The sequence below is a fragment of the Lygodium microphyllum genome, chromosome 28 (assembly GCF_053477565.2).
Source record: "Lygodium microphyllum isolate KBCC chromosome 28, Lygodium_microphyllum_v1.1.10, whole genome shotgun sequence".
Lineage (NCBI taxonomy): Eukaryota > Viridiplantae > Streptophyta > Polypodiopsida > Schizaeales > Lygodiaceae > Lygodium > Lygodium microphyllum.
Genome location: NC_141162.1, coordinates 46,522,634 through 46,810,991, shown reverse-complemented (window position 1 = coordinate 46,810,991; position 288,358 = coordinate 46,522,634). Strand labels below are relative to the sequence as shown.

At 40.2% G+C, this 288,358-nt stretch overlaps 1 protein-coding gene and 1 pseudogene across 1 annotated transcript; both read left to right on the top strand.

Annotated features, from left to right (window-relative positions):
• The first annotated feature begins 117,035 nt into the window (after positions 1–117,035).
• LOC148011418 (PH, RCC1 and FYVE domains-containing protein 1-like) lies at positions 117,036–239,909 on the top strand (annotated as a pseudogene).
• A 45,399-nt stretch (positions 239,910–285,308) lies between these two features.
• On the top strand, positions 285,309–286,025 carry LOC148011417 (29 kDa ribonucleoprotein A, chloroplastic-like). The gene is made up of 2 exons (XM_087670361.1): positions 285,309–285,556; positions 285,692–286,025. Exons 1-2 carry the CDS (start codon positions 285,309–285,311, stop codon positions 286,023–286,025), a joined length of 582 nt encoding a protein of 193 aa, XP_087526487.1.
• The last annotated feature ends 2,333 nt before the right edge of the window (positions 286,026–288,358 follow it).

Below are 288,358 nucleotides of genomic sequence, written 5' to 3'. Positions count from 1 at the left end.
ACGAGTGTGCACTCTAAACTCATAAACGTTTATTAATTTAATATGCATTTTGTGGAATCACCCGCTATGGAATCACCCATGTACACACTAAATTAATGAAACGCCCGAAAAGGATAGGCGTCCCCATCAACTTCTCGCACAAAGAATCCACTTTGTGTATGAGCCCTAGTCATCAAAGTTTACGGAATCCACCGTAAAACCTCACGGAATCCACCGTGAAATATGCCTCCTGGCATCATACCCCCGGGATGGGATAGCAATTGACCTCAATTGCTATTAGCTCAATGAGGAGCTAGCAGAGTGGGGAAAGCATTTAAGTCTCAAGCGTGCATCCATTGGGCTTCTTCTACTAGATGGTTCTTAAATTTGACTAAATATCTAGAATATCTTCGGCCAGTTCTAGTGGTCATAAAGTCAGTGTCTATGATAGCTTCAGGTTCAAGTATTTCAGTCTCTTCCTCTAACAAAGGTGGGTTTTGATAAACAGAGTGTACAGGTAATTGGCCTCTAAAGAGTCTTAATAAGCTAATGTGAAATGTGTTGTGAATTTTCCAGTGAGGTGGTAATTCTAACTTGAATGCATTGTCATTAATTTTATGAATGATCTTAAATGGTCCATAGAATCTAGGGGCTAATTTTACAATTGGGTGTCTATGTACACTTTGTAATCTACGTTTTTCTATTCTCAACCAAACATAGTCATCAAGTTTGAAATTCATTGCTTGTCTTTTCTTATTGGCTTGTTTGGTATATGATTGCTGGGCTTTGGCAATCATATCTTTAACCTCATCAAAAATAGTAGCGTGCATACTAGCAATATCATCAGCACTCTGAATTCTATTTGATAAAAATGCAACAAGTGTAGACAATCTATAACCATAAATCACTTTAAACGGTGCTTTCTTTGTAGATGTGTGTGGTGTATTGTTATATGCAAATTGTAATAAATGTAAATGTGTATTTCATGTCTGTGGTTTAGAAATAGTGTAAGCACGTAAAAGATCTAGAATAGTATTGTTAGTGGCTTCTGTTTGTCCATTAGTTTCAGGATGAAATGCAGATGAGAAATCAATTTTTGTTCCTAGATTAGCAAACAAAGTAATCCAAAAGTTGTTACAAAATCTAGAATCACGATCAGAAATAATAACTTTTGGTAATCCATGGTTAGTGAAAACAGTTTTCAAAAACAATTGTGTTGCCTGAGATGCTGTTAAAGTTTTCTTACATGGAATGAAATATGCTTGTTTACTAAACCTGTCTACTACAGTTCAAATCATATCATGGTTCGCTTTAGTATTAGGTAAACCAGTAATAAAATCCATAGAAATTTGTTCCCATGGTCTTGATGGAATAGATAAAGGCATAAGTAATCCATACTGTTTACCATGATGTCTCTTAATTCTTTGACAAATTAAACATTCAGAAACAAAGTTAGATACATCAGTGTCCATATGCGGCCAATAAAAATCTTCAATTAATGTACGTAAAGTAGATATGATACCTCTATGACCTTGATATGGAGGATAATGAATCTCATTCAAAACAAAAGATCTGAATGGAACTGTAACACATAATCTCTTTTCATAAAACATGAATCCATCATTATAAGACAGTGAATCAATAGGAATCCAGTTATTTCCAACTGATTTATTCCAATCAGCATGAAAAGTAATGTCCTAATGATAAGTATCTTTCATAGGAGTTAAAGAATCAAATGATATAACAGAAATATTATGAATGGCAGGTCTTCTACTTAATGCATCGGCCACTACATTTTCTTTATCGGGTTGATATTGGATAATCGGATGAAAACTCTGAATAAAGGCTGCCCATTTGATATGTCGATCAGATATCTTAGGTTAGCTAAGTAAATGTCTAATACTTTGTTGATCGGTCTTAATCATAAATTCAAAACCCATTAAGTAGTGTTTCCATTGTCTTAGAGCTTGTACTACAGCTAATAATTCTTTATCATATGTGGAATATTTAAGTTCGGAGGGTTTCAATTTACAACTAGAATAGGCTATGGGATGATTGTCCTGCATAAGTACGGTTCCTATTCCAGATCCGCTAGCATCAGTCACTACTAAAAAGAATGATCTATTAAAATCAGGCAATTGTAATACAGGAGCATGGGTTAATGCATCTTTCAATAAGTCAAAGGATTTCTGTTGATTATCGGACCAATGATAAACAATACCTTTCTTCAAAAGTTTAGTCAAAGGTAAAGCAAGTAATGAAAAATTACGCACAAACTTCCTATAGAAACTAGCAAGACCTAGGAAAGATCGTAACTCATGCACATTTTTAGGTATAGGCCAATTCAATATTGCTTCTATTTTCTTAGGGTCAACCTTAATACCATCTGATGATACAATATGACCTAAATATTCAATTTCTGTTTTAAAGAACTCACTCTTTTCCGGATTGGCATACAATTGATTATCTTTTAATAACTTGAAAACCAATGACAGATGTTTATAATGTTCTTTCTCATTTTGACTAAACACCAAAATATCATCAAAGAAGACAATAACACAATGCTGATATTTCAAAAATATACAGTTCATCATTCTACTAAATGTAGCAGGTGCATTAGTCAATCCGAAAGGCATCACTAAAAATTCGTAATGACCAAATTGTGTCCTAAATGCAGTCTTGAATATGTCAGACTTATCTACTCTTACCTAATGATAACCAGATTTAAGGTCTATTTTACTAAATATGGCAAAACCTTGCAGTTTATCCATAAGGTCATCGACTCTAGGAATTGGATATCTATTCTTTACTGTGATCTTATTTAAAGCACGATAGTCAATGCACATACAATAAGTATTATTTTTCTTCTTTACTAACAGAATAGGTGCACCAAATGGAGAGCTACTAGGTCTAATCAATCCTCTATTTAGTAATTCCTCAACTTGATTTTGAATTTCTTTTTTGCTCTATCTGGTTATGCCTATATGGTGCTTTACAAGGTGGTTGTGTACCAGGAATCAAATCTATTTTATGGTCTTCTGGACGTGAAGGAGGTAAACCAGGTGGTAGATCTTCTACAAAACAGTCTTTAAAGTGTGCAAGAAATTCTTTATGCCTAGGGTGCATATGGTTTTCTTTAACTTGTAGTTCATTCACCCAAATGAGATAAGATTTACTACTTTTGCGTAATGTACGTTTAGCTTGAGTATGCGAAAGCACTGGAAAAGCATTAGATGCATGCATACCATACAATGTAATATGTTTTCCTTGAAATTGAATATTAATCGAATGTGTGGAATAATCTATATCAGGGTTATGCTGATGACGCCAAGGCATACCTAAGATAATATCACTGGACTGTAATGGTACAACTAGAAAATTCCTTCTTTCAGTGTATTGACCAATTTGAATTTCTAAGTCATGCACTTCCTGTGTTCCATTATACCTAGTGCCTAAGAATGCTGCTTTAATGTGATAATGCGTAGGTACAGTCTGTAACTTCAATTCTTTCACTAACTTTGCAGAAATAAAATCATGTGTACTACCATCATCATGCAAAATAATCTTTTCTTTTCCATGCACTAAACATTTCATTGTCAATAAATAATGTGGAGTTGTCATACCTGGTAAAGTATCCGAAGGAGTGGTAATGTCGTCTTTATCTTCCGTGAAATCAGGCATTTCTTCATGTTCGTCATCTTCCATTGCTCCAAGGTAGTTGATATGGACAGATGGCTTCTTCGATTGGCAATTAGCTGCTAGATGTCTAGGTTGGTGGCATTTGTAACATACTATAGGTTTGGCTTTAGATACATTGTTTGCAATGGCATGAAGTCTAGGAATATTAGGATTTGGCTGTGGAATTGGCTTGTGGTTTTGATTGGTATTCGATGGTAAAGCACGTGGTTTTGCCCAAGTTTTACGGAAAGATGATGAAGGAAAACGACCTTGATTAAATCTTCTAAAATTTGAGTTAAATTGCTTAGATCCATAGTTACCATTGGCTTGGAATTGCTGTGGATGCTTGTCTCTTCCTCGAAGCTTGTCTTCAGTGTCATGAGTTAATGAAATTGCGTCTTCAAGAGTTGCACGCTTGAACATATTAACTTTAGCGTAGTAATGCCCAAGTAATCCAGACATATACTTGCGCTTGTGTGTCGCTTCAGGTACGTCTTCAAGCATGCGTAATTGGAGTAATGCATTCCAAAAACGTTCGGTGTACTGAGGAATAGGCTCATGATCTCATTGCTGAAGAAGGTCCCATTGCTTTATGGCTTTTTCATGGAATTGTGGAGGAAGGAAATTCTGCATAAACTTCTTCTTGAAATTCTCCCAGGTAGTGAGACAATCTATACTCTTACGAACCATGGTCCACCAAAGAGATGCTCTATCCACTAAATGATTAGTGACACACTTGATTTTATCTTTTTCTGCATATGTTTCCTCATGAAAGTAGTCATAAAACTGACTGATGAATGCAAGAACAGTTTTTCCCTCTCGAGTGCCATTGAAAGTACGGAATTTGAAATTTCTTTTACTTATCTTTGTTTCCTTGTGGATGGATTGAGCTTCGAGAGTCGCATCGATGGTACGTCGAATAAGATCTTCAGATTGAGGTTCCTCTTTGTCGGTAGTCAATCTTTGTAAATTAGCCAATTGAACTTGCAATGCTTGCTTAGCTCGTCGTTCTTCATCCAACTGCATCATAATTAAATCTAGCTTTTGCTCCATTGTAGGTTCAGGACGATCGCCTTTAGCCATTAAATCATCCATATGTGGTTCTGTCATCCTGCAAAACTTCAAAAGACCTCACACTCTCAAAATCCAATTAGCGGGATGAGCGTAGCTCAAGATCGGGTATACAAGGCTTATATATTTTTGTGTGTGGCTTTCACAATCTTCATCTTTGGCTATTGCAGGATTTGTAATCTTTGAAAAATCTGCATTTTAATCTTCTACGCTTGCTGAAACGGGTTCAGCAATCCTGCGTATACGAACAGTACCTTCCAATGAACAACTTTGCAGTTTGGAGTTTCCGCGCAGGAATAGCCCTTCTATGAGTTTTGGACAGAAGTCAGTTTTGACTTCAGTTGACTTCTCTGATTTGCAGAGTTGCAGACTTATGTGACTTGCAAAGTACCAAGACTTGCAGAACTTGGTTGATTTATCAAACTTGCAGGATTTAGACTTGGAAGACTTGCAGAACTTGGGAGCTTTTGTGTGACTTGTGTGATTGGAAGCTTAAGTGATTAAGCTTGTGGATTATCAAAATCAAAACGGCGAATTTTAGGGGGGGGGCGTTTTTTCAGCCCGGCGAAATTCACGCGACCATATTCTGACACGCCGAATTGACGAATTGCAAGGTTTAAGCTTTTTAAGCTTAAACTAAGCTTATTAAGCTTATGAAGATTATGAAATTGTTTGAGACTTATCTCTGTATGACTGTGAAAAAAACGTTTTGGAGAAGAGGATGTAGGAGTGGTCCTCTACTACTGTAGGCCGGTCCTTCGCGATCTGATGATGGAAACAAAGGTTCTTGATCGCCAAGAATGCACCCGTATCGACCGTTCACAACGAGATTGACCGTAGAGCTCGATCGTTCTAGGAGCTCCGCCTTCGCACAAGATGGATAGCGATTGGAAGCTCTTGATCTCAGCTTCGCTCTGATACCACTGGTGCGCAGATCGGATGCTGTACGCTTGCGTAGTGAATGCCGGAAGGTCCCCAAGAACAAAAAAACTCTACTTTTTGCACAAAACTCAAGGTAAAAAGCATGCACAACATGAACAAGAGACCAATTGTGTGCAATCTCCCCCCATGCCTTATGTGAGAGCTCCACAAAGCATATATTTTATGTATAATCATCTTCAAGCTCAAATAATAGCCCAAATTACAAAATAGCAAGCTTTTAGCTTTTGAGTTTACTTTAGCACAAAATAGAAATAAAGCTAATGGGCGGTGCCCAAAGAGTCAGACGTATCCAATACACTGTCCAAGTACAATAACATAATCGTGCGCCCATGCGTATACAAAATAATAAATAAATATTCAACGCCTCAATAAATAGGTGCGACAAAATATAGGCGCCATGCCTAAGGTATGCGCCCATCAAAATATAAGTGATAACTTGAATCCTCGCTATCCTTCAATGCTTTCCTCCGCCACTGCTGCTATCTCTACACATCAACTGAAGCATTCACAATCGTTAGTAAAATAATATAATTAAACCGACAAAAGTGAATACTAGCAGTCTTCAGCTACAAAAATAAATCAACTGGTTAGAAATCAATCCTAACCTTAATTTATTACGAGTGTGCACTCTAAAATCATAAAGGTTTATTAATTTAATATGCATTTTGCGGAATCATCCGCTATGAAATCACCCATGTACACACTAAATTAATGAAACGCCCGAAAAGGATAGGCGTCCCCATCAACTTCTCGCACAAGGAATCCACTTTGTGTATGAGCCCCAGTCATCAAAGTTTACGGAATCCATCGTAAAACCTCACGGAGTCCACCGTGAAATATGCCTCTTGGCATCAGTCGTCCAAAGAAATGTCTATACTAAGGAATGGAAGCTCAACTCAAGTCTCCTTTATCCTATGGATGTGATCCCTCATCATAGGAAAATCTGTGAGACAAAAAGATATCATAGCTTCAACTCAAGCAATAATCGGCGCCCAAATGTTTGGATATAGAATAGAGATGCCAATCTCCTCCAAGTCTCTACAATAGTGCAAATATATCAAACATGGACGAGCAAAAAATCTATATAGCTCATAAGGAGAGAAAACTAGGCTTTGGCGTTCAACCAATCCCATAAAACTGCCAAATTTGTGGTCACACCATTATGAGGATCCAATATAGTAGGTTGGGAAATACAGACAATAAAAAGATTTCAAAGGTCAAAGTCCTCAAGTAGACACTCCACGTGGCCTAACCATAGCGGGTAGTTCATCCCATTCCGCTTGTCGGATGCAGGTAGAGATCGTTGGACTAGCAATTGCTAAAGAGATGCCATCAATGCTAATCGGGGACTAGAAGTCCTAGAAGAATATAGCAAGAAAGAGAAATAAGATAGTAGTGGGTATCTATGATCCCAAACCACATGATCCCCCATAGCATACATGTCAATTTTAACTCTTCGTTAAGAAATACATGTAAGAAACAAAGAAGGTACTACAACTAGAATGTCCTTCACCTATATGGGGTTTTTCAACTCATAAATTAGAAAAGATTGATGGAGACGGGGAGTATCCGAGGTAGGAGCGATGGCCTCTCTCTTTAGGGGCCACTCGGCAAAGAGAGAGGTTCTCTAGTAGAGTTAACATAGCAATAGAAGGAAATTGGTTTGCCTAAAATAGGCCGCCCAGCTTATAAAGGTGTTGCCTAGGTCAGCTGAAAGGGGCACAACACAGAAAATAGCTCATTGGAGTAGTACGCAACGTCCCTTGGTCAAAGCAGAGCAGGAGAATAGGTGACGCCAGCCTGGAATAAAAAAACGTTTAAGCAGACGGGCTACCTCCATGAAAATGCAGGTGAAATTGTGTTGTCGATAGAAAAATAAATATTGCCTAGGTTGCAATGTGCCACCTAGCTATAAAACGCAGGTCTGGCAGTGGAGATGCCTGAAAAACAGGCCGCCCAAGCTACTAGAATGCCGCCTAGGACAAAGGAGATGCCTAGCTATAAAACAAAGGTCTGGTGGTGCAGATGCCTAAAAATTATGGCTCTTCCGCAATGCCATTCCTGTTAAGTTTTTGGCACATCTACATACATCAAGAAGCACCTTTATTTGTAAAAGCTTCTACTTTCTTAGCTTCATCCCATCAAACTTCTTACTTTTAAAAAGCCCTCTAGGTTTGAAAAGTTTAAGAATATAGGTGAAGTCTTCACATCCTAGAGGTACGTCTTATCCGATTTATCACATACCTCTAAGTTTGATAGAATCGAACTGTCTAAGCAAGCATATAACTTTCTTACATCCAATGATAGCCAAGTTGCAAATGCTACAAGACCTAGCCTTCCAAAGATTTGGGGTAGAAACATCTACTTGAACATGACATCTATCCTATAGTTTCCTCGCTACCTGTGTTATTTCAACAAGTAGTTTATGATTATTTAATGGTAGCTAGTTTGCCTAAAGTTTCAAGTTAGTCTACATGCAAGTTACAACAATAGGCATTCACAGTAGTAGTGATCTAACAAAGCCCAACAAATATAGTAGCATTGAAGAACCGTATCTTATTAACCAATTGACATGGAAAATTGACAATAATTCTGAAAGTATAATAAACACACCTCAAATAACATCAACATAATTAGAGAAGAAGCAAGAATAATACTACTTTATTTCCTGGAAGAAATGGGCACCCATAACTACAACATTAGGTCTATTTGCTACAACAGTAGCAAGATTCACAAAAGTAATACTTTATTTTGATTTGAGATCTTAGAATTGTAGACATTAATAGTATGTAGATTTTTAGGTAGCACCATAAGTTACAACCAAGACTCTTTGGCAAATCTAACATGATGTACAAGGATGCTAAACCAATACTAATAGAAAGAAAGCATAACATGCAAACATTTATCTTTTAAGGAGTACAAGAGAAACATCATCCCTAGCTCTAGAAAAAGCCAAATTTCAATTAAAATTGTGTTAGTAATATACCTAAACTTGATGCCAGGAGGCATATTCCACGGTGGATTCCGTGAGGTTTTACGGTGGATTCCGTAAACTTTGATGACCGGGGCTCATACACAAAGTGGATTCTTTGTGCGAGAAGTTGATGGGGACGCCTGTCCTTTTCGGGCGTTTTATTAATTTAGTGTGTACATGGGTGATTCCATAGCGGGTGATTCCGCAAAATGCATATTAAATTAATAAACGTTTATGAGTTTAGAGTGCGCACTCGTAATAAATTAAGGTTAGGATTTATTTCTAACTAATTGATTTATTTATGTAGCTGAAGACTGCTAGGTATTCACTTTTGTTAGTTTAATTGTATTATTTTACTAGCAATTGTGAATGCTTCAGTTGATGTGTAGAGATAGCAGCAATGTGGCGGAGGAAAGCATTGGAGTCTAGCGAGTATTCGAACTATGGATTATATTTTGATAGGCGCCACGCCTATATTTTGTTATGTCTATTGAGGCATCGATTATTTATTATTATTTTGTATGCGCCTATGCACACGGATATGTTATTTCTATTTGGGACATTGTGTTGGGTGTGCCAGACTCTCTGGGCACTGTCCATTAGCTTTATTTCCTATTTTTGTAAAAGCAAACTCAAAAGCTAAAAGCTTGTCATATTTTTGTAAATTGGGCTATTATTGAGCATGAAGATGGAAATATACATAAAATACATGCTTTGTGAAGCGCTCACACAAGGCATGGGGGAAGATTGAATCCAATTGGTCTCTTGCTCTTGTCGTTCATGCTTTTTACATTGTTTTTTGTGCAAAAATGTAGAGTTCATTGTTCTTGGGGACCTTCCAGGATTCAGTACGTGAGCATACTGCGACCGATCTGCGTACCAGTGGTATCAGAGCGGAGCTGAGATCAAGAGCTTCCAATCGCTACCCATCTCGTGCGAATGCGGAGCTCCTGGAACAATCGGGCTCTACGGTCAGTCTCGTCGCGAACCGTCGATACAGGCAGACTTCTGGCGATCAAGAACCCCTGTTTCTGCTATCAGATCGCGAAGGACCAGGCTGTACAAGCGGAGGACCACTCCCTCATCTCCATAAACAAGTCGTGGATATACAGTAAGAACCTCCATATCTAACTTCTTCAAAAGCTTAGTATTAAAGCTTAAAAGCTTAAGGAACTTTACAAGCTTCACAAAAATCGTCATCGTGGTGTAAGAGGAGGTCCGAAAATCTCGCAACGTCAAGAAAACGCCCCCCCCCACGATTTGCGCCGTTGCTGCTCCATTAAGCCCCCCCTTATTAAGCTTAATCTATTAAGCTTAATTCCTTAAGCTTAATCAAGTCAGACAAGACAAGCAAGTCAGCAACTCCAGGTCCTGCACTCCAGAAATCAAGTTTTACAAGTCAACTATGATCAAGTCCTGCAAGTTCACTAAGTTGGCTAAGTTCTGCAAGTCTGCAACTCTGCAAGTCACCTAAGTCTGCAACTCTGCAAGTCAGACTAGTCAACTGGAGTCAGAACTGACTAGTGCTCAAAACTCCTAGAAGGGTTGTTCCTGCGCAGAAACTCCGAACTGCAAAGTTGTTTGTGGCAAGGTATTCTACCCATACGCAGGTTCGCTGAAGTATTTTCAGCATATGAAGAAGGAAATATCGCAGATTTTCTGAAGATTGAGAAAGAAATACCCAAAAACACATAGCCTTGTAACCCCGAATTTGAGCTACGCTCATCCCGCTAACTTGATTTTGAGTGAGAAAGGTCTTTTGAGTTTTACAGTATGACGGAACCACATATGGATGATCCTATGGCTAAAGACGACCTACCTGAGCCTACCATGCAGCAAAAGCTGGACCTAATCATGATGCAATTGGAAGAAGAACGAAGGGCTAGGCAAGCAGCGCAATTGGCAAAATTACAAAGAGCGTCTACCGACAAAGAAGAACCTCAAGTTGAAGATTTGATTCGACGTACCATCGACGCCACTCTTGAAGCTCAAACCATTCGCAAGGAATCAAAGATAAGTAAACGAAGTTTCAAATTTCGCACTTTCAATGGCATACGAGAAGGAAAGATTGTTTTATCATTCATTAGTCAGTTTGATGACTATTTCCATGAGGAAACTTATCCAGAAAAAGATAAAATCAAGTGTGTTACTAATCATTTGGTAGACAGAGCATCACTTTGGTGGACTTAGTACGCAAGAGCATAGAATGTCCTGCTACTTGGGAAGAGTTCAAGAAGAAGTTCATGCTGAATTTCCTACCACCGCAATTTCATGAGAAGGCTATCAAGCAATGGGATCTACTTCAACAACGGGATCGTGAGCCTATACCACAGTATACAGAGCGTTTTTGGAATGCACTCTTATAGTTACGCATGCTTGAAGACGTACCAGAGACGACACATAAGCGGAAGTATATGTCTGGACTTCTTGGACATTACTACGTTGAAGTGAACATGTTCAAGCCTGCTACCCTTGAAGACGCCATCTCACTAGCTCACGACACTGAAGATAAGTTACGTGGTAGAGACAGACGGCCACAGCAATTCCAAGCCAATGGTAATTATGGATCTAAACAATTCAATTCCAATTTTAGAAGATTTAATCCAGGTCGTTTCTCTTCATCATCTTTCCGCAAGAATTGGGCTAAACCACCTGCATTACCATCCAATGTCAATCCAAATCCTAAGCCTATTCCACAAGCAAATCCAAATGTACCTAGACTTCCCGCCATTGCAAATAATGTAACCAAAGCCAAGCCAATAGTATGCTATAAATGCCACCAGCCTGGACATCTCGCAGCAAATTGTCATTCAAAGAAGCCACCAGCTCATATCAACTATCTTTGAGCCATGGACGAAGACGAACATGAGGATATGCCTGATTTCACTGAAGATGAGGACAACACTACTACTACTTCCGACACTTTACCAAGTATGCCCACTCCACATTCATTATTGACTATGAAATGTTTGGTGCATGGAAAGGAAAAGACTATTTTGCATGATGACGGTAGTACTCATGATTTTATTTCAGCAAAATTGGTAAAAGAATTGAAATTACAGACTGTACCTACGCATTATCGCATAAAAGCTGCATTTTTAGGTACTAGGTATAATGGTACACAGGAAGTGCAAGATTTAGAGATTCAAATTGGTTCATACACTGAAAGAAGAAATTTCTTAGTTGTTCCATTACAGTCGAGTGACATTATTTTAGGAATGCCTTGGCGACACTAGCATAATCCAGATATAGATTATTCCACACACACAATGAATATTAATTTTCAAGGAAAATCTATTACATTATATGGTATGCATGCATCTAATGTTTTTCCACTGCTTTCGCATACTCAAGCTAAACGTGCACTACGCAAGAGTAGTAAATCATATCTCATTTGGGTGAATGAATTGCAAGTAAAGGAAAATCATATACACCCTAGGCATAAGGAATTTCTTGCATATTTTAAGGACTGTTTTGCAAAAGACCTACCACTAGGTTTACCTCCTTCACGTCCAGAAGACCATAAGATTGATTTGATTCCTGGCACACAACCACCTTGCAAAGCACCATATATGCACAACCAAATAGAGCAAAAAGAAATCTAGAGTCAAGTTGAAGAATTACTAAATAGAGGTTTAATTCGACCTAGCAGTTCTCCATTCGGTGCACCTGTACTCTTAGTCAAGAAAAAGAATAATACTTATCGTATGTGTATTGACTACCGAGCTTTAAATAAGATCACTGTAAAGAATAGGTATCCTTTACCTAGAGTTGATGACCTTATGGACAAACTGCAAGGATCTTCTATATTTAGTAAAATTGACCTTAAGTCTGGTTATCATCAGGTGAGGCTAGATAAATTTGACATATTTAAGACTGCATTCAGAACACAGTTTGGTCATTACGAATTCTTAGTCACGCCATTCGGATTGACTAATGCACCTGCTACCTTTAGTAGAATGATGAACTGTATCTTTCTGAAATATCAGTACTGTGTGATTGTTTTCTTTGATGATATTTTGGTGTTTAGTCAAAATGAGAAAGAGCATTATGAGCATTTTTCATTAGTTTTTCAATTATTGAAAGAAAATCAACTGTATGTAAATCCTGAAAAGAGTGAATTCTTTAAGACAGAAATTGAGTATTTAGGTCATATTGTATCATCTGAAGGAATTAAAGTTGATCCTAAGAAAATTGATGCAATATTGAATTGGACTGTTCCTAAAAACGTGCATGAGTTACGCTCATTCCTTGGTCTTGCTAGTTTCTATAGGAAGTTTGTACGTAATTTTTCATTACTTGCTTTACCATTAACCAAACTTCTCAAGAAAGGAATTGTTTATCAATGGACCGAAAATCAACAGAAATCCTTTGACTTACTGAAACATGCATTAACCAATGCCCCTGTTTTACAGTTGCTTGACTTTAATAGACCATTCTTTCTAGTTGTGATCGATGCTAGCGGATCAGGAATAGGAGCCGTACTAATGCAAGACAATCATCCAATAGCATATTCTTGTTGTAAGCTGAAACCCTCTGAGCTGAAATATTCCACATATGACAAAGAAATATTAGCAGTTGTACAAGCATTAAGACAGTGGAAACACTACTTAATGGGTTCAGAATTTATGATAAAGACCGACCAGCAAAGTATTAGACATTTACTTAGCCAACCTCAAATCTCTGACCGTCATATCAAATGGGCTTCCTTTATTCAAAGTTTTCATCCTATCATTCAATACCAACCTGGAAAAGAAAATGTAGTTGCTGATGCATTGAGTAGAAGACCTGCAATTCATAATATTTCTGTCATATCTTTTGATTCTTTGATTGCTATGAAAGATACATATCACCAGGATATTACTTTTCATTCTGATTGGAATAAATTAGTTCAAAATAATTTCATTCCTGTTGATTCATTGTCATATAATGATGGATTTATGTTTTATGAAAAGAGACTGTGTGTTACTATTCCATTCCGATCTTTTGTTTTGAATGAAATTCATTGTCCCCCATATCAAGGTCATAGAGGTATCAGATCTACATTACGTATGTTAATTGAAGATTTTTATTGGCCGCATATGGATGCAGATGTATCTAATTTTGTTTCTGAATGTTTGATTTGTCAAAGAGTTAAGAGACATCATGGTAAACAGTATGGATTACTCATGCCTTTGTCTATTCCATCTAAACCTTGGGAACAAATTTCTATGGATTTCATTACTGGTTTACCAAATACTAAATCTAACCATGATATGATTTGGACAGTTGTAGATAGATTTAGTAAGCAAGCATATTTCATTCCATGTAAGAAAACTTTAACAACATCACAAGCAGCACAATTGTTTTTGAAAACTGTTTTTACTAACCATGGATTGCCCAAAGTTATCATTTCAGATCGTGATTCTAGATTTTGTAACAATTTTTGGATTACCCTGTTTGCTAATCTAGGCACAAAGATTGATTTCTCATCTGCATTTCATCCAGAAACTAATGGACAAACAGAAGCCACAAACAACACCATTCTAGATCTTTTACGTGCATATACTATCTCTAAACCTCAGACATGGGACACTCATTTGCATTTATTACAGTTTGCATATAACAATACACCGCACACATCTACAAAGAAAGCACCGTTTGAAGTCATTTATGGATATAGATTATCTACACCTGTTGCATCTTTGTCTAATAGAATTCAAAGTGCTAATGATATTGCTAGTATGCATAACAGTATTTTTGATGAGGTTAAGGATATGACTGCTAAAGCCCATCAATCATATACCAAACAAGCCAACAAGAAAAGACAAGCCATGAATTTCAAAGTTGATGATTATGTTTGGCTGAGAATAGAAAAACGTAGACTGCAAAGTGTAGATAGATATCCATTTGTCAAACTAGCTCCTAGATTCTATGGACCATTTAGAATCATTCATAAAATTAATGATAATGCATTCAAGTTAGAATTACCATCTCATTGGAAAATTCACAATACATTAGTTTATTGAGACCATTTAGAGGCCAATTACATGTCCACCCTTTTTATGAAAACCCACCTTTATTAGAGGAATAGACTGAAATACTTGAACCAGAAGCTATCATAGACACTGACTTTATGACCACTAGAACTGGCCGAAGGTATTCTAGATATCTAGTTAAATTTAAGAACCATCCTGTAGAGGAAGCACAATGGATGCACGCTAGAGACTTAAATGCTTTCCCCACTCTGTTAGCTCCACATTGAGCTAATAGCAATTGAGGTCAATTGCTATCCCACCCCGGGGGTATGATGCCAGGAGGCATATTCCACGGTGGATTCCGTGAGGTTTTACGGTGGATTCCGTAAACTTTGATGACCGGGGCTCATACACAAAGTGGATTCTTTGTGCGAGAAGTTGATGGGGACGCCTGTCCTTTTCGGGCGTTTTATTAATTTAGTGTGTACATGGGTGATTCCATAGCGGGTGATTCTGCAAAATGCATATTAAATTAATAAACGTTTATGAGTTTAGAGTGCGCACTCGTAATAAATTAAGGTTAGGATTTATTTCTAACCAATTGATTTATTTATGTAGTTGAAGACTGCTAGGTATTCACTCTTGTCGGTTTAATTGTATTATTTTACTAACGATTGTGAATGCTTCAGTTGATGTGTAGAGATAGCAGCAGTGACGGAGGAAAGCATTGGAGTCTAGCGAGTATTCGACCTATGGATTATATTTTGATAGGCGCCACGCCTATATTTTGTTATGTCTATTGAGGCATCGATTATTTATTATTATTTTGTATGCGCCTATGCACACGGATATGTTATTTCTATTTGGGACATTGTGTTGGGCGTGCCAGACTCTCTGGGCACCGTCCATTAGCTTTATTTCCTATTTTTGTAAAAGCAAACTCAAAAGCTAAAAGCTTGTCATATTTTTGTAAATTGGGTTATTATTGAGCATGAAGATGGAAATATACATAAAATACATGCTTTATGAAGCGCTCACACAAGGCATGGGGGGAGATTGAACCCAATTGGTCTCTTGCTCTTGTCGTTCATGCTTTTTACATTGTTTTTTGTGCAAAAAGGTAGAGTTCATTGTTCTTGGGGACCTTCCGGGATTCACTACGTGAGCACACTGTGACCGATCTGCGCACCAAAACTTCTGATTTTTGGAGGCATATTAATTAAAAATAGCTCATCAAACTGCCTTTCCATTCTCCCATGTATTCACTTCCATTATTCCAAAAATACCTCCCTTTTCCTTTCGGCACATTCCACTTCTAGAAGCCCTCATAGACATTTCCATTTGCATGTGGTCTTCACCCTTACTAGAGGGTCTAAATCATTGTTGGATGAGGATGAGAATGACTCATGACAACACGTTAGAGAAGTCCATACCCTCCTCCTCCTCCTTCTGCTTCATCTTACACAATGCCCCTAGTTCCTTGCAATCTTTGTAGAGATATTCCTTTTTACTATAGTGATAATACGGGCCTTCATTGTCTCCTTCCAATCACCCCTCTCTAAAGCTGCAAAAACCTCCTATTGGTCTCCATATCATGATGGAAGCCTACCCTATAGCTGGAAGGATGTCTCATGCTCAAGTAACATGGAGGGCATATGATTAAAACCTGTGAGGTGATCAATGTCTGAGCCTATAAAGCATTGGCCACTCCATCAAACCTTGAAGGAATTTTTTAGAGCACAAGTGTTTGATAGTGATTTTCTTCTATATAGGGTAAGTAAAGTAGGATGATAAAAAGCAAACAACATGTATTTGTGTGTATGATCACAAACAGATTGAATGCATGATTATGTAGGGTACATATATTCAAGTTTATGATCATAGTGAATGCTTTCATGAGGTTGACTTATGCAAGAAGATGAAGTGGACTTTTGATCCTACTAGTCTTTGTGTGTTGCTACACTTGATATGCAAGCTGTATGGACCAATATAAATCATGTGATTTGTTTGTATGAATTATTGGATGATTATGATATGGCCATTTGACCTAGCAGGAGGTTATCGAAGCATATTGCTACAATGGACTATTTGGGAAAATTTGGTATTTTCAAACTTGGTGTTAATAGGAGAGGTTCTAATGGTAACTAACACATCCAAATTGAGATTTTACACCTAAGAAACAAGCCTACCAAGTATGGTCACTAACCGAGTTAGTATGTGGAAGACATAGGGTTGTCTGTAGTGGACTACATGTAAGAAAACTAAGCTATAGTCTATGTAGAATTTTTTTTGGGTGAATATTTTATAATTTGATGTTGTTGTCCTCACAAAAGTTGTAGATTGGAATTGGGGCTACATTCTTTCTTCAAGAAGCTTGGTGAAATGAGTTACAGATCAAATGTTATGAGTAGTTTTCTACAAGGTGCCAAAGGATGACATTGCTAAAGAGGAAGGAAAAGAGTTTGCAAAAGATGGAAAACTTGGAGTAGATGAAGAAGACTTTGAACTTACAATTGAGCTTGTAGATGATGAAGAGTGAAAGTGGCACATGCTAGAGGATGTGCAAGTTTAGATGGCTTGGATTACCATGGACACCTAACAATTTTCCATTATCATCTAATGGATTGTGTTTGTTCCCAACCTACTAATGTCATCAGATTGCTACTATTAACACTGCGTGGCGGCCTGATCTAGTGGAGTTCTCATCCAAATGTTGTTGTACCTACTTTTTTGCAACATCTCCTTCAAAAACTACTCGCCAGCTTGCCTTGATGTTGCCATTTCCTCCACCTCTCATTGCCATCAACTCCATCCTACATTTTTGGTGCACCTTCTAATGTTTGCCTATTACTAGTCGTCATCAAAATCACTCAAACTCCCTCCTCAACATCTTTAGCACATGTCCCATCTTCTACACTTACTACCTTGCTGACTATATGTTGTGGACAACTACATTTTGCTCCAGATCATGGCTTACAATTGTCACCTTGCTCATCTTGCATAATCTTGCACTAATAATTCTCCTTCTTGTGATTTTGCTGCCTACCCACTCCTACATAAAAAAAATTGGTTGGTGATTATTGCACTTAGAATCCATCTCCAATGGATGGAAGACTCTGACATTACCCTCAATTTTAGCAAGTTAGTGAGTGTAGGTTCGTATTAGTAGGCTAGGAATTTATGTAATCACACAATTTATGGAGATCTATATGTGGCCGACTAGGCATTTTTATGCTGGCTTACCTGATTATTTTGTTATTTTCAAATGGAAAACTTTTTCATATTTATTGCCTATTTATAGGGTGGGATCCATCCTCAATCATTTAGTTCTATTAGTCTAATGTCTATAGCTCTTTTTGCAAAGAGGGAGCCAATGCCAGTGCCTATTCAACTAGTGATTCACTAGTATTGTACAATCTCTTGTCTTGGTATATGGATTACATTTCCCAAGCACTCTTCTGAGTTCTCTTTGCAATATCCTTCCCTTTCTTTCTCTGGGAAGTTACTATATGTATATCCTCTATATCACGTGCATTCAAGGTCTATTTATAAATATCCTTATCTTTGAAAATTTCCTAAATAAAACATAACCCTTTTCTATTCAATCAGTAAATAACCCCTTTATATTACACCCTTTTGTATGAAAAAAATGTATAAAAATGGTATTTTAAAAACACATTATTTTGAACCCACGTGATGCACACATATATTCATGAGTAACTCACCCGAGCTTTCTTTGCAACCTCTCTCTTCTCTCTTGTGTTGTGTATTCTATTACATTAGTTTTATATGCTTCTATCACTTACCCGAGCTTTCTTTGCAACCTCTCTCTTCTCTCTTGTGTTGTGTATTCATGAGTAACTTACCCGAGCTTTCTTTGCAACCTCTCTCTTCTCTCTTATGTTGTGTATTCTATTACATTAGTTTTATATGCTTCTATCACTGTATCCACTTGTGACATGGTACTAGACGTTCATGTTTGGTCTTGAGGTGCTATTTTCTACTGCTATAGGTATGCCATCACCATCTACCATTGCTTCTTGACATTTTTCTAACCACTACGGTCTTGCTGGCTATCATCTTCATTTCTTGGCTGTGTTTGATCAAATTATGTCCTTTTGCACATCTCTGATCAGATGTTCTCTTCATAGCATATGAACTCAAGAAAAGTGTAGTTTGTGCTATGTTTTTGCTATACTTTGTCTTTCTCTCCCTCCCTCCCTCCCTCTCTCTCTCTCTCTCTCTCTCTCTCTCTCTCTCTCTCTCTCCCCCTTTTCCTCACCTTTACATATTATCCTCTCTAATGGTACCTCCCTAGTGCTGCAGTTATGATAAGCTTCATTGTTTTGATTACCTAACCTGGAATGCCATCATGAAAGCCCATCTAATGCAAAAGGGCATGTGGTACACGATTTCAGGAGCTATTGTGCATCCCTAGACTCCAACTCCTCTTCTAGATGATTAGGACCATGACAACAAGTGAGTAGTCCTTATTTAGGATATAGATGATACACGTGCTTATTCTGTGCTTCTTTGGTACATTTCTAAAGAGGTATTTCTAGCAGCTATAGTTAGTATATATGTCAGCTCATGAGTGAGTCTATGTATGCGTCACTAGGCTAGGCACAATCAAGTATTTTAGGCCTTTTTTATTCATCATTTTCATGGTGTTTTAGGAATTTATTGGTAGGCCTTGGTTGATCTGATCATATTGATGGCATATTTCGGGCCTATTTACTCACGCGTTTCCTCCTCATATGTCATTCATTGTATCGCTTTGCATACTTTCATAGCAAGGACCTATGGAGAGAGGGAGCCAATGCCAATGCTCATACAATTGGTGACTCATGTTATTTTATACTTTCTGATGCCTTGGTATATGGATTCCATTACCCAAGCATGTATTTCTTTCTAAGTTCTTTTCTTTGCAACGTTCTTCTTTTCTCCACTGTTGTGTTCACAATTTATTATAATAGTTTTCTACAGTTCCATTGATGCATCCACTTTCGACATGGTATTAGAACTTAGGGGCTTTACTCTTGCCCAGTGATTAGCCATCTTTGGTTTGTTATTGTTCATCTATCTTGATGTCTCAAGGAAGTTACTATATGTATAGTCTCTACATCACATGTGTTCAAGGCCTATTTATAAATATCCTCATCTGTGAGTTTTTCTAAATAAAACACAACCCTTTCCTATTCAATTTGTAAATAGCACCTTTGTATTACACCCTTTTGTATGTAGAAAAAGTACAAAATTGGTATTTTTAAAATACATTTTTTTAAACCCACGTGATACACACATATATTCATGAGTAACTTACTCAAGCCTGATGTAGAGATATGTATTAGACATTGTTTACTGCTACTGATTTGATCTATTCTAGACTATTCTAAGTCTTTCTTAGTCTAGGAAACCTCATGTTGCCAACTTTTGGCTTGTTTGTGCCCTTCTTAACCTGTCTTTTAACCTTGGGTAAGTTACTTATGAATATATGTGTGCATCACGTGAGTTCAAAATAATGTATTTTTAAAATACCATTTTTATACATTTTTTACATACAAAAGGATGTAATATAAAGGGGTTATTTACAGATTGAATAGAAAAGGGTTATGTTTTATGTAGGAAAAATTTACAAATAAGGATATTTATAAATAGGCATTGAACGCACATGATGTAGAGGATATACATATAGTAACTTCCCCGAGCTTTTAAGTGCAACAATTAACATTAATTGTATCTAGCCTATTTTAGGGTCGATGCAACCAGTTTAACCTGCTATATAACTACATTTATTGCTTACTTTGTTTGCATTTTTGCTTTAGCTATCTGTGTTTCTAGGTTTCTAACCCTTTCAAGACTTGGTGACAATATTTTTAGGCATCTTACTACCACCACTCTTTGTTTGATCATTAGCTTGGTTGAATTTGGTCTAATCTCTCTTGATTTATATTGTTTTTAATGATAGTTGTCTTGTTTTTTGATTAGCCTCTGTGATTCATTGCTCAACTTTAAGGAGGGTTCTTGTGTATCCAATTGTTGTGTTTCTCTACGCCACACTCTATCTACCATAGATTCATTCTCTTTGTGTTCTCTTTACTCCTTGAGCTCTTGAAACTCTTGTGAGTTTGTAGTCTTGGCACATATCTATCCCTCAAGATCCCTTACCTTTGCTCATCTTGTCTACATCTCCTTTATTATGGCTCCTTTGGCTTCTCATATTGATGCTTAGGAAGCAAACATTGTTTACCCACGTATGAGTGTTATGTTGGAGATGTGCTATGTTGGGATTTGGGTTTTGGTGAGGATGATGTCTCTTGGTGCTCTAGATGTTCCATTTTCAAAGTGGGGTGACATACACAAGAAGCAATAGAAGTCTCAGAGCTATTATGGTGGCAAAAATAGACATCTCCAAAAGGACTGTAGGACATTAGCAGCTTTATGGAAGGAGAAGTCATGAACAATGATGAAGGGCGATCACCCTCTCGTTGAGTCTTCCTCATATACACCTCCAAGTTTAGGCTTTTGCCATGTGCCCTTGGCAATGGCTATTTGGGCTTCCCTTCTAGCTTGCTTTTACAAGTGATGTAAGACATCACTCACAAATATCTATTTCCAAAGAGGGAGTGTTAGAGAGTGGTGGAGGTGGGACAGTTGTGCTTGAAGCCAGGAGGCATATGCCACGGTGGATTGTGTGAGGTTTTATGGTGGATTCCGTAAGGTTTTATTACCGGGGCTCATACACAAAGTGGATTCTTTGTGCGAGAAGTCGATGGGGACGCCTATCCTTTTCAGGCGTTTTGTTAATTTTATGTGTACATGGGTGATTCTATAGCGGGTGATTCCGCAAAATACATATTTAAATTAATAAACGTTTATGAGTTTAGAGTGCACACTCGTAATAAATTAAGGTGAGGATTGATTTCTAACCAATTTATTTATGTAGCTGAAGACTGCTAGGTATTCACTTTTGTCGGTTTAATTGTATTATTTTTCTAACAATTGTGAATGCTTCAGTTGATGTGTAGAGCAAGCAGCGGTGGCGGTGGAAAGCATTGGAGGATAGCGTGTATTCAAAGTATCGTCAATATTTTGATGGGCGCGTATCTCAGGCATGAAGCCTATATTTTGTCGCACTTATTTATCAAAGCACTTGATATTTATTTATTATTTTTGTATGCACATGGACGCACGATTGAAATACTTGTATTGGACATTGTATTTGGGTACCACCTGACTTCTTGGGCGCCCATTAGCTTTAATTCTTTATTGGCACAAAAGCAAACTCAAAAGCTAAAGCGTGCTGTTTTGTAATTTGGGCTATTATTTGAGCTTGAAGATGAATAATATATGAAATAAATGCTTTGTGGAGCGCTCACACAAGGCATGGGGGGAGATTGCACCCAATTGGTCTCTTGTTCATGTCGTGCAAGCTTTCTACATTGATTTGTGTGCAAAAAGTAGAGTTCTTTTGTTCTTGGGGACCTTCTGACGCTCACTATGCGTGCATACGACAACCGAGCTATGCACCAGTGGTATCAGAGTGAAGCTGAGATCGAGAGCTTCCAATTGTTTACCATCTTGCGTGAAGGCGGAGCTCCTAGAACAATCGATCTCTACAGTCAGTTTCGTCGCGAACGGTCGATACCAGTGTGTTCTTGGCGGTCAAGAACCCCCATCTGCACCCTTTGATCGTGAAGGACCAGCCTTAGGCGGAGGACCACGTGGATATCTTCTTCTTCAAGTCGTCTATATACAGATAAGAAAACTCTTCTTTCATAGCCAAAAGCTTCAAAGCTTTAATACAAAGCTTAATAAGCTTTATAAGAAGATTATCTAAAAGCTTCAATCAACAAATTTTCAAATTGGCGGCAGTGGCATGTTTTGGGCGGTGTCAAAACGGCCGCCAAAATCCTTAGATACACGAAAATCACGCAAGCATTATTAAGCTTTAAGCTTTTAAATCCACTAAGTCTTCCAAGTCTTCTTAATCCTACAAGTCACAGAGGCCATTAAAGACTTACTCCAACAACTCTCATAGCGGCAGTTCACACGCAGAAGCATAGAATCCGTCTATTGCTCTCTGGTAGACCTTATTCACACTTGCAGACTTGCTGAACCAGTTTCAATAAATGCAGAAGTTCATACATAGGACATACGCAGATTATACGCCGTTTCTACGCAGACAGTTGTGACAACGAATACTGCAATCGTAAAAGAGAAAGACCATAAAAGCCAAACAAAATATACAAGCCTTGTATACCCGCCTTTGAGCTACGCTCATCTCGCTAATAAGATTTCAAGAGTGTGAGGTCTTTTAGATTTTGCACGATGACTGAATAAAATATGGACGATTTTATGGTTGAAGGTGATCTACCCGAACCAACGATGGAGCAAAAGTTGGATTTGATTATGATGCAACTCGAAGAAGAATGAAGAGCCCGACAAGCTTTGCAAGTTCAATTGGCCAATCTGCAATGATCTACCACCGACCAACATGGATTGCAATCCGAAGATCTTATACGACGTACCATCGATGCGACACTTGAAGCCCAATCCATCCGCAAAGAAAAAAAGATAAGTAAAAGAAACTTCAAATTTCGTACTTTCAATGGATCACGCGATGGAAAGACTGTACTTGCTTTTATCAGTCAATTTGATGATTACTTCCATGAAGAAAAATGCTCTGAGAAAGACAAAATTAAAGGTGTCACTTACCATTTAGTTGATCGAGCATCCTTATGGTGGACTGTGGTCTGCAAGAGCGTTGATTGTCCCACTACCTGGGAGACTTTCCAAAAGAAATTTTTGTAGAATTTCCTTCCTTCTCAGTTCCATGAAAAAGCCATCAAGCAATGGGATCTTCTACATCAAAGAGAACGTGAACCTATTTCCCAATACACTGAACGTTTTTGGAATGCTCTAGTGCAACTCCGAATGCTCGAAGATGTACCTAAAGAAACTCCCAAACGCAGGTTTATGTCTGGCCTACTTGGACATTACTATGCAGAAGTCAATATGTTCAAGCCTACAACCCTTGAAGATGCAATTTCCTTGGCTCATGACACTGAAGACAAGATTCGTGGAAGAGACAAGCGACCACAACAATTTCCAACTAATGGTAACTATGGTTCCAAACAATTCAATTCAATTTTTTGAAGATTCAATCAGAGTCGTTTTCTTCCATCTTCATTCTGTAAATCTTGGAAACGACCACCTGCTTTGCCATCAAATACCAATCCACACCCTAAGCCATCCTCACAGTCAAATCCTAACATTCCTAAACTTCCTGCCATTACCAATAATGTATCTAAAGCCAAACCCATAGTTTGTTACAAATGCCATCAACCTGGACATCTAGTAGCCTATTGCCAAACCAAAAAGCCACCTGTCCATATCAATTATCTTGGTGCAATCGAAGAAGAAGAACGTGAGGAAATACAAGACTTTACGGAAGATGATGACGACATTGGTACTACTTCGGATACTTTGCCAGGTATGCCAACTCCCCATTCTTTGTTAACAATGAAATGTTTTGTGCATGGTAAAGAAAAGATTATTTTACATGATGATGTGAGCACACATGACTTTATTTCTACAATGTTAGTTAAAGAATTGAATTTACAAACTGTTTCTACACATTATCGCATCAAGATTGCATTCCTAGGAACGAGATATAATGGAACACAAGAGGTGCATAATTTAGAAATTAAAATTGCTGAATATATTGAATGAAGAAATTTCTTAGTTGTACCTTTGGAGTCTAGTGACATTATCTTAGGAATGCCTTGGCATCATCAATATAATCCTGACATAGATTATTCTACGCATTCAATTAAAATTTATTTTCAAGGAAAACAAATCACATTGCATGGTATGCACACTTCCAATAACTTTCCACTGCTTACTCATACTCAGGCTAACATTACGTAAAAGTAGTAAATCTTATTTGATATGGGTGAATGAACTTCAAGCTAAAGAAAAACAAATGCATCCTAGGCATACACAATTTCTTTCCCAATTTCAAGATTGTTTTGCTGCTGATTTACCACCTGGACTACCATCTTCACGTCCTGAAGATCATAAAATAGATTTAATTCCTAGAACACAACCACCATGTAAAGCACCATATAGACATAACCAAATTGAACAGAAAGAAATTCAAAATCAAATAGAAGAATTGCTTAACAGAGGATTAATTAGACTTAGTAGTTCTCCATTTGATGCACCTGTCTTATTAGTAAAGAAGAATAATAATACTTATCGCATGTGCATTGATTATCATGCCCTAAATAAAATTACTGTTAAGAATAGATATCCGATTCCTAGGGTAGATGATCTTATGGATAAATTACAAGGATCTGCCATATTCAGTAAGATAGATCTTAAATCTGGCTATCATCAAGTAAGATTGGATAAATCTGATATATTCAAAACTGCATTTAGAACAAAATTTGGACACTATGAATTTCTAGTTATGCCTTTCGGTCTAACTAATGCACCAGCCACATTTTGTCGTATGATGAATCGCATATTTTTGAAACATCAGCATTGTGTCATAGTTTTCTTTGACGATATATTAGTATTCAGTAAAAATGAGAATGAGCATTATGAACATTTGTCTTTAGTTTTTAAGTTGTTAAAAGACAATCAATTATATGCTAATCCAGAAAAGAGTGAATTCTTCCAAACAGAAATTGAATATCTAGGGCATATTATTTCATCAGAAGGTATTAAAGTTGACCCTAAAAAGATAGAAGCAATTTTAAATTGGCCCATACCCAAAAATGTGCATGAGTTACGTTCTTTTCTAGGTCTTGCTAGTTTTTATAGAAAGTTTGTAAGGAATTTCTCATTATTTGCATTACCTTTGACAAAACTTTTAAAGAAGGGTATTGTGTATAACTGGTCTGATAATCAACAAAAATCTTGTGATTTATTGAAACATGCATTAACTTATGCTCCTGTATTATAACTATCTGACTTCAATAGACCATTCTTCTTAGTAGTTACTGACGCTAGTGGATCTGGAATAGGAGCCGTCCTTATGCAAGATAATCATCCCATAGCCTACTCTAGCTATAAACTCAAACCATTTGAACTTAAATATTCTACATATGATAAAGAATTGCTAGCTGTAGTACAAGCCTTACGTCAATGGAAACATTATTTAATGTGATCTGAATTTATGATCAAAACTGACCAACAAAGCATTAGACATCTCCTTAGTCAACCCCAAATATCTGACAGACACATTAAATGGGCCGCTTTTATTCAAAATTTTCATCTCCTTATACAATATCAACCAGGAAAAGAGAATGTTGTAGCTGACACTTTGAGTAGAAAACCGACAATTCATAATATTTATGTGATATCATTTGATTCCCTTATCCCTATGAAAGATACTTATCATCAGGATCTTACTTTTCAAGTTGATTGGAATAAACTAGTTGCAAATAATTGGATTACTATTGATTTATTGTCTTACAATAATGGATTCATGTTTTATGAAAAAAGATTATGTGTGACAGTTCCATTTCGATCATTTGTTTTGAATGAAATTCATTGTCCTCCATATCAAGGTCATAGAGGAATTATATCTACTTTGCGTACATTGACTGAAGATTTTTATTAGCCACATATGGACACTGATGTATCTAACTTTGTATTTGAATGTTTAGTTTGTCAACGAGTTAAAAGACACCATGGTAAACAATATGGTTTACTAATGCCATTATCTATTCCATCAGGACCATGGGAACAAATTTCAATGGATTTTATCACTGGTTTACCTAACACTTAAGCTAATCATGATATGATTTGGACTGTTGTAGACAGGTTTAGCAAACAAGAATATTTTATTCCATGCAAGAAAACTTTAACTGCATCTCAAGCTGCTCAATTATTTTTGAAAACTGTTTTCACTAAATATGGTTTACCAAAAGTTATTATTTCTGATCGTGACTCTAGATTTTGTAATAATTTTTGGATTACTTTGTTTGCTAACTTAGGAACAAAGATTGATTTTTCATCTGCATTTCATCGTGAAACAAACGGTCAAACAGAAGCTACTAACAATACTATTTTAGATCTTTTGCTTGCTTACACTATTTCAAAACCACACACATGGGATACACATCTACATTTACTTCAGTTTGCATATAATAATACACCACATACAGCTACAAAGAAAGCACCATTTGAAGTTATTTATGGATATAGATTGCCTACACCAATTGCATCATTATCAAACAAAATTCAAATTGCTGATGACATTGCTAACATGCATGCCACTATTTTTGATGAAGTTAAAGACATGATTGCCAAAGCCCAACAATCATATACAAAACAAGCAAATAAGAAAAGAGAGGCTATGAATTTTAAAGTTGATGATTATGTTTGGTTACGAATAGAAAAACGAAGATTACAAAGTGTAGATAAACACCCAGTTGTGAAATTAGCACCTAGATTCTATGGACCATTCAAGATCATACACAAAATCAATGACAATGCATTTAAACTAGAACTACCACAACATTGGAAAATCCACAAGACCTTCCATATCAGTTTATTACGACCTTTTAGAGGCCAATTACCTGTATACCCTGTCTATGAAAACCCTCCTTTAGTAGATGATGAAACTGAAATCCTTGAGCCTGAAACTATTATAGATACTGATTTTATGACCATTAGAACTGGCCGTAGATATTCTAGATATTTGGTCAAGTTTAAAAACCATCCTGTTTAAGAGGCCCAATGGATGCTAGAGACTTAAATGCTTTCCCCACTCTGTTAGATCCGCATTGAGCTAATAGCAATTGAGGACAATTGCTATCCCACCCCGGGGGTATGATGCCAAGAGGCATATTCCGTAAGATTTTATTACCGGGGCTCATACACAAAGTGGATTCTTTGTGCGAGAAGTCGATGGGGACTCCTATCCTTTTCGGGCGTTTTGTTAATTTTATGTGTACATGGGTGATTCCATAGCGGGTGATTCCGCAAAACACATATTTAATTAGAGTGCGTACTCGTAATAAATTAAGGTTAAGATTGATTTCTAACCAATTTATTTATGTAGTTGAAGACTGCTAGGTATTCACTTTTGTCAGTTTAATTGTATTATTTTTCTAACAATTGTGAATGCTTCAGTTGATGTGTAGAGCAAGCAGCGGTGGCAGTGGAAAGCATTGGAGGATAGCATGTATTCAAATTATCGTCAATATTTTGATGGGCGCGTATCTTAGGCATGGCGCCTATATTCTGTCGCGCTTATTTATCAAAGCGCTTGATATTTATTTATTATTTTTGTATGCACATGGGCGCACGATTGAAATACTTGTATTGGACATTGTATTTGGCTACCGCCTGACTTCTTGGGCGCCCATTAGCTTTAATTCTTTATTGGCACAAAAGCAAACTCAAAAGCTGAAGCGTACTATTTTGTAATTTGGGCTATTATTTGAGCTTGAAGATGAATAATATATGAAATACATGCTTTTTGGAGCGCTCACACAAGGCGTGGGGGGAGATTGCACCCAATTGGTCTCTCGTTCATGTCGTGCAAGCTTTCTACATTGATTTGTGTGCAAAAAGTAGAGTTCTTTTGTTCTTAGGGACCTTCTGACGCTCACTACGCGCCCATACGACGACCGATCTATGCACCACTGCCTCATCTATATAGGTATGCATGTACATAGGATCAAGACAGGGGTTTTCCTAACTCATTGATCAAAGTTTTGCAAGTTTTCAAATCCTAGAGTTGGAATTGACTTCCAAGTTCATGATGGGCCATTGCTTGACACAGGGTGGGATAGTATCCTACTTTAAGTTCACATGAAGGGACACTTTAGTGGTATTGGCCAAAGGTAGGGAATCCATGTTCACATATATTCATTGTGTCATTCATTGTATAACTCTACATATTCCATAGCAATGACTGATGGAGAGAGGGAGCTAGTGCTAGTGCCCATACAATTGGTGGCCCAGGTTGCTTCTATACTTTCTTATGTCTTAGTATATTTTGTGAGTTTTTTTCTTTACAATGTTCTTTTTCTCTCTTCACTCTTGTGTTACATAGTCTATTACTACACTTCCATTGTTGCATCTACTTTTGAAAATTACCTCCTACAATATAGTTTCAAAGATGTGGGAGAAGTTTTAGATATTGTGCGAGGCTCCATTGACCATGCAATCCATGACTCTCCATAGCAAATGAAGTTCAAGACAAACATTACTATTTAGTCTTTTCTACTTTGTGTTATATAGGTATAGGATCATTTTCAACACATGCAATTCATCCTTCTAGAGGCTCATCTAGTGGGGAGATTGTACTATATAAACTATGGGTCAATAAAAGATGTAGCCACAAGAGCGTGGACAGGAAGTATTTGAGGTGAGAGAGACAACTCGATGCTAAGTAGAGAGGAGGAGCGATAAACATAGATAAATATAGGTCTACAACCTATAAACGTAGTGTGGTAGTGTACTAGGAGTGCTTAAAAGTACAATGCCTACAATAAACATAGCTCTTTGGCCTAACATAGAGGCCATCCAACATTGAAAATAAGTTCTGCAAGTTAGAAAAGACTAGCCAATATATAAATGAAACAAAGAAAGAAGTCTATCCACCAACAACATATTAGAGAATTCAGGAATATCCCAAGTCCCACTTTCAAATAAGGGCTAAAGATTTGGCCATATGTGGCTAAATCTTAACCCATGCTTCAAAGTGGGACTTGGAAAGACAACCTATATAGTAATTAGGGTAGAATCCATTTTCAAGTAAGGGGACAAGATTTTATCACATGGCCAAATATTAACTATATTGGGAATTCCCAGACTATATGAGAATTACCAAATCCCCTAATATAGCATTCACCTATAAACAAGCTTCCTAGTAGAGAAAAAGTACCACCCATCCTGTAAATGTTCCAACCAGGAGGATTGAGGACTTGCCCATACAAAACACAGAGATATGGGGACTATCAATACAAAAACACACGTAATACAAGGCTTGGATTTATAAGAGGTGTGTTGGGGTCTTCTTGTAGAAAACATTAATTTTTTTTGGTATTGACAAGCCAATAGAATGCCCAACTAGCTTATCAAGAGCCACTCCATTCCAAGAATAAGGCTGCCTAATAAACATAGCAATAAAGGGCTTGAAACAAGTGATCCTTCTCTATTTGACTCTAAACTCAAGGTCTAGAGCATGTAGGGATGGCACCTGGTAAGTTTCATTGCGGACATCCTTCAAAATATCCAATTCCCATGTGTGGCTCCAGAGTGTGCACAATGGAAGGAGAAAAGTGAACATAGAGAGGAGGAGACAAAGAGAGAATGCATGAGAGAGAAGGAACAATGTGTCTGCAATGGCTGAAGGTACAAGGCTACAATGATCAACCCCAACACACAGCTCTACACGTTAGTGTGGGTACCAAATGGTAGCAAGGTGACGAGAGAATGAGGAAGGCTAGTTGATCATGAAGGGTCAATGATGGACCATGAGAATGGGAGGCAAGCTACCTCTATTTAGGCAAAAATGTGGCAAAACCCTAGAAATGGCCAAAAAGTATCCAAAAAGAAATGCACCAATGTGCCCTCCATCTAAAGTGCTAAAACACATAAAATGATAGACAAAGACAATGTTAGAGCTCCTAATATCCTCATTTGACTTAGATTAAGACTCACTGGCAAGAGAAAACCACACAAGATATACATGACTTCTAACAAAAACAATGCTAAGAATACTAAAAAGCTAAATAAAAATGTAGACATAATACAAAGGTTGTGCATTTATAATAACCATAAACCTCAAAAACTTTATACAAGTCTGAGAGGTTACAACATACAACACAAGACCTAAATAAGCAAGAGCAGCGATTGGGAAAGACACAACCATCATGATAGAACTTAGAAGTCTTTACACATAATTTGTATGGTCAAACTCAATAGTTTGTCCATTTCTAAGAATTTCACCACCCATAAGTTATATAGACAAGTCATGTGTAATATTTCCGCTCGAAATATTAAGTCAACCTTAAACCCCGCACATCCCATGCAATTATAAGGCACCCCAAAGTGATCCCCCACATTGAAAAATATTGGCAGTTAAAAGCTTACCCTGCGCATGCGATAGTAATCCCCAACTGTGTTGTGCAAATAAGGCTGAGGTTAAAAACCGCAAGCCACACGAGAACACCACTTACGAAAGGCAAATGGATAAATGATTAAAGTAGTGCAAAGTTTTTTTATTATCTACCCCCTCCCCTCAGCCGATGCATGGCAGGGGAGAGGAGTGTGAGAGGGAGTGTAAGAGAAAGGCGTTGTGGTGTGGGGAAGCATGAGGGGAGAGGCATGCACACAAGCCACATGTGTGGCTACCTCTCCTCCCTATCCTATATGACCCCCCCCTCCCCTTGAGATTGGGAGAGAGGGGAGAAGGAATCAGAGAGCGCCGTGCTGTCAGGGGATTGTCGATGCCGTAAAGACCGCAAGGGTGCCGCCTGCTACCGCGCTACTGCCGCTGCCCATCCCACCGCCATCATCGTCATTAATCTCCCCCCCCTTCGTCATCAATCCTCTCCTCCCCAATCATTCCCCTCCACGTCACATTCTGTGACAGAGTATAAGAAGCTTCTAAAGACAAGCTTCCATAAGCCTGGTGCACATGGCTTATCCCCGAGATTTAAAATCCAAGCCTTCAAGCCCTGATCCTGTGTGGGAGAGGAAGATCGTAGACTGTGAATTTTCAGGACGTGCGAGTAACCCAAGGGAAGCTGCTGCAACAAAAAAATACGTTGCGTAAATGGCCCCAAAACAAAAGATGCAAGGCACACATGCGGAAGTCTCGAACCCAAGCTTACACATGGACATCACTGCAAGTCCTCAAGCCCAGGTTCTTAAAAAAATAAATTCTGCATTAAAGAAATGCATTGGGCACGTTTAAATTTCATACAGAAGTTATGAATACAAATTACTCATTCATCTTACGAGTTTAAATTGCATGTTGTTCTTTGCTTGCATTTCCAATGTGGCAATCCTAGTTGCATATTGCATAGGTTAAAAGGATGAAAATTCATTTTAAATGCATCCTTGCCTTCCTCGCATGAAAGAACAAGCACATAATGCATCTAGGCAATGATTTCCTAGATATGATTCGTAGGAAATAATTGTTATCATCCGTTAGAATATTGTCCAAGTGGTCGCATTGCATGGAAATGAAACCATGAACTTGCCTGTGCATGCGAAGATGCTTGCATTTTAAGATGGGTTAAGTGCCGTTGAATGGATTAAGTCAACAATAGTCTTATGATATTCATCATGCATGAATTTCATTTATCAAAGTTGTATCTAGAAAAGGTTGCATGTCATATATTCGTCATGCATGAACTTCATTTATCGAAGTTGTATCTAGAAAAGGCTGCATGTCATATATTGGTGATGCATGAACTTCATTTATCGAAGTTGTATCTAGAAAAGGTTGCATGTCATATCAAAGCCTGAAATTCAATTGCATTAAACAAAAGGTTGTAGGCATAGCTCCTTGATGTAAATCTATGTAGGTTTATGCAAGTTATTCCCCAAGTTGTCAATCATCATGATTTTAGTAAGGAAAAGAAATGGTATTTGCAAACCTTATAGTTGCATAGAAGTAATGAGTCGCATATATGCACGTAATGTGAAGTCTTGCAACTATTTACGCCTTTAGAAAAAATTTAGCATCTCTAAGAAAAGATCGTTTCTTGTTGCAAGACAAGTAGACCGATTTAGCTAAATCACTTGTAATGACATAACCCACATGGGATTCTTAGAAGCATAAGTAGTTAGTACAACAAACACCTCAAAGTGCTAGCTGGGGTTTAGCATGTTAGAAATTCTGCCTAGCATCGCACTTGGATGCCAGGTCGAGACTTTCAAACCCAAAGGTCCTACCCACATTCATGAATGTTTGGGTTAATTGGACGCCCATACAATAACAATCTAGGGTTTTACCCTAAGGATCGAATGACCTAATACTAGACTTCCGATTGAGTTTAGAAGCCCTAGGCCAAGTGTTGTGACCTAGTAAGGTTAGGATTGGGTTGGATAAGAAGGACTCCGAAACCCTACTTCTTGACCAAACGTATTTCTTGACCAAGAAATGCCATTTGATGGGAGAAATGATCCCACGAGTTAGGTGCGGCACTCGTGCAACAAGTTGCAACATCGCATGGCCTTGAGATAGATTTGCCACTCCTTGGAATAGGATTGGTAGGTTCTAGTGCAAGTCTAATGTGCAAGAGGATGAGTAGACATCTTGCTACATCACCCTTTCTTGGGCTAATTTGCCAAGATAAGGTAGGTAATTAGACAACTAAAGCAACCCCCTTGAGGAAAGTGTAGTGGATGTGGCCATAGGTCCATCCTACGGATGGGTAGTCCCTGTTGGTCGGGAACTTTTCTCAAAGGAATTTGACAGCAAGGAACGTTGACCTAGAATCTAGGATACTAGAGTCCCGATTTATGTTGTTTTAGGGGAACGGAATGGGACTATCCCTTATGGGCAAAGAGGTCGAGCTTTGCATCCCTCTCATTTCCCATTCTCGTTGAACCAAGTGCATCATGAATCCGCTTCAACCCTGACGTTTCTGCGTAAAGTAGTTCGTGTGGGGTTCGACGCTAGCTGCCATTCTAGGAATTTGACCGTTAGGAAAACCCCTGATTCAGTTCGGGGGTCCTAAGTGGGAACGGCCGGAATGCTTCCGCTTCGTGGCAGACTCGGAAAGACCTAGATCGCAAGGCTCGTGACATTTCCTGGGAGTGCCGGGCAGCGTTTTCTGGACTCTCTTCCTGATGGGCTGCTAAGACGTGTCCTGCGAGCGAACAAGTGGACACGTTACAGTTGGCATCAGAGCGAACCAATGAAAAAAATTGTACTCCGAAAGGGCTATGCCCATATGAATGAAATAAAACTCTTTTTATCAATGATTGTCTTGACTGTGAGTATTGATAAAAAAGTTAAGTGATTAGGTCTCTTGGTGGCTGAAGCTCAATTGGGCATGAAATGTAATGTGAGAAACATTTAGAAAGTTGTTAACGTTAAGAATCTCAATGCCTAGGCACAACCTCAGGTGCAGATTCCTAGTCCGACCCCTATGCCAAGTACGACCGTGATTTAGGAGAAGAAGTTTCTTATCGAGAAAATCAAGGCACCAGAATTTGATGGCAAGGGAAGGTCCGTCCAAACTGATGCCGAGATCTGGATCGAATCCATGGAGGATTACTTCGAAGCAACAGGTTATTGCACCCGCTAACCAGGCTATGCTCGCCAAGTTGAAGCTTACCGACGAAGCCAGACTTTGGTGGAAGCAATGGTGCAAAGACCAAGGGATCTCGGAAGGATCAGTTACTTGGGAGAGGCTTAAAAGAGCTAAGCGTGGAAGATATTTACCACCTGCATACCACATGTAGAAGATGAACGAGTTCTATGAGCTGAAACAACTTGGTCTATCTCTTGACACATACTATTCAAAGTTTGTCTCTCTTTTGAAGTATGCGCCACAAATGGATATGACATAACAGGTGCCAAAGTTTTGTGCCGGATTAAACCCACCTGTAAATACCCGCCTCGAATCAATGCGCCCAACAGACCTTCAGGATGCGCTCATTCGAGCTCCGCCCATAATACAGGAGATGCAGACTAGGCCAAGAAGTAACAAGACTTGGTCTTATAAGGATTAGAACAAGGGAATGTATAAGTCCCAGGCGAAGAGAGTTCAAGGTCAAAACTAGGGACAAAGGAAGAAAGCTAGGACCAACAATGTCAATAATTTTGTTCCTACCCAAGGTAATGGCCGCAACCTCCATTGCAACGAGCTCGGTCATTTCAAAAGGCAATGTCTCAAGCTTGGCGGAGGACAACGTCAAGGACCATTCCAAGGAAGTGCCCATGGCCAAGGAGCCGCTACCCGGAGCAGAGGAAGAACCGCCTGTGTTGCCAACAAGGAAATGTGCGATGAAGAAGACTCGACCATGGAAGTAGACTTTGAGAGGGCAATAGTCCATGCCACCCTTCACAAGAAAGACCCGAATCACCAGTTTTCGGTGATTCAGACACCATCGGAGTATCAAGGTAAAGGCTTCAAAACCTTGATTGATTGTGGCAATACACATTCCTTTATTTCACCAGCTTGTGCAAGAAGACTAGGAATAGCCACAATAAATGCACCTACCTTACTTGTGGAATTAGCAAATGGTCATGAGGTCACTTATACCAGGCAAACTGCTAAGGTGGAATTCCTACTGGGAGGAAAATCGACTTCGGTGGTCAGATTCAGGGTTATGAACCTAGGTATCCATGAGTGCTTGCTTGGAATGGATTGGCTTAAACCTAATCATGCCCACATCCACCGTGGAAAGGGCCAAGTTTCCTTTTGAAACTCTGAAGGAAAACTGGTCACAACTCAAGGAGAGGCTGGGAAGCCAAAATTTCAATTGGCCAAAGCATCTCGGATAATAAAGGGAGTTAGAAAGGGACTACCTGTCTACTTGATTAAACTAAATAAGCTAGATCAGAATCAGGAGTCCAGTGAAGAACCTTTATGGCTAAATGAGTACACAGACGTATTTCCTGAAGAGCTGATAGAACTTCCGCCTCAAAGGGAAGTTGATCATGAGATCAAGCTAGTGCCAGGAGCTACACCAATTGCAAAGAGCCCATATAGGATGTCCATCCCGGAAGCAATTGAGTTGAAGAAGCAACTCAAGCAACTGTTAGACCAAGGCTGCATCCGTCCTAGCAGTTTGCCATGGGGAGCTCTAGTGCTGTTCCAAAAGAAGAAAGATGGAACTCTTCGGCTATGTATTGATTACAGAGGGTTGAATCAATCAACCATTAAGAGCAAGTATCCTATTCCAAGAATAGATGAACTTCTTGACCGTCTTCAAGGTGCGAAGATCTTCTTCAAGATTGATCTCAGGTCTGGATACTATCAGATAAGGATCAAGGAAGAGAATATCCCCAAGACGGCATTCACCACAAGATACGGACACTTTGAGTTCCTAGTCATGTCATTCGGGCTGACGAATTCACCTGCCACCTTCAACAGGCTAATGCAGGATATCTTTAGACCATATCTTGATGACTTTGAACTCGTCTTCTTCGACGATACCTTAGTCTACTCCAAATAGGAAGAAGATCATGAACCCCAGCTTCGCATTGTCCTAAAGACAATGAGGGCACACAAGCTTTATGCCAAAAAGAAGAAGTGTACATTCTTCACACGATAGATTGAATATCTGGGATTCATTGTATCAGCAAAAGGAATTTTAGTAGACCCGGCTAAGGTCAGAGATGTTCTAGAATGGCCAACACCAACAACTGTCAAGGAAATACACAGTTTTCTTGGATTGACAGGATGGTGCAGGGTCTTTATCAAGGAAACATCAATTGTATGGTCACCCGAGCTGAACAATCTAGCTTTGATAAACTAAAGCAAAGTTTGGTATTAGCACCTATCCTGAAAATTCCAGATCTTGGTAAGGAGTTTGAAGTGATAAACTGATGCTAGCACACTTGCCTTAGAATGTGTGCTTATGCAAGAAGGTCATCCTATAGCATACTCTTCAAGGAAACTAAAGAGCCATGAGAAGAATTATGCTACCCACGATATGGAGTTACTAGTTGTCATCCATGCTCTCAAGCTTTGGAGACACTACCTGTTGGGCAACAAGTTTACCCTAGTGACGGATCATAAAAGTATTAAGTGGATCTTTACCTAGAATGAGCTCAACATGAGGCAACATCAATGGATTGAAGTGCTAGAGGAATATGACTTTGAACTCAAATACCAGCCTGGAAAGGAGAATGTAGTTGCTGATACACTCAGTCGCAAGGCATTTCTAAATTCTCTAATCCTGCAAGATCCATCAACAGCTAGATCTCTAGCCACAAAGACATCCATGCCAAACAACCCAATACTTGAGCTAGCTAGAGAAGAGGCGTGCCGTGATCCAACCTTGAGGGTTGAAGCTTCAAAGCAAATGCTGGAAGATATGGATGACCAAATGAAGTCAATAAGACAGGACATCCAAGCCGCCAAGGATAGACAGAAGGCTTATGCGGACTTGAAACGTCAAGATAGATCCTTCGCTGAAGGGGATATGGTCTTCATTTGCGTACGCCCAAAGAAGAGTTCCCTATCCTTAGATGAATGCAAGAAGCTAAGTCCAAGGTATTGTGGACCCTATAAGATTCTCAAGTGCCTATGACCTAATGCTTATAGACTGCAACTCCTCGAGAACCTAAAAGTTCATAATGCGTTCCATAGTAGTCTACTGAAAAAGTATGTACCTAACCCTAGTCATATACTTGATGATCAACAAGTTGTAATGCCTAGCCAAGGAGTCCTTGAGCTACGACCTGACAAGATCTTAGATGTTAGGGAGAGACATTTGAGATCCAGAACCTTGAGAGAATACCTTGTCTAGTGGAAAGATTATCCTGAGGAGGATGCCACTTGGATGGATGAAAGTGCTCTCAACCAACAATACCCCTAGTTCTTCTCGAGATGAGGATATCTCGATTCCTCTAAGGGGGAGAGAATGTAATATTTCCGCTCAAAATATTAAGTCAACCTTAAACCCTGCACATCCGATGTAATAAGGCACCCCAAAGTGATCCCCCACATCGAAAAATATTGGCAGTTAAACACTTAGCCCGCGCACACGATAATAATCCCCAACCGTGTTGTGCAAATAAGGCTGAGGTTAAAAATATCAAGCCGCACGAGAACACCTCTTACAAAAGGCAAATGGATAAATGATTAAAGTAGTACAAATTTTTTTTTTTAACCCCCTCCCCTCAGCCGATGCATGGCAGGGGAGAGGAGTGTGAGAGGGAGTGTAAGAGAAAGGCGTTGTGGTGTAGGGCAGCATGAGGGGGGAGGCATGCACACAAGCCACGTGTGTGGCTACCTCTCCCCCCCATCCTATATGAACCCCCCCTCCCCTTGAGCTTGGGAGAGAGGGGAGAAGGAATTAGAGAGCGCCGTGCTGTCAAGGGATCGCCACTGCCGTGAAGACCGCAAGGGTGCCACCTGCTGCCGTGCTACTGCCGCTGCCCATCCCACCACCATCATCGTCATTAATCTCCCCCCCCTTTGTCATCAACCCTCTCCTCCCCAATCATTTTCCTCCACGTCATGTTCTGTGACAGAGTATAAGAAGCTTCTTTAGAAGCTTCTAAAGACAAGCTTCCATAAGCCTGGTGCATATGGCTTATCCCCAAGATTTAAAATCTAAGCCTCCAAGGCCCTGATCCTTGCGCGGGAGAGGAAGATCGCGAACTGTGAATCTTCAGGATGCGCGAGTAACCCAAGGGAAGCTGCTGCAACAAAAAAATACATTGCATAAATGGCCCCAGAACAAAAGATGCAAGGTGCATCCGCGAAAGTCTCGAACCCAAGTTTACACGTGGACATCACTGTGAGTCCTCAAGCCCAGGTTCTTAAAAAAATTAATTCTGCATTAAAGGAATGCATTGAGCATGTTTAAATTTCATATGGAAGTTATGAATACAAATTACTCATTCATCTTATGAGTTTAAATTGCATGTTGCTCTTAGCTTGCATTTCCAAAGTGACAATCCCAATTGTATATTGCATAGGTTAAAAGGATGAAAATTCATTTTAAATGCATCCTTGTCTTCCTCGCATGAAAGAACAAGCACATAATGCATCTAGGCAATGATTTCCTAGATATGATTCGCAGGAAATAATTGTTATCATCCGTTAGAATATTGTCCAAGTAGTCGCATTGCATGGAATTGAAACCATGAACTTGCTTGTGCATGCAAAGATGCTTGCATTTTAAGATGGGTTAAGTGCCGCTGAATGGATTAAGTCAACAATAGTCTTATGATATTCATCATGCATGAACTTCATTTATCAAAGTTGTATCTAGAAAAGGTTGCATGTCATATATTCATCATGCATGAACTTCATTTATCAAAGTTGTATCTAGAAAAGGTTACATGTCATATATTGGTGATGCATGAACTTCATTTATCGAAGTTGTATCTAGAAAAGGTTGCATGTCATATCAAAGCCTAAAATTCAATTGCATTAAACGAAAGCTTGTAGGCATAGCTCCTTGATGTAAATCTATGTAGGTTTATGCAAGTTATTCCCCAAGTTGTCAATCATCATGATTTTAGTAAGGAAAAGAAATGGTCCTTGCAAACCTTATAGTTGCATAGAAGTAATGAATTGCATATTTGCACGTAATGTGATGTCTTCCAACTATTTACGCCTTTAGAACAAATTTAGCATCTCTAAGAAAAGATCGTTTCTTTTCGCAAGACAAGTAGACAGATTTGGCTAAATCACTTGTAATGACATAACCCACATGGGATTCTTAAAAGCATAAGTAGTTAGTACAACGAACACCTCAAAGTGCTAGCTAGGGTTTAGCACGTTAGAAATTCTACCTAGTATCACACTTGGATGCCAAGTCGAGACTTTCAAACCCAAAGGTCCTACCCACATTCACGAATGTTTGGGTTAATTGGACGCCCATACAATAACAATCTAGGGTTTTACCCTAAGGATCGAATGACCTAATACTAGACTTCCGATTGAGTTTAGAAGCCCTAGGCCAAGCGTTGTGACCTAGTAAGGTTAGGGTTGGGTTGGGTAACAATGAGTCCCAAACCCTACTTCTTGGCCAAATGTATTTCTTGACCAAGAAACGTTGTCTGATGGGAGAAATGATCCCACGAGTTAAGTGCGACACTTGTGCAACAAGTTGCAACGTCGCATGGCCTTGAGATAGATTTGCCAGTCCTTGGAATAAGATTGGCAGGTTCTAGTGCAAGTCTAATGTGCAAGAGGATGAGTAGACATCTTGCTACATCACCGTTTCTTGGGCTAATTTGCCAAGATAAGGAAGTTATGTATTGCCTAGCAAGCAAATTGATCAATCAAGTTAGGGCAACAAGGTTGCCGAGGATTTACTGTCTTAGTTTAAGGAACCTAAGGTGTTCGTTAATTTGGGTTAACACAGGGTATAACCCTAACCCAAGGTTATAAGGGTACACACGGTTTTGAGAGTTCTTTAAGGTTGGATATCTTTTGATAGCTCAAATTATATAGTTTTTGGATTGGTTCATGTGTTCTAATAGAGTCATGCTTAGTTCTATTTGCCTCTATAGAGTTTTGGAAAGCTATATTTTTATTATGTTTGAGACTTTGAGGTTATGGTTGAATGAGTTTTGATATCAATTGAGATATTTTAAGGTTTTTTGGTTGGTTGACATGATTTTTGTATAGACTTTCCCATTTCATCACCTTCTATTTGGCTTCAGTATGTCTCTGTAGTCTCCTATATGATTTTTTATGAATTCTATTTGATTAGTTAGTATCTTGGGAAGGTTTAGCCTCCTTGAAAAGAGGAAAATGAAGGTTCTTTTGTAGGCTTCTCTATGAACTCTATTCAATGGGTTAATACCTTGAAAGTTTTTTGTCTCCTTGGAAAGAGGAAAGAGAAGGCTCTTCTTAACTAGTTTGAGCAAAGAAAGTTGTAGCTAGAAGACTCAAGTAAACTTTGGAAGTGACAGTGATAGTAATGGACTATGAAGAGAGATTATAGTGACCCCAGTGACTCTTCAAAATATAACCTGGTACTATATAATGAGAGAAGATAATGATTTAATGTAAATTCTATATACTATCTTTCAAGATTGCGAGACTACATGAGAAGAAAACTATGAACTTGGCTATATGGAAGACATTTTTTGAAATACAATAAGATGATTGTCATTCAAGGTTGGAATTTAGATACATTATTTGTTTCATTAATGGTGATGATGAAGAATGCTATATGCTTTGTAAGAGATAAATCCATGGAAGAGTTGCTTCATGATGCTTCATAAACAAGGTAAAAAAGAAGGGGCCCCTATGATTTTTATTTTTTTGATAAATGGGCATTGTGCTACACAAGATGAATGATGGGATGTTGGACGCCATCTTTTTCATTCAAGAAGCTTGATCCACAAAGTAAAGTGGCTATCTCTTAGCTAGCCTCTTGCATGTTCTAGAATATAATAATTCACTTGTAGTGAGCTCACTAGGCATAATTGAGCATGATCATCGCACAAGGAAAACTCAATAATCCAAGTGAGCACCCTTCAACTCTCAACCCTCTATGGGCTCCACATGCATGAGAGGACAAGAATGGATATGACAAGAGAGAGTGTGGAGAGAGAAGATGAGGAGCTTCACTCACTTAATCCCTCACTGTCACTCCTCTCTTTCCTCTTAATCTCTCACTGCTCTCTTTCCTCCCAATTCTCATTCTCTATCTCTCTTACAATGGAATCCAAAAAGCAAGTATACCAATTTGGCACAAAAATGATTATATTATTCTATTATTTCTCATAATTTAAGTGTACCATTTTAGGATTAGGGTTTTCCTCCTTCCTCTTGGGCATGTAGCCTTCTTTTTGGCTAGTCATCTCTCATTGCAAACTGCTTTTCTTATGGTGGGAATAAAATTGAACCTTTTTTATTTTTCCTCAAAGTTGTATGCTAATACTACAAATTGCACGCAATCTAGGCTAGCTTGTGGATTTGGCAAATTAATACAACTAATGTAATTTCTTTGTTATTTAATTATGCAGCTACTTTGTGCACATTGCAACAATGATCTTTGAATTGTCATGACATAATTCAAAAGTATGCTTCTTGTTTTTTTGAAGATATTACACTCCAACATTTCTTATTGTGGTTAACATTATTCCCCTCCTAAAAGAGTGTGAGTCGAGTGGCACTCCCATCATAAGTGGCATAATCCAACTTGCACTAATGACATGGATGCTAGGGACAATAGTGTTGGAGGATCTCTTCAAGTTTTTAATGGCAAAATCTTCCTAGTACAAGGTAAGTTGTGGTCGGAGTGGTCATATACTGAAATTATTGCTTAAGTAAGTGTGTTCTTGGGATTTTATTGGTGATTTTTAATGGTGGGTTGAAGGTCAAACAAGTGTTGAAGAAGAGCCGAGGGTGCATGAATCCTTGGAATCTTCAGCTTGCAATTAAAGGATTCTTGTGCAGTCTCTTCCTAGAGGGAAGTGCTAATCTCCTTTGGGTGCAAAGGACATACATTGGTGGTTTTGGAGATAGGTCAAACTCTAAGAAATCTTAAAGTATTATTACATATTTGAGGAACAATACTCGAGGACCCAAATAGCGCATAGGCTTTGGTGCCAACATTATGTGCATGTATATGCATAGTTAGATAGTACTCTGGTTAGAAGGAAATGGTTTTGGTTCCTCATAATAGTGTTGTCGATGAAGAAATGGGGGTACAACAAGTGGGAAAAATGTTAGGTGTTGAGAGAAAATGCACTTGAAGGGGTCATAAAGACATTGTCATTATATTGGATAAGATGTACATAGCCACATGGCTTGAGGGTAAAGGTCTTCAGTGGTTGTAGCTACTTGTAGTGGTTGAAGAGAAGTTTTTCTCCTACCAAAGCCTTTTCACCTTCCTTTTGTCATTAATTATAATGGCACTAAGGTGAAATTGATAACAAAAAGTGCAAGTGATTTAAGGTGATAAATCTAACCATAAATGAGATAGGGTCTGTAGTTATGTCTTGCTCTTAATGTGCCCTACAAAAGTCTGGGGGAATATATAGAAGGAATAGGGGATTAAAAGGATGAAGCCAATTGACTAAGGCCACTAGATGTACCTAATGTGAGGACCCTTAGGTGCATTGCCATGATCTTTTGTGTCTTTTTATTTTGTTCTCTTTTCATTTTTTCCTTTTTTTGTAAAAATAAAAAAAAACTAAAATGAAAAATTCCATACAATGAGTCTTTTAGCCTTACAAGAGGAAAAAAATTTATTATGCGAAATGTTGAGAATGACAATACTTTGTAAAAGTATCAATCTAGAAGCCTTGATGTTGTAGAACCTATTGTTGATGAAGAACTACAACTTCTTGTGAGGATAGTAGAGAGCTTGAGGTGGTAATTGCATTAAGTTTTACTTGATGAAGTCAAGTCCCTCGTGTCGAATACCATTTTGTGTCCCATTGAGGTAGATTAAGGATCCATTCATCCTTGTCTTTAGTCTTCTAGTTTATCAATAGCTGTCAATTTGTCGTTTCAATATTGTTGCCTTGAGCATACCACTTATCACCTACTTTGCCTACATTCACTTAATAAAAATTGAGAGCATATGCAATTGATTTCAAGATAATTGAAATTTTGAACATTAAAAAATTGACACTAGCTTTTCAACACTTATTAACTTGTTAGCTAGTTAATGTAGTAGTAAATAATTGCTCTCTCCCCACATGAAAAAGGTCATGATGATTTCAATTGGTGAAAGGATGTTGATCTAGTGGTATGTATGGTTTTTCCTTTCTTTAAAAAGTTTATTTGAATAGCTTCATTATGTGCAAAAATTGAAATGACATAATTAGTATGTACAAGTTAATAAGTTATGGTACAATCATTCTCCATCAAGAGGTGAGCCATTAGTGGAAGTAAAAAAGAAAGGTCTAGCTAGCTTTTCACCTTGTAAAATGGTGATGATTATTTTGTGGAGGAGAGAAAGGTTTAAGAGTGGTCTAATTAGCTTTTCACCTCATAAAGTTCCAGTTTGGAAAAGAAGTCAGAGCTACATACATTGGGTTCATATTGGGACTTCCATATAGCACGCTTTGAAATAGTCATTAGCCAACTTTCCATTTTAGCCTTGTTGATGTTTACATAGTGTACCAAACTTTCTCAAATGGGTTTCGATCCTCTCCTTTCTATTCTAGCACTAATAATTTCTCAATAGTGTTGCGTCATAATGCAATATGGATCATGGGAGCCAAATGAGGTTCATATGTGTCTTTGCCAAGAACAAGTCTTAGGAGCTCATCCAAGAAGTAAGTGTGTTTTTCCCTATGTTATTATGGTTCTTCCCATGGCAATGGCTATTCTTGAAATTTCCCAATGTTCATTAGCTAGAATTCCAACATGAGCATCAGTGTAAATGTGAGCAAGCAACATGAGTTTATCTCATTGAATTCTTTAAGGAATATTTTCATTGGTTGGTTTTTTTTTTGAGGTGTTTCAACTGTCATTTCCTTCAAGTTTCTAAGTTGCATGTTTGGTTTCAATTAAGTGGAGACATTGGTTGAGTTGACCATGACTTGAAAGTTGTTGATGGTCTTATTGTCTTAGTACTATTATATTGCTTTATTGGAACATTAGGGGCATGCTCCTTAGTAGAGTAACTAGGTTTAGGTTCAATTGGGGAGTGCGACTATTGTATTTCCACATTTGCACATAGGAAGTAGTAGTAGTGGTGAGCACTCAAAGAGAAGTTGGAGCTATGTACATTGGGTCAATTCGTGACTTCCATATAGCTCCTCTTTGCTTTGAAATAGACATTATTTGACTTCCCATTTTAGCCCCTTTGAGGTTTGCTTAGTGTACCAAACTTTCTCAAATGGGGTTTAATCTAATCCTTTGTATTTTAATGCTAATAATTCCTCAATAGCGTTGTGGCACAATACTTTGTGGATTGTGAGAGCCAAAAGAAATTCCTCAAATTCTTTGTTAGGAACGAGTCTTAGGAGCTTATCTAAATAATTAGTGTATTGCTCACTAAGATGTTCCTACGCTTTCATGACAGTGACTATTCTAGAAAATTCCATATGTTCTTAAGCTAGATTTCCAACATTGGCATGGGTGTGAGTGTGAGCAAGTCACGTGAGTCTATGATTAAATTATTTAAGGCATATAATCATTGGTTTGTTTTAATTTTGAGGTGTTTCAATGTTCATTATCTTCAAGTTTCTAAACTTTAAGATACATTTCCATTGAGCTAGATGCTTTGCTCAAGCTAAGCATGGCTTGACAGTCGTTCAGTCACTTGGTCTCATTATCTTAGTACTATTATCTTACTTTACTAGAACATGAGCAGCATATTCCTTGGTGGAGTTGGTAGGTTTACTTGCAAAGCTGGGAAGTGCGACTGTTGTGTTTCCACATCTAGATGGGAAGTAGTAATAGTGGTGAGCATCAAAGAGAAGTTGCAACTGATGCCAGGAGGCATATTACAAGGTGGATCCCGTGCCACGGTGGATTCCATGAGGTTTTACGGTGGATTCCGTAAGATTTTATTATCGGGGCTCATACACAAAGTGGATTCTTTGTGCGAGAAGTCGATGGCGATGCCTATCCTTTTCGGGCGTTTTGTTAATTTTATGTGTACATGGGTGATTCCATAGTGGGTGATTCCGCAAAATACATATTTAATTAATAAACGTTTATGAGTTTAGAGTGCACACTCGTGATAAATTAAGGTTAGGATTGATTTCTAACCAATTAATTTATTTATGTAGCTGAAGACTGCTAGGTATTCACTTTTGTCAGTTTAATTGTATTATTTTACTAACGATTGTGAATGCTTCAGCTGATATGTAGAGATAGCAGTGGTGGCAGTGGAAAGCATTAGAGGATAGCGTGTATTCAAGTTATCGTCAATATTTTGATGGGCGCATACCTTAGGCATGCGCCTATATTTTGTCGTGCCTGTTTATCAAGGCATTTGATATTTATTTATTATTTTTGTATGCGCATGGGCGCACGATTTAGATATTTGTATTTGGACATTGTATTTGGGTACGCCTGACTTCTTGGGCACCCATTAGCTTTATTTCTATTTGGCACAAAAGCAAACTCAAAAGCTAAAGGGCGCTATTTTGTAATTTGGGCTATTATTTGAGCTTGAAGATGATTAATATATGAAATACATGCTTTGTGGAGCGTTCACACAAGGCATGGGGGGAGATTGCACCCAATTGGTCTCTTGTTCATGTCGTGCAAGCTTTCTACATTGATTTGTGTGCAAAAAGTAGAGTTCTTTTGTTCTTCGGGACCTTCTGACGCTCACTACGCGCGCTTATGGCATCTGATCTGTGCATCAACAATTATATAGGTTGGGTCAATTTCGGACTTTCATATAGCACCTCTTTGCTTTGAAATAGTCATTACTTGACTTCCCATCTTCGCACTCCTGAGGTTTGCATTGTGTACCAAACTTTCTCAAATGGGCTTTAGTCCTCTTCTTTCTATTGTACTACTAATAATTCCTCAATAGTGTTGGGGAACAAAGAATTATGTATTGTTGGAGCAAAAGGATGTCCCTTAGCTTCTTTGTTAATAATGAGTCTTAGGAGCTCATCCAAGTATTCAGCTTATTACTCACTAAGGTGTTCTTACTCTTCCCACAACAATGGATTCTCTAGAAAATTTAGTATATTCTTAAGCTAGGACTCAATCATTAGTGTGGATGTAAATGTGAGCAAGGAGGATGAGTTTATCATCAAGTTCTTTAAGGTATGTAGTCATTGGTTAGCATAGTTCACTACCATTTCCTTCAAGTTTATGAACTTCAAGTTAGGTTTGAATTGATCTAGAAGCTTTTGTTGAGTTTGGCATGACTTGAGAGCTATTGAGTCACTCCCTCTTGTTTTTTTAGTAATATTATCTTGCTTTATTGGAACATGAGGGAAATGTTCCTAAGTGGAGTTGGTAGGTTTAGTTGTAGCTGGGAAACGTGACTATTGTATTTTCACATTTAGATAGAAAGTAGTAATAGTAGCGATCACTCAAAGAGAAGTTGAAGCTATGCACATTAAATCAATTTGGGACTTCCATATAGTTGGTATCTACTCTTTAATAGTCATTAGTTTACTTTCTATTTTAGTGCGCTGAGGTTTGCATAGTGTAGCAAACCTTCTCAAATGGGCTTTATGACTCTTCTTTTTGTTGCAGTGCTAATAACTATCTCAATAGTGTTATGTCACAATGTGTTATGGAATGTGGTAACCAAACAACATTCCTTGGCTTCTTTGTAAGGAATGAGTCTCAGGAGGTCATCCAAGTATTTAGCTTATTACTCGTTAAAGTGCTGCTCTTCCCATGACAGTGGTTGTTCTAGGAATTCTCTATGTTCCTTAGAGGAGTGGGTAGGTTTACTTGCAACTAGAGAGTGTGATTGTTGTATTTTCACATCTAGATAAAAAGTAGGAATTGTGGCAAGTACTCAAATAGAAGTTGAAGCTCTATACATTGAATCCATTTGGGACTTCCATGTAACTGGTATTTGCTCCTTTATAGTCATTAGCTTACTTCCTATTTTAGTTGTTTGCTGAGGTTTGCATATTGTATCAAACTTTCTCAATCAAGCTTTATCCTTCCCCTTTCTACTCGAATGCTCATCATAACTCCTGAGTAGTGTTGTGGCACAATGTGTTATGGAATGTGGGAACCAAAGGAGGTTCCATGGCTTCTTTGTTGAGTTGAACCTTTAGTCAAATTGAGCATGAATAGTGAGTCACTTAGGCTCGTTATTTTAGTACTAGTATCTCACTTTATTGAAATATGAGGGGCAAGTTGTAAGATATGCTCAATGCCCCACCCTCATAAGGTGCCACCAAACCCCATTATGAGGAGAAGCCATATGTGAGCCCAAATATTGGTTGAGTCTTGACTATTGTGCGTCTAATATTTGGTTAGACCGAGTAGTTAAGTTGGTAGAAACTTGAGGCACATTGCATCGAGTTGTGGAGTAAGGGAGTTATCAAGGGCCTCTATTTTGGGATCTAGAGGCCACAGAAGCGGCCCCTAGGTGGGGGTCCTAGGGGGGCCAGCGGCCCCCCTGGCAAGGATCCGGGCGCAACAGCCTCAACCCGCGACTGTAAAGGGAATATTTACTGGCCGACTAGTGGATGCTCATATGGTAGGTTAGTCAGGCCAACCTAACCGCCTTTGCGGGCTGTAAAAGCTAAACTGCTTCACAACCATCCATCATCTATCTTTCACCCAGTCAGAGTTGTTCCAACTAGCCTTAAGCTCTTCACCTATCATTTGTCTAGATTTCCATCTAAGCTTCACAGTGGAACTGCACGGGTGGTCAAAGCCATCTTTTTATCAATTGTTTGGAGAGCTAAAGAATTTTTTTATTATCCTCTTATCTATTGTGTACTTTGTATCTCTTTCTCAAATTATGTTCGTTGTGCCATGTAATTTTTACACAAGTTCCTTGTAGAGTTGGTAGGTTTAGTTTTGGAGCTTAAGAGTGCAACTATTATGCTTCCATATCTAGATGGAAAGTAGTAACTACTGGGTTAGTGGATTTGACCATGGTAGCAATTATGGCCCACTATTAGATTAGATCTTGGGTTTTTTTGGAAGTATTCTTAGGCTTTGCGGTTCGTGTTATTTTCTCAGTGTCCCCCTCTTGTGGCTTTGTATTCAAGGTCCTTTTTCCATTGCCTTTAGGATCCATATTAGCATATCTATTGAGAGATGTTGACTTGTAATTGAAAAGCTCACACATGTCCCTCTTCTCATGTACATTCTTGTTAGGGGAGGTTTCGGAAAATTTACTTTGCCTTGCATCATTGCGTGATGAAGTGAGTTGTGCAAGAATATAATCAAAAGGTGGATTAGGTTTTGTGTCATTCAATTGTAGAATAAACCAATTTAAGAGTTCAAGGTTGTACTAAACTGAAGCAAATCTATCAAGAGCTTCTAGGTCTTGTGTAAGGCACAAAACATAAGCACTAACATGAAGTACCATGCTTTATTGTCCTAACCTACCAACCACATATAACTCTTCCTCTATAAGAGTTTATCACATGAGGGATATTGCTTAGTAGGTGTAGACAACTCAATACCATGGATAGTTGATAGAACTCTGAAGGAAGTAGGGTCCACAGACATGGGATTCTACATTGAGATGCAGAGAACCATTCCTTGCTCTACAACATTCATTAGTTGGCTACCAAGTTTAGCTGCCAAACTTTGGTTAGAATACATGCGATTCTACATTGAGATGCATGGAACCATTCTTTGCTCTACAACATTCATTAGTTGGCTACCAAGTTTAGCTGCCAAACTTTGGTTAGAATACCATTTCTTCTCAAACACATTTTTTTTTCTTTTTGTTCTAGGGATTCTTATTTTTACTTGATCATCTCATGGTCATCAATGTAGAATGAGGGAATTAAGTGTAGCTCTCTAGATTTAGCTTCTAGTATACCCTTCATGACTTACTTGACAAGGACCAAGTAATGAAAGCATATTTGTTTGCTACTCATCCCATGCCACTAGCCTTTCCAAGAGCAAGAGCTTTAGCTAGGGTTATGATGTATGCATGCATGAGCGATATTGTAATGAAGGAGACCTAGGGAGAGAAGGAAGAGACTGTAGAGAGGAGAGAGAAAGGGGAAGAAGATGAGAGAAGAAGAGAGAGAAAGACTAGCAAAAGAGAGAGAAAGACATGAAAAGAGAGAGAAGCAGAAGAGAAGCCATGAAAGTTGGAAGGAAGGGTAAAAGAGACTTGATTATTGATAAATTGATGCCCTAATTGGATCTCCCAACACCTTAAATATCCCATCAGTATAACTAGATATTCCCGTGCCAACCCATGTCCTACCCATCTATCCCCACTCTTTTACATTCCATCCTGACCTTGAAGGTTTTTTCCCTAAAAAACAAACAGAGGACTTATCGGTGTGGCTCACAAGAGAAGGGGGGTTTGTAGAGTACTACTCTGTTTAGCATTACAAAGGAGAATATAGGTATGGGGAAGTACAATCTCATGTGGAGTTGGGGCATACAAATGTGTATATGATGTATAAAACATGCACAAGTTGATAACGTATGAGTTTCACCACCAATTCTTGACAATTAGGGGTTGACAAACAGTGGAAACATGCTGTCCAAAATAGGCCTACTGGAGAAAACTAGTCATAACTTCGTATGGGCAGCTCTGATTGAGGCGTGTGACATGTCAAAATGAATCCCATGAAGCGTACTTTCAGCCCATATAGGCTGACTATCATTAATGCATGGTAAAAACTATTCTAAAATAGCGTGCTGTCTGAAAGTTATCTACATTGCAAATTAGGGTAAATTTAGCTACTCCTTAGTCCAAATTGCACCCTTGAAGCAGGGAAAGAAATGCATTGGTGAAATGTTGATCCGGGTAGGCTTTTCCAAGATCATTCCGTTCCTTGGGATCAAATAGATAACCTACATAATAAGCATCAAGAGCACAAGGGTCATCCATACAAGCATGGGTCACCGTACTACCACCAGGGTCAAAAGGATAATTGTGATCCATTACATCCATTCTATCATAGAAGTAATTCATGGTGTCATCTTCAAGCATTGATGGTGGCACAAGATCCCCACTGATCCATATGATAGCTTGCATTGAATTTTCCATAAACTCATTGGGAACCACTATGCCAAGTAGAACTGGAGCAGATGAGGTTGCAATCACTATAGCATTCACTGCATCAATCCCTAGGCATTTCATGTCCATGAGTCTTACATGCGTGGCTACTACTGGGCATTCAAAGTTAAGGGCCTTGGGCTAGTGGGGCACTTTCGCATGAAGCTACAAAGAGATGCTCTCATCATGGCATCATTCATGAGAAGCATCATGTTGCTCATAAGGATACACATGCTGCTCATAGTAATGATCAAGTGGTTGATGATATCGATCACTCTATTGGATGATAATGATGTTGCTCCCCATGTACATATTTGTATACATTTGGATGATGTTGCATGTATACATAAGGCTGCCTAGATGGTTGTCCATGCATGTGACTAGAATGTAGCTCATAAGAACATACATAGTCATCACATGCATGTTGCTGCTCAAAATATGGACAATCGTCATATACATGTTAACCATAAGTAGGCACATGATGTTGCCTTTGCACATCTAAACCATGCTAGTGGTCATGGCACCCATAATGTCCATGAGAATGCCCATGCTAGTGCTCATAATCATGCTGATCCATCCTTTTAATTGTATCCATTTGAGCAACTTGAGTCGTAAGGGCTGCAAGTTTGTCATTGATTGCCATGGTTTGCATGTTGGTGACTGAGATGGTTGAGATCACTTGGTCCAACTTGGACATGAGCTGTCTGTGTTGCTTAATTAGTTGGTTGTGGCTCATAGCTCGGAGAGCTTCTTGTTGCTGTAGAGTAGCATTCAATGCATTCATTTGGGGATGCCAGGAGTGAGAAAAGCAATTAGAACTAGGAGCTAGGACTAATTTTTTTTACAGATACTGTTGTCTCTTTGTTGGTGCATTTTATCCATCGAATCCTTATGCCTTTCTGCATCCCTTTCATCAAGCCACCACCAAGTGTGGAGCAAATCTCTACAATCTTGGTTACTAATCTTGCTTTTATCCTTGTCCCCTGTCATTGAAGGTGCAGTCCATATAGACCCCTAGTCACAAAATTTGAGATAACTTTGCCTAAACATTTAGAATTGACTGTGAACAACTTTCTATGGTTGTACTGAAGGGGACTATAGCCTCTCCCAAAGGACCACTGCACACAAAAGTGGTTGTAACTCTCAAATGGGAGCTTTGATTGGGGAGATTTCTAGCTCTAGTCAAAGGTATTGATCCCCTCTATACAAAGAGCATAGATATGTAATAACATGTCTTATAAAAAAAATTGTAATAAGAAATATGTGACTAAACTATGCAGTCCAACACTCTGTTTACAACTATGAGACGCATGTTTAGAACAGTTGATACCTTGTAGGGTCTAACCAAGTTATCAAAATGAATAAGGACCTTTGGGAGACTTGTGAGCACCTTGGGAGACTTGCAAATACTTCTCCAACCCACAAATACCTTTGTAAACACCTATGGAAGTCTACAACAGCATGTATAAGACTATTATGAGCTGAGAGTTTTCCTATAAATCATTGTTGGATGGAAGCCGCTACCAACCAATATGATCCCAACCATTGCCACCATAGCCAAATGAATTTCCAAGAGAATAACCTTGTCAAGCATGATCATATCATGACCAACATAATTATTACTGCTAAACAAGGACATATACTTGCCAACATAGACATAGGCAAACCACTATGAGTACCATTGTCAAGTTCACTTATTGTTAACTCAGATTTGGCTGTATCCTTTGGAGTCAACACTCCAAAGGCTTGCTAGAATGCTTTTGAATAACAAAAAATAAGATCCTTGGGTGCTCCTAGTATTGATGTCAGATTTTAGTGACACAACGTGACACAAATATTCAGAAGAGGGTCAATCCTTTCCACCAACGCTACTGCAAGTTGCAAACCAATGTAGCCATGTTTCCAATGATTGCTAACTTCACCCCTAGGCATCTCCTCTATTTGTGTAATCTTCATGTTGTCACATGAATAATCCACATTGTATGATGTATATGTCTTGCATGTCGTGTTAAGAATCCTCTCATACACGGGTTTATATCCACTACATACAACACCCTTGATATGGCTATCAAAATCAATAGCGAGTCCAAATCGGGATCTTAGCACAAAATTTCAACATCTCTCAACTTTATAAATTAAAAATCCCACTCCTTTTTAAGGCTGTCAATCGAAAGCTTCAACTTTGTAATCTATTTTGCAAGTTGTATGAGGAAATCTCACAATGTGTACAACCAAGAAATATCATCATTGTCACATTAAAGTAAGTCCAATGAAAGCCAGTAGCAAGTACTTTATCTAGATAGATAGTCTCATCAGTTAGAGATGTCAAATGCTAACAATAGTCTCTCGAATTGCAAACCTACCACATAGGCTAATTGGACCTTTCAACGCTTGAAATCTCTAAGCTTAATTACTTGCCACAACATTGATGATGTAGGTTTGCATACCTAAAACATGGTTGGGGGGTACACATTGCTAGTCCACAACCTAAGCCCATGAAGAAAAGTGGCATTTATTTTCTCACATTGCAGTTATCTAGATCACAGCATACCCCTTTGAACTAGATAGCACAAGTCCTTGCGCTCCTCGTAAATTTTGAGCAGCTTCTTTTCAATGCCTCCAGCTACACGCAGATATATTAACCCTAAAGAAGAGGACATACTTGATAATATCCTTCCTAATTGATGATCAAGATTATACAGAAGCAGTAGCATCATATGATCGATTGGGGCAGTCAATAGAAGATTTACATATCTATAGATCCTGCCTGTGCTCAGTGGCAAAGGAGATCTCTACTCACCTCTGAGAATCTCAGTCATCCATGGTGACAATTGCCCTATGTACTGATGGCTTACACAAAAAGAAATTGTCTATAGTCAAAAACCTCTTGATTGAGAGGAATGGACTTGGCTAGACAAGCTGCAACTAGACTTGCTAACAAAAGTGGTAGAGAAGATTACCCATAAGATTTGAATATTTAGGCCAAATACTTTCAAAGCACCTCAAGTTTGCGATAAAGTCCGATATACCAAGCATATAAAAAAAGCACTAGATGAACTGAAGCAGAGTTTAAGTCTTGATAGACCAATTTCTAGTGATGATGGGGCCAATTGGATGGATTTGAGGACTTGAACTTCCTGAGACAAGAAAGGCAGCCTCCCAGCAAACCCCTAGCAGGTGCAAGTGATGGGTTTATCGAATGCAAAGTTTTTGTTGTAGAAAAATGGTGGATCTATGGAATTCTCTCAATCATTCACATGGTGTTCATTGACTTGTTCACGAGGTAGATGAGTAATCTTTTGTGTGTGTCACAAAAAGATGACTGTCACATACACTTTGATGTATCCTTGGATTTGTAGACACTAGAAGATTTCCCTTGACATTTTGATCTCTATCAAGTCTCAGGGTTTAGGCACTCTAATAAGATTCCAATAAGGTTGCACTTCTTGAATCCATCTTCTAAAATTTTGAAATAGGTTCAGTCATGTATGACTATAGCTCGGATAGAGGATGTCCCATGATACCTTCTTAGGTGCTACCTTCTAGTTCAGCACCTATAATGTCATCAGGAGCCATTAATACTCCCTCTACTAATGCACCATCTGTTGTGTAGAAGTTGTTGTAGCCGTCACACATGCATCAAAAGTCCTTAAAATGGAAAGGGAAGTGTTTCCATCACTAATTCTAGGCCAGCTAAGAGAGCCTCATCAATCAATTGCAATAATAGAACTCCTAGACCAATTCTTCAACACTTTCCACCATTCCACCTGATGTGGAGAGTTGGTACAACAAAGATAAATAATGCTTTCACTTCTCCATTTGGTCAAACCCAAGCATCGTGCTCATTGTTCTCAACACAAAATCAATCGTTCAGTAGCATAACACTTTTGTTAGTACTCCAGCACTCGGCCCTAGTCCCTTTGGAAGCTCAGCTTCACCTTTTCAAACTAAGACTATTGGTATTTCATAGCCAAGGTCTTCAATATTTTCTACCTTCCAAGCATCAATTCAAATACAAACACCTAGAACATTTGGCTTTACTAGTCTTAATGAATCTCAACTAGTGGCTAGCACATTCGGGGCACTTGCTATTCCTAGAGCTTGTCTCAGCACATTACCTCAAATAGCTCAGTGTCTCTATGCTAGTAAGCAACTCTTTTGGCACTCTATCTGCCATGCCACAAATGTTGATTGATCACAACGCTAGTACAACGCCCTCAGTATAGTATGGTATATCTAGTATTCTAGTATCTGATCAACCAACCCAAGTGCAGACTACATCACTTCTCACACCCATGCATATTACTCAAAGATCAAGAATCCACATGATGCAGACACGACGTTACTATCCATAAAAAGATAGCTTGAAGGTTTCTTTTTTTTAATGATGGTAAAGAAACACCAAGCACTCCTGAAGCAGATGAGATGTTTGTACCTCAGGAAAATCCAAGAGCTTTGTTTATCTACTAAATTGATCAATCTCCAAGCACTACTATTTGCACAAAGATGAATGCTAGAGAAGGAGCAACTCCTATGAAGGCAACAGACGTCTGATTTATCAAGCTCTCTAGAGCATACATAGAGTCCATTGTAGGGTGGTTCTGGTAGCTTGGGAGATCAAGTTAAAGTAGATGAGGAGATCCCATTAACAAAGAATGCCACTTCAAATAAAAATGGTTCACAAGGATATCACTTGCACAAAGGAAATGGAAGAGCCAAGGGGGGTACTCGGAGTCGGGCTTGATGGCATGGTTGATGCCCTCCTTGAGAATGTTGGCACCGAGGATGACCTTGGCATGGAACTCCTTGTTGAGATGGTGGGGCCGATGGGGATCTTAGCCTTGGCCAAGAAAGAGGCCTATGCAAAGGCTATGGAGGCACGGGGAGAGAGAGAAGAAGAATGAAGAGGACAGCCTTCCTTCGAAAAATAACTATAGTCGAATTCTCTCCTAAGTCCTATGAGCCTCCAACTTGGCCATGGTGAAATTTCCAAGAAAGGCTCCCATCTTTGGTACTCAACTCTTGTGGTCTTTCAATGCTATACCTGTCCTGATGTACTTGTGTATCTGAGTAATTAGGGTTCCTGAAGTGAAAAGAAACTAGAACTGAGGGAGGAGAGAGAGAAAAAGGATCAAAGATCGGTGTTTTGATACCAAATATAATGAAGGAGACCTAAGAGAGAGAAGGAAGAAACTACAGAGAGGAGAGAGAAAGGGGAATAGCAAAAGAAGAAGATGAGAGAAGAAGAGAGAGAAAGACTAGCAAAAGAAGAAGATGAGAGAAGAAGATGAGAGAAAGGGGAAGAAGATGAGAGAAGAAGAGAGAGAAAGACTAGCAAAAGAGAGAGAAAGAGAAGGGAAGCCATGAAAGCTAGAGGGAAGGGTAAAAGAGACTTGATTATTGTTAAATTGATGCCCTAATTGGATCTCCCAACACCTTAAATACCTCGTTAGTATAACTAGGTATCCCATGCTAACCCATGTCCTACTCGTCTATCCCACTCTTTTAGAGATATCAACTTGTTATCTAGTTTCACAAGACACTTATTTTCTCATTCATTAGGTTGATGTGCTACCGCATCTGCTATCTTGATGAGAGATTTCTAGTCATCTCAAAGCTTCAAGTGCTTTGAGATTCTAGATGTGATGAGGATGTTTTGTGAGGTACTAGCTCATCATACTTGTAGGTCCAAAGTTGAGATTCACTTTTGCTAGCAAAAGGGATGGGAAAGTTTTATACAACCAATGATTGTGATTGTTGAGATCTTGCCTTAGGTTTGGAAGTAGTGATAGCCAAGTCAATGGACTATGTACTTGTGGTAGTCAAGGATGACTACTTGGTCAAATTCGTAGAAGCATTGGGAGTGGGCATACTCTTGGTGTGGGAGCTTTCGCTCAACCGCTAAGACCCTCGGACCGCTTATTGTTTCAAGCATTCCAAGCCGAGCACTAATGGCTACCTCTCACATAGCCGACATGCCATCCATATCTACGGGTGTAGTGAGCTTACATCCATGCTGATCGAGTTACCTCCTCTCTCGTGCACTCCGGTAGCTCCACAATCCAAGTGCAAGCTTCAAGCAAGCTCCATCCTCAAGCTCCACGCTCCAAGCTCCATTGCCGTGAGCAAGACAAGAGAAGAGAAGATAAGATAAGAAGAGAGGAGAAGATGGAGAGCTTCTCCTCCCCGGGTCCCTCACCCTCACACACTCACTCCCTCACACTCTCACACTCCCTCTGTCAAGCACAAGCTTCAAGCAAGCAAGAACAAGAAGAAGAAGAAGAAGAAGAGGAGAGCCACTTTTGGCCACACACAAGAATGAGCTTCTCATTCCACTTTTTTCTTTTATACATGCCCTACTCCTCCTTGGGCGGTCATCCCCTTTTTACATGACCGGCCATTGGCCTAGGTCCTCTTTTCCTATTTCCTTGCTATCCTTCTTGCTTCTTCTCCACCGCCCGTCTATCTTTACAATTTGCACAGGAGAGAGCCTAGCACTCTGTTATAAGATTTCAGGGTGTGCCTTTGTATTTTAAAATGCACCTTTCCCCTTTTGCATTTGCCTTGGACTTTTAAGGTTGCCCTTACACTTTTGGCATTTTCTCCTCTTCTTTCTTCAGTCGGGCTACCTTTTTTCCGCCTTCGCCCTGTGTCTTTTTTATTTCCTTTTGCTTTCTTCGTGTTGGGATCAACATTACCCCCCTCCTAGACGAGTGCCGGTCCCATGGCACTCTTCATCAAAGGTAGCATGCAGAGCTTGCACCGAAGACGTGGGTGGAAGGGACTGTTGTGGTTTGCCTTGGAGGAATTCTGATGTTGGTGCGGATGAAGGTTGTTGGTGGCACTTTGCTGTTCTGATTGGCTACTGATATGATTGTTGTAGATGGCGATAGGGCTACTCTTTGTTGGGAATGGTCACTCATAGCTGGCACGGGTGTTGGTGTTCTCGGGATACTCATGGTGGATTCTGCTCGTGATGATTCTCTAGTGGTCTTGCATGATGAAGGACAAGAGTTCAGAGTTGAGTGTTGATGTAGAGCTGACGGCGCTTTCATTGGAGTCTTTAATACCTGCAATTGGAAAACCTCTCATGTGGTCTCTCCCTAAGGAGTAGTGCTAGTCTTCTTATTGTGCATAAGACATATTTTGATTAGTTTGGGAGACAGGTTGAACTCTAAGCAAGCTTGGAGTATTATCCTACACTTGAGGACCCAAATTGTGTATAGGTTATAGTGTGAATATTAAGTGAATACACGTGCATATTTAGGTATTACTTAGTTAGAAGACTGTCGGATTGGTTCCTTGTATAGCAATGGGTCAGTGAAGCAAGGGGCTAAGTTGGTGGAAAAATTTGTCGATGAAGATGGGGAGTACACTTGAAGATTGCTTGAGACATCATTATGGTCTTGTCAAGGCAATGAGGCATGATTGAGATCCTTGATGTCTTAGCTTCTAGTAGATAGTGGCTACTTGTAGTGCTTGAAAATTATGGTGTACTTTTCCATTATCTTTCATGCCTTGCTTATCGCTGTTGATTGTAATGGCATTGAGATGGAGTGCAAAAGAATTGTGCAAGTGGTTTAGGGTGACAGGTCTACCATAGGCAAGGCGAGCTCCCTAGGTATGTCCTGCCCTTGATTTGCCTTGAATAATTGTGGGGGATGTACAAAGGGCTAGGGGATTAGGGACGGAGCCAGCCGACCAAGGTCACTGGACGTACCTAATTTGAGGACCCCTAGGTGCGGTGCTGTGATCGGGTGTGCCTTTTTTTCTTTCTTTCTTTCTTTCTTTTCTTTTCTTTCCTTTTCTTTCTTTCTTTATTTATTTCTTTCTTTTTTTGGTGGAAAAAATGAATACAATTAATGCCATACATTGAGGTTGTTAGCCTTTCATTTGGATTGAGAAATGTTGGGATCCAAAGGCTATGAAGAATGGATATTACAGAGATGATTGTGTCACCAGCCTTGATGCTAGAGGAACTGTTATTGAGATGAAGAGATACTTTTGAGATTTTGCAAACCTCTTTGTAACATGTGAGACATCGAACAATTGAGGTAGCACTTGGAGTGAGCTGTGTTAGATAAGGGCAGAGCATCTTGCAAATTGAATCATGGATGATGAAGAGACGTTCGCCCTTGTTGAGAGCGTGGCTCTTGCCCGAACATAGAGTTTGGCCAAGAAGGAGGAGGTAATTGATGATTATGCTTTGGCCATGCTCAGTTGCAATATGTGCTTTCTGCAGAGGTGTCCTTGGGTTCTCATCTAGTGGCGCTTCTGTCATGGCTTTTGTTTCTTGATATTCCTGTCAGTTCCTCCATAATGGTTCTCTGTGGGGCTGGTGGTCTTGTGGTGACTTGGATATCAAACACTTCTAGACATTGACTTGTGTCATTCTGCATTCACTTGGAAAGGCGTGAGAGCACATGCAAGTCACATGCTTCAACCATAATGAAAATGTCCAGCTAAACAAGACATCGCCAACCTGAATCCCTTAGTTTTGACTTGATGTGTATCACCTGCACTTGGTCATCATTGCTCATGGGGTGTACTGGCTTTTGCTTCTTTTGGTATTATTTACACAGTCACAAAACACATTTTTTATTTATGTACATGTTCATGAAACCATGTCACTCCATGAGGGTAAAAACCAATTGTAGAACTCAGGATTACACTCGAGTGTGGCACACATATCTAGCTTTTGTGGTAGCCTACTTAGCAATAATAAACATTTAGCAACATCGAGTAGCATGGTGCCTTGTCTGAGTCTACTGGAAACATGTAGCTCCTCCTCAATGAGAACTTTATCAATCAAAGGGCTCTCTAGGTTAGTCCCAGCTAGGTCCATACCTCGAAATGTAGCTAGAAATCGAAATGAAGTTGGTGCCACATAGGTCAGGTCTCTTTGGGACTGCCATTTGGCCAGTTGCTCCTCTGAGACTATCATGATTTGGGCTCCAAGTTTGGCCATTGTAGCGTGGTTTTAAAACCAACGTTTTTCAAATTGGCTTCTACCCTCCGATTGTCGCTTTAGTTGGTCTATCTCTAAGAGATTTGGCTGGCAGAGCATTTCATTAAATGTCACGGCTAAGCGTAGTTCGTCAACCTCCTCATCAGATATGAGTCACATGCATTCATTTAAGAGCTTGTCATAATGTCCGTCAAGGTATTCTTGCTCTTCCCACGATAGTAGATAATGCAAATATTCCTCAAGCTACTCCCTAGGGAATGTGCCCATGTCTACATGAACATAGAGACGTGCAAATAATTTCAGTTTAGTGTCCCACTTGGTCAAGCACTCTACGACATCTCTATGTTCTATGTGGGCTTGCTCGGTTGCTATCTCATGCAAAGTTCTAAGGGTTTCCTTAGGCTTTAGCAAAGCTGGGGGTTCAGGCCTAGGTGAGCAAGATTGATCAATGCCAGGATTGCTTATGCCTTCGAGGTTTTCATGTTTCTCCTAAGGCCTTATGGTAGTTGTGTCATGGTTCTCCTCGGATGTGACCGGCGTGGTCTTAGCATCCTGTTGTGAAAGTGTTGTATCCACTCTTGATTGATCAATGCAAGTTGCTCTATCGGTGGATTGAGTGTCGCAAGCAACAGTTGACGATAATTGATGCTTTGATTTATCAGAACACATGGATGTGTCTGAGATTTCACCATTGTTAGGAGAGATGGCAATGGGTTTATCTATGGATAAACTAGACGCTTTGTTCATCATCTCTTCAATACTCTATGGATGAACTAGATGCTTTGTTCATCATCTTCTTGTCGTCTCCAATAGCTTGCAATTGTCATTGTTTCTGTTGTTTTCTTCTCTTTCTCTTGGCCATTAGAGGTGTATTCTTTACGGACTCAGGATTCTGAACTAGGTCAGTAGTTGATGTGCTTGGTTGGGCCTTAGCATTCTCTTTCTGTGGCATGTCATCATGGGATTTTGCTACGGCCTCACTAGGTTGAACAGCCTTGCTAGGTTGCGAGGGTTCAACTACCTCTCTTTTTGGAGAGTCTTGCTGTCCAACTAATTCTCCTTTGTTCAGCCCCACATTCGATTGCGTTGACAATTGCTCCTGGTTAGGCATTTGCTCTAGATTTTTGTCCTTATCTATTAGAACCTGTCTCCATTGCTTCTTATCAAGGTGAATGTTGTGTCTAGAGTTGTTGTTCTCTTGCTCTGGAGGTTTGGGTGACTCTAGTGTAGAACCATGAGACGGTTTAGGGTTTTTGTCATGTAGGCTTGGAAGAAACCAATTGAAGAAGTCAGGGTTGTATTGATGGGAAGCATAGAGATCTAGGATTGCAGGGTCTTGAGTGAGGTAGAAGACATATGCGCTGACATCAAGTACCATGCTCCCTACTCCTAGCCTGCTAGCCACGTGTAGATCTTCTTCTAGAAGCACTTTATCATACAAGGGATGTTTTTGGATAGTGGTAGAAAGCTGGACATCATGGGCAGTTGCCAGCTCTCTCAATGAGGTCAGGGCAACGTACATGGAATCATGTATTGATGTCCAAAGGGCTTTCCTTTGCCTAGCAAGTGTCATTAGTCAGTGGCCAATTTTGGCTGCCAAAATTTGGTTGGAGTACCGATTTTATGCAAAGGTACCTTGTCCTTTCCCTTTTCATTTGATTGCTTCAAGCTTTTCCTTGTTTGTCTCACATAGAGTTGTATAAAATGAGGGTGTCAAGCACAATTCTCTAGCTTTGGCTTTTGGGATGTCCTTCCTGTCTTCTTCAACAATAGCTGCATAGCAGGAACAAACATGTTGCTGCTCATACCAAGTCAGTGGTTTAGCTATGAGCTTTGTGTACTCTGGTGTTGGCCTTCTGATGTCCACATGGACGTATGCACGTGTGATGTCTGTCAGCTTGTGATCAAGCTTCACCATGCACTTCATCTCCGGTTCATTGGTCAGATGTGCCATTTCATTGGCCAAGACTTCGAGAGATTTATCCTCAAGCCTAGGCTTTAGGTGCTTTGGAAGGATTGGAGGTGTCAAGGATGTTTGTTGCGAGATCTCTTCCAAAGGGGAATTGCTAAGGACATGTTCTGCAATGGGCGTCATGGCCAAAGATTGTGACTGCTGTGGTCCCTGATTGGAAGTAGTGGTGGCTGGTTCAGTGGACTGGCTACCATTGGTAGACTACAGTGTCAAGTCCTTAGGCAGATCAGAAGTGGTTGTGTCTTTTGTTGCCCTTTGCGCATTCACTTGTGCAAGTTGAGCAGCGGCATGAGGCTGCTGTGCTGCCGTGCTTCCCGTATCCATTTAGGTGAAGAGGATGTAGGAGATTTGGGACTTCTATGTGGGCTTGGCACTGACTGGAGAATTTTCTCGTGATTGTTAGACGATTCTCTCATTAGCTTTGTTGAGAAACCAGCCTTATCATGAGCAATGTTGTGCTTGTGGTGCTCATTATCCTCTTGGGAAGTCAAAGGCTCCTTGGGCACTAGTGGACCTTGTGCACACTCAACAGTTACCTCTGATATCTGCTTGCTAAGCACGCTAGGCTAAGGATCTACTTTTTGATAGGTCATGTTTAGTTTCTTGATTTCAATCGTGAGGGGCTCAATCACTCCAATATTTTTGGTTCGAGACTTGGATTTTCGTTTAGGTTTCCTCCTACGCCTCTTTGCTTTTGATATAATTTGAGCTTCTGACAGAGGTGGTTCAACAGGGAGTTTTGGTACCCAAATCCCTCGGTTGCTTGCATAATACCCTTGAGCACAAAGCAACGCCTTGGATATCCATTGCGGCATTGTGCTAGGTCTTCATCGATGCCTTCATCTATAAGGCTTGGGCTGCTTTCGTGGTCTTCTACGATATTTGTAAATCCAAACCCTATCCTTGGTGTTGTCTCCTAACCTTTTTGTTTCAAGTATGGCCTCACTCACTGGTTCTCTCCGTTCAACCTGCGCTTGTATCAACTCTTTCAACAACTCCTTCCTCTCATTACTAGGATTGCTTGGTATGTCAGAATGCTCCTTGCCCTTCCCTCGAGGTTTGGTGAGGCCACCCTTGCTAAAAGTCGTGATTATCCTCACACCTGGTAGTGTTAAGTGTATCATTTGTGCTATATAGTTAGCTTCACACTTCGTTGCCTTTTTGAAGGGCCTTCCTAGGAGGATTTCCTTTCCACAATTCTCGCCATTTGGAGGAATATAGAACAGGACTGGCAAGCTTTCTATTTCAATAGTTACAAGGATTCTCACTTCCCTATAAGTGCTTGTGGGTATTCCCCATAAGGATTAAGAGTTGCATCAGTCCGTTTGAGCTCTGGTTGACCTAGTAGAGTCCATGCTTCATAAGTCAAGATATTGAAATCAGCTCCTTCATCAATCAGAGCATCGATAGTATGCTCTCTTTTCGAGGTGAGTTCGACCCTAAGATAAGCTGGTGGTACTATATCATCATCTTCCGGGTCTTGGCTTGTAAATTTAAGCCTTCTAGCAAATGCCCTTGAGTCCCCAATTGCATGACCAAATGTGGATTATCCAACAATGTCTTGGGTTGTGTGTGTAGTGCTGCTCAAGGTACATCTCTCGTCAAGAGTGTCATGTCTAGTCATCTTCACATTTGTAGCTTGCTGATGTTGAATTTTGCTCTGACTAGACATGGTCTGAACACAATGTCTTTGTGCTCTCGTGGTGTGGCCTTTTTTCCCTTGATGGCTAGATTGGCCCATTGATGTTCTAGGGTCTCTGTTTCTCTCTGTTCAAGTATGGGCTTTTGGTTGCTCTTTTGCAAGTGAGAATCCATGCTCATGTAGAGCCATTACTACACTAGGGTCCAATTTGGAGGACCTGTTACGGTGCGCGTTTTCTCTCCAACCTACTTGGGGGAGGTGCAGAGAGGGCAGAGCCCCCTCTGCGGAGGTTCGAGGGAGGGGTAGTCCCCCTCGGCCCGCAGGGACGTTACGGTAAATGCCATGCACAATTTGGAGGACCGTTTATAGCCAAATTTTGAGCTACTTGCTCTAAATTTCAACCCACTGATGGATCTCTAATGTGCCTTTAGCTCTATGTAGCCTTTGGGGTCGATCTCGGGGTTTAGATGCGTCAAAATTTGTGTTCTAGATGCGTGTTCGATTTTAACAATTTTCTGTTTGATTCTTAGATGTCCGATTTTAGGAGTTTGATTATCAGAATAGGACGTCCAATTTTGGGTTGGTTCGATCGGCCTAGTGGTCTAATTTTGGTCACGTTCGATTCTTGCAGTGGCCCAATTCTAGGAATCGAATCGGACAAGGTGGTCCGATTCTAGTAGTCGGATGGTCCAACTCTGGGACTGGTCCGACTCTAAGATCGGTCTGATTCAGGAAATCGGATTGGAAAAGTGGTCCGATTTTTGGGGTGGTCCAATTCTGGGACTAGTCCGATTCTGGGAATCGAATCGAAAAAGTGGTCCGATTTTCGGAGAGGTCCAATTTTTGGAGTGGTCCGATTCTGGGACTCGGACGGCTTGGTCCGACGGCGCGGACGATGGCCCTCAAGTTGTGCGCGATGCCTCTAGGTCAACGTCTACTCCACTGAATCATCCAGCGCTTTCCAGATAGGTACAAAACACTACAAGGAAATGCCAGACATGCCCGGAATCAATGTGGTGCTCGAATCAAATAGCACTCCAAGGATCTGTGTCCCTATTTTCCTGTTTTAGCCTATTATATAGCAACAGAAAACCCTACTGTTTGCTTCTTTTTCTTTGTTTTTTCCTACCCTAAATGCATACAAATCACAAAGCAATCACCTACACTACTCCAACATGCTTTTCCAAATCCAAAAAACCAAAAACCTACTTGCTAAGGAGATCGAATACCTCTTCGAACTCCCTCGCTTCCTACCTATCTACCTCAAGCACCGGTTCGGGGAAAACCCTACTCCAATGCTCGATTCGAAGTGCACAAGCACTCAAGGCTTGAATCCGTAGGTCCCGGAAAGGGAACCAAAATGTGGGAGCTTTCGCTCAACTACCAAGACCCTCGGACCACTTATTGTTTCAAGCGTTCCAAGCCGAGCACTAATGGATACCTCTCACATAGCCAACGTGCCATCCATATCTACGGGTGTAGTGAGCTTACCTCCATGCCGATCGAGTTACCTCCTCTCTCACACACTCCGGTAGCTCCATGATCCAAGTGCAAGCTTCAAGCAAGCTCCATCCTCAAGCTCCACACTCCAAGCTCCATTGCTGTGAGCAAGAGAAGAGAAGAGAAGAGAAGAGAAGAAGAGAGGAGAAGATGGAGAGCTTCTCCTCCCCGGGTCCCTCACCCTCACATACTCACTCCCTCACACTCTCACACTCCCTCTCTCAAGCACAAGCTTCAAGCAAGCAAGAACAAGAAGAAGAAGAAGAAGAGGAGAGCCACTTTTGGACACACACAAGAATGAGCTTCTCATTCCACTTTTGGCTTTTATACATGCCCTACTCCTCCTTGGGCGGTCATCCCCTTTTTACATGACCGGCCATTGGCCTAGGTCCTCTTTTCCTATTTCCTTGCTATCCTTCTTGCTTCTTCTCCACCGCCCGTCTATCTTTACAATTTGCACAGGAGAGAGCCTAGCACTCTGTTACAAGATTTGAGGGTGGGCCTCTGTATTTTAAAATGCACCTTTCCCCTTTTGCATTTGCCTTGGACTTTTAAGGTTGCCCTTGTGCTTTTGGCCTTTTCTCCTCTTCTTTCTTCAGTCGGGCTACCTTTTTTCCGCCTTCGCCCTGTGTCTTTTTTATTTCCTTTTGCTTTCTTCGTGTTGGGGTTAACACTTGGTTGTTTTTTCATGAATTTAGTTTCTTAGGTTGAGCAACTACACTAGGTTTGTATTGAGGGATGTATTGTATTTACTTGGGCAAAGATTTAGGAGTTTTTAGACTTCTAAGCAAGCTACTAGTTACCTCTAGTGTTTGAGTTGTCTTTCTTGGATGGCTCTATTTTCTCCTCTTTTAAGCATTCCTTCTTAGATTGACCAACACAATGCAAATGGCACTTTGCACCCTTTTCTAAAGTTTAGGGCTCATTAATCATTATCAGTTTCACCTTATGTTTTTCAAACACATCAAGCAATTATGACTTTGATGCATTGAGCTCCATTTATTTTCTCTACTAGGTAAGGTTTGACCTCCAAGTTTCTATCTTGGTTGGATTAATCTTCCCATTGGTTTTGGTTTTGGACATTGATTTACATTTTGTCTTTTTCTTTATTTCCTTACTATGGGTGAGATTTGAGTTTTGGCTAACAAAGGTGGTGATGTGGGTTATTTTAGGTAACCAAATTCATGGATTTTTCATGCAATACCCTTGACCATGTAGCAATGATTTGGGGACCGATTACAGTGTTATGCTAACTCTCTCATAGTGTGTATGGTAGTATCCCCAAGATCTTCATCACTTTTTGTGTGGTAATCGTTTTGTAGCGGTGTTAGGAACTACCTTCGGGCTATTTTTCACCCTAATGGAGGAAAATTTCTACTAAACGGGACTCACTTGTCCTCTTATGCCCTTAGCAAAGTTGTAAGAACTTCCTTACTTTTCTATCTATGTTTTCATGTTGGCTAAAATATAGACCCCTTTCTCTTCCCTTGTGCATTAGGAACATTGTCTTTCTTTTCCAAAAGTCTTAATTATCTTGATAGTGGGTAGGGTCAAGTGCATTTGATGTGCTTTGCAGTCCACATTACACTTAGTTGTATGCTTGAATCATCTTCCAATCAGAATTTCCCTTTTGACATCCTCTTGATTGGGAAGCACATAGAACATAATTTTAAAGCTTTATCTTAGTAAGTTCATTCAAATCTTACATTTTCCTAAGAGAGACTATGGGGATCCCTCGTATGGGTTGATTGTTGCATCAATCAACACAAGTTTGGGCTATTTGATCGTGGTCCATGCAGCATAGGTGAGGATATTAAAGTCGGCTCCATCATCAATGGGAGTTCCAACTGTACACCATCCTTCAGAAATTAATTTTTTCATAAGTTAGGAAGGTGCAATCAACTCTTCATCTTCCCAATTGATATTAGCATTCTTGACCATGTGAGTGAAGATATGAGGCTCACTACACAAATAGATAGCTACCCAATGCATTGCCTTTACGACAATCCTGATACAAGTGTGTTTAACTATACTCATTTCATTGGGGATAAGTTCCATTAGGTTACTAATTTGTTATTGTTTGGGCAAAAGATGACCAAAAAATCAAGCTGATGGACATTCCAACAAGTTTTATGTACACATGGTTGTACAATTTGAAATTTTTGTAGCAAAAGCAAGTCATAAGATGACTACTTGACATCTATCTTTTGTACATCCTTCTAATACTCTCTATATTTTAAGTTATATTTGAACAAAAGGATCATATCTATGTCCTATTGCTCTTAAATTCATGAAGTTTGATCAAGGATCTCAAGGGGTTTATGTTATTATTTATGTCCATCAATAACAACCACAACTTAAATTTAAGTAGTTTCAATGCTTGTTGTGCATCTAGGCTTTATTTCTTCCAAATAATTTGTGATTTTAGAGAAAAAAAATTTACAATATTTCTTGAACAATCACTACACAAGTCACTATCAATGTAGGGTGTTTTTTGGTCCCCTTTAACTGTTTGGGTTAACGATATTGAGAACTATATGTGTTTACCCTCTCATGGCATCTCTCATATATCAAATGCATATGACTCCTTTGAACGAGTGATCCAAGCAATTATGACAATTTGAGGAAACTATATAATCTGCAATTTGATGACAAGGATGATGTTATTGATGATGATGATGGCGTGGATGCTTTTATTAATGATTGTACAGAGAAATTCGTGCACATGACAAACAAAGTCTTCTTAGGACAAAGCTCAAAATTGACGTGGCTAAGCACAAGTTTGTTTATTCTTAACATAAAAAATCCTTATATTTTGAGTAATGCATCTATTTCAACACCATTAAAGTAAGTGACTTTTTGATTGTCAATGTTAATTGCATTATTTTCAAATGTCTTAACATTTAAATCTAAATGGGATGTTTGCTTAAAGCATTGTAGGTTACTATCTAAAAAGTTTTTACCCGCAAATAATGTCCTTTCTACATCAACAAATTAGGTGAAGAAGATGTTGACCAAGTTTAAAGTCGACCACAACATAATACACACATGTATAAAGGGTTGTCTTTTATATAGAGGTGAATATGAGAGCAAGGATAGATGCCCAAAATGTGAAACACCTTGTTATAAATATATGAGTAGAAAGACTTCTCACAATGTAATTTGGTATTTTCCATTGACATCCCATATACAACATATATTTTGAGCCCCAAATAACAACACTAATTGACTGGGGAGCAAAGAATACCAGAGCCAACATGTTCTTCCTCTTCTTATTGATGGTTGCATAATGAGTGGTATTCAAGAACCAACATCTTCTTCCTCTTCTTATTGTTGGTTTCCTGATGAGTGTTATTTGAGATGTTACCATCTAGAGAAGCTAGAAAGGTATGTATGTCACTTGCACATGGCTATACATGTGATTTTAGTAAAGATTTCACATTATTCACTTCTATTTTTCTATAGATGGATCATATCTAAGGAGATTGATATGAAGAAAATATTTCAAAAGAAAAAGGAGTCCATTGAGCTCCTTTCCTTGTCAAAGAATCAGCTTCCAACTTCTTTTTTGGATATTCAAGTCCATGTACTCATCCATCTAGTGGATGAGATATAGATTGCGGGCATTGTTAGCACTATAAAATTTACGGGGCACAACAAATAGAATTTGTGCAAGAGATAAAGAAAGAGAGTACACAATAGATAAGATGAGGGGAAAAAAATCATTTAACTCCAAACAAATTGATACAATGTCCACTCGTATAATTCCATAGCTTTCTCTTGTTTTGTTGAATGCTGAAATGACTTGTTTTTTGGCTAATTTTTGTTGTTTCTGAGGCCTGAATGGTTGGCTTTTGAAGGATTTTGAATGATGAATAGTTTTTTTGGAAGTATTTAAGAATATTTTGGATGATATTGATTATGTTTTGGAAGATCATGATGATTTTGAGTAGAGATATAAGGCTCTATGATGTTCTAATAGGTTCTCTTGAGGTTTTGATTGGTTCTATTTAGCTTCTATTTTGTGCTGTTTTTCTTCTGTATGAAGCATGGATTAATGATTGATGAAGTTTGAGGTTGTTTGAAAGCTCATTGAATGGTTTTTGCTAGTTTGGTATGGTTTTAGTATGAGTTATGTGGTTTTGATGCTCTTTGTTGACCTTCTATTAACCCTCTGTTGAGCTTCTATAGAGCCTCTATTCGTGTTCTGTTCTGTTCTATATGCCCCTCTGTAAGTGTTTTGTGGAATGCATATGTGACTTTGGGAAAATTTTCTAGCCTTGGAAACAGGTGAATGCAAGTTCAAAAGAGCTCAAGGAAGTGGAAGAAGTAGCTGCGGAAGACTCAAGAGAAGACCGGAGTGAATTGACAGTGATGAGTTATGAAGAGTCACTGTAGTGGCTCTAGTGACCTTTCATATCAGACACACATTTTGGAAGGGACATCCATGACCAAAGAAATATTATTATGAGTGATTATTGAGTATTGTAGTGAGGAGATTATATACTATTGATTGAGAGAGAAAGAGTGAGTCAGATATAGCCAATTCTATGTTAAACAATGTATCTATCTATGAGAGACTGTGAGACAAAAGTATGAAGACAATGAAGAAGAATACTATTGATCTTATTTCCATTCAAAGTGGTGTTTCTTTTGTGTTCTCTTCATTGGTCAAAGAATTCTATGAAGAATATTAAGAGAATGATGAATTTTGTTGAAGTTAAAGCCATGGGAGAATTGTTTCTATGATCTTGCATCAAGATTTCTTGCTAATAGTGTTCACTACAAGATATAGGCCTTATACTGATGTTTAAAGCGACGAAAATAAAAACAAAAAAAGTTGCCCCCGTCGTTGCAAAAAGCATCATTATTAACGATGCCATATAGTCGTCGGTATTGGCAGTGCTATCAACGTCGCTATGCACGTCGCAAACCGTCGCTATCAGCGTCGGTATTGGCATCGCTATCAGGGTCGTAAACCGTTGCTATCAGCGTTGGTATTGGCGTCGCTTTGCGATGCTGATAGCAACGCCAATATCGATGCTGATAGCCACTGTTTGCGATGTGCATAGCAACGCCAATAGCAACGCGAGCATTAAGATTTGCAATGCTAATAGCGACGATAACAGGAAAAAAAATAATTTTATGGCAGAGCAGCAAGCTGCCTTGCCACATATAGCACTGTGTGCTTTATGAGAGCCATACAAAATAGTTTCTGCACTACTGTGTACAATGCGCTTGCAAACAAAAACAATGTATACTGAAATCATAAAATTGATACATGAAATAAATACATGATCGCATAAAAAGCGATTGGTACAATCATGACAGGATATCACTAATACATAGAACATGTCTACATAGATCAAGCGGCTCAAAAATAAAGGTGTGTGAGCTCCAGGGATCCAAGGGCGAGCTACGCATCCTCGTTCCCCGAAAGCTCGTCTCGCCTCAAAGAAGCACCAAACGGACTCTGCAGAAAAAGAAACAACACATCAGTCCACCATACAATAATGCATTTAAATATCTCATGGTAACTATGGACAAGAAAGATGAGTGACTTACAAGGCCGCCGCATCTATACAATTGGTCGATCAATGCCCTGAGACCGTGCCTCTCTGCATATCGAGTCTCAAATCCAGTCGGATCGTGATTTGTAATGGAGTGTTGCAAAGAAAACAAAATGCTAACTGTTAGAAACATGATTGTCAGTACAAAGAATATTTCAAAAAAATAAACAAGCAAAACAAAAGAAAAACTTACAAAGTCCTCCAAATATGTCCTGTGGCTGCTGCTCCCAGGATGATGGACCACTCCGGCCTTGAGTCGTGCCCTCGCCACCTCGCGTTGCTGACTCCAATGTCCTAGAGAATCTGTAGCCTCCTCCCTCAATTGGCATCAATCATCTACATCTAACCACTTGGGCTTTGCAGCCCCACTCTTGATTGCCTTGCATGCGTTGGATCGTCTATGTGACATGTATGCACGCATGCAATCTATCATCTCGCCCGTAGAGAATCTATCTAGTGCAGCTGGCACCGGAAACTCCTCATGCAAGGATGCTACTATGTAGTCCTTGCTCCCCTCCGGTATGTTCTTCCAATGATCTAAGACGTTGTGCCAAAAAACTTGTTGGCACAACTCTCTCATGGGAGCCATCACCCTCCTCTCCTCATCATTCATGATAATGGCTCCTGACCTACTATCGACTAGATATCCATAACCCCTAGGAGTCTGCCTAAGATGGGTCCTCTCCCATCTGCATCCACGCTCTTGGGCATATCCAGGAGACCCCTCTGCATCCAGTGTACCGATGGGGGTAATCTATCTCGGAGTGGCACCCAGAGGGGTGCCACTTGCTGACGGCTGTGCAAAAGCTGGAGTAACTGGAGTAGACGTCCCCACAGGTGTGACAAATCCTGGACGTGACGCAGCTCCAGCTGAAGGACGAGACGGAGACATCGCATCCGTGTCTCCACAGTATCCACCTGAGCCACAAGAGCGAGGAGTCACACCTGTATCCCGTGTCGACCGCGGGCTCACTGCCTCTGTATCTCTGCAGCATCCCCCTGATCCCGATGCACTCCCTCCCTTTGGCCCAAGTAGTGAGCGTCGAGATCGTCTGCTCGAAGCCAAAGCATCCAATCGCACTAAAGCGGATCTAGCAGAGCGCCTTGACGAAGAACGAGACAGCTCCTGGTCTGCCATCTCTCTAAATCTGGCGATCTGGTCTAGAGACATGCGTGCAAAGATGTCTTGTAACTCCTCATCGCTTATCCCTCGACTCATCCTAAAAATATCACATGCACAGAAAAAAAATGATATTAGAATAATCAATTTAAATCATACAAAGCACATTAATATAAATCATTAAAAAAAAATCTCACTTAAAATGCATATCTTATGTACCCTTATAAGCGATTGGTCAACGAATTGAGTAAGTGGGTGCTCCAGTATGAAGTATTCTATGGTCCCATGTTAATCTCCTGACACAAATCCGCATATACTGAATGAGTCCACCTCGTTCTCAAAGTATTCTTGGACTCTTGTATTTTTATCATTGTTAGCCGATACTGACGGCCTCCATCCCTTGCAATATCGACCCCTCTATTTGCATATTATCTTCATCTATACTCGAAACATCGCTTTGATCATATACTCTCATACTTCGGGGAGTTGAAGGTATAACATACCACCATCAAGGTTGTCAGGGGTTGGGATAGAAGATTACTTGTTCACAAACACGTACAAGAGAGTTCAAACCATTGTGACATAAACCATGTCGTAATACAATTAGCAAGCAAATGACTCCATGCACATGTTCACAATGGGCTGGCAATGTTAACCCCAACACGAAGAAAGCAAAAGGAAATAAAAAAGATACAGGGCAAAGGCGGAAAAAAGGTAGCCCGATTGAAGAAAGAATAGGAGAAAAAGCCAAAAGCACAAGGGCAAACTTAAAAGTCCAAGGCAAATACAAAAGGGGAAAGGCGCATTTCAAAATAAAAAGGCGCACCTTGAAATCTTGTAAAAGAGCGCCGGGCTCTCACCCATGCAATTTGTAAATGTAGACAAGCGGTGGAAAGGAATCTAGGAAGATAGAAGGACAATGAAAAAAAGGGCCTAGGCTACGGTTGGCCATGTTAAAAGGGGAAAGGGGATGACCGCCCAAAAGGGATTTAGGGTTTTGTATATAAAGTTGAAAAGTGAATGAGAAGCTCATTCTTGTGTGTGGCCAAAAGTAGCTCTCCTCTTCTTCTTCTTCTTCTTGTTCTTGCTTGCTTGAGCTTATGCTTGAGAGAGGGAGTGTGAGAGTGTGAGGGAGTGAGTGTGTGAGGGTGAGGGACCGAGGAGGAGAAGCTCTCCATCTTCTCCTCTCTTATTCTCTTCTCTTCTCTTCTCTTGTCTTGCTCGCGGCAATGGAGCTTGGAGCATGGAGCTTGAGGATGGAGCTTGCTTGAAGTTTGCACTTGGATCGTGGAGCTATCGGAGTGCGCGGGAGAGGAGGTAACTCGAGCGGCACGGAGGTAAGCTCACTACACTCGTAAGGTAGGCATTGCACATCGGTAATGTGAGAGGTAGCCATTAGTGCTCGGCTTGGAACGCTTGAAACAATAAGCGGTCCGAGGGTCTCGGCGGTTGAGTGAAAGCTCCCACATTTTGGTTCCATTGCCGGGACCAACGGATTCAAGCCTTGAGCGCTTGCGCGCTTCGAATTGAGCATTGGAGTAGGGCTTTCCCCGAACCGGTGCTTGAGGTAGATAGGTAGGAAGCGAGGGGGTTGAAGAGGATATTCGATCTCCTTGGCAAGTAGGTGTTTTGCTTTCTTGAGATTTATATTATGGAATGGAGTAGTGTAGTTATTTATTTTGTGATTTGGATGCATTTAGGATAGGAAAAAACAAAGAAAAAAACAAGCAAACAGTAGGGTTTTCTGTTGCTATATAACAGGTTAAAACAGGGAAACAGGGGACCAGATTCAAGTTTCTGGGTGAGACAGGGACAAGGAACTAGCTGTAAGGTTCTGCAGTGCTGGGAAAGGACTTTAAGAGGCCTGGGAGGCCAGGACAGACCTCATTTCCTTGGTTGGCTTTGAGTGAGTGAGTGAGAGAGAGAGAGAGAGAGAGAGAGAGCTTCTAGTTCACAGGACGAGGAAGCGCTACCCCGATTTCTAGGCGCCAGTGATTCGTGCTGCTCCACGTGAGTCTGGTGTTTTCCAATAAGTGCTCTAATCAGATCTAGGAAGTCTGTGGTGATTGTGTGCAACAAATAGTAAGGAGGGGTCAAACGCGCCGGAATCGCGGCTCAAACGCACGGGAATCACGCCCGCCGTCGACGCAATCAGACCAACTCGCAGTGGTCCAACTCCCAGAATCGGACCACCCGAGTTTTGGAGTCGAACCGTCCGACTTCCAAAATCGGACCGTCCGACTGAGAGTGAGTCGGACCAGTCTGGTCCGATTCCCAGAATCGAACCAGCCCGATCGGACGTGCCACGTGGCACTCGGACCACTCAGATTCAGACCAACCCGTTCGACTCGGACACTTGGACACTCAGACCAGCTAGAATCAGACCACCTTGACCGATCCGATTCCCAGAATCAGGCCTGACCAAAATTAGAGTACTAGGCCGATCGGACCAACCCAAAATCGGACGTCCGATTCTGATAATCGGACTTCTGAAAATCGGACATCTGAGAATTGGACAGAAAACTGTCAAAATCGGACAGGGATCTAGAACACAAATTCTGACCCCAAGATTGACCCCAAAGACCGCATAGAGCTAAAGGCACATCACAGATCCTCACTGGGCTAAATTTTAGAGCACGTAGTTCAAAATTTGGCTATAAACAGTCCTCCAAATTGCATATGGCGTGTACCGTAACGGCCCTATGGGCCGAGGGGGACTGCCCCCCCGGACCCCCGCAGAGGGGGCTCTGCCCCCTCCGCACCTCCCCCAAGTAGGTTGAAGAGAAAACGCGCGCCGTGACAAGTCCTCCAAATTGGACCCTAGTGTAGTAAGGGCTCTATACGAGCATGGATTCTCACTTGCAAAAGAGCAACCAAAAGCCCATACTCAAATAGAGAGAAGCAGAGACCCTAGAACATCAATGGGCCAATCTAGCCATCAAGGGCAAAAAGGCCACACCACGAGAACACAAAGACATTGTGTTCAGACCACGTCTAGTCAGGGCGAAATGCAACATCAGCAAGCCATAAATGCCAAGATGACTAGACATGACACTCTTGATGAGAGATGTACCTTGAGCAACACTACACAGAAAACCCAAGACATTGGTGGAGAATCCACGTCTGGTCGTACAGTCAGGGACTCAAGGGCATTTGTCAGTAGGCTTAAATTTACAAGCCAGGACCCGGAAGATGAAGACATAGTACCACCTTCTTATCTTAGGGTCAAGCTCACCGCGAAAAGAGAGCATACTATCGATGCTCTGATTGATGAAGGAGCAGATTTTAACATCTTGACCTATGAATCATGGACCCTACTAGGCCAACCAGAGCTCACACCGACTAGTGCAACTCTTAGCCCTTATGGGGGACACCCACAAGCACTCATAGGGAAGTGCAAAATCCTTGCGACAATTGAAACAGAAAGCTTGCCTATCCTATTTCATGTTTCTCCAAATAGTGCTAGCTGTGGGAAAGAAACCCTCCTAGGTAGACCCTTCAAAAGGGCGACCAAGTGTGAGGCCGACTATGTAGCACATAGGATACACCTGACACTACTGGGTGTGAGGATAGTCACAACCTTTAGCAAGGGTGACCTCATCAAACCTCGAGGGAAAGGCAAGCAAGGTGCTGACGTAATAGTCAAGCCTACGAACGAGAGCAAGGACTTGTTGGAAAAACTAATACAAGCACAGGTCGAACAACAAAGAACCAGTGAGTGAGGCTAGACCTGAAAAGAGGTCAAGAGACAATGCCAAGGACGGGCTCTGGACTTACAAATATCGTAGAAGACCCCAAAAGAAGCCCAAGCCTTATAGACGCAGGCATCGATGGAAGGCCAATACAACACCGCGATGGATATCCAAGGCGTTGCTTCGTGCTCAAGGGTATTATGCAGGCAATCATTGGATTTGGGTACCCAAACTCCTTGCTAAGCCACCTCTATCCGAAGCCCAAATTATGTCCAAAGCAAAGAGGCGTAGAAGGAAAACTAAACGAAAGGCCAAGTTTTGAACCAAAAATATTGGAGTGATCGATCCCCTCACTACTGAAATCAAGAAACCAAACATGGCCTATCAAAAAGTAGATCCTCAGCCTAGTGTGCTTGACAAGCGAACATCAGATGTAGCCATTGAGCATGCACAAAAATCATTAGTGCCCAAGGAGCCTTTGATTTCCCAAGGGGAGAGCAAGCATCATAGGCACAACATTGCTCAAGGCAAGGCTGATCACTCAACAAAGCAAATGGCACAATCGTCTAATAGCCTCGAGCAAATAATTCAGCCAGTGCCAAGTCCACCTAAGAGTCCTAGATCTCCTACATCCTCTTTTTCCAAAAGGACACAAGAAGCACAACAGCGGTTGTCAAGGGAAACGGCTCAATTCCAATCTCTATCTCCGTCTAAGTTTCCAAATGTCCAAGAGGTGGGACATGACGCCATCTGTAGCTCTCGACCCAAGGATATGCCTGAGCCACTTAATGCGACTAGATCAACTCATGTTCGATCTACACAGATGAGTGCTCAAAGGCCAACAAAAGACACAACCAGCTCTGATCGCCCTAGGGACTTGACACCACAATCCACCAAGGGTAGCTAGCCCACTAAACTAATTGCTACTACTTCCAATCAGGGATCACAGCAGTCACAGCCCTTGGCCGTGACAATGCCCCTTGCGGAACGTGTCCTTAGTGGTTTACCTGTGAAGGAGGTGTCGCAATCAACCTCGTTGATCACTCCAGCACTTTCAAAGTGCCTAGAGCCGAGGCTGGAGAAGTTATACACAAGGGAGTTGGCTGAAGAGCTAGAGTCTCCGAAAAGGGAGGCAGTTGTGCTCTCACAACCTAGCGAGGCTGTTTCGCAGGCCGCAACTATGTCCCGTAAGGATACTCTAGAGAAGGAGGATGCTGAGGCCCAACCAAGCACATCACCGGTCGACCTAGCCCAGGATCCTGAGCCATTAGATACACCTGTGCTGACCAAGAAAAAGAGGAGAAAACAACGAAAACAACAACTGTTGCAGGTAGTTGCAGACCCCAAGAACATTGGGATGAAGAGTGCTGGAGAGCTGATGAATGAAGCATTGAGTCCATCCACCAATGAACCCATAAATGTCTCCCCTAATAGCGGTGAAACCTCAGACACATCTGTGTGCTCTGAAAAATCAAAGCAGCGGTTGCCATCAACAGTTGCTTTCAACGCTCAATCCACTGATAATAGAACCCACATCGACCAATCAAGAGTGGATGCAACACGGTCACAACAAGATGACGAACTCACACTAGTCACATCCAGGAAGAACCATAACACAACAACGAAGCCCTTAGAGAAACATGGAAACCCCAAGGGCATGAGCAATCCCAATGTTGACCAATCTTACTCATCCAGGCCTAAGCCACCAGCTATGCTAAAGCCCAGGCAAATTCCTAGAACCTTGCATGAGATGGCAACCGAGCAAGCCCTCGCTGAACATAGAAGCGTTGCAGAATGCTTAACTGAGTTGGATGCTAAGCTCAAAGCATTCGCACGTATCTACACCCTTGCGGACATGGGCGCATGCCCTAAGGAGCAGCTTGAAGAATACTTGCCATTCCCCTTATCTTGGGAAGAGCAAGAACATCTCGACGAGCACTATAACAAGCTCTTACATGAACGCATGCAACTCATTTCTGATGAGGAGGCTAACAAATTGCGCTTAACCGTCACATTTAATGAAGAGATCTGCCGACTGAATCTCGTAGACATAGAGTAATTAAAGCGACTAACAGAGGGCCGAAGTCAATTTGAACAGCGTTGGTGTGAACGCCGCGTTGCAATGGCCGAACTAGGGGCTCAGATCATAACAATCTCTGAGGAGCGATTGGCCACATGGCGATCCCAAAGGGACCCAACATATGTGGCACCAACTTTCCTTCGAGTGCTGACTGCCATTCAGGGTACGGACTTAGCTGGAACTAGCCAAGAGAACGCTCTGTTTGATATGGTTCTCACTGAGGAGGAGTTACCTATTGCCAGTAGACTTGGACAAGGTTCCATGCTGCTCGACGTGGCAAAATATCTATTGGTACTAAGTAAGCTGCCACGAGTGCTGGATGCGTGTGCCACGCTCCAGTACAACCCCGAGTTCTACAATTGGTTATTATCCTCGTGAAGTGACATTATGTATATAAATAAACACTGATTCTTGTGTAACCTTGTATAAACAATATCAACACACACAAGTAATGATAGTCAAGCGCAGGCAGAAGAGTTGGGTCTGACAGGCTAAGCTCCCCAAGTCCTCTTCTCATCACACATTTAAAAGCCGTGTGACCATTCCCACCTCCAAGTGAAGGGCATGCAACCTACATTACCGCCATAGGAGGCCTTGACCAACAACACTGATGTTGTAGACAGGGTGCAGTCCCTTTCTATACACCTTCTTCCCGTTTTGGTCTACCCTTCCGAGGATGTGCCCTATTCCACTCCATGACAACCAGTCCACAAAACTTAGCATAGGCCAATATCGGCTAATGGCTGGAGGCTAACCGAACATCATCATGGGGGCCATCCCTTTACGACGAAACACTGCATGCCTCACCCCTCCCCTTCTTGTCACAGGCGCTTGATAAACCACACTAAAATCCCTTCCATGCGAACAATTGTATCCTGTATCAAGGTCTAACCCTTGGGTTGCATCTTGCAGGCTTCCAGACGGAACACATGGAGAACCATGGACATCTGGCATGCAAAGACGGTCTTCACAGACGACGGGAGCACGTGGCATGCGCCCATCCACCGGAGCGCTATGTGCCCACCATTAAGAGGCATGCCAAGAAGCGAGGCCCTAAGTGCCACTGCCCGGGGTGAAGGCCGAAGAATCCTCGAGTCAAGAAAGCCAGGACTCAAAACGCACAACAGGTGGCAGTACTAGTGGCATGAACCCCCAACTCACGCCCAAGCCCCAGATACTCAAGGGCAGAAAGGGCAGCTCGGGAAAGGGCAGAATTCAATGAATTGTTTAAAGACATTCTGGAAACAGTGGCGGCCCGGGACTACACCATTCATGTCCAGGCTGACATGTTCCCTGCTCAACCCCACAGGAGCCACACACCAGCAGAGCCCCAATCACCCGGCCACCCAGACTCGCCTCTCCTCATACAAATCGAGTAGCCCATGATGCATAAAGGGCTTATCAAATGATAACTGGCCATAACTTTTTGTTTTTAAATGGTTAAGTGTTTCCGACTTGTTAATAAGTGTTGGCATGTTTCTGACTTGTATGAACTTTTCATATCTGCGTTTAATATATTTCATGCCTTTAGCAAAAGAAAAAGCTAATCAAGCGCAGGTGATAACTGTCTAAGTCAATACCATAGAATTCAGGATGAGACAAATCTTTGGGCAAAAGTGTTCAATGCCCGATCACCGCAAGACCATCGATCCTCCAAGGAGCCGCGGCAAAGCCACGCTGCCGAAAACACGAATCGCCCTTGCCAACCACCCACATTGCATGGCCCAAAACGCATTCCTGGGTCACGCCCCCTTTCTGGGTCAAGCTCTATAGTTGGCTCATGGTAGTCGTTACCTCAATTGTACCAACACTACATGCGTCGCAAGGAGGTTTGCAATATCTCAAGTGTATCTCCCCCTTTTGCCAACTGCTTCTCTAACAACGAGGCTAGGGCACAGTCATCATTGTACTATCCATTTTCTGAGCCTTTGAAGCTTAACATTTTCCAAACCATTGAAAGGTTGATAGCCTCAACAGATTGTAATGGTTGTACTCAGGCAGGTCAAAAAAAGAAAGAAAGAAAGAAAGAAAGAAAGAAAGAAAGACAGAAAAGAAACGAATGAAAAGATAACAAGCACCCACGATCACAGCACAGCACCTAGGGGTCCTCAAATTAGGTACGTCCAGTGACCTTGATCAACTGGCTCCGTCCCTAGTCCCCTAGCCCTTTAGCATCACTCACAATTGTTCAAGGCACATCAAGGGTAGGACATACCTAGGGAGCTTGTCTCGCCTATGGTTAGACCTGTCACCCTGACCCACTTGCACAATTCCCTTTTGCACTACTGCCTTAATACCATTGCGATCCATTGGGGTGCACACCGCGCGATTGGCCATGAAATGTACACCGTCCTCATCAAGCAAGTCCAATAGCTTCCAGCTACTGAAAGCGATGTGTCCCTGTATTCAATTATGCTCCATCATGCAGTCACAATGCGAAGGATGTCTCCTATACCTTCACGTGTACTTCTTCTCAACATGGATAACTTTGCTTCATCCACACATTGTTACGAGAAACTAGCCCACGGTCTTCTAACTACGTAATATCTAAGTATGCACGAGCACTCACATAATATCTGCACCAAAGTATATACATAGTTTGGGTCCTCAAGTGTAGGACAATACTCAAGGCTTGCTTAGAGTTCGACCTATCTCCCAAACTAATCAAAACATGACTTGTGCACAATAGAGAAGACTAGCACTACCCTTCGGGAGAGACCATATGAGAGGTTTTCAATTATAGGTTTTGAAGACTCCAACGAAAGTGTCGTTCGCTCTTCATCAACACCTAACTCCAAATGCTTATCCCTTACCATCCGACAAGCCCGCAAAGAATCGTCACGTGCAGAATCCCCAACAAACCAACACTTGTGCTAGCCATCAATGCCATCCCCAACACAGAATAGCCCTACCAACAACTCCAACAACCCTTCCACCAGCCAGCTTGGCCACCAACAGGTCCCCCAGGACCTTCTTTCACACCACCATCAACACTCCTCTATGTAAACCATTGGCGTCCTTGTCACCCACGTCTTCGGTGCATGCTACAGCCTGCTACCTATGATGGTGAGTGCCATGGGACTGACACTCGTCTAGGAGGGGGGTAATGTTAACCCCAACATGAAGAAAGCAAAAGGAAATAAAAAAGACGCAGGGCAAAGGCGGAAAAAAGGTAGCCCGATTGAAGAAAGAATAGGAGAAAAAGCCAAAAGCGCAAGGGCAACCTTAAAAGTCCAAGGCAAATACAAAAGGGGAAAGGCACATTTCAAAATAAAAAGGCGCACCCTGAAATCTTGTAAAAGAGTGCTGGGCTCTCACCCATGCAATTTGTAAATGTAGACAGGCGGTGGAAAGGAATCTAGGAAGATAGAAGGACAATGGAAAAAAGGGCCTAGGCTACGGCGGGCCATGTAAAAAGGGGAAAAGGGGATGACCACCCAAAAGGGATTTAGGGTTTTGTATATAAAGTTGAAAAGTGAATGAGAAGCTCATTCTTGTGTATGGCCAAAAGTAGCTCTCCTCTTCTTTTTCTTCTTCTTGTTCTTGCTTGCTTGAGCTTGTGCTTGAGAGAGGGAGTGTGAGAGTGTGAGGGAGTGAGTGTATGAGGGTGAGGGACCGAGGAGGAGAAGCTCTCCATCTTCTCCTCTCTTCTTCTCTTCTCTTCTCTTCTCTTCTCTTGCTCGCGGCAATGGAGCTTGGAGCGTGGAGCTTGAGGATGGAGCTTGCTTGAAGCTTGCACTTGGATCATGGAGCTATCGGAGTGCGCGGGAGAGGAGGTAACTCGAGCGGCACGGAGGTAAGCTCACTACACCCGTAAGGTAGGCATTGCATGTCGGTTATGTGAGAGGTAGCCATTAGTACTCGGCTTGGAACGCTTGAAACAATAAGCGGTCCGAGAGTCTCGGCGATTGAGTAAAAGCTCCCACAGGCAACACAAAGGTGTCACGCAAATCCGTCCATTTTTTTTCGAAATCTATTTCGAGAAATCCAGATGAACCTCGTTGAACTGTTGCTCTAGACCCTCCAAGTACCACTTTGAACCACTGCACATCGAATAGTATCATGGAGAAGCTATAGTAATCCACTGTAATAATGCTTTGTAAGTTCCCAAAATACTCCATCTCATCCACAACCGTGTTTGGATCCGTTGCTCATCGCTGGCTCTCTTGCTCGAACCTTGCCATGACACCACAGTCCATTGTAGAGCGCATTTTGTCAATATGCTCCACGCGAAAATGCCGTCCGCGCGACCACGCTGCACTATATATTTTGTACTGTACATTGAAACACTCAATTTAGATGTCGCATATAAAATTTAGATACGATAGATTTGGACTACATCCCCTCGAGAATTCCCACTCCTCCATTTAGATATTTGTCCCTTCGTGAGACGCTGCGGTCAAGGCTCCATACAACCATCACGTTGACATAAACCGTGGCATCTCCTCCATGCCTTCGGCATATCGAATCGGTCGATGATGCGTACTACGTTGGAATTCACCTTGCGCTTCCTCTCGATCTTGCCTAGCAATCTGGTACTTGGCGAGCCACGTCTCTATAGAGACATGGTGCAACATACAAAAGTGATTCACCTTCTCTTCCATTGAGGCATCCATTCTTTTTTCTACCCCATTTTCAACCACCACATCTCCAATCAGTCTATCATCGTCCTTCACCGCGACCATAGCATTTCATTGTTTGGTTCCACTGTTGGTAGCCATTGTGAAATATGCACTAGCTCCTCAAACACCAACCAACCTTCGGCCATGCTACCTTCTGGCCGAGCTCATTGTCGCACAAAGCATTTCAGGGTTTTCATGAAGCGCTCCAAGAAGAACATCCATCACGTATGGACAGGTCTAGCAATCTCCACTTAATCCACAAGATGCACAAGAAGGTGGATTTGTATCGTGAGCATGCTGGTGGGCAGGTATTTCTCAAAGAGACAGACCGTCTCCACTGCTCCCCGCCTCGTGGATTCAATAGAGTGTCTGAGAACTTTTTGAGAGATGGTTTGCCCTTGCAATTCCTGTCGATACCTGTGAGCACCACACTTTGGACATGTCTCCATAGTCTCGTATTCTCCTCAAAACAGACAACAATCGTTGATACATGCATGGATATTATTGTAGTCCATGCTAAGCTTCAATAAAACATGTCGTGCATCATCACGAGACTCAGGCATGGTATTTGTAGGTGATAGTATATGATATTTTAATAACCTGAAAAAATCATAAAACATCTTAAAAAAGCACAAATGTTTGTAATAATAGTGCCCAAAAAAAATCAATGAAGCATATGTACAAGGTACCTGAACAACTCGGTCACACTCGTATCGCTCCACCTGTATTTTGCTTGCACACTTAAGAGTGCAAGGAGTGTCTTCAGCCGAGATACTCGGCACCCATCATATAATGGTATGGATGCTTCCTCTCTAAGCGGATCAAAAAGTCTTGACATCCATGGGAATCAATGCATCGATCATTGCCTCCATCTCAGGCTCCAAGATTGTAGGTAGATCTGGAAGGTTGCCTATCTCCTCTGGCATTGACGGTATAGATTGGCCTTGTGAGTGGTGGATTGGCTCTTGCACTCCATCCATCGCACGCCCATGTACTCTTCTAATTGGCCGCAAAGGGTGCACTCCCCCTTGGGATGAGATATCACCTCCCTGGATAGAAAATTTGTCAGCAAGACCCAATCTTATTGTATATGGTATTCAATTAGCTTGTGAGTACAATGCATGATTGATATTAACTTCAAATTACCATTTGCTGAAAATCCGCAATTGCCTAATCAATGATCTCAGATTGAAACTCGCCAAATCGTCGTACATGTTCTATAGACAATCGACGTTTTTCGTCTAATTGCCAACTTGCATTGAGAGCAAGGACATGGGACACGCTGATTAAGATACGCCTCGCGATCTTGAACAACAGGACCTTCTTCGTTTTCCATCTTGTCTATGTTACAACAAACAATTTAATGACTTGTAATACAATTTGGGAAAACCCTTCACTCATTGTTTATTGGAGGTTCTAGAATGCACTTGGATTGAGATTGAAGCTTAATCTCATTGAGTTTGACCGTCACTTCTCACATCAAGCATTAATTTAAGACACTTCATGCCTCTTATCATTGGATGATACATGAGCCATTTGTTAGATATAATATAGTGAGACAATAGGACTAATTATGACACGTACATGCTCTCTTGATACTCATTGGATGCAGTACCCCTATCGTAGGATGGTTTGATGTTTTGTCTTGATGTTTTGTCTTGGATCTATTAGCACCTTCCCCATCAAGTAGAAAAAAATTCAATAGTTCATAAAGCTTCCATTGACATAGAATGCTTGCTTTAGATTACCTAAAACTTTTATGTCTTTCTTCTTGGTTCCTATCAAAGAAGAGGGCCTTACAAATAGTTTCGACATCAATACTCTTTTCCTTTACCTATGTGGCATATGACTATGCTTCGATTTCCCACCATCCTAAGTGACTTGGAATTTGAAGTGTTGAGGGAGGTCACCTCCTACCCTTTTCCCCTACATGCATCCATAAGGAGAGGACAAATGCAGCGATGGAGGAGTAGTCTTTCTTGTCAACACTCATCTGATGCCATTTTTTGTGGACAAACTCAAAAACTCATTCAGTGCCCTTGAAATTTTTAGTGACAAAGGTACTTGCCATTATATAAACATAAGAATGGGTATACATATACGATACAAACACAGTAGATGATCTCCTAGTAGCACTTGTTCGAGCTACTTGTATTATTGTGAAGTTGTGAGTCTACATCTTGCTCATGCATTATCATGCATCTACTTCTCTTTATTCATAAAAGAAGAACATACAATAATTTTTGTTTGGTACAAATGATACACTAAGTAATTATGTGCAAAACCCCAACATTCTCAAGAGGTAGAATGTTATACTTTTACCAAATTAAAAATATTATTACAAAGAAAACACATTGATAGAAGAGCAAAACTTCCTTTTCACAATAATTATATATAGAATAACATAATTGAATTGTAATTAGTTATAGTAAAATGTAAAAAGTAAATCATTACAATCGGTTAGTGTGCCTAAGTAGAAATATGAGCTTGGAACATGGGCAAAGAGAGATGAGAATAGAGCATGGGGCATGTAGGCTCGAGGGGTCCACTAGGTTTTACCGTATGGTACCACGTGAGTGTAAGGGAGGGGGTTATTTAAGGGAAGGAAGGTAGATTTTATAAGGTAAGGTCCCATAAATAGGGGGTAGATAAGGGGTATTTTCATATATTTCTTGCACACATGTGACGTATCCTTATTACTACTAGTGAATCCCCTGTGCATGTAGGCTTTAGGAGAGGGTTCACTATGCTTGATCATGTATTGATCGTCAAAGCTATTATATAGGAGGGTAGGACACATCGGAAGAGCATTTATTGCTATTTTCAACTAGAAGATCTATAGTGGGGATTCATGCCTTGTATGATTTAGTGATTGGGAGGATACATGAACTAGGAGGAATTTTTGATATGGTGGATGGTTGCATCCAAATGAAGGAGTGGTGCACACTTTCACCTACTCTATTTTGTATTTATGATGATGAGCTCTCAGATTATGTGTATAGTTTGGGGGGACAAATTAGCAGGCATATTGATATCCATTTTATTGTATGCAAATGATGTGGTATTGATTACAGACTCTCTTGAGGCCTTTTAAAGACACATGGATGCATTACAAACATTTTATATGCATAGAGGATCAATAGTGAACCTTTGGAAGACAAAGATGATGGTGGTTAATAGTACATTCAAGTCATAAAAATAGACCTTGCTCAATTAGATGCCAAGACATGGATAGCACTGATATAGAAAGTAGAGACAAAGATGGCCTTTTATTGAGAGCATCTCCTTCATACCACAAAGGTTTTGCCCACAACCTCTTCCATTTCCTCCCTCTCCCTCCCTCCCCCTCCCCCTCCCTCTCCCTCCCTCCCCCTCTCCCTCCCCCTCCCCCTCCCCCTCCCTCTCCCTCTCCCTCTCTTTCTCTCTCATTTCCTCTCCCTCTCACAATATATCCTAACACTCTCCAAAAGCAAAAGGGAGAGGGAGAGAGAGAATGCACTCTCCCCCCCTCTCCCTCTCCCTCTCTTTCTCTTTCTCTTTCTCTCCCTCTCTCATTTCCTCCCCCTCTCTCTCCCTCTCCCTCTCTTTCTCTCTCATTTCCTCTCCCTCTCACAATATATCCTAACACTCTCCAAAAGCAAAAGGGAGAGGGAGAGAGAGAATGCACTCTCCCTCTCCCTCTCCCTCTCCCTCTCTTTCTCTTTCTCTCCCTCTCTCATTTCCTCCCCCTCCCTCTTCTCTCTTTCTCTTTCTCTTTCTCTTTCTCTCCCTCCCTCTCCCTCTCCCTCTCTTTCTCTCTCATTTCCTCTCCTAAACAAGCAAAAGGGAAAGCGATTTAAACCCTAAACAAGCAAAAGAAAGAGAGAATAGACTCACCAATGAGATATGGCGACAGTGAGGCGGCTCCTCTTCGCGATGAAGGCTCCTCCCCTCCTTTGCGAGCAACGGCGGCAGCCGCGGCAAGCCTTCTTCCTCTCCCTCTCTCACAATGATCGCTCTCTCTCTCTCGCTCTCGCTCTCAAAACATAAGACGCAAAAATGCAAAATAAACCCGCACTCGATTTTGGCATGTTTCTTTTCCCTGTGAAGCGTTGCTATTTGCATCGCAAAAGCGACGCAAATAGCGACGCCGATACCTGCGTCGCTACCCGCCGTCGCTATAGGCTTAAATCCTTGTAGTGGTTCTTTTCCTTGTTATGGTTCTCTAAAGAATGAAACAAAAGCTTTTTGATGTTACAAGATAGATTTTCTTGCAATTGAAACCCATTTTTGCTTGGTGTCTCTCTTGGAGGTCCATGCTTTTGGTGCACAATCTGGGAAACTTGCCATCAACAAGCATTAAAAGAGGCTGACAATGAGGGAAATTGCATTGCCAAGAAGAGAAGAATTCAATGAATATTTGCAAAGTTTCTTCTTCCACTAAAGAATTGGAGATTCTTATTACCCAAGCCACTTTCCATAAGAAGTTTATTCCACAATGGCGAAAACATTTTACCATCATGATGCAGACTCTATGTGGTGGACTATTTCCTCTTTTTGTTGAAGCAACAGAGACATGCATCTTGATGGCAAATTGTTTGGGAACAAATTGAAGTGCAAAAATAGAGAGAATGACCATTTATGGAAGATTTGGTATTCATTGAGAAGTTTCTAGACATCATCAAGTAGGAGATCGTGAAGAAGCTTCAGGAGTCATGGTCAGTGGAGGTTCACGAAAACAAGAAAGAAAAGAGTTAGAATTTGTTCGTAGATGATCAATAATAGGACACCTGGGGTGCCTGGTGCATTAGCAATCTCCTATTTATCCAATTAGCAACCCACTGGAAGTTGGTGGATAGAGTATTCTTCACAATATACACTATTAAAACCATTAGAAGCTGGCATTATTATGATAATGGCACAACAATGATCCTCAGAAGAATGAGTTTTGATACCTTGAGAGTTGAATACCTCCCTCTCTATAGTGGTTTGAAAGCTCAATTCAAAGATGTAGAAAAGAAGAAAGTAAAAGAGATGTGTGCTAGAGTGTCCTCCAGAGACAAAAGTCCCTTTGATTCTATTTAGTTGAGTACAAACTAACTGGTTAGAGTCAACCCCCTAATGAATGATGCAATCAAGAGGGAAGCACCAGAACGAGTCCAAAGATACCTGAGAAGAGAGAATGCAAAAATCAAGGCCGAGAATGAGCTTGCAACAGATGCCTCCTTTGATGCCCTAAAAGCACTCTATACAGAAGTACTTTTGGTGACTCAAGGACCTCTTCCTAGTCAAATCGGTCTTAGAAATATTGATGTGACAGGCTAGCAAATCTAGTCCCACTACCCATTTTTAAGGGAGAGTACAATGAAGATCCTGATCTTCATGTAGCAGAGTTTATGGTAGCATGTGTGGCTAACAATGCCAGAACCCTTGAGTATTGGTTAGAAATATTCCCTGCCAATTTCAAAGGCATGGATTTTTAGTTGTGTGAGAGACAAGAAGCATGAAATTTTGGCACATGGGAAGGTTGGCCTTTCTCACTAAATTCAGGTATGAAGGTTTTGAAGAGTGGATGCGAGAAGAGTTCATGAACCTAAATCAGAATCTAATTCAGTCCTCTGAACAAAGAGTAGAAGCTTATGTCTCGCAAATGGAATCCATCCTAAAGATATGGACCAATCATCATTTGGATAAAGGCATCCAGAAATGAGTGTTTCTCAAAGGCCTACAACCAAAAGTTTGCAAGTTCGTGGAATTGAGAAGACCAGTCAATTTGCAAGCTGCAATGGAAGGTGCAAGAATGTATGACAAAGTTGAAGCAAGGTTTTCAATGACCTTAGGAAGAGGAATATTACCTCCTTCCATGCTAGGAATGATTTACCCACAAAATGCAGTTCTAGGGATAGTTCCCTATCCCTACCCCCAAATGCAAACAATGTCATAGTACAATGCACCTAATCCACAGTGACCGAAAATGATGATGTCTCAAATGATGGTTCAACTACAATAGCAATGGTCTCAAATGGTTTCTCCAATGGCGACTCAACAACAGTGGAATCCTACCCATTGGAATCAACAACCCCAACTCTCAACAAGAGCTCTAAATCACAATTAGAACACATGACCTCCTGGATCAACCCAACCAGTGTATGCACTAATCACAGAAGCTTCCCAAAATCCTACTTCAAGTACTCCACGAGGTGAAAATTTGAAGGATTACCTATCCAACTCAGTTGCAAGTATCAAGAAAGAGCTTATGGATGTGATTACGGAACAACTACAAACGTGAAGGTGAATACCGCCAATATATTCACTCCTGCGGGAGGTGGAAGAGATTGATGCATTCCAATATATGGTGCAGAAAGTGCCATCAAGCGGGACATTTAGCCACTAAATTTACCCAAAAACCAACCATTCCTAGAGTCTTCTGTTTATATTGTTTGAGGAAAAACCATAAGAGGATATTTTCTCTCTGAAAGAGATGCATGAACGAAGAAAGAAAGATGAAGATGCGAGATTCAACTTGTTAGAATCCAAAATGACAACGGAGGACATTGGACCAAAGCCTAGGGAGTTTGGTCCTAATTTTTTGTTCAAGAAGGTTTCCCCTCTCAGAGTTATAGAGGATGATAGTCTGGCAGTGGTCACAAATCAGAAGTGGAGTGTTATAGATGTGGAAAAAAGGGTCATATCTCACTGAACTATAAACCCTAGAAGGTCTATGAACTACAAGCCCTTATGTAGTCGATGCAAAGGAGAAGGCCACACTACAAAAGATTGTCCAAGTCTAGCTCCTTAGAAATCTACTCTTGATATCCAATAGAATATCCAAGGAGCTGCTTCCAATTTGGTGGAATTGGAAGTGGCTGCAATAACGCGAGCAAAGAAAGGAGAACCCATAGTTCCAAAAAAGAACATTCTGTTTGCCAAGACTATGAAGTTCAACCTTCATCGAGAAAAGTAGAATAATGCAGTCTAGAAGAACCAAGTACAAAGTACTACAGAGCCACAGAGAACCACAAAGATAGTTGCAAAGGCAGAACCAGAGATACAATAGATAGAGGATACCAAATTACCTCCTCATGAAGAAGAAGCACATATGTTGCCGCTCATAGAAGAAAAAGGGAAGATAAAAGTAAGCGTGGCCCTAATTTTCAGCCGATCGGAAAAGCCTATGGACCCTATGAAAGAGTATGGTTTGGTCAAAGACTTAGAAACTTTTAAACCAAACTTAACATTTGTTGATGTTGTCTCCTAGCTATCGGAAGAAATTAAAAAGCATACTAACTAGAAGAAGAGGGTTAAGAATTACTCCCTCCGTGGCATACAAGTCCACACAGCCTTAAAACCTATGAATGAAGTAGATGCGCCTAGCGCCTTCCTGGATCCGAGAACCCTAGAGATTGGCATATGGATTGCAGGAGCTTTATTGCAGATGCATTGATTGATTGAGGCTCATCAGTAAACAGAATGAAAGATGTGACAATGAAGGATCTAGGCTTGCAAGGAATGCAGCCTATGCAATGGCTTATCGAATTGGCAGATCAAAGTAGAATCAAACTATTTGGCATTCTCCCATACATAAAGACAACACTTGTAGAAAGAAACTATTGGTGAGTGGCATATATGGTTGTCAAACCAAATTCTCATGGGACCTCATACCCTCTACTGTTGGGAAGACCTTGGATTTTTGAAGCAAGAGCAAGGATGGACTAGTTGAAAGGAACCCTAACCCTAGGCAGAGGACCTGATAAAGTGGTGTTGAAGTTGTAAGGATCATAAAAAGGCAATGGATCCACGTCAATCAAAGTCATAATTGACTTCTCCTATGAAATAACAGATGGTACATTAGGAGAGTCAAAGAGGCTATCAAACAGATCTTTCCCAAGAAAATAGAGGAACAATCCCTAATAGTGGGCACTATAAGCCAACTACTGAAAGAAGCAAATTCCTCGTTCATGGGAGAATACCTCCTGCCTAAACCCAAATTGACTTCTGAAATCACCTCTAACAACGAAATATAAGCATGGATGTACTGTTCTCCCTGTTACATGGTAGTCATAGAGACAGAGTCAGAGACAGAGACAAGAGCAGATACAAAAATAGACACAATGATAGAAGCAGAAATAGAAGACATAATAGAGAGCTTGTTCTTCTCTTACTGAGCCTCCATAGAGGTAGAAGTAGAATCTAAAACAGACAAAGGTAATAATGCAGAAGAAGTTTATGAAAGCAAGCTAGAAGGATCTATCCTACTCATAGAAGGCGGAGATAAGGAAGAAGTCCTTAAAGTTCCTAAATCCTCAGAAGTAGAATATTCCTTTATTATTGACAAAATGATTATGGTACCCTTTGGACTGATCAATGAATCATATCATGAGAAAAGTCTTTAAAAAAATGGATTAAGAAGAATAGACATTCCTTCAGCAATGGCTCTTGTTGTCCAAAGTTACCTTTCCTTAAAGAATATGATGACGATGCATCTTACCAACAATCCCTAGCCTTGTAGTTTAAACAAAACATAGAAAGTTCCTGTTATGTGACATTCTTGGATGCATCTTCAGAAGATGAATCCTCGAGCTAAGAAATAATTCATCCCCAATCCAAACCTGATTTTACCTCCATGCTACCCTTTCAGCCTCCGAAATAGTGAGCTAAGCCTTCATTAAAAGATAACACTAGTTCTAATACAATATCAAAGATGAGACCACTCCCTTGAAGGAGTTGGATCTTTACCCAGAAGCAATCCGTGGGACATTTATTTGTGAAGTGGAAGGTGAAAGGAAATTGATGTTTGTGGATGTTGATGGTACTGAACGTCACGTGAAGGTGGGTCAAAATCTTCCAAAAGAGGAACTATTGATCCTGCAAGACCTACTAAAGGAGAACTTTGACGTGTTTGCATGGTCATACAAAGATCTAAAGGGGATTGATCCCACAGTATGTCAACTCCGCATCAACCTATAGCCTGATACCAAACCTGTGAGGCAATGATAGAGGCGCACAAATCCAATTTACTTAGCCTTAGTAAAGGCCGAATTATTGAAGCTCCTTGAAGCTGAGTTCATTTATCTAGTGGCTAACAGTGAATGGGTTTCACCTATTGTGGTAGTACCCAAGAAGAACGAGAAACTATGAATATGTATGGACTTCCAAAAGCTAGATTCCAAGATATAAAAGGATCATTTCCCTATCCCTTTCATAGACCAACTATTGGACACAATGGCAGGCCATGAGCTTTATTCCCTCTTGAATGGATCTAGCATATACAATCAAGTCCAAATCGTAGAAGAGGATCAATCCAAAATAGCCTTCACAATCGAATGGGAAACCTATGCCTATAGAGTGATGCCGTTTGGGCTCAATAATGCACCTACTACCTTCCAATGAGTGATGATGATTGCCTTTCAGAACCATCTACATGATTTCATTGAGGTATACCTTGATGACTTTTGTGTCTATAGCCTAATCCGTGAGCATTGGGGACACCTAGAGCAGTGTTTTGACATATGTCGAGATTATTGAATTTCTCTCAACCCCAACAAATGTGTATTTGGCATCTCATCAGGAGTTCTTCTCGGCCACATTGTCTCTGCACAAGGGATAACAACAGATCCTGCTAAGATTGAGAAGATTTCCATCTTAATAGCCCCAACTAACATTAAGCAATTGAGGGGATTTCTTGGCCATGTGGGTTATTATAGAAGATTCATGCTTTGTGATGAAGAAAGCCTCTTTTGCGTAAACTCCTGAGAAAAGATGCCGAGTTTACATGGACCACTAATTGTGATGAGGCATTCAACATCATGAAGTAGTGTATGATTGAAGCATCTATCCTGCAACCTCTTGATTGGACAAAGGAGTTCCATGTGCACATTGATGCATCAGTTGAAGGCTTAGGTGTAGTCTTATGCCAAAAGGGCCCCCTCTAAGTTAGATCAACCAATCTATTATACAAATCGAAAAGTAACCGACAAAGAGCGAAATTACACAGTGATGGAGCTTGAGTATCTGGCAATGGTGTTTTCTTTGGAGAAGTTTCGATATTATCTATTATCGACACCTTTCAAGTTCTACGTGGACCATGAAGCCTTGTCTTGATGAAAAAGACCGACGTGAAGGAAAGAATGATGAGATGGCTCTTTCTATTTCAAGAGTTTGAATTTGAAGTGGTTACCAAACCCAGTCGCTCTCATGTTTTGGCTGATCACCTTTCGTGAATCCGTCAAAGTGATGATGAAGAAGAGCAAGATGATCCAGACCTTCCTGATGCTTCCTTGTTTTTAGTCCAAACAGTTACCCCATGGTATGTGATAGATAATTTTTTATGCCAAGAAGTGCTTAAAAATAGCCAAATTTTATGAATTTCAGGGGAAAAATAGACTTCGTCGAAGGCGGCGGTGGCAATTAGTACGATTTTAAGTGGCAATGCCCCATAAATGCCTAAAAGAGCCACTTGACAACAGTTGGAGAATTTTCATAATTTTTTGGCGTGCGACACAAGACCCTGGGAGATGCCCGACAGTGGAAGAATTCAAGACGGATACCCAGGATTTTTCAGACCAAGAATCAGACACCGAACGTGGAAAAGGGAGTGCCCGGGAGGCCAAGGCCAAAATGCCAAAGGTGGAAATGGACTTTAGGAGAGCCCAAAGGGTGTGACCCTTTGGGGCTCCCCTTGGGAGCCCAAAAAAATAAAAAAATGTGGGGGGGGGGGGGGGGGGGGGGGGGGGGGGGAGTTGCGTTTTTTGCGCTGATGAGAGAAGAGGGCACCATCATCACGATTTGATAAAGAGATGGATTCTGGGCCTGTGAACAACCCCCCAACTGATCTCATGGCTATTCTTCTTCCTATCTTTGCTCTCCATTGCCAATCTCCACTTCTCAATCGGTTGCCTAGTTGTGGAGAACAAAAACCAGTCTTTCTCTCTCCTCCCTCTCTCTCTTACATAGAGGCTATTCATGTGCAAGAAATCAAGAAGAAGAGGGGCTGAAGAGTGCTTGTTGATTGCTTCAAGATGAAGAGGAGGATGAGGAAAGAGGTTTTGCACCAAAAAATGGTTGCTGATCGTTTCGTGGGCTGCTCAGAATAATTATTTAAAAACCCACAACACGCAAGACACGCAGTATGTTGTGTTGTTTCATGGTCCAAATGTTGTTCATATGCAATAAATTTTTTTGAAAATTTTTTACATCATGATTGAGGGCTGTAACTACAGAAATGCAAAAACCGTAATGATTTAGAGCTGTTATTAATTCATTAAAACCCACAAAATGGCATTTTCAATGGAAGTTAGTGGTTTTTTTCGATTTTGAGTTGGAGAAAAGGGGTGGAAATGGGACAAAATCAGAGAAAATATTAAGTTTCAGTCAAAATGCTAAGGCAATACAAATAAATCATAAAATACCTATTTTTCATGAATAATAAATTAGAAAAAAATAGCAAAAATAAGAAAAATTGAGATTTTTGCGCTAAAAAAATATGAAAAAATAAGATTTATGTGTGTGAATGTTTAGCAAGGTTAAAGAATGAGGTTAAGCCTCATTTTGGTATTTTCCTTTGTGCTATAGTCCGTGTTTATTACTTTTTACATACAAAAATGATACAAAATAACTATTTACACCTATGCACCGCAACAACACCTAAATGGTGAGGGGAGGATGAAGGTTGTGTGACGATCTAATTGCTGAAAAGATAAAAATTCTGATTTCTCTCTTTGTGCATAGCATTTAGGGATCGTTCCATAATTACATATAGGTGACTAGTAGCACAGAAGGTCGGGTGCTAGTCCCTAAAGCAGCGCAGCACGTAACGCTTAGTTAAAAGTCATGAAAGGGCTATTTTCTACACCTCACATGGCTGGTTTTTTAATCATAAAATGGTTGTGCACAACTATCATACACCTTGCATCAAGCATGCCATGTGATATCTCCTAGAATGCATTGCACTTGTTTGATAAACTTTGACCAACGCAGAGAGGACAAGAAACCTAAGCTGTAGGTTTAGACAGGTGCTTCCATTGGGGAAAGGTTTGTGAGGCAAATCAAAATCTCATGGGACGCTAAATTATGAAAGACTGGAGTTTGTGCGAATGTCATATGTGTTAGGGACGTATCTTGGGGCCAATCCCGGAGGTGTAGGAGAGTCGTAGTGGAGCCGCGGCAATCAGCCGAGAGGTACTTCCTTATGTGTGTATTATGAGGCCGTGTGGTGGGGTTGTCTATCATATGCATGAGGTCCGGCTAGTGCCATAACTGGTGTCGGCCCATTTTAGGTCCCATTAATGGTACGTCTGTCGGGAGCCGCCAACAAGTGGTGGTTCTCAAATCTAGGGTTTTTAGGGACCAAATAGTTTGTTTATGTCCTCTGACAAGGATCGTCAAGCCAAAATACAAAAACAGAACGTGCTGAGAGGGCTAGACGGTGGTTGGAGATTGTAAGACGCTATTCTCCTCAAAGGAGCAACCCGTTAGGCATAAGTGGCAGTGCTTCTAATAACCTAGGCATTACAAGTAGCTCTTCGAGTGCAAGTGGAAGTCTTGGTACTTCCCTATTTCCAATTAATCAACCCACAACAAGTGGGGGTGTAGTATTTCCTACACAAACTCTTGTTGTCAATTCCGTTGTAGCCATGGCACAACCTATCACAATTCCAGCAAGTACACCGGATTTACCAACATTAGGAGCATCGTTGCCCATTTTCCATGGGTTAGCAGAAGAAGATGGAGAACTCCACATTAAGGAGTTTCAAATGCTCATGTTCAATTATCGAATCCAAGATGAAGGACACCTAATGATGTTCTTCAACATGACGTTAAAAGGAAGAGCGGCAGTGTGGTATCACGGTCTAGAAGCCGGAACCATAACTAGCAGTGCCCAATTCTTTACGGCTTTCCATAGAGAGTTTGCCCCTAAGAAGGGTGGGGAAATATTGATTGCATGTTCTAAATGTAACACGCCAATAGCCAAATGAGAATGTCTAGGTATATGCCAAGAAACTAAAGCAAGTTCTTCGCAAACTTAACTCTTATATTCCTATTCCAGCGGCTGCACAGTTGCAATATTTCTCGCATGGATTGGATTTTAATATCCAGGTGCAGCTGAGTAGTGTTACTTTGGTTGATATTGACACTGCCATTACCCAAGCAGAAGGATTAGAGTCGCGCTTGCAAGCGGCTTATGTAGCAAGGATAAATTGGAATGGTAATAATTTGGCCTTGACCAATGGGAGTCAAGGGGACCCCATGTTAAATACAAGTGACAGAGGGAGTATCATGTCGAATTTTCCTATGTAACCAGCTCCTCCTAGCATGAATATGCTTATGGCTAGTCAGGCGGCCTCGCTAAATCAAGTTAAAGCCACAGGAGAATGATTTCTATGATGCTACGTCAAGATTTCTTGCTAGTGGTATTCTTTTCCTTGTTATGGTTCTCTAGAGAATGAAACAAAAGCTTGTAGATGTTACAAGATAGATTTTCTTGCAATAGAAACCCCTTTTTCCTTGGTGTCTCTCTTAGGGCTCCATGTTCTCTTGTTCTCTGTCCACTCATGCACTTCCAATGTGAAGCTTAGATGATGGTGATCTAGATAGAAGATAGGTGAAGAGCTTAAGGCTAGCTAGAATAAATTTGATTGGGTGAAGGATGGATCATGAAAGATGTGAAGGGGTCTACCTTTTATAGCTTATGAAGGGGATCATGATGGATGACCTTCCATATGCACCTCTGTCGACCTTCCATGTGCACATGTGTCTATTGACCTTCCATGTCCACATGTGTGTGTTGATCTTTCATATGTACATGTGTCTCTTGACCTTCCATGTGCACATGCGTCTATTGACCTTCCATTTGCACCTCCACTAGTTGGCCAATGAATATTCTAGGGAATATTTCCTATCCCTAGTCAAGGCTTACATTCACGACCCTGCAAACCAAAATAGGGAGTCCCTAATAACTTTCTTACCCCGCAACTCGATATGGTGTGCCTTGAGTTGCTACCAACTTTAACTACTTTGTTGTCTAACCCCAATGGCTAGACCCACTACGCTCACCTTTTTTCCATCCGGTCACATGGACCTCATCTGACATATAAGTCAGGACCCACCAATGTCCAGGCTTACACATGTATTTTTCTCATAATGGGGGCCTTATAACTTTGAGTACCATGGATCGTTGGTGGTAACTTACAACAGTAGGTCATTGAGCATATCTTACACACCCCCCTTAATGACCATCCACAAGTGAACTAACTCCTTGGCCCAATGTCAATATTTGAAGGTAAAATTGAAGTAGATGCTTTAAGAGATCTTGGTTGAAGATATCTACTCCATTCTCCTTTGTTGGACAATAGACTAGCTCCACTATCCCATCCTCAATCAAATCACACATACATAGTGATATTGGATCTCTATATGTTTTGTGCGTGCATGAAACAATTGATTCTTGGAAATGGCGATGCAACTCTGATTGTCACACCTTAGCACAGTTGGGTGTTCCTTTGGCACTCCCATATGCCATAAGTTCCTTGCAGCCACTAGGAGCCTCTTGAGGCTACATACTAATCTAACTTCTAATTTAAATATTTGTGTTTGTATGGCTCGTAATCCAATAAATAATCCTTTCTAAACTCCTCACACATAGAGACCCTTCACATATTCGTGTTATACACCACGTAAAGCAGATAGAGGAAGCACATCTTGGCCAATTACCATAGCTGCTCTATGGCTCTATTACACCTCAGGGATAGGCCTTCATATATGCCATGAATACATAAAGCACGTACAATATATACTTCTCTCTTTTAAACAATTCTTCCAGGAGATAAAAGATAATCCTCACTAAACACTTCCCAAAGGAAACAAATAACTAGCCTTATGGCTTAGGATACCTCACTTTCAATGTGGGTCAATGTGTATGAAGACAATTGCCATGATCTAGGATGATACCATGTGTTGAATGCAATGAAACTATGAATGATTCATAGTGCTTAACCGTTTTTATTCATTTAAAATAACATTATGACCATGCAAAACCATTTCTTTTAATGATTTTATTCTAAGTGTAATTGCTTTGTTGCATAGGGTTAACATCCAGCATGTTCATGCTATAGAACCCTTTAGTTCTCAATACACACGTATCCTATATGCAAAGTGCATCATAAAAACTTAGATTTAGCATTTAATCCACACTTATTATCCTCTCCTCTCCCTACAATTTAGAGTTGTGCATTAGGTGGTAGGTTTAGAGAGCGGTTTGATGTAATTTTCTTCATAAAGGGTGATAAATACTTAGTTTAACATAAATGCAGGTTTAGAGAATAATGTGATTTATATATCTTCATATAGGGTGATAAATACTTACTTTAATAAAAAGATAGGGCTAAATTAAGACGAAACCTCATGCTTTAGCCATATCATACATCCATGGACACAAATATTATTTTGCTCTATTTTTAAAGCATAAATGACATATTCTTTTCTATTCTTCTCTCTTTTTTTGTATTTTTTATCAATAAATATTGATATTTTTTTATATTTTTATGTGATGTGATTGGAATTGCTATGAATTATTTTTATTTCTCATTTCATCCCGTGAGAATACCATTGACACATCAAAATCCCCAAAATCTATGATTTACCCTAAAACTCCAATTTGACAAGTTTTGCATGTTTATAGAAAAATTAATAAATGACTGATTTTTGCTATTTTTCTTCATGTTTCTCATAAAACAAAGCAATGAAAATTAAGAGAAACCATTTGCAATCAAGATCTATCATAAAACGATAAATTTTATCACTTACTCATGAAATCACACTTTATCTCATGCATATTTTGTATTTGAAATGTCGATGATGCTCATTAACAACCGCTAATGCTCCATCATGTCTGAGCATCATCTCCCAATCAAAATCTCTCAAATCAGCCCACCCTTTCTCTCAGAGAGTAAGACATAGAAACTTGCATCAAGAGGAGAGAAGAGAGAGGAGAGAGAAATAAATAAATTTGAAGTTTTCATTAAGTGCATCATTTCTTGATCAGACTGGAGTGTTCTAAAGCATGGAATAGAGAGATCTCAACCCCTAAGTGCTACCCTCTAATTACATTGATCATGATAATATTTTTTTAATATAAAAAATGCATACGTTAAAAAATTGCGCCCCCCATGTTGTTTCAAATTTGGGCTTAAGCCTTCTTTTATCCAAGCTTTACATATAACCTTTAAAGTATCTAGTTCATGGCTAAGTGTTCATACTACTCGACAAGTGATTTCGTCTCTATTGAGGGTGCAAACAGCCTCAAAATTGTGATCCAACTAAACAAATGTCTTCATATATCAAAATCTATCCATCTTGCCTCTATTGCACTTTTTCGGACTCCCGAATCCTATAGCCACTTTGTGACGCGAAACCTTGCAAGGATTAAATGGAGGGTCAAAAAACTCTGATCGTTGATGAATAGAGACTTGCTTTCGGTTCTTGACGTCAAAATCTATCTAGAAAAACTCCAACTCATCGATTTGCAACCATTTCATTTTCCACAAATATTACTTTTCTAATGTCTCGCCCTTTTTTTTAAATTAAATCTGACTTTAAAAGTCTTCTCTCATTGGCGACCACAAGATAGGACAACTCAACGTGTTGAATCCAGAAATTGATTTGTAGAAACAACAACTATAAAAAGCATCAAGCTACCACAAAACAGAATACACAACAAAGCACAAACAAAGCTCTCACCCTACCACTTGATAGGATCAAGGTCAGTATATTTTTTTATTTTATGATATTTTTCCTTCAAGTTTCCATACTTGAGCTTGTAAAAAGAAGGGAGCCAACAACCTTCCTTAGTATTTTTTCAGATAGATGCTACCCCTAGGAAGACAATGCATTGGCCTCAGGTCTAACTCATTTTGAAGAACCTACCAGGCCCTCACAAGGTGATGATCAATTGCTCTTAAGATTTTTTCTTCTTTTCCTTTTCTATCTAAGGGGTTCGAACCCCTTTTTACACACCTTTGTATTTCTATATTTCAAATATATTCAAAATATAATCTTGCTTTATTTTGGTAGGCTTCTCTAATTGCCTCACTAGTAAAGAAGTCTCCTAGAAACAACTACCTAGTAGCTAGCAGAATAGGGTTACTAGGACATGAATCTTCTAAAATAGTTCTTTGAGTGCCCAACAATGTCTTCATAGGAGGCATGCAATTGCTTACATCTCCCTCAAACATAGCTAGCCTAACCTTGGGACTTTATGGCTTAATCTCTAGTCCCCACCAAAAGATAAATTTCCCATAAGTGCATAAACACATATAGCATAGAGAGAAAGTACTCATAAAGGAAAAGTATCACCTGGACTTGGCCACAAGAAGCTTCTATGCAACAAGAGGCTCCCCCAAGTTCCACTCAATCTGTATAGCACAACACTAAAACAAAACCATTAACTGCACTCGCACTAGACAAACACATGGCCCTCTTGGCCTAACGAAATATAGCACTTTATTGTAGAATAAGTGGCCCTCTTGGCCTAACAAAATAATTCATGAAACAACCATCGAGTAATGTACTACTGAAACAAACCCTTGGTCCCAACATAACTCTATTGAAGCATAAAACCAACCAAGGTTGAGGGCTCCTCCGTCCTTACACTAAGTGCATCAGGGTACTGACTAACCCTCTGCATAAATAGCAAGGGGTGACCCAAGAATATGACAATAAAAAATCCTATGCATTCATGAAAGAGTAGGAAGGTGATCAAGTACCCTTGACTCATAATTCATATGGCCAAAATAGGGCATGTCAGTAAGGAATCCCCAAAGTAGCCCTAAGGTGATATTAGGAGGAAATTGTAAGAGCACCTAGGACCACAATTAAAAAAGATATCCTCAATAAAAGCATAATTTATCAAGGAATCTGCAAAGTGATTCCACTATTGGGGAATAAGCTGGCAAGTAGCTACCTCAAAAATACACATCATATCGAATAGGATCCCTCACACTATAGGTCCCATTCAATTGATTGATCACTAGCTGTGAGTCACCCTTTTCCAATAACCAATGGATATCACCATGTCATGCGACATTCATATATGCTGGCATTTTCATAACAACTCTACGCCAAGGATCTTTAATGACCACATCAACACTTGCATGCTTAGCGGTCCCTCTAGAAGCTCAAAATACAAAGTATAAACCCAGTCTTCATTGCTAGGCCATACTGATTAGATCACACTATAAGATATAGGCCTTATATCGACGTTAAAAGCTATGAAAATGTAAATAAAGAAAATTTTCCCTGTTGTCGAAAAAATCATCGTTATTGGCGACGCCATAAAACAGTCGGTATTAGTGTCGTTATCAGCATCACTATTTGCATCGCTATCAACGATGAAAATAATGACACTGATAATGACACTTTGCGATGCTAATAAAGACGCCAATAATGATGCGTGTAGGTAAATTTTCCATACTCATAGCGATGGTAACATGGAAAAAAAAATTTGTGGCAGGGCAGCAAGCTGCCTTGCCACATATAGCACTATGTGCTTTATTTGGTCCATACAAAATCGTTTCTACGTTGTGTACAATGCTCCTGTAAATAAAGACAAAGTGTCTTAAATCATAACACTGATACATGAAATAAATACATGATCGCATAATGAAAGTGACTGGTACAATCATGGCAAGATATCACTACTACATAGAAAATGTCTACATAGATTAGGCGACCAAAAAGGAAGGGTGTGTGAGCTCCAGGGATCCAAGGGCGAGCTATATATCCTAGCCATTCGAAAGCTCGTCCCGTCACAAAGGAGCATCGAATGGACTCTGGAAAAAAAGAAACAAATTCACATCAGTCCACCATACAATAATGCATTTTGATTAAACATGGTGACTACAGACAAGAAAGATGAGTGACTTACAGGGTTACCGCATCTATACAATCGGTCGATCAATGCATTGAGACCGTGCCTCTCTGCATATCGAGTCTCAAGGCCGGTCAGATCGCGATTTATAATGGAGTCCTGCAAAGAAAACAAAATACTAACTGTTAGAAACATGATTGTCAGTACAAAGGATATTGCAAAAAAATAAGCAAGCAAAACAAAAGAAAAACTTACAAAGTCCTCCAGATATATCCTGTGGTCGTCACTCCCAAGATGATGGACCACTCCGGCCTCTAGTCGTACCCTCGCCGCCTCGCACTGCTGAATCCAACGTCATGGAGAATCAATAGTCTCCTCCCTCAGTCAGCGTCAGTCGCCCGCATCTAGCCACTCGGGCTTTGCAGCCCCACTCTTGAATGCCTTGCATGCGTCCGATCGTCTGTGTGACATATATGCACGCATGCACTCCATCATCCAGCCCGTAGAAAACCTATCTGCTATGGCTGGAATCAGAAACTCCTCATGCAAGGATACTACTATGTAGTCCTTACTCCTCTCTGGTATGTTTTTTCAATAATCTAAGACGTTGTGCTGAAAAACTTGTTGGCACAACTCTCTCATGCGAGGCATCACTCTCCTCCCCTCATCATTCATGATGATGGGTCCTGACCTATCATCGACATGATAGGCATACCTCTCTTGGGTATGCCTAAGATGGGTCCTCTCCCATCTGCGACCACACTCCTGGGCATATCCAGGAGACCCCTGTACATATGGTGTACCGACTGGGGTAGTATCTATCGGTGTAGCACCCATAGGGGTGCCACCTACAGACGACTGCGCAAAATTCAGAGTAACTAGAGTAGATGTCCCCACAGGTGTGACAAATCCTAGAGGTGACGCAACTCCAGCAGAACGACAAGACAGAGATACCGCGTCCGTGCCTCCGTAGCAACCACCTAAGCCACGCTCCCTGGAACCGCCACGAGAGCGAGGAGTAGCACTTATATCCCGTGCTGACAGTGGGCTCATTGCCTCCGTATCTCTGCAGCATCCCCTTGACCCTGAAGCACTCCCTCCCTTTGGCCCAAGTCTAGAGCGTTGACCTCATCTAAGCATCTGATCGCACCAAAGTAGATCTAATAGAGCGGCCTAACAATGTCCGAGATAGCTCCTGGTCCGCCATGTCTCTGAATCTCACCATCTAATCTAGAGACATACACGTGAAGATATCCTGCAACGCCTCATCGCTCATCCCTCGACTGATCTTGATGATCTAAGTATCCACAAAGGTCACCTGCACAGACAAAAAATGATGTTAGCATAATCAATTTAAATCATACAAAGCACGGTAATATAAATCCTAAAAAAATGATATCACTTAAAATGCATATCTTATGTACCCTTATAAGCGATTAGCCAATGAATTGAATAAGTGGATGCTCCAAGTATGAAGTATCCTATGGTCCCATGTCAATCTCCTGACACAGCTCCGGATACACTAGAAGTCGATAAACATGTCATCACAAAAGGATGAGTCCACCTTAGTCTCAAAGAGTTCTTGGACTCATGTATTTCCATCATTGTTACTCGATATTGGCTCCTCTACATGCTCCAAGCTTTCGATGGCCACCCCTTGCAATATTGACCCCTCTATTTGCATATTGTCCTCATCTATGCTCGGAACATCGCTTTGATCATATAATCTTGCAGTTCAGGGAGCTGAAGGTACAACATATCACCATTGAGATTTGTGGGGGGTTTGGATAGAAGATTACCTGTTCACAAACATATACAAGAGAGATTAAACTATTGTGACATGTACCATGTGGTAATACAATTAACAAACAAATGAGTTCATCCACCTGTTCACAATGGACTGGCAACACAAAGGTGTCGCGCAAATCCGTCCATTTTTTTTCGAAATCTATTTCGAGAAATCCAGATCGACCTTGTCGAACTGTTGCTCTAGCCCCTTCAAGTATCACTTTAAACCACTGCACATTGAATAGTATCATGGAGAAGCTACGGTAATCCCCCGTAACAATACTTTGCAAGTTTCTAAAATACTCCATCTCATCTATAACCGTGTTTGGATCCGTTGCTTGTCGTTGGCTCTCTTGCTCGAACCTTGCCATGATACCACAGTCTGCTGTGGAGCACATTTTGTCAATACGCTCCACGCAAAAATGCCGTCCCCGCGACCATGCTGCACTATATATTGAAACACTCAAATTAGTTATCATATATAAAATATAGATACGACAAATCCTAAATACGTCATCACCTTTAGACTACATCCCCTCGAGAATTCCCACTCCTCGGTTGAGACCTCCGCCTCTTCGCAAGACGCTGTGGTCAGAGCTCCATGCAACCATCGCGTTGACATGAACCGTGGCATCTCCTCCATGCCCTCGGGATATCGAATTGGTCGATGGCATATACTACGTCAAAATTTAGATCACGCTTCCTCTCGATCTTGCCTAGCTTGCTGGTACCTGGCAAGCCACATCTCCATAGAGGCATGGTGCAACATACAAAAGCAATTCACCTTCTCCTCCATTGCAGCATCCATTCTTTTTTCTACCCCATTTCCAACCACCACATCTCCGGTCAGTCTATCATCATCCTTCAGCGTGAAATATGCACTAGCGCCTCAGACACCAAAACCAACCTTCAGCCATGCTATCTTTTGGCCGAGATCCTTGTTGTACAAAGCTTTTTAGGCTTTTCATGAAGCACTCCAAGAAGAACATCCATCGCGTATGGACATGTCCAGCAATCTCCACTTCATCTACAAGATGCACAAGAAGGTGGATTTATATTGTGAGCATATGCTGGTAGGCAGGTATTTCTCAAAGAGACAGACCGTCTCCACTGCTCCCCACCTCACGGATTCAGTAGAGGATATCATAATCTTCTTCTGTGAGATCCATTGCACTAAAGTCGACAACTTGTAAATGGTCCTGCGTATTTCTAGAGTAAGGCATCCTACAATCGGAATCGGTAGTACAAACTGCCACAAATGAGAAAGCATTATGAACAATGACTACACTCCAAATAGCAAAACATGCACGCCAATTACAATCCATTCATAGTACAAACCTGACATATCTTATGCTAGTTATGGGATTTAAGTCCTGATAAGTGGTCGTCTTTAGAAAACGCAGACCTGAGAGAACGCATCATACCTATCGAACTGGGGATAGACTTGACTATTTGCTTCACAATGCGCTCTTCTTTAGTGGACAAAACCCAAGGAGCATGAGGTAGCTGCACATGACCATCAGCACTCGACTGCACCCAAAGCGCCTCCATTTTGCCTACCTCCTTCAAATTCGTGCCCCTATAGTGTTTCTCTTTCTTGTGATGTGGTCCCATAGCAAGCTGCCCACATTCTTGAAAATATGCATGGGATCCAACAAGGGGTTGATCTGTAAGTGGGTCCAATATGGCATCTTGTAGAAAACTGAGAAGCGTCACATTCCGCTTGGATGTGACTCCCCGTGGATTATTTTTAGCTCATACTTTGCGAGTACAGTGCATGATTGATATTAACTTTTCTTACTGTTTGCTGAAAATCCAAGATCGTCTGATCAATGATCTCTATTGAAACTCGCCGAAATATTGTACGTGTTCTATAGACAATCAACGTTTTTGTCTAATTGCCAGCTTGAATTGAGAGCAAGGGCATGGGACACGCTAATTAAGATATGCCTCACGATCTTGAACTAGGAGACCTTCACCGTTTTCCATTTCGTCTACGTTACGACAAACAATTTGTTTTTGTTATCATTCTTTTTTTCTTTCTTAAATTGTTTGAGAAGGGATTTCTTCTCTTGTAACTTAGTAAAAATTAACGTATGTAAAGTCTCCACCCACCCACCACAGATTAATGTATATATGCCTAAGTGTTTCGCGTCTCATGGTGTTGCACTGGACCCCACCAGACCTCACCACCACTCTCTCTTTGTATTTTATCCATTCATTATCTCCTCTACTTCCATCTCTCTCTCTCTTTTTCTCTTTCTTTATTATGCTGTATGATTATTCTCTCTCTCTTGTTCCTTCTTATTTTTTCTCTTCTTCCCCCTCTCTCATTTTCTTTAACAAAATATATATATCTCTCTACTACTACAACAACAACTACTACTGCTGCTGCTGCTACAACAACAACAACAACAATAACAACAACAAACAAGAAAAGTAAAAAAAACTACTATTACTACCACTATTACAACAACAACGACAAATAAGAAAACTAGACAATAATAAACAAGAAAACAAAAAAACCATTACTACTACTACTACAAGAACAAAAAAAAAAACAAGAAAACCACTACTACTACTACAACCACAACTACGACGACTACGACTATGACCACGACTACAACTACGACTATGACTACGACCATGACCACGACCATGACCACGACCACAAGCACGAACATGAGCACGAGTGTGACCATGACTACAACTATAATCACGACCACGACCACGACTACAACTGTGACTACGACCACGACCACAACCACGACTACGACCATGACCACGACTATGACTACAACTACGATGACGACTACGACCACGACCACGACCACGACCACGAGGACCACCACCACCATCACAACTATGACTACGACTATGATCACTATCACGACCATGACCACCACTACCACTACCACTACCAGTATAATAAAAAAGAAAAGAAAAAAAAACAACAACTACTACTACTACTACCATGACCACGACCACGACTACCACTACCACTACCACTACCACTACCACTACCACTATTATAAACAAGAAAAGAAGAAGAAGAAAAAGAAAAACAATAACAACAACTACTACTACAACAACAAAAAACAAGAAAACTAAACAACAACAAACAAGAAAACAACAACCTCTCCCTCCTTCTTTCTCTCCCTCCCTCTCCCTCTCCCTCTCTCTCTCTTTCTCTCTTTCTCTCTTTCCCTATTACGTTTAATGTTTTCTCCCTCTCTCTCTCTTTCTTTCTTTCCTTTTCTCTCTTTCTCTCCCTCTCTCATTTCCTCTCCCTCCCCTTCCCTCTCCCTCTCTTTCTCTCTTTCCGTATTATGTTCAATGTTTTTTCTCTTATCTCCTTTCCCTCTCTGATCTACTCTCCCTCCCTCACCCTCACCCTCTCTTTCTCTCTTTCCCTATTATGTTTAATGTTTTTTCTCTCTCCTCTCCCTCTCTCATTTCCTCTCCCTCTCTCACCCTCTCCTTCTCTTTCTCACTTTCCCTATTATGTTTAATGTTTTTTCTCTCTTTTTCTCTCTCCTCTCCCTCTCTCGTTTCCTTTTCTCTCCTCTCCCTTCCTCACCCTGTCCCTCTCTTTCTCTCGTTTCCTATTATGTTTAATGTTTTTTCTCTCTCCTCTCCCTCTTTCATTTCCTTTTCTCTCTTCCTCTCCCTCTCTCATTTCCTCACCCTCCCTCACCCTCACCCTCTCTTTATCTCTTTCCCTATTAGGTTTAATATTTTTTCTCTCTTTTCTCTCTCCTCTCTCCTCTCTCCTCTCCCTCTCTCATTTCCTCTCCCTCCCTCACCCTCACCCTCTCTTTCTCTATTTCCCTATTGTGTTTAATCTTTTTTCTCTTTTTCTCTCTCCTCTCTTTCTCTCATTTCTTTTCCTTATCTTGACCATTTGTATTTAGAGAAGCATTACCACCAAGGTCAAGTGATTTGGTGGAGTAAATGTTGCTGTTCTATCTCATGGTCACCAATGAGAGCAGATTTTTAAAGTCAGATTTAATGAAAAAAAAGGGAAGGCGTAAGAAAATAAATTTTTGTGGAAAATGAAAGGGTTGCGGATCGATGAGTTGAACTTTTTCTAGATAGATTTTGATGTCAGGAACCCAAAGCAAGTTTTGTTTATTGATGATCGAAGTTTGTTTGACCCTCCATTTAATCCTTGCAAGGTTTCGCATTACAAAGTGGCTATAGGATTCAGGAGTCTGAAAAAATACAATACATGCCAAATTGATAGATTTCGATACTATGAAGCTAGTCATTTAGTTGGATCACAATTTCGAGGCCGTTTGCACCCTCAATAGAGACGAAATCACTTGCTAGGCAGTGTGAACACTTAGCCATGAACTAGATATTTTAAAAGTTACGTGTAAAGCTTGGATAAAAGAATGCTTAAGCCCAAATTTGAAACAACATGGGGGAGTGAAATTTTTTGGTGCATGTATTTTTTACATTAAAAAATTATTGTCATGATCAATGGAATTAGAGTGTAGCAGTAATTCCATGGATGTATGGTATGGCTAAAGCATGAGTTTTAGTCTTAATTTAGCCATATCTTTATGTTAAACTAAGTATTTGTCACCCTTTATGAAGAAAAATACATCAAATTGCTCTTTAAACCTACCTCTATGTTAAAGTAAGTATTTATCACCCTTTATGAAGAAAAATATATCAAACTGCTCTCTAAACCTACCATCAAATGCACAACTCAAAATGGTAGGAGGAGGAGGGGATAATAAGTGTGGATTAAATACTAAATCTAAATTTTTATGATGCACTTTGCATATAGGATACGTGTGTATTGGGAATTAAAGGGTTTTGTAGCACAAGCATGCTCGATGCTAACCCTATGCAACAAAGCAATTATGCTTAGAATGAAAGCATGAAAAGAAATGGTTTTGCATGGTCATAATGTTATTTTAAATGAATAAAAATGGTTGAGCACTATGAATCATTCACAATTTCATTGCATTCAACACATGGTATCATCCTAGATCATGGCTATTGTCTTCATACACATTGACCAACACTAAAAGTGAGGTATCTTAAGCCATAAGACTAGTTATTTGTCTCCTTTGGGAAGTGTTCAATGAGGATTATCTTTTATCTCTTGAAAGGATTGTTCACAAGGAAGAAGTATATATTGTATGTGCTTTATGTATTTATGGCATATCTGGAGGCCTGTCCTTAAGGTGTAAGAGAGCCATAGAGGAGCTATGGCAATTCACCGAGAAGTGCTTTCTCCATTTGCTTTATGTGGTGTAAAACACCAATATGTGAAGGGGCTCCGTGTGTGAGGATTTTGGAAAGGGTTATTTATTGGATTACGAGCCAAACACAAATACCTAAATTAGAAGTTAGATCAGTGTGTAGCCTCAGGAGGCTCTTGGTGATTGCAAGGATATTATGGCATATGGGAGTGCCAAAGGAAGACCCAACTATGCTAAGGTGTAACAATTAGAGTTGCATCGCCATTGACAAGAATCCATTGTTTCATACACACACAAAACATATAGAGATCCAGTATCACTATGTATGTGTGATTTGATCAAGGATGGGATAGTGGAGCTGGTCTACTATCCAACAAAGGAGAATGGAGTAGATATCTTCAACTAAGAACTCTTGAAGGATTTGCTTCAAGTTTGTTTTCAAAGATTGACATTGGGCCAATGAGTTAGTTCACTTGTGAATGGTCATTAAGGGGGGCTGTAAGATATACTGAATGCCCTATTGTTGTAAGGTGCTACCAACGATCCATCGTACTCAATGTTGTAAGGCTCCTATTATGAGAAAATCTTGGACATTGGTAGGTCCTGACTTATATGTCAGATAAGGTCTATGTGACCAGATGGCCAAAAGGTGAGGTTTGTGGGTCTAGCCTTTGGGATTAGATGATAGAGTAGTTAAATTTGGTAGCAACTTAAGGCACACCATATCAAGTTGCGGAGTAAGGAAGATATTATTGAGATATCGAGCTCCACTCGTGATATGCCAGGGTGACCATTGTGCATTTATGTCACCGACTTGTTAGTTACAGATGCGGTTGGTACACTGCCCATGAATAATAGTTAGATGACAGCTATCCTTATCTAGTCTAGTTTGTGGCTCAGTTAGTATGCCACCTTAGTTAGTTGAGTTTGGTTTGAGACCCATATATAGGGTTCTTTTATTTCTTTATATATGAGTTGTTTTTGGCTTACACAACTAAGAAGAGGAAAACTGTTTTCAGCCTCCACCCTTGTGTGTATTCCGCCATTGTGCAAGCAAGAAAGCTACAAGTGAGACTCCTTCCTTCTCTCCCACAATCTTGACATGGTATCAGAGCCTTGTTCGTGGTAAGGAGCTTAAGAAAGCAAGCCAGGTTCGGGATGTTCTGGTAAGAGGATCAGTGTTGCTTTCATTCTTCTATTTTGGGAGCAAGTCTCTGCAGGTAGCATAGCCGGGAAGTGCAAGAGTGCATTGTCTCAAGTTGAGACGCCCTTTGCGGTGAAGCAAGAGGGCAGTATATGCTGCGGGAGTGTGCTTTAGCCCTTGGTGACCCTGTTTTTTCAATTTGATTTCGAGGCCTGTTTTGGAGGCGGAAGTTTTCTGCACACACTCAGGAAAAGGCCCAGTTTTATGCTGTGCAACCACTGTTCTACAGGTCGATGAAAAGTTACTGTAGAAATTGCATCATATACCTGTGCGCAGAGACATTGGGAGTTACAGAATCATCCTTGGTTCTTGTTTATGCAAAATCGTCACTAGGAAGTGACTGTGTGGTCAAATACCACTTTCGCCAGTTTTGCAGATTTGCCCTTGTGAGGGTGAAGCTGTGTTTTTTGCAGTGACAGAATTTTTTGCAGTGTTCTGTAATGGTGTCTGATTCTCTTTCACAGATTGTAACTGAAAATCTTGACAAGAACAACTTCCAGGCATGGAAGTTTAGAATGACGAATTTCCTTATGGGAAAAGGATATTGGGAATTTGTTGCAGGAAATGAAGAAGAATCAGTTCTTCCTAATGTTCCCAATCAACAGCAAATGCAGGCATTTAAAGCATGGCATGAGAGAGCCAGGAAAGTTATGTACTGGTTGTCTATCAGTATTTCAGACTCTATGATTGTGCATATTCAGGATGCAAGTACGCCAAAGGAGGCATGGGATACTTTGTCAAAAATGTATAGCACAAATACGCAAGCCAGGAAAATGTAGCTCAAGCAAGAGTTGCATAATGTGCAAAGAGAAAGTATGAGCATCAATGACTACCACATGAAGGTGAAGAAGATTGCAGATGCACTTGCTTCCATTGGGCCGCCAGTGGAAGATGATGATTTAGTTTCTGTGACCTTGAATGGTCTAGGAAAGGATTATGCACAGTTTCGGACATCCATTTCAGTTCATGAAAGATTTCCTGATTTTGAGGAGTTGATTGCTCTTCTAATTTCTGAGGAGCAGAGAAATGGTGGTGCATCTTCTTCAAGAGGAACTTCAAAAGAAGCTGTCTTCTACTCAAATGCTGGAAGAGGTAGAGGCAGAGGTAGAGGAGGCCGATCTGGAGGCCATGGTAGAAATCAGAATATGCAGCAAACTCAAGAAAACCAGTCCTATGGAGGAGGACGTGGTAACTCTAGAGGCACGGGGAGCCAAAGAGGTCGTGGTGGATGGCAAAGAGGCCAAAATGCAAACAGTAATATTGAATACTACTACTGTGGTAAAATGGGTCATATGACTAAAGACTGCTATAAAAAGCAGAATGACATCATGAATGGAAAAATGCAACAAGGAAATTATGCATCTTCTAGTAGACAGGGTGATGACAAAAATGAGCATTTGTTTATGGTGCAACACATGAACAATTCTGTGACAAGTGCAGAAGAAAGCAACGAAGTGTGGTATGTTGACTCAGGTGTATCAAACCACATGACAGGTCATGCAAAATGGATGGAAGATGCAAGGAAAAGGGAAAAACCAGGATTTGTGGAGATTGGTGATGATACTGCACATCCTATTGTGTAGATTGGAAATATTCCTTTGTCTATGTAGGATAGAAAAAAGAAATACATGTCCAATGTATTTCATGTCCCGAATATCACCAAGAATCTGGTTTCTGTTGGTCAAATGGTTGAGCAGGTCTTGCAGGTCAGATTTAATCCTCATGGATGCTTTGTTGAGGATATGAAAAATAAAGGTCGCTTGATAGCAAAAGGAAAGAAGAAGGGCAGAATGTTTACGTTGGATGCAGACATGCTTGAATTGAGTACAACAATGTTTGCACATGGGACCGGTGTTGTTGCAGATATTGATATCTGGCATAAATGCATTGGTCATGTTAATGTACGACGACTTAAATCAATGCAGGCCCAAAATATTATTGCAGGATTGGCTAAATTCAAGGTTGCAGAAATGCATAAGATATGCAAAGCCTGCCAATTTGGAAAACAGGCAAGGAAACCATTTCCGAGACATGTTCAAGAGAGTAAGAAGCCATTGGAATTAATCCACTCTGATGTGTGGACTATTAAAGCTGCATCTCTTGGAGGCTGTCATTATTTTGTCACTTTTATTGATGACTATAGCAGAAAAGTTTGGGTGTATTTTATGAAAAAGAAAAGTGAAGTTTTTGGGCATTTCAAAACTCTTAAAGCTATGGTTGAAAAAGAAACCGGCCTGCAAATAAAATGCCTAAGGTCAGATGGAGGGGGAGAGTACCTCTCAAATGAGTTTGCAAGGTTCCTACAGGAGCATGGCATAAAGCAGTAATATTCATGCAGTCATACCCCATAACAAAATGGAATTGCAAAAAGGAAAAACAGGCATATTGGAGAGGTATCTCGTGCCATGCTCAACAAAAAAGACTTGCCAGATTTTTACTGGGCTGAAGCAGTTGCTACAGCAGTCTACATAATGAATAGGACTCCCACTGCAGCAATACATGGGATGACTCCAGAGGAGAGGTATACTGGTAGGAAACCAGATATTTCTCATTTGAAAATTTTTGGTTGCATTGCCTATGTTCATGTGCCAGATGAGTTGAGATCCAAGTTGGATCCAAAAGCTGAGAAGTGCATCTTTATTGGTTACTCTTTGCAGCAGAAAGGATATAGATGCTATAACCCTTCTACTCGTAAGTTTACAGTGAGCAGAGATGTTGTTTTTGATGAGATGAGTAGCTGGCATAAACCGGTAAATGTGATTGATGATGTAGATGCACAAAATGGTAATGCTGCACAGAATTCACAGCAGCAATCACAAAATATTAGTGGACTTGGAGCGTCCTCTAGCAGTGGTTCACATTCTTTGCCATGGACAGGCAGATTGAGATCAGGAGAATCTTCTCAAAGCAATGTAGATAGTGGTATGCAGGTATCACAAAAAGGAAAAGAGAAGGTAGATCAGCCCATGTTTGATGTGAATGCAAGTCACTCTTATGTGGATGGTGAATCTAGTGGCTCAGAACAGAGCATTGATGATGAGTTGGGTATTCCTTCTATTGTTACACCTAGAGTAAGGAAGACCAGGGATGTTTTGAGAGCACTTGGGAGTGAACCTACTTTGCGCAGGTCTACCAGATCTAGGTATCCTGTGGATAGGCTGAAATATGATGGATTTACAGCCATTCACTATGCCTATATGGTCAAAGTGATACAGGAATCAGAATCCACTTCTTTTGAGCAAGCCATGGAAAAAGAAAAATGGGAGAAAGCCATGGATGAAGAAATGGATGCCTTGGAAGCAAATGCTACATGGGAATTGGTGCCTTTGCCTAAAGGTAAGAATGCAATTGGCTGTAAGTGGGTTTATAAGGTGAAGCACAATGCAGATGGTTCTGTGAACAAATACAAGGCAAAATTAGTAGTCAAGGGGTATGCACAAACATATGGCATTGATTATGAAGAAACATTCAGTCCCGTTGCAAGGATGGCAACCGTAAGAGCAATCATTGCTATGGCTGCATCAAAGGGATGGTCTTTACATCAGATGGATGTAAAGAATGTCTTCTTGCATGGTGATTTGCAAGAAGAGGTCTATATGGAGCAGCCACCAGGTTATGTGCATGCTGTTCATCCTGAGTTTGTTTGCAGGTTGAAGAAAGCCTTGTATGGCTTGAAGCAAGCACCTAGAGCATGGTCTGACAAGATAGGATAATATCTTGTCACTATTGGCTTTTAGATTTCCAAGGCAAATTTCTCACTTTATGTGAGAAAAACAGAGAAATGTATTATACTACTTGTCATTTATGTTGATGATTTGATTATGACAGGTGACAGTGATGAAGATATCCTTCATGTGAAAATGCTATTGAAGCAGAAGTTTGAGATGAAGGATTTGGGAGAGCTGCATTATTTCTTGGGCATTGAGGTGATTAGATCACCAAGTGGGATACAGCTCTTGCAGAGGCAGTATGGATTGGACATGCTGTCCAAATATGGGATGACAGGCTGTAAGCCTATTTCAGTTCTTTTGGGGCAGAATGTGAAGTTGAGCGCAGATGCAGGTGAGCTTCTCGAAGACCCTACTATGTACAGATGCATAGTAGGAAGTTTGATTTATATGACTATTACCAGGCCAGATTTGAGATATGCTGTTGGATTGGTAAGTCAGTCTATGCAAGCTCCAAGGAAACCACATTTGGATGCGGCTAGACGCATACTCAGATATGTGAAGTCCACATTGCATTATGGACTATTTTATGAGATTAGGGTTCAGATACAGTTGCATAGATACACTGATGCTGATTGGGCTGGTAGTATTTCTGATAGACGATCTACCAGTGGATATGTGTTCTCTTTTGGGAGTGCTGCAGTCACTTGGAGCAGCAAGAAACAGCCTACAGTTGCCTTGTCGAGCACAGAGGCTGAGTACAGGGGTGCAGCAATGGCTGCATGTGAGGTAGCTTGGTTGCATGAGCTACTTTATGATATACATCAGCCTACAGATGGGCCAATTGTCATTTATTGTGACAACATGAGTAGTATACACTTGGCAAATAACCGAGTCTATCATGTTAGAACAAAGCACATTGAGGTGCATTATCACTATGTGCGAGAGAGGGTTTTACTAGGTCTTATTGATCTAGTTTATGTCAGCACAGAGGATCAGGTAGCTAACATATTTACGAAGGCATTGGGCGCAGAGAAGCTGCGTAAGTTCAGAGACCTGCTTGGTGTGCAGGAATTGGGATTGAGCTCGAGGGGGAGTGTTGAGATATCAAGCTCCACTCGTGATATGTCAGGGTGATCGTTGTGCATTTATGTCACCGACTTGTTAGTTGCAGATACAGTTGGTACACCGCCCATGAATAATAGCTAGATGACAGCTATCCTTATCTACTCTAGTTCGTGGCTCAGTTAGTATGCCACCTTATTTAGTTGAGTTTGGTTTGAGACCCATATATAGGGTTCTTCTATTTCTTTGTATATGAGTTCTTTTTGGCTTACACAACTAAGAAGAGGAAAACTGTTTTCAGCCTCCACCCTTGTGTGTATTCCCCCATTGTGTAAGCAAGAAAGCTACAAGTGAGACTCCTTCCTTCTCTCCCACAATCTTGACAGATACTAGGGACCCCCTATTTTGGGTCACAGGGCCGCGAATGTAAGCCTTGACTAGGGGTAGGAAATATTCCCTAGAATATTCATTGGCTAACTAGTGGAGGTGCAAATGGAAGGTCAATAGACACATGTGCACATGGAATGTCAAGAGACACATGTACATATGAAAGATCAATAGACACATGTGGATATGGAAGCTCAATAGACACATGTGCACATGGAAGGTCAAGAGAGGTGCATATGGAAGGCCATCCATCATGATCCCCTTCACATGCTATAAAAGGTAGACCCCTTCATAGCTTTCATGATCCATCCTTCACCCAATCAAAGTTATTCTAGCTATCCTTAAGCTCTTCACCTATCTTCTATCTAGATCATCATCATCTAAGCTTCACATTGGAAGTGCACTAGTGGATAGAGCTTGTTTGGAAGTGCACGAGTTTACAAAGAGCAAGAGAAAAAGAGAAAGCTATGGAACTATATGAGTGGACATTGTATCAACTTGTTTGGAGTTAAATGATTTTTTTTTTCCATGTCTTATCTACTGTGTACTCTCTTTTTTTTATCTCTTGCTCAAATTCTATTTCTTCTGCCCCATAATTTTTATAGTGCTAACAATGCCCGCAATCTATATCTCATCCACTAGATGGATGAGTACGTGGACTTGAATATCCAAAGAAGAATTTGGAAGCTCCTTCTTTGCCTAGAAGCTGCTTCTTTGCCAAGAAAAGGAGCTCAATGGACTCCTTTTTATTTTGAAATATTGTCTTCATATCAATCTCCTTCGATATGATCCATTTATAGAAAAATAGAAGTGAATAATGTGAAATCTTTACTAAAATCACATGCATAGCCATGTGCAAGTGACATACATACTTTTCTAGCTTCTCTAGATGGTAACATCTCAAATAACACTGATTAGGCAACCAACAATAAAAAGAGGACGAATATGTTGGTTCTTGAATGCCACTAATTAGACAACCATCAATAAGAAGAGGAAGAACATGTTGGCTCTCGTATTATTTGCTCCCATGTCCATTAGTCTTGTTATTTGGGGCTCAAAATATATGTTGTATATGGGATGTCAATGGAAAATGCCATAGTATATTGTGAGAAGTCTTTCTACTCATATATTTATAATAAGGTGTTTCACATTTTGCGCATCTATCCTTGCTCCCATCTTCACCTCTATATAAAAGACAACCCTTTATACATGTGTGTATTATGTTGTGGTCGAGTTCAAACATCTTCTTTACCTCATTTCTTGATGTAGAAAGGACATTATTTGTGGGTAAAAGCTTTTTAGATAGTAACCTATAATGCTTCAAGCAAACATCCCATTTAGATTTGGATGTTAAGATACTTGAAAATAATGCAATTAACATTGACAATCAAAAGCCACTTACTTTAATAGTGTTGAAATAGATGCATTACTCAAAATATAAGGAATTTTTGTATTAAGAATAAGCAAACTTGTGCTTAGCCATGTCAGTTTTGAGCCTTCATAAATTTGATAAAGCAATTCTATCCTAAGAAGACTTTGTTTGTCATGTGCACCACTTTCTCTGTACAATCATTAATAAAAGCATCCACGCCATCATCATCATCAATGGCATCATCCTTGTCATCAAGTTGCGGATCATATAGTTTCCTCAAATTCGCATAATTACTTAGATCACTCGTTCAAAGGAGTCATATGTAGTTGACATATGAGAGATGCTAAGAGAGGGTAAACACATATAGTTCTCAATATCATTAACCCAAATAGACAAAAGGGACCAAAAAAACCCTAAATCAATAGTGACTTGTGTAGTGATTTTTCAAGAACTACTATTTTTATTCTTTGAAATCACAAATTATTTGGAAGAAATAAAGCCTAGATGCACAACAAGTATCGAAACTACTTAAAGTTAAGTTGTCGTTGTTATTGATGGACATAAATAATAACATAAACCCCTTTAGATCCTTGATCAAGCTTTATGAATTTAAGAGAAATAGGACATAGAGAATGATCCTTTCGTTTAAATATAACTTAAAATATAGAGAGTGTGTAACTAAATTAGAAGGATGGTACAAAATATGGATGTCAAGTAGTCATCTTATGACTTTCTACTACAAAAATTTCCAATTGTAGAACCATGCATACATAAAAGTTGTTGGAATGGCCATCAGCTTGATTGTTTGGTCATCTATTGCCCAAAACAATAACAAATCAGTAAAATAATGGAATCCATCCCCAATGCAATGAGTATAGCTAAACGCACTGTCCTAAAGGCAATGCATTGGGTAGCTATCTATTTATGTAGTGAGCCTTATATCTTCACTCACATGATCAATAATGCTAATATCAATTGGGAAGATGAAGAGTTGATTGCACCTTCCTAACTTATGATTAAATTAATTACTAAAGGATGGTGGATAGTTGAAGCTCCCATTGATGAAGGAGCTGACTTTAATATCCTCACCTATGCTACATGGACCACGATCAAATAACCCAGACTTGTGTTGATTGATGCAATAATCAACCCATACAAGGGATCCCCATAGTCTCTCCTAGAAAAATATAAGATTTGAATGAACTTACTAACATAAAGCTTTAAAGTTATGTTATATGTGCTTCCAAATCAAGAGGATGTCAAAAGGGAAATTATGCTTGGAAGATGATTCAAACATACAACTAAGTGCAATGTGGATTGCAAAGCACATCAAATGCACTTGACCCTACCCAATATCAAGATAATGAAGACTTTTGGCAAACATAGACAATGTTCCTAATGCACAAGGGAAGAGAAAGGGATCTATCTTTTAGCCAACATGAAAACATAGAGAGGAGAGTACGGAAGCTCTTACAACTTTGGTATGGGCACAAGAGGACAAATGAGTCCCGTTTAGCAGAAATTTTCCCCCATTAGGGTGAAAAGTAGCCCAAAGGTAGTTCCTAACACTACTACAAAAAGATAACAACATAAAAAGAGATGAAGATCTTGGGGACACTACCACACACACTATGAGAGAGTTAGCTTAACACTGTAATTGGTCCCCAAATCATTGCTACATGGTCAAGGGTATTGCATGCAAAATCCATGAATTTGGTTACCTAAAACAACCCACATCAGCACCTTTGTTAGCCAAAACTCAAATATCACCCATGGTAAGGAAATAAAAGAAAAGACCAAATGTAAATGAATGTCTAAAACCAAAACAAATGGAAAGATTAATCTAACCAAGATAGAAACTTGGAGGTCAAACCTTATCTAGTAAAGAAAATAAATGGATCTCAATGCATCAAAGTCACAATTTCTTGATGTGTTTGAAAAACATGAGGAGAGATTGATAATGATTAATGAGCCCTAAACTTCAGATAAGGGTGCAATGTGTCATTTGCATTGTGTATCAATCTAAGAAGGAACGCTCAGAGGAGAAAATAGAGCCATCCAAGAAAGAAAACACAAACACTAGAGGTAACTAGTAGCTTGCTTAGAAGTCCAAAAACTCCTAAATCTTTGCCCAAGTAAATACAAGAAATCCAGCAATGGGAACCTAGCTTAGTTGCCCAACCTAAGCAACTAAATTTATGAAAAACAACTAAGAGTATGTCCATGTTAGCTATATATAGTGTTAGCTATATATAGTCTGTTTATATATAGCGCCCCAGGTCCCCTCTATATATTCCTATCCTCTATATATTCCTATTATGTATGCTCAATTTACACACTTTTGGGGTTTCACTTCCGGTGTCTCATATGTCTCTTCTCTCCTCTCTTCCTTTCGTCTTCCTCGCAGTTTCCAACATGGTAGCCCAACAGCGCCTGCGAGAGATGGCGGCACACTGCCGATCCTATAAGGCTTAAGCCTATAACTGCAACGGGGAAGCCAGGCGAGGGCAAAAGCTGGAGACGAGAACAAGACGATGGGGCAGAAAAGCGAGTTCTTCGTCTCCACCTTCTTCTTGAGCTCCGGGATTAGCCGCGGGGGGCCTGGTCTGTGGGCTTTCACATGGAACTCCTTGGTGATAGGGTCTCTGGTGGCCACCAACATCCTCAGCCTCTACAGCCTGACGGTGTCGCGGGAGGTCGGCCGCCACCAAATCCCATCCTTATTTCCTGTGTACCTCCCCTCGCGTTCGTCGTTGGCATCATTAAAGCCAGGAACTTTCCGGCTCCATCGTTTTCTTCACCTTCCTTTTGGCATTGCCAGAAGCAGCGATTTGTTTTGCAGGCCAATGCTTCTATGCTGCCTGTTTACAACGCTTGGAGCTAGTAGCAGTAGAGAGTGTTGCAGCATGGCTGGTGTCAATGTGAGAACATGGATTGGCCAATCCTGGTTGTGGCTTAAGCGTGGGAAAAGATGATGTATCTTCTCAAGGGATTACTGTTAGAAACAACCTATTGTCTTGAGAACATTCTGGAGGTGAGTTCTAGGGATGGCAGACATTGGGCGGACAGGAACGTTTGAGCGAGACATTGAGCAGGCAATAACAGCATTGAAGAAAGGCGCCCATTTGTTAAAGTACAGCCGCAAAGGGAAGCCCCGATTTTGTTATTTTCGACTGTCTAATGAAAAGAGGAGTTGCATCTGAGTTTGAGTTCTGTTGCAAGAATTATTCCTGGTCAACGCACAGCTAATTTCCAGCGTAATCCCACACCTGAGAAGGAGTACCAGTCGTTCTCCCTCATCTACGGACACGATGACCAATCTCTTGATCTTGTTTGCAAAGATAAAGATCAAGCAGAATTGTGGTTTGTTGGCCTCAAGGCCTTGATCAATGGGGGACATTCGCAGAAGTTGCGAGTGGATACTAGGAATGAGGGATTTGTGTCATTGGATGGACATAGCCCTCTTGCCCATGTCCGTAAAAAGTACGTGACTAGTGCTGGCAACAGTTTGCAACAGGACATTGGGGATTCTTATCGAGGGACCTATGGAAGTCCCCCACATCGTGGATTGGATAAAACATATTCCATGGCAACTGTTAATTCCACAAATTCAAGAAAGAGCTATCCAGATGGAAGTTTGGTTGGGGACTCCTTAAATGATGGTGATTCAGATATTGTAACAGAGAGCTTAAAATTTCAACTAGAGGACACTAGCTCAGAGGCATTTAGACTTAGCCTTTCAAGCATGATAAGCTCCTCAAGTTATGGTACTCAACAAGATGATTCTGAAGCTTTAGGTGATGTATACATGTGGGGTGAAGGAATCGGGGATGGTATGTTAGGTGGTGGCTCATACAGAGCCGAGAGTGGTACTGGTCCAAAATTAGATGCTTTACTACCTAAGCATTTAGAGTCAGCTGTGGTATTAGATATGCACAATATTGCATGTGGTAAAAGGCATGCTGCCTTAGTTAGTAGGCAAGGTGAAGTATTTTGTTGGGGGAAGGACTCTGGAGGTAGGCTTGGCCATGGAGTTGATTCAGATGTGGCACATCCACAATTAGTGGAGACATTAGCAAATACTAGCATTGAACATGTTGCTTGTGGTGAATATCACACATGTGCAGTAACACTTAGTGGAGATCTATATACGTGGGGAGATGGTACATGAAGTTTTGGCCTTCTAGGTCAAGGGAATGAATTTAGCCATTGGATACGTAAGAGGGTTTATCTTTCAGATGGTATTGTTCATTATTCCATGAGGGTCTATATTCTAGCTGATGACACATTATTTCGTTTATATTCTTTCCAGTTGATGAGCATCTATATTTCAGTTGATGACAAATTGTTTTATTTATATTCTATTCATGGGGACCCACATGTGTTATGTTGTCTATAGAGCGGCGTCGCGAACCGTCTCTATAGACCTTGTGTTGTTCTAATGTCACTGTAACGTTTTTTTTCTTTAAGTTTTGATGTGACAGATATACTGCTTACATCCCAAGTTCGGTTGAAGAAATTTCTTGGACATTTTATCTTTTGCAGTGATGTCGCTTAATGTCGCTTATCCTTATTTTACATGTATATTTAGGAGTGATAAAGCTTTTTTGATGCCTCTCAATAGGTGGTTGTAATCCAGGAGTAGTGTAGCTCCTTTGATACCTATGAATAGGCTCTTGTAAGTTCAACTTTGTAATTTTATATTTTGAATATTAATATAATGGAAGGCCTGTATAGAGCTGTGAGTTTTTTCCTTGAGTCCCCAAGGGTTTTTTTCATCCATACTAAGGGACCTTTATTTGAGCGGGGATGTTAGCTATATATAGTGTTAGCTATATATAGTCTGTCTATATATAGCGTCCCAGGTCCCCTCTATATATTTCTATTATGTGTGCTCAGTTTACACACTTCTAGGGTTCCACTTCCGGTGTCTCATATCTCTCTTCTCTTCTCTCTTCCTTTCGTTTTTCGTCTTCCTCGTAGTTTCCAACAGTCCACTCCCAATGCATCTACGAATTTGACCAAGTAGTCATCCTTGACTACCATAAGTACATAGTCCATTGACTTTTGGCTATTACTACTTCCAAACCTATGGCAAGACCTCAACAGTCACAACCATTGGTTGCTATAAAACTTTTTCATCCCTTTTGCTAGCAAAAGTGAATCTTGACTTTGGACTTATAAGCATGATGAGCTTACTACCTCACAAAACATTCTCATCACATCTAGAATCTCAAAGCACTTTAAGCTTTGACATGACAAGAAATCTCTCATCAAGATAGCATATGTGGTAGCACATCAAACTCACGAATGAGAAAATAAGTGGTACATAGATCGGATGCCGTAAGCGCGTGTAGTGAGAGTCAGAAAGTCCCCAAGAACAAAAGAACTCTACTTTTGCACACAAATCAATGTAGAAAGCTTGCACAACATGAACAAGAGACCAATTGGGTGGAATCTTCCCCCATGCCTTGTGTGAGCACTTTAGAAAGCATGTATTTTATGTAATAATCATATTCAAGCTTAAATAATAGCCCAAATTACAAAATAGCACGCTTTTGGCTTTTGAGTTTGCTTTTGTGCAAAATAGAAATAAAGCTAATAGGCGGGCATCCAAGAAGTCAGGTATACCCAATACAATGTCCAAATACAAATATCTAAATCGTGCGTCCATGCACATGTAAAAATAATAAATAAATATCAAACGCCTTGATAAATAGGCGCGATAAAATATAGACGCTATGCCTAAGGTATGCATCCATAAAAATATTGACGATAATTTGAATACACGCTATCCTCCAATGCTTTCCATTGCCACCGTTGCTATCTCTACACATCAACTGAAACATTCACAATTGTTAGTAAAATAATACAATTAAATCGATAAAAGTGAATACCTAGCAGTCTTCAGCTACATAAATAAATAAATTGGTTACAAATCAATCCTAGCCTTAATTTATCACGAGTGCGTACTCTAAACTCATAAACGTTTATTAATTTAAATATGTATTTTACGAAATCACCCACCATGAAATCACCCATGTACACACTCAATTAACGAAACACCCGAAAAGGATAGGCGTCTCCATCGACTTCTTGCACAAATAATCCACTTTGTGTATGAACCCTGATAATAAAAGTTTACGGAATCCACCATAAAACCTCACGGAATCTACCGTGGCACGAAATCCACTGTGAAATATGCCTCCTGGCATCATACCCCCAGGGTGGGATAGCAATTGAGGTCAATTGCTATTAGCTCAATGTGGAGCTAACAGAGTGGGGAAAGTATTTAAGTCTCTAGCGTGTATCCATTGGGCCTCTTCAACAGGATGATTTTTAAACTTAACCAAATATCTAGAATATCTATGGCTAGTTCTAGTGGTCATAAAGTCAGTATCTATAATAGTTTCAGGCTCAAGGATTTTAGTCTCTTTATCTAGTAAAGGTGGGTTTTCATAGACATGGTGTACAGGTAATTGACCTCTAAAAGGTCGTAATAAACTAATATGAAAGGTGTTGTGTATTTTTCAATGTTGTGGTAGTTCTACTTTAAATGCATTGTCATTGATTTTGTGTATGATCTTAAATGATCCATAGAATCTAGGTGCTAATTTCACAACTGGGTGTTTATCTACACTTTGTAATCTACGTTTTTTAATTCGTAACCAAACATAATCAACTTTAAAATTCATGGCCTGTCTTTTTTTATTTGCTTGTTTTGTATATGATTGCTGGGCTTTGGCAATCATATCTTTAACTTCATCAAAAATAGTAGCGTGCATGTTAGCAATATCATCAGTAGTTTGAATTTTGTTTGATAATGATGCAACAGATGTAGGCAATCTATATCTATAAATAACTTCAAATGGTGCTTTCTTTGTAGCTGTGTGTGGTGTATTATTATATGCAAACTGAAGTAAATGTAGATGTGTATCCCATGTGTGTGGTTTTGAAATAGTGTAAGCACGTAAAAGATCTAAAATAGTACTGTTAGTAGCTTTAGTTTGACCATTTGTTTCAGGATGAAATGCATATAAAAAATCAATCTTTGTTCTTAAGTTAGCAAAAAAAGTAATTCAAAAATTATTAGAGAATCTAGAATCACGATAAAAAATAATAACTTTTGGTAAACCATGATTAGTAAACACAGTTTTCAAAAACAATTGAGCTGCTTGAGATGCAGTTAGAGTTTTCTTGCATGGAATGAAATATGCTTGTTTGCTAAACTTGTCTACAACAGTCCAAATCATATTATAGTTAACTTTAGTGTTAGATAAACCAATGATAAAATCCATAGAAATATGTTTCCATGGTCGTGATGGAATAGATAAAGGCATTAGTAAACCATACTGTTTACCATGGTGTCTTTTAACTCTTTGATAAACTAAACATTCAGAAACAAAGTTAGATACATCAGTGACCATATGTGATCAATAAAAATCTTACGCAAAGTAGATATAATACCTCTATGACCTTGATATGGAGGACAATGAATCTCATGTAAAACAAAAGATCTAAATGGAACCGTAACACATAATCTCTTTTCATAAAACATGAATCCATTATTGTAAGATAGTGAATCAATAGGAATCCAATTGTTTGTAACTAATTTATTCCAATCAGCATAAAAAGTAATATCCTGATGATAAGTATCTTTCATAGGGATAAGGGAATCAAATGATATCAGAGAAATATTATGAATGGTCGGTCTTTTACTTAAAGCGTCGGCTACAACATTCTCTTTTTCTGGTTGATATTGTATAAGGGGATGAAAACTTTGAATGAAATCTGTCCATTTGATATGTCTATCAGATATTTGGGATTGACTAAGGAGATGTCTAATGCTTTGTTGGTCAGTTTTAATCATAAATTCAGAACCCATTAAATAATGTTTCCATTGACATAAATCTTGTACTACAGCTAGCAATTCTTTATCATAGGTAGAATATTTAAGTTCAGATGGTTTCAGTTTACAGCTAGAGTAGGCTATGGGATGGTTATCTTGCATAAGGACGGCTCCTATTCCAGATCCGCTAGCATCAGTAACTACTAAAAAGAATGGTCTATTGAAATCAGGTAGTTGTAATACATGAGCATGGGTTAATGCATGTTTCAATAAATCAAAGGATTTTTGTTGATTATCAATCCAGTTACACACAATACATTTCTTTAAAAGTTTAGTCAAAGGTAAAGCAAGTAATAAAAAATTTCACACAAATTTTCTGTAAAAACTAGCAAGACTTGGAAAAGAACGTAACTCATGCACATTTTTAGATATGGGCCAATTCAAAATTGCTTCTATCTTTTTAGGGTCAACCCTAATACCTTCTGATGAAACAATATGACCTAGATATTCAATTTCTGTTTGAAAGAATTCACTCTTTTCTGGATTAGCATACAATCGATTATTTTTTAACAACTTGAAAACTAAAGACAGACGATCATAATGCTCATTCTCATTTTTACTGAATACCAATATATCATCAAAGAATACTATAACACAATGCTGATATTTCAGAAATATGTGATTCATCATTCGACCAAATGTAGCAGGTGCATTAGTTAGACTAAAAGGCATCACTAGAAACTCATAGTGTCCAAATTGTGTTCTAAATGCAGTTTTGAATATATCAGATTTATCCAATCTCACTTTATAATAACCAGATTTAAGATCTATCTTACTGAATATGGCAGAACCTTGTAGTTTATCCATAAGATCATCTACCCTAGGAATTAGATATCTATTCTTAACTGTACTTTTATTTAGGGCACAATAATCAATGCACATGTGATAAGTATTATTCTTCTTCTTTATCAATAAAACAGGTGTGCCAAATGGAGAACTACTAGGTCTAATTAATCCTCGATTAAGCAATTCTTCTATTTGATTTTGAATTTCTTTCTGTTCAATTTGGTTATGCCTATATGGTGTTTTACATGGTGGTGGTGTACCAGGAATTAAATCTATTTTGTGATCTTCAAGTCGTGAAGCTGGTAGACCAGGTGGTAAATCATCAGCAAAACAATCTTTAAATTGAGCAAGAAATTGTTTATGCCTAGGATGCATATGTTTTTCTTTAGCTTGAAGTTCATTCACCCAAATTAAATAAGATTTGCTACTTTTACGTAATGTACGTTTAGCTTGAGTATGAGTCAGCAGTGGAAAATTATTGGAGGCGTGCATACTATGCAATGTGATTTGTTTTCCTTGAAAATTAAATTTAATTGAATGCGTAGAATAATCTATGTCAGGATTATACTGATGACGCCAAGGCATACCTAAGATAATATCACTAGACTGCAAAGGTACAACTAGGAAATTCCTTCGTTCAGTATATTCACCAATTTTAATTTATAAATTATGCACCTCTTGTGTTCCATTATATCTTGTGCTTAGGAATGCTACTTTAATGTGATAATGTGTAGAAACAGTTTGTAAATTCAATTCTTTCACTAACTTTGCAGAAATAAAATCATGTGTACTACCATCATCATGCAAAATAATCTTTTCTTTACCATGCACTAAACATTTCATTGTCAACAAAGAATGTGGAGTTGGCATGCCTGGCAAAGTATCCGAAGTAGTACCAGTATCGGATCTTCTGTAAAGTCAAGCATTTCCTCACGTTCTTCATCTTCCATTGCGCCAAGATAATTGATATGGACAGGTGGCTTTTTCGATTGACAATTGGCTCTGCTAGATGTTCAAGTTGATGGCATTTGTAAGAAACTATATGTTTGGCTTTAGATACATTGTTGGTAATGGCAGGAACTCTAGGAATATTAGGATTTAGCTGTGAGGATGGCTTAGGGTTTTGATTGGTATTTGATGGCAAAGCAGGTGGTCGTGTCCAAGACTTACGGAATGAAGATGGAAGAAAATGACTTTGATTGAATCTTCTAAAATTTGAAATGAATTGCTTGGAACCATAGTTACAATTAGCTTGAAATTGTTGTGGACGCTTGTCTCTTCCTCGAATCTTGTCTTCAGTGTCATGAGCCAAAGAAATTGCATGTTCAAGAGTTGTAAGCTTGAACATATTGACTTCAGCATAGTAATGTCCAAGTAAGCCAGACATCAACTTGCGTTTGTGAGTCGCTTCAGGTACATCTTCGAGCATTCGGAGTTGCAATAGGGCATTCAAAAAACGTTCAGTGTATTGGAAAATAGATTCATGATCTCTTTGCTGTAGAAGATCCCATTGCTTAATGGCTTTTTCATGGAATTGAAGAGGAAGGAAATTCTGCAAAAACTTCTTTTGGAAACTCTCCGAGGTAGTGGGACAATAAATGCTCTTGCGAACCACAATCCACCATAGAGATGCTCGATCAACTAAATGATTAGTGACACATTTAATTTTGTCTTTCTCAGCATATGTCTCTTCATGAAAGTAATCATCAAACTGACTGATAAATGCAAGTATAGTCTTTCCATCTTGAGATCCATTGAAAGTACGAAATTTGAAGTTTCTTTTACTTATCTTTGTTTCTTTGCGGATGGATTGAGCTTCGAGTGTCGCATCGATGGTACGCCGTATAAGATCTTCAGGTTGCGGTCCATCTTTGTCGGTGGTAGATCATTGCAAATTGGCCAATTGAACTTGCAAAGCTTGTTGGGCTCTTCGTTCTTCATCAAGCTGCATCATAATCAAATCCAATTTTTGTTCCATCGTTGGTTCGGGTAAATCACATTCAGCCATAAAATCGTCCATATTTTCTTCCGTCATCCTGTAAAATTCAAAAGACCTCACACTCTTGAAATTTGATTAGTGGGATGAGCATAGCTCAAAGTCGGGTATACAAGGCTTATATATTTTTGTTTGGCTTTTACGGTCCTTCTCTTTTGCGGTTGCGGTATTCGTTATCTTCATAAAAATGGCGTATAATCTTCGTATGACCTGCGTATGACCTTCTGCGTTTGCTGAAATTGGTTCAGCAAGTCTGCGAATAGGAACAGGGTCTTCCAAAGAGCAATAAATGGTTTCTGTGCTTCTGCATAGGAACACTCTTTATGGGAATAGTTGGATAAGTCTGTTTTGACTTTTGTGGACTTGTAGGACTTGGAGATTGCTTAGGAGACTTGGTGACTTAGAGTAACTTAGTGGATTAGAGAGCTTTAAGCTTAATAGAACCTGCATGATCGTCGTGTATAAGAGGACGTTTGTTGCCGTTTTGACGCCAACTAGTACACACATGCCGTTCGATGACGAATTTGATAAGTAAGCTTTTTAAAGCTTACTACTAAGGCTTAGTAAGCTTTTAAGTTAAAGCTTTTGAAGCTTTTGAGTTATGGAAGCTTACTGTTGACTATTTGAAAAACGTCTTGAAGAAGGAGATGTACAAGTGGTCCTCTGCCTCCTCGGGCCGGTCCTTCGCGATCAGAGGATGCAGATAAAGGTTCTTGACCGCCAGGAAGTCACCCGTCGACCGTTTATGATGAAACTGACTGTAGAGCTCGATCGTTCTAGGAGCTCTGCCTTTGCGAAAGATGGTAAGCGATTGGAAGCTCTTGATCACCACTGGTGCATACATCGGATGCCGTAAGCGTGCGTAGTGAGGGTGAGAAGGTCCCCAAGAACAAAAGAACTCTACTTTTTGCACACAAATCAATGTAGAAAGCTTGCACGACATGAATAAGAGATCAATTGGGTGTAATCTTCCCCCATGCCTTGTGTGAGCACTCCACAAAGCATGTATTTTATGTATTAATCATCTTCAAGCTCAAATAATAGCCCAAATTACAAAATAGCACGCTTTTGGCTTTTGAGTTTGCTTTTGTGCAAAATAGAAATAAAGCTAATAGGCGGGCGTCCAAGAAGTCAGCCATACCCAATATAATGTCTAAATACAAATATCTAAATCATGCGCCCATGCGCATACAAAAATAATAAATAAATATCAAACGCCTTGATAAATAGGCGTGACAAAATATAGGCGTCATGCCTAAGGTATACGCCCATCAAAATATTGACGATAATTTGAATACACACTATCCTCCAATGCTTTCCACTGCCACCGCTGCTATCTCTACACATCAACTGAAGCATTCACAATCGTTAGTAAAATAATACAATTAAACCGACAAAAGTGAATACCTAGCAGTCTTCAACTACATAAATAAATTAATTGGTTAGAAATCAATCCTAACCTTAATTTATCACGAGTGTGCACTCTAAACTCATAAACGTTTATTAATTTAAATATGTATTTTGCGGAATCACCCGCTATGGAATCACCCATGTACACACTCAATTAACAAAATGCCCGAAAAGGATAGGCGTCCCCATCGACTTCTCGCACAAAGAATCCACTTTGTGTATGAGCCCCAATAATAAAAGTTTACGAAATCCACCATAAAACCTCACAGAATCCACCGTGGCATGGAATCCACTGTGAAATATGCCTCCTGGCATCAATAAGTGTCTAGATAACAAGCTGATATTGCTCATGTATGCATACATCATAACCCTAGATAAAGAGTAAACAAAGCTCTTGCTCTTGGAAAGGCTAATGACATGGGATGAGTAGCAAACAAATATGCTTTCATTACTTGGCCCTTGTCAAGGAAGTCATGAAGGGTATACCAAAAGCTAATTCTAGAGAGCTATGATTAATTCCCTCATTCTACATTGATAACCATGAGTTGATCAAGTAAAAAAAAACAAGACCTAGAACAAAAAGTTAAAAAAAAAGTGTGTTTGAGTACAGATGGTATTCTAACCAAAGTTTGGTAGCTAAACTTGGAAGCCAACTAATGAATGTTGTAGAGCAAGGAATGGTTCTTTACATCTCAATGTAGAATCCCATGTATGTGCACCCTACTTCCTTGAAAGTTCTATCAGCTATCCATGGTATTGAGTTGTCTACACGTACTTTGAAACATCCCTCATGTGATAAACTCTTATAGAGGAAGAGTTATATGTGGCTAGTAGGTTAGGACAAAAAAGCATGGTACTTCATGTTAGTGATTATGTTTTGTGCCTTACCCAAGACCTAGAAGCTCTTGAGAGCTTTGCTTTAGTTTAGTACAACCTTGAACTCTTCAAGTGGTTTATTCTACAATTTAATGACACAAAACCTAATCCACCCTTTGATTATATTCTTGCACAACTCACTTCATCGTGCAATGATGCAAGGCAAAGTAAATTTTCCAAAACCTCATGTAACAAGAATGTACAAGATAAGAGGGACATGTGTGAGCTTTTCAAGCACAAGCCAACATCTCTCGATAGATATGCTAATATGGATCCACTAACCCAGTAGTTACTACTTTCCATCTAGATATGGAAACACAATAGTTACACTCTTAAGCTGTAAAACTAAACCTACCAACTCTACAAGGAACTTGTGTAAAAAGTTACATGGCACCGTGAATAGAATCTGAGAAAGAGATAGAGAGTACACAACAGATAAGAGGAGAATTAAAAAAAATCTATGGCTCCAAAAATTGATACAAAGATGGCTCTGTCCACCCGTGTGCTTCCACCGTGAAGCTTAGATGGTGATCTAGACAGAAGATAGGTGAAGAGCTTAAGGCTAGCTAGAACAACTCTGACTAGGTGAAAGATAGATGATGGATTATTATGAAGGGGTCTAGGTTTTATAGCCCACAAAGGCGGTTAGGTCGGCATAACCAACCTACTATGTGAGTCTCCACTTGTCCACCAGGTATTATTCCCTTTACCATCTAACCGAGGGCACTGCCCGTGGACCCTCGCCGGGGGGGCCATTGGTCCCCCTTGGGAGACGCCAACTAGGGGCCGCTTCTGCTGCTGTGCAAATTGGATGCTGTATGCGTATATAGCGAGTGTTGGAAGGTCCCCGAGAATAAAAAACTCGACGTTAAGATCAAATATCAAGAGAAACGACTTGCACAACATGAGGCAAAAAGACAAGATTGAACCCACATTAGATGCTGTATGCGTACGTAGCGAGGATCGGAAGGTCCCCAAGAACAAAGAACTCTACTTTAAGCTCAAATATCAAGAGAATATACTTGTACGGCATGAGGAAAAAAGACCAAATTCAACCTTTTGGCGCTCTACGTACACATACAACATCCGATTTGCACATCATCTGCGGCCTCCGGACCCCAAAATAGGGGCCCTTGATAACTCCCCTACCTCGCAACTCGATGCAATGTGCCTCACATTGCTACTAGCTTAACTACTCTGTCTAACTAAGGATTAGATCCAAAACATTCACCTTTTTGCCATCCAATCACATAGACCTCATTTGACATACAAGTCACGACTCAACCAATATCTCGGGTCACATATAGCTTCTCCTCATAATGGGGGTCTTACAACTTTGAGCACCATGGATCATTTATGGCGCCTTATGAGGGTGGGGCATTGAGCATATCTAACAACTTGCCACTCACATTTCAATAAAGTGAGATACTAGTACTAAAATAATGAGCCTAAGTGACTCACTAGCTCTCAAGTCATGCTCAATTCGACTAAAGCTTCAACTCAATTTCAACCTAACCTAAAGTTTAGAAATGTTAATGAAATGGAAGTAAAAATAACTTAGAATGAAAACTAAGCAATGATTACATTCCTTAAAGAATTGAATGATAAACTCATGTTGCTTGTTCACATTTATACTTCGGGCTAGAATGTAGGGAATTCCTAGAACAATTAATGTCATGGGAAGAGAAAGAATACATTAAAAAATAATATGCTAAATACTTAGATGGCCTCCTAAAATGCATTCCTAACAAAGAAGCCACATAACCTCGTTTGCTTCCAACATTCCATAACACATTGTTCCACAACACTACTGAGGAGTTATGATGAGCATTCAAGTAGAAAGGGGAAGGATAAAGCTTGTTTGAGAAAATTTTGTACAATATGCAAACCTCAGCAAACAACTAAAATGGGAAGTAAGCTAATGAATATAAAGGAGCAAAGACCAGTTACATGGAGGTCCCAAATCAACCCAATGTACATAGCTCCAACTTCTCTTTGAGTACTTGCCACAATTCCTACTTTTCATCTAGTCTATGTGAAATACAACAATCACACTCCCTAGTTGCAAGTAAACCTACCCACTCCTCTAAGGAACATAGGGAATTCCTAGAACAAACACTATCATGGGAAGAGAACACTTTAATGAGTAATAAGCTAAATTCTTGGATGAGCTCCTAAGACTCATTCCTTACAAAGAAGCCAAGGAATGTTGTTTGGCTCACACATTCCATAATGCATTGTGCCACAACACTATTTAGATAGTTATTAGCACTACAACAAAAAGAAGAGGCATAAAGCCCATTTGAGAAGGTTTCATACACTATGCAAACCTCAGCGTGATAAAATAGAAATTAAGCTAATGACTATTAAAGAGTAGATACTAACTATGTGGAAGTCCCAAATTGATCCAATGTACATAGCTCCAACTTCTCTTTGAGTGATCTCTACTATTACTACTTCATGTCTAAGTGTGAAAATACAATAGTCACATTTCCCAGCTACAACTAAACTTGCCAACTCTACTTAGGAACATTTCCCTCATGTTCCAATAAAGCAAGATAATAGTACTAAAAACAAGACGAAGTGACTCAATAGCTCTCAAGTCATGCCAAACTCAACAAAATCTTCTAGATCAATTCAAACCTAAGTTGAAGTTCATAAACTTGAAGGAAATGGTAGTGACCTAGCTCAGAATGAATGCTAACCAATGACTACATACCTTAAAGAATTTAATGATAAACTCATTTTTCTTGCTCATGTTTACACCCACACTGATGTTGGAGTCCTAGCTTAAGAACATACATAATTGTCTAGAGAATCCATTGTTGTGGGAAGAGTAAGAACACCTTTGCGAGCAATAAGCTAAATACTTGGATGAGCTCCTAAGACTCATTGTTGACAAAGAAGCTGAGGAGCATTATTTGGCTCTGCCCATTTGAGAAAGTTTGGTACACTATGCAAACCTCAGGAGTGAAAAAAGGGGAAGTCAAGTAATGACTCTCAAAGAAAAGAGGAGCTATATGAAAGTCCCAAATTGACCCAACCTACATAGTTGCAACTTCTCTTTGATGCTCACCACTATTACTGCTTCCCATGTAGATGTGGAAATATAGCAGCTGTGCTTTCGAACTCTGCAAATAAACCTACAAACTCCACCAAGGAATATGCCACTCATGTTCTAGTAAAGTAAGATATTAGTACTTAATAATGAGACCAAGTATCTCAATGGCTCTCAAGTCATGCTCAGCTCGACCAAAGCCTCTAGCTCAATGGAAATGTAGCTTAAAGTTTAGAAACTTAAAGAAAATGGCAATTGAAACACCTCAAAATTAAAACCAACTAATGATTATATACCTTAAATAATTTAATCATATACTCACGTGACTTTCTCACATTCACACCCATGCCAATGTTGGAAATCTAGCTTAAGAACATATGGAAATTTCTAGAATAGCCATTGTCATGAAAGAGTAGGAACACCTTAGTGAGCAATACACTAAATACTTAGATAAGATCCTAAGACTCATTTCTAACAAAGAATTTGAGGAATATTGTTTTGCTCTCACAATCCACAAAGTATTGTGCAACAACCCTATTGAGGAATTATTAGCACCAAAATACAAAGGATTGGATTAAAGCCCATTGGAGAAAGTTTGGTACACTAAGCAAACCTCAGAGGGGCTAACATGGGAAGTCAAATAATGTCTATTTCAAAGCAAAGAGGAGAGATATGGAAGTCGTGAATCGACCCAAGGTACATAGCTCCAACTTCTCTTTGAGTGCTCACCACTACTACTACTTCCTATGTACTGATGTTGAAATACAACAGTCACACTCCCCAATTGCAACTAAACCTACTTACTCTACTAAGGAGCTTGCCCCTAAAGTTCCAATAAAGCAAGATAATAGTAATAAGACAATAATATCAAGTGATTCAACAGCTTTCAAGTCATGGTCAACTCAACCAATGTCTCCACTTAATTGAAACCAAACCTGTAACTTAAAAACTTGAAGGAAACGGCAATTGAAGCACCTCAAGACCAAAACCAACCAATGAATGTATTCCTTAAAGAATTAAATGAGATAAGTTCATGTGACTTTCTCACATTTACAGTGATGCTAATGTTGGAATTCTAGCTAATGAACATAGGGAAATTTCTAGAGTAGCCATTGCCATAGGAAGAGCCATAATAACATAGGGTGAAACACACTTAATTCTTGGATGAGCTCCTAAGACTTGTTCTTGGCAAAGAAGCTAAGGAACCTCATTTGGCTCCCATGATCCATATTGCATTGTGACGTAACACTATTGAGAAATTTTTAGTGCTAGAATAGAAAGGAGAGGATCGAAGCCCATTTGAGAAATTGTGGTACACTATGTAAACATCAACAAGGCTAAAACTAATGACTATTTCAAAGTAAAGAAGTGCTATATGGAAGTCCCAATGTAATGCAATGTATGTAGCTCCAACTTCTTTTCCAAACTCACCACTTCATGAGGTGAAAATCTAACCAGACCACTCTTAGACCTTTCTCTCCTCCACAAAATAATAATCACCATTTTACAAGGTGAAAAGCTAGCTAGACCTTTCTTTCTAACTTCCACTAATGGCTCACCTCTTCTTGATGGAGAATGATTGTACCATAACTTATGAACTTGTACATAATAATTATGTCATTTGAATTTTTGTACATAATAAAGCTATTGAAATAAAATTTAAAATAAAGAAAAAACCATACATACAACTAGATCAACATTTCTTCGCCAATTGAAAGCATCATGACCTTTTTCGTGTGGGGAGAGAGTAATTATTGACTACTATGTTAACTAGCTAACAAGTTAGTAAGTGTTGAAAGGCTAGTGTCAATTTTTGAATTTACAAAATTTCAATTCACTTGAACTCAATTTCATATTCTCTTAGTTTTTATTAAGTGAATGTAGACAAAGTATGTGGTAAGCGGTATGCTCAAGGCAACAATATTGAAACGATCAGTGGACAACTATTAAAGAACTAGAAGACTAAATATAAGGATGCATGGGTCGTTAATCTACCTCAAGGGGGCACAAAATGGTATCCAACATGAGGGAGTCGACTTCATCAAGTAAAACTTAATGCATTACCACCCGAAGCTCTCTACTATCCTCACAAGAAGTTGCAATTCTTCATCAACAATAGGTTCTACAACATCAAGGCTTCTAGATTGATACTTTTACAAAGTATTGTCATTCTCAACCTTTCGCATAATAAATTTTTTCCCTCTTATAAGGCTAAAAGTCTCATTGTATGGTATTTTTTATTTTAAATATATTTTAACATTATTTTAAAAAGGAACAAATGAAAAGAGAACAGAATAAAAATACACAAAAAATCATTGCAATTCACGTAGGGGTCCTAAAATAAGGTACATCTAGTGGCCTTAGTCAGTAGGCTTCATCCTTTTAATCCCCTATTCCTTTTTTATGTTCCCCCACAATTTCTTAGGGCACATTTAGAGCGACATAACTACAAACTCTATCTCATTTATGGTTAGACTTATCACTTTTAATCACTTGCACTTTTCTTTATCAATTTCACCTTAGTGCCATCATAATTAATGACAAAAGGAAGGTGGAAAGGCATTGGTAGGAGAGAAATTTCTCTTCAACCACTACAAGCAGCTACAACCATTGAAGATATTTACCCTCAAGCCATGTGGCTATGTACATCTTATCCAATATAATGACCACTTCAAGTGCATTTTCCCTCAACACCTAACAAATTTTCCACTTGTTGTACCCCGATTTCTTCATCAACAACACCATTTTGAGAAACCAAAAACATTGCCTTCTAACTAGAGTACTATCTAGCTATGCATATACATGCACGTAATGTTTGCACCAAAACCTATGCACTATTTGTTTCATTGAGTATTGTTCCTCAAGTATGTAATAGTACTCCAAGATTTCTTACTAGAGTTTGACCTATCTCCCAAACCAACAATGTATGTCTTCTGCACACAAAGGAGATTAACAGTTCCCTTTAGGAAGAAACTGCACAATAATCCTTTAACTGCAAGTTGAAGATTCGAAGGATTCATTCACCCTCGGCTCTTCTTCAATGCTTGTTTGACCTTCAACCCACCATTAGAAATCACCAAGAAAATCCCAAGAACACACTAACTTTAGAAATAATGTCAGTATATGACCACTCCAACCACAACTTACCTTGTACTAGGAAGATTTTGCCATCAACAACTTGAAGAACTCCTCTAACACTATTGTCCCTAGCATCCATGTACCACAAGAAGAAATTCTAGAGTGTAATATCTTCAAAAAAGAAGAAGCATACTTTTGAATTATGTCGACAATTCAAAGATCATTGTTGCAATGTGCACAAAGCAAAAGCATAATTAAATAACCAAGAAATTACATTCATTGTATTAATTTGCCATGTAAATCTAGAAGAGAGGCTAGATTGCATGCAATTTGTAGTGTTATCATACAATTTTGAGGCAAAATAAAAAAGGTTTGATTTTATTCCCACCATAAGAAAAGGAGCTTACAATGAGAAATGACTAGCCAAAAAGAAGGCTACATGCCCAAGAGGAAGGAGGAAAATCCTAACCCTAAAAAGGTACACTTAAATGATGAGAAAGAATAGAATAATCTAATCATTTGTGTGCCAAATTGGTATACTTGCTTTTTGGATTCTGTTGTAAGAGAGATAGAGAGTGAGAATTGGGAGGAAAGAAAGGAGTGATAGATTAAGAGGAAAGAGAGGAGTGAGAGTGAGGGATTAAGTGAGTGAAGCTCCTCATCTTCTCTCTCCACACTCTCTCTTGCCATATCCATTCTCGTCATCTCATGCATGTGGAGTCCATAGAGGGTTGATAATTGAAGGGTGCTCACTTGCATTATTGAGTTTTCCATGTGCAATGATCATGCTCAATTGAATGCCTAGCAAGCTCACTACAAGTGAATTATTATATTCTAGAACATGCAAGAGGCTAGCTAAGAGGTAGCCATTGTACTTTTTGTGGATCAATCTTCTTGAATGAAAAAGATGGCATCCAATGTCCCATCATTTAGCTTGTGTAGCACAATGCCCATCTATCAAAATACTAAAAATCATAGGGACCCCTTATTTTTTACATTGTTTATGAAGCATCATGAAACAACTCTTCCATGGATTTAACTCCAACAAAGCATATAGCACTTTTCATCATCACCATTAATGAAAAACAGAACGTATCCAAATTCCAACCTTGAATGACAATCATCTTATTGTATTTTAAACAATGTCTTCCATAAAACCAAGCTCATAGTTTTCTTCACACATAGTCTCACAATCTTGAAAGATAGTATATAGAGTTTACATTAAATCATTATCTTCTCTCATTATATAGTATCAAGCTATATTTCATAGAGATAAAATTTAAGAATGTCCAAAAATTCCCCTCTTATCTTTTGAGATACTTTCCAAGAAATATGTTTGATATGAAGAGTCACCGGGGTCACTATAGTCGCTCTTCATAGTCACCTGGGTCACTATAGTTACTATCACTTCCAAAGTTTGCTTGAGTCTTCTAGCTACAACTTTCTTTGCTCAAACTAGTTAAGAAGAGCCTTCTCTTGCCTCTTTCCAAGGAGACAAAAAATTTCAAGATATTAACACATTGAATAGAGTTCATAGAGAAGCCTACAAAAGAACCTTGATTTTCCTCTTTCCAAGGAGGCTAAACTTTCCCAAGCTACTAACTAATCAGATAGAATTTATAAACAAGCATATAGGAAGCTACAGAGACATACTGAAGCCCAATAGAAGGTGACAAAATTGGAAAGTCTATACAAAAATCGTGTCAACCAACCAAAAAAACCTTCAAATACCTCAATCAATATCAAAACTCATTTAACCATAACCTCAAAGTCTCAAACAAAACTCTACAGAGGCAAATAGAACTAAGGATGACTCTATCAGAACACATGAACCAATCCGAAAACTATATAATTTGAGCTATCAAAAGATATCCAACCTTAAAGAACTCTCAAAACCACCAAAAAAGAATCACAAACATTAGAAACCATCACTAGAGAGTAATTCAACTCCAAAAGATCAACAAAAAAATAAAAATAAAAAATCATTTTAGGAACTCAACACCTATCAAATATAATGTATGTCAAATGGACTAAAGGAACTACATATAACTAGACCTTAAAAGTTGTTGCTACAAAGGTAATTGAGCTCCAAACATCAACAAAAGACAACCAAAAATCACTTATTTCAAGCACTCAACACTAAGGAAATATAATCTATGGCAATTAGATTGAAGAGATTACATATAATCAGTCTATTGGCTAATTTGCAAAATGTGGACTCGGGGAGGTCACCTGATAGAAGGCCTCTATATAACGTATTTGTCATGTAATTCCCTATCTACCAATGCTATTTTAGCAAGCAATTTATGAGCATTTAATGGAACCTAGTTTGTCCAAAGTTGAAAGCTAGTCTACATGTAAATTACAACAAAATGCATTCATACTAGTGGCCTAACAGAGCCCATTAGATGCAATAGTATTCAAGCACAATATCATTTTCATCAACTAGCAAGTAAGATTGATAGAAGTTCTAAAAGTACAATAAGCACACATGAAACAACAATAGCATACCTGGAGTAGCAAATTTGAGAAGCTACAAGGATAATAATATTTTATTTATTGGCAATAAGTATAGACCTAGAACAATGGACAATAATATTCATATCAACAAGTCTATTTGCTACAAAAATAGTAAGACTCATAAAAGTAACATTTTATATCAATCTAACATCTCAGAATTGCAAGTATTTAGAGCATGTAGAATTGAAGGCGGTAATACAAGGTACATCTAGGATGCTCTTTGACAAATCTAACATGATGTACAAGGATGCTAAACCAATTTATGCTTAAATACTTGTTTTGAAGCATTCTTATAGTAAGGATATAGAAATTATGCTCATTATTTTTTTAAAGATAACTTGTATTTATTGAAAAACGAGAATAGCATATACCATCTCCTTGTACATGCATCCACAAAAATATTGAGTTTTTGTCTTGATCTAAAGTCACCACTATAAATACACGCTCTCCATGACAAAAGATTGAATGCATATCCCAAGGATTTGGATTGCAAGATTTTAAGTTTAATCCAATGTAGGTAGATGTAGTTACAGTCAGATTATATGGATCTTCCCTAAAAATTTAACCACATCTTCCCTTAAAGGTTGATATTATTTCTTGCTAATGGAGTACTAGGACACCTTAGTAGTAAGTGAATGAAATCAACAGGCACATGACATCCACTCTATTACTCTTTTTCTTTTACCCTCAATTAGTGAGCTCATAAATGTTACTAATATAAGTGCCCAACGATAACAAATAAACAAGTCCACATTAACTACAATGGTTGGATCTAGAAACTAGGCAAACAACTAGCTAGGATAGTTAACATATTGTAGACAAAAGAATTCAGGTAGAATGCATATTGTAGATCCAAATATTTCAATGTTTTGATTTCATCTGCTTCAGCTTTATCTACCAATTGACCTTGAGAAGAACACTTCAGATCAAATCTTGTGTGTGCTAGGTGGAACAAATGTATTTTGATCTAATAAGAAGTTTGCATCTCTTGCTAGGACTGACTTGAACATATCATGGAGGAAGTACCAAAAGAGCAAAGATGAAAAAAAAAGGAAAAATTTTCAATGTTTTGATTTCATCTACTTCAACTCTATCTACTAATCAACCTTGGGGAAAACCCTTCGGATCAAATCTTGTGTATTGGTAGAACAACTACATTTTGATCTAACAAACAATTTGTGCCTCTTGGCAAGGCAAACTTTGTCATGTAGGGAGGACCAAAAGAGCAAAGAAAAAGGAAAAATGAGCAAAAAGAAGAGTAGAAAGAACAAAGAGAAGAACATGAAGAGAAAAAAGGAAAAACACAAGATAATCTGATGATAAAGGATATTGCACATACTAATGTTATACATGATATGCATGTTTCACTTGATGAGGATATGAAAACTAAAGATGATTTAACTGAAAGTATAGATGTTAGAGAACTTGTAGATGTAAATGATATGGTGCTAGTACATGTAGATAATATATTGAGAGAGGGTATATAAGATACAATGCTAATAGATGTAGAGGAAACTATGGAAGAGTATGTAGATGATATAGAGATTCAAGATGACGAAGAGCTGGAAGATAATGCAGAGTTTGTGGATGTAGATATGCTACAAAGTTTTATGATGCAGATATGTAGATTAAAGACATAGATGCTAGATAAATTCAAAGGAATGAATGAGACCGAGAAAGAGTATGTGGATAATGTCAAGGACAAACAAACAATAGAATATAAAAGAGATACATTGATTCATGTTATAGAGGATACTACCATTTGGGATGCAAAGAAAGACGACCTAAGTAGATTAAGTAGCTTAATGATGTCGATCTTTGATCTTTGATCATAGAATATTCCATATGATATACAAGCTATTTAAAGCTGAAAGGGATTTCTTACATATATGTATGCCTTATTGGTCGACTATCTAGTGGATGTTTGACCCAGGAGGGCAATATGGCTGTAAGAGATTGCAATGGACAAACATGGCTGAACTAAAGATGTATAAAAATATTTTAACTAGGAGAGGATTATTGGTTAACAACACATCTAGAATGGGATTTTATACCTTGAGTAAGTTCCTACAAAGTTTGGTTGAAATCTAAGTTCGTATGTAGGAGATACAGAGTTGAGAAGGTTGATGTCTAGCGGGGGGTTGCATGTTGTGATGAATAGTTGTAGGCTACATGTTGTGATGAATTATGTCCAAGCATCTTCAGAAAATTTGTGTGCAGTAAGTGGAGCTACATTTTTTCTTTTTAAATATTGGTGATTCAATCTATGGTTCAAAATATACGAGCAATTCTCTACAAGGCGGTCCTATAAGACAATTTCCTAGATAGGATAAGTCTAAAACTGATGGATGTAAAGTATTGCATGTGATATATGGCTTAATAGAGACATTTGAGACTAACATGAGGATACCAATGATGATAGGAAAGAGGACCATGATATGCAAGAGAAGAGATGCAGAATAGGCCCACGCAATGAAGAACCTAGTGGCAGATGAGGAGATTGACACAGATGAAGAAGAGGAAGAAACACCATATTAAAGAATCTGGGAACCTCCTAAGTTCCACTTTCAAATAAGGGGAAAAGATTTGGCTATGTGGCTAGATCTTAACCCATGCTTCAAAGTGGGACTTGGAAACACAACCTACATAGTAATTAGGATAGACTTCACTTTCAAGTAAGGGAACAAGATTTAATCATGTGGGAAAATATTAACTATATTGGAAATTCCCAAACTATATGAGAATTTCCAAATTCCCTAATATAGTGTTAAGAGTAGTATAAGTTCACATATGAGTTTGTGATTGCATATGATCTAGGAGAATTTATAGAAATTGGGATGTTACAAAGGATTGATGAGCTATCAATGCTAGGGTTGGATGTGAAGGGATACATGTTATTTTGGATCTCCTTCAACAAGTACCCCCCTCCAGCCTACCTTGATGTTGCTAGCACCTCCATCTCTTGTCGCCATTAGGTCCATCCTACATTTTTGGTATTCCATATGATGTATACTTAATTTTCATCATCAAAATTAGTTGATCTCCCTCCTTGACATCTTTGACACATGTCCTACCTTCTACAGTTGTGGCCTTGCTAACTATGCTTTGTGGAAAATTGCATCGAGATCAAAGTCTACAGCTATCATCTTGCTCTAAGAATTCTCCTAGTTGTTACATTTTTATTGCCGACCCTATCCTACGTCACCAAATAGATGGAAAACTCTAACACCACCCTCAGTGTTATCAGATTAGTAACTTTGATTTTGTATTACTGGGCTAGGCATTTATGATGCACTTGCATGATTTATTAGGACCTGTATGTCGCCGATGGGCATTTATATGCTGGTTGACTTGATTATTTAGATATTTCTAGCTAGCCAATTTTTTTATATTTATGGTCTGTTTATAGGTTGGGCTCCCTCCTCAATCATTCATTTCCAATAATCTAACATCTGTAGATCATCGTATTGCAAAGTGGGAGCCAGTGTTAGTGCCTATTCAGCTAGTATTGTACTATCTCTTGTCTTGGTATATGGATCCAGGATTAGTACTTTACTGAGGTGAGTAAAATCAAGCTAATGATGTTGATTAATGCTTGAAGATGACTAGAATATATTAATTGATGTAACGGGAGGAGTGCCTATGCTGATGTAGTCCATTAATGAATAAAGCTAGCCAAGGAGAAAACCTCCCTCTCTATATAAACATCCGAGCTCATGTCACAACTAAGTACTCCAAAGAAATGTCTATACCAAGGAATGAAAGCTCATCATGAGTCTCCTTCATCCTATGGATGTGATCCCTCATCATAGAAAAACATAGAAGCATACCGGCTACCTTCATGAAAATGTAGGTTGAAATTGTCTTGTCCATAGAAAAAAAATATTGCCTAGGTTGCAATGTGCTATCTAGCTATAAAACACAAGTCTAGCAGTGTAGATACTTGAAAAACAGGCCACCGAAGCTACTAGAATGCTACCTAGGGCAAAGGAGATGCCTAGCTATAAAACAAAGGTCTGGTGGTGCAAATGCCTAAAAATTATGGCTCTTCCACAATGTCATTCCCTGTTTAGGTTTTGACACATCTACATGCATCAAGAAGCAGCTTTATCTGTAAAAGCTTCTACTTTCTCGACTTCATCCCATCAAACTTCTTTCTTTTAAAAAGGCCTCTAGGTTTGAAAAGTTTAAGAATATAGGTGAAGTATTCACATCTTAGCGGTACGTCTTACCCAATTTATCACATACCTCTAAGTTGGATAGAATCGAAGTCTCAAAGCAAGAATATAACTTTCTTACATCCAGTGATAGCCAAGTTGCAAATGCTACAAGACCTAGCCTTCCAAAGACTTGGGGTAGAAACATCTACTTGAATATGATATCTATCCTATGATTTCTTGGCTACCTATGTTATTTCGAACAAGTAGTTTATGATTATTTAATGGTAGATAGTTTGCCCACAGTTGCAAGTCATTCTACATGCAAATTACAACAATAGGCATTCACAGCAGTAGTGGTCTATCAAAGCCCAACAAATATAGTAGCATTGAAGCACCATATCTTATTAACCAATTGACATGCAAAATTGACAATAATTCTGAAAGTATAATAAACACACCTAAAATAACATCAGCATAACTAGAGAAGAAGCAAGAATAATAATACTTTATTTCATGGAAGAAATGGGCCCCCATAACTACAACATTAGGTTTATTTGCTACAATAGCAGCAAGACTCACAAAAGTAATATTTTATTGTGATTTGAATTCTTAGAATTGTAGACATTTATAGTATGTAGATTTTTAGGTAGCACCATAAGTTACCCTTTGGCAAATCTAACATGATGTACAAGGATGCTAAACCGATACTAATAGAAAGAAAGAGTAACATGCAAATCTTTATCTTTTAAGGAGTTCAAGAGAAACATCATCCCTAGCTCTAGAAAAAGTCAAATGTCAATTGGAATTGTGTTAGTAATATACCTAAACTTTTGATTTTTGGAGGCATATTAATTAAAAAGAGCTCATCAAACAACATTTCCATTCTCCCATGTATTCACTTCCACTATTCCAAAATACCTCCCTTTTCCAAAGAAGGAACTTATATTTTCATCGGAAGCTGGCCCTTCCTCTCCACCAATGAAAAAGACAAGGAAGAATTGAGAGCTTTTGTTAGCTATCAGCTTTTTGTATCTACTATCACTATTAGCCATCACATGTGTTTTTCTTGATGAATATAAGATATTTTACTTTGTCAATATAAATAAATATTTATTGAATAAATGTGTGGTTCGTGTAAGTGTGACGATAATGTGTGGTACCTGAATGATGCATTCGCATACGTTAACATAATTCAACACATAGTATTGCACTTGTGATTGTGTAAATGTGATGATAATGTGTAGTACGTGAATGATGCATTCTCATACATTAACATAATTCAACACGTAGTACTGCACTTGCGATTGTGCATAAGCAATAACGTAACTCGTATCCGTATGCATTACTACTTTTGATGTGTTCGTACGTTAAACAAAAATTAAGAGTCGTGCATTTCAAGAAACAAAACAAAAACAACTATACTTAATTATTTGAATATGATACACATCTCATGAGATATTATGTATATATAAATAAATATTCCATTGTGACAAAGTATACAAAATTTGTTGGTCTTCCAAGATGCTATGGTTCTATAACACTCATTACAAAACCTTGCATCATTAATCTCATAACCTATGGAGGAGTCCCCTTGCCATGTCGAAGCCGAATGATAAAATTCATGTCTTTATCTATGATTATGACATGCTTTGCATGGATGGCCACAAGCTGTGTATCATTAAACAAGTCGATGAGAAACCCCTCCGCCAATTGTTTGTAGGGCCTCCATAGCTGCAGCAGTCCCCCTTCTTGCTGGTGGGCCATCTTGCACTCATGCCCAAAATCTTCCCATCCCTTTCAGCTCTAGCTCTTGCATGACTTTTGGAATAACCTCATGACAAGAACTTTTCGGGATGAGAAGCTCGTATCCGCGTTGGATTCTCCTTATCTCCCGAAGCATGACAACACCCAATTTCCATCTCCTCTCCTTCTATGGTGTTCCTTTTGTTGTATGGGGAGCACCTGTTGTTTGCTGCACTAGACGAGGCTCCACCTTGTGCTCCAGGTGGCAGGCCTTGGTGTGAGGTCTTCCCGAGGCCAAAACAATGACATGCTTGCTTGGTGCTGCATGCCATGCGAGCTCGAGGAGGGCAAGATGGAGAAGAGACAGAGGTTGGGGGTGTGAGAATGGAGGAAGTAAAGAAAGAAAGATGTGAAAATTAGAAGAAGAATGAACTTTTAATCCATTTACACCCCAAAACCGGGTTAATGCAGCTTCATATGCACTGTCCATCGTATGATCGTAAATCCATAACCTTTTATCAAAATGTGACAAAAATTCACACGCACACTCGTTAGGTGGCTAAGAGCCCAATTTTTTTTATTTTTGAAAAAAAAAGCATGCAGACCCCTAGTCCAAAGTCTAGTATCTGGAGCAGCCTATAGATCCTTGGTTCAAAGTTTGGCATCTGGAGCCACTTTCCTAATGGCTCCAATAGCCTACAGACTGACCCCCCTGGGTCCAAATTATGACATATGAAAAAAGTGGCTCCAGAAGCCAGACTTCAAACTAGGGATCTACAGGATTTTTTTTAAAAAAAATATTTTGGGCTCTTGGCAACCTAATGAGTGTGCGGGTGTGAAGTTCACATTCTGATAAATTTTAGTATTTTTATAAATTATCCCATTCTAAAATTATGGATGGATTGATAATTGAGAAATCGACATTGCGACTACTGGCCCTCAGAAACTTCGCACCACATAGACTATATAGATGCATCAGGAGTAAAGTCTATAACAAGAAAGGACAAATTCTTGCATGCTTTTCCTATTGAAATTGACAGTGCTAACAAAAACTATAAGTAAAAATTGAAAATGCGGCAAAGATTCACAGTCAAAGTTGAGAGTGAAGGACAAGAGTAATAATTTATTTCATATTTTAAGGGCACATACAATAGTTTTGCACTAGGATATAGTCATATGTCCAATGCACGAGAATAACACTATGCCAAAAAAGATAACATTACAAGCTATATTCATTTCATTGGAATGAATGCGTCCTTCAATGCTTGAAGATTTCTTACAAGTTGCAAGTCCTTGGGAGTTACTGTGACGCGCTCCACATGTATTGCACAACGTTGTCACAGTGTGTAGGGTTGAAGGTCACCACAGGGGTTTGGAAAGAGAAGAATGTATGGGGGTTCAAGAGCTTAGACTTCGGAGATAAGAGAAGGGTTGAAGGTTTCAAGCCAAGTTCTTAAAGGTTCTTAAGAGACAACAGGGTGAAGGTAGATTTAGGGAGAGGTGTAGACGGAAGAGAAGGGGTTTGAAGAAATTGAAGACATAGAAGAATACTAAAAAAAAGAATTAGAAAATGTAGAAGAATACTAACAAAGATTAAGCGTGTCAATTTCTTTTAGCATTATGAGAAGATATAACTCTAATAGACAAAAACGTGTATAAAATAGTACATTCCTCTATCCTGCTTAGATCGCCAATTTGAAGCTTCCATTGGTTCAAAAAGGGGGGTAAAATACCAGCACACTTGACCAAAATTTTGCCAGATCACTCCTTCTTCATCTCCCTCTTTGGAGTATTATTCACTATCTGAAAATAGGGATCGCACATCAACGCGATTTCGTCAATCTCTCTTTTTACATAAAATCCTCTCAAATTGGCTAAAAGCCACATGCTTTCTTTTACATGTCATCCTAATCTAGAAGTTGTCTATAGTTTTATGGATTTTTACAAGAGATAATATCTAGAATATCAAAAATTGGCTAAAAACTTGTCCAAAAAAATCTAAAATTTTGAACCATGGATACTAACACTAATGCTTAAAGTGGCATTCTCTCTCTAAATCTAAAAGGAAGCCGCACTCTAGATTTGTTTTACACGGTGTGCATGTAGCGGCACGACATCCACCCCTCCTAACCTCTACATCCTTTGGCATGTGCCAAAGTCTTATGGATTTGCAGTGTCAGAAGAAGTATCTTCTGCCATGTCTTCATCTTCTCCCTCTTCTTCTTTCTCTATGTCTTCATACTCTTGAATTATATTCAAGTATTCTAACTCATATGTTGAACTTTCTCTTCATTTGAAGAGCTTGATTCTTTTTTCAGCTACAGGTATCTTTATGTTGGTCCCATCCAATTCATCCAATGAATATGTGGCATCGTCATGAATGACCTTTACCATATATGGGCCAAACCAACGCTTTACCATCTTCCTAGAAGTTCTGTATTGATTGTCTGGGATATTGTCATAGACAAGCACCCAGTCATTTTTTTGAATTGCTCTAGGCCAAAGTTGATGTCGCTTATCAAATCTTGTTTTTTTCTTTAGTCTTACTGTCTTTATCTTCTCAATAGCTGCTTGAACATCTTCAGGTCTTCTTTCTAGCTGCCATATGCACAAATTCAGCAACTCTTATCTACTGATGCCTTCCTCCTAAGGTAGAAGACTGCATGTGAGAATAGATTCTTCAATTGGTATAATTCGTTATTTTCCATGCTTAAGTTCAGCTAGCATATAGCCAGTCACTGTACTGTGAGTAGTCCGGTCAGCCAATAATGCAAAAGGTAGCATTTTAGGCCATTATTTGATCTTTCCTCTACAAGACTTTGCTAGAGATTTGAGAATAGGTTGATGACCTCTCTCACTCTTTCCATTTCCTTCACGATTGTAGGCTGATCTCAAAGTCAACTTGATACCCAATTGAGTAAAAAAGTTGTGTGCCTCATCAGCATCCCATTCTCCTCTATCTATAATTACTTTACCCACACAACCATATTTGCAAAACACATCTTCAAGCAAAAAACGACAAACAACTTGAGTGGTCTTGGTTGTTAAGGCTTTGCCTTCAACTTCATTGGTTAGATCCTCTCTTGCAAGCACTAAATATTGCATATTCCTGTAGGCATGGTTACAAGATCAATAACCCATCTATAATGTATAGACAAGGGATAAGTGGGTTGTAATCCATCTCAATGCTTGACCATAAAATACATCTGACACACATAATAGGTTTCAACAAAATGTGCTATGTCCCGATACATGTTTTGCTACCAATATTTTTCTTTGACTTCACTAAAGGTTCCCCATATGCCTCTATGGCCAGCCCACATGATTTCATGAAATTCCTTCATTACTTATTGTTGCAATCTTTTGTTACCTAAAACTTGGACATGCGCTCCTTTCTTCTTATTTGCATGCTTCCATAGATGTTCTTCTTTAAGAAAAAAGCCATAAGCTTTCCTCTTGATATGCTTGAACTCCTTATCAATCCAAGTCTCCTTTTTCTTCATTGTGCTCAAATATTGGTTGATGTGCAAAGTCAACAACTCTTCTCTATTGATGCCTTCCTCCCAAGGTATAAGACTCCATGTGAAAATAGATTCATAAATTGGCATAATTGGTTGTTGTCCATGCATAAGTTTTGGTGGTGTATAGCCGGTCACTGTACTATGAGTAGTCTGGTCAGCCCATAATACAAAAGGTAGCATTTTAGGCCATTCTTTGATATTTTCTCTACAATACTTCGCTAGATCTTTGAGAATAGGTTGATGTCCTCTCTCACTCTTTTCATTGCCCTCAGGATTGTAGGCTGATGACAAAGCCAACTTGATACCCAATTGAGCAAACAAGTTGCGTGCCTCGTCGGCATCCAATTCTCCTCTATCTGCGATTACCTTGCCAACAAAGCCATATCTGCAAAATACTTCTTCAAGAAAAAAGTGACAAATAGCTTGAGTGGTCTTGGTTGTTAAAGCTTTACCTTCAACTTGATTTGTTAGATCTTCTCTTGCAAGCAATAAATACCACATATTCCATATCCATGTAGGCATGATTATAAGATCAATAATCCATCTATAATGTATAGAAAAGGGATAAGTCAGTTGTAACCCATCTCGATGCTTGACCATAGAATACATCTGACACACATAATAGGTTTCAACAAAATGATCTATATCTTGATGCATGTTCTGCCATCAATATATTTCTTTGACGTTAATAAAGGTTTCCCATATACCTCTATGGCCAGCCCACAAGCTTTCATGAAATTCCTTCATTATCTATAGTTGCAACCTTTGATTACCTAAAGCTCGGACATGCGCTCCTTTCTTCTTCTTTGCGTGCTTCCATAGATACCCATTTCTAAGAAAGAAGCCATAATATTTTCTCTTAATATGCTTGAACTCTTCATCAATCCAAGTCTCTTTCTTCTTCATTGTGCTCAGATATTGGCGGCCAATTTTCAACAAGTCTTCTTCAAGGAAATGAACTAGAGCTTGAGCAATGCAATGAGCATGTTGGCTTCTAGTTGACCACCCTTCTTCCATAAATAAATCCTTGATCTTTGTTGCTATATGCTGATTTACAGCAGTACCTTTTCTTGTTCTTACTGTACTTAATGCTATACCATTAAAAAGATGAGCTTCACTTGCAAGATTAAGATTTGGGTTTGTATATGCAACAACTGAAAAGGTACTTTCAATAGGTATGGAATGAAATTTAGCAAGTATATATTATTCACTTTCATCTTCTTCCATGAGCTCTTCTTCATTGTCATATCTTGCACATGATAGCATGTCAGCAACTGGATTTGCCTTTCCTGCAATATGCTTTAATTTAGGGTTGAGATATTTAATATATGCAATCCATCTTAGCATAGCAATGTCAGGTGTAGAGCAGTTGGAAATCATGCCCTAGAGTGGAAGACAATCAGTTTCTACCACTATGGAAGCACCTATAAAGAATTCACTATCACACTTTAATGTTGTTACAACTCCCCACAATTCCCTTTTTACTTGTACATACCTTCTTTGATGTTCATTGAGAACCTTTGCTCCAAAACGAATTGCATACATGTTACCTTCAAAGTCTTCTTGGCCAATAGCCCATCCTATCCCAATGGGACTTGTAACCATAGTAAGGATGATGGGTTGACCATTTGAATAATCAGTCCTTTTGAGAGTGGGGGCTGAAATTAGCAACTTCTTTAGATTGCGTATAGTGAGAGTATGATCTTTCCCCCAAGAGAATCTTTGGCCTTTTCTTAATAATTGATAAATATTTTTGACGACATGAGAAAAATGTGATATCCATATGAGATAGAATACACATGCACCAAGAAATCTCCTCACCTCTAAGATATTTGTGCATTTTTTGGGCATTATTTTCTTGCATTCTGCTGATGGCATCTATCTTGATTGGTGAAGGTTTACGTTGGTAGGGGCCACATATATGCTAGACCACTAGGACTTCTTCTACTCCAAAAATCGACTTAGCTCCAAAAAGGGTAAGATGTACATCTTCTAGCCTTGTCAAAATCCTTTCACAATCATGAATATGGTTAACTACAAATGTCCTGCAACCATCTTCGTCAAGCTCCTCATTCTTTTCATTAACTTCACATCCCTTGATAGGTACATCATTAAGAAATGGAAGAGTAAGTTGTGGAATAAAGTTCCTTAAGACTTTGTGTATGTCATTCATTATATGGGCCACAGAATTTGTTGCACCTTGTGGTAGAGTGCACATGCAGTCCAATCCAAGAGATGTCTTCATTGTGGTAATGTCTCAACTTTCTAATGAAAGCTGAAATTGGTCATATTGTGAATATAGGTCACCCATAGAATAAATTGCTTTACCTACAAAAGCTTTAGCAAACTCCTCAACAATTGAACCCGAACCAACATTTCAGATTGTGACACAATTAACGGGCTGTAGGTCTTGGATGAATCGTAAAGATCAATTTTTCTTGGGTACGGTAAACCATAGATTTGAGTAAGGTGTTGAAGAAGGTTCTAAAATCTTAATTTTGATATTTTCATTTAGAAATTCCAATAATTTGGGAAAATGTGCCCTTGGAATGGGAATGGGCTTGAGGTTCCAAGGCACATGTGAAACCATAAAAATTACCATAGAAGCCACAATATGTGGATCTACACAGCCTATTTCACTTGGTTGAAATGCAAAAGCTTTTTCATGTTTCATTAGCATTTGCATAAAAGGGTGTTTTTCAACCGGTGAAAGGAAAAAAATTTCACCTATTTTGAGCTCTTTTATACTTTCAAATGTGAACTTGTGACCAATGTTGGAAGGATCATGAAGACTTGGTTGATTTGCTGCCCTATCAGTTAACTCTTTACTTTCAAGGGTAGTGGGACTGTCCATCGTCTTGTATTTTGTCTCCACTTGTGCTTCAATCTTGTTGAGTAAACCAATGTCTTCCTGCTCAACAAATTCTTGAATTTTTTGATAAAAATCCAATGTACATACTTCTATGGATTGATTTTCAGCTTGATTTTTTGTATGAACAGCTGCATATATTTTGGTCAATGTGTCAGCGGTAGTCAGTCCAAAAAAAAAGCTCGAAATATCTTCATTTTCAGTTATCATGATATAAGTTTTCAGCTCTCTTTTTACATGACATAAAAATTTTCTTTTAGCTTTAGTCATTGTTCGAATTCAAAGAGGCAGATTGATGAAAGGCAGAGTGAAGCAACCAGCTTCCTCTCACACACACTATATTCATACCACACTCAATAGTGAAAGATACAACCTACGGTCATAAGACCATTCACACCAAAGGCACCGACTTATTTAATGTATCTAACTACTATGGCTAGACTAGCTGTGTCCAGCTCATGTCGGTCAACACACCCAGAGCTTGATATTCTAACACTCCCCCTCAAGCTCAAGACAGCATATGTACTCCAAGTAGCTGTCTAAAACCACAGAACTTATCTTTACCCAGAGACTTGGTAAAGATATCTGCTACCTGCTCATCAGTCCTCACATGCATAAGATCAACCTTTCCTGCAAGGACCATCTCACGAATAAAGTGGTAGTGTACCTCTATGTGTTTTGTCCTGGCATGGTAAACTGGATTCATGGCCAGGAGTACACTACTCAGATTATCACATAACAGTTTCATTGGAGCATCAACCTGAATATCCAAGTCAGCCATAAGCTTGAGCAGCCAAGCAATCTCACATGCTGCCAATGCAGCCCCCCTGTACTCTGCCTCAGTACTAGATAAAGCAACCGTAGGCTGCTTCTTGCTGCTCCAACTGATCATGCCGCTACCAAAGCCAAAGGCATAGCCACTGGTAGATCGTCTGTCAGTTGAGCATCCTGCCCAATCTGCATCTGTGTATCCAATCAGTATCAAGGGCTTATCTCTGACATAGAACAGCCCATAGTCTACAGTGGACTTAACATACCTCATGATACGTCTAACTGCATCCAAGTGCGGCTTTCTCGACTTTTGCATAAACTGGCTTATCAGCCCTACTGCATAGCTCAAGTCAGGCCTAGTGATGGTTAAGTAAATCAGACTACCGACCATCTGCCTGTACATAGTCACATCTTCTACTTCAGCCCCAGTGTTCATGTCTAGCTTTACATTCTGGTCCAGAGGTGTATCCAGTGGTTTGCATTCAGCCATGCCATACTTCTTAAGCATTTCCATGGCATAGTGCTTCTGCATCAGCCATAAGCCATTTTCAGCTGGTACGACCTCAATACCCAAGAAATACTTCAGATCTCCCAGATCTTTCATGTCAAATTCAGATTTCAGCATCTTCATAGCATGCTGAATTCCCATGTCATCATTTCCAGTGATTATCAGGTCATCAACATATATGACCAGCACTACCAAGCCACTGTCAGTCTTCTTTGTAAACAGGCTGTGATCAGCCCTGCCAACAACAAATCCAAGACTCTGCAAGTAACTGCTGATCCTAGCATGCCAGGCTCTCGGAGCCTGCTTCAGCCCATACAGTGCCTTTTTCAGCCTGCACACATAATGCTGAAAATCAGGGTGCTCATACCCTTCCGGCTGAACCATGTATACATCCTCTGTTAAATCACCATTGAGGAATGCATTCTTAACATCCATCTGCTGCAATTTCCAGCCTTTTTCAGCAGCCAAGGCAATAACAGTTCGTATGGTTGCCATTTTTGCAACCGGACTGAATGTTTCATCATAATCCAAGCCATACTGCTGAGCATATCCTTTAGCGACCAGCCTTGCTTTGTACCTTTCTACACTGCCATCAGACTTACATTTGATTTTATAAACCCATTTGCAGCCAACAGGCTTTTTCCCTTCAGGCAGTGGTACCAAATCCCAAGTCTGATTTTCAGCCAAGGCTTTCATCTCTTCGTCCATAGCCATGCACCAGTTTTCATCCTTTGCTGCTTCAGCATAAGTACCTGGTTCTTTGATCTCCATCACTTTTGTCATGTATGCATAATGCTTTGCAGAATAACTAGAGTACGTCAACCTGTCAACAGGGTATCTGACCCTCTGCGATCGTCTAGGCTGTGGTGCACTACTCGATTCACCTCTCTCATGAGGCGGAATGTACCTGTTCTGCCTCGTGCCAGGCGTATAGACAGTCGGAATACCAAGTTCGCTGTCTAAAGTATCACTAGACTCATAGCCCGAAGTCATTCTGCCAGGTGTCATCATACCATCCTCACTAACTTTCTCTTTTCCTTTGCTGTCCAAGACATCATGTCTCCCCCTCACTGACATACCTGTGTCAGTGGACGGTGAGCTCCTCAATCTCCCTGTCCATGGGGATACTGTCTGACTGATAGGTCCTGTCATAGCAGTGCTCTGCTGCATATCAACTGTAGAGACATGAGTGGAAGGCAAATCGGATGGCAGTGCAACTGGTGAGACATACCAAGAGCCCAGCTCATCAAAGATGACATCCCTGCTTACCAAAGTCTCCCTGGTAGAGGGATCATAACATTTGTATGCCTTCTTCTCCTGCGAGTGTCCAATGAACACACTCTTATGCGCTTTGGGATCCAACTTTTTCCTTTTCTCATCTGGAATGTGCACATAAGCAAGGCAGCCAAAGACCTTCATGTGTCTTACATCCGGCTTATAGCCATAGAGCCTCTCAAACGGTGTCATGTCATGAATGCCTGCAGTGGGAGTCCTGTTTAGAATATATGCAGCTGTCACAACAGCCTCTGCCCAATAGTAAAGCGGCATATACTTCTCATTCATCATGGCCCTAGCAGCTTCCATCAGAACCCTGTTCTTCCTTTCAGCTACTCCGTTTTGCTGCGGAGTGTAGCTGCAGGTTAGCTGCCTACGAATGCCATTTTCAGCCAAAAAATCAGCAAATTCATTGGAGACATACTCCCCACCGCTGTCAGATCTCAATCAAGAGATGTAACACTCAAATTCCTTCTCAACCTGTGCCTTAAATTTCTGAAAAACAGCAAAGACCTCATCTTTTGTTTTCAATATGTGAAGCCAGGTATATCGACTGTAGTCATCAATGAAGGATACATAGTATCTGGAACCCCCCATAGATGCATTATGAGCTGGTCCCCAAACATCAGAGTGCACTAACTGCAGTGGTCGTGTACTCTGTCTTACATGCCTGACAAACGACAATCGTGACTGCTTACCAAACTGGCAAGCCTCGCAGACATGACCAATATCTGAATATTGGAATCTAGGTAGCCCTGTTACCAGCTGCTTCTTCTGCATGGTCTGCAGCCTCTGCAAATTGACATGCCCCACTCTCTTGTGCCAAATCTCTAAGTCCCTGATAGTGCCAGAACCCTGAGCAAACATAGCGGAATTCAGCTCTGGCAGTGTAGCATTAAGAGTGAACATTCTTCCATTTCTGTGGCCTTTCGCGATCAACTTGCATCCATTGCCAAACTCTTCAATAAAGCAGCCATGCTTATTGAAGCGAACCTGCAAGTTCTGCTCTGTCATTTGACCCACAGACAATAGGTTCTTCGTAATCGAAGGAACATGCAAAACATCATGAAGATTCTTCTTCATGCCATCATGTACAACCAGAGGCACTTTGCCTTTATGCTCAATGCTATGTTGCGTGTCATCACCTGTGCATACATAGCCATGCTTTTCAGCCACCATATCCATGAACCAATCACCATGAGGGGTCATGTGATTCGACGCCCCCGAGTCAATGTACCACACTGCATCATCAGGTGATTTTTCAGCAGCCTTATCTTTGACATATTGCATGGCAAACAGTCTATCACCAAAGTCATTTGTCTGACTGGACGTAGCATAATGTCCATGCTGCTTGCCCTTCTGATTTCCCTGCTTCTTCCAGCAATCCTTTGCAATATGCCCATACTTTCCACAGTAGTGACAATCCTTATCTTTATTTGGATTGTCTGACTGACGCTGCTGCTGCCATGAGCCTCGGCCACGGGAGTTAGATCTCCCCCTTCCTCGAAAGTTGCCACTACCTCTTGCATGTGATGACTGCTGATTGCTATTACTATAGGATGCATTCTGCTGGCCTCCTCTGCCAGATCCATAGCCTCTACCACGGCCACCACGACCACGCTGATTCGAATAAAAAACTGCATCCTTATTCTTTGAGCTGCTTGACCCTGTAACTAAGCCAAGCTTCACCTCTTCATGAATCAACAACGCAACCAGCTCATTAAAATCAGGCATCTCAGCCCGCACAGATACTGAAGTGTCAAAGGACTTATACTCCGGACCCAAGCCATTTAAGGTCACTGCAACCATATCCTCATCTTCTACCTGTGAGCCAACAGATGCGAGCTGATCTGCTAAGGTTTTAATCTCCGTGACATAGTCCTGTATGGATCTGTTCTTCCTCTCTATGTTGTTGAATTTTTGCTTCAGTTGTATCTTCCTGGCACTCGTAGTTGTGCCATAGTACCTGACCAATATGTTCCATGCATCTGCTGGGGATTTACAGTTCATGATCTGCATCACCATAGCATCCGAGATACATAATGACAGCCAATGTAAAACTCTGCGAGCTCTTTCCGTCCAAGCTCGATGTGCTCGTCTTTGATCAGCTGTAGGATTCCTATCTGGAACTTCAGGTTCAGCCTCAACACCTGTCACTAAGTCCCAGTATCCTTTGCCTATCAGAAAGTTCTCCATGCGGAACTTCCATATTGCATAATTGTTGCTATCAAGCTTTTCTCCCACAATCTGGGTTACATTATCAGTTCTATCAGCATTTGCCATGTTGCAGACCTTGCCTGACTACCTGCAAACCAAGATTTTCTTAACAGTTCAACTTCAGCCCGGAACTGTTTATGACAGTTTTCTGCAATTAATTGCAGGAAAAAAGACCAGTAAATTTCAGTCAAATATCAGCCCAAACAACGTCCCAATCGGTTGATCCAACTCATAAAGACAATTGCCAATACATATGTCTGATGTTCGGTTCAGATTTAACTCCTGCAGATCCACTGCCAGGTTCCAAAAGCATGCAGTCCAAGCCTGTAAACTGCAATTACAGCAGCCTTTCCAAAGTCAAACTCCACCTGGATACACGTAATGCATATTCCAAAACTACTTAGTTGACTGCTGGTACATATGCCACTTCAGACATAAGCATAGAGACACAGAACAGTGCATAACCAGCACATACAAGTGTCAACAAATTTAATTGCAGGTTACAATCAACCAAAGTTCAGCATATCAAGTTCCAATCAGCCCCAAATTGTCTCCCGATCATGTCATACATTTACTTCGTAATGGTGAGGTCAATACATGAGCATCTAGGTATACATAGACAACCTGTTTTCACTGACCAAAGCATAAGACCTCATGAACCATTTGTACTTGACCAAGACAATATGTCTGCATTCACTTCAGCTCCAGACTTCAGTTTTCAATGATACTCATTGAATGTTTCAAGCCTCCATACATCCAGCATGTATGTGACAGCTCTCATAGGTGATAGAGCTCTAGAAATGACTTGTATTGCATTAGTAGTATCTAATGCTTATTACTGACAGTACATGACAGTTTTCAGCAGTGAACAGTTCTCAGATCTGAATATTTTACTGAGAAAATTTAGCTCAAGTACTTCACATCAAGTACATATAACTTCTTGACTTGTATTGTCTGCAATGCAATCTTCCCAGCCTATTAGGGAGCTTCAAGTGCTCTTCAGGATCAAAACATTGATGTAAATCACTGTATTCAGCAGTGTACTCTCAGTTTCAGACCTGTATACCTGCATAACAGTCCATGCTTCTCATCACCCAAGCTTCCATTGACATATCAGACCTTCAAGGTCACACCCAGGGTCAACATACACTGCTTAGAGCATGTAGAAGATGCATGATGCCTCATTTAGTAGCTGTAGGACATGGATATGAATCAGGCGCAACAGCGCAGACTGGTTGGATGGGCAGCACAGCTCACGAGTCTATTAACCAGGGCAATGAAGCACTCTAAGGTGCTCAATACATCCCTCTCAAGGCTACAAACAAGCCTTTGACACTGCCATTGATCATTAAGCATACCACTATACACTTCATACCTTCCATTGTCCAATGGCTTCAGCCTGTTTGAAGAAGAATAACCTTTTCTCTGACTTCAGCTCCTGCAAGTCCAATGCCACACTCCCAGGCACCCAGTCTTTATCTATTCATGGCTTTGATACCATGTTCGAATTCAAAGAGGCAGATTGATGAAAGGCAGAGTGAAGCAACCAGCTTCCTCTCACACACACTATATTCATACCACACTCAATAGTGAAAGATACAACCTACGGTCATAAGACCATTCACACCAAAGGCACCGACTTATTTAATGTATCTAACTACTATGGCTAGACTAGCTGTGTCTAGCTCATGTCGGTCAACACACCCAGAGCTTGATATTCTAACAGTCATGGCTAGGAGAGACTTATAACAACTCATACTATTGGCTATGCATACATACAGATATGCTAAATACACAGTTTCTATAGCATAAAGAGGTTCAATCTTTTTACATGACGCACTGCCATAGCCTCCTTTTATAGCAGTGTAGTCCAAAAGCCCTTGAATCATCAAGCATTAGGTGGCACAAGATAATCACGCAATCGATCTCTGTTTTGATGATGGTTAACACACACAGTAAGAAATTAGACAGCTCGTTCATTATCCTTGCTTTGGATTTGAGCGTAGGAAGAACCATCATCAAGAGCTTTTGTTTCCAAGAGGGCTTCAGAAATGTAAGGTTGCCCAAGAATGATAGGGTAACTGCAAGAGTCTTGAACAAAAAAGTGAAAATTGTCTTTTATGTCTCGAATAGTACCTACACATTAGGACATGCAGCATATAACTCTCTAGAAGAGTTGTTTGCAACTCTCATTCGCCAACCTAGATCAATATCTATGGGCCATTTGCCACTTTCATAGAGACTCCTTGCCATGACATTTATCTCGGAGCCATGGTCTAAGAGTGCAATACATGGTATTTCTTTTTCTCCAATTTTAATGATTATCTCTATTGTTGCTTTTGCCCAATGTGTATGGGAGTAGTGACTGCTTGGAATGAACTGAGCCTCTTCCTCCTCATGCATGTGCTGTAGACGGCCTTCTTTTTGAGAGGTAGGCTGCCCAATTGGTTTGAACCAGCCGACCATTACATTTTCAGCTTTCATTTCTGTAATTTTTGCATTCATGCTTTCTTTATCTTCAGCTTCAATTTCCTCAAATAATTCTTTAACTACTTCAAGATGAATTCCTTGTGAAGTCAGCTTCTCTTCATCCTGCAAAAAAACTCGAAGAACTTGCAAAAAAGCATGCACTGTTTCTAGCTTCATCACCAACATATTGTCTTTTCCTTTTGATTACATTAATAATTACATCATGGAATTCACGTTTGAAAATTCAAAGAATTTTGCCTAAGGTGAATTTTATTTTGCTTCCCAAAATTCGTTCTTCTAGAACTCGTTTGAGATCGGTTGCAGATTCTATGTTAGAATGCAATTTGTAGCCTAGCTCCTTGCCTTTCTTCTTTTCTTTGGTCTTCTTTCTTTGTAGCACATCTTCCATCTCTTGATTTGGGGTTATATTTTTAGCAAGCTTTGGTTGTTTAAGCATTCTTCTAGTTACCCATTTTGGAAGGCCAGAAGAGGAAGACCCTAGTTTATATTCTCTTCTTCTTTTTTCTTCAATCAAGACTTTTTTAATGATTGACGTCAGCCAAATGTGCAAAGGCAGAAAAAGAATCTACCGGTTCTCTCCAACCAATTATTCATGGAGTGCACTGACTAGCATTAGCCAAATCTTCTTTGGTTACTTTTCCATGTTCCATTTGATCTAGTGCCTGCATCTATCCTTTAGATTGCACATTAGCTTTACATGCTTTCAAATTTGATTTAGTTGGTTCAATTTGCAGCCCATAGGTAGCTACATCAATTGTTGCGTATGCATTCTTACAACTAAATCTTCTAATCTTTTCTCCATTCCACCATTGCTAAATTTTGGCTCCAATGGAAGACCAATTTTATTTGTATGAATTTTTTTATCTTTCCAAAAGACGAGCTTCTGTGCTTCAGTCTCACGGAAGGCAGAACACTCTCTCTTGTCATGTTGTTGGTTGTCACACCAAATACAACGCCTCTTAAAGCCTTCTCTCATAGGTCTTTGAGTTGATGATTGTCCTCATTATTTAACTTTGACATCCATCTTCTCCACCTTGGAACTAATTTCTGTAAGATTCAGATGAAGGTCACGCATGCTTTTATTGAGTTCATCCATGACATCATTTTTAAAGGGAATAGAAGAAGAAAGAGTTGGTTGATTAATCAAAGGAATAGGGGATTTTGAAGGTGGAACAATCTCCATCAATGGAGTTATTTAAGTTGAAGTAGAGCCCAATCTTAGTCACATCCGCTCTCTTCAAGCAATCATGTTAACTACATCAGTAGCATTTGCTGATGCCAGGAGGTATATTTCACGGTGGATTCCGTGCCACAGTGGATTCCGTGCCATGGTGGATTCCGTGAGGTTTTACGGTGAATTCCGTAAACTTTTATTATCGGTGTTCATACACAAAGTGGATTCTTTGTGCGAGAAGTCGATGGGGACGCCTATCCTTTTCGGGTGTTTCGTTAATTTAGTGTGTACATGGGTGATTCCATAGCGGGTGATTCCGCAAAATACATATTAAATTAATAAACATTTATGAGTTTTGCGCACTCGTGATAAATTAAGGTTAGGATTGATTTCTAACTAATTGATTTATTTATGTAGCTGAAGACTGCTAGGTATTCACTTTTGTCAATTTAATTGTATTATTTTACTAACTATTGTGAATGCTTCAGTTGATATGTAGATATAGCAGCAGTGGCGGAGGAGAGAATTGGAGGATAGCATGTATTCGAGTTATCATCTATATTTTGATGGGCACATACCTTAGGCATGGCGCTTATATTTTATCGTGTCTATTTATTAAGGCGTTGGATATTTATTTATTATTTTTGTATGCGCATGGGCGCACGATTATGATATTTGTATTTGGACATTGTATTGGGTATGCCTGACTTCTTGGGTGCCCGCCCATTAGCTTTATTTCTATTTGGCACTAAAGAAAACTCAAAAGCCAAAAGCGTGCTATTTTGTAATTTGGGCTATTATTTGATCTTGAAGATGATTAATACATAAAATACATGCTTTGTGGAGCGCTCACACAAGGCAAGGGGAAAGATTGCACCCAATTGGTCTTTTGTTCATGTCATGCATGCTTTCTACATTGAGATTTGTGCAAAAAGTAGAGTTCTTTTGTTCTTGGGGACCTTTTGACGCTCACTATGCGCGCTTACGGCATCCGATCTGTGCACCAGTGGTATCAGAGCAAAGATGAGATCGAGAGCTTCCAATCGCTACCCATCTTGCGCGAAGGCGGAGCTCCTGGAACTATCGAGCTCTACAATGAGTTTCATCGTGAACGGTTGATACGGGTGGATTCCTAGCGGTCAAGAACCTCGATCGCGAAGGACCGGCCTGAGGAAGCGGAGGATCACGTCAACATCTCCTTCATCAAGTCGTTTTTCCACAGAAAGACAGTAAGCTTCCATAGCATAAAAACTTTATAAGCTTAAGTTAAAGCTTAGAACTAAGCTTTAAAAAGCTTAGTTTCTTCAATTTGATCATCGGTAGCAACAACGGCATCTCAGCGTAAATTTCGGTGGACAAAAATGTCTCCCCCTCAAAAATCGACGACAGGCAGTTTTGCTTCATAAGCTTAAGTCGCTTAAGCTTTAAACAAGCTAAATCATTCAAGTTCTACAAGTCTTGTGATTACTGCAAGTCACAAAGGTTAAACAGGTCACAGAAGTCATTACAGACTAATTCCAATTACTCCCATAAGGATTGTTCCTGTGCAAAAGCACACAACTACAAAATTGTTCCCTGGAAGACTCTGTTCGCATACGCAGACTTGCTGAACTAGTTTCAGCACATGCAGAAGGTCATACGCAGTTTCTACGAAGACTACAAATCTCGCAACCGCAAAAGTCGAAGACCGTAAAAGCCAAGCAAAAATATATAAGCCTTGTATACCCGACTTTGAGCTACGCTCATCCCACTAATTGGATTTTGAGAGTGTGAGGTCCTTTGGATTTTTACAGGATGACGGAACAAAATATGGACGATTTAATGGCTAAAGGCGACCTTCCTGAATCTACGATGGAACAAAAATTTGATTTAATTATGATGCAGCTTGATGAAGAACGAAGAGCCTGACAAGCTTTGCAAGTTCAATTGGCCAATTTACAACGATCGATCACCGACAAAGATGGACCGCAACCCGAAGATATTATCCGACATACCATCAATGCGATGCTCGAAGCTCAATCCATCCGCAAAGAAACAAAGATAAGTAAAAGAAATTTCAAATTCCGTACTTTTAATGGAATTCAAGATGGAAAGACTGTACTTGCATTTATCTGTCAGTTTGATGATTACTTTCATGAAGAGACATACGCTGAAAATGACAAAATTAAATGTGTCACTAATCATTTAGTCGATCGAGCATCTCTTTGGTGGACCGTGGTTCATAAGAGCATTGATTGTCCCACTACCTGGGAGAGTTTCAAAAAGAAGTTTATGCAAAATTTCCTTCCTCCTCAATTTCATGAAAAAGCCATAAAGCAATGGGATCTCCTATAGGAAAGAGATCGTGAGCCTATTTCCCAGTACACCGAATATTTTTGGAATGCCTTACTGCAACTCCGAATGCTTGAAGACGTACCTGAAGCGACTCACAAATGCAAGTTTATGTCTGGATTACTTGGACATTACTACGCTGAAGTCAATATGTTCAAGCCTACAACCCTTGAAGATGTAATTTCTTTGGCTCATGACACTGAAGACAAGATTCGAGGAAGAGACAAGCGTCCACAACAATTTCAAGCAAATGATAATTATGGTTCTAAGAAATTCAATTCAAATTTTAGAAGATTCAATCAAAGTCGTTTTCCTTCATCATCTTTCCGTAAGTCTTGGACAAAACCACCTGCTTTGCCATCAAATACCAATCAAAATCCTAAGGCATCCTCACAGCCAAATCCTAATATTCCTAAACTTCCTGCCATTGCCAACAATGTATCTAAAGCCAAACCTATAGTTTGTTACAAATACCAACAACCTGGACATCTAGCAGCTAATTGCCAATCGAAGAAACCACTTGTCCATATCAATTATCTTAGAGCAATGGAAGATGAAGAACGTGAGGAAATGCCTGACTTTACGGAAGATGAGGACGACATTGCTACTTCTTCAGATACTTTACTAGGTATGCCAACTCCACATTCTTTGTTGAGAATGAAATGTTTAGTGCATGGAAAAGAACAGATTATTTTGCATGATGATGGTAGTATACATGATTTTATTTCTGCAAAGTTAGTGAAAGAATTGAATTTACAAACTGTTTCTACACATTATTGCATTAAAGCAACATTCTTAGGCACAAGATATAATGGAACACAAGAGGTGCATGACTTATAAATTAAAGTTGGTGAATACACTGAACGAAGGAATTTTCTAGTTGTACCTTTGCAATCTAGTGATATTATCCTAGGTATGCCTTGGCGTCATCAGTATAATCCTGACATAGATTATTCCATGCATTCAATTAAAATTCATTTTCAAGGAAAACAAATTACATTGCATGGTATGCACGCATCTAATAATTTTCCACTACTTACTCATACTCAAGCTAAACGTGCATTATGTAAAGGCAGTAAATCTTATTTAATTTGGGTGAATGAACTTCAAGCTAAAGAAAAACATATGCATCCTAGGCATAAACAATTCCTTGCTCAATTTAAAGATTGTTTTGCTGATGATTTACCACCTGGACTACCACCTTCACGTCTTGACGATCACAAAATAGATTTAATTCTTGGTACAAAACTACCATGTAAAGCACCATATAGGCATAACCAGATTGAACAAAAAGAAATCGAAAATCAAGTAGAGGAATTATTAAACAGAGGATTAATTAGACCTAGTAGTTCTCCATTCGGTGCACCTATTTTATTGGTAAAGAAGAATAATAATACTTATCGCATGTGCATTGATTATTGTGCCCTTAATAAAAATACTGTAAAGAATAGATATCCAATTCCTAGGGTAGATGATCTTATGGATAAACTACAAGGTTTTGCCATATTCAATAAGATAGATCTTAAATCTGGTTATCATCAAGTGAGATTAGATAAATCTGATATATTCAAAACTGCATTTAGAACACAATTTGGACATTATGAATTTCTAGTGATGCCTTTTGGATTGACTAATGCACCTGCTACATTTAGTCGAATGATGAATCGCATATTTTTGAAATATCAGCATTGTGTTATAGTATTCTTTGATGATTTATTGGTATTCAGCAAGAATGAGAAAGAGCATTATGAACATCTGTCTTTAGTTTTTAAGTTGTTGAAAGATAATCAATTGTATGCTAATCCAGAAAAGAGTGAATTCTTTCAAACAAAAATTGAATATTTAGGTCATATTGTGTCATTAGAAGGTATTAAGGTTGACCCTAAGAAGATAGAAGCAATATTAAACTGGCCCATACCTAAAAATGTGCATGAGTTACGTTCTTTTCTAGGTCTTGCCTTGCCTTGCCTTTGACTAAACTTTTAAAGAAAGGTATTGTTTATCATTGGTCTGATAATCAATAAAAATATTTTGATTTATTGAAACATGCATTAACCCATACTCCTGTATTACAACTACCTGATTTCAATAGGCCATTCTTTTTAGTAGTTATTGATGCTAGCGGATCTAGAATAGGAGCCGTACTTATGCAAGATAATCATCCCATAGCCTATTCTAGCTGTAAATTGAAACCATTCAAACTTAAATATTATACTTATGATAAAGAATTATTAGCTGTTGTACAAGCCTTACGATAATGGAAACATTATTTAATGGGTTTTGAGTTTATGATTAAGACAGACCAACAAAGTATTAGACATCTCCTTAGTCAACCTCAAATATTTGACCGATGTCGTGCTACTGCGCATCCGAGCCGTAAACACCTCCATTTTTGTTGTGCATCTATGTTATCTTTTCACATGTGTTTCATTGTGTTTGATTGCTGCGTTATCTTTTCGTCCTTTCCAGTACCCGCATCCAATGTACATACTCCACTTGTGTGTTTGTGTTTGCGTGTGTTTCTGTTTGTGTGCATGTTGTGTGTGTTTCAGAAAAATATGAAAAACTGATGCCAAAGAATATTATCATGCCATCAATTTCAATGATGAATTCCAAGAAAAGTTTTCATAGCATTTCCACAAGGTTTTAACCCCGGATTTCCTTTTAAAACCCTTCCCACACAAGCCTTTTAAAACCATTGTATCCTTTTTCGTGAAGGCATATTATATCCAGAATTTCTAAGTTTCCTTTTACTTACAATTCCCAAAATCCATATTAGTCGAGTTTTAAACACTTTCCCATTTCAACTCCCACAAGCTTATAAGGCCTTCTAAAGCCCGATTCCAAAAGACGATGCAATCGGTCAAGGAAGCCGAATCTCAAAGGGAGTTTCGCATGTGGGGGAGACGGGCCAAGATCATATGTCTGCGGCCAAGGCAAGAAGGTTGAAGTCTTGATGGCTCCTAAAAAGGCACAAGGCGCAACCGCAGGAGGATCATCTCCTAGCATCCATGTGGACATTTCACCACAAGTCTAGGTTTTCTTCCTAATTTTGATTTACGTCATAATATTACAACTGTGCATGGATCATTTATGGAATTAGGATGTACTTTTTCGATTGAAATACTTTGGCTAATAGCTCACGATTGAAGAATTTGGTCATTGGTATTTTTCAATGAATTGAACAAAAAAAGAAGCATAAGATCTCTATGCATTCTTAGCAAATGGTTTTTATGCATTGCAAAGTAACGAATTTAGATCAACTAATGACCATCTTTACAAATCGAAATTATGGTAGTACACTTCGATTATGCATGGAAAGAATAAATCGCATGTCGCATTATTAGACATCTTTCTTCGAAATGATTCTTTAAAGAAGGTCGCTAATAATCGTAGGAATTTGCAAGGCATGGAAATGATTCTAGGACTGCATGAAGAAGATTAAACTCTAGGCAATTGGCATAAATCTCGTTTCAACAGCATAGTTGTTAGAAAAAGCTGCATGGTTCATTTTAAACATAAAACCCTAAAGCTTAGTAGCATGAATCTTGAATGCATGTTCTAGAAGAATCAATAGAAGTTATGCCGTAACTTAGCATATGCTTTGATTTTAAAATTATTGCAATCATGATAATATTTAGATATTTGATTGCAAAAATTTGTCCTTGTAAGAAGTAGATCAATTATGCATCTCTTTAGATTTGAGCCATTGCTAAAAGAACTATGGTGAAGCAAATCAACAACAATAATTCTCAGAACTCTCACCTAAGCATTTGTAGTTACTTCCTCTTAGGTCTCATCCTCTCAATCCTTGTTCCACTTAGAGCTTACATAAGCACAACCCTATTTTGCACCCCATGTATTATGTTTTATACACATTTTTCACCTCAGTCTTGGTTGGTGCTTCACTCTTGAATCCATCTTATTGTGAGTTCTTAGAGACTTTCGTTGGGGTAACCCTTGTTTTTTGACCTCCATCATATTTGAGTTGCTTTTCATTTGTCCTCATTACTCTTGTTTATGCTTTGCATTGTCTTATTACTAACTACGTGTATGAGCTTGCAATATTTTAAACACAAGCTTTATCTTTCTCTCCCAACCTCTCTTAAGCCCCTACAACACTTTCAACATGGTATGAAAGCTTTTGGCTCTTCATTATTGGTGTGGAAAAGATTGGAGTTGTGTTACTATGTTTTGCTTCACCATTGTTTTGCTTGTGTTTTTTGATCCTTTGAACCTCTATTCTTTGAATTAGGAGTTCATGTATCGTGTTAATAACTAGTAGATGCATTAATATCTGAAACATGTATCCTAATGGAATTGCATCAAAATACTTGTGTGTGTATAATGTTGAAGTTTATGCTTGGTCAGTGAAATTATCCAATCATAATTCACGTGCGGTGGCATCCTACTAGCATCATGATTCATGAGTTCTTATTTTTCATTTTTTGTGAGTTTTGAGGTTATTATTTTGCAAGGTTTCGTGTTTACTTTATTTTAAGTGATTAGTATTGTGTCTCCATCATCACCCCTCTACATCAAAACTAAAATATATTTTTGATGACCCTTACTATTTTCATTAAAAGCTAAAAATGAAGTCATGGATTGTGTGCAAGAAACCAAGAAAGCAAATTTTCATGTGTGGAATCTAGGTTAGAGCACCATAAACATATGAAAAATAGCCAAGAGCAGGAGTTTCTGCAGTCACTTGAAGAGTGGGAGAAGAGGAACATGAAGACTGGAAGTGGTGTTTGAGGAGGGAAATTAGTACCTTCCTTGGCAATATTTGGTCATTTACCTCGAGGACTAGTTTGGTGCTTCTTTAGTGTACTTTTGTTTCACTTTCTTGCATGAAATCCAATATTAGTTTCTTAAAGTGATTTGTGAGTCTAGACCTCAATGTGATCTATGGCTTACGATTAGATTTTGCTTTACACTGTATGGCCTTTTCATTCTCGTATAGGGTTGAGGATTATTGTATAGTCTAATTTGACCTTGAGCAACTATAGTTACTTGGAATATAGTGGACATTGGTGAGTTAACACATATGGGGAGATGTTTCTTCAATCCATGTTTTATACTTGAGGAGTCTTATTTGTGCTCTCTCTTAGGCACATCTAGTCTACATAGGACTTGAACATCCATGGTTCTATCAAAATTTTGACTTATTTTTATCATTGTAATCTCTTTTTACTTATAACATTTATTGAGCATCAAGAGGGGGTGTTAAAAGTATGTATATTGCTCTATAAATTATTGAGCATCAAGAGGGTCCTTTGCAAGGGGTCCACCTATAAGAAATCATCTAGATATTATGAATTCAAAGGATATTAAGAAATACCCTTTCATTCCATACTATAAGGCCTTAAAATGACCCCTTTTACTTTAGTAGGCTTACATTTTTTTTTCAAATTGTAATTTACAAACCCTTTTGTGAATGTAATTTGATAAATTTTACTAAATATAATACCCTTCATTTGAACTTATCTGATATCTTGCATGCTTTATAAGGTGGATCCCCTAGGGGCTCCCCTTACATATTTTTTTCTTGATATTTATTCCAATTTTAGCTTAGATATAAGGCCAACTCTATTTGGTACCCCACACACTATGTACTACACTCATTGGTCACTTACTCTTGGTTGATGCTTCACTCTTGGTCCATCTTGTTGTGTTTATTCTTGATAGCTTGTTTGGAGTAACTCTTATGTGATCTCCATCGTTATTTAGTTACTTTCCATTTATCTTAATTAATCTTACTTATGCTGTATATTATCTTGTTACTAAATAAGTACATGGACGTGATTTTGTAAATTCATCCTATCTCTTTCTTCAAAAGGGAATCTTGCTTATCAAGGAAGATAGTGAACTAGCTCCCTCTTGACCCAACCAATCATCAACAAATCCCTATCCAATAAATATGTATTTGACCCATTGTGGAATCTCCTGCTTAAAGGATATCCTACCCATTAAAATTGTGACTATCAATAGCCATAGCTTGAAATACTCATCATTGGCTAGGTGGTTAGGCAAGGATTAATTCATCATCTAAGAGTTTACTCAATACTTTGGCCCCCTTCAAGGAGGATATAATAGTTGTTTATGAGGATCCTAAATTCTCTCATGTTTCTCAAAAGGGAATCAAATGTTACGAGAAATTGTGGGATCACAATGAACTTATAAGGTGTCTTTGTAGTGAATGAGTTCTTGAATTTCATAGGAAGTGGATCAATTAATCCAAGTCATGTCAAAGTTTAAGGACATGTTGCCCACCTCATCTATGATCAAGATCAATTAAGTCTAAATAATTTGCAATACCAAGGTTAGAAAACATGATAAAAATCAATGTTCCAAGGCAAATAGGCTAATATCTCAAGGTATATATGTTTTGAAGCAAGCACAAAAAATTATGAATATGAGTGAATGCAAAAGTCAAATTTTAGCAACATGGAATGTCACATGTTGTTGTGCCGCTGCGCGCACACCATGTAAAAAAGTCTAGAGTGTGGCTTTCTTATTGACTTAGAGAGCCAATGCCATTTTAGACATTAGTTTTAGTGTCCATGGTTCAAAAATATTAGATTTTTGGACAAGGTTTAGCCAATTTTTGATATTTTAGATATTATCTCTTGTAAAAATCCATAAAACTGTAGACAACTTCTAGATTATGGTAACATGTAAAAGAAATCATGTAGCTTTTAGAAAATTTGAGAGGATTTTATGTAAAAAGAGAGATTGGCAAAATCGTTGACGCATGATCGCTGTTTTCAGGCAATGAACAACACTCCAAAGTGGGAGATGAAGAAGGAGTGATCTCACTGAATTCTGGCTAGGTGTCCTAGTATTTCACCCCCCCTTTCGGAGCCAATGGAGGCATCAAATTGGTGATCTGAGTAGCATAGAGGAAGGTGTTATTTTATATACGTTTTTGTCTATTAGAGTTTTATCTTCTTATAATGTGAAAATAAACAGATAGGCTTCATCTCTGTTAGTATTCTTCTACATTTTCTAATACTTTCTGGGAGTATTCTTCTACGTCTTCAATTTCTTCAAACCCCTTCTCTTCCTCTACTCCTCTCCTTGAATCTACCTTCACCCTGCTTTCTCTTACCCCCGTCGTGGACTCTCGACACCAAACACACCAACACCATGTTAGGGGAAGTTTATGCTATCATCAAAGGTGAATTCCCGAAGATATTTGGGCTGATTTAGGGCTAATATCTTCAGCTATATTCAGAGAAGTAGCTACATCATTGTTCTTTTAATTCATTTCTTACTCTATAGAAGACATCTTGTCAAAATATGCAAGTATTATGTGCCCTTATGGCAGGGAAATGTTTGTAGATCATTCATAGATGCTTTGAGTTGAATTAATAGGAGCTTTTTCTCTTTTTTCTTGGTTGTGGTAACTTATCCTTATCAGGAACTCAATTTGAAGCTCTCTTGAAGCAAGTCTCTTTGCCCTGCAAGCCTTGTAATTGACTCATAAGCTTTTTTCCCTAACAGTTTACATTGAATGTAATCATGCAAAGTTGATTCATGCTATGGCATCATGTATGAATGATGGGATGCAGAGTTGTTTATGATACATGATAGCATATTGTACTTGATTTTATAATTTTTGATTGCTCTTACAGTTAAGAAAACAAGCTTGATTTGAGTTAGAACTTATGAGAAAATACTCTTGTGATCTTTGCTAAGAACATGCAATTGGAAGCTCTATTAACATCTTCAAGAACTCGAATTTAAACCTTCAATCCTTCTCTTATCTCTACTATCTCCGGAGTCTAAGCTCTTGAACCCCTATACATTCTTCTCTCTCAAACCCCTGTGATTGACCATGAAGTACCTCTTGAACCTTTACACATTCACTATAATCTACTTATCTCTTGAAGACAAATCTCCATCTATCTTGTCCAGTTTTCTTGCCAAACCCCTATGGTAATCGTCAACCCTACACGCTGTGACATTGGTGAACCCGACGTGAAGGTTGGTGTAAGAGAACTCCAAGATGGGGGATTATTTAGGAGATACTCTACAATGGTTGGTGCGCATACTGCAGTAGACTCAACAACAACAAATCCAGATGTTGCAACAATAAGAAAAAAGGAAAAATGAACAGAAGATTGATTCCATAGCTATCAAGGCCCTAGAGGAAGTTGGGGAGAAATTAAAACAATTTAATTGTCAAAATGTCTCTGTTTTCATTTGCATATATGTTGAGAAAATGCTATTCTTTGGTGTACCACAACATGCATGGAGTCGCTATTTTGCCAAACTAGCCAAGCATGGTATTCAAGGAAGAATCCATGGTCTTTTTTAGCAAGATGCGGATTGGGATGCATTGAAAAAAGCCCTACGGGATAAGTCTTCTTAGAAGACTATGGCCTAATGACGAAGAAAAGTTTCACTGATTGGTTTGAGAAACCCAACAAAGGTTTAGCTGCAACAACTTTATACCATGAGTTTGAAAGTAAATTTGGACAACTTGTTACTGAAGACCAACAAAGTATGGAAGGTCAGAAGATTGAATTATTCCTCAAGGTTGTAGATCCCATTCTGCAAGAGAAGCTAGTTGATCACCTAGAAGATGCTATCTCTGAATCATGAGTCAAGACTGCATCGGTAGATGGTGCACAGATCGGATGCCGTAGCGCGCGTAGTGAGCGTCAGAAGGTCCCCAAGAACAAAAGAACTCTACTTTTTGCACAAAACTCAATGTAGAAAGCATGCACGACATGAACAAGAGACCAATTGGGTGCAATCTCCCCCCACGCCTTGTGTGAACGCTCCACAAAGCATGTATTTTATGTATTAATCATCTTCAAGCTCAAATAATAGCCCAAATTACAAAATAGCACGCTTTTGGCTTTTGAGTTTTCTTTAGTATCAAATAGAAATAAAGCTAATGGGGGGTGCCCAAGAAGTCAGGCATGCCCAATATAATGTCCAAATACAAATATCATAATCGTACGCCCATGTGCATACAAAAATAATAAATAAATATCCAACACCTTAATAAATAGGCGCGACAAAATATAGGCGCCATGCCTAAGGTATGCGCCCATCAAAATATAGATGATAACTCGAATACACGTTATCCTTCAATGCTTTCCTCTGCCACTACTGCTATCTCTACACATCAACTGAAGCATTCACAATCGTTAGTAAAATAATACAATTAAACCGACAAAAGTGAATACCTAGCAGTCTTCAGCTACATAAATAAATCAATTGGTTAGAAATCAATCCTAACCTTAATTTATCACGAGTGCACACTCTAAACTCATAAAGGTTTATTAATTTAATATGTATTTTGCGGAATCACCCGCTATGGAATCACCCATGTACACACTAAATTAACGAAACACTCGAAAAGGATAGGCGTTCCCATCGACTTCTCGCACAAAGAATCCACTTTGTGTATGAACCCCGATAATAAAAGTTTACGGAATCCACCATAAAACCTCACGGAATCCACCGTGAAATATGCCTCCTGGCATCATATCCCCAGGGTGGGATAGCAATTGAGGTCAATTGCTAGTAGCTCAATGTGGAGCTAGCAGAGTGGGGAAAGCATTTAAGTCTCTAGCGTGCATCCATTGGGCTTCTTCAATAGGATGGTTTTTAAGCTTGATCAAATATCTAGAATATCTACGGCCAGTTCTAGTGGTCATAAAGTCAGTATCTATAATAGCTTCAGGCTCAAGGATTTCAGTCTCTTCATCTAACAGAGGTGGGTTTTCATAGACAGGGTGTACAGGTAATTGGCCTCTAAAGGGTTGTAATAAACTAATATGAAAGGTGTTATGAATTTTCCAATGTTGTGGTAGTTCTAACTTAAATGCATTATCATTGATTTTTTGAATGATCTTAAATGGTCCATAGAATCTGGGTGCTAGTTTCACAACTGGGTGTTTATCTACACTTTGTAATCTACGTTTTTCTATTCTTAACCAAACATAGTCATCAACTTTAAAATTCATGGCCTACTGGGCTTTGGCAATCATATCTTTAACTTCATAAAAAATAGTAGAGTTGAGAGCGGAATTATGATGTCGAGAAGTGCTTAAAAATAGCCAAAAATTACGAATATCAAGGGAAAAATATTCAATGTCGAAGGTGGCGGCTCGATCTAGGACGATTTTAAGCGACAAAGTGCTTTAAAGGCGCCCGAGCGACACTTGTTGATTTTTCATAATTTTTCAGACTATCATGCGGGTTGACAAGAGTTACCGGCCAATGCGGGATGCCAAGCTGGATGCCTAGGATTTTTTAGAGCTCGAATCGGAGCTAGGACGGGAAAATGGCCACAAAATGGCACTTGGGAGGCCCAAATTGGGCATGCCTTTTGAGTTTGGACCCCCTCTCTAAAATTTTATGCATCTTATGAAGCAAAAAATGTGGAGAGAGAATGAGGGATGAAGAAAAAACGTGGAGCAACATGGCGGCCGTTTTTTGGGCCCTCTCATGATGGAGATGGAGTATGCAGGCTGAAAGCAACCCATACAACCGATCATGGGGCTGATTTTCCTCTCTTGGCTGGTCTTATCGCCTGTCTTCGCCCGTCAAATGGTGGCCTCAATGGAAATCTTTGATTTCAGTCTTTCTCTCTCCTCCCTCTCTCTCCTTTAAGGGCAGATTCATGTGGTGAAGAAGAAGAAGAAGAATTGATGACAGATGCTTGTCCAATGAAGACTGGATTGCTCCGTGGTTCAAGAGGAAGGAAGATTGCCAATTGTGGACTGTCATGAGCATTAATGGTGGCTGGAAATCAGTCCCGAGATATGGCAAATAAAAACCCGCAACCCGCAAAGAACGGTAATCTCATTTTTACAAAGGAAATTGATGTTTTATGCAATTTGCTTCATGGATATTTGTTCCCATGGGATGATTATGCATTATAATGTTGTTTACAATGTCTTCCAACTGTTTGAAATCAGAAAATCAGAAAATCATAAGTGTTGTGGATGAAATTAATAGTGTAAAATCCGTAAAACACGTGAAATATGGAAAAATCGTGGTTGTTTTTGAGATATAAATGAAAAATGTAATAAGACACACCAACTAAATTTGTGTTTTGGCTGCAAATGAACCTAAGGGCCACAGCCCATAACTCATTTTTAATTTTTAGTCATTTAATATTGCAAAAAAAAGAAAAATAGAAAAAAACCACTAAAAATAGGGAAAAATAGATTTTGAGTGTCGAAAATTAAGGAAGAATAAGATTCATGTTTGTGGATGTATGGGGGGTCTGAAATATGAGGTTTAGCCTCAGTTCAGCCCTACCTTTATGTTTTAGTGAGTTTTTATGGCTTTTTATACAATAAAAACATGGAAATCAACCCTAAACCGATCAATAATGCACAACCTAAACGGGTGAGGGGGTAGAGTGTATGAAAAGTGTTTAAATGCTGAATGAAATGATGAAAAGCTTGCTGGTTTTTTATGCATACCATTTAGGTTGATAGATATCTAAAAATTAAGGACCTAGTAGCACGAGGATTTCTCGGTGCTAGGTTCATGCAACGCTGCATACGAGCGATAGTTGAAATCATTGAAAGAAATGTTTTCCACATGTGCACAAATATTGATTTTCTTAATTGTTTGAGCACGTGGACATTCACAATTTGCATGAAGCATGAAATTCAAAAAGTATCAGACAATACCTCTCCTGGATGCATGGCAATTGCTTTCTCTAGATCATGGCCCATGTTGAGTGAGTAAGGTTGTCTAAGCTGTAGGCTAGGCATTGGGTCTAGGGAAAAGAAATTGAGGAAAACAGTACATTCCTGGATACGATCAATTGGTACCTTGAGAGGAAATGTGTGCGATAATGTATTATATATGTTTAGCGGCGCATTGAGGGGCCAATCCCAAGGTGTAGGAGGGTCGTAGTGAGGTAGCGGTATTTACCGTTGGAGGACCTCCTATGTTTGTACTTCGTGCTATTTGGCAATGTACTTTGGGATCTCCCTCTGAGGAGTGTTAATTGGGTTAGGGTTGGACTACGAGACGTGATACAAATGCAAGATGTTTAGGAAGATGATGTATGTGTCATCCACGCTCCTGGCCGCGAGGCCGTGGGGTTGTTGACCGCATGATAGAGGTTCGGCTAGTGCATGAGCCAGTGCCGGCCCGTTTTAGGTCCCATCAGTGGTGCGTTTGCCGGGAGCTGCCTATAAGTGGCGGTTTTCGAATCTAGGGTTTCAAGGGACCCTAAATTATCCATAAAATGGGGTTTGTTCAAGGATGGAAAAACTTGGCTTTCCCCATACAAAACTTACTAATGGAGTTAGTAAGGGACCCTAAATTATCCATAAAATGGGGTTTGTTCAAGGATGGAAAAACTTGGTTTTCCTCATACAAAACTTACTAATGGACTTAGTTAGTTATGTAGAGCATGAGTCCTCTGCAGAAGATAATTTATGTGATGAAAAGAGTAGCCAATCAGTGGTTACCCCATCCTCTAGTATGATGGCATGGGCCGAGGTTCGCCTTGGTGTGGTCTCTACCCAAGAGAAATCATGTTTAACCATCCATCAACCTAGAGGGCATGAAACAAGCATGTTGGAAACTATGGTAGTCATGGCATCAACAAGTCATCATGGTAAAGTCATAATGCCATGGGAAAGTACTGATATACGATGGAATATCCTTGTGGTTGAAACATCCCGTGTAATGGGCCACCATGATGACATAATAGGCATCACAAGGATGTTAGGAGCCCTAGCTGTCAAGGGAAAACCATTGCTTAAAAGGCACGGTTACCAAGTTTTAAGAAGTGGTAATGATAAATCTGCTTTAGATAAGGACCAAAAGCTCTTATATAAACCCATTATGGACTTTCCTTTTAAAGGGAAAGGTATGGAAGACCCTCTAAGAGGGGATCAAAATGACATGTTGAAATTTATAGGACTCCCTAGACCACTCAGTGAGTTGACAGAAAGGGATGTCAATGAGGATATTAAACCCCCTACACCGAAAAGGGTGAGGATGGAAGAGGTTTTAGATCCTAAGAGGCTAGACCCAGATCATGATGAATATGAAGATTTTAATGACCCGGTGTTGATCCCAAAAGGGAGGACTAAATGTCCTCCTCTTTATAGGGATCTCTGAGTGTTTTATGGGTTGGCAGATGAGGATTCGATGATTCATTTAAGAGAATATGACCTAACTTGCATTGCAAGTGGGTTCGGCGATATACATCAGATGCTCGTATTCTCAAGTACCCTAAAGGGAGAGGCAAGGAAATGGTACTGGAGCCTCCCAAGAGGATCGATCAGATCATTTGAGGAGTCTTGTGATAGATTTCTAGATGAGTATGAAAAACAGCTCCCTATGATTCAGGTCTTAGGGCAGCTTATGCAATTTAGACAGGAGTCTTATCTTTCTGTTAAAGAGTATGCTAGAGCCTTTGATAGTACTCTTAGGCTTTGGTCAAGAAGAGCCATTGCATTAGCAGATGATGTGCTATGTGAGCTCTTTCTGAATGGCTTAAAGATTAATACGCAAATCCAAGTGGGACTGCGGAATCCTAAGTCGTTAAGGGAAGCAAAAATGCATGCCATCGATTATGAGGGTCATATTCAGAAATGTTGGGAAAACTTTTGGAGTTTTCCCCGCTCAGTACAGGTGCATCCCAGCTTCCAATCATTTCTGCAAGGAGATAGCTCACTTGTTGATACCAAGGCAGCCTATGAGGGGAACCTTGGTGGCCAAAATCTCAAAGCAGAAAAGGGCAAGTCTATGAGTAGTAATGACATGCCTCTCAGTGAACAGGTGCCAAGCCATGTAAGTCCCATTAGGGCTTGCAACACTTCCACGAGAGGTAGTTGTGATGGGAACATCGATATAACTAATGGGCCTATGAGTGTTGATAAGCGTTCTGTGTGTGGTTCTAATTTTGTTGCTAGTAAGGCTCTTGAGAGACCTTTGGTGTCAGAATCATGCTTTCGGGTGGATGTTGTTCCCTTCAGTGAAAGCAGGTTCTTATGGGAAAAAATTTACAGTATGGACATAAAAAAGTAAATACATCTTTTGTAAAGAGGATGCAAAATGCTAAAAGTCCACCTGTGCTTCACAAAGTTCATAAGGATGTGAGGCCATTTGGCTATAGGGATAAGTTTGCATTGAGTTTGTTAGACCAGTGCAACAAATTGAGGGAGTGCAAGAATATTAAGGGAAATGTGAGATGGGTTTGGAGACCCAAAATCTCCAAAAGTGTGGCAGGAATGTCGGATGCAAGGCCAAGGATCCCATCTGGATATATTCTGTTGAACCCCCAAGAGGATAAGACTAGATATACATCTGACAATATACACTACCTTGGGATACACCCATGTGATGTGCCTAGGCTTGAAGCTCTACCTAGTTTGGGTCGCACCACTGATTTATGTGAAAACCCAAATAGGGGAGGTTCTACTGAGTACAAAGCTATGATTCTTTCTCCCAAAGGAGCCACTTAGCCGCTTGCACGACTAGTTTATTCGGATGACAATAAATGTGGGACATGCGAGCCCATGGAGGTTGTTCATTTAACTCATAGTGCCTAAGAAGGGATCGGCCTTATTGATGAGTTATTTGTGGAAAGGCTTGGACTTGTAGCTCTATAGGAAGAAAACCCTAAGATTAAAAAAAAAAAAACCATACAAGATCAAGCTTTTAGCTAACTCGCATGAGTAGCATGGGGCTAGTTGACCTATGATGTGCTATCCTTGGCACCCTGGGTAGTCTGATAGGGTGTGATGTATATGCCAAGAATATTAGCATTACATGGACTAAAATGACCTATCTAGTTTTAAGCTAGGAAGGCTAGCTGCTTTGGATATTATGTCCAGATCTCGTAAGGCCAAGAGGGCCACTGTTGCGAGGTTCTGAATGTTCTATTTCATTAGGCCAAGAGGGCCGACCAAGTTTTGTAGTAAAGTGTTTTATTTCATTAGGCCAAGAGGGCCAGTTGTCTATTTAGTGCAGGTGCGGTTAATGGTTTCTTGTTTGAGTTTTGTGCTAGACAGGTTCAGAAGAATAGCTTGGAAGGAGCCTTTTGTTGAGTGGAAGCTTCTTGTGGCCCTATCCAGGTGATATCTTTCCTTTATGAGTACTGTGGGTTTTATGCTATTTGTATTTGTGTACTTGTAGGGGATTTTCTTTTCTTGTTGGGGACCGGCGTCCAAGGCATGAAGTCCCAGGTTTAGGTTAAGTATGACTGAGGGAGACCTGAGTAGTCATTGCCTCCTGTAAAAAGACATTGCCAGGCATCGAAAGACCTGTTTTAGAAGGGAGTCCTAGTGACCATGTTCTGCTAGCCTGCTAGGCAACTGTTCCAGGAGTTCTTGTTAGTTGTGAGGCTATTAGAGAAGCCTGTCAGAAGGAAAAATGAGGATAAAGGAAAAGAAACCCTGAATATCCCAAAAGACAATAAATATATACGAAGGCATGTAAAAAGGGGTTCTAACCCCTATAAAAATTGTTGAAGAAAAGAAAGGAAAATTTATAAGCAGTTGATCATTGCCTTGCGAAGACTTGGTAGGTTCTTGGGGACGAATCAGACCCGGGGCCGATGCCTTGTCTTCCTAGGGGTGGCATTTTGCTGGAAAAGAAGAAAATAAGGAAGGTTGGAGCGAAAATAAAAGTGAGCGTCAGAAAATGATTAAGTGTCGCCTTGCGAGAGCTTGGTAGATTCTTGGGTACCGAGACAGGTCCTGAGGCCGATGCCCTATTCTCCTTGGGTCACTACGCTCAGCTCCCTCCTTTTTATATGCCCAAGTATGTCACTAAATTTTTTTAAAAAAACTAAAAGCTAAAATGTTCTAAAAGAAAATACTTCTTGATCAGGCTATAGGAGTCCTCACCTAGTAGGAGCTCCTAGTTGTGTTGTCCTTAGTTAGGTAGGTAGTTCATACCACCACTTAGGGCAACCTCTTTGACAGTTCTTTTTAGTTTGGCTATGTTGGAGCAATTGGTTAGTGACTAGCTTTGGATCTTCTATCAGATGATGCTAGGCCTACTCCTTGTGGATGTCATGCCTTGGTTCTGTCAGGGGGTAGGGAGAGCGTTGTGCTGTGTTTAGTATGTATTTATTTTGTATCAGCTTGATGCTTCCTTTGGTTGTTCATGTGCAGATCCATTGTGGGATTCGACGGGCTAAGTCGCCCTATCCCGTGGTCGCCAATGAGAGCGGAATTTTGATGTCGAGAAGTGCTTAAAAATAGCCAAAAATTACGAATATCAAGGGAAAAATATTCAACGTCGAAGGCGGCGGCTCGATCTAGGACGATTTTAAGCGGCAAAGTGCTTTAAAGACGTCCGAGTGACACTTGTTGATTTTTCATAATTTTTCAGACTGTCATGCGGGTTGACAAGAGTTACCGGCCAATGCGGGATGCCAAGACGGACGCCCAAGATTTTTCAGAGCTCGAATCGGAGCCAGGACGGGAAAATGGCCACAAAATGGTCAAGATATGAAAATGTGGACACTTGGGAGGCCAAAATTGGGCATGCCTTTTGAGTTTGGACCCCCTCTCTAAAATTTTATGCACCTTATGAAGCAAAAAACGTGGAGAGAGAATGAGGGATGAAGAAAAAACGTGGAGCAATATGGCGGCCATTTTTTGCGCCCTCTCATGATGGAGATGGAGTATGCAGGCTGAAAGCAACCCATACAACCGATCATGGGGTTGATCTTCCCTCTCTTAGTTGGTCTTATCGCCTGTCTTCGCCCATCAAATGGTGGCCTCAATGGAAATCTCTGATTTCAGTCTTTCTCTCTCCTCCCTCTCTCTCCTTTAAGGGCAGATTCATATGCTGAAGAAGAAGAAGAAGAATGGATGACGGATGCTTGTCCAATGAAGACCGGATTGCTCAGTGGTTCAAGAGGAAGGAAGATCGCCGATTGTGGACTGTCATGAGCATTAATGGTGGTTGGAAATCAGTCCCGAGATATGGCAAATAAAAACCCGCAACCCACAAAGAACGGTAATCTCATTTTTACAAAGGAAATTGATGTTTTATGCAATTTGCTTCATGGATATTTGTTCCCATGGGATGATTATGCATTATAATGTTGTTTACAATGTCTTCCAACTGCTTGAAATCAGAAAATCAGAAAATCATAAGTGTTGTGGATGAAATTAATAGTGTAAAACCCGTAAAACACGTGAAATATGGAAAAACTGGGTGTTTTTGAGATATAAATGGAAAATGTAATAAGACACACCAACTAAATTTGTGTTTTGGCTACAAATGAACCTAAGGGCCACAACCCACAACTCATTTTGTATTTTCAGTTATTTAATATTGTGAAAAATACAAGAAAAATAGGGAAAATTGGAAAAAATAAGAAAAAAAATGGATTTTGAGTGTCGAAAATTAAGGAAAAATAAGATTCATGATTGTGGATATATGGGGGGTCTGAAGTATGAGGTTTAGCCTCATTCAGCCCTACCTTTATGTTTCAGTGAGTTTTTATGGCTTTTTATACAATAAAAATGTGGAAAATGAACCCTAAACCTATGCATCATGCACAACCTAAACGGGTGAGGGAGTAGAGTGTATAAAAGGTGTTTAAATGAAATGATGAAAAGCTTGCTGGTTTTTTATGCATATCATATAGATTGGTCAATAATTAAAGATTAAGAACCTAGTAGCACGAGGGTTTCTCGGTGCTAGTTTCATACAACGCAGTATACGAGCGATAGTTAAATTCATTGAAAGAATGCTTTTGCACTAAGCACAATGCTGATTTTTCATTGTTTAAGCACATGGACATTCACAATTTGCATGAAGCATAAAGAAATGATAAAAGGTATCAGACAATACCTCCTAGATGCATGGCAATTGCTTTCTAGAGGAACATGACCAACTTTGAGTGAGTAAGGTTAGCCTAAGCTGTAGGCTAGGCGTTGGGTCTAAGGGGGAAAGTAAAGTGAGGAAGCATGGTATATCTCCTGGAAATACGAGAAATATAAAAGAGAGAAGTTTGTATTCGTATGTGTTGTATATGTTTAGCGATGCATCGAGGGGCCAATCCCCAAGGTGTAGGAGAGTCACAGTGAGGTAGCGGCAGTCAGCCGTCGGAGGACCTCCTATGTTTGTACTTCGTGCTATTTGGCAATGTACTAGGACTCCCTCTGAGGAGTGTTAATTGGGTTAGAGTTGGACTACGAGACGTGATACAAACGCAAGATGTTTAGGAAGATGATGTATGTGTCATCCACGCTCCTGGCCGCGAGGCCGTGGGGTTGTTGAGCACATGATAGAGGTCCGGCTAGTGCATGAGCCAGTGCCGGCTCGTTTTAGGTCCCATCAAGCGTGCATGGTAGCAATATCATTAGCACTCTCAATTCTATTTGATAATGATGCAACAAGTGTAGACAATCTATAACCATATATCACTTCAAACGGTGCTTTCTTTGTAGCTGTGTGTGGTGTATTGTTATATGCAAACTGAAGTAAATGTAGATGTGTATCCCATGTATGTGGTTTTGAAATAGTGTAAGCACATAAAAGATCTAAAATAGTACTGTTAGTAGCTTCTGTTTGACTATTTGTTTCAGGATGAAATGTAGATGAAAAATCAATCTTTGTTCCTAAGTTAGCAAACAAAGTAATCCAAAAATTATTACAAAATCTAGAATCACGATGATAAAAAATAATAACTTTTGGTAAACCATGATTAGTAAACACAATTTTCAAAAACAACTAAGCTGCTTGAGATGCGGTTAGAGTTTTCTTGCATGGAATGAAATATGCTTGTTTACTAAACCTGTCTACAACAGTCCAAATCATTTCATGGTTATCTTTAGTGTTAGGTAAACTAGTAATAAAATCCATAGAAATATGTTCCCATGGTCTTGATGGAATAGATAAAGACATTAGTAAACCATACTGTTTACCATGATGTCTCTTAACTCTTTGACAAACTAAACATTCAAAAACAAAGTTAGATACATCAGTGTCCATATGTGGCCAATAAAAATCTTCAGTCAATGTATGCAAAGTAGATATAATACCTCTATGACCTTGATATGGAGGACAATGAATCTCATTCAAAACAAAAGATCTAAATGGAACTGTAACACATAATCTCTTTTCATAAAACATGAATCCATCATTCTAAGACAGTGAATCAATAGGAATCCAGTTTTTTCCAACTAATTTATTCCAATCAGCTTGAAAAGTAATGTCCTGATAATAAGTATCTTTCATAGGGTTAAGGGAATCAAATGATATCACATAAATATTATGAATGGTCAGTCTTGTACTTAAAGCATCGGCTACTACATTCTCTTTTCCTGGTTGATATTGGATAAGGGGATGAAAACTTTGAATGAAAGCTGCCCATTTGATATGTCGGTGTCGTGGAGTTCGTGCAAGAGCTGCTGAACACGGGGTTCAAAATGCTGCAAGGAAAGAGGCTAACAAGAAGATCTCAATTTTTGATGCCAAAGATCACTATATTGCTGGTCAAGTGAATTAGAACAAAATGTTGAGAGAGAGAGAGAGTATGAGAGAGATACACAAGACATGCTCCCAAAGAATGATTCATATTGATGTAGAGTTAGTATATATAGGTGAGACCCAAGTCAAGTGAGAGATGATATATATAGTTGTAACATCCCCACTCAAACAAAGGTCTCTGGCTGCGAGTGAAAAAACCCTTGGGGAGAACAAGGGAAAAACCCGAGCCCCTACACATACCTACGATACAAAAATGATTTACTTTAAAGTTTTCTTAAATACAATGATACATGCCTCAATCAGTGAGACAAGAACTTGGAGCAATACCAAGTTCATGTCTTAATGAGCTAAAGCGAGCTTCACTAAGAGCTTTTGTGAAGATGTCTGCAACCATTTGATCACTAGGACAATGCTCCACCATAATGGAACCTTTCTTGACTTCATGTCGAACATAATGATAATGAATAGCAATATGCTTTGATTTACTATGTTGTATATAGTCTTTGGTAAGACTAATAGCACTTTGGTTATTGCATCGAAGAGGTGTACTAGATGATGAAGGATGTCCCAAATCTGCAAGTAGTTGTCGAAGCCATACTAGCTCGCGAGCTGCTAATGATGCAGCAACATATTCGGCTTCAGTTGTAGAAACCGCAACACATCGTTGTTTCTTGCTGGACCAAGAAACCAAACATCCATTTACAAAGAAACAATTCCCACTTGTAGATCGCATGGATAAGTGTGAACTTGCCCAATCAGCGTCTGTATATCCAATAAGGTCAAGAGAAGTTGAAGAAGATAAAGAAGAATCCTCTCGACGACGATAAATAAGACCAAATTCCTTAGTACCCTTGAGGTACTTAAGAATACGTTTTGCAGCACTCCAATGAATAGTGGAAGGGGAAGAAAGATACTGTCCCAAAAAGTTAGCTGCAAATAAAATATCTGGTCTTGTGTTTAAACCAATAAATTGAAGACAACCAACAAGATTAGCAAAAGGTTGATGAATGGCTGATTCTTCATTGTGTGTTGTAGATGTACCCTTGGTAGAGCTTGAAAGAATGGGAGTGTTAGCAGAGTGCGCATTTGTCAACCCAAACTTCTTAACAATATCATTAATAAACTTTGTCTGGCGAAGAAGAAGAATTCATTGTTGTCGGTGTCGTTGAACTTGAATACCCAAACAAGAATGTATCTCACCAAGATCCACCATTTCAAATGCAGTCGATAAAAGCTTCTTCATAGCATCCAAGAAAACAATATTATTTGACACAAGAATAGTATCATCAACATATAGAGCAAGAATAATAAAATATTTGTCCTCCCTTTTGATGTAAAGATTTGGATCAGCAAAACATGCAACAAAACCTTTAGATGTGAGGAACTGATCAATCTTAATATACCAAGCACGAGAGGCTTGCTTCAATCCATATAATGCACGATGAAGCTGACATACAAGATGCTCCTTTCCTGCAATCATAAAACCTTCAGGTTGCTCCATATAGATTTCTTCTTCAAGATCTCCATTGAGAAAAGCCGTTTTAACATCCATTTGGTGAATTTCTAGATCAAATAGTGTTGCAAAAGCCAAAATCATACGAACAGTTGTGGAGCGCACAACGGGAGAAAATGTTTCTTGATAATCTACTTCTGCAATCTGTGAGTAACCTTTTGCAACAAGTCGTGCTTTGAACTTATCAAATGAGCCATCAGCTTTGGTCTTGGTTTTATAAACCCATTTACATTTGATAGGAACACGATTTGGGGGGAGTTCAGTAAGAATCCATGTACCTTTGGAGATTAAAGAATCGTACTCAGCTTGCATAGCTTCTTGCCATTGATCCCTTTGAGACAAATTGATAGCTTCCATATATGATATTGGATCCTCTTGGACAGACATAGCATCATCAAAGACATCATATTCAATAGAATAGAATCCATGCTCTATCTCAATAGGAAGATCAACATAGATCTCCAAATTTTCATCAATCTTCTTTGGAGGTGAAGGAGGTTTATGATAATCAGAATTAGTAGAATCACAAAGCAAGTAAGGAAATGCACTAAGCAAAGATTGTGTATCATCTGAAACATTTGACGACCATGTGCCACCCATAGTCTTCTCATCAAATATAGCATCACGACTAATGATAACCTTTTGAGAAGAAGGATCATAAAATTTGTAACCTTTGGAATGATCTGAATAACCAAGAAAAATAACCTTCAAACCTGGAGGATCCAACTTATGTCGAGTGTCCTTGGGCACATGAATATAAGCAATGCAGCCAAATGTGCGAAAGTGAGAGACTGAAGGTGTCTTCCCTGTCCAAATTGTTATAGGAATTTTACCAGCAGGTGCAGTAGTTGGAAGATGATTTTGAATAAAAACAGCTGTTAGAAGTGCTTCAGTCCAAAACTTTCGAGACAAACCAGAGTGTATAAGCATGCAACGTATAGCATTAAGAATCGTGCGATTTTTGCGCTTAGCAACACCATTTTGCTGAGGAGAATAAGGAACTGTAAACTCATGATGAATACCTTGATCCTTACAGAAGTCATCAAATAGATTGGATACATATTCACCGCCGTTGTCACTACGAAGCGTCTTTATAGAGAATCCAGTTTGAAGCTCCACACTTATCTTGTATTGTTTAAATATAGATAAAGCCTCAGACTTATGTCGAAGAAGATAGACATGTGTGTACTATGAGAAATCATCAATGAAAGTTATAAAATATCGATATTGAGACTTTGAGGCAGGAAAAGGACCGCAAATATCGGTATGAACCAAATCCAAGAGAGCACAGGAATGTGATGAAGTAGAAGTGTGGAAAGGCGAACGATGGTGTTTTCCAAGTGCACAGTACTCACATATTCCCATACGTGGATGAGATTTAAGATCCATACCTTGCACAAGACCATGACGATGAAGATCAAGAATTTTGGCAAAATCGGAGTGTGCAAATCGTTGATGCCATAATTTGCAATCTGCATCTCCAGGGGCAGTAACAACATTTGCAACTGTATCATTCAATGATAGCTCAAATAGATTACCATGTCGAGGAGCCACTGCTATAGTATGCCCGTCTTTCTCTATACGACATTGATTATGATCAAAGCCAACAAACAAACCAAGATCAACTAGACGAGCAACAGAAAGAAGATTTCTTTGCAAATCTGGAACATGAAGAACTCCTCTTAATATTCTAGTGGATGAAATAGTCCCCAGATATAAATCACCCACTCCTTTGACTTGACAAGTCATATCATCCGCAAGGTAAACAAACTTCTTGACAGGAAGAGAATGATAATTGTGAAGCCACTGCGATTGGTATGTCATGTTTCCAGTGGCACCTGAATCAACGATGAATAGAGAACCATCATGAACATGAAGTACCTTTTCTGGAGAGATATCATAATGGACGAAATTGAGCTCCTGATGAGTATGATCATCATCAGTTGTAGTTTGTTGAACAATATAAGCTCGAGAATGAGATATACATGCTTTGTCAAAGTGGATATCATCCTTGTTAGACAAAATAGTGATGATATTGTCATATAAAGGATCTTTGATGGTATGAAGAAGTTGAGTAACAATCTGATTTTTAGCAACAGGAGCGCCAGTAGCACCAAGCTGATTGATAATGTCTTTAAAAGCCTCGATATGAGAGTGCATAGAGGTACCAACCTTATATTGAAGATTCTTCAAACAAGTTTGGAGATATAAAATTTCGGTGACCGATTTCTTCTCAAACGTTGAGATAAGATACTCCCAAATAGCATGAGAGGTTTCCAGATGAAAGACATCCAACATAAGTGAGTCAGGAAGTGCAGACAATATATAACGATGAGCCGCTTTGTCACGACGAATCCAATCAGTATGATCAATTTTCCATTGTTCAAATAGTGGACCATCAGTAATCACAGAATTGTTATTCATCACATCAATAGGTTGAACTGGGCAAGACAGGTCGCCCAAAACAATATCAAATAATTCGTCACCTTCAAGAATTAGCATCATCTTTGCTTTCCACCCAGGAAAGCCTTGTCCTTGGAAGAAGGGAACCGAACGTTGGCCAGACGGATATTCGTTAACAATTACGCAATTGGCCATGCCTGTATTTCGAGAGAAAACAAATAAGATGAGATCGCAGAATCTGCAAACCATGATCAAGATGAGCGTAGTTGAGACACATGACAGTCAGTCAAAATAGGGATATGCACGTAAGAACGACGAAAAGTATTGAGTGACTAAAAAGAAAGCCCGAAATAGAGAGGCGTAACGTGCAAGACGAGATGATGCATATAAGAAAAGTGCTATTTCGGTCGAGCAAAGAACGTGAACGATAATAGAACATCGCTAAAAATAGCAAGATGTTTGCTTGTCCTAATCAACATCATTAACGAAGACGAGCGATTAATAAACTGTAATTGGGGATTAACAAACTGTAATTAGAAATACAGTTTTAAATAAAGAATCGCAGATTTGAGCAGAATTGCTGTCTTGAATCCTGAACTGTCATAACTTTTGATCCAGAACTCCGATTGACAAGCGGTTTTGACAGGATTCGAGAGCACGATGAGAGCTACGCACCTGGACATGGTTTTGTTTTTAAAGACAAAATTAACTAATACTTCTAATTTGAACAAGTTCATGTATCAAATCATCACTTGTGCAAAGAATTCAATCAAGTATAAACAATGAAACAACTTATCTTCCTTATTGTTGCTACGCATCCATAGCTCTGATACCATGTTGAGAGAGAGAGAGAGTACGAGAGAGATACACAAGACATGCTCCCAAAGAATGATTCATATTGATGTAGAGTTAGTATATATAGGTGAGACCCAAGTCAAGTGAGAGATGATATATATAGTTGTAACACAAAGAAACTGCCAACAAACAAATTTTGTTCAAGTCCCATCTTTCTTATCTCTACATATAACTTTTGGTCTTGCTCCAAGGCTCTTAAGCAAGCTCAAGCTTTCAAGCCACTAACAAAGGTAGACAGCAGAAGGTTCACAAATGGTCTCCAACCCCATGTATAAATCAGAGCAACATCAAGGGCCACCTGTACCACAGCATTGCTAAACTCCCATAATCCTGGGTGTTTTTGAGGTTCAGAAATAATGGCCTAAGGGCATAGAAGAAGAGCTGAAACAAGATTCAACAAGCTTTCTAGAATGTGTTTGTAAATAACCTTCCTTCCAAATAGTTAGGTATGTCCATATCCAGTCCTTCCACCCCTTGATACTTGTGATGATCCAGTTGATACTTCTGAAATGTCATTGACATTGGCACCCCACAGGCAAGTTTGCAAAAAAATTCCAAGAAGCCGGTTGTATATCTGTGTAGAGAAGGCCAGATTATGACTTAGTTCATGTATTGCCAGAAAAAGGTTGTGATTGAGGAAGGCTCCAAAGAAATATGCAACAATTAAGAGAGTTGTCACTGTGCATCTCTGAGACAGAATGATGTCCAAAACTGTACCAGCACTACTGCTACTATCTTAAGGAAGGCCCAGTATAATTCAGAGTTACCCTCAGAGAAAGCAACTTTTTTTTTCGATGATGTAATCACGATCTCCGAGCTCACCATCCACGTCTTCTATGTCATCTTTTTCTGCTTTATGTCATCTCCTTCTGAGGCTTCATCTTTCAAACTTGTCATTCCTCTGTCGTAGTAGCATGCTTGTCCTTCCATCCGCTCTGGGTTTTGACATCCCCTCTTGTTGTCATAGTCACGAACACCAAGATTTGGTCGTTCCTCGTTATCCTCCTCATCTCCTACTTTGTAGCAAACACGTCCTTGTTCGTGGTAGTAGGCAGGTTGATTTGTCGTCTTTATGTCCGCATAACTGCATTTGCTAAAGCCTTCGTCTGTCTCATCCTCAACTACAACTTCTTCATCGATACTCGACCTCTGTTGCCGATGCTTTGTTGTTGCAACCTCATCCTTGTTCTCATCTGGCTCTTTCGTATGTCCTCTTTTTCAGCAACATCTCCTCTTTTTCGATCATTGTTTCCACTTATAATCGTCCTTCCCCCATCATCTTCAGCGCAGCGTTCACACCGCATCCTCCTCACTGCTTTATCTTCAGTACAACATCCTTACCGCATTATCCGCCGAACTCTGTTGCATTGAGGAAGGTTCCGCCATGTTGCCATTAAAAGCACAGCAAGTGATGCCGCGCTAGCTACAGAGGGTGGCATCAGAGGATTTTTCAAGAGGGACCGAGGGTGGAGACGTCGGTGAAGAGCATTCAGGCTGATTTGATAGATTTCTTGATTGACTGCTTGGGCGAGAGAAAAAGCCACTAAGGCTTTACCTCGTTTTTCTTTAGCTTTAGTCCTCTGTGACAAGAATAGGCACGGCCGAAAAGGGCTCCTATCACGCATGATTAAATTGTAATGAGTGATTAAAACATTAAATCTTCCCTCTTCTTTGTATAAATCCCTCAAGTCTTTGCGGTCAATACGGCGTCCATCATACAAAACTATAGCAATACTTGGTGCCCAAGTGGCAAATTCGTAAGCCCAATTGGAAAGAACTGCCTTCGGTGCGATGATGAGATGTGGGCCAGTTAATCCTTTGTTTTCCATCAAATATGCCAATAGAGCTATTGTTTGAATGGTTTTTCCAAGCCCCATTTCATCAGCCAATATGCCATTCAAGTTGTTATTGTACAGAGACAACATCCATTGCAAACCTTCTAGCTGATATGGTCGCAACTCTCCGCCTGTTAGCATAACAGGGTGCTTGGTAACCTTTTCCTCAATGGAGTGAACTAAAGAGTTGTATTGTCTTTGACCCTTAAGTAGGTCTCTTTTCTTCAAGGACCCCTCTCCATCATAATCTCCATTGCATGTAGTGCCAATGTATCTTCTTCAAAAATGCTTTGTCCCGCATGTTACGTTGGCCTTGTTCAGGTGCAACCTTTATCTTCATAGCTTAAATGTCAGCTTCTACAAAGCTTCCTTTGATTCCACGGTTTCCTGCACTTTTCTTGGAATTCATCATTGAAATTGACGGCATGATAATATTCTTTGGCATCAGTTTTTCATATTTTTCTGAAACACACACAACATGCACACAAACAAAAACACACACAAACACAAACACACAAGTGGAGTATGTACATTGGATGAAGGTACAGGAAAGGATGGAAAGATAACCCAGCAATCAAACACAATGAAACACATGTGAAAAGATAACATAGATGCACAAAAAAAATGGAGGTGTTTACGGCTCGGATCCGCAGCAGCACGACATCCACCCCCTCTAAACCTGCCCATCCTCCGGATGAGCCAACTATCCATGATCATCTAAGTCCACAAACAGGTCCAGTCCTTCATCAGTTTTCGGTAGACCTGTTTCTCCATCAGCTACATCATCCATATTCTCTGCTTCTTCTGCTAGAATTTCTTCTGACTGCTCTTCTTCTGCCAATGCTTCAAGTGCATACTCTTCATCTTCTCTTCTCTTGAAAATCTTGACTCGTTTTCCAGCAATGGGCACCCTCAATACCATCCCATCCAATTCAGCCAACTCATAGGTAGCATTGTCAAAAACCTGTTTCATCTCATACGGTCCAAACCATCTTTGAACCATTTTTCTCATGCTGCTATGCTGATTCTCTAGGCTACTGTCGTAGACTAGAACCCAATCTCCCTCTTTTATGGCTCTAGGCCGCAAGCGATGCCTCAAATCAAACCTGTCCTTGTTTCTAAGTCGAGCTGCCTTCAAACGATCAACTGCTAGTTGTACTTCTTCTGCCCTTCTCTGTAGTTGACGAATCCGAAGAGCTAGAAGCTCCTCTCTTGATAAATTCTCATGCCAAGGAAGAGCACTCCATGTGAAAGCACAAATTTCAGTAGGCATGACAGGTTTTTTCCCTTACATCAACTCTGCAGGCATATATCCAGTAGTCACGCTATGTGTAGAGCGGTCTGCCCAAAATGCAAAAGGTAGTAATTTCGGCCAATCTCCAATCCGACCTCTACAAGCTTTTGCCAATGCCTTAACTATCGACGGATGCCCTCTTTCGCTCTTGCCATTCCCCTCTGGATTATAGGCAGTAGTAAGAGCCAACTTAATCCCAAGCCGTGAGAAAAATTCTCTAGCTTCATTTGCATCTAGCTCTCCACGATCAGCAGTAATCTTGCCTATACATCCATACCTGCAAAATATTTCTTCCAACAAGAATTTACATACTATAGTAGTGGTCTTCGTCCGCAAAGATCTGCCTTCAACATAGTGTGTAAGATCCTCCCTGGCCAAGACAAGATATCTCATCTGCCAAAGTCCCACTGGCAAAGTAACCAAGTCAACCACCCATTTATAATGCATACATAGCGGATAGGTCGGATGCAACTCATCGCGATGCCGCACTAAAGAGTAGAGTTGATAGTCCTTGCAAGTCTCTACAAAGTGGGAAACATCCTTATACATCCCTTTCCACCAGTATCTTTCTTTGATTTTCTCATAGGTAGCCCATACACCTCTGTGTCCAACCCAAGAACTCTCATGAAACTCTCACATAATCTGTATCTGCGTCGCTGTCTCACAAACCACTCTCAAGGGTAGGCCGCCTCTCTTCTTTGTGTGCTTCCAAAGAAAACCATATTTCAAGAAATACCCATAAGCCTTTCTTCTGATTTTCTTGAATGCATCATCTGTCCAATCAGCTCTTCGAGTCAATGAACTCAGATACTGACCAATTTGCAGCCACTCGCCAACATAGAGTTCTTCAGTAAAGGCTTCAACAGTAGATACATGACAATCATGAACAAGGACAGAAGCTGCAAACTCTGTCTCATCATCTTCTGCAAGCAACGACTCCTCATCCTCATATCTCGCTCTAGACAGCATGTTAGCAAAAACTGGATTATATTTTCCTGCTATATGTCGAAATTCTGGATTTAATGATTTGATGTAGGCAATCCACCGAAGCATCACTATATCTGGAGTCGAACATCTAATAATCATGCCAAGAAAAGGCAAGCAATATGTTTCCACAACAACTGAAGCACCAATAAAATACTCTTTATCACACTTCAGTGCAGCGACTACTCCCCATAACTCTCTTTTAATCTGCGGATATCTTCTCTGTCGCTCATTAAGAACTTTAGCTCCAAAGCGGATTGCATATCTGTTTCCATCAGCATCATCCTGTCCCACTGCCCAACCTATGCCAATAGGGCTAGTATCAACTGTCAATATGATTGGCCGTCCACACTAATACTCCGCCTTGCAAAGAGTAGGAGCTGACTGCAACAGCTTCTTGAGTTTACGCATGGCTTTCGAATGCTTCTCATCCCAAGAAACTTCTGCCCCTTTCAAAGCAACTGATAGAGAACATCTACTATGTGAGCAAAATGAGAAATCCAAATCATGTAAAATACACAAGCTCCCACAAATCTCCGCACCTCTGAAGTAGTCGAGCAATACTCTGCAATCCTGCTTATGGCATCCACCTTTGCAGGTGAAGGCTTTCTGCCATAATAACCAACCATATGCCCAGCTATGATGACTTCATTAACACCAAAGACAGATTTCAGCCCTCAAAGAGTCAAATTCACCTCCTCTAATCGTGTCAATATTTTCTCACAAGCAACCAAGTGTTCAGCCACAAACTGTCTACATCCTCGCAAATCAAGACTCTCATTCTTTTCTTCTTCTGCACAACCCTTAATAGGCACATCATCTAAGAAAGGCATGGTATACTGCGGAATATAGTCTTGCAGAACTTTATGCATAGCATTCATCATATGAGCAACTGAGTTGGTGGCACCTTGAGGCAAGGTACACATCCTCACAAGACCAATAGGTGTCCGCATAGTGGTAATATCCCTGCTTTCCAAGGCAAGCTGAAACTAGACATAACCAGAATACAAGTCACCTAGGGAATAGATGGCTCGTCCTGCAAAAGCCTCGACAAACTCATCCACAACTGGTCCTGTTCCCACATTCCTGATTGTCACTCTATTCATGGGCTGCATATCCTGAATAAATCTCAAGGTTCCATTCTTCTTTGGTACAGTAAACCACCTGTTAGAATAGGGCACAGAAGAGGGTTCCAAAATCCCCATCTTAATATTCTCATTCAACAACTCTATCAGCTTTGGCAAGTGTGATCTAGGCACAGGTATAGGACGTATATTCCATGGCACATGAGGAACAGTGAAGATGACCATAGGCGCAACCAATTCGGGACTAATGCAACCAATTTCATGAGGAAAGAAAGCAAATGCCTTACCATGTCGTCCAAGCATCTCTCTAAAACATTCTTTTTCCACTGGAAGCAAGAAATCATCATTTCCAATCTTCAATTCTGCAAGAGTTTCAGCTGTAAATTCATGGCCAATATTTGCAGGATCCCTCAACATAGGCTGCTTCATAGCTTTTTCTATCTGCTCATCACTATCAGGAGGAAGCGGCCCTACAACCGGCTTAACCTTCTTATCAACTATTTTATACTTCGTGTCAACCTTGGCATCAGTCAGACACTCTCTTCTTTGCTACAATTTCTGCAATTTTTCAGCAACTCTCAACTCTGTTGGCTGAAAGATTTCAGCCCTTTGCTCTATGGACTGCATGGGTGCAGCCTGAAACTATGTATGCTGAAATTCTTCAGCATTAAACTCTGTTGGCTGAAAGGTTTTAGCCCTTTGCAACTCTGTGGACTGCCATGATGCAACCTCATACTCTATATGCTGAACTTTTCCAGCATTTAATTCTGCAGGCTGAAAGGTTTCATCCCTCTACAACTCTGAAAGCTGATCAAGATCAGCCATAGATTCGGTTTGCTAAGTTTTCTCAGCCTCTGACTCTGTTTTCAGCATAAAATCAGAAATTTCCTAATACATATCCAAGGTTTGCACAGGTATGATATTTGAACCCTTACATACATCAGCTTTCAGCATATTTCCCATCTCAGACAATGTATCTGCATAAGACATTCATTCATACAGCCCATCCATATGCTCTTCTGCTTGCATTGATTGACTCGCTGCGTTTGGCCACCATCAGTTTGGGGATAGTAAGCTGTACTAAAACAGAGTTGAGTCCCAATGGCTTCAAAGATAGCTCTCTAGAAGTGTGATGTGAAGAGAGAATCACGATCACTAATGATTCTTATGGGTAGCCATGTAGCTTGAATATCTCCTTGATAAATAACCTTGCAATGTCTGAGGCTTTATAGTTTGTCTTTACTGGAATAAGGTGTGCAACCTTAGTAAGCATGTCAACCATAACCATGATGGAGTTGTATCCTCCCTGAACTTGGGGTAGGCCAACAACAAAGTCCATACTGATGAATTTCCATTTCATTTGGGGAATGTCCAGTGGTTGTAACTTTCCTGGCATTTTGACATGTTCGGCTTTGATACATTGACAAGACAAACACTCAGTGACATATTTGAGAACGTCACCTTTCAGCCTCTCCAAATGGTAGCTCTTCCTAAACTGCATTGAGAGTCTTAGCATAACCAAGATGTCCTGAGAAAGGGGAATCATGAGCTTCCCACAATATCTTATGCTTAAGTGACTGGCTTGCTGGTATACATAATCTTGTTCTATAGTGGACAAGTCCACTATTGATAGAGAATTCATGATACTTAGCCTGTAGCTTTTGGTCCTGGTCCTTGATAGGGATCTCCCTTAGCATCTTTTGATAGGATGGATCATGGCATGCTTCCTCTCTAGCTAGCTCAAGTATTGGGTTGATTGGCATGGACACCTTTGTGGCTAGAGATCTAGATGTTGATGGATTTTGCAAGATTAGTGAATTAAGGAATGCCTTGTGAGTGCATCGGCAACTACATTCTCCTTATCCAATCGGTACTTGATTTCAAAATCATACTCCTCCAGCACTTCAATCCACCGTCGTTGCCTCATATTGAGCTCATTCTGGGTAAAGATCCACTTGAGACTTTTATGATCAATCACTAGAGTAAACTTGTTACCCAACAGGTAGTGTCTCCAAAGCTTTAGAGCATGGATAATAGCTAACAGTTCTAGATCATGGGTAGCATAATTCTTCTCATGGCTCTTCAGTTTCCTTGAAGAGTATGCTACAAGATGACCTTCCTGCATGAGCACACATCCTAAGGCAAGTGTGCTAGCATTAGTTACTACCTCTAACTCCTTGCTGAGGTCGCGAAGTTTTAGGATAGGTGCTGATACCAAACTTTGCTTCAATCGATCAAAGCTGGTTTGTTTAGCAATTGACCATGCAATGGATGTTTGCTTCTTCAATAAGTTCGTCAGAGGTGCTGCAATCCAAACATAGATTTTGATGAAGACCCTATACCATCCTGTCAATCCAAGAAAACTGTGTATTTCTTTGACAGTTTTTGGTATTGGCCATTCTAGAACATCTCTGACTTTGGCCAGATCCACTGAGATTCCTTTCGCTGATACGATGAATCTCAGATATTCAATCTAACGTTTGAAGAATGCACACTTCTTCATCTTAGCATAGAGCTTATGTACTCTCATTGTCTCAAGGACAATCCGAAGTTGGTTCATGATCTTCTTCCTATTTAGAATAGACTAAAGTGTCGTCGAAGAAGACAAGTACGAAGTCATCAAGATATGGCCTAAAGATATCCTGCATTAACTTGTTGAAGGTGGCAGGCGCATTCGTAAGCCCGAATGACATAACTAGAAACTCAAAGTGTCCATATCTTGTGTTAAAGGCCATCTTTGGGATATCTTATTCCTTGATCCTTATCTGATAGTAACCAGATCTGAGATCAATCTTGGAGAAGATCTTTGCACCCTGAAGACTATCAAGAAGCTCATCTATTCTAGGAATAGGGTACTTCTTTTTGACAGTTGATTGATTCAACCCTCTGTAATTAATGCACAGTCGAAGCGTTTCATCTTTCTTTTTTTGGAACAGTACTGGAGCTCCCCATGGTGAACTGCTTGGACGGATGTAGCCCTGATCTAGCAATTGCTTGAGTTGTTCCTTCAGCTCAATTACTTCCGGGATGGACATTTTATAAGATCTCTTTGCAATTGGCGTAGCTCCTGGTACTAGCTTGATCTCATGATCCACTTCTCTTTGAGGTGGGAGTTCTGCCAACTCTTCAAGAAATACGTCCCTGTACTTCTTTAGCCATGAAGGTTCTTCACTGGACTCCTGCTTCTGATCTAGCTTATTGAGCTTAATTAAGTACACTGGTAATCCCTTTCTAACTCCCTTTATAATAGGAGATGCTTTGGCTAATTGAATTTTTGGATTTCTAGCCTCACCTTGAGTTGTGACCAATTCCCCTTCAGAGTTTCGAAAGGAAATTTGGGCCTTCCACAATCAATGTGGGCGTCCTTAGGTTTAAGCCAATCCATTCCAAGTAGACACTCATGGATACCTAGGTTCATAACTCTGAATTTGAATGAAGTCATCTTTCCTCCCAAAAAGAATTCCACCTTAGCAGTTTGCGTGGTACAAGTGACCTCACGACCATTTGCTAATTCCGCAAGCAAGATAGGTGCTTCTACTGTGGCTATTCCTAATCTTCTTGCACAAGCTTGTGAGATAAAGGAATGTGTACTGCCATAATCAATCAAGGTCTTGAAACATTGACCTTGATAATCTGATGGCGTCTAAATCACTGAAAATTGGTGATTCGGCCCTTTCTTGTGAAGAGCGGCATGGAGTGTTGCCCTTTCAAACTCTGCTTCCATGGTCGGATCTTCTTCTTCTCACATTTCCATGTTGGCAACACAGGTGGTTCTTCCTCTGCCTCGGGTAGCGGCTCCCTGGCCACGGCCAGTTCCTTGGAAAGGTGCTTGGCAATGTCCTCCTCCAAGCTTGGGACATTGCCTCTTAAAATGACCGGGCTCGTTGCAATGGAAACAACAGAGGTTTTGGCCATTGCTCTGGGTAGGGACAAAGCTATTGGCATTATTAGTCCTTGATTTCTTTCTTTGTCCACGATTCTGACCTTGAACGCTCTTCATTTGAGGCCTATATGCTCCTCTGTTCGGGTCATTATAAGACCAAGTTTTGTTACCTCTTGTCCTAGCCTGCACCTCCTGAATTATAGGCGCAGCTCGAATGAGTGCGTCCTGAAGATCTGATGGGTGCATAGATTCAAGACGGGTATTCTTTGGTGGATTTAACCCAGCACAAAATTTTGACACCTGTTGTGTCATGTCCATCTATGGCGCATACTTAACAAATGAAACGAATTTAGAGTAGTATGTGTCAAGAGTGAGTCTTAGATGTTTCAGTTCGTAGAACTCATTCATTTTCTGCGTGCGATACGCACGGGGTAAGTATCTTCCTTGCATGACTTTCTCCAGTTTTTCCCAGGTAACGGATCCTTCTGCGATCCCTTGATCTCTTCACCATTGCTTTCACCAAAGCCTGGCTTCACCGGTGAGCTTTAGCTTGGCGAGCATAGCCTGGTTGGCGGGCGCAGTACCGGTTGCTTCAAAGTAATCCTCCATAGACTCTATCCAAATCTCACCATCTGCTTGGATAGTCCTACCGTTCTCGTCAAATTCTAGCCACTTGATCTACTTGAGAAGAAACTTCTTCTCTTGGATCACAATAGTACTTGATGTAGTAGGCGAACTGGGAATCTGTACCTGGGGTTGTGCCTGGATAAAGGATTCTTAACATTATAACTCGCTAATCATTATGATTTATATTTCATACCCAATTCAGCTATCAATCAAGAATCCTAGCCACTTAACTTTTTGTCGATTCTCATGGACAAGATAGACATTGATAAAAAGAAGTCTTATTGCATTTATATGGGTCTAGCCCTTTCGGAATACAACATTTCTTAGGATGGCAAAGCAGCTGTTACATTCAGTTGGGGGAGAATAATGTTGTATTACATTTATCTATGGGAACTGGATAATAGTATGGTTTCGGGTCATGGATCTTCAGGAATTGGTAAGTCATCGGAAGATTAGGGTATCCTTTCCTTTGGAACCCATTCTTCTCATAGCGCCCCAACACCTTGATCTTGTCGGCGGGGATTACACGGGTCACTTCCTTATATACATATGAGTTCAACTCAACCCTTCGACTTCGAATATGTAAAGTTGAGTTTACGTAAGCCTCCACAAAAATGAACAGCTTCACGATCTTCAGGTCTTCCAACCACTTGATCCTCTTTAGGTTGGTTTGAAGGTATGCAAATCGGTGGGCAGCTATGTAGTAGATTCCTGAGTCACGCGTCCATCTTCATTCCACGTACAAAGGCGATGGATTATAAATACGATCTAGGATGCTCATCATGTCAAACCTTTGTCGATAATCTGGGGAATGCATCACGGTCATAAACATGACTCGAAACACTAAGAACCTATTCCATGCTTCATAATTCTGCAAGACAGCATCAAAAGTAAGGAAATGTTCTGAACAGTAACATTTGCTTTACTTCTTCTTATTAAGATTTTTTAAAAAACAAATCCTTTGTTGGTTGGATCTGATACCAATTGTAACATGTCCACCTGTTCTCTTCAATACACGTCTTAGCAATCCATCGGAAAGGAGATCTAGAAAGCTCCGTCCGGCACTCCCATGGAATGTTATGGGGTTTGCGATCCAGGACTTTCCATGTCTGCCACATAGCGGAAGTATTTTGGCTATTCCCACTTAGGACCGACCTGAATCAGGGTTTCCCCTAATGGTCATTTCCTAAACGGCAACAAGCATCGAAAGCCCGAGCGAACTACTTTACGCAGAAACGCCAGGGCCGAAGCGGATTCACGTTGCACTTGGTTTAAGGAGAATGGTAAACGACAGGGATGCAAGGCTCGACCTCTCTGCCATAAGACATAGTCCCATTCTGTTCCCATAAAATAGCATAAATCTGGGATTATTATTACCTCGAGTCTAGGTCAGCGTCCTTGCTATTCATTTCCTTTGAAACGATCCCTTGTTGTCCATTATGATTGAGAAAAGTTCCTGGCCAACCGGGAGCACCCATCCGTAGGATGGACCCATGGCCACATCCACTACACTTTCCTCAAGTTGTTTTAGTTGTTGGACATGCATCAAGCAGCTTCCTTAACTAGACCGTTAGGCACCAGTTCCTTCATGTAATCATAGCACTTGACATAGAAAAGCAGTGTCAAATAAGTTCCTTTTCAACAGGTTATCATATTAATCTTTGGAATACATTTATAAAGTCCTGCCCGTAGGCTATTATCCATAGTCCGCCCAAAGGCTATCCAGCAATCCATAGGGATCACTAATCTAAGATTCCGCCCGTAGACTAGTATGCGGGCCTCGAGATCCAATCCCGAGTCACGTTGGCCTCTTGTGCAGGGCCCGGAAGGCGAGGGATTTATGGCCAGAGCCCCCCTGGCACCCAAATGTCCTCTTGCTTCAAGTAGCGCTCATTGGAGAGATCTCACGCGGCAGGTTCGGTCCACCTTCTCGGTGTGGCTAAATAACCCCCTTGGTTAGGGTCAGGCAGACAGTCGGGGGGTAACTGATGCTGCTACTTCCTTCAGGCCTTCAACTTGAAGCAATAGATATCTTTTCATCCTTTAATTCCTTGAGCAAACAAAGCAAACAGTGCTCTCTAAACTGTTACAAGCACAATCATTTCCAGTGGTCGTTAATTTGGCCAACTATTAAGGAGTGAATCCTCCTCTTCGAATGCATCCAGCATTCGATCTAGGATCAATTGCGACTTAGCAAGATCCCCAAGGGTTTGTTTGTTAACCCTTATGTCTTTGGGTTAGGGCCGTACTCTATTAACCCAACTTAATCAATACCTTAAGTTCTATTAACAGAAAATATGTTGCTCCAAACTATTGATTAGTCCTTTGCTTCCAAGCAAATATCTAATCCCCTTATCTTGGTCACTTTTCCCAAGAAAGGTGCTATATCAGGATGACTACTCATCCTCTTGCAATATAAACTTGCGCAAGAATCTACCAATCTCATTTTGAGGAATTAGCCATTCTCTTGTGGTCAACCCACAAGATCATGCGACGTTGCAACTTGTTGCACAAGTGTCACATCTAATTTATGAGACTATTTCATCCATCAAACGACGTCTTCTAATCACGGAATCATGATTAGATAAGAACACGGTTAGTGTATCTTCATATCCAATCCGTTCTTGATTAGATAAGAACAGGGTTAGGGCATCTTCATATCCAATCTGTTCCTGATTGCACTAGGCCGACATCGTCGGTCCTAGGGTTCCAACTCAATCCGAGTTTCATCTTTTTAGCAAGTGATCCTTAGGGTAGAAACCCTAGATCGTTTCTTGCAAGTATGTCCTATTGTCCCTACATTCCGTGAATGTGGGCAGGTCTTTAGGGTATGAGAGATTCAACTTGGCAATAAGTGCGACTAGATCACGTCCTCATGGTGCTGAACCCTAGATAGCACTTAGGATATGTTACATTGATTTAACCATTCCTAAGTGATTCCTTTGCGGTTTAGGTATTTAGGGTAAACCAATTTACTTGTCTATTAATGAAGATATTGTCTTGATCAAAGAGGGGAAAAACTAGTTGCATTACGATACCATTCTCGTAAGCACAAGATTCATTGGCTACGAATGATTAGATTTACAAACCCTAGCTTTTCTGGCTAAGCTCCAAGCGCATGTTAAGTTATGACACAATTCCCATTGATCTTACTAGGACATGCATTCACGATTTATGCCACTAAGGTTTTAGGGTTTTATGTTAAAACGAACCATGCAGCCTTTCCCTAACTTCATTTCTAAATGAAATATTTGTATGCGACCTTTCCTAGTTACAACGTAGTTGAATGAAATTTATGTCAATTGACTAGAGTTAACCTACTTCATGTAGCCCTAGAATCATTTCCATGCCTTGCAAATTCCTACGATAGTTAGAAATCTTCTTTAATAAATCATTGCAAAGAAAGTGATGTCTAATAGTGCAACATGTGATTTTATCTTTCCATGCATAATCGAAGTGTACAACAATAATTTCGACTTTGTAATGATGGTCATTAGTTGATCTAGATTCATTACTTTGCAATGCATAAAAACCACTTGCTAAAAATGCATAGAGATCTTATGCTCTTTTTTTGTTTGTTTCATTGAAAAATGCAAATGACCAATTCTTCAATCGTGAGTTATTTCCTTTAAATTAGCCAATGTATTTCAAGCACAAAAGTGCATCTTATCAAACCAGGTGGATTTGACAAGCATAAGCGCAACCTAATTCCATGAATTAACCATGCATGTTTGTAATACTTCGACGTAAATTAAGAAATAAGAAGAAAACCTGAACTTGTGTGTTAGGTGAAATATCCACATGAATGTTAGGAGATGATCCTCCTACGGTTGGGCCTTGTGCCTTTTTAGGGGCCATTGTGAATTCGACCTTCTTGCCTTGGCCGCAATCTTACGATCTTGGCCCGTTCTCCCTTGTTCACGTGAATCCCCTTGAGGTACGGCTTCCTTGACCGAAGCACCATCTTTCGGAATCGGCTTTAGAAATGCGAACATATGAACTTCTCCTTCCTTTCATAGAAGTTCTAGGGATAAGGATCTTCGTGGAGAAAGAGTGTGAGGGAAAAATTAGAGATGAGTTTTGGGGGAAATTTGAGTGGAAAGGGTTTAGAGAAACCCCTCTTCTTCTTACAAGAACCGGGGGTGAAGATTTTTGCTTGTGGTGGTTGCTATGGGAAGGGGACTTGAAAATTCCGTGTTCGAAATGAACTTATAGAGATCAATATGAAGGCTTAATTCCCAGGGAATGCAAGGGGAAAAAGGGGCTTTAAATCCCGGTTACAATGGACTTAATAGGGTCTCCATGGATAGGGGCTTTAAAGTGAGGTTAATAGGGAATTATAAGAGTCACAATGGGAAGGGGTTTAAGAGAAACCTAAGTTAAAATGGACTTGTGTGGGATGCAAGGGGGAAAAGGGGGCTTAATCCCGGGGTTGTAAAAACCCGCTTGTGAAGGATCCAACGTGGGGAAGGGAGTTATGGAAGTCCACAGGAAGGGGGGCTTTAAAAAGGCCCCTTAGAAGCTTCCAAGAAGCTTCTTGGAAGCTTTTGTGGCCGTCACTAATCCACGTGGAGGAAGAGGAGATGATTTTTGATGATGGCTTGTTGGCAGTAGGAAGCGAAATGATGGCAACGATGGCTTAGACTTCAGGGGTGACTCCTCCACCACGGTGGGCAGCTAGCGCAGCACCTCGGCAACGTTAACCCTCCCTCCTCTCAAGACAACGACAGCGTAGTTGTACTTCTTACCTCTCCCCTGTCAGCATCACCAGTCTTCCCTTTCCTTACTCCCCCCCCCCCCATAGGGGAGTTCTATAGGTGAAGGGAGGGGGACCTCCCCCCCCCCCCACACGGCCCGATGCATGGCCTATTCCCCCCCCACGTTGTCCAGCTATAGCACTTAATCATCAGTGCCTTACTCCCTCTCCTCTAGCACAGCCTTCGGTTGGGGGGAAAGAAGGTTTAATAATTTTTTTTTCCATAAATATATCAATTATCCTCTTGACCTCCTCCCAAGAGGAGGTTCACATGTAGATATGCGGGGTTTTTTAAACCTTAGTCTCGATTTTTGCTAGTGGAGGGTCATGTTGTGTACATCATAAAGATCGCACCATTCGTATCTTCAATCCCAGCATTGTTATTGCATGAGACTCACATAGCCTCGTAATATTTTTCAACAAAAATATTACATTCTCTCCCCCTTGGAGGAATCGAGATGTCCTCATCTCGAGATAAACTGGGGATATTGATGGTTTAGAGTGCTTTCATCTATCCAAGTGGCATCCTCCTCAGGATAATCTTTCCACTAGACAAGGCATTCTCTGAAGGTTCTGGATCTCAGTTATCTCTCCCTAACGTCTAAGATCCTGTCAGGCCGTAGCTCAAGGACTCCTTGGCTAGGCATTATAACTTGTTGGTCATCAAGTACATGGCTAGGATTAGGTACATAATTCTTCAATAGGCTGATATGGAATACATTATGAACCTCTAGGTTTTCAGGGAGTTGCAGTCTATTAAGCATTAGGTCCTAGGCACTTGAGGATCTTGTATGGTCCACAATACCTTGGACTTAGCTTCTTGCAATCTCCTAAGGATAGGGAACTCTTCTTTGGGCATACACAAATGAAGACCGTGTCTCCTTCCTCGAAGATTCTATTTTGACACTTCAAATCTGCGTATGCCATCTGTCTATCCTTGGCGGCTTGGATGTCCTGTCTTATTGACTTTACTTGGTCATCCATCTCTTCCAACATCTGCCTTAAAGCTTCAACCCTCAAGGTTGGATCTGAGAAGTTTAGGGGACTTCGACAGTCATGACCATACAATGCTTGAAAAGGGGTCATTTGAATGCTTTGTTGGTAAGAAGCATCGCAGGCAAATTCAACCAAAGGCAAGTATTGAATCCACCTGTCTGGTTCACGACAGCAGTGTGCCCTAAGCATATCCTCGATGACTTGATTGACTCGCTGTGTTTGGCCACCATCAGTTTGGGGATGGTAAGCTGTACTAAAACAGAGTTGAGTCTCAATGGCTTCGAAGATAGCTCTCCAGAAGTGTGATGTGAAGAGAGAATCACAATCACTAATGATTCTTCTGGGTAGCCCATGTAGCTTGAATATTTCCTTGATAAACAACCTTGCAATGTCTAAGGCTTTATAGTTTGTCTTTACTGGAATAAGGTGTGCAACCTTAGTAAGCATGTCAACCACAACCATGATGGAGTTGTATCCTCCCTGAACTTGGGGTAGGCCAACAACAAAGTCCATACTGATGAATTCCCATTTCATTTGGGGAATGTCGAGTGGTTGTAACTTTCCTGGCATTTTGACATGTTCCACTTTGATACGTTGACAAGACAAACACTCAGTGACATATTTAAGAACGTCACCTTTCAGCCTCTCCCAATGGTAGCTCTTCCTAATTGCATTGAGAGTCTTAGCATAACCAAGATGTCCTGAGAAAGGGGAATCATGAGCTTCCCACAATATCTTCTGCTTAAGTGACTGGCTTGCTGGTATACATAATCTCGTTCTATAGTAGACAAGTCCACTATTGATAGAGAATTCATGATACTTAGCCTGCAGATTTTGGTCCTGGTCCTTGATAGGGATCTCCCTTAGCATCTTTTGATAGGATGGATCATGGCATGCTTCCTCTCTAGCTAGCTCAAGTATTGGGTTGATTGGCATGGACACCTTTGTGGCTAGAGATCTAGATGTTGATGGATTTTGCAAGATTAGTTAATTAAGGAATGTCTTGCGCGACTGAGTGCATCGGCAACTACATTCTCCTTTCCCGATTGATACTTGATTTCAAAATCATACTCCTACAGCACTTCAATCCACCGTCGTTGCCTCATATTGAGCTCGTTTTGGGTAAAGATCCACTTGTGACTTTTATGATCAGTCACTAGAGTAAACTTGTTACCCAATAGGTAGTATCTCCAAAGCTTTAGAGCATGGATGAGAACTAACAGTTCTAGATCATGGGTAGCATAATTCTTCTCATGACTCTTCAGTTTCCTTGAAGAGTATGCTACAGGATGACCTTTCTGCATGAGTACACATCCTAATGCAAGTGTGCTAGCATCAGTTACTACCTCGAACTCCTTACCGAGGTCACGAAGTTTTAGGATAGGTCCTGATACCAAAATTTGCTTCAATCTATCAAAGCTAGTTTTTTTGGCAATTGACCATGCAATGGATGTTTACTTCTTCAATAAGTCCGTCAGAGGTGCTGCAATCCAAACATAGATTTTGATGAAGACCCTATACCATCCTGTCAATCGAAGAAAACTACGTATTTCTTTGACAGTTGTTGGTATTGTCCATTCTAGAACATCTCTGACTTTGGCCGGATCCAGTGAGATTCCTTTCACTAATACGATGAATCTCAGATATTCAATCTGACGTTTGAAGAATGCACACTTCTTCATCTTAGCATAGAGCTTATGTACTCTCATTGTCTCAAGGACAATCCGAAGTTGGTTCATGATCTTCTTCCTGTTTAGAATAGACTAAAGTGTCGTTGAAGAAGAGAGTATGAAGTCATCAAGATATGGCCTAGAGATATCCTGCATTAACGTGTTGAAGGTGGCAGGCGCATTCATAAGCCCGAATGACATAACTAGAAACTCAAAGTGTCCATATCTTGTGTTAAAGGCCGTCTTTGGGATATCTTATTCCTTGATCCTTATCTGATAGTAACCAAACCTGAGATCAATCTTGGAGAAGATCTTCGCACCCTGAAGACTATCAAGAAGCTCATCTATTCTAGGAATAGGGTACTTGTTTTTGACAGTTGATTGATTCAACCCTCTATAAATCAATACACAGTCGAAGCGTTTCATTTTTCTTTTTCTGGGACAGTACTGGAGCTCCCCATGGTGAACTACTTGGACGGATGTAGCCCTGATCTAGCAGTTGCTCGAGTTGTTCCTTCAGCTCAATTGCTTCCGGGATGGACATTCTATAAGATCTCTTTGCAATTGGTGCAGCTCATGGCACTAGCTTGATCTCATGATCCACTTCTCTTTGAGATGGGAGTTCTGTCAACTCTTTAAGAAATATGTCTGTGTACTTCTTTAGCCATGAAGGTTCTTCACTAGACTCCTGCTTCTGATCTAGCTTATTGAGCTTAATTAAGTAGACAAGTAATCCCTTTGTAACTCCCTTTATAATATGAGATGCTTTGGCTAATTGAATTTTTGGCTTTCCAGCCTCACCTTGAGTTGTGACCAATTCCCCTTCAGAGTTTTGAAAGGAAATTTGGGCCTTTCCACAATGAATGTGGGCATCCTTAGGTTTAAACCCATCCATTCCGAGTAGACACTCATGGATACCTAGGTTCATAACTCTGAATTTGACCGAAGTCATCTTTCCTCCCAGAAAGAACTCCACCTTAGCAGTTTGCCTAGTACAAGTTACCTCACGACTATTTGCTAATTCCACAAGCAAGGTAGGTGCTTCTACTGTGGCTATTCCTAATCTTCTTGCACAAGCTTGTGAGTTAAAGGAATGTGTACTGCCACAATCAATCAAGGACTTGAAACCTTGACCTTGATAATTTGATGGCGTCTGAATCACCAAAAATTGGCGATTCGGCCCTTTGTTGTGAAGAGCGGCATGGATTGTTGCCCTTTGAAACTCTGCTTCCATGGTCGGATCGTCTTCTTCACACATTTCCCTGTTGGCAACACAGGCGGTTCTTCCTCTACCTCGGGTAGCGGCTCCCTGGCCACGGCCAGTTCCTTGGAAAGGTGCTTGGCGATGTCCTCCTCCAAGCTTGGGATATTGCCTCTTGAAATGATCGGGTTCATTGCAGTGGAAACAACAGAGGTTTCGGCCATTTCTCTGGGTAGGGACAAAGCTGTTGGCATTATTAGTCCTTGATTTCTTTCTTTATCCCCGATTTTGACCTTGAACTCTCTTCGTTTGAGGCCTATATGCTCCTCTATTCGGGTCATTATAAGACCAAGTTTTGTTACTTGTTGGCCTAGCCTGCACCTCCTGAATTATAGGTGCAGCTCGAATGAGTGCATCCTGAAGATCTGATGGGCGCATAGATTCGAGACGGGTATTCACTAGTGGATTTAACCCAGCACAAAATTTTGACACATGTTGTGTCATGTCCATCTGTGGCGCATACTTAACAAGTGAAATGAATTTAGAGTAGTATGCGTCAAGAGTGAGTCCCAGCTATTTCAGTTCCTAGAATTCATTCATTTTCTGCGTGCGATACGCAGAGGGTAAGTATCTTCCTTGCACGGCTTTCTTCAGTTTTTTCGAGGTAATGGATCCTTCTGCAATCCCTTGATCTCTGCACCATTGCTTTCACCAAAGCCTGGCTTCACCGGCGGTGAGCTTCAGCTTGGCGAGCATAGCCTGGTTGGCGGGCGCAGTACTGGCTGCTTCAAAGTAATCCTCCATAGACTCTATCCAAATCTCACCATCTACTTGGACAGTCCTACCTTTCCCATCAAATTCTGGCCACTTGATCTGCTTGAGAAGAAACTTCTTCTCTTGGATCATAGTAGTACTTGATGTAGGAGGCGAACTAGGAATCTGTACCTGGGGTTGTGCCTGGATAAAGGATTCTTAACATTATAACTCGCTAATCATTATGATTTATATTTCATACCCAATTCAGCTATCAATCAAGAATCCTAGCCACTTAACTTTTTGTCGATTCTCATGGACAAGACAAACATTGATAAAAAGAAGTCTTATTTCATTTATATGGGTCTAGCCCTTTCGGAGTACAACATTTCTTGCGATGGCAAAGTAGCTGTTACGTTTAGTTGGGGGAGAATAATGTTGTATTACATTTATCTACAGGAACTGGATAATAGTATGGTTTCGGGTCATGGATCTTCAGGAATTGGTAAGTCATCGGAAGATTAGGGTATCCTTTCCTTTGGAACCCATTCTTCTCATAGCGCCCCAACACCTTGATCCTGTTGGCGGGGATTACACGGGTCACTTCCTCATATACATATGAGTTCAGCTCAACCCTCCGACCTCGAATATGTAAAGTTGAGTTTACATGAGCCTCCACAAAAATGAATAGCTTCACGATCTTCAGGTCTTCCAACCACTTGATCCTCTTTAGGTTGGTTTGAAGGTATGCAAATCGGTGGGCAGCTATGTAGTATATTCCTGAGTCACCCGTCCATCTTCGTTCCACATACAAAGGTGATGGATTATAAATACAATCTAGGATGCTCATCATATGAACCCTTTGTCGATAATCCGGGAAATGCATCGCGGTCATAAACATGACTCGGAACACTAAGAACCTATTCCATGCTTCATAATTCTACAAGACATCATCAAAAGTAAGGAAATGTTCTGAACATCAACGTTTGCTTTACTTCTTCTTATAAAGATTTCTTAAAAAACAAATCCTTCATTGGTTGGATCTGATACCAACTATAACGTGTCCACCTATTCTCTTCAAGATACATCTTAGCAGTCCATCGGAAAAGAGATCTAGAAAGCTCCGCCTAGCACTCCCATGGAATGTTACGGGGTTTGCGATCCAGGACTTTCCACGTCTGCCACATAGCGGAAGTATTCTGGACGTTCCCACTTAGGAGCGACCTGAATCAGGGTTTCCCCTAATGATCATTTCCTAAAAGGCAGCGAGCGTCGAACCCCTGAGCAAACTATTTTACGCAGAAACGCCAGGGCCGAAGCGGATTCATGCTACACTTGGTTTAAGGAGAATGGGAAACGACAGGGATGTAAGACTTGACCTCTTTGCCATAAGGCATAGTCCCATTCCGTTCTCCTAAAACATCATAAATTTGGGATTATTATCACCTAGAGTCTAGGTCAGCGCCCTTTCTATTCATTTCCTTTGAAATGATCCCTTGCTGTCCATTATGATTGAGAAAACTTCCCGGCCAACCGGGACCACCCATCCGTAGGATGGACCCATGGCCACATCCACTACACTTTCCTCAAGTTGTTTTGGTTGTTTAATTACCAACCACGTTTAGTTGGACATGCATCAAGCAGCTTCCTTAATTAGCCCGTTAGGCACTGGTTCCTTCACGTAATCATAGCACTTGACATAGAAAAGTAGTGTCAAACAGGTTCTTTTTCAACAAGTTATCATATTAATCTTTCGAATACATTTATGAATTCCACCCCGTAGGCTTATCCATAGTCCACTCGAAGGCTATCCAGCAATCCACAGGGATTACTAATTCAAGATTCTGCCCGTAGACTAGTATGCGGGCCTCAAGATCCAATTTCGAGTCATATTGGCCTCTTGTGGAGGGCCCGAAAGGCGAGGGATTTACAGCCAGAGCCCCCTGGCACCCAAGCGTCCTCCTGCTCCAAGTAGCACTCAATGAAGAAACCTCACATGGCGGGTTCAGTCCACCTTCTCGGCACGGCTAAACAACCCCCTTGGTTAGGGTCAGACAGACAGTCGAGGGTAACTCATGTTGCCACTTCCTTCAGACCTTCAACATGAAGCAATAGATATCTTTTCATCCTTTAATTCCTTGAGCAAACAAAGCAAAGAGTGCTCTCTAAACTGTTACAAGCACAATCATTTCCAGTGGTCGTTAATTTGGCCAACTACTAAGGAGTGAATCCTTCTCTCCGAATGCATCCAGCATTCGATCTGGGATCAATTGGGACTCGGCAAGATCCCCAAGGGTTTGTTTGTTAACCCTTATGTCTTTGGGTTAGAACCGTACCCTATTAACCCAACTTAACCAATACCTTAAGTTCTATTAACAAAAAATATGTTGCTCCAAACTATTGATTGGTCCTTTGCTTCCAAGCAAATATCTAATCCCCTTATCTTGGCCACTTTTCCCAAGAAAGGTGCTATATCAGGATGACTACTCATCCTCTTGCAAGATAAACTTGCACAAGAATCTTCGAATCTCATTTCGAGGAATTAGCCATTCTCTTGTGGTCAACCCACAAGATCATGCGACGTTGCAACTTGTTGCACAAGAGTCGCATCTAATTTATGGCACTATTTCACCCATCGAAGGGCATCTTCTAATCACGGAATCATGATTAGATAAGAACATGGTTAGGGTATCTTCATATCCAATCTGTTCCTGATTACACTAGGCTGATATCGTCGGTCCTAGGGTTGCAACTCAATCTGAGTTTCATCTTTTTAGCAAGCAATCCTTAGGGTAGAAACACTGGATCGTTTCTTGCAATGTCCTATTGTCCCTACATTCCGTGAATGTGGGCAGGTCTTTAGGGTATGAGAGTTTCAACTTAGCAATAAGTGCGACTAGATCACGTCCTCAATGTGCCAAACCCTAGTTAGCACTTAGGATATGTTGCATCGATTTAACTATTCCTAAGTGATTCCTTTGCGGTTTAGGTGTCTAGGGTAAACCAATTTACTTGTCTATTCATGAAGATATTGTCTTAATGAAAGAGGGAAAAAACTAGTTGCATTACGATACCATTCTCATAAGCACACGATTCATTGGCTACGAATGATTAGATTTACAAACCCTAGCTTTTCTCGCTAAGCTCCAAGTGCATGTTAATATATGACACAATTCCCATTGATCTTACTAGGACATGCATTCACGATTTATGCCACTAAGCTTTTAGGGTTTTATGTTAAAACGAACCATGCAGCCTTTCCCTAACTTCATTTCTAAATGAAATATTCGTATGCGACCTTTCCTAGTTACAACGTAGTTGAATGAAATTTACGCCAATTGACTAGAGTTAACCTACTTCATGCAGCCCTAGAATCATTTCCATGCCTTGCGAATTCCTACGATAGTTAGAAATCTTCTTTAATGAATCATTGCGAAGAAAAAGATGTCTAATAGTGCAACATGTGATTTTATCTTTCCATGCATAATCGAAGTGTGCAACAATAATTTTGACTTTGTAATGATGGTCATTAGTTGATCTAGATTCATTACTTTGCAATGCATAAAAACCACTTGCTAAGAATGCATAGAGATCTTATGCTCTTTTTTTGTTTGTTTCATTGAAAAATACAAATGACCGATTCTTCAATCGTGAGTTATTTCCTTTAAATTAGCCAATGTATTTCAAGCACAAAAGTGCATCTTATCAAACTAGGTGGATTTGACAAGCATAAGTGCAACCTAATTCCATGAATTAACCATGAATGTTTGTAATACTTCGACATAAATTAAGAAATAAGAAGAAAACCTGGACTTGTGTGTTAGGTGAAATATCCACATGAATGTTAGGAGATGATCCTCCTGCGGTTGGGCCTTGTGCCTTTTTAGGGGCCATCGTGAATTCGACCTTCTTACCTTGGCCGCAGTCTTACGATCTTGGCCCCTTCTCCCTTGTACGCGCAAATCCCCTTGAGGTACGGCTTCATTGACCGAAGCACTGTCTTTCAAAATCGGCTTTAGAAATGGGAACTTATGAACTTCTCCTTCCTTTCATAGAAGTTCCGGGGATAAGGATCTTTGTGGAGAAGGAGTGTGAGGGAAAAATTAGAGATGAGTTATGGGGGAAATTCAAGTGGAAAGGGTTGAGAGAAACCCCTCTTCTTCTTACAAGAACCGGGGGTGAAGATTTTTGCTTGTGGTGGCTGCTATGGGAAGGGGACTTGAATATTCCGGGTTCAGAATGAACTTACAGAGATCAATATGAAGGCTTAATTCCCGGGGAATGCAAGGGGGAAAAGGGGCTTTAAATCCCGGTTACAATGGACTTAATAGGGTCTCCACACGGATAGGGGCTTTAAACCGAGGTTAATAGGGAATTATAAGAGTCGCAATGGGAAGGGGTTTAAGAGAAACCCGGGGTAAAATGGACTTGTGTGGGAGTCAAGGGGGGAAAGGGGGCTTAATCTCGGGGTTGTAAAAACCTGCTTGTGAAGGATCCAACGTGGGGAAGGGGGCTTATGGAAGTCCATAGGAGGGGGGGCTTTAAAAAGGCCCCTTAGAAGCTTCCAAGAAGCTTCTGTCGCTGTTAGTAATCCACGTGGAGGAAGAGGAGATGATTTTTTATGATGGCTTGTTGGCGGCAGGAAGTGAAATGATGGCAGTGACAGCTCAGACTTCGGGTGGCGTCTCCTCCAGCACGGCGGCAGCTGGCGCAGCACCTCGGCAGCGTCAACCCTCCCTCCTCTCAAGATAATGGCAGCGTAGTTGTACTTCTTACCTCTCCCCTGTCAACATCACTAGTCCTCCCTTTCCTTACTCCCCCCCCCCATAGGGGGTTTTTATAGGTGAAGGGAGGGGGACCTCCCCCCCCCACGCAGCACGATGCATGGCCTGATCCCCCTGCACATCGTCCAACTATAGCGCTTAATCATCAGCGCCTTACTCCCTCTCCTCCAACACAGCCTTCGGTTGGGGGGAAAGAAGGGTTAATAAGAAAAATTGCCATAAATCTATCAATTATCCTCTTGATCTCCTCCCAAGAGGAGGTTCACATGTAGATATGCGGGTTTTCTTAAACCTTAGTCTCGATTTTTGCCAGTGGAGGGTCATGTTGTGTACAACATAAAGATCGCACCGTCCGTATCTTCAATGCTAGCATTGTCATTGCATGAGACTCACGCGGTCTCGTAATATCCTTCAACAGAAATATTACATTTTCCTAGGTAGAGGTATCTCATGCATCCACCAATGACTGAATATCAAACTCTAAAAATTTGGATGCCACCAACTGAGAGTCCTGCACTGCTACCTGGAACTTCTTTCAGTTCATTTTAGCACATGAAAACGTTATTAAAAATCGGAGACTACTGCGAGATCCGTCTTTTAAAGCGCTTTTAAATTGTGGATTCCATGGTTGCTTAAAATCATTGAACATGCATCTGTCGCTTTTAACAAGCTTTGAGTTGTGCCTTAAATTAACAAAAATTGACACATTTTTGCCTCTTTTTTGGTCGTAAAATCTCATTGTCATTGGTGACCACGGCGTACGGCAAGTCAGCTCATCAAATCCATGAAATGATCTTCATATAAAAAAACCATAAAGAGCATCAAGTTGCTATAAATACACAACAAGAGACACACACAGCTCTCACCCTACCCCCCTCACAAAATCAAGGCATGCACATCCATGAAGAATAGACTAAGCATAATTGGATAGAAATCTAGAGCTAGTTGCTAAGCAATAGCTCTAACACAGATTGCCTAAAAAGAACTATCAAAGGAGTCATCCTAAGTGGTGGCTTGACCTGCCTACCTAGCCTAGGATAACTTGATTAGGAACTCCTACTAGGCAAGGACTCCTATATTCTAGTCTTTTATTTTTAGATACATTTGATTTATCTCTTTTATATACTTCAAGGGTTGATACTTGGGCATGTGAAAAGGAAGGAGCTGAGCATATTGTGACCCAATGAAAATAGGGCATCAGTCTCGGGTCCTATCTCCATACCCAAGAACTTACCAAGCTTTTGGAAGGTGACATTAAATCCTTTTTCTTCCGCTAACTTTTATTTTTACTCCAACCATCCTTATTTATTATTTAGCTAGATACCACCCTTAGGAAGACAATGCATTGGCCCCATGAACTTATTAAGCCATTGCAAGGCAATCATCATCTGCTCTTAGAAATTTTCTCTTTTTTTATTTTCCCATTTTAAGGGTTAGAATCTCCTTTCTACACACCTCTATAATATATATATATTCATCATTTTTTCTCTTTCTTTTTTTTGGCAAGCTTCTCTATCTACCTCACAACTAATAGAAGCTCCTAGAAATAGTTGCCTCGCGCAGGCTAGCAAGATAGGGTAACTAAGGACTACTCTCAAAAACAAATCTTTAAATGCTGGACAATGCCTTTACAAGAGGTGGACAACTGCTCAAAACTTCCCCAAATATACCAAACCAAACCTTAGGACTTCATTCCTTGAGTTGCTAGTCCCCAAAAGAAGAAAAATTTCCATATACATATACATATATAGCACAAAGGGAAATAAATTGCAAAGGAAGGATATCACCTAGACTCAGTCCACAAGAAGCTTCTATGTAGCAAGAGGCTCGTTCTAGATATTCCATTGAATCTGTTTTGTACAATAATAAGATAAGAAACCATTAACCGCACTTGCATCAAACAAACACATGGCTCTCTTGGCCTAATGAAATAAGGCATTTTTCTACAAAAGGAGTGGCTCTCTTGGCCTTATGAAATCCAAATATATAGTACACCAGTCAACAATCTACTGCTACAACATAAATCATACTGAAATACAACACTCAACCAAGGAATAGGCCATTAGGCTCTACATTAAACGCATCAAATTAGTTAGCTAGCTAGGCTCCTTGCATAAATGGCAAGGCGTGTCTGGCGAATATGTTGTTGAAATATCCTATGCATGCATCAAAGAATAGGAAGATGGTCAATATTCACTACTTGACTCATCACCCATACTAACCATTAGCTGCCAAAAGAAGACATGTCAGCAAAGCAACTCCCACTCTAGTCGTGGGCTAATAAGATTGGGAAATTCTTATAACCCCTCAAGACTGTAAAATATTACACGGCGCAGCGAACAGAATCTGAGAAAGAGATAGAGAGTACACAACAGATAAGAGGAGAATCAGTAAATTCTTTAACTCCAAACAACTGATACAAAGATGGCTCTGTCCACCCGTGCGCTTCCACTGAGTGAAGCTTAGATGGCGATCTAGACAGAAGATAGGTGAAGAGCTTAAGGCTAGCTGGAACAACAACTCTGACTGGGTGAAAGATGAGTGTAAGATGGCTGCGAAGGGGTTTAGCTTTTATAGCCCGCGAAGGTCGTTAGGTCGGTCTGCTGACCGACCTACCATATGAGCCTCCACTAGTCGGCCAGGGAATATTCCAGGGAATATTCCCTTTACCATCGGGCCGGGGGCGCTGCCCCCGGACCCCCGCCAGGGGGGCCGCTGGCCCCCCTGGGACCCCCCAGCCAGGGGCCGCTTCCGCGGCCCCCGGACCCCACAATAGGGGCCCCTTTTAACTCCCTTACCACGCAACTCAATGCAATGTGCCTCGAGTTGCTACCAGCTTAACCACTCCATCTAACCCAAAGATTAGACCCACAACAGTCACCTTTTTGCCATCCGGTCACATAGACCTCATCTGATATACAAGTCAGGACTCAACCAATGTCCGGGCTCACATTTGGCTTCTCCTCATAATGGGGGCCTTACAACTTTGAGCACCATGGATCATTGGTAGCACCTAATGAGGGTGGGGCATTGATCATATCTAACACCCCCCCTCAATGTCCACCCATAGGTGAACTATCTCCTCGGCCCAATGCCGAGTCTCTGAAGATGAACTTGAAGCAGATCCTTCGTAAGTGCTTTGGTGAAGATATCTGCTCCATTCTCCTCTGTTGGACAGTAGACCAATTCCACTATCCCATCCTCCATCAAATCACGCACATAGTGATACTGGATCTCTATATGTTTGGTGCGTGCATGAAACACTGGATTTTTGGCAATGGCGATGCAACTCTGATTGTCACATCTCAGCACAGTTGGTTCTTCATCCTGCACTCCCATATGCCATAGAATCCTTCTCAACCATACGGCCTCACATGCAGCAAAACAAGCTGCCTTGTACTCTGCTTCGGTAGAAGACAATGCCACTGTTGGTTGCTTCTTACTAATCCAAGAGAAAATTCCTGAACCCAAAGAGAAACAATAACCAGAAACTGACTTCCTGGAATCAATGTCTCCTGCCCAATCTGAGTCACAGTTCCCCACAAGAGAAGTTCCGAAACTGTATGTGATACCATAGTCAAGAGTTTTCTTCAAGTATCTGAGCACCCGCATCCCAGCCTTCCAATGACTCTCATGAGGTTTGTTTGAGAACCTGCTCAAAACACCAACAGCAAAACTGATATCTGGTCTGGTGTTACACAAGTAGATTAGACTGCCGACCAACCTCCTATACCTCCCAATGTCTGCTAGTGCTGATGTATCCTCAACGGATAACTTTACACTCACCTCCATAGGTGTAGCTATCTCCTTGCACTCGGTCATGCCAAATGCCTTCAAGATCTCCCATGCATACTTCTTCTGAGAGATGAAGATCTTTCCTGGCTCTTGCCAGACTTCAATCCCCAAACAATAGTGCAGCAAGCCCAAGTCTGTCATTTCAAACTCAAAACTCAAAGCCTTTCGAGTTTGGTTGATCATATCTTCATAGTCACCTGTAATAAGAAGGTCGTCCACATATAGGACAATCACTACAGACTTTTTACCATCCCTGTAAACATACAAGTTAGCATCTGAGGCACATCTTTTGAAGTTTAGGTTTAAAAAGAACCTATCTATCCGCTGGTACCATGCTCTGGGGGCTTGTTTCAGCCCATACAATGCCTTCTTCAGTTTACACACTTTGTTCTCAGAATGGGGGGCCTCAAACCCTGGTGGCTGAGCCACGTACACCTCCTCCTTGAGGTCACCATTTAAGAACGCTGACTTAACATCCATTTGGTACACTGGCCACTTCTTGTAGGCAGCCACTGCAAGTACCGTGCGAATAGTGGTCATTCTGGCAGTTGGGGCAAATGACTCTTGAAAATCAAACCCTTCAACTTGTGAAAATCCTTGGGCAACCAGTCTAGCTTTGTACTTTTCTAAGGTACCATCAGCCTTGTACTTTACCTTCCAGATCCACTTGGTGCCAATAATCTTCCGCTTTGCTGGCCGATCCACTAGCTCCCAAGTGTCATTCTTCATTATGCTGTCATACTCCGCCTGCATAGCAGCCTTCCATGATGGATCTGCAAGTGCTTCTTCTAAGTCAGTTGGCTCCTTTACTTCTCTCATAATCTCAACCATCAAGGCCATGTTGACTATGTGAGCAGAAGCCCTCCTTTGCTCCTCTATTCTCTGAGACCTCCTTGGTCCGTCTGCCTTCTCCTCAACAGATGCAGGCATAGGATTATTGTGGTCATAGAGCTGCTTCACCCAGCGCGGCAATGGCTTTTCCGGTGGGGTGATGTCAGGTTGGTGAACTTTTTCCTCATCATCTGAAGATGATGCTTCCTCCTCCTTAAGGATAGGGATAGCTCTCGGGACAGGTTCATAGTGGACTACTTCTTCGCTTGATGATAAAGTGGAAGACCTTGCCTTCTCCTCCTCCACTGTATGCGGCTCCTCCTTGAACACCACATCACGGCTCGCGATGATCTTCTTTGCCTCTTGGTCATATAACTTGTAAGCCTTCTGCTCATCACTATAACCCAAGAAGATACATTTTCTGCTTTTTGGTTGTAACTTGTTTCTCTTCTCATCTGGAACATGTGCATAACATTCACATCCAAAAATTCTGAAATGTGAAACAGATGGTTTCTTACCAGTGTAAGCCTCATGAGGTGTTTTTCCCTTGAGAGCCTTTGTGTAGCTCCGATTTAGAATGTAGACTGCAGTATTAACAGCTTCAGCCCAAAAATGGTTAGGCAATCCCTTGCCCTTTAGCATGCATCTTGCCATCTCCACAATGGTACGATTCCTGCGTTCCACAACACCATTCTGCTGAGGTGTGTGAGGCGTCGTCAATTGACGCTTGATCCCTTTGCTCTTGCAAAAGCCTTCAAACTCCTTTGAGTTGAACTCACCACCACCATCTGTTCTAAATTTCTTCACACTTTTCCCTGTTTCATTCTCAACAAGTATTAGCCATTCTTTAAACTTACCAAAAGCTTGAGCCTTATCACGAAGGAAGTACACCCACATCTTCCTACTGTAGTCGTCGACAATCAACATAAAATAAGAAGATCCCCCCAAGGCCTGTGTAGGCATCTTACCACACAAGTCAGCATGCACCAACTCTAGAGGAGCATGTGCTCTATTCTTGCTTTCTTGTGGAAATGCCTTTCTCTGTTGCTTGCCCATCATACAAGCTTCACATGGTTCCTTCAATTCAGTTATTGTAGGTAGGTGAGCAACCATACCTTGCTTTTGCATCTCCTTCAATACTGCAAATCCGATGTGTCCAAACCTTTCATGCCAAAGCTTACTTGTGCCCACTCCAGCGGTGGCTGTAAGAGCACTTAGCTCATACAGGTTGTTCCTTCTTTCTCCTTTGCCAACAATTGTGCCAGCACTATCAATAATTTCTGCACCTGTCTTCTTGAACCTCACTTCATGACCAAGATCAGTTATGGCAGCAACTGATAAGAGATTTCTCCTGATTTCGGGAACATACAACACATTTGAAAGCTTTTTGACTTCACCATTTGCAGCAACAAAAGAAATAGTACCTGTGCCCGCAGCAGGGCATTTAGCATCATTTCCAACCGTCACAGTGATGGATTCTTGTAGAGGCTGCATAGAACTGTATAGACCTTTCTTGTTGGTCATGTGACGGGAGGCCCCACTATCCAACACCCAAGAGTCAGTGGTAGATTCTTCTTGCGCCGAGGAGCACACTTCCTCAATGGTCGCCATGAATAATTCCAACTCTGCTTCAGCCGTATTGGCTGTCTCTTTCCCTTTAGTTTTAAGGGTACCATTCTTTTCATCTGCCTTCTTGACACGACAATCTGCAATTGCATGTCCTTTCTTCTTACAGTAGAAGCACTCTCCTTGAAACTTCTTCTTGCCGCCCTTTTTCTTTTTGTCACCATCATTTTTGGTGGAGGAAACACCTTTGCCTTTTGCATTGGCAGAGAATGCAGCATCTCCATTGTTGCTTCCTTCTCGGGCTTTCAGCCTCAACTCCTCCTCCATTAATAATGCACAAAACTCCTCAAAAGTCAAAGCTTGAGGTCTCACCTGAGTATTAAGGGCAGTTACTAGTCCATCAAACTTTTGTGGACAAATCCGAAGACACCTCCGAGCTAGCTCTTCGCTAGTCTTTTGTATCCCAGCGCCAGCCATCTGGTCGCGCAGATTCTTAATCCGAGTGATGAATGCTTCAACCGTCTCTCCTTCAGCAAACTTCTCCGCTGCTAGTTGATTCTCCAAGTTTTGAATCCTTGTTTGGTTTCGTGTTTCATACTGACTCCTTAGTACATTCCAAGCCTCTGACGCTTTGGTTGTATGCTGAATCAGAGTCAAAACACTGTCAGAACAGCTTGTAACTAAGGCACACAATGCATCTGCATTCCTTCGTTTCCAAGCTCGTAGAAGATCTGCATTCGGAGGAATCATCACACTAGGATTTGATGGGTCGGGGGTAGGCTGTGGTTCTGCGTCAGTCCCCAGCACAGTCTCCAGAAGCTCATAAGAATCAAGGATAGTAGTAATTTTGAACTTCCACAAGGTGTAGTTTGTACCATCTAACTTGCCTTCGCTGAAGGTTGGTGGACGAATCCTCAGTGTTTGAATAGCCGGTACAGCAGCACCACCTCCTGCACCGCTTCCTGATGCGCCAGAACTGCTTCCCGGAGTCGACATCGTTTCTCTTTGCTGTTGAAGCCTTTGCCTCTTGCACGCTCTCCGATCTCTAGAGCCCCCTGGGCTCTGATACCATGTAAAATATTACACGGCGCAGCGAACAGAATCTGAGAAAGAGATAGAGAGTACACAACAGATAAGAGGAGAATCAGTAAATTCTTTAACTCCAAACAACTGATACAAAGATGGCTCTGTCCACCCGTGCGCTTCCACTGAGTGAAGCTTAGATGGCGATCTAGACAGAAGATAGGTGAAGAGCTTAAGGCTAGCTGGAACAACAACTCTGACTGGGTGAAAGATGAGTGTAAGATGGCTGCGAAGGGGTTTAGCTTTTATAGCCCGCGAAGGTCGTTAGGTCGGTCTGCTGACCGACCTACCATATGAGCCTCCACTAGTCGGCCAGGGAATATTCCAGGGAATATTCCCTTTACCATCGGGCCGGGGGCGCTGCCCCCGGACCCCCGCCAGGGGGGCCGCTGGCCCCCCTGGGACCCCCCAGCCAGGGGCCGCTTCCGCGGCCCCCGGACCCCACAATAGGGGCCCCTTTTAACTCCCTTACCACGCAACTCAATGCAATGTGCCTCGAGTTGCTACCAGCTTAACCACTCCATCTAACCCAAAGATTAGACCCACAACAGTCACCTTTTTGCCATCCGGTCACATAGACCTCATCTGATATACAAGTCAGGACTCAACCAATGTCCGGGCTCACATTTGGCTTCTCCTCATAATGGGGGCCTTACAACTTTGAGCACCATGGATCATTGGTAGCACCTAATGAGGGTGGGGCATTGATCATATCTAACAAGACCACAATTGAGAAATACATCCTCAACAAAGGCATGATTTGCCAATGAATCTGCAAAGCAATTCCATCGACGAGGAACCAGTTGACAAGTCACTATCTTAAAATCTGAAGAATATCCAAGGTTGCACCATGTCAAGAATCGTGTGGTGGGGGACTTTGCTTGAGTTGCTGCGCCAAACACAAACTGTACACACAAGAGGAAGCTCACTCAAGAACACAAGAAGAGAGATGGAGGCCAAAACATTTTCTTGTTGATTTCTCTTCTTCTTCCACACATTATACAATGTACACAAAGTATAGATAAGATACAACATAAAGGAAAGTGGCCTTCTAAGTCAAACAGTGCATAACCTACTACACTAATCGAATGGCACTATATCTTTGCTAGCTATAGGTAGGTGTGACAAACTAAATATAATAAGTGATGAGTCAGTGGCCATGTGAGTATCATAATGACCACCATCGTGCTAAGTGTAGACGTGCGGACTCATCTAGCCAGGCGGTCCATCATCAATGTCCTCAAGCTCAACTCTATCTCTACAACTCCAAATAAGCTTCGAAACTTTCAAAGCTTCTCTATACCCAATGCCTTTGTCAAAATGTCAGCCATCTGATCCTATGTGTTGACATATACCAAGTCAATCTTTCCTGCAAGTACCTTCTCTCTCACAAAGTGGTAGTGCACTTCAATGTGTTTTGTCCTAGCATGGAACACTGGATTCCTAGCTAACTGTATTCTGCTCATATTGTTACAATGAATGAAAATTGGACCATCTCCCTGCACGTCCAAATCACCTAATAACTTTTGCAACCATACCACCTCACATGCTGCCATATAGCAAAACCTCTATACTCAGCCTCTATACTCGATAAAGCAACTGTAGGTTGCTTTTTGCTGCTCTATGTAACTGTTGCACTACCAAGGGAAAACATGAATCCACTTGTAGATCTTCTGTCTGAAATGCTACCAATCCCATTTGCATCTGTGTATCCAAAGACCTGTACGTCCTTACCTACCTCATAAAAAAGTCCATAATGTAAAGTGGACTTTACATACCTCAATATATGTCTAACTGCATCCAAATGAGGCTTTCTAGGCATATGAATAAATTGACTAATAGGCCAACAACATAGCTCAAGTCTGGCCTTGTGATAGTCATGTAAATCAAACTCCCTACTATCCTCCTAAACATAGTAGGGTCTTCTATCTCATCCCCAATGTCGGCACTCAATTTCACATTTTGCTCCAATGGTATTGAAAGAGGCTTACATGTTGTCTTACCATACTTGGATAACATATCCAATACATATTGCATTTGGGATAGACACATACCATCATTACATCTGATCACCTCAATACCAAGAAAGTATCTTAGCTCACTCAAATCTTTTATCTCAAACTTCTTCAAGAAGTCCTTAACTTCAGTAATCCCATTGCCACTCTCACCTGTAATAATCAAGTCATCCACATAGATGACTATGATGACCAAACCTGCATCTCCCTTTCTCACATAAAGTGAGTGATCAACATTAGAAACAAAAAATCCAATATTGACAAGATACTCTCCAATCTTGTCAGACCATGCTCTAGGTGGTTGCTTCAGTCCATAGAGTGCCTTCTTTAGCCTGCACACATATGTGGGATGCTCTAAATCCTCATAACCTACTGGCTGCTCCATATACACTTCTTCTTGCAATTCACCATGCAAGAAGGCATTCTTAACATCCATTTGCTGCAAAATCCAACCTTTGGTTGTTGCCAAGGCAATAACACACCTAACAGTTGCCACCCTAGCAACTGTAGTGAATGTATCTTCATAATTTATGCCATATGTTTGAGCATAGCCTTTTGCAACCAGCCTAGCCTTATACCTGCTAACTAAACTGTCTGCATTATTCTTGGCTTTGTAAACCCACTTACAACCAATAGCTTTCTTACCCTTAGGTAAAGGTACCAAATCCCAAGTCTTATTGGATTTTAATGCAACCATCTCCTCATCCATTGTTGCATCCCAATGAGCATGACCAACAGCATCCTCAAAACAAGTGGGCTCAACATCCTCAACTAGTTTCACCATATAAGCATAATGGTGAGCTGCATAACCTTCAAAACCAAATCTTTTAGCAGGGTATCTGACCCTGCTAGATCTGCATATCACCGGATCACTCAATGGAGCCTTTACATTACTATGAGCTCTCTGTACACCTGGTGTCCTGACTGAAGGAACGCCAAGCTCATCATCCAAACTCTCCAAACCACTAGAACCTCCATCAAATCCCAAATGACTAGTAGATGCATCATTACCATCTAGCACTTTCTTCATTCCTTTTTCCTTCCCTACAACACTTATAGATCCACCTAAAGATGTGGGGCTACTCCTTATTCTCCCAGACCAAGGGCTCACTATAGGTGTAGTACTAGATGATGTTTCTGGTCCACTAAGACTCCATGATTCTTGTTTATCTTTCAGCACATAGCTGTCTTGATCATTATCATCATCCAAAACATCACCGGTAGATGTATACCAACTTTCCATCTCATCAAAGATAACATCCGTGCTCACTCTGAACTCACCTATGACAAGGTTATAACAACGATACCCTTTTTTCTCTAAAGAGTATCCAATAAAAACACACTTTTCTGCCTTTAGATCAAGCTTCTTCCATAGCTCATCTAGTACATGAACGCATGCAACACAGTCAAATAACTTCAACTGCGACACATCAGGATTCTTGCTAGTAAAGCATTCTTCAGGAGTCATCCCATGAACTGCAGCTGTGGGAGTTCTGTTCATAATGTAGACACTAGTATGGACAATCTCAGACCAAACTTTTTTGGGGGTGCAACTTCTGCAATATGCTTGTTTTTTCTTTCTGCAACACCATTTTGCTGCCGAGTATACCTGCAAGTAAATTGCCTCTTTATCCCATGAGTCCTCAAGAAGCCATTGAACTCATTAGAGAGGTACTCTCCCTCTCCATCCGATCACAAGCACTTCACTTTTAAGCCTATTTCTATTTCAACAACTGCCTTAAAAGATTTAAAGTGCTCAAACGCATCACTCTTTTCCTTCATAAAGTATACCCATAGCTTCCTTGAACAGTCATCAATAAATGTGACAAAGTATTTGCTGTCACCAAGAGATACATTCTGTGTAGGCCCCCCAAACATCTGTATGTACTACATCAAGTATATTTCTACTCACTTCTCTATCATGTGAGAAGGGTTGTCTTGCATGCTTACCAAACTGGTATGCTTCACAGACTTTATGCAATTCTGCAACTCTAAAAGAAGGCAACCTTGTAACCAATACTCTGGACTGCATTAATTTTAGCCTTTGCACATTTGCATGTCCAATACATTTATGCCATATTTCAATATCTGCAACTACTCCTTTTCCTTTAGCATACATAGCAACATCCATTGCAAGAATTCTAGCATCTAAAGTGAACATTCAGCTAACTCTACTTCCTCTTGCGACCAACCCGCACTTATCATTAAAGTCTTCTACAAAACTGATGCCAGGAGGCATATTCCACGATGGATTCCATGAGGTTTTGCGGTGGATTCTTTAAAATGTTATTGCCGGGGCTCATACACAAGGTGAATTCCTTTTGCAAAAAGTCAATGGGGACGCTTATCCTTTTCGGGCGTCTTGTTAATTTAATGTGCAAGTGGGTAATTTCATAGCGGGTGATTCCGCAAAATACATATTTAAATCAATAGACATTTATGAGTTTAGAGTGGGCACTCGTAAAAAATTAAGGTTAGCATTGAGTTCTAACCAATTTATTTATTTTGTAGCTGAAGAGTGCTAGGTATTCACTTTTTTCGGTTTACTTTTATTATTTTCTAACAATTATGAATGCTTCAATTGATGTGCAGAGCAAGCAACGATGGCGTTGGGAAATACTGGAGGATAGCGTATATTCAAATCATTATCATTTTGATGGGCGTACATCTTAGGCATGTCGCCAATATTTTGATGTGCTTATTTATTGAAGCACTTAACATTTATTAATTATTTTTGTATATACATGGATGCACGATTTAAATATTTGTATTGGACATTGTATTTGGGTACCGTCCGACTCCTTGGGCGCCCGGTAGTTTTAATTCTTTAGTGGGACAAAAGCAAAAGCATGCTAATTGTAAATGGGGCTATTTTTTGAGCTTGGAGATCAATAATATATAAAATACATGCTTTGTGGAGTGCTCACACAAGGCATGGGGGAAAATTGTATCCAATTAGTCTCTTGCTTCATGTCGTGCAAGCTTTCTTCCTTGTTTTTTGTGCAAAAGTAGAGTTATTTTGTTCTTGGGGACCTTCCGGTGCTTACTATGCACGTATACATCGTCCGATTTGTGCATCAGTGGTATCAGAGCGAAGCTGAGATCGAGAGCTTCCAATCGATTACCATCTCACGCAAAGGTGGAGCTCTTGAAACAATCGAGGTCTACAGTCAGTCTCGTGGAAAGTGGTCGATACCAACTTGTTCCTGGCAGTCATGAACCCCCTGCTATACACTCAGATCGTGAGGGACGGGTCTCTACAGGCGGAGGACCACACGAAAAGCTTCTACAACAAGTCGTTGATTTCTTATGTTCAAATAAGAAATTTCTATCAATTGCAATTAAACCTTGGAGTATAAGCTTAGTAAGCTTTAGAGGAAGCTTTAAAAAAGCTTAAACCTCCAAATTTTTTCATCGATGGCGGCAATATGTACTGCACATTGCCGAAATAGATTAGTCCATCCTCTTGTACTCAAAAAAAAAATCACGACTTATTAAAAAAAATTAGGCTTTAGAATCCCAAAGATACCACTGATGCACAAATCGGACGTTGTATGCGCTTGTAATGAGCGTCGGAAGGTCCCCAAGAACAAAAGAACTCTACTTTTGCACAAAAAACAAGGAAGAAAGCTTGCACAACATAAAGCAAGAGACTAATTGGGTACAATTTCTCCCCATGCCTTGTGTGAGTGCTCCACAAAGCATGTATTTTATATATTATTGATCTCCAAGCTCAAAAAATAGCCCCATTTACAATTAGCACGCTTTTGCTTTTGTGTTTGCTTTTGTCCCATATAAAGAATTAAAGCTATTGGGCACCTAAGGAGTCGGGCGGTACCCAAATACAATGTCCAATACAAATATTTAAATCGTGCGTCCATCCATATATAAAAATAATAAATAAATATCAAGCGCTTCAATAAATAAGCATATCAAAATATTGGCTCCATTCCTAAGATGCGCGCCCATCAAAATGATAATGATTTGAGTACAGGCTATCCTCCAGTATTTTCCAACGCTATTACTGCTTGCTCTACACATCAATTGAAGCATTCACAATTGTTAGAAAATAATAAAATTAAACAAAAAAAAGTGAATACCTAGCAGTCTTTAGCTACAAAATAAATAAATTGGTTAGAACTCAATCCTAACCTTAATTTATTACGAGTACGCACTCTAAACTCATAAACCTCTATTAGCTTAAATATGTATTTTGCGAAATCACTCGCTATGGAATCACCCACTTACACATTAAATTAACAAGATGCCCGAAAAGGATAGACGTCGCCATCGACTTTTCGCACAAGTAATTCACCTTGTGTATGAGCCCCGGCAATAAAATTTTATGGAATCCACCGCAAAACCTCACGAAATCCACCATGGAATTTTATTGCCAGGGCTCCTACACAAGGTGAATTCCTTGTGCGAAAAATTGATAGGGACGCCTATCCTTTTCGGGCGTCTTGTTAATTTAATGTGCAAGTGGGTGATTCCATAGCGGGTGATTTTTGCAAAATACATATTTAAATTAATAGACATTTATGAGTTTAGAGTGCACACTCGTAATAAATTAAGGTTAGAATTGAGTTCTAACCAATTTATTTATTTTGTAGCTGAAGACTGCTAGGTATTCACTTTTGTTGGTTTAATTTTATTATTTTCTATCAATTGTGAATGCTTCAGTTGATGTGTAAGCAAGCAACAGTGGCGTTAGGAAATACTAGAGGATAGAGTGTACTCAAATCATTATCATTTTGATGGGCACGCATCTTAGGCATGGCGCCAATATTTTGATGTGCTTATTTATTGAAGCACTTGACATTTATTTCTTATTTTTGTATGTGCGTGGACGCACGATTTAAATATTTGTATTGGACATTGTATTTGGGTACCGCCCGACTCCTTGGGTGCCCAATAGCTTTAATTCTTTAGTGGGACAAAATCAAACACAAAAGCAAAAGCGTGCTAATTGTAAATGGGGCTATTTTTTGAGCTTGGAGATCAATAATATATAAAATACATGCTTTGTGGAGTACTCACACAAGGGATGGGGGGAAATTGTACCCAATTAGTCTCTTGCTTCATGTCGTGCAAGCTTTCTTCCTTGTTTTTTGTGCAAAAGTAGAGTTCTTTTGTTCTTGGGGACCTTCCGTTCGGCTGTGCGGGAGAGCTGCTCGTGTTCGGCTGCGCGGTGGTGGAAGTGGACGCCCTGCCGTTACCAGAGTGGAGGGAGGGAAGAACAACGTCGATGCTGCCATACTACCGACGGACGTAGAGGAGGGGAGAGCATCAGTGTCGCATTGCTGTCAAAGCTCGTGGAAGAAGTCGCTACCGCCTCATAGCCGTCGGACGGCTGGTTACTCCCCTGCTACGTCAAGAAAGCTTCCTAGTGGAAGCTTCCTAAGGGGGGGCTAATTAAGCCCCCTTTCACCCCACTCATATCCCTTCTATTATTTTATTTCCCCTCCCCTCCCCCCCGCCCCCCCCCTCCCCAGGTTTTAAAAAAAAACCTCAAGCCCCTTCCTATACCCTTTCCTTACCCTTTTTCCCCCTCCCCGTTCTAACCCTTAGAAATCCCTTCACCCCACCCCGGTCTTAAGGCCTTAACCGCTTCCCGAGGGACCATTAAACCCCCCACACCCCTTGGCCTCATAACCCACAAATCCCTTCCTTGTACTTAAAGTTAAAAGTCCCTTCTTGTGAGTCCGTATTTCACCCCCATATTCCTTTTAACATACCCCCCTAAGCCCTTTCTAACCCTCGTGTCCCCTTTTCCTTACATACCTTTCCCCCCCCCCGGTGCTAGAAGCTTTTATCCTTCACCTTTCCCCTATCACTCCGAGTTAAAATCCAAAAAAAAAAAACCTTTACTGCTATAAAAATTCCCTTTCTATACCTTTTACCCCAAGCGCAAAGTTCTCCAAAGGTTCATGTGGCTATGAAGCCACACTCCAACATAACTTTTTTTACCGTGTATATACCTTATAGGGCCTTCTTAGGCTTTATAAATCTTTCCCTCTCCAAAGAAGCTAAGAACCTAAAGGTCTTATTATTCCTTCTCGTGGTCAATCATTTAAATGGTTCCTTGCCTCAAAAGAGAGACAGTGGAGATCCGAAAGAAAAAGTAAAAGCTGCCTTCACGTTCGAACTGCGATGCCATCTAAGAAAGTCCAAGGAGTAGCTGCGGGAGGGTCATCTCCCGGTATCCATGTGGATATCTCACCCCAAAACTAGGTTTTTACTTCTTGGTTTTATATCGGTTTTAAGTCAATAACGCAAAGATGAATTGTTAGGGATAAGATATTTTTTTTTCGAGTTATTTACGATGAAGGAGTTTAGTTTAATTGAACATGCAAAAATGATATTGTATAAAACATAGTTCCTTTGAATAGCATCATGCATCTAAACGAATTACGAGCAAGATTATCTACCTACTATAGTAGTATATTTCGGTTAAAACTTGAAGGTATAAAAACTGCATCTTGCACCATTAGCCCCTACTCCTTTTTGCAACGAATCATCGTAGAAGATGAAATTCATGAAAGGTTTCTTACGTTGCTTGAATTCTAAGAAGTTATTATTGCTAATTGCATATCTTAGCAAGGAAAAGATTGTTATTTGGCATGAGGTTTTTTTGCAAGGAAAAAGGAAGATTAATTGAATTTACTTAACCTCAAAGCATTAAAGTTTAGGACTTAAAAATCAATTGTCACAAGGATAACAAATCGTGCCGAGGTGATCTCAATATTACCTTCTAAAAGATAACCGAATTAATGTAAACTTAGAAATACCTATGCTGCAAAGTATGCCTTGGAAATGATTTAAAGACCAAGAAATGTTTGTACCTTAAACACTTGACTATCTTCCCTGATTGTAGGGTCAATAAATTCGTAAATGTAAAAGAACCAGGGTTTGTCCCTCAGGTTCTTAAAAAGAGACCCTAGGTCCGACAAACGTCAGCTTAAAGAAACTAAAATGGATTATTTCATTGTATATTACGATGCAGGACTTGCGCAGCAAGTACGAAGTCATATAGTCTTGTGATTGATTCACAAGAAGAAATGTTAAATACCCTCAACAAGGATGGCGGATCCTTACGCAAGTTATCTTGCAAAAGGATGTATTCTTTGATATCCTTCTAAATAAGGAAAGTTAAAAACCGGAAACTAAAGTATCCAATGAACTTTAGGGTTGACCAAGTTGGGTTAATAAGGTATGCCCTAACCCAGAATATAAGGGATCTTGCCAAGTTGCAAGAAACCTTGGAACGAGTGCTGATGCATTCGAAAGGAAAGAATCATTCCTTAGCAGTTTGCCAAACAACAAGGTCGATTAATGGAAATGTTTGTGCTTGCTAGAGATTTCAGAGCACTGTTTGATTTATGAATTACAAATTAAATGAATATCTATACTTCAGGTTGAAGGCCTGAAGGGAGAGGCAGTTTCAGTTACCCTCGACTGCCTGCCTAACCCTAACCAAGGGGGTTGTTGACTGCACCGGGAACGTGGACCAAACCCGCCGCGAGAGGTCTCTCCGTCGAGCTCTACTTGGAGTAGGAGGACGCTTGGGTGCCAGCGGGGGCTCTGGCCGTAAATCCCTCGCCTTCCGGGTCCTGCACAAGAGGCTAACGTGACTCGGGATTGGATCTCGAGGCCCGCATACTAGTCTACAGGCAGAAGCTTGGATTAGTGATCCCTGTGGATTACTGGATGGCCTTCGGTTGGATTATGGACAAGCCTACGGCCGGAAGTCCTTGTATTTCAAAGATAAGAATGATGTTATGTTAATAGAGAACTTATTTGATACTGTTTTTCTATGTCACGTGATAATATTACGTGAAGGAACCAGTGCTTAACAGATTAATTAAAGAAGCTGATTGTTACATGTTAAATTAATGTGTTAGATAATTACATAACTAAAACAAACCAAGGAAAGTGCGGAGGATGGGCCATGGGTCCGTCCTACGGTTGGGTGGTCCCGGTTAGCCGGGAACTTTTCTCAAAATCTCGAAGAACAGTGGGATGATCGTCAAAGGAAACGAATAACGAAAGCGATGACCTAGAGTTACGTCTTACCCGATTTACGTTGTTTTAGGGGAATGGAATGGGACTATGCCTTATGGCAGAGAGGTTGAGCTTTGCCTCCCTCTCGTTTCCCATTCTCCTTGAACCAAGTGCAGCGTGAATCCGCTTCAGACCTGGCGTTTCTACGTAAAGTAGTTCGCTTGGGTCTGACGCTAGTTGCTGTTAGGTGATGACTAATCAAGAAAACCCTAATTCCGATCGATCCTAAGTGGGAACGACCAGAATACATCCGCTATGTGGCAGAAGCGGGAAGCCCTAGATCGCAAAACCCGTAACGTTCCATGGGAGTGCCAGGCGGAGCTTTGTAGACATCCTTTCCGATTGACGGCTAAGACTTGTCCTGGATAATGCTAGTGGACACGTTACAGTTGGTATCAGAGCCGACCAACAACGGAATTGTTTTTATGAGATCTCAATAAAAGAAAGTAAAGAAATTGTTGTTGTCTAAACATTTCCTTACCTTCAACACTGTCTTGCAGAATTATGAAGCATGGAACAAGTTTTTGGTATTTTGGGTCATGTTTATGACTGCAATGCATTCTCCGCTTTATAGACAAAGAATTGGGATGATGAACATCCTGGAGCAGATCTATAATCCATCACCTTTGTACATGGAACAAGGATGGACGGGTGCTTCAGGAATCTATTATATAGCTGCCCACCGGTTTGCTTATCTACAGACCAACTTAAAAAGGATCAAGTGGTTGGAAGACTTGAAAGTCGTGAAGTTGTTCGTTTTTGTTTTAGCTCATGTAAATTCAACTTTACATATTTGAGGTCGGAGGGTTGAAATAAACTCATATGTATATGAGAAAGTAACCTGTGTAATCCCCGCCGACAGGATTAAAGTGTTGGGCCGCCATGAGAAGTATGGATTCCAACGGAAAGGATATCCTAAACTCCCAATGACTTATCAATTCCTGAAGATCCATGACCCAAAACCCTACTATTACACAGTTCCTGTAGATAAATGCAATACAACGTTGTTCTCCCCAAACTAAATGTAACAATTGACTTATCATCACAGGAAACGTTGTATTCGAAAGGGCTATGCCCATGTAAATACAAATAAATACTTCTTTTTATCAATGTCTGATTGTGTATAAGAGTTGATAAAAAGTTAAGTAGCTACATTGTTTATGAGATAGCCGAATTAAAGATGTCATATAAGCTAACGTCGATTATCGTATAATAACATTAAGAAAACCTTTATTCAGGCATAACCCCAGGTATAGGTTCCTAATTCGTCTCCTATATCAAGTACTGCTGTGATCCAAGAGAAGAAGTTCCTTCTCAAGCAGATTAAGCCACCCGAGTTTGACAGGAGAGGCAGATTCGTCCAGGCTGATGCTGAAATTTGGATTGAATCCATGGAAGAATTACTTCGAAGCAGTCGGTACTGCACCCACCAATCAGGCTATGCTTGCCAAGTTAAAGCTCACAGGCAAAGCCAGACTTTGGTGGAAGCAATGGTGCAGGGATCAAAGGATCGCAAAGGGAACCGTTACTTGGGAGAAGCTGAAGAAAGCCGTGCAGGGAAGATACTTACCACCTGCATATCGCACGTAGAAAATGAATGAGTTCTACGAGCTAAAACTCACTCTTGATGCATACTACTCTAAATTCGTTTCACTTTTAAAGTATGCGCCACAGATGGACATGACACAACACGTGTCCAAATTTTGTGTGAGCCTAAATCCACCAGTAAATACCCGTCTCGAATCTATGCGTCCATCAGATCTTTAGGATGCACTCATTCGAGCGGCGCCTATAATTCAAGAGGTGCAAGCTAGACCAAGGGGTAACAAAACTTGGTCTTATAATGACCCAAACATAGGAGCATTTAGACCTCAAATGAAGAGAGTACAAGGTCATAATCAGGGAAAAAGAAAGAAAGCAAGGACGAATAACGTCAACAACTTTGTTCCTACTCAAAGTAATGGTCGAAACCTCCGTTGTTTCCACTACAATGAACCCGGTCACTTCAAGAGGCAATATCCCAAGCTTGGTGGAGGACATCGCCAAGCGCCTTTTCAAGGAACAGGCCGTGGTCAAGGAGCCGCTACCCGAGGAAGAGGAAGAACCGCCTGCATTGCCAATAGGCAAAGATGCGAAGAAGAAGAAGAGGAAGATCCGACCATGGAAGCAGAATTTGAAAGAGCGATAGTCCATGCCGCTTTACACAAGAAAGGGCCGAATCGCCAGTTCTCGGTGATTCAGACACCGTCGAACTATCAAGGTAAAGGTTTCAAAACCTTGATTGATTGTGGCAGTACACATTCCTTTATCTCACGAGCATGTGCAATAAGATTAGGAATAGCCACAGTAGAAGCACCTACCCTGCTTGTGGAATTGGCAAATGGTCATGAGGTAACTTGTACTAGGCAAACTACTAAGGTGGAATTCTTTCTGGGAGGAAAGAAGACTTCAGTCAAACTCAGAGTCATGAATTTAGGTATCCATGAGTGTCTACTCGGAATGGATTGGCTTAAGCCCAACGATGCCCACATTTACTGTGGAAAGGGTCAAGTTTCCTTTCGAAACTCTGAAAGGGAATTTGTCACAACTCAAGGTGAGGCAGGAGTGCCAAGAATCCAATTGGCCAAAGTATCTCAAATCATAAAAGAAGTCAGAAAAGGATTACCGGTTTACTTGATCAAACTCAACAAGTTAGATCAAAAGCAAGAGTCTCATGAAGGGCCTTCTTGGCTAAAGGAATACGCAGACGTATTCCCTGAAGAGTTGATTGAACTTCCGCCTCAAAGAGAAGTGGATCATGAGATTAGGTTAGTGCCTGGAGCTGCACCAATTGCAAAGAGACTTTATAGAATGTCCATACCAGAAGCAATAGAGTTGAAGAAACAACTCAAGCAACTGTTAGATTAGGGCTACATCTGACCTAGAAATTCACCGTGGGGAGCTCCAGTACTATTCTAGAAAAAGAAATATGGGACACTTCGACTATGTATTGATTACCGAGGGTTGAATCAATCAACAGTCAAGAACAAGTATCCTATTCCTAGAATAGATGAGCTTCTTGATCGTCTTCAGGGTGCAAAGATCTTTTCCAAGATTGATCTCAGATCAGGTTACTATCAGATAAGGACCAAGGAAGAAGATATCCCAAAGACGGCCTTCAATACAAGATATGGGCACTTTGAGTTCTTGGTTATGTCATTCGGGCTTACGAATGCACCTGCTACCTTCAATAGATTAATGCAGGATATTTTTAGGCCATATCTTGATGATTTCGTGCTTGTCTTCTTCGATGACACTTTAATCTATTCTAAACAGGAAGAATATCATGAACCTCAATTTCGAATTGTCCTTGAGACAATGAGGTCACATAATCTATATGCAAAAATGAAGAAGTGTGCATTCTTCAAGCGTCAGATTGAATATCTGGGATTCATAGTATCATCAGAAGGAATATCAGTAGACCCTGCCAAGGTCAGAGATGTACTTGAATGGCCAACACCAGTATCTGTCAAAGAAATACGCAGCTTTCTTGGATTGACAGGATGGTATAGGGTCTTCATCAAAAACTATGCTTTGATTGCAGCACCTCTGACGGATTTACTAAAGAAGCAGACTTCCATTACATGGTCAACTCCCGAACAGAATAGCTTCGACAAATTGAAGCAAGGTTTGGTATCAGCACCTATTCTAAAACTTTGAGACCTCAATAAAGAGTTCGAGGTAGTAACAGATGCTTGCATTCTTGCTTTGGGGTGTGTACTTATCCAGGAAGGTCATCCAGTAGCATACTCTTCAAGGAAATTGAAGAGCCATGAAAAGAATTATGCTACGCATGATCTGGAATTACTAGCTGTCATCCATGCTCTAAAACTTTGGAGACACTACCTGTTGGGTAACAAGTTTACTCTAGTAACCGACCATAAGAGCCTCAAATGGATCTTTACCCAGAACAAGCTCGACATGAGGCAACGTCGGTGGATTGTAGTGTTGAAGGAATATGATTTTGAAATCAAGTACCAACCAGGGAAAGAGAATGTAGTTGCCGATGCACTTAGTCGCAAGGCATTCCTAAATTCCCTAATCTTGCAGAATCCGTCAACGGCCAGATCTCTAGCTACAAAAGTGTCTATGCCAAACAACCCTATACTTGAATTAGCTAGAGAGGAAGCATGCCATGATTTGGCCTACCAAACAATGCTAAAGGAAATATCTACCGAGGAGCAAAATCAAAAGTTGCAAGCTAAGTATCAGGAATTTTCCATTGATAATGGACTTGTCTACTACAGAACAAGCTGTGTATACTAGCAAGCCAGTCACTTAAGCAGAAGATAATGTGGAAAGCTCATGATTCCCCTTTCCAGGACATCCTCGCTATGCTAAGACTCTTAACGCAGTTAGGAAGAGCTACCATTGGGAGAGGCTCAAAGGTGACGTTCTCAAATATGTCACTGATTGGTTGTCTTACCCCAAGTCCAGGGAGGATACAATTCCATCATGGTTGTGGTTGACATGCTTACCAAGGTTGCACACCTGATTCGAGTAAAGACAAACTATAAAGCCTCCGACATTGCAAGATTGTTTATCAAGGAGATATTCAAGTTACATGGTTTACCCAGAAGAATCATTAGTGATCGAGATTCTCTCTTCACATCACACTTCTGGAGAGCTATATTTGAAGCTATTGGGACTCAACTCTGTTTTAGTACCGCCTACCATCCCCAAATTGATGGCCAAACAGAGCGAGTAAATCAAGTCATCGAGGATATGCTTAGAGCATACTGCTGTCGAGAGCCGAAAAGGTGGATTCAATACTTGACTTTGCTTGAATTTGCGTATAATGCTTCATACCAGCAGAGCATTCAGATGACTCCTTTTCAAGCATTGTATGGTCATGATTGTCGAAGTCCCCTAAACTTTTCTGATCCAACCCTAAGGGTTGAAGTGTCAAGACAGATGTTGGAAGACATGCATAATCAAATAAAGTCAATAAGACAAGACATACAAGCGGCCAAGGATAGACAGAAGGCATACGCGAATTTGAAGCGTCAAGAAAGAGTCTTCGAAGAAGGAGACATGGTCTTCATTCACATACGCCCTAGAAAGAGTTCTCTATCCCTAGGAGATTGCAAGAAGCTAAGTCCAAGGTATTGTGGGCCATACAAAATCCTCAAATGCCTAGGACCCAATGCTTATAGATTGCAACTCCCTGAGAACCTAAAGGTTCACAATGTATTCCATATCAGCCTATTGAAAAAATATGTACCCAACCCTAACCATGTACTTGATGACCAACAAATTGTAATGCCTAGCCAAGGAGTCCTTGAGCTAAGGCCTGATAGGATCTTAGATGTTAGGGAGAGACAGTTAAGATCCAGAACCTTGAGAGAATGCCTTGTCCAGTGGAAAGATTATCTCGAAGAGGATGCCACTTGGATAGAAGAAGACACTCTCAACCATCAATATCCCTAGTTTATCTTGAGATGAGGATATCTCGATTCCTCTAAGGGGGGGAGAATGTAATATATCAAATATATGTATTTTTTTAAAAAAAATTTCACGTTCTCGCGCGGCGGCGTATCGAGCTGGAGCGGGAGAGGGGGGATGGAGGAGCTAGCAAGCTCCTCGCTGGAGCTTGCTCGGCTCCATCTTCATGCATTGGGGACAAGTCGAGGGGGAGAGGATTCCCTCCCCTTCCCTATATAATTAGGGATGGGAGAACGATCGAAAGGCTGCCATATCCTACTGAACGCACGAGGAGAAAGGAGAGAGGGAGAGCTACTCGTGTTCGATTGCGCGGTGGTGGAAGTGGACGCCCTGCCGTTACCAGAGTGGGGGGAGGGAAGAACGACGTCGATGCTGCCATACTACCGACGGACGTAGAGGAGGGGAGAGCATCAGTGTCACATCGCTGTCAAAGCTCGTGGAAGAACTCGCTGCCGCCTCATAGCCGTCGGACAGCTGGTTACTCCCCTGCCACGTCAAGAAAGCTTCCTAGTGGAAGCTTCCTAAGGGGGGGCTAATTAAGCCCCCTTTCACCCCACTCATATCCCTTCTATTCTCTTATTTTCCCTCCCCCCCGCGGGTTTTTTTTAAAAATCCTCAAGCCCCTTCCTATACCCTTTCCTTACCCTTTTTCCCCCTCCCCGTTCTAACCCTTAGAAATCCCTTCACCCCGTCCCGGTCTTAAGGCCTTAACCCCTTCCCGAGGGGCTGTTAAACCCCCCACACCCCTTGGCCTCATAACCCACAAATCCCTTCCCCGTACTTAAAGTTATAAGTCCCTTCTTGTGAGCTCGTATTTCACCCCCATATTCCTTTTAACATACCCCCCTAAGCTCTTTCTAACCCCCGTGTCCCCTTTTCCTTACATACCTTTTTCCCCCCCCCAGTGCTAGAAGCTTTCATCCTTCACTTTCCCCTATCACTCCGAGTTAAAATCCCAAAAAAAAAAACCTTTACTGCTATAAAAATTCCCTTTCTATACCTTTTACCCCAAGCCCAAAGTTCTCCAAAGGTTCATGTGGCTACGAAGCCACACTCGCCCATAACTTTTTTTACCGTGTATATACCTTATAGGGCCTTCTTAGGCTTCATAAATATTTACCTCTCCGAAGAAGCTAAGAACCTTAAGGTCTTATTATTCCTTCTCGTGGTCAATCATTTAAATGGTTCCTTGCCTCGAAAGAGAGACAGTGGAGATCCGAAAGAAAAAGTAAAAGTTGCCTTCACGTTCGAACTGCATGCCACCTAAGAAAGTCCAAGGAGTAGCTGCGGGAGGGTCATCTCCCGGTATCCATGTGGATATCTCACCCCAAAACCAGGTTTTTCCTTCTTGGTTTTATATTGATTTTAATTCAATCACGCAAAGATGAATTCGAGTTATTTACGATGAAGGAGTTTTGTTTAATTGAACATACAAAAATGATATTGTATAAAACATAGTTCCTTCGAATAGCATCATGAATTGAAACGAATTACGAGCAAGATTATCTACCTACTATAGTAGTATATTTCGGTTAAATCTTGAAGGTATAAAAACTGCATCTTGCACCATTAGCCCCTATTCCTTTTTGCAATGAATCATTGTAGAAGATGAAATTCATGAAAGGTTTCTTACGTTGCTTGAATTTTAGGAAGTTATCATTGCTAATTGCATATCTTAGCAAGGAAAAGATTATTATTTGGCATGAGTTTCATTTGCAAGGAAAAAGTAAGATTAATTGAATTCACTTAACCTCAAAGCATTAAAGTTTAGGACTCAAAAATCAATTGTCACAAGGATAACAAATCGTGCCGAGGTGATCTCAATATTACCTTCTAAAAGATAACCAAATTAATGTAAACTTAGAAATACTTATGCTGCAAAGTATGCCTTGGAAATGATTTAAAGACCAAGAAACGTTTATACCTTAAACACTTGACTATCTTCCCTGATTGTAGGGTCAATAAATTCGTAAATGTAAAAGAACTAGGGTTTGTCCCTGAGGTTCTTAAAAAGAGACCCTAGGTCCGACAAACGTCAGCTTAAAGAAACTAAAACAGATTATTTCATCGTATATTACAATGGAGGACTTGCGCAGCAAGTACGAAGTCATATAGTCTTGTGATTGATTCACAAGAAGAAAGGTTAAATACCCTCAACAAGGATGGCGGATCCTTACACAAGTTATCTTGCAAAAGGATGTATTCTTTGATATCCTTCTAAATAAGGAAAGTTAAAAACCGGAAACTAAAGTATCCAATGAACTTTAGGGTTGACCAAGTTGGGTTAATAAGGTACGCCCTAACCCAGAATATAAGGGATCTTGCCAAGTTGCAAGACACCTTGGAACGAGTGCTAATGCATTCGAAAGGAAAGAATCATTCCTTAACAGTTTGCCAAACAACAAGGTCAATTAATGGAAATGTTTGTGCTTGCTAGAGATTTCAGAGCACTGTTTGATTTATGAATTACAAATTAAATGAATATCTATACTTCAGGTTGAAGGCCTGAAGGGAGAGGCAGTTTCAGTTACCCTCGACTGCCTGCCTGACCCTAACCAAGGGGGTTGTTGACTGCACCGGGAACGTGGACCAAACCCGCCGCGAGAGGTCTCTCCGTCGAGCTCTACTTGGAGTAGGAGGACGCTTGGGTGCCAGCGGGGGCTCTGGCCATAAATCCCTCACCTTTGGGGTCCTGCACAAGAGGCTAACGTGACTCGCGATTGGATCTCGAGGCCCGCATACTAGTCTACGAGTAGAAGCTTGGATTAGTGATCCCTGTGGATTACTGGATGGCCTTCGGGTGGATTGTGGACAAGCCTACGACTGGAATTCCTTGTATTTCAAAGATAAGAATTATGTTATGTTAAGAAAGAACTTGTTTGATACTATTTCTCTATGTCATGTGATAAGATTACGTGAAGGAACCAGTTCTTAACAGATTAATTAAAGAAGCTGATTGTTACATGTCAAATTAATGTGTTAGATAATTACATAACTAAAACAAACCGAGGAAAGTGCCGAGGATGGGCCATGGGTCCGTCTTATGATTGGGTGGTCCCGATTAGCCGGAAACTTTTCTCAAAATCTCGAAGAACAGCGGGATGATCGTCAAAGGAAACAAATAACGAAAGTGATGACCTAGAGTTATGTCTTACCCGATTTACGTTGTTTTAGGGGAACGGAATGGGACTATACCTTATGGCAGAGAGGTTGAGCTTTGCCTCCCTCTCGTTTCCCATTCTCCTTGAACCAAGTGCAGCATGAATCCGCTTCGGACCTTGCGTTTCTGCGTAAAGTCGTTCGCTTGGGTCCGACGCTAGTTGCTGTTAGGTGATGACCAATCAGGAAAACCCTAATTCCGGCCGATCCTAAGTGGGAACAGCTAGAATACTTCCGCTACGTGGCAGACGCAGGAAGCCCTAGATCACAAAACCCGTAACATTCCATGGGAGTGCCGGGTGGAGCTTTCTAGACATCCTTTCCGATGGACTGCGAAGACATGTCCTGGATAATGCTAGTGGACACGTTACATTTTCTATCCTACTAGGCAATTGTTTCTATGAGTCCATGCTAGTTGTGAGGTAGATAAGAAGCCTTCCAAATAAAAGAAAGAGAAGAAAGAATGCATATATTTAAATATTATATTATATAGAGGCGTATAAAAAGGAGTTCTCACCCCTGAAAAAAATATGAAATGAAAGAAAAATCTCAAAAGCAAATATCAATTTCCTTGCAAAGGCCTAGTGGATTCCTAGGGACAAGTCTTTGACTCGTGGTAGTAGATGCCTTATCTTCCTGGGGGTGATGTCTAGCTGGACAAAATAAGGATGATTGGAGCAAAAATAAAAGTGATCGAAAGAAGAGGATTTAGTGTTGCCTTGTAAGCTCTTGGTAGATTCTTGGGTACTAAGATAGGACCTCAAGTTGATGCCCTATTCTCCTTGGGTCACAATACACTTAGCTCCCTCCTTTTTTTTACATGCTGGAGTATCAAGTTCAGGAGTATCAAAAAGTGGTAAATTAAAATGATCTAAAAATGCAAGACTAGGCTATAGGAGTCCTCACCTATTGGGAATTCTTGGTCTAGTTGTCCTGGTCACTTAGTATGACTCCTTTGATAGTTCTTTTTGGTATATTTGTGCTGGAGGAGTTGGTTCCCAACTAGCTCTACATCTCTATTAGATTATACTTGGCCTATCCCTTGCGGTCTTTATACTTTGATTTGGTCATGGGGTACGGTGAGAGGCGTGTTTGTGTTTTGTTGTGTATTATTCTTTGAAGCAAATTTATGCTCTTTATGGTTTATTTATGTGTAGATCAATTTGTGGATTGGAGGTGAGAGTAGATTTTTGGAGCCCGAGTCAATGTGAAAAAGACATTGGGAGATATAAAGAGCAATTTTTTGTGGAAAATGAAACGGTTTTGGATTGATGAGCTATAGTTTTCCTAGATAGATTTCGACCACCAAGAACCCAAGCAAGTCTCTGTTTGTTGATTAGAGTCCATTTAATCCCCCATTTAATCGCTGCAAAGTTTTACATTATAAAGTAGCTACAGGATCTGGGGGCTGAAAAAAACACAACAAAGGCTAGATTGATAGATTTAGATGTTATGAATCTAGTTGTCCAGTCAGATCGTGATTTCGAGGCTGTTTGCACCATCAAGGAAGATGAAACCACTTGCCAGACAGTGTGAACATACAAGATGTAAACACATTATTTTATAAATAAGGTTTAAAGCTTAAAAACTCAAAAACTTGACGATTGGAAGCCAGGGGGTGTAATTTTTTTTGCACCTCATCGATTTGATGATTTTGGGCATTCTGTAATTTTCATAGAAGTAGCATGAATGGAGAGAGGCATGCGATCCACCATTTTTTTGCTTCAGATTGCCTGACATCTCCTGAGAAACAGAGCCATGAATAAAAAGATCCAATTTAAGTCTTTCTCTCTCCTCTTAGTACTTAGTTTTATGCCTTATTCTATGAGAGAAGGGGATGGGCTGATTTGAGAGATTTCAATTAAGAGATGATGCTAAGACATGGTGTAGCATAGATCGATGTTTGGAGGAGTGTTAGCAGTTGTTAATGAGTATCAGTGGCCTTCCAAATATGAGATAGGTGTGAGATAAAGCACTGTTTTTTGAGTAAGTGATAAATTTTATTGTTTTATGATAGATCTTAATTGCAAATGGTTAAAAATGTTTTTTTACTTTTCAATGATTTTTTAAATGAGAAATATTAAGAAAATCTGCAAGAATTAGTCATCCATTGATTTGATTATAAACATGAAAAATCCACCAACTTGCGGTTTTAGGGTAAATCATAGATTTTTAAGAATTTAAATGTGTTGATGGTGTTCTCATCCAGTAAAATGAGGATAAAAATAATTTTCAACAAGTTTAACTAGGTCACATTAGAAAATCAAAAACTATAAGTACTTATTGGTAAATAAATTAGAAAAAATAGAAAAAATGGATAAAAATAGATGTTTTACGCTTTTTTTAAAAAAAAGTGATTGTGAATGTATGGTAAGGCTGAAGCATGAGGTTTACCTTGATTTAGCTCTATATTTATATTAAAGTGAGTATTTATCACTCTTTATAAAGAAAAACACATCAAAACACTCTCTACTACCAAATGTACAACCCTAAATGGTGTCATGTAGGAAATTTTGCCCTCCTATTTTGCCTTTGTAAATACCTTTATGAATTAGGGCATACATGTGTAAAGAAACCTTAATTAGGGTTAGTTAGGGGTTAGTTAGGGTTTACATATAAAATGGCAGCCAGCCAAATGTAGCATTATCTCTTGATCATTTTGAAGACATCTTGTTTTAGGTAACTTTCTTTCTTGTATTCCATTTTTAGCTATGGCAGCTTGCCATGTTAATGAAGGTTAGTCTCTTTCCATTTTCAGTTTATCTTGTTGATTTCCTGTTTCTTTATCCATGATTGGACATGGAGCTAGGCTAGTTTAGGCTAGTTAGATTAGTTTTATTACATTGGTATCAGAGCCTTTCTTTGATCCAAGGCATGCTTTAATTCCATCATTTTCATGATTATGACCTTGCTGGGGAGGTCATTGTCCATGTACAATTTGGCTACAGCATGTACAATTTGATTACAGTACGGTTTGGTTTGGTTAGAACCATGGATTTCTGTGTCTAGTTGACCGGGGGTGACTTGCACAGTAAACTGTGGTTAGAATTGTGTCAAGAAGGTGGTTCTTGGTATGATCTTGGTCAAGATGTAGGTTCTTGGCATGATCCAATGGATAATGGCAGACTCCAACTAACTTTGTTAGGTCGTGGTCCATTTTGAGGCCTTTCTGGAGGTCTTTTGGCAAAAAGAAGGCTACAGGCATTTGGAAAAGGGTAAAACTTTCACCACTTTCTTGGAACGGACAGGTTTCTTTCTCTCTCTTCAAGCTTCCATTGAAGCTATTGTGCAAGAAATCTTCTTCCATTTCACTACCTTGGCTCCTTGCTTGACTCCAATGGTTTCCATGGTACCTTGCGCTTGAATCTATAGCTTATAAGCTCTCTATGGAGCCCCATTTTAACCATGATTGATCTCGTTTTTCTTCAACAATAAGGCAAGCTGATTCTGCGTTGTTTGCACCTGAAGATTCCTTCTCCCTTATGCTAGGGTTTCTTCTCGAATAGCAGGAGCAGATCTCGGCTGTGCTCTCTGCCAAGGTTAAGTCAAAGTGATAGAAGACTGTGGACATCAGCAAAGAACTTATGCACAAACTCCCCAGCATCGACCTCATTTGGCAGTGAGAAGTTCTTGGATTTTTCCACAATAGAGATATTGGGAGCAAAAAGCTTTATGGACACAGTACTATGATTCCCCGAAGTACCAGGAAGCACAGTCTGTCTGGCTGCAGTAAAGCTTCGATTGGATGCCATTGCAGCAAGGGCTCGTGCACGTGTGGCACAGCCACAAATTTCCAGTGTGCACAAATCATTTCTGTAAGTCCACACTATGGGAAGATAATCTCCAAGTCCTGTGATCAATGCGAGCATCTTGCCGTCATTTCCAGAATCCCATGTGCCATCCACGAGCTAGGAGAAGTCCGCGCTGTTCTCTGTATCGAAAAAATCATGCGTATGGTCACTATTCCAAGCAGAAGCAACTAGATTAGGGTGTGTTGCTTTGGATGTGAGAGAGCTGGCCCCTTTCCCCTCTACTTTTATGAAGCTCATGGCCGTCTCTAAACGCAAGGTTAGCAGGTCATGTAAAGGGATACGAAATGGACCTAAAGCTTTGAAGCCCTTTTCCAGTGATTATCAAATGCAAAACCTGTAGACGGGTTAAGCTTCCTCACTTCTCCCTCCCAGGACGCAACGGAAGCATGATCGAATGCTTAGAGTAAAGGAAGAGAAAAACTGCTTCATCGCATCTGTTCGCTGAAACTATGACAACGACATTCTTCACTGTGCATCCTAGAAAGGCCTATCTCCTTCATTTTAATCAAGACCATGGAGGAGATCTCCTCGACAACAAACCTCTTAGGAGGAGGACTCGCACCTTATCATTTCCCTCACCACTAAGAATTGCAGCCTGGACAGCAGTACCATAAGCAACTGCCTCATCAGGGTTGATGCTCTTGCAGAGCTCTTTCCGATTGAGGAAATCCTAAAGCAGTTGCTGTATTTTGGGAATCCTACTGTCTACAAGAAATCTTCTACAGTCATCTACTTCTTCTTCACCCACCATCAATGCCTCTTGATTAGTTTGGGATGCAATTTTCCAATGCCATATTCATGGAATGGTTTGATCCTCTGGGCAAGGCATTTTATGCTTGAAGAGCATTGGTTCTTGCATTATTATGGTTTATTCTAGTAGGTACTCGACTAATTGATCAGTGGCAATTACACGTGGACAAGTGGTTCAATGTAATGTATGCAAGATGGCAATGATGTATGGCATTTTGGCAAGTAAGATGGGATATTGGATTTGGTAGCAAGTTGTACTCTCCAATGGGCATATGTAATGCAGGGGTGAAAATGCAATGAATGTATAATGAAATCTATTTCAGCCCTACATTTTTGTACTTTGGAGTATGGAGTGGTATTGATAGGGCATATATGTTCATTGGCTTTCCTATGGGCAAAAGAGAATCTTTTTCAGTGAATCTTGACTTGGATTCATATTGACCATTTCTTGGGTATTCTTAAGCAAGATTTGCTTCAGTTTTGGAATTGCAGAGGTTATTTTCATCTATTTCAATACCCTACAGCTCTTCCCTACTCCTTTGAGTGTTTTGGTGTTGGATATTTGTTCAAATTTTGATGAGAAGTACAAAAGACACTTGAAACAAGGGTGTGTCTGGCTGACAACAAAAAAGCATTTCTAGAATTGTCTATACTTATCCATTTGCAGAGCTTGATAGCTCATTTGAAAGAGTATTGTATAAGCTTCAAACAAAGCCATAAAGCACTCAAATTGGACAATTGGAGCTCAAGTTATTGAGGATTTTCCACTGCTGTATACTCAGACTGCATGTATAAAATGGGAGACAGACATGGATATTTTGATGGAAGGGTGGATAATCATGCATATAATGATCCATATGAGCAGTATGAAGCTTATGCATTATGCATGAATGGTGGGCAGCATCAATCTTATGCATATGAGCATGATATGGGTGAAAATAATGCCTATGGCACACACTATGCAGGGTACCAAGGATAGCCAGCTTATGTCATGGATTATCATGAGGAAGAAGAAGTACTAACTCGTCCTTTCTCTTTCAACAATGTTCATGGTACCTACTTATCAAGCCGTATGTTAGATGATCTCACTTCTAGAGGTCTATGCTACAAATGTGGAGAGAAGAATGTTATTGGTCATCCAAATGTATGCAGGGCACAGCATGTTAGAATTTCAGTTATCTTAGAATGGCCTACTCCTTTTGGCACCCGAAGAAAGCTTATACCTCATCAAGAGCTGATGGAAATGAAAAGACAACTCATATGCTATAAATGTGAGGGTCCACCAATGGTCTCCTAATCATGAGAGTTACTGCAGGAATAGTCACTTTGCTACAGCCCTTGTATTGGAGGATTCTAATGTAAATGTATCTCAAGTGGAAGTGCAAGTTTGTCATGGACAGCAAGAAGAGGATAAAGATGTTGATAATAAAGTTGAAAATGTAGTGGGAAAGCTTAGGGAAATGTCTCTTAATGCAATGCATGCAGAAATTTGTAAAGAGCAAGCATACTTGGAAGATCAAGAAGAAGAAGATGATTCAAATGACCAAGTTGAAGAGCAAGATGATGCAGCTGAAGATGAAGAGCAAGAGTATGCAGATTCAAATGAAGATAGTGCACAAGAAGAGTTTGTTGCAGATATGAACGACAATGTATATGTGCATGATGATGAGTTATCATGGGGTAATGATGAAGACATGTATCAGCCTATCCTTGATCATGATCAGCCCATAGATGATCATGGACTGCGACTACCTTATGATGGCATTTCGACTGAGTATGATTTTGGTTATGGGGCTGATATGACATATGACTTTGATGTGTCATTTCCTTATGATCTAGGGATTTATCTTGATGCTTATGAAATTTTGGATGGATTTCCATATGACCCGAGAGGTTGTGACCATTATTTTGGAGGATTTCCATATGATCCCGGAGGTTATTATGGATGATTGGATGATGATTTGACATCCCTTGACATGCAAATTTGATTGACAGCTTGTCTTCATTGATTTTTACATGGTTTATGAAAAAAAAAAAAACAGTTGAAGAAGCATGAGCTCATTGTTTAATACAGCTTGCTGTATTAAATTACTGTCATGAAAATAAATGGTCTGACATCATCAAAGTCATCATTTGATGATTGGATATGATGCTTCTAGGTGTATTCTTCAAAATGACACCTCATTTGTTGGATTTGGAGCTATATTTAAGAAGTTATGACTCTTTTACTATCACTGCCCTTCTATGGACAGCATGAGCAACATGCAGGCAGTCATCAACTTCTTGGACCATGGAATCTTCTTCAAATTGTGCTTTCGGACATTCGTCACAGTTTTAGCAATGCATTTCAGCCTATATCTCATAAGGATTTTACTGATCTTGATTTTGATAGTATTTCAGTGGACATAGATCATGCTTACTTGGATGATATTATGCAAAATGAGGATATCTATGCTCATGATGATGATCTTTATTTTCCCTATGATCTGAGAGCCTATGAGGATGCTTATGTGGATCATGGGCAGGATTGGTCATACCCATTTAACCCAGGCCTGTTCACTATTTCATGGTAGTTTCTTCTACAAGTTGAAGACTATCCTTTGAAGATCTTTTCTTGGAGTTACATTTGGGTTTCAGCTGCTACCATCCTTGTAATCATTGTACTTCAAGCTTTGAGGACAAAGCTTCTTCAGGAGGGGATGTTTTGTCATGTAGGAAATTTTGCCCTCCTATTTTGCCTTTGTAAATACCTTTATGAATTAGGGCATACATGTGTAAAGAAACCTTAATTAGGGTTAGTTAGGGGTTAGTTAGGGTTTACATATAAAATGGCAGCCATCCAAATGTAGCATTATCTCTTGATCATTTTGAAGACATCTTGTTTTAGGTAACTTTCTTTCTTGTATTCCATTTTTAGCTATGGCAGCTTGCCATGTTAATGAAGGTTAGTCTCTTTCCATTTTCAGTTTATCTTGTTGATTTCCTGTTTCTTTATCCATGATTGGACATGGAGCTAGGCTAGTTTAGGCTAGTTAGATTAGTTTTATTACAAATGGTAGGGAGAGGAGGGGATAATAAGTGGTGATTACATGCTGAATTTGATATTTTCTAATGCATGTTGTGTAATGAAGGAGGCAGGAGAGAGAGAAGGAGAGGAGAGAGAGAGGGTGCAGAAGAGAGAGAAAGACTGCAGGAAGAGAGAGAAAGAGAGTGACAAGGAGAGAGAAAGACTAGAAAAAGAGAGAAAGACAGAAAGAGAGAGAAAGAAGCCATGAGAGCTTGGAGAAGGAGATGAAGATGAAAGGAGACTTGTATTAAAATCTGATGATGAAAAATCAAGTCCCTAACACCTTATATACTAGCCAGTGTAGCTAGTATTCCCATTATTAAATCCCCCTCTCTCACATTCCATCCCCACCCGAAAGTTTTTGCCCTTAAAAATAAATTGGGCACTTATGCTAATTGGGTAGGAGTAGATCAGAGTACTACTTTGCTGCATTATTACATGGGTATACAAATGAATGAAGAGGTATTATTGCGTATCTCGGGTCATTGGGGTATGTATGTTACATGGGTCTTATTGGGAAATTATAAAAATGAAGTTAGACCCAAGTATCTTGAGTGAATGTGAGTTGCAGATAGTGGACAACAAGCTATTTACTAGAGGACCCTGCTGTAGTAAATCTGTCATAACTTATTGGAAAATTATAAAAATGAAGTTTGACCCAAGTATCTTGAGTGAATGTGAGTTGCAGATAGTGGACAACAAGCTGTTTACCAGAGGACCCTGCTGTAGTAAATCTGTCATAACTTTTTGTAGGAGACTTCGATTGGGGTGGGCGATATATCAAAACGGAGCTCTTGAGGAGTACTTTCAGTCCATGGATGGTGTCCTTGCTGTCCATAGTGCAGGGTAAAATCTGCTTTGAAACATAGAGCTGTCTGCAATCATTCTGAGAGAAAACAGGGCCATAGTTAGCTAGATTTCAGCCAGATCTGCTTCTAATAGATATGGGAACTCTTCCAAAACTGAAGCTGACCTCCAAGAAGCTTCCTCAAGTGACAAACCTTGCCACTTAATCAAGTATTCCATGATGGAGCGAGAGCGAAGCTTCTTTTCCGTTTGTCCAATGATTTGCTCAGGTATGTATTGAATGATGCCTTCTTCATTTATCGGTGGTAACTCCTCAACATAATCCACTGATGATCCAATGAAGGGCTTCAATTGGCTCACATGGAAGACATTATGAATTTTCGTGGATGGCGGTAGTGCTAACTGATATGCCAAGTCTCCCACTCTTTTGATAATCCGATATGGTCCATAGAACCTATGTGCCAACTTATTGATGGATCCATCCTTAAGGGTGGCATATCTGGACTTGGGCACCTTCAAAAGCACCAAATCCCCTTCTTGGAATTCAACATCCCTTCTTTTGTCATCAGCATAAAGCTTCATTTGATCCTGAGCTTTCTTCAAGTTGACTTTGCATTGCCGAAGTAAGGCCTACATTTTACCCAATTCCTCCTTGCTTTGAGGGTTTATTTTATCATTGAAGATAATTGTGGGGAGGGGCAGCTTATAGCCATACAATGCCTTGAATGGTGAAACTCCAATGCTAGAGTGTATAGAGTTGTTATAGGCAAACTCAGCCAGATGCAACCACGAGTCCCAAGTATTTTGCACATCATAACAAAAATGCCTCAAGTAAGTTTCCAGCCACTTGTTAACCCTCTTTGTTTGGCCATCAGTCTGTTTGGATGATAAGCAGTGGAAGGGGCTAACTGAGTGCCCATAGAGCTAAAAATTGCCTGCCAAAAATTGCTCATGAATTTAGTATCTCGGTCATGCACAATGACTTGTGGTAAGCCATGTAATTTGAAAACATGTTCCATGAATTGGTAAGCTACTTGAGAAGCACTATATTGAATCTTTGTAGGAATGAAATGGGCTGCCTTGGTGAGTCTGTCCACAACTACATAGATGTTGTTCCACCCCTTCTTGGTCACCAGTAGGCCGGTTATGAAGTCCATAGTGATATGTGTCCATTTGCCTTCAGGCATAGGCAATGGCTACAGTAAACAAGATGGTTTTAAGGTGCTATCTTTGTTTTGTTGACATGACACGCAGCTCAAAAAAAAATCTTTTACATCCTTTCATAGGCCTTTCCATTGGAAGCTTTTAGCAATTTTGTCATAAGTTTTAAAAATGCTCAAGTGACTAGCTATAGTGAAGAATGCATTTCTTGCATTATCTTTTTCTTGAATGGGGAAGTGTATGGGATGGCAATCCTACTCTGAAACCATAAGAGACCATTCTTGAGTTGATATGGAGAGTTTCCTTCTACATGCCCTTGCTGTAATTTCTGAAAAATGTGGTTTAAATCAACATCTAACAAATAGGCCTCCGGAAGCTCTTCTATCCAATCACTATGAAGTTCCATAATGGCTGAAACTTTACAAGCCCACATTCTTGATAATGAATCAGCAACTACATTGTCTTTTCCCCGTATATGTGTAATGTCAAAGTCATAATTCTGCAATGTAGCTACCCATCTACGTTGTTTGGGGTTAAGATTAGACTGAGAGAGGAAGTATTTGAGGACCCTATGGTCGCTCTTGACCTTAAATCTACTACCATACAAGTAGTGGTGCCATTTCTGAATGGCATGAAGGGTGACCAGCATTTCTTGGTCATATACATTGATGGTCATCTCATTTTCAGCAAGTTTGCGGCTCTTAAATGCTATAACCCCATGCTCTTGTAACAATACAGCCCCTATGCCTCTACCACTGGCATCACACTGAATGGTGAATTCTTTCGAAAAATCTGGGCAAACCAAGATGGGCGCCGAGGTAAGCAATTCTTTGAGCTGATTAAATCTCTTATCAACTATGGCATCCCAAGAAAAGGCCTCTTTCTTAAGCCTATCTATCAGGGGAGCTGCAATAATGGCATAATGCCTAATGAACTTGCAATAGAATGATGAGAGACCAAGAAATCCTCTAAGTGAAGTGGTATTTGCAGGTGTGGGCCAGTCTTTTATACATTGCACTTTCTTAGGATCAGCTCTAATTCCATCTTCACTAACGATGTGCCCCAAGTATTCCACCTCCGTCTGCATGAAAGAACATTTTGTTTCCTTGGCAAAGAGCCTATGCTGCCTCAATACATCAAACACCTGCCTCATGTGCCAAAGGTGATCCTTCAGTGATCTACTATAGATGAGGATGTCATCAAAGAAGACCAATACAAGTCTAAAAAGAAAGGGCTGAAGTATTTTGTTCATTAAGCTCTAAAAGGTGGCTGGTGCATTAGTTAACCCACAAGGCATAACCAAGAAATGATAAAGCCCCTTATCAGTCCGAAATGCTGTTTTGACCTCATCCCCTACCCTCATGCAGATCTGGTGATAGCCTGACCTCAAATCTATCTTCGTAAAGTACTTAGCCCCCTTGAGCTCATCCAATAAGTCATCTATACATGGAATAGGGTACCTGTTCTTCATGGTGATCTTATTAAGATCCCTGTAGTCTATGCACATCCTGAAAGATCCATCCTTCTTTTTGACCAATAGCATAGGGGAAGCATACGGTGAAGAACTGGGCTCAATGAGTCCCATGTCCATTAATTCTTTGACTTGCTTGGCAACTTCTTCTCTTTTGCACCTAGACAATCTGTAAGGTAGCTTGTTCAAAGGCTTTGAAAGAGGCTCCAGATCTATGTGATGATCAACCGCCCTATTAGGGGGTAGTGTTGTAGGTACTTGGAAGAGGTCCTTGTACTCTTCTAAAAGAGTTTTGAATGCTGAATTCTTTAGTGTTTTAGTGGACTGATCTGAATTTTCTTTATTTAACTGCAATACAAAGATTTGGGACTATTTCTTGAACTCTTTCTTGAGTTGCTTGCTGGTAATGAGCTGAAATTCACTATCATTTTGAATTCCCTGCAAGTGAATGAGTTGTCCAGCACTGGCAAACTCCATATACAGCAAGGAAAATTCCATGGTTATAGTGCCCTAAGTTTTCAGCCAATCACAACCCAAGACAACCTCTATAGGCCCCATTTCTAATGTAATTAAATCCAATTGCTGTCCAAAATTTCTAGTAAGATGAATATTGTGTGCTAATTTCTTTATCCCCATTGGCAACTTGCACCTTCAATGGCTGTTGTAAATCAGTGGGAAAACACTTCAGCCTGTCCATGACTACTTTGTTAATGAAACTATGAGTGCTACCACTGTCCATGAGTATAAACACATCCTTCCCATGAATTTGGCCCTTAATATGCAATGCATTAGGGCTTTTGGATCCTGTCCAAGCATCCATTGATATGGTATAAGCAGTGGCAGCATGTGTTTCAGCATGTGGTCTGATCTTTCTACCCATGCCCCATGATAAATGGCCACCAAGGTCCAAAGAAAAAGAGTCAGCAGGGTCAAAGAACTCTTCTTGAGAAAACTCTTCATCAGCATCATCTGTTTCAGTAGTCATCATAAAAGCATGTGTATCTTTAGGGTCCTCCTCTGAGTCCTCAAAGACCAACATGCGGTGAGCCCGTGCCTTAGCATTTCTAAAAGCACATTTTGAGGCATGATCAACTGTATACTTCTTGCCACACTTAAAACAAAGCCCCTTTTCCTTTCTTTCTTTATACAAATCCATGGGAATGGACCTTGGACTACCAAAGGCTGATGAAGCATTTTTATTTCTGTTGTCCCCTTGCTTATTATCCATTCTTGGGCTATTTGATGTCCTTAAATTGCCTTGTGGTCTTGAGGCATTGAAACTGGGGTATGTGGGGATTTTTGGAGTGCTGAATGACATGTTACCACCACCATAACTGGCCCCAAACTTCCCTGGCCTTACAACACCTCTTTGCTATCCCGAATATGACTGCATGTGTCCTCTTTGCTGCCCAAACACTAGCTGAGATGCCCCTCTTTGCTGTCCATACTGAAATGAAGCATCTCGGCGATACTTGCGAGAGTACCTTTCAGCCAATTCAATAGCTTTGAACAAATCCATGGGTTTTGAGCTGAAACATCAGCCGAGAGTTGGGGATCCAACCCATGCACATACTTGTGTAACTTGGCATCATCACTAATCGACTCAACGTACATGGTAAGGTTGAGAAACTGATTTGTATATTCTCTAACAGCAAGACCACGCTGTTCAAGGCATACCATACCATCGGTGGGCAAGCTTTTCTTTCTCCACCGGTGAGACAGATACTTGAACCATCAATGCCTTGAATGCTTCCCACAAGTTTACTTGCTGATTTCCCTTTTAATGTACCTCCACCATGTATGTGCAAATCCTTCCAAGTGGATCGTTGCAAAATGGATCTTTTGGTCATCATTACGGGGTAGGATGTCAAAATAATCCTCAAACTTGGAGAGCCACTCTTCAAGTTCAGCTGGGGATGATGATTGACCATTGAATTTTGAGAAGACAATCTTGTCTCTCAGCTCTCTTTCATGATTAGGTGGTTGTCCCACATATCCAAACTAAGGCTGATCCATGTGGCTACCCAAAAATGAACCATTGTTAGAGAAATTTCTACCAAAAGATGGCTGAGCTTGCATAGATGGCATGGGCCCTTCTGATGACTGAAATTTCCCCTCATTGCATTGTTCATGGGCTCCTCCTGTCTATGTGAAGGCTCTCCCTGTTCAAAAGTGCTGTTAGGAATGCCCATTCTCCCCAAAATGCCTTGAGAGCTCATATTTGTTGCATTCACTGGTAGAGCCTTCACTTGTTCAGCATGCATACCTGATCTATCTTCATGTTCCTTCCCTTTCATTTTGAGTTCCATTCACTTAGTAATCTGGGCAGCAAGGGTGTCCATAGTGGTCTTCATTTGACCAATGCCTTCCATCAATTCTCTATGTCTCTCAGCATGCCTTGTCTCATGCAAACTAAGGGTATTAGTGAGTGCACTAAGGCTATCCATGCCATGAGAATAATCTTCATCTTCCACCTCAGGGTTATTTTCAGCCCTCGGGGTGCGTGCATCTCTTATTTGTTGCTGAAGGTCATCATTTGCCTTAGTTTTTCCCCTATTCTCTACCATGGTTAGGTGTAGTCCCGTTAGACTACCTATCACTGTTTTTCCTGTAACTTGAGCTAGGAAGCTCCAATTGACCTACTTTTTTTTTCATACCAAAGCCAAGGATGCCTTCTTGGAACTAAGCATAAGCATGTGCTCCTAGATTTTATACAAAAAAATCTGTAATAGGAAAAGTATTGATGTACTGTGCAGTCCAGCAACATGTCTACACCTGTAGGAGACTTGTTTTGACATGTAAGTATTTTGTGGAGTCCCAATAGAGTTCCAAAACTGATCCAAGCCCTTAGTAGGACCTTTGGGCACTCTGCAAGACCTGCACCTCAGTTCCTAGGGGTAGGGTTACCCCTCTAAATGCAACAAACTACTTACAGCACCCTGTGAGGGTTAAGAAAGGGGTTACAATGCATTATCCTGTCAATGCATGACTGAAGGGTCATCCCAAGTGGCATAATGCATTGCCCAATCATCCAATTTCACTATTTGTAGCCTTATTCCAGAACTGAGCATGTCATAAGCATCTCTTAGCACCATTTTCCCATGCATAGGCATCTCTCATACATCCAAAGCATTGCATTCACTGCCATTGAGTGTATATGTATTCCCATGTCTGCAAATACATCCTCAATAAAATTTCCATACATTTGAAGCCAGTAATACATCCATACATTAGTGCCAAGTCAATATCTTAGTTCTTCAAGTGAGTATCTGCACCTGCAAGCAACTTTGGGCTCCGGATCACTGGGAGGTGGGCAAAGTTCCCCCCGGGCTGGGTTGTGCACTCCTTCAGGGTCTTTGATGGCAAGGCGGGGCCACCCCTCTTTTGTCTTACCACCTCGCTTGGCATCGGGATTTTTCCTCACCCGGAGTATACATGGTAGACATTTATTATTTAAGCAATCAGCATGCTATGCAAGGTAGCTTGGAAGTAATTCTTTTCATGAGGTGCATGGAATTGAATTCGGAATAAGGAGAGGGCTTACCGAGCAGTGACTCACTGCTAACTCACCTCATTTATAATCGATTTCAGGGATTAATATTTGCTCAAGCAATCATCACAAGTCAAGAGGTTAGGGTGAGGCAATCGATAAATAGTAATGAGAATTTCCAGCATGGAATGGATCATCTTAAATGCAAGGAAGCCTAAGAGAAGACTGAAATTAAATTGGCAGCATGTAAGCATTGAAATCTGGAAGAAAATGCATGATTGAGTACTTGAATCTCTTCCAACAATAGGCTTCTTAGGCTTAGCAAGAGGATGAAATTAGAAGAGAGCTCAAGAGTCAATTACCTCTTAAATTGGTGAATCAATGGCCAATGTCCCCATGATCGGTCTCCAATACTCCCATTAGCTCCATGATGAAAATTTCAGCCAAGAATTGAGTCTTCAAGCTTGATTCTTCAATGGAGAAATGAAAGGTTGAACTCCAGTAATTCTCAGCATGCCTTGAAGATCATAGAAGAAGAATGTCCCAAAATCTCACCCCATAATGCCTTCCCATGCTCCATAGCTCTTCCCATTGAGTAATCAAGCTCCATTGACGGTAAAGAGTCCAATCTTGAAGCCACGGGACCCAATCTTGAAGGGAACTTGAAGAAAATGAAGGTCATGGTCCTTGCCTATGGCTGCCCCAAATGTCCAGCTTGCAATCTTGCTTCCATCTTCAAGTACGGGCCTCTTGATGCTTCCTTCTTCAAGGATTCCTGTAGGTACAAGTCCCTAGGGCCAAGGAAGGCAAAAGCCCTCAAAAATCAGTGAATGCTGAAGGAGAATCCATGGATGTCCATGGCATGCACCTGTTAGGGTTTCAGAGGTTGAGTGATGTTGAAGAGGATGAATAGGAGGCTTCAATCTTGCTAGAATGAATTGTCAGATGATGGGGAAGAAGATCAGGATGAAGAAGAGGCCTGTTCTACTGTTGGTTTTGCTCAGGATGCAGTTGGAAATTTGCTTCGAAAATTGCGGGTTGCTTCCTGGAGGGGAAGGGAGGGTCCAGCCAGTCCCTGGATAGCTTGAGTTGATGACTTTGATCCCTGTGAGGCTCAAGAAGAATGATGAAGATCACTGGGGCTGAGATTGAGAAGATCCATGGTGTTTCTCCTCCATGGGAGCTTGGCACGAGCTTGAGAATGAGGAGAGATAAGACTGCATATGACAAGTAACCAAGACTAACTCTTCCCTACTTCTTGTGACCATTGTTTCTAAAATTTTACCTTCAAATTTGGCCCAGAATGACCCACGACCTATAAATGTGGTGTTCCAGCCTCCAATCTTGGTCCAAGGACTCCATTAATGCTCCTGACTGCTATCCTCTTGGTCCTTGACCTATGGCTCTGCAATGCTCCTCCATTTTTTTGTGCCTGTCACTGTGTACCTGAAGCTTCTTGGATTTTAAAACTGAAAATGATGGTAACTAAGCATGTAAAGTAACTAAATGGATAAGAACTAGAGCTCTAATACCACTTGTAATGAAGGAGGTAGGAGAGAGAGAGGGTGCAGAAGAGAGAGAAAGACTACAGGAAGAGAGAGAAAGAGAGTGACGAGGAGAGAGAAATACAGAAAGAGAGAGAAAGAAGCCATGAGAGCTTGGAGAAGGAGATGAAGATGAAAGGAGACTTGTATTAAAATTTGATGATGAAAAATGAAGTCCCTAACACCTTATATATGAGCCAGTGTAACTAGTATTCCCCATTATTAAATCCCCCTCTCTTACATGTTGCATATAGGATATGTGTGTTTTGAGAATTAAAGGGTTCAATAGCAGGACTATGCTTGGTGCTGACCCTATGCAATTTAGCAAATACATTTGGGATGATAATATAAAAGAGAATGGTCTTGTACTTCCACAATGCTAGCTTAAATGAATGAAAATGGTTGAGCAGTATGAATCATTTACAGTTGCATTGCATTCAAAACATGGTATTATCCTAGATGCATGGCAATTGTCTTAATAAACATTGACTGACATTGAAAGTGAGGTATCCTAAGCTGTAGGGTTAGTGATTCATTTCTTTCAAGGGACTTACTGAGTAAGGATTATAATTTATCTCTTGGAACGATTGTTTAGAGGAGAGGATTTTGTATCATACATGCTTTATGTATTCATGACACATCTTGTGGCCATTCCTCAATGGGTGTAGGAGAGTTGTAGAGGGTGCTCCTTGTGTTTGTTCTACATGCTGTATGGAACCAATATGTGTAGGGGCTCCATGTAAGGAGTTTGGAAAGAGTTATCTATTGGAATAGGAGCCATATAAATGCTTATTTAGTTAAATTAATGTGTAGCCTTTGGAGGCTCCTAGCCATAGGGCCATTGGGTATTTTGGTTGAGCATAGAGGCTCTCGGCTAGAGCCTTGGAGCCAGTATCAGGCCCATTTTAGGTCTTCACACGAGGGCTGACTCATCCTATTCCATGGTCACCTATGAGGGCATATTTTGAAAGCTGATTTAAAGAGAAAAAGACTTCGAGAGACGTAAAATAGAAAATTTTCATGGAAAATGAAACAATTGTGGATCAAGGAGTTCAAGTTTTCTTAGATGTGTTTTGATATTGGGAACCCAACATAAGTCTCCATTTGTCAATCGAAGGTCATTTACCCTCCCATTTAATCATTGCAATGTTTGGCGTTATGAAGAAACTATCACATCAGGGAGCTAGAAAGTGTGTGACAAATGCCAGGTTGATAGATTTTGATGCTAGAAGCTCACCATCCAATCCATTCACAATTCCCAGCTCATTTGCCCATTTGTCTAGGTTGGAGCCATTTTTCGGCAATGTGAATATGCAAAAATTGAATTGATTAACTTCTAAGGTTAATGATTAAGCTAAGGGCTTAAACAAAAAATATTTTTTCAGTGTGGAGGGGGGGTGCAGTTCTTTGATGCCTCTTTGATTCATCAAGTGTGTCTTTCTGATTCGGGTAATATCATTAGAGATGGAAGATATATCTACAATCTACACATTGAAGGCTCCAATCTAATTGTATGCATGTGCGATATGATGCAAGGAATAAAAATCTTTGATTTCAATCTTTCTCTCTTCTCCTTACATCTTGTTCCCATGGCTCAATCTATGTGAGAAGGATGGACTAAAGCGATAGATTTTTGGCATGTGATGATACTGAGGTATTATGGAGCGGAAATCAAAGATTGGGGATGCATCAATGGCCATGGAAGAGTGTCAAAGTCTTCCCGACTTTGTAACACATGTGGATTCATATTAAATTTAACACGTAAGTGCTTAATTTTACCATTTAATGATGAATCTTTGACACATATTATGGAAAATGGTCTACAAAATGTTTGAATATGATTTCTTATGCTTGAAAAATCAAAATTCTCAATTGGTTCTTGCTGTTCATATAATTAAAATGAAAATCAAGAAAATATGCAATGTAAGAATTGCAAAGTTTTGAGAAAATTAAGAGTCTTATGCGTTTTCATGGTTCTTTTGGTGTTCACATGAGGTTGTATGAAGTATAATGATGGATCTTGAGTCATGCAAGCTCTATATATCTAAAAATAAAAAATACCAATAATGAATAATAAGATAAATCAAGAGAAAATGGTTTTATGTGGGAAAGATTAGATTTTATATGCCAAAAAATTATGAATGTATCTATGAGTGTATGTGGGGCTAGTGCATGAGGTTTAGCCTCAATGTATCTCCATTTTATATTAAAGTGCATATTTATAGCTTTTTACATATAAAAAATACATAAAAAATACTATTTATACCTACCTATGAATGCAAAACCATAAACACTAGGGAGAAAAATACATGAAAAATATTATTTACACCTACCAACGAATGCAAAATCATAAATGGTAAGGGGAAAGGGTTGTGAAGAGTTAAGAATCCATTGGGATGTGATTTTATGCATATCTTGACATATAGGATTTGTTCGTTTAAGTCTTTAAAGAAGGGTAGTATGAAGAATTACTTCAGTGTTATCTTAGTAATGATGCATCATGTTAGGATGAAATCATGAAAAGAATTGGTTGTGCACAATCCACGCTATTTGATCTATAAGTTTACATGTTTATGCACTTAAGGGCATTCACCTTTGCATCACATTACACATACAAAATATCCAAAAAAAAATCTTGGATGTGCTATACTTGGTTGTTACAATCATTGACCCCTGTTGTGAGAAGATAAGGAGTCCGATGTTGTAGGATAGTACGTTTGTTTTCATGATTTGATAAGGATTGAATTATCTCCTTGAATGAATATAAAGAGAGGATTATGTTTTGCATGTGCTTTAGGTTGAAACGGCACATCCTAGGGCTAATCCTTCGGGTGTAGGAGAGCCCTAGTGGGGCCATAGCATTCAGATTGGGGGTACTCCCTATGTGTGCTAGTCATCCATCTCTTTGTGTTGGACTATGAATAGTACAAACATGTGTCTCATTAGATCAGTGTGTGTAGCCTCCAGACATTCCTGGTCACCACAAGACCTTGGGGCATTTTGGTTGAGCATAGAGGCCCGGCTAGACCCTTAGAGCGAGTGTCAACCCCATTTTTTAGTGCCGAAAACACCAGATAGCCACATGAAGTTTCAAATCCCAATCACACTTACCCTCAGATATTGTCTTGGATAAAATCCCTACAAGTCGCTTATTGGCACTCTGTACTTGTCTATTTACCTGGGGACTATATGGAATGGTTTTATTATGTTTGACTTTTAGAGCTTCAGTCAAGGCTTCTATGACCTTATTAAAAAAATGTGTCCCATGATCAGACACAGGTTCTTTAGGTTGACCAAAATGGCAAATAGTTTGTTCCATAATGAAACTAGTTGTTTCCTTGGGATTTTTATTCATCGTAGGCCAAGCTTTAGATAATTTTGTAAAGTAGTCTATCACCACAATGATATACCACTTCCACATAGTCAATGAAGGATGCATAGATCCAACAAAACCAATGCCCCACTTCTCAAAGGAAAAGTCATAAAATAGGATTAAACGGCCCTTGAATGATTTTCCCTAGTATCATTTCTTTGATAGACATGACAACGCTTAGCATATGCAAAAGCATCTTGAAAAACTGTCGACCACCACCAAAGCCAACATGTAAAGCTTTTTGGACAGTGAGTCATCTAGCAAAATGATGTCCATATGCTGAATCATGACATTTCTCTAGAATAAAGGGTACCTCATCAGGTGCTTAATCTTCAACTTCTCAAATTTAGAAAGATTTTCCATTAGATTGCTACTGATAGATAATGTGTGATAGATGTATACCATGAGGGAGTCAATTTTGCATAAGTCCTCACATAGTCACTAATATTCCTCACGCTAGCCAAAATCTCTTAGACACTCTATGATACCATGTAGCTTTGGTGGCTTGCTCTTAATCTCATAGTCAAACTCCTACAAAAAAGAGATTAGCCACTTGGCTAGGTGATCAAGGGGTTGAAGCTTATTCACTAATAAGCACAATCTCTCTACCTTGGTGAAGAACACCACCTTCTCATGAAGAATGTAGTGTCTAAACTTCTTGGTAGTGAACACCATAGACAAGAAAACCTTCTCCAAATATATATAACAAATATCTAAAATTCTCAACTTTCAGCTTGCAAATGCAATTATAGGATGATCAAGTTGTGTCTCACAAATTTGGCATAGGCAATAGCTAATATTACACCTTGCCGCAGTTGTAAATATAAAGAAAATCCCACCCTTTTTGGAGCTTTTAGAACCGGTGCTTTGGATAATTCCATTTTTCAAATGTCACTTTATATACTTCTGTCCATTCAAAAACATGGTTGTGAGATAAACGATTTGTCAAGGGCAATGAACGTTCAGCCAATGCATTAATGAATCGATTATAGTATCCCATGGATGAAACAAAATTGTGAGCTTTCGTAGAGCAAGTGGGTGGACTTAGGGCCACAATAACAACCACCTTTTCACAGGTGGTGGCAATACCAACCACACTCACAACATGACTCAATAGCAATCCGTAAGGTATCCCAAATACACACTTTTGAGGATTCAGCACTATGCAATACTCAGGAAATCACTCAAAGCATATGTATAGAATAATCAAGTGTCTATGTTAGGTCATGGTAGCCACCCCCAAATCATCTATGAAAACTTCAACTTTTCAAGAGAGATATCGATAAACATCTTGTTAATTGTTCTTTCCCAAGACCCCCGCGGAACTCAATCTATGTATATCCTTTTGTATCACATGCATTCACTCAATGCCTATTTCTAAATATCCTTATCTGTGAATGTTTTCTTAATAAAACATAACCCTTTTGTATTTAATCTATAAGTAACCCCTTTATATGGAATCCTTCTGTAAAAAATGTGTAAAAATGGAATATTAAAAATTCCTTATGTTGAACCCACACGATAAATACATATATTTATGATTGAACTCCTTGGGCCAAGACCCAAGAGCATTACATAGGCGAAAAACCATTACATGGTACACAAAAGTACCAAAAATTGTAATTAATGTCATCTTTAAATTATCATCTTCAGTTATGAAAATCTAATTATAACCCATGAAAGTGTCCATGAAAGATCTCATATCCTACTAGCAATAGTTAATCAAAAATTTGATTGATAAAGGGTAGAGGATAATAGTCCTTCACCATGTGCTTCTTCAATTCCTTAAAATTGACACATAAGTAGATTTGATTTGTTCTTTTTCTTTCTTATTACTACCGATGAGCACCATTCTATATGTTCAACTGGAAAGATCAGACCATGCTTTCTTAAATGTATCAATTTCTTAAAAAGAGGCTCTCTCAGCTTAAAAGGTACATCAGGAAGAAAGTGAACTCACAAATGGGCCCTTAAAAATAATATAGTTTAAGATGTGGGCCTTTTGGATTGTCTAATAGGAAGGCTAGATGTTGACATCCATGGAGGGTGAATCTTCTCTCTCCAAATCTTGGGTTTTCTATTAAAAAAAGGGGTAGTAGGGGATTTTAAAAAAGGGAGAATGAATAGTACAAAAAATTTGAGTTTCTCTCACCTCGTAATTTCCCCCCTTTTTTTGGAGAATTTTCAATTTATCTCGTGGAGTGTGGTTGCACATTGGCAATTTACCTCCTTGCATTGGATACACCCCTAGAGGAGGAGAGCGATGAAGATAAAACTCCACAGGTTGTTGCTATCACATACACGGGAGAAGAAGTGATTGAAAAGCTCATAAATGTTGAAGAGGAACATCGGGTGGTGGCAGAGCAAGGGTTGGCTCTCATGGTGCTATCTTCTTTAGAACAACTACAAGTTGACAATCCCAACCTTGCCTCCTTGATGCCCATTGAAGTAGATGGTGTACAATACTTGCTTCTATCAGATGTACTACAATACTTGGAAATGAAGGAATAATAGTTTTTTTAAATCCTAGTCAGGGATTTGATGGAAGACCTGATCGATTATGATTATATGGATGTGCATCCAACAATGGTAGAGATTAGAAGATATGATGGCACAAGCTTAGATGCAATGAGTGCCATCATAGCAACACATGAGCATATTACCTTGGTTGAAGAACATAACCTTGTGCCGTATGCTAAATTTGAAGCACTACAAGATGATTTGTTTTGACCAAGGTCCCAACTTCCTACCAAGGAGTTTGTAGATCCCTTTGCCCAAAGAGGTGCCTCTGTGATACACGAGGAAATGAAGATACAAGATGATCGAGAAAATGTGAGATTTCTAACTACCATATATTTTTATGAGACGAAACTTGACGATAGGGTGCGTTGAGTCCCCTGGAGTCCACTGGTAAAATTTTGGCAAAAAATGATGCATGCAGCTGCCTTGTGCATCTGGGGCCACTTTTAGTCACTAAATATATTGTTTGATTTGACTTTGTCATTTGGGACATACTGTATATAGATGAGTTTCCATCAATGCAAGGAGGAGCTTGGCACGCAGATCAACGGAAGGATTCAGCTCTAAAGAAGTACATTGGCAACCTTGTTGCAGACTTGGTGGTTTTCCATAATAAGTACTCACCAGGAGGGCAAGAAATAATCATGAAAATTTTAGCTTTGACCAAGTTTGGATCTTTTCGAGCGATACCTGTGACATCTAGCTTGGAGAAGGTGGTGCTAATCAAGTGGTCAAAACTTCTTTACTTGTTTGACCAAATGCGTGGTGGAGCAGTGTGTGTACTTGCTACATTAGGTGACCTTCCTAACGTGTCAGATCTGCTTCTCAAAGAAAAAGTTGAAGGGGGAGCACATTATTTTTGAAGCAAAGAAGGAACTTATATTTTCATCGAAAGCTGACCCCTCCTCTCCATTGATGAAAAAGCCAAGGAACATTTGAGAGTTCTTGTTGGCTATCCACTTTTTGTATCTACCATCACTATCAACCATTGCATATATTTTTCTTGATGAATATAATATATTTTACTTTGTCCATATAAATAAATATTTATTGAATAAAAGTGTGGTTTGGATAAGTGTGACAATAATGTGTAGTACATGAATGATGCATTTGCATACATTAACATAATTCAACGCATAGTACTGCACTTGCGATTGCGTAAGTGTGACAATAATGTGTGGTACATGAATGATGCATTCGCATAAATTAACATAACTCAATGCATAATATTGCTCTCATGATTGTGCATAACCAATAACATAACTCGTACTCGTACAGATTACTACTTTCAATGAGTTCGTATGTTAAACAAAAATTGAGAGTCGTGTGTTTCAAGAAACAAAACAAAACAACTTTACTCAATTATTAGAAATAAGTACACGTCACATGAGATATTATGTATATATAAATAAATATTCAAATGTGGTAGTGTATACAAATGTTTCTTGCCTTCCAAGATGCTATGGTACTATAACACTCATTACAAAACCTTACATCATTAATCTCATAACCTATGGAGGAGTCCCTTGCCGTGTCGAAGCCAAATGATAAAGTTCATGTCTTTATCTCTATGATTGTGACATGCTTTGCATGGATGGTTGCAAGCTGTGTATCATCAAACAAATTGATGAGAAACCCCTCTACATTATTTGTAGGGTCTCCATAGCTGCAACAGTCCACCTTCCTATTGGTGGGCCATCCCTCTACTGGTGCCCAAATTTTTCCCATCCCTTTCAGCTCCAAGTCTTGCATGACTTCCCAAACAACCTTATGAAAAATACTTTTTGGGATGAGAAGCTCATATCCACATTGTATTTTCCTTATCTCTTGAAGGGCGACAGTGCCTAATTTCCATTTCCTCTTCTTCTGTGGTGGTACTTGTGCCTTATATGGGGAGCCATGCAAGCTCAAGGAGGGCAAGATGGAGAAGAGACAGAGGTTCCGGGTGTGAGAATGGAGGAAGCAAAGAAAGCAGTGAAAATGAGAAAGAAGAATGAACTTTTAACCCAATTAAACCCCAAAAACCGGGTTAATGCAGCTTTATATGTACTGTCCATCATGTGATCATAAATCCATAACCTTATATCAGAATGCGACGAAACTTCACACGCGCACTCCTTAGGTGATCAAGAGCCCAATTTTTTTTGAAAAAAAAAGCATGTAGACCTATGGTCCAAAGTATGGTGTTTGGAGCCACTTTCCTGGCACCAAGAAAGTGGCTACAGACGCCATACTTCGGACCAGGGGTCTGCAGGCTTTTTTTTTTTTTTGGGCTCTTGGCCACCTAATGAGTGCACATATGAAGTTTCATTGCATTTCAATATAGTTTAGTATTTTAAAAATTATCCCACACCAAAATTATGAATGGATTGATAATTAAGAAATCAACATCACAACTATTGGCCCTTAGAAACTTCACACAACATAGACTATACAAAGGCATCAGGAGTAAAGTCTGCAAAAAGAAATGGAAATTTTTTTCATGTTTTTCCTATTGAAATTGACAGTGCTAATAAAAATTGTAAGTAAGAATTGAAAATACAACGAAGATGCATAGTCAAAGTTGAGAGGAAAGGACAAGAGTAAAAATTTAATTCATATTTTAAAGGTGCATACAATAGTTTTGCAATGGGACATAGTCATATATCCAATGCACGAGGATAACACTATACGAAAAAAGAAAACATTACATACTATGTTTATTCCATTGGAACAAATGCATCCTTTGCTGCTTGAATATTTCTTATAAATTGGAAGTCCTTGGGAGTTACAGTGATGCACTTTTCATGTATTGCACAACACTAAGCATCAGTCATCAAGTCAAGTAAAAAGGTCTCTGTAGCACACTGTAGATCATGAAGACATTCTTTTGTGAAGCGATCAGGTCTATCCTGACCTTGTGCCAAAAACCACCTCCTACTTTCTGTGCGGTAAAGGTCTTGCACAATCTCGCGAACAAGTCTTGAGAAGCTCGCCTTCGGAATGATAAGATCAAAAGAGTGTTGATAACTCCTCATTTCTCTCAAGGCCATTGTACTTGGCTTCCACTTGTGTTTATTGTGGGGATGTTGAGGAGGACCCTTGTGAGGGCGGCTTGAGGAAGGTGGGTTAGATTAAGAAAGGGGGTAGTTACAATCCATGGTTTGAGGCACACAGAACTAAGATGTTGACTAAGAAAATCTGCATTAAAAAGAATATCAGGGAAATATTTTAAGCCAACAAATTGAATACATCCAATAAGATTAGCATAATATTAATATAATACTAATTTTCTATCATTTCGCAAAAAGTAAGAGTTTTTGGTAGAGCTCATAAGACAAAGAGTAGTAGTAGGATATGCAAAACCCAAACCAAACTTTTAAATAATATCTTCAATGAAATTTGTTTGATGTTCTAATAAAATACCCTTTTCTCGATAGTGTTGAATCTGAATACCAAGACATGAGTGTATGTCTCCAAGATCCACCGTGCCAAATGCAGAAGATAAAACCTTCTTTACTTGTTGAAGGAAGTTAAGATTGTAATAAATAAGTATGGTATCATCCGCATATAGAGAAAAAATAACAAAACTATCATTGTAGCACTTGACATATAAGTTAGAATTTGAAGAACAAGAGATAAAACCTTGTTTTGTAAGGTTAAGAGATCAAAATTTTGATACCTAGCTCATGAAGATTATTTGAAACTATAGACTTCCCAATGAAGTCCACAAGCAAGATTTTCCTTATGTTTGACTAAAAATCCATGTGACTACTCCATGTATATCTCTTCCTTTAAATTGCCATTAAGAAAAGTAATGCTCATATCCATTTGGTGAACCTCCAAATGAAACTCAATAATAAAAACTAACAAGACCCAAATACTAGTAATGCAAACAATATATGAGAAAGTTTCTTGATAATAAACTCCTACAATTTGTGAGAAACCTTTCACAATTAGCCTTGCTTTGAATCTGTCAAATGTTTTATCTACTTTTGTTTCACTACAAGCTACAAGTCATATCCCGATGTTCAAAGCGAGAGATATAAGAAATTAGCAATGCAAATAATGATTGTTTATAGAGGAAAAAAAATTTGGTGGCAAGGCAACAGGCTGCCTGCCAACCATAGCACTATGTGCTATATAATATTTTGCAAAGAGATTACATATATTGGATACACGATCATCATCAAGAGGGGTGAAAAAAACTACTTAAAACTAGAAGATTGATAACTCATAAAACAAGTACAAGACTGATGATGACAACTCATGAAATTACATGGAACCATGGAAATGAGAGTCAAAACAAATATGAAAATCTATTCGTAAATATCACAAAGTGCAATTATATACAAAGAGTGAGAAGTATATCTAAGGAATGCTACATGGAAAAGACTTACACAGATCACATGACTAAAAAAAAAATGATGTGCACTCCACAAATCCAAGCGTGTGCTATAGATCCTCACCATTTAAAAGCTCCTTTTAACACAAAAGAGTGTCAAACAAACTGTGCAAAATGAACAACCAAAAATTGGTCCACCATACATGATGCATCATAAAAAATACTAGTGACTACAAACAGGAAAGAGGATTGACTTACTAGGCCTCCATACGTTATCATGCCGCTATGCGCATACTGTGTAAAAAACATCTAGAGTGTGGCTTCCTTTTAGATTTAGAGAGCCAATGCCATTTTAAACATTAGTGTTAGTGTCCATGGTTCAAAAATATTAGTATTTAGTCAATTTTCAATATTCTAGATATTATCTCTTGTAAAAAAAAATCTACACTATAGACAACTTCTAGATTAGGATGAGATGCAAAAGAAAGCATGTAGCTTTCAGCTAATTTGAGAGGATTTTATGTAAAAAGAGAGATTAGCAAAATCACACAACATGTGATCGTTGTTTTGAACAAGCCTCCGAAAGTAGGACATGAAGAAGGAGTGATCTGACAGGATTCTAGCCAGGTGTCCTAGTATTTAACCCCCCTTTCGAAGCCATTAGAAGGATTAGATTGGCAATGTGAGTAGCATAGAGGAAGGTATTATTTTGTACACGTTTTTGCCTATTAGAGTTATATTTTCTCATAATGCTAAAAGAAACTGAGAGGCTTCATCTCTGTTAGTACTATTCTATATTTTCTAATTCTTTTTTGAAGTGTTCTTCTACATCTTCAATCTCTTCGAACCCCTTCTCTTATCTCTACCATCTCAGGAGTTTAAGCTCTTGAACCCCCATACATTCTTCTCTTGCCAAACCCCTGTGGTGACCTTTAACCCTACGCGCGGGGACATTGGTGAACCCGACGTGAAGGTCGATGCAAGAGAACTCCAAGATGGGAGATTCTTCAGGAGATACTCTACAAAAATTGGTGCACATACTATCCAAATGTTACAACAACAACAACAACAAAGGCAAGAAGAAGAGAAGATTGATTCCACAGCTATCAAGGCCCTAGAAGAAGTTGGGCATGAATTAAAACAATTTAATGATCAAAATGTCTCTGTTTTCATTCGTTTGTATGCTAAGAAAATGCTCTTCTTTGGTGTACGGCAACATACATGGAGCCGTTATTTTTCCAGACTAGCCAAGCATGGTCTTCAAGAAAGAATTCATGGTCTTTTCCAACAAGATGCAGATTGGGCTGCATTCAAAAAAGCCCTATGTGAAGAATTATTCTTAGAAGACTCTAGCCTTATGACAAAGAAAAGTTTCACTAAATGGGTTGAAAAACCCAACAAAGGTTTAGCTGCAACAGCTCTATACCATGAATTTGAAAGTAAATTTGGACAACTTGATGCTGAAGACGAACAAAGTATGGAAGGTCAGAAGATTGAATTATTCCTTAAGGCTTCAGATCCCATTCTACAAGAAAAGCTTGCTGATCACTTAGAAGATGCTACCTTCGAATCAGGAGTCAAGACTGCATGGATAGATGTTACTAATGCAATTAACATGATTGCTCAAAGAGAGCGGATGCGACTAAGATTGGACTCTACTTCAACTTCAACAACTCTATTGATGGAGGCGGTTCCACCTTCAAAATTCCCTATTCCTTTGACTAATCAACCAACTATTTCTTCTTCTGTTCCTTCTAAAAATGATGCCATGGATGAATTTATTAAAAGTATGTGTGACTTCATTTGAATCTTACAGAAATTAGTTCCAAAGTAGAGAAGCTGGATGTCAAAAGTTGAAGAACGAGGATGATCATCAACTCAAAGACCCATGAGAGAAGGCTTTAAGAGGAGCTGTATTCGATGTGATAGCCAACAACATGACAAGAGGGAGTGTTTTGCCTTTCGTGAGGTTGAAGCACAGAAGCTCGTCTTTTGGAAAGATGGAAAAATCCATGTAGCTTAAACTAGTCTTCCACTGGAGCCAAGTTTTGACAATGGTGGAATGAAGAAAAGATTAGAAGATTTAGTTGTAAATAATGCCTATGCAGCAATTGATGCAGCTACCTATGGGCTGCAAATTGAGCCAGCTAAATCAAGTTTAAAAGCATGTAAAGCTAATGTGCAATCTAAATTATGGATGCAGGCACTAGATCAAATGGAACATGGTAAAGCAGCCAAAGAAGATTTGGCTAACACCAGTCAGTGCATTCGAGGAATAATTGGTTGGAAAGAACCGGTAGATTCTTTTTCTGCCTTTGCACATTTAGTTAACATCAATCATAAGGAAGTCTTGATTAAAGAAAAGAGAAGAAGAGAAGATGGAACCATGGCCTTCCTCTTCTAGCCCTCCAAAACGGGTAACTAGAAGAATGCTTAAACAAGCAAAGCTTGTTGAAAATATGACCCCAGATCAAGAGATGGAAGATGCGCCACAAACAAAGAAGACCGAAGGAAAGAAAAAAGGCAACTAGCCAGGCTACAGATTGCAATCTGACATAGAACCTGCAACCGATCTCAAACAAGTCCTAGAAGAACGAACTCTAGGAAGCAAAATTGAATTCACCCTAGGCAAAATTCTTGGAATTTCCAAACATGAATTCCATGATGTAATTATTAATGTAATAAAAAAGAAAAGACAATATGTTGGTGATGAAACTGAAGAAACAATGCATGCTTTTTTGCAAGTTCTTCAAGTTTTTGTGCAGGATGAAGAGAAGCTAACTTCACAAGGAATTCATCTTGAAGCGGTTAAAGGATTAATTGTAGCAATTGAAGCAGTGTGATTGTCTATATTGTGGTGTGTGTGTTTTCCATCTGAATGGCACCTCACGCTCCTCCTCCTATCTAGTATGTCTCGCTGGTCAGTAGGGATTATTCTTCCCTTCTGGCTTTTGAGCCTATAGCAAAAGCAGGACTTGCGACTTTCATGGCTGCTTCATTCCCCTTGATTCCAAATGATCCATCCTTGTGTGATGAGTTCCTTGCCTCATACAGCAAGAAGTCGAGACTGGTTCATGGTGCTTCCATGATATTGACACCTTGAGGGTTAGGGAAGGCTCTGTCTCTTCCCTACAAAGGAGAGCCGTTTGTTACATCTAGACAATTATTCTCCAACGATGAGATTTTCAAGCTGTTATAGAACCAAACCAAGGAAATTCTGGATGTCAAGAAAGTGATCAACACTTCAGGAGTATCTTTTTCCATGATCACACTGATCCTCTTTGGAAGTTGGTCTACCAGTTCCTCCAATATAGGTTTATGCCTGCCAAAACACCATCCCATTACTTATCCAAAGAGCTCTTTACAGCTTCTAGGATGGTGTTAAAAGGGGTGGCTAGGCAGCCCACCTCTCAAAAAGAAGGCCATCTACAATACATGTATGAGGAGGAAGAGGCTTGGTTCATTCCAAGTAGTCACTACTCCCGTACGCATTGGGAAAGAGCAACAATGGAGATAGTCGTCAAAATTGGAGAAAAAGAAACACCATGTATTGCACTCTTAGACCATGGCTCCGAGATAAATGTCATGGCAAGGAGTCTCTATGAAAGTGGCAGATGGCCCATAGATGCTGATCTAGGATGGCGAATGAGAGCTGCAAACAACTCTTCTAGAGAGTTATATGCTGCATGTCCTAATGTGCAGGTAACTATTGGAGACATAAAAGACAGTTTTCACTTTTTTGTTCAAGACTCTTGTAGTTACCCTATCATTCTTGGGCAACCTTACATTTTTTAAGCCCGCTTGGAAACAAAATCTCTTGATGATGGTTCTTCCTATGCTCGAATCCAAAGCAAGGATAATGAAAGAGCTCTCTAATTTCTTACTATGTGTGTTAACCATAATTGAAACAGAGATCAACTGCGTGATTATCCTATGCCTCCTAATGCCTGAGAATTCAAGGGTTTTCGGGCTGCACTACTATAAAAGGAGGCTATGGTAGTGTGTCATGTAAAAAGATTGAACCTCCTTATGCTACAGAAACTATGTCTCTAGCAAATTCATATGTATGTACAGCCAATAGTATGGGTTGTTATAAGTCTCTTCCGGCCATGACTAAGGCTGAAAGAAAATATTTATGTCATGTAAAAAGGGAGTTGAAAACTTATGACATGATGGTTGAAAATGAAGATATTTCGGGCATTTTTTTCGAACTAATTACTACTGACACATTGGCTGAAATATATGCAGTTGCTCATGCAAAAAATCAGGCAAAAAATCAGTCCATAGAAGTATGTACATTGGATTTTTATCAAACAATTCAAGAATTTGTTGAGCAGGAAGACATTGGTTTACTCAACAAGGTTGAAGCGCAAGTGGAGACAAAATACAAGACGGTGGATAAGAAAGTCAAATCTGCGCGGGTGGCAGTCCCAATGCCTCCTGAAAGTGAAGAGATGGCTGATAGGGCATCAAATTAGCCAAGTCTTCGTGATCCTTCCAACATTGGTCACAAATTCACATCTGAAAGTATAAAAGAACTTGAAATAGGTAAAAATTATTTCCTTTTGCCGGCTAAAAAGTACTCTTTTATGCAAATGCTAATGAAACATGGAAAAGCTTTTGCATTTCAACCAAGTGAAATAGGCTGTGTGGATCCAAATATTGTGGCTCCTATGGTCATTTTACGGTCCCACATGTGCCTTGGAACCTCAAGCCTATTCATGTTCCAATGGTGCATTTTCCCAAATTACTGGAACTTCTAAATGAAATTATCAAAATGAAGATTTTAGAACCTTCTTCAGCACCCTACTCAAATTGATGGTTTACCGTACCCAAGAAAAATGGATCTTTACAATTCATTTAAGATCTATATCCTATTAATCGTATCACAATCTGAAATGTTGTTCGGGTCCAATTGTTGATGAATTTGCTGAAGCTTTTGCAGGTAGAGCAATTTATTCTATGGGTGACCTATATTCAAGATATGACCAATTTCAACTTTCATTAGAAAGCCGAGACATTACCACAATGAAGACACCTCTTGGATTGGTCCGCATGTGTACTCTACCACAAGGTGCAACAAACGATGTAGCCCATATGATGAATGCCATGCACAAAGTCTTAAGGGAATTTATTCCACAACTTACTCTTCCATTTCTTGATGATGTACCTATCAAGGGATGCGAAGTCAATGAAAAGAATGAGGAGCTTGACTAAGATGGCTGTAGGACATTTGTAGTTAACCATATTCATGATTGTGACAAGATTTTGACAAGGCTAGACGACATCTTACCCTTTCAGGAGCTAAGTCTATTTTTGGAGTAGAAGTCCTAGTGGTCGGTCATCTATGTGGCCCCTATGGATGTACACCTTCTCCAATTAAGATAGATGCTATCAACAAAATGCAAGAAAAATGCACAAATATTTCAGAGGTGAGAAGATTTCTTAGTGCATGTGTATTCTGTCTCATCTAAATACCACATTTTGCTCATGTAGCTGAACATCTTTATCAACTATTAAGAAAAGGCCAAAGATTATCTTGGGGTTATGAGCATACTCTCACTAAGCGTAAATCAAAGAAGCTGTTAATTTCAGCCCCCACTCTCAAAAGGGCTGATTATTCAAATGGTCAACCCATCATCCTTACTGTGGATACAAGTTCCATTGGGATAGGATGGGCTGTTGACCAAGAGGATCTTGAAGATAACAGGTATGCAATTCGTTTTGGAGTAAAAGTTCTCAATGAATGTCAAAAAGGGTATGCACAAGTAAAAAGGGAATTGTGGGGAGTTGTAACAACATTAAAGTGTGATCATGAATACTTTATAGGTGCTTCCGTAGTGGTAGAAACTGATTGTCTTCCACTCTTGGGAATGATTGCCAACTGCTCTACACGTGACATTGCTATGCTAAGATGGATCGCATATATTAAATCTCTCAACCCTGAATTAAAGCATATTGTAAGAAAGGCGAATCCAGTTGCTAATATGCTATCACGTGAAAAATATGCTATCACGTGCAAGATATGACAATGAAGAAGAGCTGATGGAAGAAGATGAAGCTGAAGAATCGATACTTACTGAATTTCATTCCATGGCTACTAAAAATACATTTTCAATTACTGCATATACTGGTCCAAAGTTGAAAACAACAGGATGGTCAACTAGAAGCCAACATGCTCATTGCATTTCTCAAGTTCTAGTTCATTTCCTTGAAGAAGATTACGAAGAAGATTGGCTGAAGATCGGCCAATATTTGAGCACAATGAAGAAGAAGGAGACTTTGACTGATAAGGAGTTCAAGCATATCAAGAGGAAAGCTTATGGTTTTTTTCTTAAAGAAGGACATCTATCGAAGCATACAAAGAAGAAGAAAGGAGCACCTGTCTAAGTTTTAGGTAACAAAAGACTAAAACAACATGTAATGAAGGAATTTCATGAAAGCCTGTGGGCTGGCCATAGAGGCATATGGGGAACCTTCAGTAACGTCAAAGAAAAATATAGGTGGCAAAACATGTATCGAGAAATAGCACATTTTTTTGAAACCTGTTATGTGTGTCAAATGTATTCTATGATTAAGCATCAAGATGGGTTACAACCAACTTATCCCTTGTGTATACATTATAGATGGGTTATTGATATTCTAACCATGCCTACAGGAATATGGAATATGCGGTATTTAGTGCTTGCAAGAGAGGATCTAACCAATCAAGTTGAATGCAAAGCCTTAACAACTAAATCCACTCAAGCTGTTTGTCATTTTTTGCTTGAAGAAGTGTTTTGTAGATATGGTTGTGTGAGTAAAGTAACTGCAAGATAGAGGAGAGTTGGATACTGATGAGGCACACAACTTCTTTGCTCAATTGGGTATTAAGTTGGCTTTAACATTAGCCTACAACCCTGAAGGCAATGGAAAGAGTGAGAGAGGTCATCAACCTACTCTCAAAGCTCTAGCAAAGTCTTGTAGAGGAAAGATCAAAGAATGGGCTAAAATGCTACCTTTTGCATTATCGGCTGACCAGACTACTCATAGTACTATATGCCATCTAAACTTATGCATGGACAAAAACCAATTATGCCAATTGAAAAATCCATTCTCACATGAAGTATTCTACCTTGGGAGAAAGGCATCAGTAGAGAAGAGTTGTTAATTTTGCTCATATGGCAGCTAGAAAGAAGGCTTGAAGATGTTCAAGCAGCTATTGAGAAGCTAAAGACAACAAGACTAAAGAACAAAAGAAGATTTGACAAGCGACATCGACTTTGGCTAAGAGCAATTCAAGAAAATGACTGGGTTCTTGTCAATGATAGTAGCTTAGACAATCAATACAGTGCTTCTAGGAAGGTGGTGAAGTGTTGGTTTAGCTCATATGTGGTAAAGGTCGTTCATGACAATGCCACATATTCATTGGCTGAATTGGATGGAACAAGCATGAAAATAACCATAGCTGCAAAAAGAATCAAGCTCTTCAAATGAGGAGAAAGTTCAACATATGAGCTAGATGAATATAATTCAAGAGCATGAAGACATAGATAAAGAAGAAGAGGCAAAAGATGAAGACATTGACATGGTAGAAAATACTTCTTCTGACACTGCAAATCTGTAAGACTTTGGCACATGCCAAAGGATGTGCAGGTTAGGAGGGGGTGGATGTTGTGCCGCTACGTACACACAGTGAAAAATATCTAGAGTGTGGCTTCCTTTTAGATTTAAAGAGCCAATGTCATTTTAAACATTAATGTTGGTATCCATGGTTCAAAAATATTAGATTTTAGTCAATTTTTAATACTCTAGATATTATCTCTTGTAAAAAAAAATCTATGGAACTATAGACAACTTCTAGATTAGGATGACATGTAAAAGAAAGCATGTAGCTTTCAATTAATTTGAGAGGATTTTATGTAAAAAGAAGGATTAGCAAAATCGTGTGATGCGCGATCGTTGTTTTTAGGCAGTGAACAGCACTCCAAAAGTGGAAGATGAGGAAGGAGTGATCTAGTAGGATTCTGGCCAATTCTCTTGGTATTTAACCCCCCTTTTGGATCCATTGGAAGGATCGGATTGGCGATTTGAGTAGCATAGAGGAAGGTATTATTTTGTATACGTTTTTGTCTAACCCCCTTCTCTTCCGTCTACTCCTCTCCTTGAATCTACCTTCACCCTGCTGTCACTTATCTTCATGATCTTGGCTTGAAACCTTCAACCCTTCTCTTATCTCTACCATCTCTAGATTATAAGCTCTTGAACCCCCATACATTCTTCTCTTGCCAAACCCCTGTGGTGACCTTCAACCCTACGCGTAGTGACAATGTGTACAATCTATTGATAAGTGTAGCAAGACTGTGTCTCTCTACATATCAAGTCTCCAAACGTGTGGGATCTTGGTTTGTGATGGAGTGCTGCAAAGAAAACAGAATAGTATTGTTAAAAATAATATTGTTAGTACAAGTGATATTCCAAATAAGAAAGCAAGAAGAACCAAAAGAAAACTTACAAAGTCCTGCAAATAAGTCATGTGGCCGTCACTCCCCAAATGATGATGCACAACCCATGTAAAATATTACACGACGCAGCGAACAGAATCTGAGAAAGAGATAGAGAGTACACAAAAGATAAGAGGAGAATCAGTAAATTCTTTAACTTCAAACAACTGATACAAAGATGGCTCTGTCCACCCGTGCGCTTCCACTGTGTGAAGCTTAGATGGCGATCTAGATAGAAGATAGGTGAAGAGCTTAAGGCTAGCTGGAACAACAACCCTGATTGGGTGAAAGATGAGTGAGAGATGGCTGCGAAGGGGTTTAGCTTTTATAGCCCGTGAAGGTCGTTAGGTTGGCCTGCTGATCGACCTACCATATGAGCCTCCACTAGTCGGACAGGGAATATTCCCTTTACCATCGGGCAAGGGCGCTGCCCCCGGACCCCCGCCGGGGGGGGCCACTAGCCCCCCTGGGACCCCCCCCAGCCAGGGGTCGCTTCCACGGCCCCCGAACCCCACAATAGGGCCCCTTTTAACTCCCTTACCACGCAACTCAATGCAATGTGCCTCGAGTTGCTACCAACTTAACCTCTCCATCTAACTCAAAGATTAGACCCACAATGGTCACCTTTTTGCCATCCGGTCACATAAACCTCATTTGATATACAAGTCAGGAACTCCATTAATGTCCGGGGTCACACTTGGCTTCTCCTCATAATGGGGCCTTACAACTTTGAGCACCATGGATCATTGGTAGCACCTAATGAGGGTGGGGCATTGATCATATCTAACACCCCCCCTCAATGTCCACCCATAGGTGAACTATCTCCTTGGCCCAATGGCGAGTCTCTGAAGATGAACTTGAAGTAGATCCTTCGTAAGTGCTTTGGTGAAGATATCTGCTCCATTCTCCTCTGTTGGATAGTAGACGATTTCCACTATCCCATCCTCTATCAAATCACGCACACAGTGATACTGGATCTCTATATGTTTGGTGCGTGCATGAAACACTGGATTTTTGGCAATGGTGATGCAGCTCTGATTGTCACATCTCAGCACAGTTGGTTCTTCATCCTGCACTCCCATATGCCATAGAATCCTTCTCAACCATACGGCCTCACATGCAGCAAAACAAGCTGCCTTGTACTCTGCTTCGGTAGAAGACAATGCCACTGTTGGTTGCTTCTTACTAATCCAAGAGAAAATTCCTTAACCCAAAGAGAAACAATAACCAGAAACTGACTTCCTGGAATCAATGTCTCCTGCCCAATCTGAGTCACAGTTCCCCACAAGAGAAGTTCTGAAACTGTATGTGATACCATAGTCAAGAGTTTTCTTCAAGTATCTAAGCACCCGCATCCCAGCCTTCCAATGACTCTCATGAGGTTTGTTTGAGAACCTGCTCAAAACACCAACAGCAAAACTGATATCTGGTATGGTGTTACACAAGTAGGTCAGACTGTCAGCCAGACTGTCGGCCAACCTCCTATACCTCCCAATGTCTGCTAGTGCTGATGTATCCTCAACGGATAACTTTGCATTCACCTCCATAGGTGTAGCTATCTCCTTGCACTTGGTCATGCCAAATGCCTTCAAGATCTCCCATGCAGACTTCATCTGAGAGATGAAGATCTTTCCTGGCTCTTGCCAGACTTCAATCCCCAAACAATAGTGCAGCAAGCCCAAGTCTTGTCATTTCAAACTCAGAACTCAAAGCCTTTCGAGTTTGGTTGATCATATCTTCATAGTCACCTATAATAAGAAGGTCGTCCACATATAGGACAATCACTACAGAATTTTTACCATCCCTGTAAACATACAAGTTAGCATCTGAGGCACATCTTTTGAAGTTTAGGTTTAAAAAGAACCTATCTATCCGCTGGTACCATGCTCTGGGGGCTTGTTGCAGCCCATACAATGCCTTCTTCAGTTTACACACTTTGTTCTCAGAATGGGGGGCCTCAAACCCTGGTGGCTGAGCCACGTACACCTCCTCCTTGAGGTCACCATTTAAGAACGCCGACTTAACATCCATTTGGTACACTGGCCACTTCTTGTGGGCAGCCACTGCAAGTACCGTGCGAATAGTGGTCATTCTGGCAGTTGGGGAAAATGACTCTTGAAAATCAAACCCTTCAACTTGTGAAAATCCTTGGGCAACCAGTCTAGCTTTGTACTTTTCTAAGGTACCATCAGCCTTGTACTTTACCTTCCAGATCCATTTGGTGCCAATAACCTTCCGCTTTGCTGGTCGATCCACTAGCTCCCAAGTGTCATTCTTCATTATACTGTCATACTCTGCCTGCATAGCAGCCTTCCATGATGGATCTGCAAGTGCTTCTTCTAAGTCAATTGGCTCCTTTACTTCTCTCATAATCTCAACCATCAAGGCCATATTGACTATGTGAGCAGAAGCCCTCCTTTGCTCCTCTATTCTCTGAGACCTCCTTGGTCCGTCTGCCTTCTCCTCAACAGATGCAGGCATAGGATTATTGTGGTCATAGAGTTGCTTCACCCAGCGCGGCAATGGCTTTTCTGTTGGGGTGATGTCAGGTTGGTGAACTTTTTCCTCATCATCTGAAGATGATGCTTCCTCCTCCTTAAGGATAGGGATAGCCCTCGGGACAGGTTCATAGTGGACTACTTCTTCGCTTGATGATAAAGTGGAAGAACTTGCCTTCTCCTCTTCCACTGTATGTGGCTCCTCCTTGAACACCACATCATGGTTCGCAGTGATATTCTTTGCCTCTTGGTCATATAATTTGTAAGCCTTCTGCTCATCACTATAACCCAAGAAGATACATTTTTTGCTTTTTGGTTGTAACTTGTTTCTCTTCTCATCTGGAACATGTGCATAACATTCACATCCAAAAATTCTGATATGTGAGACAGATGGTTTCTTACTAGTGTAAGCCTCATGAGGTGTTTTTCCCTTGAGAGCCTTGTATAGCTCCGATTTAGAAAGTAGACTGCAGTATTAACAGCTTCAGCCCAAAAATGGTTAGGCAATCCCTTGCCCTTTAGCATGCATCTTGCCATCTCCACAATGGTGCAATTCCTTTATTCCACAACACTATTCTGCTGAGGTGTGTGAGGCGTCGTCAATTGACGCTTGATCCTTTTGCTCTTGGAAAAGCATTCAAACTCCTTTGAGTTGAACTCACCACCACCATCTGTTCTAAATTTCTTCACACTTTTCCATGTTTCATTCTCAACAAGTATTAGCCATTCTTTAAACTTACCAAAAGCTTGAGCCTTATCACGAAGGAAGTATACCCACATCTTCCTACTGTAGTCGTTGACAATCAACATAAAATAAGAAGATCCCCCAAGGCCTGTGTAGGCATCTTACCACACAAGTCAGCATGCACCAACTCTAGAGGAGCCTGTGCTCTATTCTTACTTTCTTGTGGAAATGCCTTTCTCTGTTGCTTGCCCATCATACAAGCTTCACATGGTTCCTTCAATTCAGTTATTGTAGGTAGGTGAGCAACCATACCTTGCTTTTGCATCTCTTCAATACTGCAAATCTGATGTGTCCAAACCTTTCATGCCAAAGCTAACTTGTGCCCACTCCAGCGGTGGCTGTAAGAGCACTTAGCTCATACAGGTTGTTCCTTCTTTCTCCTTTGCCAACAATTGTGCCAGCACTATCAATAATTTCTGCATCTGTCTTCTTGAACCTCAGTTCATGACCAAGATCAGTTATGGCACTAATAAGAGATTTCTCCTAATTTCGGGAACATACAACACATTTGAAAGCTTTTTTACTTCACCATTTGTAGCAACAAAAGAAATAGTACCTATGCCCGCAGTAGGGCATTTAGCATCATTTCCAACCGTCACAGTGATGGATTCTTGTAGAGGCTGCATAGAACTATATAGACCTTTCTTGTTGGTCATGTGACAGGAAGCCCCACTATCCAACACCCATGAGTCAGTGGTAGATTCTTCTTGCGCCGAGGAGCACACTTCCTCAATGGTCGCCATGAATAATTCCAACTCCGCTTCAGCCGTATTGGCTGTCTCTTTCCCTTTACTTTTAAGGGTACCATTCTTTTCATCGGCCTTCTTGACATGACAATCTGCAATTGCATGTCCTTTCTTCTTGCAGTAGAAGCACTCTCCTTGAAACTTCTTCTTGCCGCCCTTCTTCTTTTTGTCACCATCATTTTTGGTGGAGGAAACACCTTTGCCTTTTGCATTGGCAGAGAATGCAGCATCTCCATTGTTTCTTCCTTCTCAGGCTTTCAGCCTCAACTCCTCCTCCATTAATAATGCACAAAACTCCTCAAAAGTCAAAGCTTGAGGTCTCACCTGAGTATTAAGGGCAGTTACTAGTCCATCAAACTTTTGTGGACAAATCTGAAGACACCTTCGAGCTAGCTCTTCACTAGTCTTTTGTATCCTAGTGCCAGCCATCTGGTCGCGCAGATTCTTAATCCGAGTGATGAATGCTTCAACCGTCTCTCCTTCAGCAAACTTCTCCGCTGCTAGTTGATTCTCCAAGTTTTGAATCCTTGTTTGGTTTCGTGTTTCATACTGACTCCTTAGTACATTCCAAGCCTCTGATGCTTTGGTTGTATGCTGAATCTGAGTCAAAACACTGTCAGAATAGCTTGTAACTAAGGCACACAATGCATCTGCATTCCTTCGTTTCCAAGCTCGTAGAAGATCTGCATTCGGAGGAATCATCACACTAGGATTTGATGGGTTGGGGATAGGCTGTGGTTCTGCGTCAGTCCCCAGCACAGTCTCCAAAAGCTCATAAGAATCAAGGATAGTTGTAATTTTGAACTTCCACAAGGTGTAGTTTGTACCATCTAACTTGCCTTCGCTGAAGGTTGGTGGACGAATCCTCAGTGTTTGAATAGCCGGTACAGCAACACCACCTCCTACACCGCTTCCGGAAGTCGACATAGTTTCTCTTTGATGTTGAAGCCTTTGCCTCTTGCATGCTCTCCGATCTCTAGAGCCCCCTGGGCTCTGATACCATGTAAAATATTACACGGTGCAGCGAACAGAATCTAAGAAAGAGATAGAGAGTACACAACAGATAAGAGGAGAATCAGTAAATTCTTTAACTTCAAACAACTAATACAAAGATGGCTCTGTCCACTCGTGGGCTTCCACTGTGTGAAGCTTAGATGGTGATCTAGACAGAAGATAGGTGAAGAGCTTAAGGCTAGCTGGAACAACAACTCTGACTGGGTGAAAGATGAGTGAGAGATGGCTGCGAAGGGGTTTAGCTTTTATAGCCCACGAAGGTTGTTAGGTCGGCCTGCTGACCGACCTACCATATGAGCCTCCACTAGTTGGACAGGGAATATTCCCTTTACCATCGGGTCGGGGGCGCTGCCCTCGGACCCCTGCCAGGGGGGCCACTGGCCCCCGTGGGACCCTTTTAACTCCCTTACCATGCAACTCAATGCAATGTGCCTCGAGTTGCTACCAACTTAACCTCTCAGTCTAACCCAAAGATTAGACCCACAATGGTCACCTTTTTGCCATCCGGTCACATAGACCTCATTTGATATACAAGTCAGGACTCCACCAACGTCCGGGCTCACACTTGGCTTCTCCTCATAATGGGGGCCTTAAAACTTTGAGCACCATGGATCATTGGTAGCACCTAATGAGGGTGGGACATTGATCATATCTAACAACCCATGCCTCCAATCGTGCCCTTGCTATGTTCCACTGTTGCTACCATCGTTTTAGAGAATTTGTGGCCTCCTCTGTGAGTCTCCACCAATCCTTTGCGTCTATCCACTTAGGCTTTGAGGTGCTACTCTTGATTTCTTGATCATGTATATGACATGTATGCATGCATAGACTCCATTGTCCACCTAGTGGAAAACCTCTCTACCACCATAGGTACTGGAAATTCCTTATGCAAAGATGTCCCTACATAGTCCTTGCTCCCCTCGGGTATATTCTTCCAATGGTATAGGTACAACTCTCTCATGTGAGACATCACCCTCCTCCCCTCATCATTCATGACCACAATACATGTCTTGTCACCTATGAAGTATCCATACCCTATTGGGATATGTCTAAGGTGTGTCCTCTCCCACCTACAATTACACACTTGGGCATAACCAAGAGACACTTGTACATTTGGCATACTTACAAGTGTAGTATCTTGCGGACTAGCACCCATAGGGGTGCCTCTTACTATGAAGATGGCTTAGCAAAATTCAAAGTCATAGGAGTAGATGTGCCTATAGGTGTGACAAATCTTGGGGATGACAAGTATCCACTAGACTAACAAGACAGAGACACTACATTGGTGCCTCTAAAACACCCACTTGAGCCACCCTCTTTAGAATCAATATGAGAGTAAGGAGTAGTAACCCTATCAGGAACGGACCACAGGCTCACAACATCCATATCTCTACATCATCTCCAAAATCACTCCCTCTATCTAAGGGCACTCTAGAGCGTTCTGCTCATCCACTGAAAATTGAAGCATCGGAGCGTTTCAACGTAGACCTCACCATAGAATGGCTTGATGTTGTCTGTGATAGCTCCTAGTCCGCCATATCTCTAATTGTGCCATCTAATCTAGGGACATAGGTGTGAATATCTCCTGCAACTCCTCATCGGTCATCCCTCGACCCATCGTGCTCTCTCTCGGTATCATCAAAGATAACCTACACACACAAAAAATGATGTTAGCATATTAATCAATATAAGGATTTAGGTCAATCATGATAATATAAATCTTAAAAAATGATGCTAATTAAAATGCATATAATAAAGTACCCTTAAAATCAAATCATCAATGAATTGAGCAAGCGGATACAAATATGACCCAACCTCTGGTCCCATGTCAATATCTTGGCAATATACACTGAAAGGTCTATAGATAGGTCATCACAAAAGCAGGAGTCCACTTCATTATCAAAAAATTCATCGCCTCCTATCTCTTTGTATTTGTTACTCGTGTTGTCTCCTCTACATGCTCCAAGCCCTCTTTGCCCTCCACCCTCCACAACATCAATTCATCCACCTACATACTGTCCTAATCTATGTTGGGAACATTGCTTTCATCATACAATGTTGCACTTCAAGGAGTTGACGGTACAACATACGAGCATTGAGGTTGTCAGGGATTTGGATAGAAGATTGTATGTTCAATATCACATATAAGATTGAATAAACATTTTTGATTGTTTTTTATAGTGGAAATATTTAAAAAATAGGTCGTGAACCTATTCACAACAATGACTCGGCCATTAATGCTCGACTGTGGCCAAAGCATCTCCATATTTCCTACCTCCTTTAAATCCATTCGTGCCCCTACAATGTCTCTCTTTTCTATGATATGGTCCCATGATAAGTTGCCTACATTCTTGAAAATATGTTTCGGATGCAACAAATGGTTCATCTCTAAGTGTCAAGATTGTGGGAGAGAAGGAAGGAGTCTCACTTGTAGCTTTCTTGCTTGCACAATGGGGGAATACACACAAAGGTGGAGGCTGAAAACAGTTTTCCTCTTCTTAGTTGTGTAAGCCAAAAGAACTCTAGTACAAAGAAATAGAAGAACCCTATATATGGGTCTCAAACCAAACTCAACTAACTAAGGTGGCATACTAACTGAGCCACAAACTAGAGTAGATAAGGATAGCTGTCATCTAGCTATTATTCATGGGCGGTGTACCAATCGCATCTACAACTAACAAGTCGATGACATAAATGCACAATGGTCACCCTCGTGTATCACGAGTAGAGCTCGATATCTCAACACTCCCCCTCGAGCTCAATCCCAATTCCTGCACACCAAGGAGGTCTCTGAACTTGCGCAGCTTCTCTACGCCCAATGCCTTCGTGAATATGCCAGCTACCTGATCCTCTATGCTGACATAAACTAGATCAATAAGACCTAGTAAAACCCTCTCCCACACATAGTGATAATGCACCTCAATGTGCTTTGTTCTAGCATGATAGACCGGGTTATTTGCCAAGTGTATACTACTCATGTTGTCACAATAAATGACAACTGGCCCATCTGTAGGCTGATGCATATCATAAAGTAGCTTATGCAACCAAGCTACCTCACATGCAGCCATTGCTGTGCCCCTATACTCAGTCTCTATGCTCGACAAGGCAATTGTAGGCTGTTTCTTGCTGCTCCAAGTGACTGCAGCACTCCCAAAAGAGAACACATATCCACTGGTAGATTGTCTATCAGAAATACTACTAGCCCAATCAGCATCAGTGTATCCATGCAACTATATCTGAACCCCAGTCTCATAATGTAGTCCATACTGCAATGTGGACTTCACATACCTGAGTATGCGTCTAGCCGCATCCAAATGTGGTTTCCGTGGAGCCTGCATAAACTGACTTACCAATCCAACAACATAGCTCAAATATGGCCTGGTAATAGTCATATAAATCAAACTTCCTACTATGCGTCTGTACATAGTAGGGTCTTCCAGAAGCTCACCTGCATCTGCTCTCAGCTTCACATTCTGCTCCAAAGGAACAGAAATAGGCTTACACCCTGTCATCCCATATTTGGACAGCATGTCCAATCCATATTGCCTTTGCAAGAGCCATATCCCACTTGGTGATCTAATCACCTTAATGCCCAAGAAATAACGCAGCTCTCCCAAATCCTTCATCTCAAACTTCTGCTTCAATAGTATTTTCACATGAAGGATATCTTCATCACTATCACCTGTCATAATCAAATCATCAACATAAATGACAAGTAGCATAATACATTTCTCTGTTTTTCTCACATAAAGTGAGAAATCTGCCCTGGAAATCTGAAAGCCAATAGTGACAAGATACTGTCCTATCTTGTCAGACCATGCTCTAGGTGCTTGCTTCAAGCCAAAAAAGGCTTTCTTCAACCTGCAAACAAACTCAGGATGAACAGCATGCACATAACCTGGTGGCTTCTCCATATAGACCTCTTCTTGCAAATCACCATGCAAGAAGGCATTCTTTACATCCATCTGATGTAAAGACCATCCCTTTGATGCAGCCATAGCAATGACTACTCTTACGGTTGTCATCCTTACAACCAAACTGAATGTTTCTTCATAATCAATGCCATATGTTTGTGCATACCCCTTGACTACTAATCTTGCCTTGTATCTATTCACAGAACCATCTGCATTGTGTTTCACCTTATAAACCCACTTATAACCAATTGCATTCTTATCTTTAGGCAAAGGTACCAATTCCCATGTAGCATTTGCTTCCAAGGCATCCATTTTTTCATCCATGACTTTCTCCCATTTTTCTTTTCCCATGGCTTGCTCAAAAGAAGTGGGTTCTGGTTCCTGTATCACTTTGACCATATATGCATAGTGAATGGCTGTAAATCCATCATATTTCAGCCTATCCACAGGATACCTAGCTCTAGTAGACCTGCGCAAAGTAGGTTCACTCCCAGGTGCTCTCAAAACATCCCTGGTCTTCCTTACTCCAGGTGTAACAATAGAAGGAATACCCAACTCATCATCAATGCTCTGTTCTGAGCCACTGGATTCACCATCCACATAAGAGTGACCTGAATTCATATCAAACATGGACTGATCTATGTTCTCTTTTTCTTTTCGTGATACCTGCATACCACTATCTGCATTGCTTTGAGAAGATTCTCCTGATCTCAATCTGCCTGTCCATGGCGAAGAATGTGAACCACTGCTAGAGAACGCTCCATGTCCACTAATATCTTGTGGTTGCTGCTGTAAATTCTGTGCAGCATTACCATTTTGTGCATCTACATTATCAATCACATTTACTGGTTTATACCAGCTACTCATCTCATCAAAAACAACATCTATGCTCATTGAAAACTTACGAGTAGAAGGGTTATAGCATCTATACCCTTTTTGTTGCAGAGAGTAACCAATAAAGATGCACTTCTCAGCTTTTGGATCCAACTTGGATCTCAACTCATCTGGCACATGAACATAGGCAATGCAACCAAAAATTTTCAAATGAGAAATATCTGGTTTCCTACCAGTATACCTCTCCTCTGGAGTCATCCCATGTATTGCTGCAATGGGAGTCCTGTTCATTATGTAGACTGCTGTAGCAACTACCTCAGCCCAATAAAAATCTGGTAGGTCTTTTTCATTGAGCATGGCACGAGATACCTCTCCAATATGCATGTTTTTCCTTTCTGCAATTCCATTTTGTTGTGGGGTATGACTTCATGAATATTGTTGCTTTATGCCACGCTCTTGCAGGAACCTTGCAAACTCATTTGAGAGGTACTCTTCCCCTCCATTTGACCTTAGGCATTTTATTTGCAGGCCTGTTTCTTTTTCAACCATAGCTTTAAGAGTTTTGTAATGCCCAAAAACTTCACTTTTCTTTTTCATAAAATACATCCAAATTTTTCTGCTATAGTCATCAATAAAAGTGACAAAATAATGATAGCCTCCAAGAGATGCAGCTTTAGTAGTCCACACATCAGAGTGGATTAATTCCAATAGCTTCTTACTCTCTTGAACATGTCTAAGAAATGGTTTCCTTGCCTGTTTCCCAAATTGACAGGCTTCACATACCTTATGCATTTCTGTAACCTTGAATTTAGGCAATCCTGCAACAATATTTTGGCCCTGCATTGATTTAAGTCACTGTACATTAACATGACCAATGCGTTTATGCTAGATATCAATATCTGCAACTACACCGGTCCCATGTGCAAACATTGCTGCACTCAATTCAGGCATGTCTGCATCCAACGTAAACATTCTACCCTTCTTCTTTCCTTTTGCTATCAAGCGATCTTTATTTTTCATATCCTCAACAAAGCATCCATGAGGATTAAATTTGACTTGCAAGCCCTGCTCAACCATTTGACCATTAGAAACCAGATTCTTGGTGATATTCAAGACATGAAATACATCGGACGGGTATTTCTTTTTTCCATCCTGCATAGACAAAGGAAATTTTTCAATCTACACAATAGGATGTGCAGTATCATCACCAACCTCCACAAATCCTGGTTTTTCCATTTTTCTTGCATCCTCCATCCATTCTGCATGACCTGTCATGTGGTTTGATGCACCTGAGTCAACATACCATACATCCTCGCTTTCTTCTGTACTTGTCACAGAATTGTTCATGTGCTGCACCATCAACAAATGCTCATTTCTGTCATCACCCTGTCTACTAGAAGATGCATAATTCCCTTGTTGCAATTTTCCATTCATGATTTCATTCTGCTTTTTATAGCAGTCTTTAGCTATATGACCCATTTTACCACAGTAGTAGCATTCAACATTACTGTTACAAGCTGGAGGGCCGTGTGACTGCTGTGAGGAGGGAGGGGCCGTGAGAATTCAACTTGGTGTGGGAGATAGTTAGGAGGAAGGCGGTGGTCACTGTCGTTGAAAGGAGGAGAAAAGGATGGGAGAAGGGAGGCGACACCCTACTCTCCTAGCCGAGAGTGTGAGGGGGAGAGGAGAATCGACGGCTACCGCCCATTAGCTCGCCCTGTTGCCGCCACCTAGGAAGTATAAATTGCCGCCAACAGACGCTTCATCACCCCCACGTGGAATCTCCATGATGAAGCCCAGAAGCTTTGGAAGCTTCTTGAGGAGCTTCCAAAGCCTTAGGAAGCCCCCTTTCATATCACCCCCCCCTCCCCCCGGGTTTAAAAATAACCCCCTAAGCCCCTTTCACCTCCCTTATAACCCTTTTAACCTTTTCACTCCCCCCCCCCCTCATAGCTCTTTTTTTTTCCCACAACTCCCTAAGTTTCTTTCTTTTCCCCCCTAGACCCCAAATACAAACTATCATCATGGGCCCGGATGTTGTCCCGTGAGAAAAAGTAGCCCGTGAGGAAGAATAAAAGAGGGAAAGTAGAGAGAGTGAAAAGAAGGAGTGAAGTAAAAGAGGAAGAGTAGGGAAAAGATAAAGAAAAGGAGTGGAGTGAGGGAGGAAGAGTGGGAAAAAGATAAAAGATAAGGAAGGGAAGTAGAGGATAAGGAAGGGAAGTAAAATATAAGGAAGGGAAGTAGGGAGGAGTGAAGGAGAAAGGAGTAGTGTGAAAGAAGTAGAGGGTGAGGAAAAGATATAAGAAAGGAGTAAAAGAGGTAGAGTAGAGAAGGAATAGAGGGAGGTAGAAGGGTAAAAAGGGAGGAATTAATAAAGAGGAGTGAAGGAGGAGTAGGGAAGGAGAAAAAAAAAGTGCAAGGAAGGAGAATAAGTGCCTTCTATACCTTTTACCCCAAGTCAAAGTTCTCCAAGGGTTCTTATGGTTGAAAAACCACACTCACCTATAAACTTTTTGCCAAGTATAGACCCTATAGGACCTTCTTACGCTTTGTAAATATTTTCCTCTCCAAAGAGTCTAAGAATCTAAAGGTCCTATCATTCCTTCTCGTTGTCGAAGCGTTTTTGAAAGCAATGTCGCACAACCACAGAGGTCCTTGACTAATTTCAAGATGGAAGATCAATCAAGTGAATGAATACAAATCTGCAACAGCAACTCCGACATAATGTGCATTGAGCAAAAGAATATTTTCAACAATCATGCCCTTGCACCACTTAGTTTCGGTTCATGCCTGATATGACTACAATTCCCTCCTGTGATATTGATCAGTTGGAAAGATACAACTCTTAGAAACCACCTGTTTTGTGACAGGTACTGAAGAGCAGTATAATGACTATGAACTCGATTTCATAGATTGTTTAAAGGATACCCAATGTTGTGTGTATGGCACAACATGAACCTGGTTGTTTCACATCTTACTTGCTTGCTTTTGTAAGCATGTATTAAACCTGTAAGCATGTATCAAATCTGTTGCCTCTACCACACTATCTGGAAAGAAGTATCAATAGTGTTCACGGTCGTACACAGCCCTTTTTATTGAATGAACCAACAGTCCTTCATAAGCCAAGGAGCACACACAGCAGGGAGAAGAAGTTGACAGTTTTCAACCTGTCTGCAACACTTTCAAACCAACACTGCATTTACTGTCCAAGTTGTGACAATAATCATCTTTATATATCTTCTTATACAGGTTTAACAGATTTTTATCATCGAAAGGTAGGTAGCCAGTGAGGCCTCAATTTAGTGAAATAAGTTCAAAGGTATTCAGTAATGTTGGTTTCTTTAATTCTTTTTGCTCTATCACATACTACTTATTAGAATAATTGAATACTGCGTATACATCATCAACATTATTGTCTCGAAAATCTGCAAGTTTCTCTGGTTTGTAGCCTTTTTTAAGCCATGGATCCTGAAGAATCTGTGGTATTGTTATCTCAAATTTTGGATTTGGAGTGAGTATGGCCAGAAGCACGCATAGATGGATAATTTTCAAATCACCCTTGTTAGCAATTTCCAACACTGTGTTACTTCATCTTCCCGTTTTGTTGCTTTTCCTTTCCCTGCGCCAGTTTAGTTTGACGAAGATCTTGCAGTCGCTTTGAGGTCGCTTGAACTTCTTGATGCTCTTCTTCACGATCACAAGGTCTAAAATCATTCGAGAAGAACTCGACTGATCTCCTGAAAGCCTGTTACCTGTCCTTTTCTCCGATCCAGAATTGCAGGCTTCAGATCAGTCAGGTGTTTGTGACCATGGTGTCTCTGCACCACCTGCAGCCCTGGAATCAGAGCTGTCTCATGCTCCTGTTCCTGTTTAACCAACTTCTGGTATTAGAGATCTGAAAGCCTGCGATCAAAACAGGAGTGACAAGAGCGATGAAGATCGAGGCCTGGATATGAGTCAGGGCAACTGGAGAAGATGAAGGGATAAGAATCCGAAGATGAGCTGCCGGATGGCCTGGGACTGGCAATGGCTCCAAACTTCAAAAGCACCAGAAATGTTCAATCAAAAATGAAGACTGCTTCATCTCCTTGTTTTGTTTGGGCAACTGGAGAAGATGAAGGGATAAGAATCCGAAGATGAGCTGCCGGATGGCCTGGGACTGGTGATGGCTCCAAACTTCAAAAGCACCGGAAACGTTCAATCAGAAACGAAGACTGCTTCTTCTCCTTAGCCCTGCTCAATATAGACTGAAAGCATCCCTTCATGCCCACCACTATGCCTCCAAACTTCTCTCCACTATAGTCATACGCAGAAAATAAATGTAAACACAACAACTAAGTATGTACAAAGTAACAAATGTCACACACACAACTTTTGGGTGGATTTCACACCTCAAATGCGTAGCAATACGACATCCACCCCCTCTAATCGCTGGGCCAACTACCCATGATCGTTATCATCAAGATCCACAAATAGATCAATCTCTTCATTATGCATTTCTAGTATATCAACAAGATTATCTGTCATATCATCTGTCTCTTCCATTGGAGTTTCTTCTCGTTGTTCTCTTGCAAATTCTTCCAATGCATAATCTTCATCATCTCTTTTCTTGAAAATCTTGATTCTTTTTCCAACAATAGGCACTCTAAGCACTGTCCCATCCAATTCTGTCAATTCATATGTTGCATTATCAAAAACATGGCCCAAACCATCTTTTCACCATCTTCCAAAGTGCAGTATGCTGATTTTCAAGGCTGCTATCAAAGACTAATACCCAGTCTCCCTCTTCTATTGCTCTAGGCCGCAAGCGATGCCTGTTGTCAAACCTGTCCTTATTTCTTAGTCTAGCAACCTTCAACCTGTCAATAGCTAGCTGAATATCCTCTGGTCTTCTCTCGAACTGTCAAATCCGAAGAGCTAAGAGCTCCTCTCTCGTCAAATCCTCCTGCCAAGGTAAAACTGACCAAGTCAAAGCACAAGTCTCAGTCGGCATAATAGGTTTCTGACCATACATCAACTCTGCAGGCATATATCCTGTGGTAACACTATGAGTCGTACGATCAGCCCACAAAGCAAATGGTAGAAGTCTCGGCCATTCTCTAATCCGTCCTCTGCATGCTTTGGCTAATGCTTTCACTATCGGCGGATACCCTCTTTCACTCTTCCCATTTCCCTCTGGATTATATGCTGTAGTTAGAGACAACTTGATTCCTAGCTGAGAGAAAAACTCCCTAGCTTCATCTGCATCCAATTCACCACGATCCGCAGTGATCTTACCCACACAACCATACCTGCAGAAAATTTCCTCCAATAAGAACTTACACACTGCACTAGTGGTCTTCGTTCTCAAAGATCTGCCCTCAACATGATTGGTAAGATCCTCTCTAGCCAAAACAATGTATCTCATCTGCCATAGACCCATAGGCATGGTAACCAAATCAACTACCCACTTATAATGAATGCATAATAATAAATCGGAGAGTACCATTCTTCTTTGGAACTATAAACCACCTGTTTGAGTATGGTGCAGATGAAGGCTCAAGAATTCCCATCCTGATTTTCTCATTCAATAAATCAATCAGCTTTGGCAAGTGTGCTTTAGGCACTGGAATAGGTCCGAGATTCCATGGAATATGAGGAATAGTAAAGATCACCATAGGAGCAACAATATCAGGATTTACACATCCAATCTCATGCGGGGAAAAAGCAAATCCCCTTCCATGTCGCTCAAGCATCTCCTGAAAGCATTGCTTCTCTATGGGTAGCAAGAAATCACCATTTTCAATTTTCAACTCAGTAAGAGTCTCTGCTGAAAATTTATGACCAATATGCTCCGGATTCCTCAAAATTGGCTGTTTAGCAGCCCTCTCTATTTGCTGATCACTGTCAGGTGAAAGAGGTACAGCTATCGGCTTCACCTTCTTATCCACAGTTTTGTATTTTGTGTCAACCCTGGCTTCATTATGCTCTTTTGCATTACTCAAATCTTGCTGTAAATCAGCAGTTCTGCACTCCAATGGCTGAATATCCTCAGCCCTCTGCTCTATGGACTGCATAGAAACAGCCCTAAACTCTGGATGCTGAAATATCTCAGCAGTAAACTCTGTTGGCTGAAAGTTTTCAGCCCTCTGTGTCTCTGAAAGCTGATCATAACCACCTGGGAACTCTGTTTGCTGAATTTCAGCACTCAACACTTTTTGCTGAGCCACCTCAGCCTCTGACTCAATCTGTGACACAAAATCTGCAATTTCATGAAACATATCCAGGGATTGCACTAATACATTACTGTGAAAATTCTGCATATCAGTTTTCAGCATATCTTCCATCTTTTCCATCGTATCTGCACAAATCATACTGTCATATATCCCATCTATGTGCTCATCATCCTCCAAAATTCCTGCATTTTTCAAATTTTTCTCCTTCCTGCATATATACTGCCTGGCGGCTCTAGGCAACCTAGAAGTCTTCTGATAGCTCATCGAACTGTTTGCTGAAATCCCAACAAAATCGGAGGAGAAAACACTGCTGCCAGGAGGCGAGATCTCCAATCTCCTCTGCTCTGTACCACCGTCGTCTCGGGATGTCGTGTTGCTGCGCATCCGAGTCATGAACACCTCCATTTTTGTTGTGCATCTGTGTTATCTTATTGCGCGTGTTTCAATAAAAATATGCAAAACTGATGCCAAAGAATATTATTAAGCTGTCAATTTCAATGATGAATTTTAAGTAAAGCGCTGGACAAACTTCAAATCCCCAAAACAAACAAGATGAGCTTTGGTGATGGAGACCCGCAAAAACATGGGAACATCGAAGTTGATATTGAAGATGGAGATGATGGTAAAATTGTGTAGTTTATCAAAGGATTTTTGGAACTTAAGCAAATCTTACATCCCCAAATGACCATGACATGAATGATGAGAATTACGTGGATCACCTTGCTAATAAGAACAACTAAATTTGTTGGGCCTTTTTGCCTATTCTGGGAAAAAGAAGGGGGATATTTTTGAAAAGTCGAATATGGTGGGCTGTGGGAGGAAGATGCAGTCTGTTTTTGCCCAGCGAGCAGAGATGTTCTATGGAAAAACGACCAGAGCTTGTCAACCTTGTGGAGGAGTTCTTCCGAGTGTCTCTTCTGATGAGTCGTCCCTTGCAGCAGACAACCTGACTGCCCAGCTTGCGTTTCTGAAGAGTTGTTGCAGTTATCCTACTTGACTCGCTTAGGCTTATGATGAAGCTGCAATGCAGCCCATCACAATCATGGTGGTGGGACAGTCACAACAGTCCCAGGCACTCTCGGTGGCTCCAGTCCAATCTTCAAGAGCTTGATATGGCGTGAGGAGAGGGGGATGAAGACCAGATGGACGATGATTTTCTCAGTAGAGAATCACAAACAACTGAGGCCATTGCTGTGCCTGAACAAGATAGTTCTTGGCGTCAGGTTTTGACACAAAGGGCGAAATCTGCTCTTGTTCGACTCTATCCATTGATTCACGCGACTCATGAAGTTGCATCCTTTGCAGAGTCCCTGTATGGGTTGCGCACAAGGCCAGCTGGCATAAAGATACCAGTTAATGATAAAACTGTGGACAGGGCTTCTCTAACAAGGCGACAACGAAGGGCAGAATTCGAAGAGAAGAGTGCAACATGATTGATCGGCATGCTGAAGGCTACCAATATGAAAAATATCATGAGTCTCTTCGTCATGAAAAGATGATTGCAAATCGAGTATGAAAATTGCAGGAACTATGGACATGAAGAAGGAGGCAAAATAGCAGCAAACGTAGGCTACGAAGTCAAGCATGAACTTTGCGGGAAGAAGACAATTGATGACGAGAGCTCTGTGTACGTTGGAGGCCTATCGTATGAGACCATAGAGGATGCACTAAGGGAGAAATTCGAAGAGTTCGGCTCTGTTGTGGCTGTCAAGATAATCTTTGATCCAGAGTCTGGTACTTCTCGTGGATATGGTTTTGTCACGTTTACAAATCCTCGTTCAGCAGCAAAGGCAATCAATGACATTGATGGCGGGCTGTGTTGCGGACGAGAGGACAAGAGAGCATGGCAGCAGAAGTAGGTCATGAACAGTACTTTCGTGCAGTGAATCCTTGTAAGGACTGTGACGAACACCAACAGGGTGAGTTGCTTATCGAGAACACCTGCAGAGGTTGCAGTATGACCGGGCTTATGCAGAGAGTCTTGAGTCCCAATGAAGGGACAAGGGTGCATGCCTTTGCCTCTTGTTGGCACATCCCAATGATCACAGACACGAAAATGCATTGCTAGTCCTGTATGTCTACCTTTGAACATCGAACACAGGAATCGTGGGGCAGTTCAGACCACTATCCCAGGGGAGGCATACGGTATCAAACACGACTGCATAGTTAGGACCCTGACCTCTCAATAGCATGTGTCGGCTTACTGCTTGATGTTCTGTTTGAGGACAGGACAACAGTATCCTGACCTTTCATGGCATGTTTTAGGTTAATGATTGATGTCTCTTGGACAATAACCTGTCATGGTATGTGTCGGATCAATGTTTAAAGTACCAGTTTATGCCAACAAATGTGATGCTGAAAGCATCAAGAAGAACAACAATGACTCAGCTGTAATCACAGTGGGGTCCATAAAGCTGCACTTTATACACACACCTGGGCATACACCTGGAAGCCAATGTGTACACATCCCGTTGCCCACTCAGGATTATCTGCTCACGGGAGACACACTGTTTATTGGAAGTTGTGGGAGACTAGATTTACCAGTTTGCGATGCCATAGCCAGTATGAAAGCTTACACAAAAAGCTTGCAAGCCTACCTGACAACACAAGAGTCTATCCTGGTCATGACTATGGAGGACCATACACGACAATTGCAGATGAGAAAAAGAGAGGCTTTTTGAGACCTGAATCGGAAAGAGTTTGGCTGAGAAGCCACAGATTGTGAGATCAGGAACCTGGCATGTTGACACGCGAGTCTCCCACATGATTATAAGTTGGAGAGTATTGGATACAGGAGTCAGATTTTACTTCTAGGATTTTACTTGTATGTCAATTTGGACTACGGAACTTCAGCCTTCATCAATACTCCTAGCTCTTATAATGGTTATGGATATGGTTCTGGATTAGGAACTACACCATCTGGTTTTCAATTGTACCTGCAGAAATGTATGCTAATATTGCAATCTTTGCAAAGATCTCTTCACAAACAGGAAACTGAATATGTTCAGATTGTTCAGAACATGAGCTACATGTAACTCACTTGACAAGAAATATAGTGTACTTTGACATAAAAAATTTGAGTTCATCTTGTTAGTCTCTTCCATTGCTGTACCTTGAACCCCGTGTTCTACAGCCTTTGCGTGAACTCTACGACATTGAAATGGCAGTACCTAATGAAAACCCGAATCCCTCACAGTGGGCAAAGGTGCATCTCTGAGAGTATCCCTATTTCTAACATGGTTCACACACACAGTCACAAACTGAACTGCTCTCATGCCATCTTTACTGCAAATCCGTGCATAAGCAGATCCATCATCCATTACCTTTGTTTCCATACGCATCTCTATGATGAATGGTTGTCCAAGAATTATGGGATAAGAGCATGAATCCTGCACAAAGAAATGAAAATCCTCCTCTACATCACCAATAGAAACCCTGACACTGGGACATGCAGCATACAAATCACCTGCAGTGTTATTGGCGGCTCTCATACGCCACCCATGCTCTACATCCATAGGCCATCTGTTACTCTCATAAACTCCACGAACTATGAGATTAATCTCTGAACCATGATCCACCAATGCAACATAAGGCACCTGTTTCTCTCCAATCTTTACCATCGTCTCTGTAGTTGCCCTAGCCCAATGGCTCCGTGAAAAGTGACTACGCGGTATCAAGACAGGCTCATCAGTTTCAGCATAATGCATAGGCTGAACCCTCTTCTCTACCTGCGGAAAAACAGAAGCATTTTCAACCATAACCTCATCCTCATCCTCATCCAACTCCCCAATCAAAACTCCCTGTGTATCAGTGGTAGACAACGCATGTCTTTTCCTCTTCAGGACCTCCTGAAACTAATCCTGAAACTCTCTTTTCGAGATGCCCAAAACCTCAGAAATAGTGAAAGTCACCTCACTGCCAAGTATCTTGTCATTAAAGATTTTCTTCATGTCTGTAGATGTCTCAATATCGGACATCAATCTAAACCCTGGCTGCTTTCTCTCTCTAGGCTCTTGCCTCTTTTCTCTCTTTTGAGCATCTTCCATCTGTCGTTCTGGCCCTGGTCTCAAAGACGGTCCTGCAGTAGGTGGAGTGACAAGATCACCCCTCTAGTCTTCTTAGTTGCACTTGGATTTTCTTCATCCCTCTTACGCTTCTCCTCAACAAGAACATCTGCTCCATGAGACTTAGC

What these genes read in the sequence shown, in the direction of transcription:
- LOC148011417 (XM_087670361.1), top strand. Translation starts at nt 285,309, where the DNA reads ATGGACGATGATTTTCTCAGTAGAGAATCACAAACAACTGAGGCCATT. An exon ending in GACAGGGCTTCTCTAACAAG is followed by an intron (nt 285,557 to 285,691) that starts GCGACAACGAAG and finishes TGAAAATTGCAG; the next exon opens with GAACTATGGACATGAAGAAG.